Below are 288,358 nucleotides of genomic sequence, written 5' to 3'. Positions count from 1 at the left end.
TAAGCTTGTAAACAAACACAAACAAGCCAGTGCTACTTTTATTATAAGATAACAGTAACAGATTCTTGAATGTGCTTCCCCCATCTCTTTTTTTTCTTTATGAGAATTAGGGAGGGTCCTGTCTGAGATACTTCCTCAAATTACATTTCTGCCCCAGGCTAAGAGTTTCTTTTATCCAATCACTGCTTTGGTTGCATCTCTTCCTCCTGTTCTCAAGGTTGTTCCTTCTTCCCATTACAGTTATACTTTATTTATTTATTTATTTATTTATTTATTTGATTTGCCAATTGTTTACAAGATAATAAGTATAAATGTATACATAGTTGTGAATACATGAAATGGGTACATATAAGAAAAATAAAAGAAGAATAAGAGAAACAATAGGACAGGGACGGTAGGCACGTTGGTGCGCTTATGCACGCCCCCTACAGACCTCTTAGGAAAGGGGTGAGGTCAATAGTAGACAGTCTAAGGTTAAAGTTTTTGGGGTTTGGGGAAGAAACTACAGAGTCGGGTAGAGTATTCCAGACATTGACCACTCTATTGCTGAAGTCGTATTTCCTGCAATCAAGTTTGGTGCGGTTAACTTTGAGTTTGTATCTATTGTGTGCTCTTGTGTTGTTATGGTTGAAGCTTCCCTAGCTTTGGTCCCAAAGGCATACTGTAAAAGAATTGCTTAAATGTGGTTGTTGTGAAGGACAGACTCCTCAGATTTAATTAATAACTTATATGTGTTTGTCAAGATCCTGTCCAGAAAATCATGGAAAGTGAGGTTCGTGAAAGTTTGAAAGACCAACAATGCCCTCTTGAGGCCGAAAAAGAGGACTCAAATTTTCTTCTTGATAAAAATGTAAAAGTACTGGCATGAGTGGAGACAAGCTGGATCAAGACTGCTATAAGTTGTCACTGATATTCTTTTTTCTTAACTAACACTGCTTTTGCTATGCTTTGTGTGAATCTGAGCTCTAGGAAACACAGCACTGCTTCCTCCATTTTGTCACAAGAACAACCAACCTCTGTTTCAGTTGGCTTGAAAAAGAATAATTTTCCCAAAATCACCCTGAACTTCCATAGCTGAGGACAGTCTTGAACCTTCCCGTTCTTAGTTGGTGTTCTTGCAACATGAAACAGGGAAATTTCTCCCTGGCTCTAGGTTGGTTCTCTCCTTGATCACTTTCCATCCATTGCTTCTTGTCCTGCCCTCAGGTGCTTTGCGGTCAACCTATTCTCCAAGGCACCTGAAGTGGATGGAAACTAATCAAGGAGAGAAGCAACCTAGAATTAAGGAGAAATTTCCGGACAGTGAGTACAATTAATCAGTGGAACGGCTTGCTTCCGGAACTGCTCCAACATTGGAGGTTTGTAAGAGGAGACTGGATAACCATTTGTCTGAAATTGTATAGGTTTTCCTGCTTGAGCTGGATTTGGACTAGAAGACCTCTTCTCTTAACAGATAACAGATAATCAGAGTTGGAAGGGACCTTATAGGTCATCTAGTCCAACCCCCCCACCCAAGGAACCTCCAAGGTTCCTCCCAATTCTGTTATTCTGCCAGCCCCAAATGTTATTTTGGGGCATTGAATAGCGTACTAAAATTATACACTTCCTCCACTCTTTCCCCATCTCACAGAAATGGTCAGGCAGTTGGACTAGAACACTTCCAAGATCTCTTCCAACCCCAAGTTGATTTAATTTAAAGTTCACTTAATAAATATAGCTAAACATAATAACAGATAACTTCCCAGATGTTTAGTAATTTCCACCTTACACATTGCAATTGGGTGGATACCCTTTGGAAGAACTGTAAAGACTACAGCCAGGTTTCTCAGGAATGGTATGGAGCTCTTGACAAGTGCCATGTTTACTTAAGGGTGGCTGGTTTTTCTTAATGAAATTGCCTTCACTTAATGACCACTGCAAAATAAGGTCATAAATTATGGCAATCATAAAGAGGATCATCACACCGGCCTTGAAATTTCTCAGTTTTAACTGAAGCTAAAAGATATTAAATAATTTAATTGGACGAGTTAATTGACAGGCTCCATCTCTTTGGGGATCTCTTTCTCTGCCTCTCTCTCTCCCTCCCCCCCTCTCTCTTTCTCCCTCCTTTCCTACCCCCATCTTCCTCCCCCCAATAATCTGAGAAAATAAAGGGGTTCACTGTATTCCATTTTCAGCTTCTGGGGAAAAGGATGAAAACCACACCAAGACAAAGAAAAAAGTGCATGGCGAAAACACATTAAAAATTAAAGCCTACTGATACATTTTAAAGCACAGTTACCACAATAGTTAGCCTTTCTTTTTACATTGTGCTTTGAAAATCTGGGAGAAGAAAAGGCATTTCCTGTCACACAGAAGAGGTGGTCTTCCTGCAATCTTTCTTGACCTTTAAGAGTCATTTTTCAGGTTTGTGGTACCCATGTTTGGAAGCACCCAAAAATAGATGATGTTTTACATGTACTCCCATAAACAAAAGAGATTTCTACTTCTCTGAGTTCTGAAGCTACAGTTCTTAAAGCCTAACTATAACTCTGCCATGTTACGATATCGTCATGCCATTTTAATTAGGAAAACATAATGCTCTTTGCTCCCTTAATAGCAATTTTGGATTAGATGATAATGATTTGAGATAACCTGGTCTCTACATTCTATTGGACTGCTAAAACTGTAATGGAAATTAGAGTTGTACAGAATGTTTCTCAAGTAAAGATTAATTCTGTAATTTGAAATGTTCTTATCTCATGTCAGAAGAAATAATATTCTACTTTATTAAAGCACTTTTTTTAAAAAAGAAAAACCACCAGGATCTAATGGCTAGACTTTCAATATTAATATCCACCTTAAAGGAATCAATGTAACAATTATACATTGCAAGGGAGGAAAAAACCTATATTGCAAATCTTCTGAGATATATACTTACCAGTTGTACGGGAGTTTCCCATCTCTTTCCAATGAAGCAAAATTCACAAATGTTCCTGCTCCACACTCCCTAGTTTGGAAGATTCAGAGTTATTATTGATGGATTTGTTTAAAAAAAAAATACATATTTTTGCAGAAAGTCTATCACTTTAAACTTAAACAAGATAAACTAGACTGTTTTCCTTTTCTGTCACAAAGGGAAGAATGAGGTTGATTAAGCCTGCTGTTCTTTAGATGCTGTTGGTTTCCAGGAACAGTTCTGGTTGTCTACTTGGAATGCAAATTAGGATAGGATTAGAGTCCTGAAATAAATGACAGCCCACAACTGCCTCACCTCTGCTGTTGATCAATACCTTGATTTAGAAAACAGTTTTGTCATAAGCCAATAAATTTCCCAGAAGCAACACTGCTGCATAAATCAGCTGTTTAATGGGTTTTACTGAAAACTGTGAGGACAGTGATAAAAGATCAGCATGGAATTTAAGAACCTTCGCAACCAAAGATATGCACGGATGTGAAACTAGTGCTGGACTTGATGTTGTAACAGAAGGGCTAGGTGGGAACTGTAAAATCACCAACCTCAAAGCGTAAAACCAATTTGCTGCAGTATTGCATGCAAGAGAGATGCAGTGGCCCACAATATTTTGGGCATCAAGGACCAATTCCGTGGAAAATAATTTTTCCATGGGCTGGGGGCAGTGGTTTCACCCATGCAAACACAGATGAAGTTTTGCTCACTTGCATGCCTTGGTTCCTAGGAGGCTAAGGATCAGTACCAATCCACAGCCAAGGTTTGGAGACCCAGCTATATACAATTCATGCATGTGTATATCATATGGTATCTATTGGAGAATAAGTCTTTATAAGAATTTACTGGGCAGCTGAAGTCTGGGAATAATTGGAGCAACATGCAAATTAGTTACAGTTATAGAATATAGAATAACAGAGTTGGAAGAGACCTTGGAGGTCTTCTAGTCCAACCCCCTGCCTAGGCAGGAAATCCTACACCACTTCAGATAAATGGTTCTACAATCTCTTCTTAAAAACTTCCAGTATTGGAGCATTTACAACTTCTGGAGGCAAGTTGTTCCACTGATTAATTGTTCTAACTGTCAGGAAATTTCTCCTTAGTTCTAGGCTGCTTCTCCCCTTGATTAGTTTCCACCTTTTGCCTCTTGTCCTGCCCTCAGATGCTTTGGAGAATAGCTTGACTCCCTCTTCTTTGTGGCAGCCCCTGAGATATTGGAAGACTGCTATCATGTCACCCCTAGTCCTTCTTTTCATCAAACGAGACATATCCAGTTTCAGCAACCATTCTTTATATGTTTTAGCTGCCAGTCCCCTAATAATCTTTGTTGCTCTTCTCTGCACACTTTCTAGAGTCCCAACATCTTTTTTACATCGTGGCGAGCAGTCCTAAATAATCCTAAATATGATTGCTAAAAGTAAGCTCCATTGAACATAATGTTGGACTTTGGACTAAACTAGATGAGTCAGATTTTTATTTAGGACTAATCCAACAATGTTAATTTAAAGACTACCTTCTGATTTGCTAGATGTCTATGGGATCAGAGAGCTTTGATTTATACTGGCAAGAGGGTGGTGTTAATCTTCAAGTAAAGAATGGGAATGGAAGGGGTAGGGACCTTAAAGGGAATGGAAGGGGTAGGGACCTTAAAAAGGTCTGCTAGAGAGGCAACAAGAGTACCATTGTGCTGGAAGATATCTGCCTCAATTTGATGTCCTCCAAATGTGTTGGACTTCAACTTCTGCCATTTTTATTAATGCTGAATGAGAATTTGGAAAGCTAAAGTACTAAGTCTGAAGGACACTAAATCCAGTTTCTTTTTTTCTTTTTTTTTAAAGTTTTATTAATTTTCTATTGTTTACATTTTGTTAGTGCTTAATAAACATTACGTTGCCTGGGTTATTTTATTTCCTTAGCAACACAGATTACATTCTTTTTGGAATGGAAGCTAGTCTAGTTTCTGATTTAATGCAGGACCTGCAGTCTAATAGTGTAAAACAGTAATGCTACAGGTAGCAGTCCTGCCTCTATTTAAATTCCTCTCTTGCTTATTTGGGCAATTCATTTACACATATAGAAAGAGTGCAGAGGAGAGCAACAAAGATAATAAGGGGCCTGGAGGTTAAACCATACAATGAATGGTTACGGGAAAAAGGTTTGTCTTATGAAGAGAAGGACAAAGGGAGACATGATAGCCAAACATGAAGGGTTGTCACAGAGAAAAGGAGGTCAATCTATTCTCCAAAGCAGGGGTCTCCAACCTTGGCAACTTTAAGACTTGTGGACTTCAAGTCCCAGAATTCCTCAGCCAGCCTTGCTAACTGAAGAATTCTGGGACTTGAAGTCCACAAGTCTTAAAGTTGCCAAGGTTGGAGACCCCTGCTCCAAAGCAAAACAAAACAAGAAGTATCAGGTGAAGATTATTAAAGAGATCCAACCTAGAATTAAGGAGAAATTCCCTGACCGTGAGAACAATTCATCGGTGGAATGACTTGCCTCTGAAAATTGTGGGTGTTCCATCATTGGAGGTTTTCAAGAAGAGACTGGACAGCCATTTGTCCAGTGTCAGGCTTTGGAAGCCATATTAACACCAGAAGCTTCCATGCTGCCACATCCCTGTGCCTGGGAAATTGGTGGGGTGTGTGTGTGTGTTGTAGAGTGTATGTAGTTAGACATAATAGCATTCTTCCTTGCAGTCAAGGGTGTGTCTTTCCTGCACCTGGATGAGGAGTGGTTAGGGGATGTCTCAAGTTGGGACAGGTGGTGATTGGACTGCGTGATGGACTGATGGGTGCAGGGGGTGGGTTTGTGTTTTGAATTACTGTGGGGAAACCCGGAACTCTCAGATTCAGGTTTCCCCAAGTGTGCAAGTATGACCACTCTAATAAAAATGGAACTTTGAGAAAATGCCTGCCTTGGGGTTTTGGTGTTGGAGTTTGATTTTTCTGGAACACTGACATTAACGTGAATCTCCAAGGCAGACATTTTCTCAAAGTTCCATGTTATTAGAGTTGTTATTATTATTACCCTGTTTCTCATATGATAAGGCCGGGTCTTATTTTTTTTTGAGCCCCCCAAAAATGGCTAGGCCATTTTTTGGGGGGTGACTTAATTCCCACCCCCTTGCATCTTCGGGCAGGATGTTGACCTCGGCATTGGTGGGGCACTTCGTATCGAGGTCAATGCAGGCAGCACCATATCTGGGTGTGCAACAAAAGTACTTCCTAACGGCAAGCCCCCCCACCATTCCCCCCCATTTCGCATGTTTTAATATAAGCCTTAATTTGGGGGGAGGGGCTTAATTTCATTTCATGCCTATAAAACATGCTGGGACTTCCTATTGGGGGAGGCCGTATTGTTGGAGAAACAGGGTATTATTATTATTATTATTATTATTATTATTATTATTATTATTATTATTATTATTATTATTTAATCTTTAGCCTTAACCAAGGACCTAGGACCGTGATGGCAAACCTATGGCCTTTTTCAGACTCCCAAAGGCTTGAGGAAGGTTTCTGCAGGCTTCTAACAAGCTTTGTAGGCCAAAATCTAGCCCCGTTTCATCAGTTCTGGTATTTTTGGAAAAATAGGAAGTGATGAAACGGAGCTAGATTTCAGCCTACAAAGCTTGTAGAAGCCTGCAGAAGCCTTCCTCAAGCCTCTGGGAGGCTGAAAAAAGGCTTCCAACTGGCCAAAAATCAGCTGTGAGGTGCAGTGCAGGTAAGGGAGTGCAGGCGGGTGGGTGGGATTATGCGCGCATGCATAGGGGATGTGGGGGGGGCACATTGCCTTCTGGGTGCTGGCATGCGAGCGTGAGCGTGCAAGTGTGGCACAATTTTTGGCACAGGAGCCCAAAAAGGTTAGCCACCACTGACGTAGGAACTGTTAAGGTAGCGTCGGAGGATATAAATTGTTCCAAGTAGGGTGGTTTTTTGTAGAATCAGGGTATTCAAATCTGATATTATTACTATTATTTTATTTATTTATTAGACATCCAGAAGTTTTTAAGGGTCTTCTACTTGAGCAGGGGATTGGACTACAAGACCTCCAAGGTTCCTTTCAACCCCATTATTCTATGTTCTGTATTCTATGTTCTTCATAAGATACTTCTGGGGTGAACCTCCTGGAAATGTTAAAGCCATCAAAACTCCATCTATATCCTCATGTTAAATGTTAGGCTCTGTGGAATAATTCCTACTGCTTCCGTGTTACATGTAGAACTTTTATCCCTTAAGAAGACCTTGGTATTAGAAGGTGTGTGTCCTACCTGGCCATTTGTAGATGCTTTCTCCGAAGAACCACCAATGTTACAAGCAAAAGCCCTATCAGAAGAATGCTCAGAATGGCGAGAATTGAAATCACCACCACGTTAGGATTCATCTCCACAACTGCAAACGGGAACAAGGGATCCAGGTTAATGAAAGCAATTGATACTAGCAGTCCCATAAATTGACATGATAAAATAAAAAGATATTGACTTCTGCCAGTGGCTCCCTGTTTCTAGAGGGTCTCCCCCCCTCCCCAATCTTCCCAGAAAATATCTTTCTGAATTTTTAGATTTCTTCAATGAACAAATAATGGGAATTAACCAGTAACTGTTGTGGTTCGCCGATAGCAGGTGCTGAGGTCTCTGAGAGTGAGGACTCGGATGAGGGGCCTGTGTGTGATGCAGGGATGGGGCCAGGACTATCAGAGCCTGGGGTGCTGCCTTCGGAGGTTGTGAAGTCTGGCAGCAGTGACGAAGAGGGACCCGGGGAGCCTGTGCTCAGTGCGCGTGCGCGCAGGGCTGCTCGAATGAAAGAGCAGCTACAGCAGCATGGGTGACTCAGGAGTAAGGCTGGAAGGTGATGGCCCCTTTCATAAGGGATAAAAGCCAGCCTTTGGAGTTGGCTTCTTTGCAGGAAGCAAAGAAGTTTTTTATGCTCAGAATCCTCATTGAAGCCCTGCTTGCTCCGGTTTGTTTCTGGCTTGGGATATTTATCTGCAATTAGTCTTTTGTTCTTGGAAGCCTTTCACAACCTTGAAAGGGCTTGCTCTTATCTGGGACAATTAGTTTTGAATGACTCTTGGCTGTGAATGCACAGAATTCACAGCGCCACATTAAAAAGGTTTGCTTTTATACATACTTTGTCTTTGTTTGATTTGAACAAGGCTTGGGTCAAAAGAAGTAACCCATACATTCTTAACTCTGGCTCCCTTCATTGAGAAGGACTTAAGATAGAAGTTTGATAGAAGACTGCAGCCTAAAACTGACATTCTGGTATGGGCAATGTCAGCCAGAAAACAAGTCTTTGCATAATTATTGAAGGCTATCAACTAAAAGGGTGAGGCAAATGTCTCTTCCAATGAGATCCAAGGTCTAAGGAAAACATCTGCATGATATCCTATTGGCAGGATTCATTCATGTCACTCATCTTTAAACCCTGATTTGCAAACCACAACAGCTGACACTGCACAAGCCAAAAACAAACAAGCCACATTATATGTGAACCCTAACATAGAATAAATAGATACAGGCAATTCTCGTTATTTGATTGTAATGTAGGTACTGATGAGTCAATACAAACTGCTTGCATCTATCTCTGTTTGTCTTTTGACTGTATTGTTTAAATTCTCATTAAGTTTGGTAGTAATGTTCTCTGAAAATGCCATGAATATTGAATTAATAATGCTGAAACCTCAGCTGGGGACACACACATAAGGTAACCCCAGTGTTTTGCTGCTCCGCATGTCCACGAATAATCATGACAGCACCATGATTTTGTTCTGACAAATATGTTTTAATGAATAAGCAAATTTCCAAATAGAGAACTCGCAAATAATGAGGATCACCTGTAAATAAAGGACGATTACATAATAATACCCATTTCTGATATATTTAAAATAACTTCAGTGGGTTTTTTTTGGTGATTCACTCTAACCTCTCTGTTCAAATTAGAAATGGGAAGTGGAAAGAATTCAAACACACATTTGGAGAAATGCTTAGTTGGAGAGTTTGAAGAACTCGGCTTACCCATAGTGGAAACTGAAATATAGGTGGGAATGCTGGGGCTGTTATGACTGAAACTTGTAACACTGCAGTTGTAGGAAGTGGCGGGGAGAAGGCTGGAGACTGTCACGACATGAGAAGAAACAGTAACTGGTTCCTGCATTATATTGGGAAGGAAAAGAGTGTATGGTTAGGAATTTTTTCACCCCTATTTCTGATTTTACACAGGATTTGAAATCAGAGGGCCATGCGCATGAACGGAGCTGTGAGCTCATTCTCGTAAAGGAAGAGGTTATGTGGGTACATTGTGGAACACCAGTCCAGCCCACTGTTTATTTAGTTACTTACCACTTCTCTAAACATGAGGATATTGCAAGACATACGGATGAAACTGTCTGCAGCATGGGTCCACAATAAAGCCATTCAATGACAGCTTTGCCATATTTCTACTGCGGCCTGCACCAGCAATAAACCTAGCGTACCCTGGTTTATGCAACAGTCTCATATATTGGTCTTTATGCTTCTTAGAATGCGTTAAAGACATGAGAGTTCAGGTAGTTCAATACTGAGTGTTAAGGAGTCAACCTGTCATTCTTTTCCTCGTAGCCTTTAGCATGATTTGTTTATTCAGACAACCATTCGGCCTCCTTTTGTATAATTATATCCTCCTTTTCAAAAACAAGTTCTAGAAAGTAGTTATAATCCTACATTTTATCCTTGGCTGAAGGTAGCAGTTGGGTATTGATATCTCTGGCATCCCTGCTTTGGGAAACTCTTCTTCCCAATATATCTTCCATACTTAAAAGTGCTAGTAGTGTAGGATTAGGGAAGAATGAAGTCCAATTTCCTATATAAGATTTCTGGTAATGATGAGCGACATAGTACAAAAGAGAACGATCTATTAGCTCATTCTTGTATGCTAACAGAGAATAGTTCTCCAGTTGCTCAACCAGAAATTCCAACCTTATCTGAACGGTGGTAAACTTTGAATAGATTCTCTCTTAAGACAACCCATTGGTTTCAGCTGGAGTTAATTCACTCCTTTGGGGGAGTGGGCATAATTTTAAGACGCATACATTAATTAGGTAAAGGTAAAGGTTCCCCTCGTACATATGTGCTAGTCATTTCCAGCTCTAGGGGGCAGTGCTTATCTCCACTACAAAGCTGAAGATATCTCTGTGGTCATGTGGCTGGCATGACTAAAGGTACATGGAACACTGTTAACTTCCCACCAAAGGGGTCCCTATTTTTCTACTTGCATTTTTACGTGGTTTTGAACTGCTAGGTTGGCAGAAGCTGGGACAAGTAACGGGAGCTCATTCTGTTATGCAGTGCTAGGGATTCGAACCGCCGAACTGCTGACCTTTATGATCAACAAGCTCAGCGTCTTAGCCACTGAGCCACCGGGTCCCCTACACACACATGATTACATAATATTTAAGATAGCTAATAGGAATAATGGATTAGCTCAGAGTTAGTAATATTTAGAGCAGGAGTCCCCAACCCCTGGCCCACTAGTGGGTCATAACCCATTCGGAACTGGGCTGTGTGAGGGGCAGGTGCTTGCATGCACACAGGAAGCTCTGTTTGTACAAACTTGAACTCCCCCCTCCCACTCCAATGCTGGGCTGCCAAGCCGGAAAGGTTGGGGATTGCCGATCTAGAGGACATAATTTGAGTAGCTAGGATTTGGAATCTCTCTGAGTTCAAGGGTTCTATCCCAGGTACAAATTTCTTAGGTGCTTCTGGCTCTCCATTGTGGATAAAAATCTCAGTGGACTTTGATTCTAATTAAACATAAGCTTTTTTTTTTTTACATCTCCAAGCTGGAGATTTAGTTTGACATTTAGTAGGAGATTTAGTTTGAAATTATGGCAAAGCAAAAGACGCAATCTACATAGACTTCTGTAAAGCCTTTGATTCAGTGGTACACGACAAACTACTCCTAAAAATAAAATCCTATGGTATCTCTGGACAACTGAATAACTGGATAGAAGCATTCCTGGCAAACAGACAACAAATGGTCAAAATTGGGAGCGTCCTATCAAATTCTGTACCTGTCAATAGTGGTGTCCCCAAGGCAGTGTTCTAGGACCAACTCTCTTCATACTCTACATAAATGACCTCTGTGATCATATTAAGAGCAATTGCGTTCTTTTCGCTGATGATGTAAAGCTGTTCAATACCACAGACAATACTGCTACCCTACAAAAGATCTTGACTATGTATCAGAATGGTCAAACAAATGGCAACTTCAAATCTCAACAAATAAATGCTCTGTCTTACATATTGGCAAAAAAATCAGAAAATAAAATACAAGCTGAATAGTCAAGATCTTGTTGATGACCCAAGCTCTGTAAAGGACCTTGGAATACTCACCTCTAATGATCTAAGTGCTAGAGCCCACTGCAACTACATAGCCAAAAAGGCATTAAGAGCTGTTAACCTAATCCTACGTAGCTTTTTCTCTGGTAATATCACACTACTAACCAGAGCATACAAAACATTTGCTAGACCAATACTCGAATACAGTTCATCAGTCTGGAACCCACATTACGTATCTGATATTAGCACAATTGAGAAAGTCCAGAAATATTTCACAAGAAGAGTTCTCCACTCCTCTACTCGTTGTAGAATACCTTATGCCACCAGACTTGAAATTCTAGAACTAGAAAACCTTGAATTACGCCGTCTTCGGTCTGATTTAAGCATGGTATATAAAATCATACATTGCAATGTCCTACCTGTCAATGAATACTCCAGCTTCAACCATAACAACACAAGAGCACACAATAGATACAAACTCAAAGTTAACCGCACCAAACTTGATTGCAAGAAATACGACTTCAGCAATAGAGTGGTCAATGTCTGGAATACTCTACCCGACTCTGTAGTTTCTTCCCCAAACCCCAAAAACTTTAACCTTAGACTGTCTACTATTGACCTCACCCCTTTCCTAAGAGGTCTGTAGGGGCGTGCATAAGCGCACCAACATGCCTACCGTCCCTGTCCTATTGTTTCTCTTATTCTTCTTTTATCTTTCTTATATGTACCCATTTCATGTATTCACAACTATGTATACACTTATACTTATTATCTTGTAAACAATTGGCAAATCAAATAAATAAAATAAATTAATTAATTAAAATCTGAAATAGAATAGAGGGTCAATGGAAAAAAAAACCTACCCCCTTAAATACAACTTCAGGAAAACAAAAGCAATTTTGTTCTGCTCAGAACATTTGGATGTGAAGAATGTTGCAAGAAGTACGAAGATATTGAAAATGTTAACCACAAAAATACTAACAAGGGTAATGACGAAATAACAAATAGAACTGGGAACTTAAAGCTAAAGGAAGACAACAGCTTTCAGATAGGACTCCTCCAGCCCTTCTGAAGTCTTGAAACTCAACATTTGTGATGATTTTGTATCCTGCAATAGGGGTAGATAGGAATCATTTACTCTTAGAAGATCTCACATGTTGAAGAGAAAGAGGCTGTATTCAAGGTCATGACTCATGTTAAGATTCTGACACGCAATTAATTGCTGTCCAGAATCCAACTGAATGTGGGAAAGGAGACCCCTTGAATCTAGCTATCTAATTCTGGATTGAATGGAAGCCTCAATATTTTGAAGACTGGGATGGTGGCTAGCTGGTATAGCTCCATTGCTATTTTATATATGGAGATATCCAGCAGAAGCTCTATTTTTACAGCATTCATGCAACATGACACATGTAGGAAAGGACAGGGCTTGTTATACTTCACAGAATAACAGAGTTGGAAGGGACCTTGGAGGTCTTCTAGTCCAACCCCCTGCTCAGCAGGGAACCCTATGCCATTTCAGACAAACGATTGTCCAATCTCTTCTTAAAAACTTCCAGTGATGGAGAATTCACAACTTCTGGAGGCAAGTTGTTCCACTGGTTAATTGTCCCAAAGGTGCTTCTTGCAGGAGACATCTGGACTTTCTTGCCTTTTTTTTTTTTTTTGTTTGAAGATGCTTGCTTCAAATTTAGATTGCTAACAGCTAGAAATGGTAACAGGAGTGTCTTTTAAATTAAATCTGTGTATCAACACAACCAGTAACACCACTGGGTCAAGCTGTGTCTTTTCACTTAAAGTTTACCTTGCACTGATTCATGCAAAAAGAGGCTGGATTTCAAACCAGAGCCACCCAGGTTAAGTATCTCAGGAACGATCTGAAAATTGATCAAGGATAAAAACACATACCTGAACCTTTGTCTCATGGTCTGAGCCAATCTGCTGGCAAAAAACCTCAAAGAAATCCGCTACTCCTTCTTCTACCCACAAGAGAGTCACAGAGGTCTGTGTTTTATTCACCGCAAAGAGTGATCTTGGAGGAGCTGGATCTAGAAACGAGATAAGAGTCTCTTTGACTGCGCCTTGTAGGTCATTGGGATCCCACATAAAGTGAAAGGTTAGAGGTGATCCAAGATCCTGAACTCTACAGACCTATGGGGATAACTTTTCAGTCTTCCCTGAGTTGCTTGGCAATAAAATGGGACTTTAAAACAGGAAGGCAGTCTGATGCAGCTTGCTTTTTCTTCTCTTTTTCAACACTTACTTCACTTCCTTTTTCAATTAACTCTTAAGCTGCAGGATGAGTATGTATGTGTTTGCTGCTGAAAATGTTTTTGTCCCATAAAGAACAAGGATGAATCCCGGCATGTTGAATAATCTCACAATTAATGGCTCATCTGGTTTGCTTTCTCAAATGATTATAAATCTTGGATGTTAAAAATTTAGATCTATATATCACAATTGTGACAGTTCATTAAAATAATAATAATAATGAAGCCATCCCAAGCCAAAGCAAAGCAAATTCAAGATCACTTGTTTTCTCATCTTTGATCTCTCTTTGCATTTCTGCAACCCAACAAGACCCAACCCAACAAGTTCTGCAACCCAACAAGACAGACACAGACCTCAGACAGTAATTAGGACTGCAGAAAAAACAATTGCGATCAACCTGCCTTCAATCGAGGACCTGTATACTGCATGAGTCAAAAAGAGGGCTGTTAAAATATTTACAGACCCCTTACATCCCAGACATAAACTGTTTCAACTCCTACCCTCAAAACGATGCTATAGAGCACCGCACACCAGAACAACTAGACACAAGGACAGTTTTTACCCAAACGCCATCACTCTGCTAAACAAATAATTCCCTCAATACTGTCCAATTATTAAAAAAGTCTGCACTGCTATTACTATTACTCTTCTCATCACTCCTTATCACCCATCCCTTCCCATTTGTGACTGTATGACTGTTACTTTGTCGCTTGTATCCTTATGGTTTATATTGACTGTTTCTTAGTATGATTTGATTGCTTATTGTACCCTATGACCATTATTAAGTGTTGTACCTGATGATTCTTAACTCTTGACAAATGTATCTTTTCTTTTATGTATACTGAGAGTATTTGCACCAAGACAAATTCCTTGTGTGTCCAATCACACTTGGCCAATAAAGTATTCTATTCTATTCTATTCTATTCTATTCTATTCTATTCTATTCTATTCTATTCTATTCTATTCTTTATGGGCATTCTGACAATTCATCAAAGTGGAAAGGTATTGTGCCAATCACTTGTAACTACCAAGGTGGGCAATCAGCCCTGAACAGGGTCATCCATGAAAGGTTGTGTGTGTGTGTGTGTGTGTGTGTGTGTGTGTGTGTGTGTGTAAAAGTCAGAAAACACCTGCAGCCATATGATTGGATCTAAAATTTGGTAGCAAACTCCTGGGGTTCTGAGAATTTATATGCAGACTGTAGGTGGTAGGTTGCTCATTCAGATCTTTCTACAGGTGGTCCTTGACTTACAACAGTTCAATAAGTGACCATTCAAAGTAACTAGGGCATTGACAAAAGTGACTTAAAATGACTATTTTTCACATTTATAACGGTTGCAATATCTCCATGGTCACGTGATCAAAATTCGGACATTTGGCAACTGACTCATGCTTTTGACGGTTGCAGTGTCCTGGGGTCATGTGATCACTTTTTGAGGCCTTCTGACAAGCCAAGTCAATGGGGAAGCCAGATTCACTTAACAACCAGGTTACTAACTTAGCAACTGCAGTGATTCTCTTAACAACTGTGGCAAGAAAGGTTGTTAAAATGGGGCAATTAACAATTGTCTCATTTAACAATAGAAATTTTGGGCTCAATTGTGGTCATAAATCAAGGACTACCTGTACCAGAGGTGGTATTCAGCAGGTTCTGACCAGTTCTGGAGAAGTGGTAGCGGAAATTTTGAGTAGTTCAGAGAACTGGCAAATACAACCTGACTGCCCCACCCCCATCTATTCTCTTCTTCCCGAGTCCCAGCTGATTGGCTGGGTCTTCTTTTGTTGCCCTGCTCAGGAGAACGGAGCTGGAAAGTAGGTTAGTGGGGTGGGGAGGGAATGGGATTTTGCAGTATCCTTCCCCTGCTACGACCACCAAGCCACGCCCACAGAACTGGGAGTAAATTTTTTTGAATCCCACCACTGACCTGTACATGCCTAGTCACCAATGAGTGTATGATTTCTCTACTCTTTCCAGTTTCCAAAAGGTAAGGTTATGCCATTAGTTTGTAGGTGCTTTATTGTACCATCTTTAACACACACACACTCACACGCACATACACAGATAGATAGATATAGATAAAGATATATATGTATGGTATTTAGCTTTGCTCGGGTATTTTCCCATGTCATTATAGTTGTGCTTTTAGAGTTGTAGCAACGTTTCGGCAGAATCTCATCTGCCATCATCAGGCTTCTGTATTGTGTTCGTCTGTGAGTCAGACTTTCACAGCCGTTGTTACAAAACGTTACTACAACTTTAAAAGCACAACTATAATGACGTGGGAAAATACCCGAGCAAAGCTGACCATATAAATCCCGCGAAAACTGAAGAAAATATATATATATATATATATATATATATATATATATATATATATATATATGTATATATATGTGGATCTGTTGGTTGTTCTTTGGGTTTTCTCCCGCGTAAGATTGGAAGTATCTAGGCAACATTTCGATGAAGTCTCATTCATCATCTTCAGGCTTCTGTCTTCAGCTCTGTGCTTCTCAGAGTAATGTGAGCTTGCAGCTGCTTCTTCCTTTTAACTGCTAATGGGGTGCGACTTGATTGGGTGGGGGCTTGGCTGTGTTCTGATTGGGTGGGGGGTGTTTCTCATTGGTTGGGGTTTGGCTGTGATCTGATTGGTTGGGGGTTGGCCCTGTTCTGATTGGCTGGAGGTGTGTTCTGTTCAGGTGGGGGCTTGGCTGTGCTCAGGTTAGTCTTAGTTGTCGGGGGATTTGAGCTGGTGAGCTGTGATCCTGTTGTTTGGCTTCGCATTCGTGGTCATGCCACATCTTCATGTTGGGCGTCAGTTCGCTTCATGTATGGGTCGGAGGGGTTTGAAGCGAGTAGTGATGCAGCTGCGGTACGGCTTCTGGTCCGTGATCGTGTCTCATCTTCTGTGTGGGTGTGAGTCTGCTTTCTACGTGGAAGTGTGGTGGTAGCATCTTGTGTGGCCCTCGTGGGCGTGGGTCTGGTGTCATTCTTCATGAAGAATGACCCGAACAAAGCTGAATACCATACATACATACATACATACATACATACATATATAAAGATACATATCTGTTTTCTTTTGCTATGAAATTTCTGCTCTGGAGCTTTCAATCTGGTTCTTCTGCTCTTTCAAATGTTTATATTTACTTCGGATTTACACATGTATTGTCCTTATAATATGAGGATTCTTTCTTCTGAGTTATGTTTATACCCATTGTGAATTTGCTGTGTTTTAATAGACTTGTAACGCCTGCCATTTTTGCCCTTGCATCAGCAAAACACAGCTGTTTTCATTTATAGTGTCTGTCTCTGCTACTTAGTTCATGTGATTAATTATATTCTTATAAAAATACTGATAGATCTCATTATTTTCAGCATTCAGTGTGTTTCGCTATTCAACCGTGAGTAATGAAACTTAAGTGAGCAAGATCCTGAGCTTGTGGAAATGAAAGGTTAGGATTTACAGCCACTGAAAAAATGACCAGAGAAACAGCCAAAAATAATAAAAAGTATAACTAAACAAGCTAACAAAAGTGGTGAACGTTGTTTCTTGGGCACCTCTTGGACTTTATTATTTATTTACTGATTTATCTAATTTATATCCCATCTTTATTATTTTTATAAACAACTCAAGACAGCGAATATATCTAATGGTCCTCCTCCCTCCTATTTTCCCCAGAACAGTCACCCAGTGAGGTGGATTGGGCTAAGAGAGAGTGATTGGTTCAAAGTCACCCAGCTTTCTGTTCTGTCTCTGTGTTTTATTCCAAATCAAGAATAATTAATACATATTCAAACAATATTCCATAATTCTGTGCTAGTATTGGGCAAGAAAATTGACCAAAGATGGTGAATATGGATACTGCAACTAAGTGCAAGCATATATTTATTATTCACAAATATATGAATCTGCAAAATACAAAATTCATATATATTACAAGGGATAATCATGTGCTGTTTACAAACTCTGTCTTCAAATCTGGTTCTTTTGTTTATTTCAGTTGCTTCAAAACTTCCTGAATGGCAACTGATTAAGCATCATTCTTCTATCCCTATTTAAAAAAAATCTTTCCTTTTTGAAATATAGAAAACATAGTGATGATTTCCTTATTCTTCACTGTTGCTAAATTGATTCCCACAAGTTAATTCATGTCAATTGTTTCCCTCATACTTCTTTTAAGGTGCGATTCTACATAGCTTTACTAGGGAGTAAATACATTTAAACTCATATGCTCATGGACAAATTCTAGGTGTATATTTTTAAAAAGAAACTTCTGAATAGTAGTTTGATATTGGAATAAATGACTAAGGAATTTGGGTTGTAAGTCGAGGTCTTCTGTTGAGTCACCATATGACCAAATCGAATTTTATGACCATTTTTTATCACAGTCCTAAGGTGAGTCACCATGGACGTAAATTGAGTTACCATGGGCAAAGTTTCCACTTTTCTCCATGAACCAAAAAAAGTTGCAAATCATGATCTCATAACCACAGAACACTGCAACTGGTCATATGTGTGAGCCAGTGGCTAAGCGGTGGAATAGCGGTGTGTGTATAGATATGGATATGGGTGTAATGTTTTGCAATGACAGGAAGTGCATACATGCATAAAATGCCCTTTCCAAAGCAAACATTAATTCAAAGCATCATTAAGGAAATCATTGGAAGCTGAGGTCCACTGTATCATAGAATGCAAGCCAATAAACTGATATATAATCCAGTGTTGCACTGGCTATTTTAATATCAAGTGACGACTCTTTATTCCTTCTATTATAAAGCCTATAGACCAAATTCCATAATTCACACACACACTCATATTTGCAGATAGAACTTATGGCTAAAGGGAAACACACAATCTGTGATGCATTCAGTTGTACTATCTCATCTATCAATGTCAATTTTTCCTCCAACCAAAATGCATCCCTTTAGTTCAGAGAACCGTTTTCATTTTTGCAGCATCCTTGCCACAAAACCAAACCAAAACAAGACCACGGCTGTAGCCCCAGACCGAAGGATGGCTCAAACTAAGGCCTTACCAATTTTCACAAGCTGAAGCGCAGATCTGTTGCTACCCCGCTCAGTGCAAGCAGTGACTGAGAGGTTATAGATGTCTCCCGCAGGAAGGTTGAGCATTGTGGTCATGACATTCCGGGTTACCTGAAAGAGACAAAGAGTTTAAAAAACTCCTTTGCGGGGAAGATGAGCTTTGAACAGGGACCAGGGATTAGTGGGCTAATTGGACTCAGCCTCTTTAGGGCAGTGGCCCCCAACCTTTTTGTGCGCGGCCCGGTACCGGCATCACAAAATCATCCGCGCCGGTACCGGCATCACAAAATCATTCGTGGCCTGGTACCGGCATCAGCACGCATGGCAAGGCGAGCCGAGCGACCGCCAGCCAGCCATCCCCGCTTCTCCCGCCACCTTCAACTCCTCCTTTGTACCTGTGTCGATGGGCTTCGCGACGGCTTTAGGACGGTCGCTCGGCTCGCCTTGCCATGCGTGCTGAAAGAATACTTGCGCCTTAGTTTTGTTCAAGTCGCCCCCTCGATGAAACTAAGGCGCGAGGATTCTTTCAGCACCCAAACGCCGCTTTCTACCCGGAAAAGCTCACCGGAAGCACTTTTTCATCAAAACAAGATGGCGGCGCCCAGCAAACCGGCGGCCCGGTAGAAATTGTTCCACGGACCGGGACCCGTCCAGGGACCGGTGGTTGGGGACCCTGCTTTAGGGGATCTGGAATCAGTCTTCAGAGAAGGACAATTTTCCAGCTCTCCAGGAGGCTGATCTTTCAAGTCAAGCCAAATCAGCGGAGAATGACCGAGGGCAGAGATAAACATCCCGTCTCTCCAGGGCAGAATGCAACATAAAGGACGTTTAGTCTCCATCCTTTCAAAAGTTGCTACTGAATTACAATTTTTAAATGGGATGGAAGAGGAAGATTATTAACTACTTAGGGAGTGATTGTATTCACTGCACTAAATTCATTTCGATCTGAGGGGTCCTTGGTGCTTTCTGAGCACTCGCGCTGATGATGTTACCTAGTTTGGGTAATGAAACATCTACAAGAAAACAAGCAGGATCACAGAGCACCAAGGACTTCTCATTTCAACCTTCCTTTCTTGGGCAATTTCAATCTTATTTGAATTGTACTTAATTATAAATGCCACACAATGAGAGAGTGGCCATATAAATGGATTAAGTAGATAACACTTTAAGATTTATCACGCTTTTCTTCAAACATTTGAAGTATAGCCAGCACTCAGGATTGGGGAATTAATGCATCCTGAAATAGAGGATCAGACTAGAAACCCATCAGGCCATGTCTATCTCTATGAACTTGGAAGAATTAAGAAAGCCTGTGCTGGATCAGACCTCAAAGCCAACTAGTCCCTACAAGAAGCCCTCAGATTTATGACCACAATTCAGCCAAAAACTTCTGTTGTTAAGTGAGACAGTTCTTAAATGTATTATGCCCATTTTGTGACCTTTCTTGCCACAATTGTTAAGTGGATCACTGCAGATGCTAAGTTAGTAACATGGTTGTTAAGTGAATCTGGCTTCCCCATTGACTTTGCTTGTAAGAAGGTCACAAAAGGGGATCACATGAACCTGGGACACTGCAACCGTCATAAATATGAGTCAGTTGCCAAGCATCTGAATTTTGATCATGTGTCAGAGTGTTTATAGCATGACTACTATTGCGAGACAACCCAGGAGCAAAACACGGGACACAGAGACTTTGTCTTTTATCAGTTGTTTACATACAAGACTACTATATACATACATACAAGTGTTAGGCAAATATCAGGCAAGCAATCAATCTTCAACTCTACACAAAGAACTACAATGGAGATAGAACACGAGGAGAGAGAAAGATGCTCGCACATGGCCTCCCTTATATAGACAGCTTCTTAAAGCGGCAGTACCCTTCTTGGCTTACAGCCTTACAACAGCTGGTCAGCTATTAAATCTTCATTACTTTAACATCCTGTGACCATGGGGATGCTTCAGCAATCATGTTGAAAACAGTCATAAATAACTTTTTCAGTTGTAACTTTGAACAGTAACTAAATGAACTGTTATAAGTTGAGAACTACTTGTACTCTGTTTCCAAAATGGCCAACTAGGGTTAGAAAGACAGAAAATAAGAGGTAGCGGACAAAATGTGTTCTTGCCAATTCTTGCTTTACCTCATCTAGCTATGTCTACAGGTAGTTCTCAAGTTACAACAGTTCATTTAGTGACCGTTCAAAGTTACAACAGCACTGAAAAGAGTGATTTACGACCATTTTTCACACTTAAGGCCGTTGTACCATCCCGATGGTCACATGATTTACATTAGGATGTTTAATAACTGGCTCATATTTATGATGGTCGCAGTGTCCCAGAGTCACAAGGAAAAATGGATGGAAATTGAACAAGGAGAGATTTAACCTGGAAATAAGGAGAAACTTTCTGACAGTGAGAACAACCAACCAATGGAACAGCTTTGCTGTCAGAAGTTGTGGGAGCGCCATCACTTGAGACCTTCAAGAAGAGATTGGACTGCCATTTGTCAGAAATGGTGTAGGGTCTCCCGCTTGGGCGGGGGGTTGGACTAAATGACCTACAAGGTCCCTTCCAACTCTGATTATCTGTTAATCATGTGATCCCCTTTTGCAACCTTCTGACAAGAAAAGTCAGTGGGGAAGCCAGGTTCACTTAACAACCCTGTTCCTAACTTAACAATGCAGTGATTCACTTAACGAACATGGTGAGAAAAGTCATAAAATGGGACAAAACTCATTTGACAAATTTCTCATTTAGCAACATCAATTTTGGGCTCAACTGTAGTCGTAAGTTGAAGACTACCTGTATTCTCTTCTATATCTCCTTATTTTGGCCTACCTAAGAAATCGGAGCAGTTGGTCCACATGCTTGTAAAATATTTCCTGAGGAAAAACTGAAAAGGAATCATTTGTCAATTGTAAAATACCCAATGTCAATGTTTTACTTCTTGTGGCCTGACAGTTGTTGGTCTGGGAGCAATACCCAATAGGGACATGAGTCTTACACTCTTTTTAATCTTTTTCTTTCCTTCTGCAATAACCATCCAGTGCAACATTCTAGAATGGGAAAGGTCCGTGTTGTCATCGCCATAGATCCAGCTGACATAGAGAAGGCTGTTGAAATATTCAACTGCAGTGATTTTAGGGGACACAGGAGCTACCAGGAAACAAACAGACAAAGAAACAAACACTATCATTATCATCATTGTTAACCATCATCACCTTCTTCCTCCCCAAATGGACATTATTTGCATGAAGAACAGATTCTTTCTTTCTTTTTTTTTGAAGGCTTCTTCTTCACTTCATTTCACCAGGTGGCATGGTGGCTCAGTGGTTAAGACGCTGGGCTTGTCAGCTGGAAAGTTGGCAGCCCAGGTTCAAGACCCAAGCACCACGGGACAGGGTGAGCTCCCGTTTGTCAACTCATAAAACATTCCTATGCCTGTTTTAGTAGTTGCCATTAAAAAAGGGGAGGGGGGAAGGAAGGAAATATGGAAGAGCAATGCAGCAGTTTGAAAGCAAAAGTACATTCCAACACCTATCTTTAAAAGATTGTAACTAAAATACCAGAGTTTTTGCCCGTGAATATATTTAATTGGAGAACATGAATGATGACACCCAGCCTGTGAACATGCTCAATTGGAGAATCTGCTTTAGGAGACACCCAGGGGGGAGGGGGTAAACAGGATCACAGGTGACTGTAAATTACGTATGCCAGAGTTGGCTTCATACAGGGCATTACCAGTATGTTGCCTCTAATGAATCCTTTGAAGTTTTTTTGAAGTTTGGCTCAAGAATCATGATTTAATTAGAGCGATTGCTGGAATCCTGACACCGTTCTCACCTCAGCTCCTGCCAACCTAGCAGTTCAAAAGCATGCAAATGCAAGTAGGTAAATAGATACCACTTTGGTGAGAAGGTAACAGCACTCTATGATATCATGCTGGTCACATGACCATAGAAATGTCTTCAGGAACACTGGCTCAAAGGCCTTGAACCGGAGATGAGCCCTACTAACCGAGTAAAATCCGCAGGGACTCCCTTCTCCTTTGTTACACATCAGACTTGGAGGAGTTTGCTGAACAAATCACCAAAGGGACCTCAAAGATTATCTGTTCCAATAGTTGCAACATTTTTTGGGCCAAGGACTTCAACTTGCACTTGGATGACATACTAGGGGAGGGACAATGTGCCGAAAACTAAATGTTGTTTTAATATAATACACACTTGTATTAGATTAAATTTGAATTAACTGAAGATAATGAGTTTAATTTTAGCTTAAGTATCTTCGTTTACTTAATACTCTTCTGCTTCTTCATGTGGATATTTGGCAAGTTTCTCAAAGTGTTGAAGAATATATGCAATCTTGGGTCACAGATTGCGCATCTTCATCTAATCCAAGTGTGTCCAACCTTGGCAACTTTAAGACTGGTGGACTTCAAGTCCCACAATTTTTCAGCTAGGCATCCCTCATCTAATCCAATCCCCTACTGATAGAAGAAATCTTTGGTTATCTACTGCCTTAAGTATGGTTGAGTCCCACACTTTCTGAAGCCTTGTCGTATCATTGAGTTCTTCCCCAGGCTAAATTAAAATCTACAGTAGTTGGCTGAAAGTGACAGAAAGCAAAACTGTTCCATAATCTGACAGCCATGCAAATATTTGAAACTGACTGGCAGATTACTTCTTAGGTAGAAATCCCAAGATTTTTCTATTTGGTTAAGGCTTTTGAAGAAGCAGTTATGTGTATTTTATCAGATTGCAGAGTCTTCTGTTTTTAAATCAGTTTTGTGCACATTTCAATAATCTGCCAAGGAAAATGGAAACAGTCTTCTATATATTTTTTTTTGAAAGAGTACCAGCTAAAGAATAGTAACCATAGCTTCCTATTACATGTTTCTTTAATGTTGTCCATCAGATTGCTTTCTTAAAAAAAAACACAAAGCTATGTTTAATAAGATATTTATGCTAACAAAAGACTGAATTTATTTAAGAAGTGTATCTTCCATATCAGAGGTGGCATTCAGCAGCTTCTGACCAGTTCTGGAGGACCGGTAGCGGAAATTTTGAGTAGTTCGGAGAACCGGCAAATATCACCTCTGCCTGGCCCCGCCCCTATCTATTCTCCGCCTCCTGAGTCCCAGCTGATCGGCTGGGTCTTCTTTTGTTGCCCTGCACAGGAGAACAGAGCTGGAAAGCAGGTTAATGGGGTGGGAAGGGAATGGGGATTTTGCAGTATCCTTCCCCTGCCATGATCACGAAGCCACAGCCACAGAAACAGTAGTAAAATGTTTTGATTCCCACCACTGTCCCATATACTTACTGCCTAGACCAGAGATATTAACAGAGTGAAAAAATTGCAACACACTAGCATTCCAGATTCGTGTAATTCTGAGCATGTTTTACACTTATCAAAATCAAGGTGCATCAACTCCACTGTCAGAAAAATAATTACATATTTGGATGAACAGTAGAATCTGAAGAAATCAGAAGTACATTGGACAGTCCAAATCTTGGGTTGGCATAAGTTATTTGAATGTTCTTTAATGATTTGGTCTGTTTGGTCCAGATACAGTCATTTCACTTCAAATAACTTCACATGTCAATAAATTTTGGGGAAGAAATATTGGAGTTGGGATCTTAATGTGATGTTGAATAATACTCTTGAAGCATGGAGTTTGCCTGAGGCATGATATAGAGGATAGGAATGGGAATAAGACCAAGCAAGCGATGGATTTGCTGCCCTCTCCTTCTCTAGTGTAATAGGTGACTGTAAGTTCTCCAATATTTTCCTTCCCCCAAAACCTTTTGAAGTAGGCTGTTCTGAAAAACAGAAATTGTTCTGTGAATATTTGCAGTTGAGCTCTTGCTTATCTTCACACAAAACCGTAACTATCAAACCAACTGCTTTTCCATCTTTTACTGCTTACACAAAAGATATGGTTTAAATCTTTCAAAGAAAGATGAAAGCTAAGATTCAAACAGTGCAGCTTCATCAGTTTTTCCCTCTGGAAAATGATGCCAAAATTAATTTGTCTCAGTCCAAAGCCTTCTTTAAAAAAAAAAAAAAACAACCCCTTACTGATGCCATGAATGTATGAAACAGGAGCAAATATAGAGGCATTTACTGAATCCAAAGATGGCATCAGAATAACAAATGGATGTTATGCTGTTGTGATGTATACTTCACCATTTATGTGCCTGCATATAGTCTCACAACAAGCAGGGAGTGGTTTGTAACAGGACGCACACTGTTCATTATTCTTCACTGTGGGGGAAATCCATGTGGAACAAATTAACTACAGATAGTCCTTGGGTTATAACTGTCAATCAGGACTGGAATTTCTATTGCTATGCAATGCAGTCACAAAGCATAATGTCATGTATCTACATCACTTAGCAAAGGCAATTCTAGTTACCATTGTAACCTGCTGGCCTTGCAGGGCAAAACAGACAGGAAATATGACCAGAAGACCTAATTCTACTTTATGGTAAAAATTCACCGATAGAATCTTCCAAGTGTCTGTCTCTCTGTCTCCTTTACATCTGAAGAAACTAGGGAGGGTCTCTTCTGATCTTCTTGCCCCAACCACTATTCCGCTGCAGGCTTCTTATCTGACCCTTTCTTTGGTAGCGTCCCTTTTCCTACTCTTTCCAAAGGTGATTCGCACATAACCCCAGGATTGGGTGGGCATTAAATGAGGACCTCATGTGATTGTGACATGGGAAGAGGTGGAGTCCCAAGCAAACTGGTGATGGCAGCTACAGATGACAGCAGCAGGAGACGCCATTGAGCAGGCACCAGAGAACACAGGTGAGTGCTAAGGAACACAGGTGGTTGGGCACCAGGGAGTGCTGACAGATGCATGGGTGGGTGCTGTACTGTCACTATTAAGTGCAGGTGGCAGGGAGGGTAGTTGTAAATGTGGGACAGCTGGATTTTTATCATGTGATGCTGTGGCAGAATTCTGACATCTGACAACTGGCTCATATTTATGATGGTTGCAGTATCATGTGATTAATCACCTTTTGTAACCTTCTGACAAGCAAAGTCAATGGGGAAGCCACATTCACTTAACAGCGGGGTTACTAACTGAATAAACAGCAATGATTCACTTAACAACTATGGCAAGAAAGGTCACAAAATGGGGGCAAAACTTGCTTCACCAAGGTCTTGCTTAGCAACAGAAATCTGGAGCTCAATTGTGGTCGTAAATCAAGGCCTACCCGTATTTACCAGTTTGGTTTCACAGAGTTTCAAATCCTTGTTTTCCCCACCTACTGTGAAAATTTAAATAATCTTTTCTGTCCCAATGCAATTATCTTTGAATATAATAGCTGCTGTTGTGTGCTTTTCCCCAGTCACTTTTTTTTCTGGCTGAGGGCCAGATGTGGCATTTGAGTGATAAATTGGTTGATGGGGAGGGGAGAACATACGTTTAGTCATAGCGGTGCCATACCTGATTTCCTTCCATTTCCATTTGAACTTAATGGTTAAATATAATCCATACCTTTAAATTTAATTTAGATTAATTGCAGGTGATGGGATTATTGTCCAGTCATCTGTGTAATGGAAAGTTTTGAAGAAAAGCATTGTTTCAGTGCCGCTTTGAAGAAAGTACAGTGATATTGTCATGCCCCTGTCAGAATCTGATTCAGAGGGGGAGGGCAAGCAGCCGACAGGGAGTGGGAGTGTGGCTCCGGTGGCTGTGGAAGAAACTGGGGAAGGGCAAAGTCTGGCTGGGCATTCAGAGGGAGACCCAGGGCTACACCCTCTTCATCCTAGGGCATGCAGGGAGGAATGGAGAAGGGAGCAACATGGGTTATGGGGGAGAAAAGGGCCCTGATTCCCTTCATTAGCTGCAGTTGGGAAAACAGGATTTAAAAAGGGTGCACAGCACCTTGCTGGAAACAAAGCATGAATTATCTTTGTCAAGTCTTAACTGGGTTCTGGCGTCCTCCCAACTGTGTGTCTTTTGTTATCTTCTGAAGTCTGCAATTCCTTATCCTGCCCTTCTCATTAATTGCTGCAGCGTGGTTTGTGTTGGTTTTTATCTATAATTTATATGTACTTTGGGTTCGGACTGAACTTTCTTTCCTTTAAAAACTGTTCTTGGGAGATTTTTTTCTCCAGCTGATGATCACTGGACATTGGGGGCCAAATTGGAAGCATTAAAGAGACTTTACCTACTTTTTGTGACTTTATTGCTTTTGTGCCATGCCCCGGGTCATCACAGATATCTAAAGAGTGATGCATTGAAGCATCTCTGTCGAGACTCTGGTCCCACTGCCTTCATCTGGTGCTCCCAGTGAGGAGAGATGCAGTGCACCTCAATGGAGTAAATCACATAATTGCTACATCTTCACAGCGTGAAGCCTTCATCAAATCCAATTCTAGCCTCCTCATACAGGCCTAGAGTCTCGGAATTCAGGGAGACACCTTAGCAACAGCTTCTGGGATTGTTTGGCCCCCATGTGATAATAATAATAATACTTTATTTGTGGTCACAGACCAAAACACAAGTACAACAAAAGAAGAACATGGGAAAATTAATCATGAACAACTGGTCACCAAAAACTTGACTAAGGGGAATTATAACATTCTCCTCTGATGGTTATAGCTCTTAAAAAAATTTGGAAACCAAAGAAGTGATGTATGAGGAGCCATCCCCTAGACAATATAAGAACAAATTACTAACATTGGGTCTAGAAGGGTCTGTTTCAAGGAGAGACAGTAGCTTAGATCTGCCTGCGTTATACATAGGGCAATATAAAAGGACATGCTCCACAGTTTCAACCTCAGCTCTGTCACAGGGGCATAGCCGCTCGTTAATCGGGAGACTCTTAAATCGCCCATCCAGTAGTGCTGAGGGCAAGACATTAAAGCGAGTTGGGGAGAAAGCTCTTCTATACTTGGGAATGGTTAGAGTGTAAAAATAGGAAGCCATCCTCAGTCTGTAATTATTAAATTGGCTGAAGATCAGAGGGGAGCAAGTTTTGTTGGCTCTGGCTCGTAGATATTGCAAGTCAATGTCCACAAGCCATTGGACTACCCTAATCATAATCTCCCAGGGCATCCCCCGTAAAACCTAGCAGATATAATTTCTTCGTCAGCTCCCTCTCCCAACGAGAAATATGAGAGTCAGCCAACGCCAGGGAGAGGTAGCTTCCGGGAACTTCCGGAAAGAGCACCCAAAACCACCAATTAAAGGTGTTAGTCCCCATGTGAAAGCTTTCAAGGGCCACAACAAGTACAGGCATCCACCGCAGATCACAAGGAGGGTAAAATAATTCTATTCCACTTTTCTGACAGTTATGTAAGATGTAGCATTTGCATGAATATCATGCATGGCTTGTCACTCTCACTCTCCCACACAAGCCTACGGCCACTTGTGATCTGAGAACTAGGATCACCTGTGCAATTCCAGTAGGGAGAATATAGAATAACAGAGTTGGAAGCAGTGGTGGTATTCACATTTTTTTTTACTACCGGTTGTGTGGGCGTGGCTTGGTGGGCGTGGCATGGCTTGGTGGGTGTGGCAGGGGGATATATTGTAAAAACTGAAGAAGACCCAGCCAATTAGCTGGGACTCAGGAGGCAGAGAATAGATGGGGGCGGGGCCAGCCAGAGGTAGTATTTGCCAGTTCTGTGAACTACTCATAATTTCCACTACCGGTTCTCCAGAACTGGTCAGAACTGGCTAGAAGTGACCTTGGAGATTAGGGTGAACCATCCAAACGTAAATCACATGACCATGGGGAGGCTGCAACGGTTATAAATGTGAAGAAAGGATCATAGGTCATTTTTTTCAGTGCTGTTACAGCTTAGAATGGTGACTAAGTGAACTGTTGTAAGTCAAGGACTATTCTTCAAAATGAGGGAGACAAAAGACTGTGGCCTAAGAGCTACAACTGTGCAGAGAGAAAGGTGGTCTGGAGAAGGGGTCTCCAACCTTGGCCACTTTAAGACTTGTGGACTTCAACTCCCAGAGTTCCTCAGCCAGCTTTGCTGGCTGAGGAACTCTGGGAGTTGAAGTCCACAAGTCTTAAAGTGGCCAAGGTTGGAGACCCCTGCTCTGGAGTATGGGAAGCATTTCCCTACCACCTGCTTGCAACATTTTTAAAGCAGCTGTGTCTTTTTCTGGGATCATGATGCTTCCTTCCATTGATGCCTTGCAGTTCTGTGGGGAAAAAATTCATAAAAAAGAAAACTACAGCAACATAAACACCCCTGCATTCTCCAAAGCACCATGTTTCTTTCAAATCCAAAATGCTGAAAAGCTCTCCTGGGTCTTTCAGCAAACATGAAGATTTACAAGAAAGACATAAAAAAACAACCCAGAAGTATATCAAACACTCCTCTTTACCAGTTATGAAACCAATAGTGGAAGTATCACAGCAGCTGAGTTCTGGTTCTCCCCACGTCACCATGGTAACTCGAAAGTTATAGTACCAGGCAGGCAGCAAGTTGTCTATTTTCTAAAAAAAAAAAAAGGAGAAAGAGAGACAGAATCAGCTTCCAGTCCACTGAGGTCTGCAACTGATGTCATGACCTTAATGGGCCATAAGTTGCCAGGTACTGTACCAAAAAATGGTAAGAGTTCCTGCATGGAAGAAGGAAGATGATAAGAGTGGATCAGTATTACCTCTGGGTATTGTTTCTTCTCTTGCAAATAGCAGATTTATTTTATAAAAATTAAGAAGCTTCTTAAAATAAAATGCACAAATTTAGAAAGCCCAGCATGAGGTGTTTTGACTGTGTTGGCAAATAATTCTTGGAATTGTGCACACGATGTAGCTGAAGGACACCAGACTATAGAAAGCTAGCTGACAAAACTCAGTTTTCATATGGTGCTGAAAAATCCACAACGCAGGAATCAATCAAGCCTCTCTCCGAGGAAAAAAAATATATCATACATGCCTCACTTGGCACCTTATCCAGAAAAGACCTTGGAGGTGTTCTGAAGATCCATGGAGACATGTGTTAGGAAAGACAATCCATAATTCTCTCTCAAATTCATGGGAGCATGTTGTGGACTGCCAGCTGCCAACAGAACTGGCGGCAGACTCAGACGATGAAGAGGGCCAGTTCTGGAGTCGGGGGAAGGCTTTGATGGGTGATCTGCATCAGACACAGAGAAAGAGCCAGGGACGTCCGACATTCCCCAACCACCGGAGAGGCATCTGCCTTTGGAGGCTGAGATAAGTGGGGAGGAAGACCAGCTGGGGCCTGTTCCAGATGCACATATGCGCAGAGCTGTCAGGAGAGGAGAACAACTGCAGACAAGGAGTTGATTCGGGAAACAAAGCACACGTGGACGCTGAATGGCCCCTCCCTGGCTGGGGAATAAATAGAAGGAAAGGGGAGTGGTGGTTTTAGGAGACAACAGTTCGGATTTCTGAAGATTTGACTCGGTGTGTTTCGTGCCTCAGAGACTGCTTGCCAGAACTTAATTTGCAGTTTTACCGCTGGGAGCTCACAACCTGGCAGTCACCTCAAGGAACTGATAAGGTCTATTGTGGCATTTAACTCTTTGAAGGAATATTGCCTGGTCTTTTCAGTGTGTAAATGCCATTAATTCACAGGATATAAATAAAGAGGGTTTTTTTTTCGGGACAAGGAGTCTGTTTCTTGTTTATGCTAAGGCTGGGTGAGCACAGAGCAGCAGAAGTGATTGTTTTATGCAATTTCCCATATAGAATAACATCGTCTGGAGCACCTGCCCCTCAATAAAATTAAGGAATGTCTTAAACCTCATCAAATGTCAGGAGATTGGATGCCTTCACCTCTTTGACCCCGTGTGAGATTTCAACCTTCTCATCTGAGATATTAAGAAATATCTAATGTGAGAATGCCTGCTCATACTTTCTCAACTGTATCAGCAATCGCGAAAGATTGTGGTCAGTTCATGTATTTTTCTCTTTAATTTGGATAGTCACTAAACACCTTCTTGAATGCCCTAGTCCAGGGGTGTCATACTCAATTTCCGTGAGGGTCGCATCAGGGCTGTGGTTGACCTTAGGGGGGCTGGGTGGGTGTGGCCATCTGGGTGGGTGTGGCCAGCTTGACACCACTCCCCAAACTGCTGATGTTTCCTCTTCGCACTGGGTAGACCAAGCCAAAGTGACAGGGATAGACCGGGCCGAAGTGATACGGGCTGACCCCTTACATTTTCCAGGACAGCCCCATGGGCTGGATCCAACCATATCACGGGCTGGATCTGGCCCACAATCTTGTGTTTGATACCCCTGACCTAGTCTCATATTACCCTAATAAATTGTTTTTTTTTCTGTCAGGAATTATATGAGTTAGACTTTTATTGGTTTGTATCTACCCATTGTTATATGCAGTAGGATATTTTAGTTGGGGTGTATGTGTGTCTGTTTAGAAATATTTGAATTGTAGGTTGAATTCACTTTACCACTGAAGAAGTGAGCGAAACAGTTGCTGCTATTTCATAGTGTGTAGTCCACTCAGAAGTCATGGTTGATGGATTGAAATAAAACATCTCTACGATGTATTTCCGAAAGACACCAAGGTAAGGCCTGTTCCAGCTGAGGACCACAGCTGTGGGTCCCAAAGGATAAAGGGCTAAATCTTTGATCCCAGTTGGCACTGTAAAACAGAAATGGAAAGCTATTGTACACAGATCAATTTGTCACACATTCCAAATAAGACACGGAAGTCCCAGACTTTTCCAACCTGATGAGTTCATTCCCACCCCACAACATGCCAAGCTAGCTCAGCAGATAGTGGGAGCCATCATTCAGAATTTCTTGAGGGCCCCTGAGTTGTGAAGAGTTATTCTACTTTTAAGTTTGTTATATTTCTCTCTTACCTTTCCTAAAAGAACTCAGGATAACATACACGAGAGTCTCCCTTCATCTTTGACTTACAATCACAATTGGGAATTTCTGTTGCTAAGCAAGGTGATTGCTATTTTTTTCCCCAGTGCCATTGTAACTTTGTATAATTTCTATGACAGTGGTTATAAATTAAGGACTACCTGTAAATTCTAAACTAGATGAAATAAATCCCATCAAGAAAAAAAAACTAACTCAAAGATAGCCAGGGGTTATGTTTACACCGTATTCTTAAGTAGTTCAAAATTGACCAGCTGCAGTTGTATAAGATGCTACGCTTAGCTAGCTTTGTTAGCTTAGACCAGGGGTGTCAGTGGATTTCTTCGAGGGCCAGATCAGCATTGTAGCTTTACGCAGGCCGCCCAGGGTGTGGGGGAGATGGAATGGACATCTCCTGCAACGCCCTGTTGGCCAAAATGGGGCGTGGAGCAGAGGCGGTATGCAGCAGGTTCTGACCAGTTCTGGAGAACTGGTAGCAGAAATTTTGAGTAGTTCAGAGAACCAGCAAATACCACCTCTGACTGGAGATTTTACAGTATCCTTCCCCTGCCACACCCACCAAGCCACACCCACAGAACCGATAGTAAAAAAAATTTGAATCCCACCACTGGTGTGGAGGGGTAGTGTGAGGAAGTGGTAGGATTCAAAAACTTTTTACTACCGGATCTATGGGCATGGCTTGGTGGGCTTGGCTTGATGGGTGTGGCAGGGGAAGGATACTGCAAAATCCCCATTCCCTCCCCACCCCACTAACCTGCTTTCCAGCTCCGTTGTTCTGGGCAGGGCAACAATAGAAGACCCAGTTGATCAACTGGGACTTGGGAGGCAGAGAATAGATGGGGGTGGGGCTGGTCAGAGGTGGGATTTACTGGTTCTCTGAACTACTCAAAATTTCTGTTATCGGTTCTCCAGAACTGTCAGAACCTGCTGAACACCACCTCTGGTGGGGGGCCATGTGAGGCCTCCTGTGTCCCATTTTTGGCCTGGATGCCCTCCTGCAGCATCTTGTTGGCCAAAAAAGGGTGTGGGGTGGCATATGAGCCCCCACTTGCTGCGTTTTGGCTGCCAGAGGCACCGCAGGCCAGTCCTTTGCTATTTCCAGGCTGGCCCCACGGGCATTGAGTTTGACACCCCTGGCTTAGACTAACAACCTTAGTTACTTTTTTTGCAGCTTAATAATATATTGTAATCTCAGACCACCTGCTTAATTCAAAATGTAGTGCATTGTATTGACCAAGTTATCTAATTAACTCAGTAACACGATCGTGTTGTGCCTTCAAAGCCAATTGATTCCTTCCATAACATGGCTCCTGGACATTAAAACTGGCTTCCAAACTGCAAAAACAACAACAGTAACATGTTTGCAGAGACATTACCAATAGCAAACGTAACAGGATCAGAAGGAGGCCCAACTAGTGGTCCTTTCTGTAGGTAAATTACAACTTGGTACTGAGCCCCAGGAACCAAGTTTTCAATAAAACTGCTGCTTGTGTTCACCTAGAGAAATGAGAAAGAGTAGACATAAGGACAGATTAAAGTCATTGCTATGTGTTAAATAAAGCTGGTATTGCTTTAAGATAGAAAAGAGAAAAAAAGCTGCTTGAGTGAATAAGAGGGAGGTTACTAAGGCCATGCTAACATTTCCCAATCTTCTAGGAAAGATGCTTCAGTTTTATTTTGTTCTTAGGATGCTTGAGAAATTCTTTCAAATTTTTAGGTGATGGTTTTCAGCTAATCCAAACCATCACCGGCAATTGTCACAGGATAGTCTTTATCATTTTCTGAAGCTTCCTTGCTTTGCTGGATCTCCTTAAGTGTAGTAACTTGAGGAGAAAGAGAGAGAGAGAGAGAGAGAGAGAGAGGGAGGGAGGGAGGAGGAGGGAGAGAGAGGGAGGGAGGGAGAGAGGAGGGAGGGAGAGGGAGAGAGGAGAGAGAGAGAGAGAGAGAGAGAGAGAGAGAGAGAGAAATAGCAATTGTATTTTTCCATAAAATATGGCTATAAGCGTATTTATGTATTTGAGGTTTGTCTTATAACTGAGAAATTATGTAAAAGTTATATAGAATCATTTTCTCCTGGACCCATTTGAAAGGAACAGTCAAGAGTTAGAAGTGCTCATTTAGAATTCCACCAGCACGGTGGAATTTATCAGGCAATGCCTTGCAAGGAAAGACAGTGGTTTTCTTCTAGAGAGGGACTGTTGAAGATCTCCCCGAAGAACGTGGAAATTCCTGCTTAATTTTTCCAAATAAGTTAAAAATGTTTCCTTCCTTCCTTCCTTCCTTCCTTCCTTCCTTCCTCCCTCCCTCCCTCCCTCCCTCCCTCCCCCTAAGGCAGGGTATAAATACAGGTGATAAATAACGAAAATATATTTTGGACAATACTTAAGCAGAAGAAAGTTGATCAAATTAAGAATGGGGTGGAGAAGATGCATTTTTTTTTCAGTTAAAGAAATAAACATAACAGCATCTTTAATTAACTGCCCATCTTACCATTCACTGCTAAGCCAGAATTGCAAAGAATTCTGGGTTGGCTAGAAATGAGTGATATGTAAGGACCTACTGATCCACGGCTGCTACTTGCTATTCCTAAGGGTGGGGGCAGCTAAATATAGCTGGATAGATTTGGCACAAGACCAAAAACTTTACAGCTATTCTCGTAATTAAACGTAATCCAACACCACGGGTTGTTCCTGGCTCTTAATTCCAGCTTGTTTGGAGAAAAATAAGCCAGAGCTCCTTGTTTACATATAAAACTAAACAAAATATGGATAGGGCCATCTGGACTTGTTTAGATACTCCAACTGGCAGAAGGCAAATGAGAGAAACAGATCAGCACACTGCTTTCTCCTACCCAATTCCATTGTGAAGACTTTTGCGTTGTACAGATTTTTACGATGTGGAATTATGCCAAGTGGTGAAAACACCAATGCTTGCATGCCCATTTTAAGTACACAAACTCACCTCTTTTCGTATCTGACTACCGTAACTCTTGAAATAGCATGGTGCCCTTGAAACAGAGGTGTTGTTCAGCAGGTTCTGAACAGTTCTGGAGAACCGGGAGCGGAAATTTTGAGTAGTTCGGAGAACTGGCAAATACCACCTCTGACTGGTCCCACCCCCACCTATTCTCTGCCTCCCGAGTCCCAGCTGATCGGCTGGGTCTTCTTTTGTTGCCCTGCACAGGAGAATGGAGCTGGAAAGCAGGTTAGTGGGCTGCGGAGGGAATGGGGATTTTACAGTATCCTTCCCCTGCCACGCCCACCAAGCCACGCCCACAGAACTGGTAGTAAAATTTTTGAATCCCACCACTGCCTTGAAACCTAGCCTGATCTCTTTATGGAGAGATGTTGCTGGTTGAAGTGGCTGCAGGTCAGATCCCAAAGAATGCATGAATAAGATCTGTCAAAATAAAAGACACTAACAATGTTGTACTGAAAAATTCTGAGCTCCTTCACAGAAGAGCTCCTTCCCTAATCAGCTGCAGTGGGCAGTTGGAGAGAGAAGCCTTTGTGAAACCACCACCCACTATGGGTCATCTTTGCTGGACAAATTTTGAAGACCTCCATCCTCCCTCCAGTTCCCACCCTCCAACTTCTGGAGTATCTTAGCTTGCTTTGGAAAAAAAATAAGTCAGGAAATGACTCTATAATTTAGGAAATAGCAATAGAAAGTTACACACAGTAATCAGGATGAGCGTCTAGCAAAGATTGGGCAAGTTAAGGTAAAAGCAGGAAATGATGGTCATAGCGGGAAGCTCCTTATCACACTAGGCTCACACAAAGCAAAGAGAGAACTTGTGGCTTTGTGGAGAACCCAAGAAAGAGGCTAATATGAGTAAGCAAGTCTTAGCGTGCTAATTAAAGGGACAGTTGATTCACAGTACAGGTAGTTTTGACTGATGGCCGTAATTGGAACCAGGATTTCTGTTCCTAAGCAAGGTGGTAGGGTCATACCCAATTTTATTATCAATTTTGCTAGGGTTGCTAAGTGAATCACTGCAGTTATTAAAAAAATCTTTTTCCTCCCATTGATTTTGCTTGTCCGAAGCTGGCTGGGAAAGTTATAAATGATGATCACATGAAACCGAGACATTGCAAACCATCAAAAATGTATGCAGGTTGCCAAGACCTCAATCAAAATATCATGTGATTGTGGGATGCTGTGATAGTGTCCAGCCCGAAATTGACATTTGTGTAGCTATTTTAGTTAGGCTTAGTATATATTCTTTTTCTTACTTTCTCTGTGGCAGTCATGGGGGGAAGGGGTTCGGGCTTGCCACATTCCTAAAGAGCGAGGAGCTGAGATAAAGAGAGTTGTTTAAGCTAGGTGATTCTTCTTCCTGTGGGAAAATGAGCTGTCCGTGCTTAGGCCCTTGAGGTGGAGATTTATGACATCAAGCAACTTTGAATTACTTCTATTGGAGAATGTGACTTTTGGGGGGTTATTTCTAACTTTTAATATTGTGGAGTAATTCCAGGTTGTGTCAGATCCAGGATTACCATGGACTTTGTCAATTTGATGCTTTCAAATTGTCTTGGAAAAGAAATTGTCTTGGAAGATGGACTTTGTTCTTTTCTTTTTAAATGGATTTCATCACTTGGAAACCTGACAGATAGTTGTTAAGTGGGAGGACAAATTGCAAATCACCTTTTTGGGTGCTGTTGTAACTTTAAGTGGGCGCTAAATAAATGGTTTCAAGTCAAGGACTACCTCCAATATTCATTTGCTTATTAAATTTATATTGCACCCAACTATCAAAAGGAATGGAGCACGGTGATTTGTGTGGTTAGGATGCTGGGAGGGAGGTTTGCAAGCTTTTTGTCAAGCTTTGAAGTATATTCAGGCTGCTTTCACTTTTCCTGCTTCACAGCTTGCCAACAGACCTTGTGGGGGGAGGGAGAAAGGGATAGATTGGAATGTGTATTCCAGACGATAACAAGAAACTGTCTTGTGGGAACCAAGGACCTTTCAGCAAGTGTCTGCCAGAGTCACGAGACTTTCCCCTAACAGCACCTGAACACCTAATTGGACAATGTGACCTGCACTAAATGGGGGTGGGGGGAGGGAGGATTCTATATTTTAATTATATTCCATTATCCTGAAATTACCCAGAGCTGGTTTTGCTTCCATTCTGTGCTTAAATGATGTACTCAATAAAGTTCTGCATTAAGAGATTGGATCGTCTCTACTGTGCTTGCTTGCTTGGGTTTGACAGTCAGAACCTTGACCGTTCAAGACCCAAGTGTTGCCGTGAGGTGGGGTGAGATCTTGTCCTTCACTCCAGCTCCTGCTGGGGACATGAAAGGAGTCCCCAACTGGGTGTCCCCTGGGCAATGATAATGTCATCCGCTAACCCTTTCAACCCAGAAGTGCCTTGGTGCATCTGGCACAAGTGTGACGCAATCAAAAGGAACACTGGCAACTTTTACAATGTAAATGTCTATGGAGATTCTCAGTCATCCAGGTCATGGTTGTCCCAAAGGTGCTTTTTTTTCAAGAGGAAACTGGACTTTCTGGTTTTTCTTTGGAGGCATTTCGCTTCTCATCCAAGAAGCTTCTTCAGCTCTGACTGGATGGTGGGGAATGGAAGGATTTATACCATTTGCGTTCTTTTAGCGGGTCCATCTGCATTTAAGAGACACGGGGCACTTTTTTGAAGACAACAAAGTCCATATTTGGGACAGAGAGGATCACTGGTTTGAAAAAGGGGTCCAAGAAGCCATCTATGTCAAAATTGAACATCCCCCTCAACAGAGGGGGAGGGATAGGATATCATCTATCTCCAATCTACAATGCAGTCCTTGCAACAGTTCCACCAATTTGCACTACTCAAGTGACCCTGACACAGATAAACCTCCAGGCGACCTTAATGACCCACTAAAAGAATGCAAATGACCAGCTGTCTGCAAGGAGTATAAATCCTTCCATTCCCCACCATCCAGTCAGAGCCGAAGAAGCTTCTTGGATGAGAAGCGAAACGTCTTCAAAGAAAAACCAGAAAGTCTAGTTGCCTCTTGATAAAAAAAGGGCCTTTGGGTTTTACAATGTAATTTCCATTTCAGAGGCAGCTCTGTGGGAATCCGCAATGCTTTGGAGGGGGCAGGCAGAGGTGTGTTTTCAGATTATGCCCCTTCCATCCAACGAATCCCAGGTTTTTGTACAGTAATAAGAGCACAGGATAGCGGGTTGCAATCCTGACAAGGTTCTCTTTAGAGGACAGACACCGAAATCAGCAAAACAAGTGAATTGTGTTTGATTTGAGCCTCCTTAAGTTCAAAAAGTCCCCTCTGACGCTGATGAAATCTGCACCCAGACCAATATCTTGGCAAAGTGAGAGAAGGTATTTGTGCCTCTTACCTCTGTGCAATAATGTTTCTCCAGCCTTTGGCTCTCCTTTTGCTTCTGGCATGTCAAGGAAACAATGGACACAATGGTATTGTTGCTCCCAGCAGCAACTTCCTGAGAAGTTGTCCAAGACAGAGAGGCTGTGGTGGTACTTAGCACAGTCACCATGACATCCTGAGGCTTTTCTGTCAGCTCTTCTATCAATTCTCCTGCAGGACCTAAGATATCATCAGAAGCCAGAAAGGATGGTGGTCATCGTTAATAGTTGTGCTTCTCTTTGGCTGAAATAACATTAGTTGTCTCCAGACTTAGCATGCCAAGAATGAGTGTTTTGTTCCAGTGAGACTGGTCTATCAGGGCAACCTGGCCTACCCAAAATGGGGACAGAGCACACGGCTTCTACTTTTGCCTTTCAGCCCCTAACCAGGAACCTTCGCAAGCAGTCGCTTTCGCGACAAACTATTTTTGTGTTGAATTTATATTTACCAACAAAGAAATAAGGGAAACTAGAGTAGATCTATTTCAAGCTACTTAGCTCTCATCAGCTGGCCATACCCTTCTGGGATTTGAACCCGGATTACTTACATATTAGGTAGATGTATTAACCTCTAAGCCATGGGCTCTCCTTGCTTTGTTGGCTATACCAGGGGAGAGATTGTTTTTTATCAGGGCAACCTGGTCTACCCAAAATGGGAAGGAGCACACGGCTTCCACTTTTGCCTTTCAGCTCCAAACCAGGAGGCTTCGCAGGCAGTTGCTTTCAGGACAAACTATTTTTGTGTTGAATTTATATTTTACTGACAAAGAAATAAGGGAAACTAGAGTAGATCTATTTCAAGCTACTTAGCTCTCATCAGTTAGCCCTACCCTTCTGGGATTTATTTATTTGTCGGTAAAATATAAACTCAACATGCCAAGAATGGTTACACAGAGATGACCCACAAAGATCTGGAATGAAAGGAAGAACTATGGCTTCCATCCTGGCACAATATTACTACTTAATCTTGGGTCAGCTATGCTACTCAATAAGACTTGCTCTGTGGAGTCCTAAAGTAAGACATTAGTTGTATTTCCTCAGCATACCCTCAACACTGTCCAACTATTTACAAAGTCTGCACTACTATTACTATTAATCTTGTCATCACTCCTTATCACCCATCCCCTCCCACTTATGACTGTATGACTGTAACTTTGTCACTTGTATCCTACAATTTATATTGACTGTTTCCTAGTATGATTTGATTGTTGTTTGTACCCTATGACTATTATTAAGTGTTGTACCTTATGATTCTTGACTCTTGACGAATGTATCTTTTCTTTTATGTGCACTGAGAGCATTTGCACCAAGACAAATTCCTTGTGTGTCCAATCACACTTGGCCAATAAAGAATTCTATTCTATTCTATTTTATTCTGTTCTGTTCTGTTCTGTTCTGTTCCGTTCCGTTCCCTTCTGTTCCATTTCCATTCCATTCCATTCCATTCATTCTTAACCAAATCTATTAAAATCTCCCTACATTTACATGTTAAACATTATTACAGGTAGTCCTCAACTTACAACAGTTCATTTAGTGACCATTCAAATGGCACTGAAAAAAGTGACATGACCATTTTTCACACATAACAACTGTTGCAACATCCCCACAGGGTCACACGATCAAAATTCAGACATTTGGCAACCAACTCCTATTTATGACAGTTGCAGTGTCCGGGGGTCATATGATCACCTTTTGCAACCTTTTGACAAGCGAAGTCAATGGGGAAGCCAGATTCACTTAACAACTGTCTGACTAACTTTAACAATGGCAGGGATCCACTTAGCAATTGTGGCAAGAAAGGTTGTAAAACGGTGCACAATTTAGTTAACAAATGTCCTGCTTAGCAACAGAAATTTGGGACTCCATTGTGGTTATAAGTCAAGGACTACCTGTACTTTTAACCTGCGCTTGGTTTTGTTTGAAGGTCTGGCCTTAAGGTGTTATGTAAACCAAGCCCATTGTATTAGTTTTTGGTTCGGTGTATTATATAAAATAACAAACTGGTAAAATTCAGTAATAAGATTAAGGATATTCTGCAAGCTTGCCCACAGACAGATGCTGCAGCCCTTCGCAATGTATACCTTCTTCTCCTTCTCAGAGGAAGTCAGAGAGAGTGTGTTGGTGTGATAAGCCTCTTTAAAGAGTGGTGGCTGGTTTGGGAGATGAACTAGAAAACCCTTTTCTAGAACTAGAAAACCTTGAATTACGCCGTCTTCGGTCTGACTTAAGCATGGTATACAAAATCATACATTGCAATGTCCTACCTGTCAATGAATACTTCAGCTTCAACCATAACAACACAAGAGCACACAATAGATACAAACTCAAAGTAAACCGCACCAAACTTGATTGCAGGAAATACGACTTCAGCAACAGAGTGGTCAATGTCTGGAATACTCTACCCGACTCTGTAGTTTCTTCCCCAAACCCCAAAAACTTTAACCTTAGACTGTCTACTATTGACCTCACCCCTTTCCTAAGAGGTCTGTAGGGGCGTGCATAAGCGCACCAACGTGCCTACCGTCCCTGTCCTATTGTTTCTCCTATTCTTTTATTTTTCTTATATGTAACCATTTCATGTATTCACAACTATGTATACATTTATACTTATTATCTTGTAAACAATTGGCAAATCAAATAAATAAATAAAAAATAAAATAAAATAAACTGGGAAGGCAGCAGATGGCAGACAAGCTCCAATTTGCCACTTCTCCTGCCCTGCCAGCTAAAGGAACTGCATCATTCTGATTGGAGATAGAAGATGGTCCTTCAAGAATTTCTCTGTGATTCCTTAATGAGATTCTCATCAGAATGAGAATCCTCTAGTTGAGCAGAAAGGATGTGTGTGTGAGTGTGTGTGTGTGTGTGTGTGTGTGTGTGTGTAAGAAAGAGGAGGATATATAAAGATCAAATCAGAAACTTTCTTTTGGGGTTTAATGGAAAAAGACTTGGAATTTTTTTTAGAACTTTGATATAATATATGCTGACAGCAGCAAGATTACTTCATGCACAAAAATGGAAGGACACCTTGATTCCCACCATGGATGAATGGCTACAAAAGTTGATGGAGTTAGCAGAGATGGCTAAATTGACTGTTTTGATTAAAGAAAAAAAAGAGAACTACTTTCATTCCTACTTGGAAACCACTTCTGGACTTTGTGCTTGAGGTGGGGGGGTGGGAATGAAACTTTGATTTGGGGTTTTACCGATTAGATAGGTTATTTGTTATAGAAATGGCTAGTCTGTACTACTATGTAAAAGTAAAAGGTTGAGGTTTGATGCTATTATTGTATTCTGCTTAATGAGCTACGATGGTCATTAGAAGGCAGTATTGCAGGCTAATTCTGCTGACTGCCAGCAGTTGGCAGTTTGATCCTCACCAGCTCAAGGTTGATTCAGCCTTCCATCGTTCTGAGGTCAGTAAAATGAGCATATTGTTGGGGGCAATATGCTGACTCTATAAACCACTAAGAGAGGGCTGTAAAGCAGTATATAAGGCTAAGTGCTATTGCTATTATCATATTCTACTGTTCTAAAGGGAGTTAGAAAGCACCTTTTCTTTCTTTTTTCCCTTTTTCCTACAATTTCCCTCCCCCCTCCCTTATTTTCCTACTATTTTCTTTTTTCTTTTTCTATTTTATATATTATAAACTAATAAAGAAAAGAAAGAGAAGGATATAATAGGGAAGGAGAGGCTGGTAGGTAGAAAGAGCAGGCAGTTCTTTCCGAAATGGATCAGAATAAAATAGTACCTTCCGAGGATTACTCCAATGCTGTTCTGTATGATTACCTTTTAGTACTTATTCTTTACTCGCAAAGAAAGCAAATATTATAAAGATGCAAGTGTTCTCTCATACACAAGAAGATGGATCAGCTCATGTTATCCCCAGAACTATTTTATGGCTCAGGTAGATAGCAGGATGGGATGGAAATTAATAAATACCCAACACAAGCAAATAAAATAGAAAGAATATTTATCACCGATGAACCGGAACATTAACTAGCTATAGATCATTTTCTATTTGTGATTTATAGTGTGTTACAGCATCCTCCAACCATTGCTGTACCAATAAATCATCATGAAGAGACACTTTATCTTGCCACAGAGATAACTGGATGAAGCTATAAGGTGCTGTAAATCACTAGTGAGAAAATGACTGTAATTTTTTTACAGCTACCCATATATAATCATATGAATATCTAAACTTACTAATATAAAAACGAAGGGTTTGGGTAGGTTGGCTTTCCCGAGCTTCACAAGATCCAGAGGAGCTAAACGTTGTAACCGTTGATGTATATTTTCCTGGTTCTTTTAGATCAGTGACGAGTTCATGAATGTCTTCTCCAACTGTCAGGAATTCTGTGAAGTTCTCTAAATCAAGATAGGGGATGATATATGAGAATAAACTGCAATTGAAACGATTCTGGAAAATAATATCTACTATTCTAAATGCTTAAGAGTGCTAATTCTCTGGGATTTTTTTTTACTTTTATGATATCTCTCCAACAGTTGGGAATGGCTGTAGCCAAGGAGGAGGAGCAAATTCCCTTGGACTAATTATCAAGGAATCCGTTCAAATTATCATAAAACTGAAGACAATAAAATATCTGAAGAAGGCATTTTCCAACTATGGTCCAATTGCTTTCCAGATAAAAGGGTAGGTGGGGGCAGGGGAAGAGTGTCTAGATTCCACTATATTAAAAAAAATTACATTTTAAAATATGATATATTTATGTCAACAAAATCACCCAGTTCAAAATACATTTTTAAACGTTCCTATTTAATTATACTTTTGAGAGAAACAATGAATCTCTTGTTTAAGATCAATAAGTCAAACTAAGACAATAATCAAGTAAAATTTAGTTATGTATCAAAAGAAGCCAAACAGGTTTCAGGGTTGCCTTAATCAACCTATTCTTAAAGTAAAATGCAATTATGTGGACAGAAAGTGTCCACCTGTGTATTTTTAACTAACATAGTTTGCTATGTGCAGTCTAGAACCGTACTGTGGAGTTAAACTTCCAAGGCCAGCATTCTGATTTATGTTGCTTCTAAAGTTACCTTCTCTCTTGATACGAATGTGGAAGCCATCAAATGCTGTGGGCAGCTTTGGAGGTAACCAGCTCAACACCATTTGCACTGGAAGGAATGATGGAGGTCCTGAAGAAGGTTTTCCAAGTTCTACAGTTGGGATGAGATTCTCATAATCCCTTGGCGCCGCGTTAACAAACTCATTCTCATCCTCAGATTCATTAGTCCACCAATCAGGCTGGGATGTGCTTTCATAATCACTGCTGTTAGTGGGATAATCAGGCCAAATATAGGAAGCATTCATTGTTGGGAGCTCCGATATCTCATCCAGCATAGGAGTAACTTTTTCCTGCCCAATAGCATTCTGTGTTTCCAAGAAGGCTTGTTCTGGGGAATTCCCACTGTGCTCTTCTTCCCAGTTCTCATGGCTATTCGTGCGTACAATTTGTACAGAAATGTTTCGCGGTGGATAGGGAACTGAAAAAGATCAGAAGGTATATTTATAATATTCACTTATTGTTCCTGAGCTTGTAGGATCAGGGAGGGCTCATTGCATAGGGTATGTGTCATTTTAAGCAGCTGGTCAGCCTATCATCAAACTGAGGCAGTGATTTTCAAAAGTAATTTAAGAATTAATTTGAATTGGTCCTCTTGATTTTTTTCCCCCTACAGAATCATGCCAATACAACCTGCCCTTTTCTGCATATGGGTTTGAACCAAATGCAGCAGCCTTTTCAGATATTTGCTAGAACTCTTAAACAGAGGCTTGGTAGACTGTATAACCCAACCCTCTTTATACATTAAGATAAAAACAATAAAGGAAACGCATCACCTAAAAGAAAGAAGAAAGAAGGACACGGCTTTCATCAAAGTTGCATAGGATCTATAAAGAGGTACAATTTCAGAAAGATTTCCTGTAATCTTTCTAATAAAATTAGAATCCCAGATTCCTTTCTATGTGCCACTTTGTCAGGCCATTGCACTATATAATTTACAGGATGGACAAAGTTTGTATAACTGAGGACTGTACTTCACTTTTTGAACTGAGCTGAGAGCTTCAGTAGACAGCAAAAGCAAGCCAAGAGGATGAAGACATGCCAAGTGAAAGAGCAGGGCAGAGATTTTCTCATTTTTCTGGTTTTGAGTTGCTAACATTGTGTTATACTATATTACAATTTTTGTATATTTCTTGCCTCACAGTAGCAAGTAATCCACTTTCTTGTAAATTCCACCAGAAAATATTTTAGGGTTGTACCATCAGACAAAGCATCTAAAGCAGCGAACATGCCAAGAAAATTCTGCCTAGACAAAAGTTCAGAGAAATCAAAGCCCATAGCAACCTTTCTGCATCTCCAGCCTTTTAGGTGGCTTGGATTATAATTCCCAGAATTTCTAGATGCTGGCTAAGAACTCTGGGAAATATAGTCCAAACCATCCAGGAGGAGCCAGACTATGAAAGCTAACCTAAGAAAAGCAAACAAACATTTGATGGCAGCACTAAGCTGACCTAGGAAATGAATTGGTGGTAATTGTCTACCTTTTTACCACTGCTGGGTTTTTGTGATAAAGAATGTTGAGATGATGAGAAACTTTTAAAGAACGTTCTTGCCTAACTTGAAAATAAAAATGTTAATATTGCAGCTTTATTTATGTCCTGCATAACCGTAAAACAGGCTGCAGATTTACTCAAATTTATTTTCAATAAGATAGCTCCATTCTACTCTACTCTACCCTACCCTACTCTACCCTACCCTACCTTATCCTATCAGAGTTTTTATTCTTCGAGGCATAAACTGATGAAGAGTTGAGAAAGGAAATGAGGGTAGAATTGCATCAATTGCATCATCCTGATCACATTATGTAAAATTGGTCCAGAGAGCATGATCAAAGGGGTAGTACTTTGTGTTCCTTGAAATATTGTCCTTGGTGAGATGGTTGCTAAAATTGAATCATCTCTCCCAGATTGTCCACTGGGAGATGTCCCTGTTAGAAAGGACAGTGTAACAGTTAGCAGACTGGAAATAGATCAAATGATTCCTGAATTTGTACTGCCCATGGAGCAGAGGTGGTATTCAGCCAGTTCTGATAGGTCCTCGTGGACTGGTAGGGAGAATTTTGACTGGTTCGGAGAATCAGTAGGGAAAATTTTGACTGGCCACGCCCACCCGCACACCCGTCCCCACTCTTACCTCTCCAGCCTCTCCTATATTTTGTTGTTTATTAGCTCAGCTGGTTGGCGTCGCAGAGCAGATTGCCGCACCTCAGCTGAGCTAAAAAACAGCAAGCTCACCATTGTTGATAAAGAGGGTGGTCTGTGAGCCCTGCATGTGCGCGATATGCACATTTAGCACACACGCGCATGATAGGCATTGATATATTCCTTCCTGCGTTGATACAGAGGGCGGTGTTTAAGCAAATGTGCACACGCGTGAAAAGCGCACAAAGCAAGCTCTCCGAACCAGTAGGGAAATTTTTTTTGAAACCCACCACTGCCATGGAGCATTTGTTGCATCTGTGGGCTAACAGCCTGTCTGGCAGCCCTTTGAGAAAGTCAGAAATGACCTGACAAGAAACACCTAGAACACCACTTTGTTGGTCTGTTGAGTTTGTTTTAAAGAGAAAAGGAAGCAGGAGATTTTCTTGAAAATGCTGATTAGCATTTAAAACCTGGTGTGCACTAGGCTGGGGAAAATAATCTAGCAATCATAGATTAATCACAATCTGTCACATTACCTGTCCGATGTTGTTTAGGTTCATGCTTAACCCCACTGTATTCCACCAGTGTGGTTTTATTGAATGTTGCTTCAGATACTAGCTGAAATGTGATGTTGCTGTAACATATTCCAGGCAGCCAGTGATTGAAAACCGTTTTGCCTTTAAAGAAATCTGTGGAGCGGTAAATAAAAGCTACATATTAAATTAGCTCATTCAAATTCACAGTCCTGAGGAGGACTGTTTGTCACTGTCATGAAGATTTAAATAAGAATCTAAACTATTAGCAAGGTTTGAATCTCTTCTGCTCTTATTCCGCTTCTCTTTTTCTGGTTGTCATAAGTCCTTAGAAGCTCAAGCCAAAGAAACAAACTTGAAACCTGGCGCAATTCTTACAACTGGCAACATGAACTGAGCGATAACAAATATTTCAAAGAGGAGATGATATAATCTTCTTGACATGATCTGCATGAAAGGGGTTCTTGAAAGCCAACTAGCTAAGGGACATATTTCCCAGATTATAAATAAATCAAACGTGTAAAACTGATTGTCAAGTTACTTCTGTCAGGGTGAGATAAGCCTTATGCTATGGGGTCTACTCTCTTTTTTGTTTAAAACCCTGAAAACAAGTCAAAACATTTCAAAATATAGAACAGAAACTTCTGACAATATTCCCAATGGGAAAATTCAGTCTTTTCATATAAATATTCATCCCTAATTCTGTTCTTCAAGCCTCTTAATTGTTGTTATGAATAGTTGGGAGTTAGGAAAATTTGGCTAACTTATTGCAAATCAATCCAAAATGTATGTATGTATGTATGTATGTATGTATGTATGTATGTATGTATGTATGTATGTAATGTATGCATTCATTCATTCATTCATTCATTCATTCATTCATTCATTCATTCACAGACATTCTTAAGAATTGGCATGACCTGTAACCATATTCCCAGTCTTAATTACATTGGGAGCTCAAGGACTGTCTGTAGTTTGATATGGGTTGTGAAGGTGTCATACCTTGTCAAAGAATTCCTCTCTCAAAAATCCGTGCCCTCAAAGATGGTTTTAAAAACCCCAATAAATAAATGTAAATGAAAGGATTACTTAAACATATATGCAACAACACACACACATCCTCAATTTCTCTGGCATGTAACTTGTCTTGATTTTAAGATGTATTTTCCACCCACCTTTATATAACATTGTCCGATACTCTCTTCCTTCCCAGTAACTTATATTCACTCGAGTGAAAACATTATACTTCTCTGGATATTGGATTTCAAACAATACTTCTGTTTCAGGTGATGGTTTATAATCATAGATGGAAACGTTGGTTACAGGTAGAGGTTCTTTGAAAGAGAGATAAAATGAAAAGACAAAGAGTGACTTGAGACATCCAGAAAATGGTATTGAAATCAAGTGACATCTTTACAAAGTTTTGGGACTGATCGTGGCCCCACCAGCTGAAGGGGAGTGGCACCATCTATGGGGAGTGAACAGACATTCCAGCTTAGTATCTGTTTGGGGGAGATCAATCCTTTAAATCCATAGCTGCCATTTCCTGAGGGAAGACAACAGTCTGATAAGATTTTTGTTATAGGTGATTGTGGAAGTGGGAGAACCTGAGGAGGAGTCAAGCAAGTCATCAGCGTAGAATCTCTACATTGCCACAAATGGTCTAAGACTCCTCTTGAATTCTATTAACCTTTACCTAGCTTCAAAATAGTGCTAACCATTAGTTGACTAGAATCCTGTGTAGAGGCATGAACTATAAATCAATTTAATTGGATCTTAACCTTGGGCTTTTGCACTTCACAGTGATCAACAATAAAATGTCTACTTGAGTGATTCTGGTTGCTTGCTTCTGACAGGGATTTATTCTTGCAATAAATAACTAACAGTGATGGGTCCTATCAATTAAAGAATGTCATCTTGCATCTTTGCACCTTACTCAACATCTTATTGGCTCTGAAGTGGATCACTTTTCAAAAAGCTTTGAAAACATGGAAGTGTTCCTAGGCTTAGAGGGAGGTACTATTTATCTGAGTTGGCTTCATAGGTTTTTCTAATGCTATTTTATTCCATATCTGAACTGTGTTTTACATGTTATTATCTACCTAGATGTGCTATGGCAAGATAAACTGAATAAATAAGTTGTTTTTTCCTGCCCTCTTCTCCTCTTTTCAAATATTATCCTACACCCATAGAAGAACACATAAAGATAGTATTTATAAATGAACGAGCCAGCTTGATTTTGCTTTAAAATAATAGCAACAACAGAAAGAGTGGCACATTGAAAATTTGTCATATCTCATTTCTCACAAAATTTATTTCTTCCCAATGTTCAGGGTGCCACCATATTTTGCAGACCAGGCAGGGAAGTTGGAGTGATGTACTGGGGAGGAAATTTGCTCCTAGATGATAAAATGAGCTTTCAAATAAATAGTATCCTGAACGGGTACCTTCTAATGGATTTTATTTATTTGTATATTTTTATCCCATTTTTAAACTACCCATCTCCTTCACAGAGGGACCCTGTGAAGAGTCCAATACGATATTAAAATATAAAAATAATATATAAACATTAAAAATGTAAAAGAGGTAAGAATAAATTAAAAATAAATAAAACGTGTTTAAAAATCAATTGAAGTCGAAGAGAGAGCTTTCAGGGTGCCTACCAGCCCCACAACTGCATGCCTGTATGGACTCCCCACACAAGCTTGCAGGGCCATGTTTTCACTCCTTTCTAGAAGGCAAGGAGGACGGGGGCCCTGCGCACCTCCAGTGGGAGAATATTCCACCCGGCTGGAGTAATGGCAAAGATTAGGATTAGGTCAAAGGATTAGGATTCAAATAGATCCTATGCAACTCAAATTCACAGGTACAGTGTATGTCAGTGATGGTGAACCTTTTTGTTGTAGTGTGCTGAAAGTGCGTGCATGCCGGCGCTCACAATGCAATGCGCCCTGCTCCCCCTGCGCATGCACATGCAACACCACCCTGCTGCCCCTTTACCTGCACTGTGCACGCACATGACTCCCAGCTGTTTTTTCAGCCTCCAAATATTGGAAGTGATGAAACCCGGAAGTACAGGATGTGGCGAAATGGGCCGTTTTTTGGCCTCCAAAGGCTGCAGAGGCTTCCCTGAGCCTCTGGGAGGCCAAAAAAGGCCTCAAACGGGCCAAAAACCAGCTGGGAGGCACACACATGCGCAGTGCAGTAAGTTTGGCTGGGGCTCGCATGCCCACACAAATGACTCTGTGTGCCACCTGTGGCACGCAGGCCATAGGTTCGCCATCACAGGTATATGTGATACCTCACTCAACAGTAGTAACTGAGATGGATATCGGAGTCCTAGTGGACAACCATTTAAATATGAGCTAGCCGTGTGCAGCAGCTGCCAAAAAAGCCAACACAGTTCTAGGCTGCATAAACAGAGGGATAGAATCAAGATCACGTGAAGTGTTAATACCACTTTATAAGGCCTTGGTAAGGCCACATTTGGAATACTGCATTCAGTTTTGGTCAGCATGATGTAAGACTGATGTTGAGACTCTAGAAAGAATGCAGAGAAGAGCAACAAAGATGATTAGGAGACTGGAGGCTAAAACATATGAGGAATTGGGTATGTCTAGTCTAATGAAAAGAAGGAGCAGGGGAGACATGACAGCAGTGTTCTAGTATCTCAGGGGCTGCCCCAAAGAAGAGGGAGTCAAGCTATTCTCCAAAGCACCTGAGGGCAGGACAAGAAGGAATGGGTGGAAACTAATCAAGGAAAGAACCAACCTAAAACTATGCAGGATCCTGACAGTGACAACATTTAACCAGTGGAACAACTTGTTGGATAACCATTTGTTTGAAGTGGTGTAGGGTTTCCTGCTTAGGCACGGGGTTGGACTAGAAGACCTCTAAGGTCCCTTCCAACTCTGCTATTCTATTCTATTCTATTCTATTCTATTCTATTCTATTCTATTCTATTCTATTCATCAAATTGGGGGCAGATTTGTATGTTTAAAGCAAGCTTAGCTCCTGTGACTAAGTATGGATTTTCCAGCAGCTCGGTCATGATGGTTTCATTAACCACATACTGTGTTTTATTCTCAAAACACATCCATATATCTGTAATGTACCTGCAGTGTTCAGAGAAGATGTATGTAGATTGAACAGCTATAATATGGTTTGAATAATTTTGAGCTAAAGGTTCTCTCTCAGCCCAGCATGCCTGGTTAGATTATTATGGGTTTACATGATTACATCCCATAAAAAAGGCCTTCTTGAGCTCTTAGAGCAAAGATAAGATATCAACACAATCAATCAATAGTTAAGTAGTGCACCAATTGAAACAGCTGTTCCCAGCCTGGCACCCTTAAGATGTTTATGCCTGTAACTCCTAGGATTACACTGGGTGAGAATCATTGAAGTTGCAAACCTAACACATTTGGAAAATCTTTGGTTGCAGTACAGTATTTGCCTACGTTACATACTGTTACAAACCTTCCATAATCTTTGGCCAGACACTCACTAAACCCAACCCTATCTCACCATGTTTTTCTGATGAATAAAGAAGAATAAGTATTCCTGAGCAAAGAATGTGGGCTGAAGAAGGCTCTGCAAAAAATAGAGTCAATGATTACCTCGAAGAATGAAGAGCTGGAAAGATCTGCTCTTTGAACTTATCTGGATAAAGGAAAGCACCAGAGATCACCCACAAGTGTCCTAGATGGTTGCTCCTCATGTGAGTTTGAGCACTGGAAGACAAGGGAATAGCCATCTTGCTCAATACATGGCCAGTGTTTTGAAAGGACCCTAAATTCTCATTTTTTCCTTTTCTGATCACAATCTGAGATTACCTAAGAACTACAGTCCTTTTCAGATATTAGAAATCTTTGGATCAGCAAGTCTAAAAACACCAGGAGAGTTTGCCTTCAATCTGTAATGAAAATAATGTTTAATTACAAGCTTAAGACATTCATTAAAAAATAAAAAATAAAGAGCAAGTTTTGATTAAAACTTTGATTTTTAAAAAAACTACAAAGGATCCAGATAATTTTAAAATAAGATTTTGGAATTGATTATAAAGAATCCTTTCCATGGGAAAATGCTTTTGTTTTAAATTTTTTATATAAAAATAGATCTTAAAAATTGGACACTAGAGGGAATTAAACCTTTTGGTTAAAGGCGATGAACACATAAATTTGACTAAGAGTTACAGAATCATGCAAAATATTCTAAAACTAGAAATATTAAAGGATACTTTCTAAAATTAAGTCAGAAATTAATATCAACAATGACAATAGTGATATCTGTTTCTATGGATAGATTATGTCTAAAAGATGGTACTGAAAAGAAACAAGTTTTACTTGAGAAGATAGGCTGAGCTGAAAGTGAACATATAAATGACAAGCTACATGAATGTCATAGAAAAAGAGTCTACATTAGACATAAAAAAGAAACTGGCTGAAATTTTAATAATTAAAAGGGGCATACAAATGATAAACCAAAAGAGAGACCTGGATAATTTTTGTATATTGGACTTACAAAACAGACTTGCCAAAGCTTTGAAAAATCTTGTGAGAAGAGACAAAAAAGAAAGGAAAAGAAATCAAGTTCTATGAAATTATCTGAATGGACTAAAGATTAAGATTATTAGAAGTAAAAAAAAAAAAAAAGAAGGAATATAAAGTTGGTTTATTTGATCAGGGTTAAAATAGCTTGTTATTGCTGGTAACCCTTAATGGACTGAACCAAGACTGAAATGACCATGGATTTGTCTACAGAAAACAGATGGGATATGGGAAGAACAGATATTTTCGGTAATGTAAGAGGTGAAATATTATTAAAATCTCAATGTAAGAGGTGAAATATTATTAAAATATTTATACTTGTGATGAAGGCTGGGTCTTTTCTTCTTCTGTATTATATTCTATTTTTCTATTTTACTTTGTATTTTTTTTATATCTTTCCTATTTTTTTCTCTTTTTACCTCTTACTCCTTCTTCCTATTTTTCTATTGTTCTTTTAGTTTGTAATAGTTTTTACTATTGTAATTATGATTTTTAGTAAAAATTTCATGGGAAAAAGGAAGGGAATAAACATCCCTGGAGCCAAGGTAGGGTAAAAAAGCATTGCAATGCGAAAGCAAGGTAAGATATAGGATGCGATCTTTGGACAATTTCTCCAGGGCTAAGAATTCCTGATTACAGCCCTTGCAAGATGGACTTGAGATTCCAGAGAGATGCTGCTTGCCACACACTACTAGCCAAGCAATCTTTCATTACTTTCTGCCTTGCACAGGTTTCCCAAGCTATAATAATCTCATCCCAATTTTCTAATTATGGCAACTTTATAGACTAAGTGATTACATTAGCCGGTTACTTCTTCCTAGAAGAAATTGAATAAGGAAGAGATGCTGTATTCATTTTTATTACAAATTTATTTCAGTCCTGATCTCTTGATTGGATTAGCTGATAATTAGATTCTGTGAAAGGCCTTGCAAATTGTCTCTTTCCTGCATTTTCCTTCTGAAAGACAGCAAATCAGAATGAGCCAAAGGAAGAGGCTGAGAAGAAAGTATAGAGGGGGGAAATTCTTCTCCACTAATGGCCATTTTATCTTAAAGAGGGAAAGAGAAGCTAAAACAAGGATTCTGGAACAAGCAAAGCCCCAACTGGTTAAGGATACCATTTCCTCCCTTTCGTTTTCTTTCTTCCTCCCATATGTTTGTCTTTCTCCAGGAAATAAATCTCATGAAATCCTGAACCCATTTCTCATATAAGGTATTGGATGAATTATGATGAAAGCCTGAAACCAAGGCAAGAACTGCCTAGGATCCTATCTCCATAAACTGCCTATTTTAGTAATTCCATGGGTAGTCAATATTTTACCCTCTAAGCCAGGGGTCTTCAAACTTGACAGCTTTAAGACTTGTGGACTTCAACTCCCAGAATTCCTCCTCCAGTCATGTTAGCTCAGGAATTCTGGGAGCTGAAGTCCACAAGTCTTAAACTTGTCAAGTTTGAAGACCCTTGCTCTAAGCTTACATACCATATTCACACAAAGAAATCCTGTACGATTTATATTGACTGTTTCCTAGTATGATTTGATTGCTGATTGTACCCTATGACTATCATTAAGAGTTGTACATTATGATTCTTGATTCTTAACGAATGTATCTTTTCTTTTATGTATACTGAGAGCATTTGCACCAAGACAAATTCCTTGTGTGTCCAATCACACTTGGCCAATAAAGTATTCTATTCTATTATTCTATTCTATACAGCAAGATGGACAGGGGAAGACTTGACTTAAGTGATTATTTTGCAGGAAAATCAGCTTGTTTCCTTTGCAAACATACTCTACAAACCAAGTCTCTAGAAATTGCTTCTATCATCATCATCTTCTTCTTTTAATGACCCCATACTCCCTTGCGGGGTGGTTTCTGGGCAACTGAATGGAGATAGCAGAGTGTTTACTGGCCGGATGCCCTTCCTGATTGCCAATGAGGAGTTTTGTTCAGCAGATATATCCTCATTGTGCCCAGAGAGAGAAATATCTGCCTCTACTTAGGATTGAACTCACAGCCTCCTGATTGTGAGGCCACTGAACCACTCTCTGGAAATTGCTTCCTATCTAATCTACTTATTTGTCTGCTTGTTTGTAAAATTTATTGGCTGCCCTTCTTACATAACTCTGGGTGGTTTACAATCATTAAAAGTCTACAGGTCTTACAGATCCTTGTGCAAAATAGAGAGCTCAGGGCTTACCTATAATCACTATAATGATGATCATGTAGTTTAATCTAGGTACACCAAATGGTTCATTAACTACATGAACTACATTGATGGTTCCAGTTTGTTTATTATTGATAACGGTTATTTGACTGACTACAAAGCAAAGACTGAGGAAATAACAGGATAACAGAGTTGGAAGGAGCCTTGAAGGTCTTCTAATCCAATCCCCTGCTCAAGCAGGAAACCCTATACTATTTCAGACAAATGGCTGTCCAATTTCTTCTTTCAAATCTCCAGTGTTATAACGCCGAGAACTTCTGGAGGCAAGCCACCGGTTAATTGTTCTCACTGTTAGAAAAAAATGCCTCCTTAGTTCTAGGTTGGTCCTCTCCTGGACTAGTTTCCACCTGTTGCTTCTTGTCCTGCCTCCAGGTGCTTTGGAGAACAGCTCGACTCCCTCTTCTTTGTGGCAGCCCCTTAAGTGTTGGAACACTGCTATCAAGTCTCCCCTAGCCCTTCTTTTCATTAAAAATCACCTTTCTTTGTATAGGTGGCTCTTGCCTTATGACCAATTGTTTGGTAAGGTAACCATTCAAAAGTAGAATGGACTCACCTAGGGGTTACTCATGACCAGTGGGGGTATGCTGCTGGTGTAACAGCAACTGCTAATTGTGTGCCTGACGCGTGCTGTGTGTGCATGCACAGCTTTCAAAATTACTTGCCTTCAACGTTACTTCAGGGAAGTAACACAGCTGAGGCGTGACAATCCGCTCTGCTCAGCGAATCAGCTGAGCAGATATAGGTGAGTACAGCGCCAGGGCGGGCAGGCGGGCCTGCATGATTGTGGGAGCGAACCGGTTTGGAGCCAGCTGATCATCGGAGCTAGGGATTCGCCCAAAGCGGTCTGAGTTGGCAGAATCCCACCCCTGCTCATGACCTGGATTTGAGTTTCTGCTGGGCGCCAATAGTGTTTACTTCTGATTTTCAGCAAAACCAGTCCCATAGCAACATTGGTTTGCTTAACAACTATGGCATTTGTTTAACCACCTCTGTAAAAAAAAGGTCATAAAATCAGGTCTGTCATATGAGTGAACCGGTTTATGACGGTCATGACTTACAACTGTAGCAGGCAAGCTCCATTATGGTTGTAACTCAAGAACTAACTGTATTTGATGTTCTCGTGACAGTATTTGGAGAAGTCAAACTTTAAAGGCATCCTTCTTTGAGATGAAAAGTAAAGCTTGATGAATTAGTTGGAAGTCTGTGTTATCTTTTTAGAACTTGATTTCATTATTCTTTTTCAAATTACTGTGTATATATAGCAAAAATTTCTAATCAGAGGCAATTAAGGCTGGCTAGAATAAATGTTTGGGATCTGTTGTATTTAGAAATTGGAGAGAAATGTAGGTCTCACTTTCATTAAATTTTAGAGAAAAAGGGAGGAAAGAGAAAATGTTTAAACTGTCCACCAAAACATTCCAAAGCATATTACATTGTTCAGAATATGAAAAATCTTGTCTTAGTATATAAAATACTTTTTAAAAAATTAATCAGTCTGCTGTCTTTCTAAACAACTTTATTGCAGAAATCATAAATAATAGTACTTAGGTTAAGATCATGCTAATTAAGTTAATTGAAATTAATGGGATTTGTGTTGGACATAATAGCTAATTACCTTACTACCACTTCTTTGAATAATGTGACCATAAAGAACAGCAGTTTTGAAATAAAAAGAAAAATTCAATAAAATCTCAGGTGATTTGGATATATTTCAGGTGAACCTTTTTGTTCTTTATATTTTCTAGCATCCAAAAAGGAACAAACGGTGCTCTTTATTAACCTGAAAAGAAACAATATGTTTTTATACTAAAAAAGAAACAGAGATCAGAGGAAAAGCTCTCACTAGTTTTTTCAAAGGTTCGCTTTTAGAATGCTCGTCTTTTCTTCTTTCCTACCGTCAAAATAGTTTGCCCTTTGATATTAACCTTTAAATTCTTAAAAATACTGGCATTACAGCCTGCATCATACAAGGAGACCTTATGTGGTTGGCTAATGGGGACTTTTGCAAGACAGAGGCCATAAGGAAGCGACACAGCATGTTTTAAATAGACTTGTCTATTATTTGGAAGTAAGTAAGGGATGCGGTGGCTCAGGGGCTAAGACGCTGAGCTTGTCAATCAGAAAGGTCGGCAGTTCGGCGGTTTGAAACCCTAGCACCGCATAATGGAGTAAGCTCCTGTTACTTGTCCCAGCTTCTGCCAATCTAGCAGTTTGAAAGCATGTAAAAATGCAAGTAGACCCCCTTTGGTGGGAAGGTAACAGAGTTCTGTGCACCTTCGGCATTTAGTCATGCCAGCCACATGACTACGGAGACGTCTTTGGACAGAGCTGGCTCTTCGGCTTTGAGCCAGAAACAACTAGCATGTATGTGCGAGGGGAACCTTTACTTTTAAGTACTACTGTATATTGTGATAGAAAAGATTTATAAAGGTTTAAAACTTGAAGTTGTGTATAAGGTATTATATTTCTTTGTCTGGAAATATTTTGTGTAAAATGAGAAGACTGCTTAAGGAACAACATTTGGCTTGATTAGAACTGGGTCCAAATGGCCTTTCAAAATTCCTCACAGGGATAGAGGCAGAGGCAGTTAGTAGACAACTTCTCCAATTATTTTGACATGAGGAAAGGAGGAAGCAATTTTTCAAGGATGCTTTTAAAAAATCTCATTAGAGGCACTTCCTCCAGATGTCTTCCCTGGGTTGAATATAAATGTAGGAAGCCAGGCAAGCTATAAACATAGAAAGAAAGACTTGTACAATGAAAGACAGAACGTTCACAGATAATCCTTGCCCACATCATCACCATACATAAAAAGAAGTTCCATGAGAATTAAATAAACCTTGAATACAAATTTTCCTTCAAGCTGAACAAGAGTTAGTACATTAAAATGCAGAAATGACAGATTAGTGATCTATCTTTTAATCTGATATAACCAATCTGATTCAGAATTAGGCAGCCTCCTATGGAACCAGAGATCGATCTATCGATCTGTCTGTCTGTCATCTATCTGTCCCTCTGTCCCTCTGTCATCTACCTACCTACTTACCTACCTACAATATCTATCTATCTATCTATCTATCTATCTATCTATCTATCTATCTATCTATCTATCTATCTATCTATCTATCATCTGTCATTTATCTGTCTATCTCTCTGTCTCTCTCTCTGTCTGTCTATCATCTGTCTGTCTGTCTGTCATCTATTTGTCTGTCTGTCTGTCTGTCTGTCTGTCTGTCTGTCTGTCTGTATCTGTCTATCTGTCTAACTATCTAATACCTGAAGGGGAGGGAGAGAAGCAAAACTAGATCTATAAAAGCCACAACACATGGTAGAGATGACATCTATTGGATGCTATGAGTGAGATCCCTTGCAGGAGACTTAGGTTTCAAGGCTACACTCAAACCATTGATCTCATATGTTCTGTAAATTGCCAGCACACTTCCCACACACCCGAAAAATGAGATAATTCTGATATGCCGTCCTCTTGCAAACATCACTAGGCACTGGCGAACTGCCGTGAATTGGCAAGGACTGCTCAGAGACCAATTGTTTTATGTCATTGTGCATTGTTCTTGGTGGCTTTATAGGCTCCCTCCCATAGTAGGATCTAATGATGGCTGGTGGATGGGGCTGGAAAGCATCGTCTGTCTGGATCCAAGTGATATGCCAAGCATTACAATCCACTTGTATCCCAGTTAGGCATGGACCTTATCAATACGATCTCATATGGACTCAACGCAATAGCCCAATGATCTTTAATGAGCAGGGAGCCATTTGACACAGAACAAGGAAAACAGTAGTTATTTTCCCCCAATTGCTGCCATGGTTGTCATGACAACCAAGACAACTAAAAATTGCAGCAGTTATAAAAATTCAGCATTTAACATGGTGAATATTTGTGAACACTGACAAATTTCTTCATTCACCCTTGTCCTTTGTGTCTCTTGCTTTCTTTTGCCTAGTCCCAACTTTTGAGGTAAGATACATGACTTGCTTAGCCTCATGCCTCTAGGCCAAGGGTGTCAAATTCGACTTCATTGAGGGCTACATCAGGATTGTGTTTGAGGGGAGCAGTGGGGGGGGTCTCAGGTGGGCCTGGCCAGAGTGGGTGTGGCCAGCTCAACATCAATCATGTTGGGGCTCCTATGGTGTCCCAGGTGGGGCTGGGGGGGGATCCACTTTTGCTACTAGTTTGTTTTGCTAGCACTCTGCCAGTGAAAATGGAACTGGCGGATGGGCACATGCAGCCCTCCTGAGCTCTGTTTTTGCTGGCAGAGGCACCGCAGGCCAGTCCTTTGCTGTTCCCATGGCAGCCCTGAGGGCCAGATCTAAGCACCGTGGCCCACGGGCCTTGAGTTTGACACCCCTACTCTAGGCCAAGCAAGGGGGACAGTTGGCGGTCTCTTGGTTATACATGCAGTTAGCAAAATAACTGGCTCTTGAATGTACGTTTTTATTTAACAAACAGCAGTTATTTTGCAAATGAGGATGAGGCACCTGAGCCTTTAATAGCATCACATCCCAACAGCTGTTTGCACCATGGGTGAGATGCTTTGAACCACTGTGGGAGGGAAAGCTTAAACACTCTTGTTCTCTCTCTCTCTGCCATGATTGTAATCCAGACTGACATTTACAACATCTGTATTCTTTAAGCAAGGGGGTCTCTCAATTATATTCAACCAGATCTTTGTTCTCTAGAAAGAAACTTTGGGAGAAAGAAGCATAAAGTATTGAAGCTGAAGTTTGCCAGTTTGGTCTAGTGGTTAAGGCACCAGTCTAGAAAGCAGGAGGCTGTGAGTTCTAGTCCCAATGAAATCTGGCTGGGTGACTTTGGGCCAGTGACTCGCTCTCAGCCCAAATAACCTCACAGGGACATTGTTGTAGGGAAAATAGGAGGAGGAAACAGTAATAGAGATATTCAACACCTTGAGTTATTTATGAATATAATAAAGGCAGGATTTAAAAAAAAAACTAAAATGAATAAGATAAAAATAGCCTTTTCTCATTTTCCCATGACCAGTTTGAGATTTAAGATTTTTTCTTAAAGATGATCATAGTGATGATTGAAAAGAAGCCACTGAGTAATAAATAAGGCAAGGCTGGCAATTTAGGAAATATTTGATTTATTGCAAAATGTTTATTGTTTGAGAACTATCACTAGCCACAGTGGGAAGGTCAAGTGGACTTACTAAATTGTTTCTCATCTGATGAATAGACTAACCCAGTGGTCACCAACCAGTGGGCCGGGGACCATTGGTGGTCCGTGAGAAAATTTTGGTGGTCCTCAGAGAAATGTCCCCCCCCCCCCCCTCCAAGCAATTAATCCAAGCTGTGTGGGAATATAAGGCTGCGCTGCCCACCTGCTGGCCCCCACCCTTTGGCCGAGTGCAAACCTTACCTTGAGTAGAGCCACACGAGCTGGAACTGGAAGGTAAGACCAATGGCAGGGAGGGAAATCTGCCCCGGGGTGGCTGGCTTGCTGACGTTGATGGGAAAGTCAGTCCCATATTCCAGGGCTGCACTAGTCACAGGACTGGCCCTTTGGTCATCCCAGAGCAGCTGCTCCTCCACCTGGGTGGACCGGCCTGCCATGGACTGGAGGAGCTGCTCCGGGATGACCAAAGGGCCAATCTTGTGACTACTACAGCTCTGGAATATGGGACCGACTTTTCCACCAATGTCAGCAAGCCACCGTCAGTCAAAATTCATATTAGTGTTCCGCAGGATTTAAAATTATGAGTTTGGGGGTCCCTGAGGAAAAGGTTGGTGACCCCTGGACTAACCAATCTGCCCCCATCATGAATAAGCAGCAGAAAGATATGGCATCCACGTTTCAAACAGACTGAACTCACAATGTTTTAAAAACATACTTACTAGTTAACACAGTTAGCGATCTAGCCGGCTTGGAAATAACATTTGCATTCACCACCATCAGGGTCACAATGTAGTAAAGACCATGGTAAGTGGCATTAAAAACCACAGGAGCAGGTAAAGTGCTGTTGAATTCATCAAACTGGAAAAAATAGTTCTTGGATTCACCCGTGATTTTCACCACATACACCGAGGATGAGCTCACCACGTCAGCTGCTTCCAGGGAAATAACTATGCAGTTGTCATCTCGCACAACCACTTGGAGAGGTGCCACATTCTGGGGGTCAACAAGCAAAAGGAAATGATATTAATGAGGATCCTGAACAGGCTGTCATGATGTTCCCCGCGAAGCATTCAGAAGTCTGGGTCGTGTTTCTGAAGGCTTTGAGCTAATGAGGAACTGGGAGGATATTCTGTAAAAATAAAATCAAATTAGAATGTAAAAGAACGCCACCACAAATTCTTTTGGGGGAGGATCTGAATTTGTCACAACAGGATAAATGCTACAAGTAATGAAACCCAGATGGCGTTTGCCTTTTCTTACAAGATTAATACTCAGCTCTCACAATGTATGACGGGTCCTGAACAATGAGGGTTTTCTCCTTTATTTCTTGTTCAAATAATAATAATTAATGTTGCCCAACTTCCAGTAACTCTGGAATAGGATACTTATGCCCACAGTAGAGTAGTTAATTTTGGGGCAGAGATCACTTCTCCTTTGCACTACAGATAGTCCTCAATTTATAACAGTGTAGTGACCATTCAAAGGTAAAACAACACTGGAAAAAAGTGACTTATGACCATTTTTCACACAACCGTTGCCCATGGTCAAGTGATCAAAATGGACAACTGCTTCATATTTATGACACTTGCAGTTTCCTGGGGTCATGTGATCACTTTTTGACCTTCTGACAAGCAATGGGGAAGTCAGATTCACTTAACAACCATGTTACTAACTTAACAACTGCAGTGATTCATTTAATGACGGTGGCACAAAATGTCATAAAATGGGGCAAAACTCAATTTGTTTAGAAACAGAAATTCTGAGCTCCAAATTTCTGCCTCTACTTCTTTCTGTGAGCAGATAAGGATTTTTCTTGTGAAAAGAAAAATAATAATACCTAGCTATCCAATATACTTCTAAAAATAAGAACCATCCACCCTAAATGGACCACTGAAGTTATGATCCAATAGTACATGACAAAACTGGGGACACATCTATTGGAGAACAAATCTACGCTGCAAAATGACAGCAAATCACATCAGAATTATACTACTCTGCAAAGCCCTCAGATTTAATCTAAGACTGCACAGATAGGCAGAAGTCTGCAAGGATTGCTATTTCCATGGTACTCCCAAATCTACCTACATAAAATGACAACGTGGATACCAGAATTGATTGGTGCTTCTCATACCTTATATAATCATAAAATGTAGTTATATTACTAAAGGTAGTCTTTGTCTCACAACCGTTTGTTTAGCAACTGCTTGAAGTTACAACGGCACTGAAAAAAGTAATCTGCGACCAATGCTTTGCCCTTACGACTGATGCAGCATTCCCCACAATCATGTGCCCAAAATTTGGGTGCTCGTATTTACAACGATTGCAGTGTCCCAGGTGGTGAACCCTGAAGCGAGCCTGGCTGAGGCCATCTTTGGGGCTTCATGGTTGCTACAAAGCGAAACGGAAGAAAGGGAGGGGGAAATCTTAGATAGCTTGGCTTGGCCGCCAAAATGAAAAGTTTTTCCTGTGGGAACCAAGGTCATTCCCACAGGTGGCTGAGAAGAGGAGGAGTGAAGTAACCAGGCAACCTGCCAGCACCTCTATTGGACAACGTGCCTGATGATTTGAGAGAGAAGTTTCACTTTTTAATTAAGTGAAAAACGCGGGAACCTTCAGAGTCGGTTTTTACCAATTGTGCCAATATGGTGTATCCAATTAAATTGTTCTTTGAGGAATCTACCTGCCTCGGAGTTCTGCTTTCAATGGGGGCATTACTTGGAATGCTGACACCAGGATTAAGTGATCTCAGTTTGTGACTTTCCCAGCCTACTTCCAAACAAGCAAAAACAATAGGAGAAGGACCCCAGGACTTAACAACCATGGGATTCATTTAATACCCACGGCAAAAAAAAAAAGAAACTTGTAAGATCAGGCATGACTCACTCAACAACTGCCTTGCTTAGCCATGGAAATTCTGGTTTCAGTTGTTGTTGTTGTAAGGCATGATGGAATTCCCCTATTTACCCCAGTGGGAGACAACCTGGTCTTCAGTATAAGCAAAAGGATGTGGGCCACTGTTGCATCTGAACAGGGGTGGGCTGCTGGGGGTTCGAAGGGGTTCAGGAGAGCCCCTAGTTAATATTCTGTGTAGTTCAATGAACCCCCAAATCCCACTCCTGGCTGGCCCCGCCTACCCCGCCCTGCTCCTCCCAGGAGTCCACACATGGCTCATTTTTGGATGCAGGTAAGTGCAGGGCACACATGGAGGCTCAGGGAGGGTGAAAAACAGGCCTCCCGGATGTTCGGGAAGGCTGGAAACGGGCTTGTTTCTGGCTTCCAGGGAGCCTCCAGAGCTCAGGTAGGCCATTTTCGCCCTCCCGGAGGCGTGAGGAAAGCCTCCAGAGCCCAGGGCAGGGAGGCCAAAAACACCCCCTGCCATGGTGCAGGAGGCCAACTAGGCTGTGCCCAGCATGGCCACACCCATCCAGCAACCAGGCAGAGAACCCTTTGCTAAACTTTTTGAAACCCACCCCTGCATCTGAAGGAACCATGAGACCGAATAGCTCACACACAATTTTGCCCCCAACATTCCCCCAGTGCAGCCCATTCCATTCATTCTGTTGCTTGTGGCAGGATGAACTCCATATCCAACAATAGTGCTAGCCCTGGAAGCAGAAGGATTATGTTTGCTCTTGAATTGCAATAGATAAAATACTATACATTCCTTGCTTGTTGAATGCAGGCCCATTGCTCTTTTCTATGTTCTATGCAGAGACTGAGGGTAAGTAACTGTAACAGGAATCACAGAAGTATAGAGGTAAGCACTAAAGTCAGCCTCACACTGGGATATTAACCCATTTCTTTTCGGATTTCTTAGAACCTCCTAGACACCTAATTTTCTGATTAGGGCTGTTGTGCCATTTATAAAACCTTAGAAAAATAATATGAGTTTTACTTGAATGATGAATTCCTTGGTTTAATCTGCTTATATCTGCATTAGAGGAAAATATATAGTTCTGAGGAAAAACATTTTAGAGGACATGCTCTTAGGAACACATATATAAAATTGCCATTTTTCACTCACAGTGACACTTCATATCATCAAAAGGAAAATAGTTCGGGATGAACTATTTGTTGTGAGGGAAAAGAGCTGAGACTTTGATGTTGCCTTTCAACCATTTATATCATGTTACATTAGCAGATGCTCACTATCATCTCTCTCTCTCTCTCTCTCCATACATACATACATACTTGCATCTCCAAGGGAAACAATTCAAGCCATGTTTGATTCATAACTGTATGGATCTAAGTATGCAGTTTTCCTAGCAACAGCGAGGAAGCGGTCTGTTTTCTTCCAGGATTGTTTAAGCTGGTTTGTCCCATAGCTCTTGGTTTCTCAAATGATTTTCTATCAAATGCCAACTCTGCTTGAGATTATATATTGATTGATGAATTGATGTGCTATCACGTCAATATATATAACCAAACTGATGACAACAGGTACACTAACTAGCCTTAGAATCAACAATGAAAATATTGAAGTGGTCGATAGCTTCTGCCTTTTAGGATCAACTATAAGAATAAAGGAACAAGTCCTCAAGAGGTACTCTAGAGACCAGCACTGGGTAGACCAGCCATAAAGGTCTTGGATAAGCTATTCAGATGCTGTGAAACATCCATACCTAATAAAGATCAAGATCATGTAAGTAGTGCTCCTCGTGAGACTTTAGATAACTGAAACTTGGACTTTGAAGGAAGAGGATAGAAATAGTATTGTACTTTTGAATTTTAGTGTTGGAGAAAACTACTGGAAATACAATGGACAGCCAAGAAAACCGAACAAATCAACCCACAATTCTCAATCAAGGCATACATGACCAAGCTCAAATTATTATAATTTGAACACATTATACGAAGACTTACCTCTGACTTTAATCCTAGGGAGGGAGGAAAGGAGGAAAGAAAGAAAGAAAAAAGAAAGGAAGAAAAAAAGAAAGGAAGGAAGAAAAAGAACAAAAAAGGAAAAAAAGCAGATGATCTTTTTAAGTTTTTTAGAACCAAATGATCATCAGTAAGGGGAATTAATTCAGTTATAGTGCCAATGGCATTGCCAGCTGCCACCTTATGCCTGCTTTTGCTTTGCTTCTATGCGGTGACAAACTGCCATGAATTGTGGGGACAGGGAATGCTTCGGGAAATGAAAATAAATGCTGTATTTTGAGACGCTGCCTCAAGGTTACCCAACTGGAAGAAGAAGGGGGCTGCAGTGCATACCGAACCACGCTTGGATTGACCTTTATGAAAACCTCTTGTCTGAACCTGATTGGTTACACTTGGGTGGGCAATGAGGGACAGTTAAGGGAGGGAAAAGTATAACTTAGGGATTTGGGCACACAATTTTCATTTCTGATTTGCATTACTGCAATACACTTGATCTCTAATAAACTATATATTTCTCAACAAATGGAGCCAAGGGTCATTTTTATTCAGAGGTTTAAGCATACCTGTGGCAGGTCCAGCAGGTATACTGTTGGAAGACATGAAGGATCAAGTTAGGAACAGAATGTCATGGAGAAAATCTATGTGGCTACTAAGGGTCAACACTGACTGGATGATATATACAGTAAATTAAACAGATTATATAGATAGATATAGATAGGTAGATAAAGATAGATAGATAGACAGACAGACAGACAGACAGACAGACAGATAATGTTTAAATCCAAGCAGGCAAACAGATTATAGGATATATTTCTATTTTTAAATATTGCCTCAATAGCCACGCAATCCTTGATCCCATTTATAAGAAGGATGTTTTTCTCCAAAATCTCGACAGGACTCTAACCACACTGGAAGTCAAGAGAAGTAGAAAACGGGACAGAGAAACAGATGCAAAGAAGACCCATTACTCATTCCTAGATCCATGGAAACACAGATCCTTCCTGCATGTCTATTTTATTTAATGGGAGCCTTCAGTTCTATTCACTTTAGTTAACTCCATTGCTCAGGTGTCAAAAGAAAATATAAAAAGGTTAACTTTTCTCTCAACAGCCCCATCTGTCAAGTGTTACCTGAACCTATTTGGCTGCAACAGTAGGAAAACAGAATTATATTTCTTCTAGTGACACTGAAGTTGTCAGTAAAGACAACTACCATCTCTGCAGGAACTCCAGAATGCAGCTGTAATTAGATGGAAAATGGAACTACATTCAAGGCCGAAGCTGCTTCTCCTCCTCTTTCTCCTTCTCCATTTAACTGGCTGTGTACATTTTAGATCTCCCTGTCTTGCTACTCCAAAAATCAGGATAGTTGAACTCCACTGAACCATTCTGCTCTTTGATGATCCACAGGAGGGAAACTTCAGACATCTCATTTCTTTGCTTTCTATATCAGAAATACAGTAGCTTTTCTCTCTTAGTGGAGAAGCTATAAGTAGTAGTTTTCCCTCTCTGTGGGGCGAACAAAGAGTCCTCTAGGCAGATCACATTTTTTGAATCTCAATAAGATGACTGTTCTCAATTTATAATTTATAATTCAAGGGAATAATTCCATTTCCCTCTGTATGTTTTGCCTTGCAGGAATTCCTCTTCAATTCGGAGGGGGGGGGCAGCCTGTCAACCCTGAAGCTGGCCTGGCCGAAGCCATCTTGGAGCTTCAATGTTGCCAGAAGCATTGTGAGCTCACAATATTTTTCTATAATTTACTAAAATTAATGCTCTATTAGTTACACAGTATATAAGCAACTTTGCATGTGTGTTAATAGATAACAGACTAACACGCACATACACATGCATCTGTTTCTTAAGAGTTTCTTAAAATAACAATAGTATCAGTAGGGGTCATTCACTGTAATCATGACATATTTCAGGAATGAATTTCATTTCTACTGCAGTTTATTCATGCAATACATGGAGAGAAAAGTGTTGGATGCCTTTTGCTTTCCATGGAGGAAACTAAACTATGTTCCAACTAGTTCTAACTACAGTCAAAAAATAAGGCTTTCATTCCTGATCAACTACCTGGTCAAAATTCTTCCTGAGCACTTAGCCATATAAAAATCAGATTATAAAACACCAATACATGCAAATTTCTTTTTCAGATTCTACAGTACTCAAAATAGTAACAACAAAGTGAATCAGATCAAGATGCAAACTAGTGTTCTCTCCCACCCAGGTTGTCCAAATTGCCCATTTGATTGTCCAGATTTTTCTAGAGATGACCTCTTTGGCAAATGGAAACCTGTGTGTAGCTCAACAAAAACGATGTGTGTATTTGCCATTCGGATGCTTCAAATAAATTATAAGAACACTGGAAGAAAATTGTCAGCACTCAACAACACATCAAAGTAGCACCATAGGTCTGATAGGATGTACTGGTGCCAAATTTCAATAATGAGAGTGGAGTAAAGAGCAGGGAGATGAAAAAGGGAATACTCCTTCTCTAAAGCAAAATTATGATTTAATGGAAGTGGGAGACAGAGCTGTCCCCTGATGCTAAGCATGCAACACCTCAAGGAATAAAACGCCTCCCCAGATATTATCTTCTGTTATATTTCTTCTTCTTCCCATTTGTTATTTTTAGTCTTACAGTCCAACTAGGAAAAATGACTGGGAAACAAATCATTTTAGAAGAAAGAATTCTATCTCAATCCCCACTAATTCTGTTTTTCTCTTTCAGAAGTCTTTACTGGCTTCTTTTGACCTTCTTTTTTGCACAATACTTTAATTTTCAAAGTATTTCCATTATAAAATAAATACATAAATGAATGTGGTTAGATTTCTATTACTTATTTGGTCAGGCTCATAGGCCAATCTATTGGGAACTGACTCCAATGGGGCTTATATTACCAAGATTGAAGAAAAGATTAAAATAATATACAAACAGAACATTACAACAATTCATATTAAATTACCTTCCTAGGAAGAAGGTGAATAAAATCTTAGATGCCTTGCAAAAAGTGAAGTCTTAATGTTGAATGTTTATCCCTTCCATTGACTCATTGTGAATATCAAGTTCTCAGATCAAAAGGAATCCTAAACATGTGTATAATTCTAAATCCAATTGTCCCAAAGGTGCTTTTTCAAGAGGCAACTAGTCTTTCTGATGCTTTTTCAAGAGGCAATTGGACTTTCTGGAATCTCTTGAAAAAGCACCTTTGGGGCAACTATGACCTGGACAACTGAGAATCCTTATAGACATTTGTGAATCAAGTTGAAAGGTATCTATACATTTAATGAAATGATTTGCCAAAAATTTAGTTTTAAATGTGTTAGCTGGTACTATCAGATTCCTCCTCATTGTTTGCCACCTATAGACTAACATGGCTTTCCCTCAACAATGTACCTGTGTATGTAATATGTTTCTTCTGTGGTACTGTAGCATCTCAATTTGGGTTCAGGTTTTGAGAGGCTCCAAAGACAACCCAGGGCCTGTGATGACCCAGGACATGGCACAAAGGCAACAAAGCCAAAATAATAAGTAGGGGTCTCTTTATTAGGTCCAACTTTGCTCCCAATGTCCCGGTTACCTTCTGGTCTGGAGAAAAACTCTCCCAGGAATCTGCAACAGCCTTTGACTACAGGTATTCCAGTCCAAAATGTTATAAACAGAAAACTTTAAACTATGAATTCAGCAAGACAAGATAAGGTAATAAATCCAGCAGGGCAAGATAAGGAGTTCCAGAAGTGAAGTAACACGGCAGTAAATCAAACCAGTTTGGAGGATGCCAGGAACTCACATAATAGCAGCCAACATGAGATGAACTCCATGTTTGTTTCTGACAAACACCCCTCCCAAACTGCCTCTCTTTTAAACTCCCTCCCCAGGTGTGCCTTGTAAAGGGAATCAGGGCCCTTTCCTCCCTCGTAAGCCACGTAACCCACGTAACCCACATTGCTCTCTTCTTTGTTCTTTTCTGCGTGCCCTAGTATGAAGAGGGAGTGGGCCTTGGTTTTCCTCTGAACCCCCTCTCCCTTGTTCTACCTCTGCCCAGCCTGACTTTGCCCTTCCCCAGTTTTCTCCATAGCCAACGGAGCTTCTATCCCACTCCCTCTCATATGTTCATCTTCTTCCTCGGATTCAGACTCCGACGGGGGCATGACAGGGCTCTACATTGTGTATTCCTGGTTTAATCCAACATTGTTAGCTCAAGTTTAATTAAAGGAGAACCCCATGCAGAGAAAGAAATAATTCAATTCAACTGCTATCTACTTTTGTCAACTAAATATTTTATTTATTTGTATCCTGCCTTTATTGTTTTTACACATAAATGAAGGTTGCAAACATATACAACAAACCTTCATCCTCCTGTGTTTTCCCAACAACAACCCTGTGAGGATTGGGCTGAGAGAGAATGACTGGCCCAAAGTCACCCAGTTGGCTTTCATGGCTAAGGAAGGACTTGACTGCATGGTCTCCCACTTTCTAGCCTGATACCTTAACCCAGAGATCTTCAAACTTGACAGCTTTAAGACTTGTGGACTTCAGCTCCCAGAATTCCTCCTCCAGTCATGTTAGCTCAGGAATTCTGGGACTTGAAGTCCACAAGTCTTAAACTTGCCAAGTTTGAAGACCCTTGCCTTAACCAGTAGACCAAACTTGCAAATAGGCCAAACTATTAGACAAACAAATATTCCAGGAATTTAACCAGGAATGTCATGTGACAGTCCTGTATGATCTTCCACTCAAAATTCTCTTCTTCACCAATTAATTAGATGGTCTCCTATATACAGTTATTACTGCTTCCTCCCTCCCAATGTACTCCCACACATACATTCACACTAATAATGGGAGGGGGGATAATGTTTCCTACTTCACAAGGCCATTATCGAGATTACTGTGATAACACACCAGAAGAATGCTGGTATCTCACACAGCTTTTCCTTTTTAAATAAAATTTATTAATCTAAAAAGGTGCTACCAATCTCCTGATTTTTGGCTACCATAGTTTAGCTCTCCATTCTACAATGAGACAATGCAAAGTAGTTTGAATGGTTTATAAAAATGGGTTACACAAATGTGAAGCCTTCATTCAAGCAATTAAGAGGGTAAAAATATTAAACTATAATGCCAGATCAAACAAGGAATCTATCTTGAATGGAAACAATCCACTTGGGCATGGTATCAGCTCCATGGGCATCCACCTACTCAGCTACTTATGAAGCACTGACAATTAAAGTGAAGCTGTTCTTCAGTACATATGAACACACAAATAAGTACAAGATGGATTATACAGTTCAGCTGAAATGTTCCTACCTACACAGGTCTTACTGAAAAGCCAGGACAATATAAACAGAGAATACAGATTACATCATCTAATGGATCACCTTACTAGAACAAGAGTAATCCCTGTAGTGCTGTTCTTGAGTGCTATCTGCTATCAGAACTGTATGTCAAGTTTATTCTTTGTCATAGCGTATCCAAGCCTGTATAGGTGTTTATCTGTACCTATACTAATTGAACACACATATGTAATTTGTCTTGTAGATAGACCTAGGAAATCTACTCTTTCCCTGCCAATAATGAATACAAATTATTCAATAATATAGTCATTTAATTCATGCACAATGTTGTTTGAGGCTTCTGGGGAATGGCTATAACACTGCAGCTTTCCTCTGTGTTCATTCCCAATAACTTCCAAGAGGAGGTTACTGAAATGCATCAGCCCACGATGTGTCTGAATATTTCAGTACCATGGACAGAGAACAAAAGGTTTTGAATTGGCTGGAAATATAGGTGCGTTCCAGCTGTAATTACTTCTAGGTGAGGCTCAGGTGTCTTTATGGTGCATCTTCCATCTTTGCTTCATGCTGCATTCTTGCAGCAGGAATTTTTTTTTTATAAGAATCAAAGCCATTAGCTGCAAATTTGCTCTGAAGCAAGGATACTACAATATTATGCTATGTTGTCCTAACAGTAGGGAGATGGAAGAGCCAAAGACATAGAAGGTGGAGGTTGACCAGAATTGTTGCTAATAACAGCCTGACCCACCTCTGAAGCCATCCAGTACTGCTCACTGGAAAACAAGGGCTTTGCCACTGAACTGCACCCCAGTTCAGCCAAAGAAAAAAATCTCCCCCTATTGATGATGGTATGGGATCACAGATGAGTAGCATTGATCCAGGAATGGTATCAAAAACTCAACCTGGTCCTTCCCATTGTCTTAAATCATGGTGAAAGGAAACACTACAATTTGTGATAGCAATGTTTTGTCTCCTGCACCTGTGCAAGAACAATTGTATATTGAACTGAACTGTAATTATTACATCATCTGTTGGATTTTTTTTTTTGCCAGGATATAATTGGTCCCTATAGTGGGAATCTCTAGAGTTTCGTTCAATTGTAATCTGTCCCCCCCCTTTCCAACCTCCTTTTTGTAAAACAGTTCCTGAGCCAAATACTGCTGAGTGATTTTTTTTTGGTGAAAAAGATATATTTAGTAAGTACATATATAGCGCTTTGAAGCCCTTGTTCTCAATGTGGTCAGCTCCATTTGCTCCAACGTATATTTTGTTAGAGTTTGTTTCAGAAAATCAAATCCAGAAAGCACACAGAGATAACTGATTCAGTAGGATTCATTAACTTCTTTATATACATAGTAACACATGAAGTAAATTTACAACACCAACAGCAGATTCTTCCAACGTGGTAGAGAGTAGAGATTGTAAGTTCTTAGTTTCAGTTCAGCAGACAGACAAGACCAGACTAGTTTCTTTTTAGAGCTGACCACAGAGCTAAGCCATGCCCAGACTCCTTCCTTAAGTTTCTGTTTCCAAAACAGCCCTCATTGGCTGACCCAGTTGCCATGCCTATTCATTGGCTGACCTTGTTACCATGTCTCTGCCAGTTCATGAATATTCTAACATATTTTTTGTCTTCAGTCATATAGCAATACCTTTTATTGTACAGCAGGGGTCCCCAACCTCCAGTCCCTGGACCGGTACCGGTCCGTGGATCATTTTTACCGGCCGCAAAGCTTGGGCGCCGCCATCTTGTTTCGACAGCGCTTCCGGGTTTTTGGTTGCTTCCGGGTTTTCGGTTGGAAAGTGCTTCCAGTTTTTCAGTTGGAAAGAGGCGTTTGGGTGCTCGCGCCTTGGAAGAATTATTGTCATCGAAGGGGGGCTTGAGCGAAGAGCCATCCCGATGGCGGTGGAGTCTCACGTTACTCAGGTACTGCTCCGTGGAAGAATAAATAATCGTGAAACTGGTCCCTGGTTCGAAAAAGGTTGGGGGCCACTGTTGTACAGGATCAGACTATTACACGGAAGTCATCTTACTGACTCTAGGAGACCTTACCAAAGTAAATCAGAACATCTAAACCAGGGGTGTCAAACTCATGGCTCGTGGGCCAGATGCATCACATGCTGGCCATGCCCACCCTAGTTTGTGATATGTCATATGACAACAATGTGGCGCTCGAGTTTGACACCCCTGATCTAAACAATTGTGCTTGGTTTTTCAAGAAAAAAAATATTATTTAGATTTGACAGAAGTGATTTATATTTTTTTTTAAAAAAATACCAATGCAATGACAAAGGTTATAACCACCATAGACGGCTATGGATGGATTGAGCAACAACAATCCAAAACAGCAATCAAAATAGCACTTAGACTTATATACTGCCCCATAGCACTTTACAGCACTCTCTGGGTGGTTTACAACATTATCTGCATATTGCTCCCAACAATCTGAGCCCTCAGTTTACCAATGTCAGAAGGATGGAAGGCCGAGTCAGCCTTGGTCAGGATAAATTACAGACTGCGGGCAGAGTTAGCCCGCAATACTACATTCTAACCACTGTACCATCATTGTTCACTCTTCACTGCTTTGTGTAAAAATACAAAGACTGAGGCTGCTCTAAACTCTTGAGAGAGAGGTGTCTATGAAGATTCTTAGTCATCCAGGCCAGGGTTCTCCCAAAGATGCTTTTTCAAAAGGCTGCCTGGACTTTGCTTTTCCTTGAAGATGTCTTGCTTCTCATCCAAGTGAGAACTGAAAAAGCTTCTTGGATAAGAAGTGAAACACCTTCAAGGAAAAACGAAGTCCAGTTGCCTTTCAAAAAAAGCACCTTTCTGAGAGAGAAGCTGTTCCTTAAGCTATGGGCCACTACTAAGAAACCCCGTCCAATGGTCCCTCCGTTCTCATATGTCAGGGAGATTCAACATCTCCAACCACGGCTGAATCAGTAGATAGTGATTGGACCATGAAATCTACATATATGAAAGCGAAATACCACTAATGCATCATCACAAACTCTCCAGAACTGTAAAGCTTACAAACTTGAAATTTGGCACGTATGTTCCTCTTGGCTTCTAGGTGCTCACTAAGAAAGGATTTTTTGAAATGACTATCAGAGCATTAGTATTTCCTATATTATTATTAACATGCTCTGGTGCTAAGGAGTTCTACTCCCCCTCCCCACCTGAAAAGAAATCTCTTCCAAATGCAAAACACAAGCAGAGGAGAGGAGTTTCAGTTTTACTCTCACAGCAGCAAACACTGTAGTACAGAACAGTTGAGCTAAGCCACACCCAGGTTCCTTGCTGCCTCTTTCTTGCTCATACAGCAAATACTGCTTGAGTTTCCAAACAGCCCTCAACTCTCTCACACACTTGACAGGACGCTAGCCAGATGAATACCGATCGAAGCTGGTAGGCAGAGGAAGAATTTTTCCCCTGATTTTCCTCCCCAAAAATTAAGCCCGACCATATAGTTTCGTAGTGAAGCACAGGTATTGAGCTAGTGTATTAATAATTGTCAGATAGCTTTTTGGCCAGCATCTGAAGACTCCTGTGTGTTGCAGTCCCAGGACTTTCTAATGGCACCAGATGGGATGGCTAATGTAGGCTCACATTAAGGATGGAGATCAGAGCAAGAACATCAGTAATGGAAGAGATATTCTGAGCAGGTGGCCTACAAATGTGATTAAGAAATAAAGCAATAAAATAACATTTCCCTTGAGTCAAACTTGAGATTTAGTAATCACATGGATGCATCCATGTTGTTTTCTTGCCAACAATATAGAAGCAGATTGTCATGAAGAAAAATTCACTCTGCTAAACTAAGAACCATTTGATTTTCTTCATTAAGATACCCGTACGGTGATCAGTGGGCCCCAGCCAAAGTGAATTGGGGGTCCTGAGCTCTTAGATCAAGGAGGATAGCATGGAAATAGAAAGAAAATGTCCTACTCATAATGCATCATTAATTGCATAATATAGCCCCCAATCGTATATCACTAAATGAAGCAAATACTTGGGGCCAAAAATGGAGAGTGATATTTAATTTTTTATTTCCCAAGCCTGCCCCAGTAAGAGGAAAGCTGGACATTCTGTCTGCACCGGATTGAACAACTCGTTTTTTGTGATAAGGTGATCCTGCTTCATGCTTTCCCTTGCTTGGCAGATTGAGTCTCATATCTCTTTGTACACTTCTTGTTTCAGAGACAACTGTAATTAATTGCAGCATCAGAAAGCATTCTGCATTCCTGGCTTGTTAGTTGTCTTACACGGGTGAATATACTATATTAATATTAAAACAGAAAAGATCAACGTCTTGTTTTCTACCATGTGCTAGCTGAGGATAAAATTTGAATTTCTAAGCCAGCCGCCACCGCCATTTTCGGCGTCAGGGACCAGTTCTGTGTACAATGGTTTTTTCTGCAGGGTGGAGGGTGTGTTGGGTTTCATGCACTGCCTGGATCCCACACATTTGCAGATGGGGTTTCGCTCACTTGCACCGCACAGTTCCTGATAGGCCAAGGGCCGGTCAACAGCCCAGAGGTTGAGGACTCCTGTTCTAAACCATACAAGATGCCCACAAGATAGACCTTTCTCCCTTTTTCTGAGCTGTTCTGTGATCCCCAACTAAATACTAAAACAGACTTCATTCCACTTGGCCTTTTCATTATCAGGCTTCTATGACTTGAAATGGAAGATGTAAGTCAAAGCTATTAATAGAAGAACATGGAATTTTTTTAACCTGCTGATTCTTCTTTTCCATACTCTCTTCTTAGGTCAGAACCTTGGATCTAGGATGTCCGAAAGGTGGTTTTTGAAGAGGCAACTGGACTTTTTGGTTTTTCTTTGAAGACATTTTGCTTCTCAATCAATCAAATGTTTTTTGTCAATGCACAACATGTGTACAATGAAATTGAAATTCTCATCCAATAAGCTTCTTTAGCTTTGACTTGGATGGTGGAGAATGGAAGCATTTATATTCCTTGCAGACAGCTGGTCATTTGCATCCTTTTGGAGAGCCATTGAGGCCTCTTGGAGGTTTGCCTGTGCCCTTAGGGTCACCTGAGTAGTACAAATGGGTGTGGAGCTCTCTTGCAACACACACACACACACATACGCCATTCTATAAAGCCTTAGTAAGACCACAGCTAGAATACTGCATCCAGTTTTGGTCCCCTATACTATAAAAAAGATGTTGAGAATCTAGAAAGAGTGCAGAGAAGAGCAACCAGGATGATTAGGGCACTGGAGACTAAAACATATGAAGAACAGTTACAGGAACTGGGCTTGGCTAGTCTAGTGAAGAGAAGGACCAGGGGAGACATGATAGCAATCTTCCAGTATTTGAGGGGCTACCATAGTGAGGAAGGGGTCAGGCTATTTTCCAAAGCACCTAAGGGCCAGAAAAGGAATAAAAGATGGAAACTGAATAAGGAAAGATTCAACTAGAAATAAGGAGAAATGTTCTGACAGTGAGGACCATCAACCAATGGAACAGCTTGCCTTCCAGAAATTGTGGAAGCTTCATCACTGGAGGCTTTCAAGAAGAGAGTGGACTGCCATCTGTCAAAAATGGTGTAGGGCCTCCTGTTTGGTCCCTTCCAACTCTGTTATTCTATTCTCTATTCTCTAGGTTGAACATAGGTGTAGGTTGTTGGGGATGAGTCTGTGTTGTCTGCATCTGAATGGCAACTCTAAAACAGGCATAGGAATGAAGTGTAGTCTGCATTTTTTCTGGAAATCCTCGCATAGCTAAATGTCTATGGAGAGATTCTCAGTCATACAAGTCATGGTTGTCCCAAAGGTGCTTTTTTTTTTTTTTGAAAAAGCATGTTTGGGACATCCATGACCTGGGTGACTGAGAATCTCTCCATAGACACTTGTATCCAGGATGTGCAAGGCAAGACATGAAAATAGTTCAATCTGTAGGCAATAATATGAATTTTGGAGATAGTCTTCTTTGTTCTGCTTCATTAAATTTGGTGTTACCATTTCAGCAGAAACCTAGCAATTTGAAAAGCTTCTCTGATTCCTTCGGCAGTCCTATGACTCCTACCTTGCCAATCTCTCCAAGTGGCATATAAGAGATTAAGCAACAGAGCAGATAATTGGATTGAAGAAGAAATGAGAGGAGCCATATCTTCCTTGCCTTCCATTTTAACAGAATTGTAACACCTGGGAACTCTAATTAAATGTCTGAGTAGCCACAGGTTGCCTTTTAATTTTAGCTTGCTGTACTGCTCTAAAGGCATGGGGCAATACATGAAACATATAGCACTGGTCATGTCCAATTAAATAAAAAATCAACAGTACAGTAAAGTCACTGCAGTAACCTTATTATAACCACATAGACCAAGATTTCAAATAGAGAGGCAGAATGCATTTAAATGATCCTGATATATAAAAATTGTCTCGCTTTGATTACATGTTCTATAGTAATGGCCAGAAACCAATATAAAATAGAAATGAATTAACACAATGGACAAGAGATAAGTTCTTTGTATTGGCTTGCAATTGAAATGTTTCTTTGTCTGAAAGAAAAATTGTACCATTTTCTATCAGTGTTAAATGTGTGTGCCCAGTTCCATCAAGGAAATCATTTTAATAATAGACTTGCCCTACATTCCTTGAATTAAAAAAAAAATCTTCTCTTGGATGCAAAGCAAAAAGAACAGGGAGAGGGCTGAATAAAAGTGCATTAATGGGTTCCATTCTTTTCACGGCATAATACAACCAATCTCTTTCAATAACCTTCAGACTCATCAATGAGGGATTCCCCCCTGTGTTTCCTATATATGGGGAAATACATTTATTGCTAAATGAAATAGGGAAAAGATAAACAGGAATTCATAAAAAAAAAAACCTATAACCTTTGATAGCAATGAAAAAAGAATAGATTTTTGGCCATGCTCTTGTTTCAAAATGGGGGAGGAAGGGGAGAAATTGACATTTCCTTAAGGCAAAAATGACAAAACCAGGCAAAGACATGGGAGTATATACCAACTCCAAGCCGGTAGAACAAAGGCTGGCAACCATTTTGAGCCAGAGATGCCTGGTCTCTCACCCTCATCCTCAAATTACATGAACACCTTTGAGAACATCAAACCTCATGAGATCATATGAGAACTTGTGTCAGAATATGCACCTTCTGCAGGACTGGGGTCAGGGGTTAGAGGTTAGCTCTCCCATTGTTTTTAAGGAATGTATGGGTAGCTTCTGACTTTACATTCTACTCCATGAGGCTCTGACAATCCATAAGAAAGGAAATAACATCTGAAATGTTCATCCCCTATCTATTGTGGGAGGGGAATTCTTGGGGCCATGTGCTGTGAGGCCCAACCCAAGAATAATCCAGCCCAAGTTCAGTTCTTTATTTGCTTATGCCCAATTGACAGAATCTTGTCAGACTAAACCAATAAACACTCACCTTAATGGATACACCCTGAGAGATTGAGTGACTATTCTAACTTCTCTGTCTCCAATCTAGCTTCAGGCTACGTTTGCCTCTCCTCCTTCCTTGGAATGTGCTCCCTCCTTCTTGGGAAATTGCCACTTCACTGTAGTCCATCACAACCCTTCCCCTTCATAGGACAATCTATCACAGGTGCAGCCTGAACACCCTGTGGGTAACCCATCACCTATTTCTTCCAAGTAGACCAATCTGATAACAACTGATGGATGGATGGATGGATGGATGGATGGATGGTTTTGATTTGTATGGAGCCCCATTTTAAACTCATGACACAGAGCAGCTCACCATGAAACAACAGTTTTTAAAAAATAAAACAGGAAAAAAAAAACTTACTCATAATCAATAGCCAGGTAAAAGCCATCAGCACAAATCGGCATAGCCAGACACACACACATATCTCCTGGCGCAGTTACAAAACTGTATCTTTAGGTCCTTTTGAAAGCCCAACAGGACTGAGGCCAATCTAATCTCAGGGCTAATAAAGTTCCAAAGCGGGCATGCACCACAGTAGAAAAGGCTGTTTTCCTGGGCCCTGACAGATGGCACTCAGACTGTGCCATCTGGGACCTAAATGTGCCCTTCCTGCCAGATCTAATGGGACTGTAAATATAATTAGAGATACGGTCCTTCACATAGAGCAGCCTCATGCTACTCACTCAGTTCTGTCTACTCCTGGCAGAAACAATATGCTTCATATGAAGGCTGAGCATTACTAATCAGCTAATAACTCTAACCAAGGCCTTGATATGCTGCACAGCTATTTTCTCTCTTGCAAATGAAAGGGACTCAGAGTAGAGTGAATCTCAGATCCCACCGCAACTTCAAAACACTTAGAGTCTCTGATGTCACTGCCCAATTCAGTATCTGCAAACATGGAGAACATTTAAGTTAGTAGCAGGAGAACACTGAATTCTTCATCGTCTTGGTGAACTTCAGTGAAAAGAAACTGGTAACATGTGTATTTTATTTTGTCATACAAAGGCTTTTTAACTGAAGAGGTAGACTTTAAAAGTAGTGAACTTTAAATGCACTCATTTTATCTTACAATCTGTGACAGCATTATTACTATCAAGAACTTTAAACACATTTTATCTTACAATCAGTGAGAACTGAAGTATGGGTAACTGAACTGTATCTTTCTTTCTCTCCCTCTTTCCCCCCACCTCTTTTTCATAAAGATCCTAATCGCACACTCATATCCCCACCACAAATGAGAAACGGACACGGCATTGCTGAATTAAATCCTTGTTCCGTCGAGACAAACATTCCATTTTCAGATGCCTTTAAGTGGCCAATGAAAAGAAAATGAGACTAGTAACTTGCAAAGCCCCATCTCTAATCCTCAGTTACTCTGTCTCAGAACATGACTCCCTTTCTTTTTTTAAAAAGAGTATATTTTCCATTCTTCAAGTAGTTGCCTGCTGGATCAGTTGGAATGCAATAACGATAATGCAAGCAAGACTTGCATTAAAATTGTATCAAACTATAACCTATTAAATATTACACAACAGTGGATACATTTGGAATGCTAAAGCATGTTGCATATTTTCTCACAAATTGGCTCTTGAGGATGGGAGAGGCTGGTGCCTTCATAAAATGGTAGCCATAGCATACATGGCCATTCATAAAACATACATTCTCAAGTATTTTGAAAGGTCTATGTGATGATGATGTTGTTGGAGAGTTAGAACCAGTGTTAACAGCAAGGGTCTTCAAACTTGGCTAGTTTAAGATTGTGAACTTCAACTCCCAGAATTCCTGAACTAACATGACTGGAGGAGGAATCCTGGGAGTTGAAGTCCACAAGTCTTAAAGCTGTCAAGTTTGAAGATCCCTGGTTAACAGGAACCCTGAAGATCAGGGCCATATGAAGAGAGAAAATCAGATAAATTATATGATCAAAGTCCCATCCCTTTAACATACATTATGTGTAAAAAAAAAAAAAAAAAAGGAGAGGCAGAGTTTCAATCACACCATCATGGGTGCCATCTTGACTACAACCCTGAGATGCTGGAGGGTGAAAAAAGTGCAACCGATGGAAAATGTTATCAAGGATTAAAGAGAATTCCTCCCAGTAGGCACCAGCTGACAGCCTTCATTTTATTTCCTGCTGGAAGCCATCTAAAAATAGTTGAGGAACTATGGCCCCTTTATGACTTGTGGACTTCAACTCCCAGAATTCCTGAGCCAGCATAGCAGGAATTCTGGGAGTTGGAGTTCACAAGTCATAAAGGGGCCATAGTTCCCCACTTCTGCTTATGGCATCCTTCCCAAGAGCTTTCTGGGAGAAAATTGGTAGCTGGAATATTGGTATTGCTATGCCTCTGTTTCTCCACATTTTATCTCCATTTCATCAGCCATTCTCTGGAAAAAAAAAAAGCTTAAATGCCTCCCATTTATCATGCAAGAACAGGGCAATGAAACGGAAGGACATTTAATCTGAAGTCTTTTCCTTGAAATGCTTCCAATAGTGCCCTGAGCCAGTAACATAAATTTTCTTCACATAGTATGGCTTTTTCAGTGAATGCATTAAAAAGAAAAAAGAAAAGAAATCTGGTTGACTTACTGGAGAATTCTAAGAATTGTGTTTCTTTAAAAATCTTACAAGAAATATGGCCAAGTTTAATAAAATCCATGCTGAGAAAGGATCACTAAATCAAATGGTTGGTATCAGAATGAATGGCAAGGCTCACTCAAGATGATCATATGAGAAATAGCACTATGTATGGACTCTTGATCATTCAGACTTGATAGAAAAAAATTATTAAAATTGTGTTCTTGAAAAAAGGGGCTCCTAGATCTTTAAAATGCAATGGACAGAATCCAAATTCTGAGAGTTGTTCTCCAACATATCTGGAATGGTTAGTGAGGTTAGAAGATACAACAACTTTTGAATTCCTGGATATGACACAATTCACCCCTTCTTGAGACTGCCTATTGAGAAGTTCCATAATTACTCAAGACTGGTATCCTTCCTACAAAACTCTTCTTTCACATTGGCTCTTTGTATCTCACACCCTAAAAAGGATTTACCTTGCCTAAATTAGAATCAATAGTAGGAGGTTGAACAGGGAGAAATTCAAGGCTTGATAAAGAATGTTTTGAATTGCACCTTTACAACACAGATCTTCAGACTTGACAGCTTTAAGACTTGTGGACTTCAACTCCCAGAATTCCTCCTCCAGTCATGTTAGGTCAGGAATTCTGGGAGTTGGATTCCACAAGTCTTAAACTTGCCAAGTTGAAGACCCTTGCTTTAGAAGCTCATTTTGATACTCTTAATCCAAAAAGATTCAAAAAGTCCTTTTCTCCAGCTATAAATATTCTTCCATTGCAAAGTCCAATGGGGGGAAAAACAGATTTAAAATCAACCCTTTAATCCTGTTATTCTCTGGGCAAAAAGTATCACCACTGAGTACAAAAGTATAAGAGTTGCAATCTCCTCTTATCAACCCTGTTGCCTTTGATTTTACAGTATTTACAGATTTTACACTAGCTTTATGTGTTGCTTAGTGGGAACAGCAGAATGAGAGAGGGAGAGAAATTGCTTGGAAAATAATTGACCATCCTGGCCATATTTCCACCTATTGATCCTGAACTGAACCAATGAGAAGGAATTACAGTGTTACAGGAACACAAAACAGGACTTAATTGATCCATTCAATCAATTCACAGGAAGTTTCACTTCACCTCACACATACCTATTGTGCACAAAGTTAATTAGCTTTTCCAATCTAGATCTCCAAGTAAAACAACTGGAGAGACCAAGTAGTTCACAACTGCAAACCTCTCTATTGCAGAACTTATTGCCAAGGCCTCTACAGAATAGTTTCCAAACACTGATTGACAATAGAAGGCATGTCATTCCTACTGCTCCTGGCCTATGGGGAAGGCACTGGTGATGTGAGACATCCTTGCCAGTGCTCTCTTGGTACAAGAATATACAGCAAGGGTCTTCAAACTTGGCAAGTTTAAGACTTGTGTGGACTTCAACTCCCAGAATTCCTGAGCTAACATGACTGGACGAGGAATTCTGGGAGTTGAAGTCTTAAAGCTGTCAAGTTGGAAGACCCCTGATATATAGGCTGTTTGGGAGGACTTCAAAATAACGATTCTTGACCCAGTTGGAATGTCTGTGTTAAGTCAGAACCAACACCATGGACCTGTGAATGGATTATGGCTCATTTAGGTAAGTATGAAACAAGGCCCTATTACAGTAAATGCTTTTTTACATGTCAATTGTCAAAAGGGCTAACATCCAATACAAATATCAATATATAATTGTGAATGATTATGGAGATTCTCAGTCATCCAGGTCATAGTGGTCTCAAAGGTGCTTTTTCTTTTTCTTTTAAAATATTTTTATTTATATATAAATATTTTGAATACAGTGTATTGTCCAGGCACTTCATTTTACGAAATAAGCAACAGCTATGCGAATAGTGATAATAAAAATATACATACTAATTATAGCAATATTTATAGTTATATTAGCTTATTTATAATCATATCACTTATAACCAGCATGCTTATAGTCATAGACAACATTCATCTTTTACATGCATTCAACAATAATCTTTCTTCATCTAACTTCTACCTCTTATGTCTAGCCATTGATAAAACTTATCCCATGTTAAATAGTACTCTGTATCCCCTTTATCTTTTATTTTAAATGTCAATCTATCCATCTCTGCACAGTCCAAGAGGTTTCATCAATTATGAAGCGTTTTTGGATGAGGAGCAAAACACCTGCTTCCTCAAGGAAAAAACATAGGCCAGTTGGCTTTTGAAGAAGCACTTTTGAGACCTAATTGTGAAATCAAGCTCACAAGTTGTTGCAGTTTGCCCCAAAACCATTCCAAATAAAGCCCTTTTTACTCCAAGAATAAGGTAGAAAAACCAAAGGCACTCTTTGAAGGACCAGAATATTTTTTAGAAACTGTAAACACCCTTTTCAGCATAGCATTACCCCAAACATCTAAAGAAGATTGAATACCATTGAGACCTGGGATTTACAAGAGAGAATAATTGGTACCAAATTTTTCAAGACTGCTTCACGGGATAACAACTTCTGATGATTTGTGGCTCAGAAATGTACTTCTTGCTAGCATCAGAACAGACAGCAAAAAATAATACTAGAGCTTAGAGTGCAGTCCTATAGCAATTAACATTTAAATTATTCCCAAGAGGGAATATGTCCATTGTGTCAACACTGCCCTTTAAATAGAAGCTTTTAACTATAGACACATTTTAAATTGGCACATGCCCTAGAGGGTATCCATCAACCTTCAAAACATATTACACATCCAGATACAATTCATTACATAAATGAGGTTCAAACAGAAAGTAGCTGTTTACTTTCTTCAAGACATCAATTTAATGAGATGGTATTTCCTCATTACCCCAAATATAAGATAATTGTCTGTGTAATTTCTTTAGCAAGTTAATTGCACACAGGTCTTCTTTTTTTAGGAAATTTGGCTGTCAGCTTTGCATATTTTTTGTATTATAGTGTGTCAGCTATGCTTAACAGGACTGGGTTGATCCAGTGTTGACTGCCAATTCTTACACAATACAAACAATAACACAACATCCTGAAGTTATTAAGAATCTAGTAACGTATTTTGGGGTGAACCCAATTCTGGCACGAATAAGGTACAATGGTATGAGTTACATAGATCCCTAAAGTATTTAAGAATGGACTTGTGTGCATGTTTCAAGTATTTGAGAATATGCTTGTGTATATGTTTGTTCACAAGTATGTTTCACTGTACTCAGTGAATGCTGTACTCAGAATATTTTGCAGAACTTTTTTCCAATACATAAGCATTGGATTGCAGCCCAAATTGGATCTGTGATGGAAATATGCTTTTACTCTACTGTAGCTCAATACCAAAGATCGAATTTGTTTCCTTGGTAAAAGAGGGGAAGTAAGGCAATATTTACATATGGTTTGAAATAACCATCAGAAAGGCTGAATGAAGAAAAATTGATGTCTTTGATTCATGGTGATGGAGGAGATTATGGGGGAAAATTTGGAATTCAAGAAGAACAAATCATTTAATAGTAGAGGAAATAAAACGAAGCTGCTTGCTGGAAACATTAAAAACCAAAAGCCTGCAAAAGCAAGTTGGAAAAGAGTCTGTTTTTTTTTAGGGGAAAAGTCAAAGGAATTAGAAAGAGGCAAATAGCAGATAAGAAGGCCAACTAGCATAACTGATCACACATCTGTGAACTTGTTCCAGACAGACAGTCCTGGTGTTGGGTTGGTTGCTTGTTGGGTTAGCCAAAGTCCGACACAACTGAGCAGCTGAACAACAATAATGAAACGATTAAGGGCAACATTGTTTGATTCATTATGTTTCCAAAGATGGATGCCTTTGATAAGATACTCTGTGTGATGACCCAGGGCATGGCACAAAAGCAACACAGTCAAATAAGCAAGAAGAGTCCCTTTATTATCTCCAACTTTGCCCCCAGCGTCCAGGTTACTTTTTGCTGGAGAAAAACTCTCCCAGGAACAGTCTTTAAGTGGAGGAAATTCAGCCCCCAAACAAAGTACATACAAACTGTAACTAAAAATCCAAACAAACCATGCTGCAGTAATTAACTTGACAGGGCAGGAGAAGGAATTGCAGCCTTGAAAGCACAGCGAAACGCACACACAGTTGGGAAGACACCAGGAACACAAGATAAGCCTCCATGATACCAGATAATTCACGATTTGCTCCCAACAACTTGCTGTGCACAGCTTCCCCTTTTTAAACACTGTGCTCCCAGCTGCAGCTAATGAAGGGAATCAGGGTCCTTTACTCCCCTGTAAGCCATGCAACTCATGTTGCTCCTTTCTCTGTTCCTCCTTGCGTGCCCTAGGATGAAGAGGGGGTGGGCCTGGGTCTTCCTCCGAATTCCCTCTCCCTTGCTCTACCTCTCCCCTGCTCTGCCCAGCTGGACTGTGCCCTTCCCCAGTTTCTTCCACAGCCAATGGAGCCACACTCCCACTCCCTGTCAGCTGCTCGGTCTCCCCCTCCGAATCATATTCCAACAGGGGCATGACACTCTGCTTCCTAAAATTGTGATTTGCCAACTAAATCAAGGCACCTTATAAAGGCACAAACACAGGGGTGATAACATGAAACAAACCAACACAAGGCCAGTTCTCTCTCTGCTCAGGTCCCCTAATAATGTTAGCCACAAACCAAAAAAAACCCACACATGACATATGGTAGTATTGCCATAATATCATTCTAAAGATGAAGATTCCCTTGACTTGATTTTGACACCTAGAGATAGCAAAGACAGTTTTGTGAAAATGTACTGAAAAAGGTACATATATAATTAGGCTTCTTCTACTTTTTACATTTACTTTATGTTTTTATGTCAGGTGCAAGCAACAAGAACCACCCATGAATAGTCTCAAGCAACAGCTTTATTATTAGTCACTTATATTAGAAGAATGTCATCAGACTTGACCACATTCCCTTGTGAATGAAAAGATTCAGGAATTCTGGAGGAGATCAGGCCTGTGCTCCTTTCTGTAGTGCAAGAACTTTAAGCTTGGTCCCCTCTTAACAACTCCCTCCAGTCTAGCTAGAGATTCCACCACATTTTACTTCCTAAACCAACCCACATAGTAAAGATAAATGTTCCCCTTGCACATATGTGCTAGTTGTTTCCGGCTCTAGGGGCCGGTGCTCATTTCTGTTACAAAGCCGAAGAGCCAGCGCTGTCTGAAGACATCTCTGTGGTCATGTGGCCGGCATGACAAAATGCCAAAGGAGCACAGAACGCTGTTATCTTCCCACCAAAGTGGTCCCTATTTTTCTGCTTGCATTTTTACATGCTTTTGAACGGCTAGGTTGGCAGAAGCTGGGACAAGTAACGGGAGCTCACTTCATTATGCGGCGCTAGGGATTCGAACCACCGAACTGCCAACCTTTCTGGTCAACAAGCTCAGCGTCTTCGCCAGTGAGCCGCCGTGTCCCTCCTTACCCACATACCTTGTTGTATTTTAACCCAGTACTAATCAACTCTGATACTGCTTAACAAAGATTGGTGAAGACTGTCTGGGTGCTGCCACTGACTGGAGCACAGAACAAATAGACCGGCCTGAAAAATAATTTGATGCAAAATAATACCAACACCCTTCCCCACATCCAAAAGGAGAAAAGGCAATATTTAGAAACTAGTATTAGCTTCCTCTGACACATTGTCCTAAATACAGCTAATGTGAAACAAAAGAAATTCCAAAGGAAGTTGCTGTATATTGACTGCTTGATTACTATTTATCAAGAAGCTTGATTCCATCATTGGTAGAACTACAATTTATCCTTGGCATGTATTAATTGTCTAATGTCAGGAATTCTATAACATCAGCAGCAATGTTTACAAATGGCATCATTTGGCATAATGACCGTTGTCATTCATTTGCTCTAATCTCATTGTTTATGATTTTCCCCTTGCCAAACACTTAGGCATTGCTCTATTTTATTAAGCCCTGCACTCTCTGTTGGAAGCCTGATGAGAATACAGATAATTAAATTAAATTAATCTACAAATAAATAAATAAAATTCAGCTCTTCTTCTATATTGCCAAAATGCTGCTAGGGGTTCACACTTTAATCAGCATTTAAATCGGAATAAACAAGTCTTAAAAGACTGTTCTATCCTATTTATTTCTTTGTGAATAATCCAGGAGCTTCAGCCAGTAAGGATGTAATTGCATTATGTTGACATCAGAGCTTTGTCATGCCAACATACTGGGTTGAGCTTGTACAATATGCTATGTCCAAAGAAATAAACCATATTATAACTCATGTCTGATTCTCATAACAGGCTAACAACACAATGGTTTGCTTTTCCACAACACATTTAGCTATAAACTAGTGGGTCTATAGAACATTTTGGAAATAATTTGAAAAAATGCTTTAGAGATTGCAGGAGTATGAATAAAACATCTGTCTACAACTTATTAAAACAGCTATGCTTTGTTTCCCAGGATTCTGCAACATTCTCTGTACCTGCCATGGAAAAGAAGACATGACTGTTTTAATGAGTTGCAGTTGGACGTTATCCCAAATGAGATCAAAGCAACTTTTAAAAATTAAATCTGAAGCATCCCACAGCCCTACAACTCCACTAAATTTTAGTTTAAGCTAGCTTGTTCTACAGATCTGCCCTTCTCCTTTCAGCTTAGTTCTGATTGTCAGTTCTATGAAAACAGCCACAAGGTTTTCCTGCTAGACAGTGGTGTTGTATATAATGTGTGGAGTTGTTAGGAAGTTTCTCTGCCAAATTGTTGGCCCAGGCAGAAGCTCTGCCACTCTTTCCTTTTCTTTCTGCTAAGCCTCTCTTGTCCAATATACAATGAATTGCCATTTAAAATGTCTAATTCAATTAGCAGAACTGAAACCAAATTTGTAGCATGATCTGGGACAATTTTCTAGTCTAGGAATAGATAATATTCCTTGGACTTGTCAGCTACAAGTTCGCATACGGTATATCATAAGTTAATTTTGTCTCATAATTAAATCATTTTTGTACCTTTCAAAACTTCATGAACATTAATATTTCACAGGGAATTTTTTCTTGCACTTTGTATACATCTTCCCATAATAGAAACATCTTCTATAAAACTTTTTTCCCCTCCCAGTTTCAGGAATTGCTTTATATTTCAAGAATTGTGCGATCTAAATTATGGGCACCATCCAAAGTAATTATAGGCAATTTGAGCTAACAGGGCTATAATTTGCCATAGTATAATGTAGCTTCATGTCTGATTTTATATTATTTAATGATTTATGGTGCAATCTGCCTTGAGTATAGAACTAGGTAGAAAATCCTCATTCAGATAACAATTAAAAAGAAGACTTCAGTTCATTTATTTACTTCTCCATCTCAAAGGAAAATATCTTAGTTGGTGCTAATGAAAAGCCAGAAAAATAATTCATCCTTAGGGCAAAATGCCAGCCCAGTTTTGATCCTTTTGTTGAATGTAAATATACACATTCCAACTGCAGGCAGATATAACAGAAGGGAAGAAAAAGAAAAGAAAAGGGAAGGAAATGCAATGTTTAGATCTCTAGTGACCTACTTGCAGCATACAAGGCCCCGGTGGGAATGGCGTAAGGAACAATATTAGCTTAATGCAGGCTGACATGCATTTGCATTTTAGACCATATGATAATCAATGAGACATGATTTCACCTCTTGTTGAAAAAGAATAATGACAAAAAGAGATGCCAAAGAAAGTATAACAGTTTTCATTGTCCCTTGTCACCTTTTACAATTTATTTATTTATTTATTTATTTATTTATTTATTTATTTATTTATTTATTTATTTATTTATTTATTTCAGAGTTGGTCTTGGACCTGTGAGTCAGCTTACTAAATCTTTTGACATATGGGCTCCTATCATTAATAATATTAAGTGAGAAGACAAAGGGTACAGAATGGCCCCCATGATTAGGTGAAGACTGGTATTTATAGCAAATCTATAATTTAATGTTTTCTGCATTTCACTTGGCAGTGAAGCATTGAAATAATTTTAAGGGCTGGATTTAATGGTCTCCTAGGGCCTTGCTCTAGAGTTGCAGTATTGGTGTTAATTTTGCGTACCTTCTCAGTTGCTCAAGAATTATACACCAACAAAAAGGAGCGAAATACTATGAGAGTGCCAAAACTCATCAGATTTCATGTTCTCATCCATATCCCTGAAATGTTGTTGTATTTAAAGTGCCCACAATTTTGTTCTCTTAGAACAAAATTCTATTCTAGAATTTTCCAGCAGACCTGGATATGGTGGCATGTGCCAGCGATTCATTTCAAAAGATTGTTTTAGATAATTGTGCATATAACTCTACATGTTTCAGAATATGCCAAGCAAATGTTTCTTTATTTTTTGGGGAATTGATTGTTCTAATTCAACCCAGTCCACATATTTTGTGTGAGAGAAAGAGTGTAAAGACAGCCCCTTCTTAATAGTGCATAGAATTTATTGTAGATGCAGATCTTCAGTCTGGCAAGATGGTGTCTATATGTGTGAAACTATAAATAATTCAGCTTGGAAGAATAACCATGTGTCTTTCTTGGTTTGGGGGCTGATAGAGAGGAGCAACAAGGAAGAGAAATAAGTTGTATACAACTTCCATTAAATATCTGGATATCTATTGAGGGGACAAATCTGGAAACAACTTTTACCAGACAGTCTAAAAGTGTTCAATATGGGCACCCAAACCAGTAGTTTACTCACTGGCGGCATTTACACAACATGCTTAATCAGGCCAGTTACAAATCTAGCAGCTGCATTTGTATAATCTATGAATCTTGGTTTTATTGCATGTCTTTATTTGTATATGTCTATGTTGTGAAGAGCCATCTTATTTTGTAAGCTTTTGGTTCAATATATATTGCATGCAGAGGTGGTATTCAGCAGGTTCTGACCAGTTCTGGAGAACCAGTAGCGGAAATTTTGAGTAGTTTGGAGAACTTCTGACTGGCTCCGCCCCCATCTATTCTCTGCCTCCTGAGTCCCAGCTGATCGGCTGGGTCTTCTTTTGTTGCCCTGCACAGGAAAATGGAGCTGGAAAGCAGGTTAGTGGGTTGGGAAGGGAATGGGAGTTTGCAGTAACCTTCCCCCAGGAGTGGGGAAAGAATGGAGTGGGGTGGGAATGGAGATTTTGCAGTATCCTTCCCCTGCCATGCCCACCAAGCCATGCCCACCAAGCCACGCCCACAGAACCTGTAGTAAAAAAAAATTGAATCCCACCACTGCATGTATCCTGAACATGGATTAATTCAGAATCATGCTTGGTTCTCTATACTAGAGAATGTAATCTATTAGAACTTTGAATCAGAAATCTGAGATACCATGAGCAAAGTAAGTGAGGATACAGCAATCATATAGTGCTGACTTGTACACCATCTAAAATCAATGGTGCATACAAACATGTAGGTGAAACTATAAAGATATTGGACTGAGAGTAAGGAGACTGAGGTCCATTCCCATTCATCAGTTGACCTCACTAGATGTCTTTGATCCACTTGCTTTCAATCTTACTAATCACACAGGATTATTGTATATAAATTGAATGGAATCTTCCCATTAGTGTTAAAAGCACTGGGCTAGATATCAATAGTTCACGTTGTGCCTTGCCTTGGACATGAATCCAGCTGGGTGACTTTGGGCCAGTCATTCTTTCTCAGCCCTAGGAAGAAGGCAATGCTAATTACTTTCAAAAATGTTGCCAAGAAAACTGCAGAGACTTATTCAGACAATTGCCAGGAATCAAAACTGACTCCAAACCATAGACTTTATTTTTATTTATTTAAAATTACTTAAGTAATGAGCTCTTACTCTCTTGTTCTCTTTGTCCCCCGTCAAACAGCAAGCAGCAATCAAAAGGCCACAAGTTTTTCCCCTTCATGGGTTTAATTATTTATACCATCCTTTGTGCGATTTTTATTTTTAAAAAATCTGCTTTATCTGTAGTATACTTGCTTTAGACCTCAGGAAGACATTGGCCAAGTTCTTTCAAATCCTCTGCATTATTTATTCCTATTTACCATAAGTCAGGTAGACACGCTGTTTTAGTAATTAAATGTCAACTGCTCATACTGCCAGTTAAACTGTGAAAGATCAATCATAATTCACTTCAAGGTTTGTATGTCCATGATGGGCCTTGAAGGGTTAACACTTTTCCTTCACATCATACGACTATTCAATTACAATCCCAAGTTACAGCAGGATACTGGAAAGAACCTCCTCAGATGCTTTACCAGGTATTCTAGTATATTGGATGCAAAAGAGGTGATGCTAGAGATTAATATATGCCACTTAGTAAGATAGATACCACTAAGACAGATAAACGTAAATTTAGAAAATAGCTATGGGCCTTCCTGGGTAAACAAGACAGAAAATTTGTCTAAATGAGTTGATTCTACTTTATTGCAAGGCTACATTAATAGAATCGTGCAAGCTTGAAAGTACAAACTTCCCAGCCTTCATTTTTAACTGCTTGCTCCATTAAGGCAGGTCCTTCTTCCGTTTCCTCTTCTGAAAGTTAAGCAACTGTGGGCTCCTGCCCATCTTGTCTCATGGTTTTCTAAATGGGGTCTAGGACATCTCACCCATTGCCAATTTGCTGCAGCAAACTCGCCATGGGACATCTCATCGCGAGATATCTTCATTAATGACTTAGATGAGGGAATAGAAGGGGAACTTACCAAATTTGCAGATGACACTAAGCTGGCAGGAATAGCTAACACCCAAGAAGATAGGCTCAAGATCCAGATGGATCTTGATAGACTAGAACACTGGGCTGTATCTAACGAAATGCAATGTAGAGAAAAGTAAAGTCCTACACTTAGGCAAGAAAAACCAAAAGTACACATAACAGACTGGGTGAAACCAGGCTCAATAGCAGTAACTGTGAGTGGGATCTTGGAGTCTTAGTGGACAGCCAGCTAAATATGAGCCAGCAGCATGCAGCAGCAGCCAAAAAAGCTAATGCAATCCTAAATTGCATTAACAGAGGGATAAAATCAAGTTCAAGTGAGGTACTAATACCACTCTATAAAGCCTTAGTAGGACCACACCTAGAGTACTGCATCCAGTTTTGGTCACCACATTATAAAAAAGATGTTGAGATTCTAGAAAAAGTACAGGGAAGAGCAACCAGGATGATTAGGGGACTGGAGACTAAGGCATATGAAGAACGGTTACAGGAACTGGGCTTGGCTAGTCTTGTAAAGAGAAGGACCAGGGGAGACATGATAGTGGTCTTCCAATATTTGAGGGGCTGCCACAGAGAGGAAGGGGTCAAGCTATTTTCTAAAGTGCCTGTAGGCCAGACAAGGAATAATGGATGGAAACTGAACAAGGAGAGATTTAACCTGGAAATAAGGAGAAACTTTCTGACAGTGAGAACAATCAACCAATGGAACAACTTGCCCTTGGAAGTTGTGGGAGCGCCATCACTTGAGGCTTTCAAGAAGAGATTGGACTGCCATTTGTCAGAAATGGTGTAGGGTCTCCCGCTTGGGCGGGGGGTTGGACTAGATGACCTATAAGGTCCCTTCCAACTCTGATTATCTGTTATCTGAGATCATTCAATACTGTATTAATCATTTCATTCAGTTACTTTTATTGTTGGTGACAATGTTTTCGTCAAAATTATTGTAACTCTTGTATTTCTGGACTGACCTTATTTTATTATTTTTGGCCACATTTTCTTCTAAATTAATTTAACTTTTGTATTTGTTGAATTGAAAAAGTGACTGTGTTGAATTGTCCCACAATGATTTGACTGTGATGTGTTGGTCGCAACGAGTCGGCTCTGGCGAGTTGTCCCATTCTATTCTTAGTGGTATCTCTTCTCCCCTTTCTTCAAGGTCACCCATGCCATCCATGACATAAGTGCTATGCAAAGCTGCAAAACATTTTAAGAATGTTATAAATGAAAGGGAACCTAGGATACGTTTATTTGTGTGTACCTGGGAGAATGCAATTATCTTGTTTAATTTCCCGTAGAACCTCAACCATCTGAGTTTGTCAATCTGGAGACTTACCAGCCTTTTCATTACTAACATCTTCTGGATTCATAGTTAAAACCAAGGAGGCTAACTAACTGTGCTCTTCTGGCTATAGGTACAGGCATGTCTACTTCTATATGCCTCTACAATCCTGGCAGAGAAGCAACAATCAATCAGAACTGGTCCAGTCTTGTCAACAGATAATCACAGAAGTGTTTTAGACAGCCAGCACTTGTTTGTCAGACAACAAGGAGGGCCTAGGTTTCACACTGAACTATCAAACCATTTCCCACTGTAAAATACTTAAGAGTGCATCTGTGAGCCTGTGCTAGCCAAAACCCATCAATGATTACTTGAAAGAGGGGGGAGGGGGAAACCAGAACGAAAAAAAAGAATCCTCAACACTTTCAACAAACAGTGAACAACTTGCAATTAAAACACGAGCAACTTCGTTCGTTCGTGGAATAACAAGTGAGAAGAAAGAAGCAAAACACTCTATGATAGGGCTACCACGGAACCTCAGGATAAAATGTCTTAGAAGCATTTCTGTAAAGGTTAAAAAAAACTGGAGAGGGGCAAAGGAGGCTTTAGATTGTCTCCAATGTTTTTTTTCCAGCCAGTAGAATCAGAAGTATTTGAGCCTTCTCTAAAAACTAGAATCCCAATGGTGGTGATGACAAGCCACCAAGCTGTGTATCGTGCTATACTTTTGCCTCTTCACACAAGTCTAGCTGGCATGTCACAAAAGCAGGAGTGGGAAGAACCAGACTACCCATTTTATGGTCCTATGGCACATCCAAAGCAATGGTGGGATTCAAAATTCTTTACTACCAGTTCTGTGAGCGTGGCTTGGTGGGCATGGCCTGGTGGGTGTGGCAGGGGAAGGATACTGTAAAAATCTCTATTCCCACCACACTCCAGAAGAAAGATACTGTAAAATGCCCATTCTCTCTCCATCCCACTAACCTGCCTTCCAGCTCCAATGTCCTGTGCAGGGCAACCAAAGAAGACCCAGCTGATCAGCTGAGACCCGGGAGGCAGAGAATAGATGGGGGCGGGGCCAGTCAGAGGTGGTATTCCAAACTACTCAAAATTTCCACTACCAGTTCTCCAGAACTGGTCAGAACCTGCTGAATACCACCTCTGATCCAAAAGAAAAAAAACCCACTGCTTTTTTTATAAATACCCAAAACTTGCAATTGGGAAGAAGCTGAGTCCTATTCCAAATCTCTGAAGGAATCTGCATCCTGTCGTGAAATGGCCTTTGTTTGCAGAACATGCTAATTCATAATAGAATTTGGCTTAGCAAGCAATGAGTCAGCTTGTAATTAAGAAGAAATGCATTAAATGCAATAGGTAACAATGGCTGGACTATATATTCTGCAGACATAGTCCACTCTGTTATCCAAAGCTAAATGAATAGTAGGTTTATGGTTAGGCAAAATGTTCTAAGAAATGACAGGAGGTAATCAGGCTGAAATTCTAATTATATTTATGAAAAAAATTAAACCCACTTGAATTGAACTGGACTCCTGGGGGCTACATGGATATGTCCATACAATTTTCTCTTGGCAAGGATTATTTGCTACTGTCTTTTGACAGGATGTTTTGATGCAACTTCCTAATTCCAGTCTTCTCCTCTGAGATTTTCTTGTGGTCTCTGTCCAAATATGGCTTCACTTTTTGAGATTAGTTAGAAGAATGCAAACTTACTTTTCAATAAATGAAAAGTACTTTGATAAATATGCTTAAGAGCATTTTATACTATGGGGATACTTGAGTTTCAGATAGAAGAATGAGATATTTTGAACATCTATCTCTTTTGTCACATTTTTTCTTCAGTCATCTCCTTTAATCATCCCCCTGTCTTATTATTTCAGCAAATACAACTGTAGTAATAATAGTAATGAACTTTCATTTCTACACACAGCTTTTTGTCTTGAGTGACACTTTGAGAGCTGCAATGAGAATGCCCAAATATTAAGGAAACATGCAAATCAGTTCTTTTCCAACATAAGGAAGAAAAAAAAAACCAGGCTTTTGATCTGAGCAATTACTATGTTTGAAGGCTGTGTGTGTGATGTGTTTTATAAGCTCTTCTCGTTTCCAATTGCTTTTTTTTTTTTTGCTTTGACTTTGAATTCAAATGATGAACAAGCTGCTTTTGATAAAGAGAAAAAGAAGACGTGTGTTTGTGTACATGACCGCTATAACGAATTTCCAATGAGATTTGTCATCTAACAAATTGATAACTTGATTCCCAGATATCCCATAGATGTCTTCAGCATCCTGCAAAAAAGACTTTTAGCGGGGTCTGTTGTATTTTTAATAGTGATGTCTTATGCATCTAGTCAGGCATGTATTGTGATTCTGAACTGCATAACTGCTGAAGGGTTTAGAAAAACTCACCCTGACTGATTCACTGTCTGTCTTGCCCCAGCTGACTCACCATGGGTCAACTCGTCACAGCCAATTCATTATGGCACAATTTGCCACAGACAACTCGACGTGGGATAACTTGCCACTGTGCCGCACTCATTGGTGTGGGAGCTGTGGTTGCTGGTCCTTGTCTGTGGCTGGTACTATGCTTTTTTTTTTTAAACCCTTACATTTCACTCATGCGATGCATTTCCCCCAGCTATGCCTAACCCTCTCGTGTTTTTCGATGTCTCCGCCGATGGACAGCACCTTGGCGCATCACCTTCAAGCTGTTTGCAGACACAGTTCCAAAGACAGCAGAAAAGTTCTGTGTGTTGAGCACTGGGGAGAAAGGCTTCGGTTACAAGGGATCGTGCTTTCACAGAGTCATTCCTGGATTCGTGTGTTCAGGGTGGTGACTTTACCTGCCATAATGGAACAGGCGGTAAATCTATTTATGGTGAGAAGTTCACCGATGAGAACGTCATACTCAAGCACACAGACTTTGGCTTTTTATCTCTGGTGAATGCTGGTCCCAGTACAAATGGGTCTCAGTTCTTCATCTGCACTGAGAAAACTGAATGGATCAGAAACATGTGGTCTTTGGCCAAGTCAGAGAGGGAATGGACGTTGTGAGGAAAATACAGAGCTTTGGGTCAAAGAATGGCAAGCCAAGCAAGAAGATCATCATCTCTGATTGTGGAGATATGAAATAACATTCTTGTTGTCTTAACAAATCGACCATTCCTTCTGTAGCTGGGGTTAGACCCCTCTGAATTGTTATGCTCCTGACTTACTGCTACCTTTCTACTGGGTTTCAATTTCTGCTCCCTCACAAGTCCAGTTGGACTCAAGACAAATTTGTTTTCAAGATGAAATAAAACAAGTTAAAAAAAAACATGGGATAACTCAAGAGAGGGACAAGTGAATTGCAGCAGGACCTTTAGGTTTGAACCTTCTCAAGTTAGAAGTCCTCGAGGCTGCGGTGAGCTGCAACCTGAATTCTACCTGAATTGTCCCACAGTGATTTGGCCCCAGCAAGTTGGCCAGGGCAAGATGACCAGAGCAAGTCAGCCAGGGCGAGTCAGCTGTGGTAAGTTGCTCCATTCCGACTGCTGAGGGGGTAGAAAATGACCATGGTGTGTGTGGAGGAGCTCTTCTGGCAAAGTTGTTATGGAAAGTTCAGCTTTGTTTATGGACAATAAGAAATTAGCTTGTGCATCTTTCTCTCCTGGAAAGGCACATATGACACATAAGCTTGCAAATCAACTGATGATGGCTTCAAAGAAACATCCAATACTGACATCAAAGCAAAGTTCAAACATCGTGCCAAAACATGGTTGGATGAATTTGAAAATCTATAGATTTGACCAAGCTGGTTATGGGGATGAAATTAAATAGAAACAGACAAAGCATATTGACGTAGTGGAAGGTTAGTCAGAAACTTCACTTCTGAAGAAGCTTCAAAGAAGTTATCAGACAATACTTTCTACTATTGATAAGAAAAGAGAATGTGAAGACAGTAAATCCATAACATTAAACTGTATGGCCACTAATTTATTGTTTCATTCATTGTTTTTAGAATTATTTTTTTTGCTTTGAATAGAATGGAACCTATTAAAATGGTTTTAAGACTTACTTGGGGGGAAAGTATGTATAGTGGTTCTAATGAATTCAAGTAGAACTAGAGATTAGTGATAGCAAATCAACCTGCTTTACATTAAGATCTTAGATATTTCAAATCAAGTTGGAACAATTACTTCTTGAAATCATGATGCCAGTTAATATTAATTCACCTTCCCCAACATGGGGCTCTTCAAAAGGGCTTGCTTGTAATTAAAAGAGGAACCCCCAGGAGCTGAACAAGTTGGCTTTGAGGCTCAAAATGCTTAATCACGCTGGTTAAAGATCCAGCAGATGCATTTGTACAACATGCTAGGCTTAGTGAATATGAATTTTAGATTTGTGTATGCCTTAGCATATTATGCCAACCCAATTTATAGTTCATTGCATAGGACAAATCAAGAAATGGATTGATTCAATGCCCAATGCTACTACATCACGTAAATACCTCTTAAGAGTTGAAGTCTAATCCACACAGCCTATGTATCCTGTTTAGCTATCAATCCATGGCTGGAGACATAAGTAATAATTCCTTTCTGCAACAGGACAAAGAATTGTGAGACATTTCTAAACTTGACATCAAGTGCAGTTCTCCTTCTTGAAAGAACTGAGCAGCACCTGCCCTCTGGAATGAGGTTTTTGAGATTCTTCTCAAGATCCAGATGGCTCCCATTCTGTGGTTGTTGTGAACTTGTCCACTCACTTCATTGTGCTTGCCAGCTTTTTAATTTGTTGTGTTTTATTGTAATATCTTTAATCGTTATGAGTTATTGGGAGCCAGATGGCACAGAAATATAACAAATTATTATTATATACAGAACAATGAGAAATCACAATTACCAGTTCTTTAGCTGGTGTTGGCCTTCATTTGCAGCGAGTTCTTCCCAAGATCATGGGATTTCATAATGTCCCACCATAGTGTATGTGTGGATCCAAGCAGTATGGCCTTTTGCAATCAAGAGATGGAAATTTTGCCAATGCTCAGGTTTTCTTAGTGTGGTCCAAGGCTTTTGAATGTGGTACCCAGTATGCTGATAGTCACTGGGAACACTATGGCAGCTTTATGCCATAATCATTCAGTTTCAGTTTTCAGAACTTAATACTTTGTGATCTTTTCCAATTCTCTGTCTTATTATTATATCCTGGTATTGCCACATCACTAATTCACACTTTCTTCTTAAATCTGGTGTGTCGTGCACAATTTTACCATTTACATTCAGAAATCCCATAATATTTCAACCTGCTCATTTTCAACTACTTTTTCAACCATATGTCCCCACCAATTTATTCATTCCTGGCACATGAAAATTTTTACAGATGTCCCGATGACTCATATTTTGGCGGCTATGTTACATCATTGTTTATAATCAGTTTGTGCTATCTTTTTTTTTGCAGGAGCTGTGTGTATGATCTACTGTTTCTTCTGCTTCTTTGCACAATCTGCACTTTGAATCATTTGATGATTTTTCAATTCCGGTCTTGTTCGCATTTGCTTGAATAGCTTGCTCTTGAGCAGCTATTATCCTTCCAAATGTTTTGCATGGTGCTATTATCTGGGGGTATTGCTGTGGATGCCTTGGCAACACAAAGCCCCTAATTCCTGTCTTCTGTGCTAAGCTAAAACCTAAACAAAGCTCACTAAAGCTTAGCGTGATTTATGGACCCAGTCAGACCATGGCAATAGTTTTACTGAAGTCCAATTCAGGCATTCAAATCAGGAAACATAAATGTGTAAGAGTTGGTGTTTAAGGCACTATTAATCGTTAATTGCAATGGGTAGATAATTGGTGGCTTGTATTAAATTCCAACCAAGGACTTCCTAAATCCTAGGCTCAGTTGTACCAGTTACCTGTTGGGGCTGCTCCTTTTTAAAGTGTTTTTCCTTGTGATCAATACATTGCCGGGCGGGGTGGATTGAAAAGCCAGAATCCCAGGAGTCTGATTACTTCACAGCAGCCGGGGCCCCTTGTCAAAGATCACCACTTAATCAGCTCTTGCAAGATCTGTCCAACCAATATGCTTTGCATTAGGAGGACACTACAGAACCTGTTGCGGAAGCATAATTCAGCCCAAACTGTCGTATCTTAACAGAGATGATAACTGTGTAATTGTCTGCTATCTGCACAAAGGCACCTGCAACTGAAAAGCCTGACAGCTGCAGCTAAGATAAGCTTGACTGCACACTGGGAATTTCAGCCCCGGGGGTTGAATATTTAATTAAGGAGCAGGGCACCTCCCGCTGCACAGAGTGAAACTTGCTAAGTTAGTAGAGTCACCTTTGACTAGGGAACAGCTAGTTCTGAGGGCGCATTCATCTTTTATGTCTTCCTACATCACTGAATTAAGGGCCAATATAGATGGGAAGCTACATCTACCTTGGAATGGAAATGGCACATTTAAAAAAAGAACAAACAAACCCAGGGAGGATCTGCCCTGCAGGAGGCAGAGATGCAGCTTAATCCTTCCCTTCCCTGATCTTCTCTTTCTAAATCACCAAAGGAGAAGTCCCTCTGGTGACAATTGTCTGCTTTGAAGAACAAAGCTTCTCCGGGCTTTAGCAAGAGACGAAAGGGTTAAATGGGTCCTATATGCTGAAATTCTTATAATTATAGTCCAAAGGGGACATTTAGGTATTAAGTCCAACTCCCTGATCAATGCAGAAATCTAAATTGAGCTGTCTAGCTTTGCCCTGATCTCATGCAATGAAGAGCAGCCCACCACTCAAGAGACTGTATTCAGCAGGTTCTGACCAGTTCTGGAGAACCGGTAGCGGAAATTTTGAGAAGTTCAGAGAACCGGCAAATACCACCTCTGACTGGCCCTGCCCCCATCTATTCTCTGTCTCCCGAGTCCCAGCTGATCGGCTGGGTCTTCTTTTGTTGCCCTGCACAGAAGAACGGAGCTGGAAAGCAGGTTAGTGGGGTGGGGAGGGAATGGGGATTTTGCAGTAACCTTCCCCTGCCACACCCACCAAGCCATGCCCACCAAACCATGCCACTCCCACCAAGCCGTGCCCACAGAACCAGTAGTAAAAAAGTTTGAATCCCATCACTGCTACCAATACTTCAATCTTTGGGGGACTGATTGGGGGACCCAAACTTTTTTATTCCTCTGGGGCACCCCCTCCCCAACTATTTCTTTTTGCTTTGGGAGACCCCTCCCCAACTGTTTTTATTGTTATGGGTTTTTTCTATGTAACCGAATCTAATTTAAATCCATTCCATCATGTCCTGCACAATAGGAAACGTGTGGATATTCTTGTATGTAATATACTTTGGTGGATAGCAATAGCACTTCGACTTATAATAGCCACTGCAACCATCATTAGTATGAGTCAGTCACCAAGCATCCGAATTTTGATCGCATGACCATGGGGATGCTGCAGCAGTTGTAAGTGTGAAAAATGGTCATCAGCCACTTTTTTCAGAGCCACTGTAACTTTGAATGGTGATTAATGAGCTGTTGTATGTCGAGGACTATCTGTGTATGGTAGGTTTTAAAAAATCTACCAGCAGAGAACATTTAATTCCCCAGAAGAAACTGCCCACAGCCATCTCCAGTACTCATCCTCATTCGGAATGAGGAAACATGACAGAAATAAATTTATGAGCTGACTCTGTGCTTTTCTTCTATAACATAGCTTGAACCTAAGCAACTTCTTGGTTTGTGACCGCAGAGTGGATTTTGTTCCTGGACTATCTAGTAAAAATTAAGTTGCCTCTAATTAACTGAAGCCAAATGCATGAAATCTTAGGCAGCATCATTTGGCTTTTAGCTCAAGTAATTCCCAGCACAAGAATATTCAAGATTGTTGTTCTTAATTAGAAGAATGAAATACAGCCTTTCCATTTCTATTTTTCATCTAGGCTGTGTAACCTTTCCATTCTATCTGTTGCTCCTCCGTTCCCATGCACATCCCTGACAGAATTACCACCCACATTGGTTTTGCATCAGATAATGAGTTGGGTTAATGACCTTGATTCTCAGAAGCAAATTGGAGACTTTTTGCCAGCATGGTGGGTAATTAAGAAGCTCAGCTGTTGTAAGCGCGATGAGCTTGAACTGTCAATGAATCAGATCCAAGGAAAAAGTAATTACAATTTGATGCCTCCAGAGTGCAGAACTATGTACTGTAATTATATTCTATTCCAAGTTGCAGGTCTTCCTTCCTTCCTTCCTTCCTTCCTTCCTTCCTTCCTTCCTTCCTTCCTTCCTTCCTTCCTTCCTTCCTTCCTTCCTTCCTTCCTTCCTTCCTTCCTTCCCCCTTCCTTCCTTCATCTTTTTCTTTCTTTTCTTCTCTTCTCTTTTTTCTTCTCTTTTCTTTTCATGCTTATCTGAAACTGAAGATAGGATGGCACAGGGGAGGATGCCAAGAAAGACAAATTAACTTAGATACGCTAAAATGACTTTTTTGCAATCAAAGCAAAATGCTACAGGATATTAAAGAATATGTGTTTGCAACTTTGGATATGTGGGGTACAGCAGTCATCACATTCACACGCAGATATGGAGTTGGGCAGTCTATCAACAAACAAGCCAGCAAACAATTGCTCACAAATATGAGTCAAATTGCTTGGCAATTGACTCATATTTATGACAGTTGCAGTGTCCCCGGGTCATAGGATCCACTTTTACGACAAACAATGGGGAAGCCAGATCGATTTAACAGCCGTATTACTAACTTAATTATTAACAATTGTAGTGATTCACTTAACAACCATGGCAAGGAAGATTGTAAAATGGGGCAAAAGTCACTTAACTGAGGGCTCAATTGTGGTTGTAATTCTAGCAGTACCTGTATCAATAACACCTCCCTTCGCCTGGAGTGGAGTGGGATGGGATGGGATGGGATGGGATGGGATGGGATGGGATAGGATAGGATAGAATAGAATAGAATAGAATAGAATAGAATAGAATAGAATAGAATAGAATAGAATAGAATAGAATAGAATCTGGAAGGAACCTTGGAGGTCTTCTAGTCCAACCCCCTGCTTAGGCAGGAAACCCTACACCACCACTTCAGAGAAATGGTTATCCAACATCTTTTTAAAAACTTCCAGTGTTGGAGCATTCACAACTTCTGGAGGCAAGTTGTTCCACTGATTTATTGTTCTAACTGTCAGGAAATTTCTCCTTAGCTCTGAGTTGCTTCTCTCCTTGATTAGTTTCCACCCTTTGCCTCTTGTCCTGCCCTCAGGTGCTTTGGAGAATAGCTTGGCTCCCTCTTCTTTGTGGCAGCCCCTGAGATATTGGAAAGCTGCTATCATGTCACCCCTAGTCTTTTTTCCCCCCATCAAACTAGACATCCCAGTTCCAGCAGCTGTTCTTTATATATTTTAGCCTCCCGTCCCCCTAATCATCTCTGTTGCTCTTCTCTGCACTTTTTCTAGAGTCTCCAACATCTTCTTTATATTGTAGCGACCAAAACACTTCATGTGATCTTGATTCTATCCCTCTGATCGAAGGAAAGAATATCTATATAACTGTAAGCTGCCCAGAGTTATCCTATGGCAAGATGGGCAGCTAATAAATTTTATAAATAAATAAAATAAATAAATAAAACTATGTATAAGCACCATGGGAAACAGGCAAGTGAACTCAACCAAACCTTATTGTCACATTCAAACTATGTATGGAACTATGTTGGAGAAGGGAAGCAGAATGATCTTTCTCTTCCTGCTTTCGTTAAATTTTAACTGAGAAGCCTACATGTTATGGAGGAGTCCAATTTATTGCTAAATCTGCCACCATCCCTTATGGCTCTGTTTCTGCAGTGTGACTTAGATCTTCCAATATATTTAATCCCTACTGCAAACTTTCATTTTATTCCCTTTATTATCTCTGCTTCCTCCTCAAACCCTACTCATTTTTTTAATTCCTTCATGGTTTTCGATAGATCATTTCCTTTCAGTATAAACTAACCATGGCCAAGATATTATTTCCAAAATCCTCTTAACTCCTTATGTCAAGAGCTGCAGTTATAATCACGCATTGTTAAAGAGCAAATTCCGCTAAACACACAGAGATTTTCTTTCAAATAAAATAGGGCGGAGAAATGCTTAATTTTATATGTGAGATTTTTTTATAGCAGTTATAAACTGTCTTGAAAACATTATTTCAGGTTTATCTCTAATCAGCTAACTTTGACTTTCAAGCTTTTTATTCTAATTTTAATTGTTTTTAGCACTTTTAAACTTTGTATTATATTATGAAACATCCAGTTGCTGTCTTAGTAAGATGGATGGCATAGAATGATAATAAATAAACAAACTAAATTATCCATTACTTTAATACAAATACCAATATTTTCTCTGTAGTTTGCCATTAAAAAACTGAACTTTTTTTAAGCTGGGAAAATGGTTTTCGTATTGTTGTTTTTACAGTTCAAGTCCTCTGAGGGACAATGATTTAGTGACAATTTTTATTATATAGAGGGGCTTGGAGAAATTTTCACAAAATAAATATATTAAGCTTTCCTGAGTTCAAAAGCATCTATGTTAGAGGGGTTTTTTTTGTCAAAAAGAAAAAAAAAGAACAAAAGTTTGTCCCACCCAAAATCAGGATTTTGTTTCAATTTTACTTATTAATTTTTTATTCCTCTTTTAGCCCATAAATCAAAGCATTTACAACCAATAAAAATTTAAATTTTAAACTATAGAAACAAGTCACTTAAAATCAGCATCCTTAAAATCTTGGGGTTTGTGAAAAAAACTGCTTTGATAGTAATTCCTTCCCCCCACATCCCATTATTTCCATTTTCACAATCCCTGAAATTACCAGAATCTGCTAATAATTTTTGATAGAAAAGTGGTTCCATATTGGCCACATACACACAAAAATTAGTATTTTGAGAATGAAACTTGCCACCAGGGTATAGGTGGGTGTGATGAACTGTAGATGCCAACCTAATTTCGGTCTTCTACCATGTTTTCCCCTAATTAAGATCCAACTGGAAAATAAGCTCTAGCATGGTTTTTTCAGGATGCTCATAATATAAGCCCTATCCCCCAAAATAAGCCCCAGTCTGTCATCCAGACAGACACATTTAGCACCATATTTTCTCCAAAATAAGACCCAACTGGAAAATAAGCCCTAATGCATCTTTTGGACCAAAAATTAATATAAGACCCAGTTTTATTTTGGGGGAAACACAGTAGGATTAAACGTTAGCCAGAGCGTCTATGGAGATTCTCAGTCATCCAGGTCATGGCTGTCTCAATGGTTAATAGTCAAGAGGACTTTTTCTGCTTTGGGAGAAGGGAGAGGTTACTGAAGGAGCACAGGTGTACAAATCCCTGGTCCTATTCTGTTATGTTATATATTACATTACATTACATTAATGTAATGTATATAAAATATATTATAATAATCATATTATGTCGAGATTGTGGAAAGAGTGCAGAAAAGAGCATCAAAGATGATTAGAGGGTTGGAAGATAAAACCTATGAAGAACTGTTGCAGGAATTGGGTATGGCTAGTCTAGTGAAAAGAACGACCAGGAGAAATGATATCACTGTTCCAATATTTGAAGAGCTGTCATAAAGAGGGGGTGGGGGTGTCAACCTATTTTCCAAAGAACCAGAAGGCAAGACAAAAAACAATGGATGGAAACTAATCAAGAAGAGAAGCAACCTAGAACTAAGGAGAAATTTCCTAACAGTGAGAACAATTAACCAGTGGAACAACTTATCTCCAGAAGTTGTGGATGCTCCATTACTGGAGACTTTTAAGAAGAAACTGGACATCCACTTGTTTGGAATGGTATCTCCTGATTGAACAGGGGATTGGACTAGAAGACCTCCAAGATCCCTTCCAACTCTGTTATTCTGTTACTAATTTTTGTTTCTCTCTCTGTTCCTCATAAGTATACCATCTTCAACTTTCAAAGGAATGGAACTCGGGATGGGTGGGTGGGTGGATGCATGGATGGAGTCACAACAACAGAAATATTTTTCCCTAACTTTATACAGAGAATAGTCAGTAGAACCCTTATGCTTATAAGAAGGTTACTCCTGAAGACTGAAAGTTGAGTATCCTTGTTATGACTTGTTCTTAGGCTACTCAAGGACATCTAGTAAGATGACTGGAAACAGAATGACAGATGAGATGGACCCATTCAGGGATCCCCAAACTTGGCAACTTTAAGACTCATGGACTTCAACTCCCAGAATTCCCCAGCCAGCTATGAGTTGAAGTCCACAAGTCTTAAAGTTGCCTAGTTTGGAGACCCCAAACCCATTCTTCCACCCAACAGAGGAATGTTAATACTGTTTTGACACTTACAAACCTTGGTTTCTCAGGCTACTTCAGTCAGAGACCAAGGAACTGCACAGTGACCCAACACTTGACCTCCTTTCTGTGACAGACCCAACACAATGCCTCAAACCCGCAGAGGCAGCCATCCATCTTCTTTACAAGGAAGAGAGGGACAATCTAGTCATTGGCAAACCAATTACTGGCGTTCAGATGGTTTTCAAACAAAGCAGGGAAAATTGCAGCATGGTTTATATAGAGCACAGCTCCTCGGCTTGCTGGGATTATTCTTCTTTTACAACAGTGTTAAATGGTCTTTTGCTGTTCTCTTTGTCCAGAGCAATCAGGTAGAAATGGAGTGAAGGAGTGTAAAGGAGAAAGGAGCAAGAATTAGATACACATCAAAGGCAGGCGCAGCTGTCTTGTGGGCAAATTAGAGCCAGAAAGAGGAGGGGGAGAAAGCTGAAATGAAATGATGGAGGAGCTCTTGAAAACTGACCCCACCCTCCCTCTCTTCAGATTGCTTCCACTCCATCTCTGGTAAGGACCTAGTCCTGTGGAATGCTGAATCTGCCAAAGGGATTGCTGACCAGGCTGATGACATTCCATTATCTCCTTGAATGTTTGCCTTCAACCAGGGTCGTCATTCTGTTGGGTTGTCATTCTGTGGCAAAATGCTTGTGTGATTAAACAGTGGCTAGGGGAGTTAATTACTTATTGTCGGGTCATTGGAGGAGGATGCCTTTAGTCATTCTTTTAAAAGACAGAAATGGCAAAATTATCTCAAGCTACGCTGGAGGTGGAATGCAGCCCTCATAAAGGCTTCTTTTAATAGGCAGGGAAATTGTTTCCTGCAGCCAGATTTCATTGTTTTGCTCCATATATTGCTGCTATTTGCTTAGCTACAAAGCCCACTTTATTTGCTTTGGTCTAGCAAAAGATTTCCTGAACTAGTAGGTTGCAGGATCAAGTCCTAATAAAGGAGAATATCTGTAGCTCTGGGTTGACATGAGGGATCCTTGTTGCTCTCTGAGCTGGGTGGTTTTCTTGGAAATGTTCCATTACTCAAACTAGGTAACATCAGGGGTGGGATTCTACCAGATGTTAAATTTGCATCTGGTTCACCGAACTGGTATTTGAACCGACTGGCTGGCCCCGCCCACCCGTGCCCCTCCCCTCCCAGGAGTCTCCACATGGTCCATTTTCGATGCAGGTTAGTGCAGGGTCTGTGCAGAGGCTCTGGCAGAGGGAAAAATGGGCCTTCCGGAAGTCCAGAAACAGGCCTGTTTCCAGTTTCCTGGGGGGCCTCCAGAGCCCCGGGGAGGCCATTATCGTCCTCCCAGAGACCCAAGGAAGCCTCCAGACCCTTAGGAAGGCGAAAAATGGCCTTCCCGGAAGTTCAAGTAGGCCACGTCCACCCAACAACTGGGCAGCGAACCAGTTGTTGGGATTTTTGAATCCCACCCTGGGTAACATCATCAGTGCCAGAAAGGAGTGTTGTTTGCAAACAGCATCCCTTACTAGCATGATGGTGTTACCTAGTTTGGGTAATGAAATATCTGCAAGGAAAAAAAGCAAGCTCAGAGAGAACCAAAGACCTCTCAAGTCCATGTAAGGCAGTGAAGTCACTATATTCCTCTGCTGGATCCCATCATGTAGCATTTATACTTGCGTGAGCCTGTAATGCAGCTCAGTTTCTTAGCATCGGAAAACAAATGAACGTGGACATGCTGTGATATGCATGCCTATAGGTATAAATGAAGTGGAAATGGGTGCAAGTTACCATGAACCAAGACTGCAATTCCTTTATTATTTAGATTTATATTCCACTTTTTGCCTTTACAAAGGCACTACAAGAGTAAAATATGAACAACTGAAACACAAACAAAAGTCATCCAAGGTTATTGCCACAACTGAAAAAGCATTGCGTAAGATAAAGAGTCTTTAATCCTACCAGAAAAGCAGAAAGAGAAGGACCCAAAACTAACAGCCAAGGGAATTCATTCCACAAGTTGAGAGATTCTTAAAAGGGTGTTTTTTGATAGCTGTAACAGCTATATTCATGGAACATACCAAGCTAGATCAATCAAAGGTCTGGCATATCATCTGTAGCCCAATCATAAAGCTATGAAAATCAGGATTTTAAAAAAAATATATTCAGGGTACTGAAATTAAATCCTCAGATAATTGTTCTAGCCAGTCTTCCGGCCTTGATTCTAGAAGAGAAACTTAATTTCTCTTTCAGTTTCCAGATGCTGAGAGGTACCCAAGCTGAAGGCTAGAATGGCCCTGGAAAATGGGAAGCTCTCTTTTTGTTTTTTAGACATATATATGGTAATTACTCAGGGTGGTAAGTTGCGCAGAAAGGAAGTTTAGTCTTCTACCTTTACTTTCCTGATTGCTCTGAACCCTGATTGCACCATCATAATGTCCTCATTCTTGTTTCTTGCTTTTTCCTCCTACACTGGAAAAACCAAACCAGGAGCTCAGTTGCAGAAAAAAATATTGCATACTGTATTAGCACCAAAAAGAATTCTGTAGCATCCTGAAATTTAACAACACTGTGAACTAAACTTGTGAAGGCCACAATGCATTTTAACTCCAATGACTGATGTCATCCAGAATTGCTTTTCCATTTCCTTAAGCAATTTTTGCTACAACAGCTGCAGTCACAAAGCTGAGGGATTGACACAGGAGAGAATGAAAAACAGTCCTTCTTCCTAAGTTAAAATGGAGAGTCAATAAAACCTAAATTGGTCCCTTGCAAGCGACAGACAATAACCTCATAAAGGTAGACCTCAGTTTAGGACTATTTGTTTAACAATGGTTCAAAGTTATGACAGCCTTTGAAATAGTGATTTATGACCTGTACTTGCAATTGTAATTGGAACCCTTGGCAAGATTTATAACTAACTGAAGTATCCTGCAGTCATGGGACTGCAGCTTGCAACCTTTCCTCCCCCCCACCCACCCAATTACTGGCAAAAAAGAAGAAATACACCCATTGGGGAAGCTGGATTCACTTAATGACCACCATAAAATTGTCATAAAAATGAATGAATCATGCTAGAAAGTAGAAAAACCTAAAAACCTGCAGCCTTCCCATCGACTGATCTACAGCTCTGTCCCTAGCACGCCTGTTTTTATTTTGAGACAAAGAAAATCCAACATTAGATTTCCCCTATAAAATCAAGTACCATTTTTTGGGTATGAAAAACATATCCTGGGAATTCTAAAGCCTTGAGCAACAACTTGGCTGTATTCAAATGATACAGTTGATACAATCAACAACTGTCCAAAGAAATATTCACTCCTGTGCTATGATGGAACATGCCGAAGATGACCTGCTAAAACTATCAATAATTACCTTTCAGAGACCCTGCAAATATTACAAATATGGCTGGAAAGTTATTTGTTGCCTCTTTTTAAAAATAGCTTTATGAGCAAAATCTATGGGGGCTCAACACGGATTGACATCATTAAGGACAACCAACTGATTTACTTTAAAAAAAAAAACTCTCAGGTCACAGTTGCAAGAGGAATTTCTAGAAGCAATCCCATTTTTACAGAACTGCTTTAGGACTTTGTGATAGTTAAAGGAAAACCATCTATTCATCTTTTTTCCCCCTGCGTGACATACTGATGGAGGAAAGTGAGGTGGCTCTAAATTCTCCCAGGATGGTTTGAGCCTGAAACTACCTGCTACAATGATTATTTGATTATGGTATACACTTAATTAAGTTTCTCCTGGCCCACAAAATGGTAACAAAAGGATATATAGATCAGTGTTTCTCAATTTTAGTAATTGTTGGAAGAAATAACCTTCTGGGTTCAGTTCCAAGTGGGGAAAAAGACACTGGAAACATGGAGGCTTCTTGGAAAGATGGTTTCATGGTGGACAGGACCCACATGGCTTGGAGCTCCAAAGTGAAAAAGACAATCACATGCTTCAAGATGTTGGGTGAAGGAAAAGAAGGGCTGATATGCTGAGTGTGCCTGGGTTTTATACCCTCTGTTGGGATTTGAATTTGAGCTTGTGTTCTGATTGGTTGTCAGACTCCCATGGGGCCATGCAGGGGCAACTCTGTAGGCTGTCCTGAATCCCAGGCTTGGTGGTGCCTTGCTGGATGATGATGTAATGAACGACGTTTGGGCAATTCCTATAGCTCTACCTGGAGTAGAACTTTGTTATGTAAAATAGGCTGGCCCAGGCCAGAGTAATGGTCCATTAGCAAAGGTGGGGGCGGGGATGAGTTTCTGCCTCTTTGAGTTTCTACTTTTCTTTTTAGGGGAAATATTCTGCCTTTTTAATATTTCCTAGGACATTTCATTTTTCTAGGAGAGGGGTGGGTGCTAACTTCCTTACACTATGATAGGTGGATTTAAACTTGCCATGGTTGAAAAGCACTGATACAGTCAGTTAGTTTTATGCACCATCATATTCCAGCAATGTATAATTTCCAAAGCACCTTGATTCTGATTAATTACTTGTCTGGTGTAAGTCAGGGAGCAAATATGAATGGGATACTCATTTCAACCACTTCTGCCGATAAAAATACACAAAAGAATAGGGAATCAATACTGCCTTAGCCTGTCACCCTCTAAATTAATTTGGTTTTAGTTAGATTTCAGTCTGTACTTTCTCTTTCTTTCGATCCCCCTTGTTTTTTTTCCATCCTTTTGCATTGCAGCAAAATCTCATTGTCTGGTCAAAGAAAGCTAATGGCTGAGGTCTGCCTTGCATAAATATTTGATCAGCAGACAGTACCTTTTTAATAAGATTTCTCCATCCCCCACTGCCCTTTGGAAAATATGTGTGTATAAGGGGGGGAAGGAGAAAGAGAGAGAGAGAGAGAGAGATGTACATTTGTCTCTTCCACTCTGCCAATTATTATTTCAGCATTTATTACTCTGAGACATTCACATGCCTTGTGCCACCCCTGTCGTGCCCCTGTCGGCAGCTGACAGGGAGTGGGAGTATGGCTCCGTTGGCTGTGGAAGAAACTGGGGAAGGGCATAGTCCGGCTGGGCAGAGCAGGGGAGAGGTAGAGCAAGGCAGAGCAAATTCAGAGGAAGACCCAGGCCCACCCCTCTTCACCCTAGGGCACACAGGGAGGAACGGAGAAGGGAGCAACGTGAGTTGCATGGCTTATGGGGGAGGAAAGGGCTCCGATTCCCTTCATTAGCTGCAGCTGGGAACACAGTGTTTAAAAAGGGAGTCTGTGCACAGCAACTTGTTGGAAACAAATAGTGTATTATCTTGTTTTGTCGAGGCTTATCTGGGTTCCTGGCATCTTCCCAACTATGTGTATTTTGTTGGCCTTTGAAGTCTGCGATTCCTTATCCTGCCCTGTCGTTAAATGCTGCAGCGTGGTTTATGTGGATTTTTATTTACAGTTTATATGTACTTTGTTTTCGGACTGAATTTCCTTCATTTAAAGACTGTTCTTGGGAGAGTTTTTCTCCAGCCGAAGGTAACTGGACATTGGGGGGAAAGTTGGAGGTATTAAAGGGACTTTTCTTACTTACGTGACTGTGTTGCCTTTGTGCCACACCCCGGATCATCCCATCCCCATTTTAGCTCTTATCCCATTGAGCTGAGAAACAAGCAGGGCTGTTATCGTCTTTCCCATCTTTTTCACTGAAAAGCAGACCATGTATCATATAGCATTTAGCAATAGCATTTAGACTTATATACTGCTTTACAGCCCTCTCTAAGTGGTTTACAGAGTCAGCCTACTGCCCCCCAACAATTTGTGTCCTCATTTTATCCACCTTGGAAGGAAGGAAGGCTGAGTCAACCTTGAACCTGATGAGATTTGAACTGCCAAATTGCAGGCAGCCGGCAGTCAGCAGAAGTAGCCTGCAGTACTGCAGTACTCTAGCCACTGTGCCACCATGGCTCATATGCATTGAATTTTGTTAATATGCTATGGAAAAGAATCATATCAAGACGGCATAGAATGCAATGAGTGGATAACTATGCTTTTATGCCTAAATGTTTTTCAAACCTGTACTTTCTTCCAGAGATTTAAATCTATATTTGTATCTGTATCCAAGTAAGGATATACAGGTAATCCTCGATTTACAATAACAGTTCGTTCAGTGACCGGTCGTAATTACAATGACTCTGAAAAAAGTGATTTATGACCGTTTTACACCCTTATGACGTTGCAGCACCCCTATGGCCACATGGTCAAAATTCAGATGCTTGGCAACTGACTCATATTTATGACAGTTGCATTTTCCTGGGGTCACATAATCACATCTTGTAGCCGCCTGAAAAGCAAAGTCAATGGGGAAGCCAGATTTACTTAATAGCCCTGTTACTAACTTAACAACTGCAATGATTCACTTAACAACTGTGGCAATACAGGTCATAAGATAAGGGGCTGAAGGCTAAAACATCTGTTGAAAGGTTCTAGGAACTGGAAATACAGTTGTTCAATGAAGAGAAGGACTAGAGGTGACATGACAATAGTCTTCCAATATTTGAGGGGAAGTCACAGAGAAGAGGGGGGTCAACTCTCAAGAGTACTACATTCCTCTGTTCACAACAGAATACCCTATAGCAGGGGTCCCCAACCACCGGTCCGCGGACCGTACCGGTCCATGGAACAAGTCCTACCGGGCCACTGGCTTGCTGGTGCCGCCATCTTTTTCCGAAAAAGCTCACCGGAAGCACTTTTCATCAAAAGAGGGCGCCAGCTGAGCTTTTCCGGGAAAGCCATTTCACCGAAAGCTCACCGGAAGCACTTTTTCATCAAAAAGATGGCGGCGCCCAGCTAATGCTGGTACCGGCTGCGCCATAAAAAAGGTTGGGGATACCGGATAAAAGGTTGGGGATCACTGCCCTATAGCACCAGACTTGAGATTCTAGGCTTAAGATAATCTTGAACTACACCAGCTAAGATTGGACTTAAGCATAGTACATAAAATCATATGTTACAACGTCGTACCAGTTAATGAATATTTCAGCTTTAACAAGAACAACACAAGAGCAAACAACAGACATAAACTTAATGTAAATCGCTCCAAACTTGATTGCAGGAAATACGATCTCAGCAACAGAGTGGTCAATGTCTGGAACTCAGTACTGATTCTGTTGTCACCTGCTCAAACTCCTTTACCTTCAAACTAACCTCTATTGACCTCGCCCCATTCCTAAGAGGTCTGTAAGGACCGTGCATAAGCACACAATCGTGGCTACCGTCCCTGTCCTATTGTCCCCAATTATTAGTTCCTATTTCTTGTATTTAAACTTATGTTTGTTCTTGTTTCTATTGTATTGTAAGCTTTTGACAAAATAAATATATATAGATATATAAATAAATAAATAAACAAACCTGTTCTCCAAAGCACCTGAGGACAAGTAATAGACAGAGACTCATCAAGGAGAAATCCAATCTAGAACTAAGGAGAATTTTCCTGACAGTGAGAACAATTAATCAGTGGAACTACTTGTCTTCAGAAGTGTGTGTACTCGAACACTGGAGGTATTTAAGAAGAGATTGGACAACCATTTGTGCGGAATGGTATAGGGTCTCCTGCTTGAGCAGTGAGTTGGATTAGAAGAGTTCCAAGGTGCCTTCCAACTTTGTTATTTTGTAAAATGGGATTTGGCTACTCTATATAAAAGCAGTCAAAAAATACAATTCTATAAGGGCCACTATCCATTTTAACCCAAGGCTCAGCTGTGTCTTTCTATAGAATTTAATGGGGTGAAAGCTAAACAGATTTCAGATGACACTGTGTTTTGAAAGTTCACGGAGTGCACCAACTCTGCCAGTTTGTACTGACCTGGCTGAAACCATGGGAAATAGCAGAATCGGAAATAACCCAGCCTTATGCCATGTAGTAGTTTACAATGGTGGCCAGCATCTTGAACTAGACCTTGAAGCATACTGGCAAAGAACACATCTTGTGAAGCAGAGGCATTCCTTGGACATACCAAGGCATGCTATCATGCTGACACCACTGTATTCTGGGCTAGTTTAAACTTCTGCATGGTTTTCTAGGGTGGTCCTATGTCAATGCATTACAGTAGTTGGGCCTTGAGTAAGTCATGAGTCCAAAGGGCTTCCCAATCAACTGTTGCAACTGGCACCACCACCAGATGAGGCTGTGTAAAAGCCTCAGCTGCCACCTTCTCTTTGAGCAGGAATTATAAGTCCATAAGGACCCCTTAATTGTGTACCACTTCTGGCTCTGCACCAAAACTAGAGTAAAGGTAGAAAATTGCCAGGTGCAGGAGGTCTTCATATTCACAGCCTTTCACTCTTGGTAGGGTTAAGTCAGAGTCAGTTCCTCCCTTTCCAGGGAATTCCAGAGGTGGGTATTCAGCAGGTTCTGACCAGTTCTCAAGAACCAGTTAGTGGAAATTTTGAGTAGTTTGGAATACCACCTCTAACTGGCCCTGCCCCTATCTATACTCTGCCTCCCAAGTCCCAGCTGATCGCCTGGGTCTTCTTTTGTTGCCCTGTACAGGAGAATGGAGCTGGAAAGCAGGTTAGTGGGGTAGGGAGAGAATAGGGATTTTGCAGTATCCTTCCCCTGCCATGCCCACCAAGCCACGCCCACAGAACCAGTAGTAAAAAATGTTGAATCCTACCACTGGATTTATACAGCCTCCAGACATCGAAACAGGAGCCTTGCTTGACTGGGATCAAAATATATAATTGGATATCATCACAATATTGTTGATGCTGAACTCCAAATCAGTACATGACCTCTTTTAGCAGTTTCAAGTAGATGTTAAACAGGGGGTGAGAGAGCATTGAATTCTGTATTATCCCATGCAGAAGAGGGGTAGGGGATAACCTCTTCTCCCCCTGTCAGTATTGACTGGAACTGACCATGAAGGAAGGGGGGAAAAGTATAATATATAGGTCAGGGGTCCCCAAACTTGGCAATTTTTAAGACTTGTGGACTTTAACTCCCAGATTTCTGGGAATTGAAGTCCACAAGTCTTAAAGTTGCCAAGTTTGGAGATATAGGTTGTTGAAGAAATTTGATGGTCAGCCTATAAGAGCTGACAGACTTGCTTTCATGGGTGCATGTGGGGTGGGATTCTACCGGTTCTGTCCACTTCTGTAGAACCGGTTGCTCTGAAGAGCAGCAAACAGAGAGCATACATAGAACCGGTTCTATGTTTGCTGCAGTTTTGGCCCACCCACCCACCTGGGCTCTTATCTGACCTTTATTTCCTGTGTTTTCAACCGCAGATGCTTTGCGCGACACAGCTGCGGTTGAAAAAGCAGGAAAAAGGGGCTTTTCCAACCAATGCGCACTTACACGAACCGCTGCTCATCTGTCCGGGCAGCTCAGCAGGTCATAAATTGCACTTGCGCAACTCGCGTGACTCATAGTAATAACCCAATTCCAACAGGTTATGGAAGTATCAAAACTGAACATATAAATCAGAGAAAAGACTTGTCACTTTTATTTAGGAAAAGCAGCAACAGTAATTCCAATTTTAATAGCAATAATTTCCTTGAGTTGTAGTAAGGAATTCAAAGAAAGCAATTTGCTTGATTCCCACTAGCTCCAGATGTTTTTGTATGCTTTTCAGTCGGATTGTAACTAGCAGGAAATGAGGCAAAGCAACTTCTAAATGTTTCTTTTCTGAAAAGCTGCAATTTTCTCTTCTCGGCATTCCTTATCCACTACTATAGTAATTTCACATCAGAATCTAGTGAGTAATGGATTCTCCTGAGATAGACCTTTTGTGTTACCACAAAACTGAGAGGGATAATTAATTGCAAAGTCTTTGGTTTATACTCTCAGAAGTACATTAAAGAAGAAAAAAGCCCTTTCTTTCAACCTGTCAATTTATAGTACATTTGCAAGTTAATAAGACCATTTAAAGTAACCCTGCTGGCTTAGACCATGTTAGACCAACATTTTATTTCTCACAGTAGCCAACCGGATGTCTCTGGGGTCTTCATAAAATAAGAGATAGAGGTATATTATTTGCCAAAGTTACCCTCCTGCAGTATTTAGAGCCAGATTTTCCCCAAACTAAAAGTAATAAAATAGTCCTGGACTTAGAACCATGTATCTAATGACTGAAGTTACAACAGCACTGAAAAAGGTAAAAGGTAAAGTAAAAGTTCCCTTCGCACATACATGCTTGTCATTTCCGCCTCTAGGGGGTGGTGTTCATCTCTGTTACAAAGCGGAAGAGCCAGTGCTGTCTGAAGACATCTCCGTGGTCATGTGGCCAGCATGACTAAACGCCGAAGGCGCACAGAATGCTGTTACCTTCCCACCAAAGTGATCCCTATATTTCTACTTGCACTTTTACATGCTTTTGAACTGCTAGGTTGTCAGAAGCTGGGACAAGTAACGGGAGCTCACTCCGTTACGCAGCGCTAGGGATTCAAACCACCGAACTGCTGACCTTTTCGATCAACAAGCTCAGCGTCTTAGCCACTGAGCCATCGCGTCTCTAAAAGAAGTACTCATGACTAACCTGCACACTTCCACAGTGTCCCTTCAGTCATGTGATCAAAATTTGGGTGCTTGGGGACCGGCATGCATTGTTCTGACCCACGCCCTTTTCCAGAAATCAAACACAATCCAAATAGAACAGAAACCTTGTAATGCTTTTGCAAAATAATTAGCTGTGATAAGCACAAGCCTTGCCAAACTGTGCAAGACTTGCCAAAAGATAACAGACAAGAAATAATTTGCAATACAAGAATCTTCAAATACAAACTCAGGATACTGGAATGTCTACGAGGCTGAAGTTTCAAAACGTCTTTGCCTTCTGCAAAGTATGTTCCTTTCACAGCTGGCTTTTATCTTCTTGAAGGAGGGGCCATTACCTTGCAGCCTTATTCCCGAGTCACCCGTGCTATTGTAACTGCTCTTTCCTCCAAGCAATTCTGCATGCACGCACATTTGGCACAGGCTCCTTGGGAACCTCCTCATCATTGCTGCCAGCCCCCACAATCTCTGAAGGCAGCAGTCCACTCCCTAATGGTCCTGGCCCCTCATCTGAGTCCTCACTCTCATCAGCTGTCTGCACCTGCTGCTGACTAACCACAACATGCATTTACCACGGTTGTAGCATCCTCAAGTCATGTAATCACTATTTGCAAATTTTGCAGGGGGCTTTTGACAAGCAAAGTCAAAAGAGGACACCAGATTTGCTTAAAGTCCGTAGTACTTAAGGACTACAGAGATTTCCTTCTGGCTGAGATTCTCAAAAAGCTGCCTGCCAGGAGGAAATCTTAGCTCGATGGCTGCCAGCAGCATCTTTCTGGGGAAGCTGGCACAGAAGATTGCAAATGGCAATCACATGATTGCAGGTTGCTTAGCAACCAGCACAAACAGGTTGCCAAGCACCCAATTTGCTGGGCCATGTAACCATGGGGGTAGTGGTGCAACATTTTGCAATGATCATCGTAACTCCAGATCATTGTTAAACAAATGGATGGATATAAGTTGAGACTCCTTGTAAGATAGTCTGCCATTAACCTAGTCAGGTCTCCTTATCTAAAGTTCTGGAACCCCACAATTATGCTAACTGGGTCAAGAGCTGCTATGATTGCTTTGCCTTGCTGGAACAAGCCAAACAGTGCTATTAAATTTAATTACCACTCAAGCAAAGTCCCTACTTAGCATTTTGCATATATCTCCATTTCCTCCCTCTCGATCTGTGGTTGCCATCAATAGTTCTTTGCTTACATAAGGATGTTGTAAGACATTTGTTGCAGTGGTGGGATTCCATTTTATTTAACTACCAATTCTGTGGACATGGCTTGGTGGGCGTGGCAGGGGAAGGATACTGTAAAATCTCCAGTCAGAGGTGGGATTTGCTGATTCTCCAGACTACTCAACATTTCCGCTACCGGTTCTCCAGAACTGGTCAGAACCTGCTGAATACCCACCTCTGATTTGTTGTATAAAACACAAATGCTCCAAGCTTTCCTCTCTATTCAGGCCTTGTGCCTCACTTTCATTCTCCAAGTAGAGCGTTCATCTACTTTTTTTTTGTTATTTTCAGTTACTGAAGTAGGGGTGGTAGCTGAGGTCTCTCCAGCAGAGCATGATGCTCCAGTCTGGGGCACATCTGCACATGCAAATCAAGTTGATATTGCTTCAGTGAAGCAGTACTCTTAGTGACAGGTTGTCTCAAGCTTACACCAATTGAGGAAATATATCCTCTCACTGGCATTGCCCCACCTAAGAGCAGGAGAGAAGTAGCAGCAGATGTTGAGAGAACTAAGCAAGAGAATGATCCTCAACTCCTCTGAATGGACATATGCCCCCAAGCCCACCGACTCAGATCCTAGAACAGTTTTATAGCAAGAACAAACATCCCTGCAGGTACATAAGAACACAATTGAATCAAAAGATGGAGGAAGCAAACCATCCAGGAATACCATTAAAGGAGGTTATGGCTGAAGGCTCTGACCTCCCTTATACTACTTGGAGGACCCTGAATAGGTTGAGAGTCAAAATACTCAAGTGGAGGCTCTTAGCTGACAAAATACTCAAGTGGAGGCTCTTAGCTGACAACAACACTCTACCTGAATGTGGAGAGACACAAAGCCCGGCCGATCTGCTGGTAGGTAAGCTACTACCAGAAACATGTACCAATAATGACTTATTTTTGACCAATGGCACAGCCAGGAAGGTGGCTTCATTCTGGCAGTTTAACGTTAGATCTAGACAGAGGAGGAGGAGGAGGAGGAGGAGGAGGAGGAGGAGGAGGAGGAGGAGGAGGAGGAGGAGGAAGGTAGCTGGAGTCTCAGAAGGTCCCTATGCTATGGTCCTTTGGATTCCCCACCCAACTTTTATAAAGCTCTTCTTTTCTGTCATGAGGTTGCCTAATTGTTCTCTTAGAGAAGATTTTTTTTGCATACTCTCTGAAAAATACCTGTCCTTTGCTCTAACCTCCCCCCCCCTCCAATTCACTCAATGCTTCAGTTTGCACCAGTTTTTGTTCAATTTCTACTATTTTATTAAGGTGATTGAACAAGTGTTTCTCTCTCCATTCCTCCTCTATTTGTCTGAAAAGCTCACTGCCCCATTTCAATCAACCCTGCCTGAATCACTGACAAACTCTGGAAGTGATTCTATTGGGTCGTCCATGACTTGGTTCGCCTCAGTTACCGGGGTGGTTTTGCTGGATTTTCCCACCAGGTCTGATCATTATGCTACCATCTTTGAGATTACTGAAGTAAACGACATCAGCTTTCACTTGGTTTGGTTCTCTATTTTCCACTGCATTTTTGGGTTCAGACAGAAGGAAATCACCCTTTCTTATATCTGAGAGCATTCCTCAAGAAGTCTGACCTCAGGCTTAGTCCTGATAAGTGCTATTAAGTCTTGCAAAGAAAATTCTGTAATAGAGAAACTTCTGGTCTTTTAATCATTCTTTCTTTCCAGCTCTTTCTTCTGGTAGACGAGGAAGGCAAAATGGAGCAACTGACTAAACACTGATATTCCATAGTGCAGCTCATTAAATGGAGTCGGTTTAATCATAAAGCAGAACAATCTGTTTAGGACTAAATCTAACTACTTTTTGGGATTAATTATTAAATCAATTGCCCCCTTATTTGTACTTCTAAGTCACACTAAATCTTACTCACCCATGCCACAACTCAGTTAAGTATTTCATGGGAAAAGAGCCAGCATTTTCTGCACTCGATTAACCCCATAGACAAAATTCATGGAATACTGCAAATCAGGCCAGTTAAAACCTAGCAGCCACATTTAGACAATCTGATAAATTCGAATACTGTCTAGTTTTGCTAGATGTTTGTGGTTTAGAAGGCTGGGCAAGACTAGTCTGTTTGCTACCTCTCTGATTTGATGTATTGTAGGAATGTGGCTCAATCCATTAACCAGGTTAGGTGTGTTGTATGAACCAAGCTATGCAATATAATACTTTTGGCATTCTTTGACAATAAATGTATATTTTACTATTGGATGTCCTAACAGTTAATTGAACTTGTTTTCTTCATTTAAAGACAACGAGTAATCCATAGGATGCTTTAATAAGTAACTGCAAAATGTTTTTTAAAACCTTGTTGAAGATAGAGGTCAAAGCAACGTATTCAATGGAAATTTCATTCTTCCCCACCCACCCACCCCCCATCTCAAACATGATTGTATTGGTTGTTAAGTGTACTTGAGGATTATTAGCAATAATGGAGGTTGGAAATGCTCTTGAGTCACCCTGTGAATCAATCAACTAGAAGAGCACTGAACAGGCAATCATATTATATTCTAAATATGAGATAATCTCTTTCTGATATACAGGGTGTGCTGCTCTTCTGCTGTTAAGCAGTCATTACTGGGAAATTACATAGCTTTGTATATCCGAAATAGTTATTTCACATCCAAAAAGTGAAATACTTGTGTTTTCTGCAAGCAGGCAATTTAATGGTTCAGCACAGAAGGGAGTATCAGAAATAAGTGTCATGGGAAGTCTTTTGTTTATCCACAAATGAGCACTCTCAGAAGGACTGATTGGAAACAATGAAACGTGATGGTTATTCCAAGCAATAAGATCAAGTTCAACTTGGGCTGCACAACAATGTCAGGTTTATTGTGTGGCTATTTGAAAATAAATGGGTCTATCGGCCAGGAAGTCCCATGACCTACAGTCTAAGAACTGCAGCTCTCGGCATAGTTGCCTTCCAGTTGGCAGTCTAGCAGAATGATGACTTAAAGTAGATTTCCCCCAAACTATTGCCCTCCAGTTGTGTCGAAATGATAGGCTCTGGATCAAAGGCCATCTAACGACGACAACAATTCTACAGTAGCATGCCTGTCCTTCCCACTCTCATTTTATTCACAGACCACGGTTAAAGCAGATTAGGAAATTGGACTAGCCATAATTAAAATTTCATACTCAAATGAGATTAATTTGATGGCTTCAGCTCTGTTTATTATCTTTTTCCACAGTCTTTCACACAATAGATTCCAAATGAATGCAGTGGAGAGCCAGCTATATTCCCTGAACAATTTAAAAATCTGAGAAAATTTAATAGTCTCAAATCCTTCACTGGTAGAACTTTTCCTCCCCGAAAAATGGTCCCCAAAATGTAGAAGACCACAAGGATAGAAAGAATAATGGCACAGAGGACTGCAATTCAAGTTTTGTATATGGATATACTACAACTGAGCAACCCATCACATTCTGAGCTACATATACACCAGTATCTGATTTCTGTCCTGTCCAGGATCCCAAGGTCACCTCACAGAATTTTGACAGCAAAATGAGCCAATTTTCATCCATAACTTTTTAAAGCTTTCAAGGAGCTTTAGAGATATAAAAGGAAGTGCCTTGTCTCCCAAGACTTCTTAACTTTACCCTCATCCTTAAAACCATCTGAGAAAGCTAAAAATACACCAAATCTATTCACCCATGCCTGTTTGAATGGTACCATTTAATCAATGGATTATGGTCCTTCAGAAGGTGGTATAGCTAGATTGTACTCTCACCCTTTTCAATGTTATCTATTTCTAAGCTAGATAACTGCTGTATGGTCATCCAATAAACATCACCTCTGTTTGGATTCTACATCTGAAAATCCTCCTTTGAATCCCTTACTGTTTTTACCCAGCCTGTAGCTCTGGATATAGATGATCAGGCTGAGCCAGAAGGTGAGGTCAAATGTATCATAAGTTTAGAATCTCTACATCCCCGTAACAGACCTAAATCCAGTCCCCCTTGAAGTAGGCCGACTCTTATCTGACCCCAATTCACACTGAATGTTAATAGTTCAGGTTCGAGTGTATCGGTAGCATGAAATATATTTGTAATACTTTTGAACTCTATCCTGGTTTCTGATTTCTTGCTCCTGACCCGTTAATTCCCAACTAGCAGGGCCGTTATTTTTTTCACACATTCAGAATAAGGTACATAGAAGGAGTGAAGCTGCAGGGCTTAATGGCATAGGGCTAGGCTTTGAATAGTTTTCCAAATTCATCATTTATTTCTGATGTTCTGGGTTGTTGTTTTTTTAAAAAAAAAAACAAATTTAAGTACAAATTAACTCAATTCAACTTTTCTCCAAATTCATTCATCTGCATCTCATTCCTTTCCACCTCTGTCTTTCATTATTATGTGTCATTTTCACTTAGCCCAAATAATTATCTTCATTTTAAAATTTTAATTGCAGAAGGCAAAAAAACAGAAAGGAAACAGAGAAAATAAATGGGGGGAGATTACCCCAATTTTAAACAAATGCTTACATACGTCTCACATAATTTACTTGTAAATCTATTGTAAAAGTCAAAATTAAAAATAAGTTGATGCAATTTTATTATGATTTAGTTAAGATTCAAACCTTGGAAATGGATAACTTTTCTTTACCCTCTCCTTAAATAGTCACAGGCTGCCATAAGCAGCTTGGGTGGTGGTAGGAGTTCAGTTAACATTTTCCCTCTGGATGGTCCCCTTAAATCGTATCTTTTTTTACCCTTCTTAATCTGGATTATGCAATATGATTTAAACATGGATGTAAAATGGGCCCAGAGCTGAGCATGAGCAAATATATTAATCTCTTTCCATTTCCCATTCTTTTCAAAATCCATAAGGATTAAGCAATGCATGTTCACGAATCTGGAGGAGGTAGGCCAGCGAGCAATTTACTGAAGTATCCGAGCATTGAAGGATTACTTTGTCTAATTAAGACAAAGCACAGTATTTAAGTCAGAACATTAGCATTAAATGGGCCATTCTGAATTCTAAATACTGTTGCTCCTGAAATTATGCATTTTAATCTTCTCCCTGCGTGGCAACATTCCAGTGACACATATTATAAATCACTTCCTTTTGCATAAGAAGACACAGAAGTTTTTTTCATTAAAAGATGCCAAGTTATAGGAATGTGTGAAGTAATGGTGGTGCAGCTCTCCAAAAATGCAAAGAAACCTGGACAGGTGTGTGTTGTGTGTCACCACATCACCAGATCAATTATATGACCCTTTTTTGCAATGTCATCAAGTGAACGTGAAAATCACTAAGTGAATGTGGCAGTCATTAAGTGAATTCAGTGGTCATTAAGTGAACCTATTGTTCACTATGGTTCAGTTTTTCCAGAAACCGAAAGGAAACACTAATTTCTAGCAAAAATGTTGTATATCATGGCCATGTGACTGTGAGGTGATGCAAACATCCATAAAAGTGGGCCAGATGCTGAGTGTCCAAAATGTGGCCATATAATCATGGGAAGGGAGATATCAGAACTTCATAATCAAATAATAAATGACTATTTTTGGGTAGTGGTGGGTCTGTTGTAACTTCAAATGGTCAGTAAGTGACCAGTCATAAGTCAATGACTATCTGTACCCTGAGGATGCTCTATGATTTTCTTAGTAATAATTTAATGTCCAACATTGAACAATAGGCAATTCCAATGAAGAACTCTGAAATTACATTGTTTTAGTATTCAAATGATTGCCTTGCATGTCTATGGAGATTCTCAATCATCCAGATCATGGTTGTCCCAAAGGTGCTTTTTCAAAAAGTAATTGGATTTTCTTGATTTTTTTCCTTGAAAATATTTCACTTCCCATCCAATCAGTTTCTTCAGTTCTGCTGAAGAACTGAAGAAGCTTCTTGGATGAGAAGCAAAACATTTTCAAGGAAAAACAACAACAGTCAATTGCCTTTTGCAAAAGCACCTCTGGTGTGACTGCCATGCAGTTTCTTAGTTGATGTGTTGTTTTTAATTTTGTATTTCATTGAATATAGTTTTTATTCAGACTGTATTGTTCTGTGTGTTTTATTGTAAACCACCCAGAGATTTCAATGACAGGACAGCTTTCAACATTTTTAATAAGAAATAAATAAAATTAGTGCCTCATCAAAGAACTGGGGAAAGTTTTTTTTCCTCCTGCCTATTTTTGTGCAGTGTTTTATTAAAAGCAAGAAAAAAGTAATGATAATGTCAGTGACGTAGAAAATTATTTATATAAAAAGGAAAAGGAGGAAAAGGAAAAACTGGAAACTTATATAGGGACCAAAATGACTCCAGAAAATTTGACTAGATAGATAGATAGATAGATAGATAGATAGATAGATAGATAGATAGATGGATGGATGGATGGATGGATGGATGGATGGATGGATGGATGGATGGATGGATGGATATAGATAGATGATAAATAGATAGATGATAAATAGATAGATAAATAGATAGATAGATAGATAGATAGATAGATAGATAGATAGATAGATAGATAGTCCTCGACTTACAACTACAATGGAGATTGCCCATTATGGTCCTAAACTGTGATGGTCCTAAAACTGGTCATCATATGACTGATCCAATTTTTTGGTATTTTGGTAGTGGTGTTTAAGTGAACCCACTGTTGACCATGAGATTTTTGCCAAAAGCTAGAAGTAAACACTGGTTTTTTGCCAAGAACATAAATCACAGTCAATTACTTCAAGATGCTGCAAATGGCTGTAAATGAAGCCAATCACTGAGTCCCCAAAATGTAACAGTGCAATTTTTTTGGGGGGGAAGATGCCACTGGAACTTTGAAACTAGGTCATAAATACCTTTTAGGGGGTTAGTTGTAACTTACTATCACTAAGCTGAGGACCGCCAATGGATGGATGGATAGAGGGGTGGGTGGATGGGTGGATGGACTGATAGATTCATAGTTGATAGATATGTCAAATGTTACTATTTGCATCAATGATTTTTAAAATAAAAAACACCTCAGTGTCTAGCTGCAAAACGTTTGCCTTGATTTAAAAGCCATAACTGTCGGAAAGTCCTCCATGAAGCATCTTTGCAGAGCATAAGTTTGAATTCCTCCAGTATCAGCCATACAGGTATATGTTGGGTCCAAAACCTGAGCTTTGTCTAGCAGTTGATAAGACACAGGACATACCAATTTCATTCCAGCAAAAACTATTATTACTATATCCAGCGTATGTTAGAAACTCTTAGATGATTCTGAGCACTGCCAATCCAAGAGTGTTTTTTGCAAACCTTTTTACTGTTGATTATAAGACTGATATCGGTTTCAGCCTTGATGTTAAATGGCATCGCTGGAATGATAATGCTGGGAAAATCTATTTTATGGGCTGTCAACAAGTCCCAGTATAAAAGACATCTAATTTGTCTAGTTCCAGAAAGATTGGGAGAGGCAGGATTTGATTGATAAAAAGAATACAGGAAGATTTCTGACTCTCATGAAAAAGCTTAATCAAATCTCTTGTAAAGGAGCTCTCGGTCTCCTGAAGAAATAAGTTGAAAGGAAAACAAAAGCTCTTTAGGGAAGTCTTGAGAAGGAATAAAAAAAAATAAAAGGGAAAAAAATCTTAGAGAGAAGGGAGCAAAGGAATGGGAAAGCATGTGATATATATATATTCTGCACTATTTCTTTCTTTCTTTGCTTCTTTTGCTGTTTATTAGTTGTGTTAATTTTTATGTTCTTTGAAAGACCTTCAAATATATTTATATACAGGTAAATATATATACAAGTAAATATATATACACATACAAACTGTGTGTCTGTGTGTGTGTGTGCATATGCATATGTGTATATATGTGTATGTATGTGTGTGAGTATATATATATATGTCTGTCTGTGTGTGTGTGTGTGTTTTCTTATGTTTTCACGGGTATTTATATGTATGGTATTTAGGTTTCTTCAGGTATTTTCCCATGTCTTAATATTTCTGCTCTTATTATAGCGACGTTTCAGCAAAATCTCATCTGCCATCCTCAGGCTTGTGTATTGGGTTCTTTTTAATCTTGTGTGTCAGGCTTAGCAGCCGTTTTTTGTTTGAATTTGGTGCTGGCTTTCTGCTAAGCCTGACAAGAAGATTAAAAAGAACCCAATACACAAGCCTGAGAATGACAGATGAGATTCTGCCAAAACGTCGCTATAATAAAAGCACAAATATTAAGACGTGGGAAAATACCTGAAGAAACCTAAATACCACACATACATACATACATACATATAATATCAGATAACAGAAAGGAACAGGTTGGAAGGCACCTTGTAGGTCATCTAGTCCAACCCCCCTGCACGTGTGTGTGTGTGTGGGTATAAAATCCTCATCATTTTAGCCACTATCTATCCACTGCAGAATGAAAGCCTCTTCTACATATTTCCAACCTATACAGTCCTGAGCTTTCTTTTGCCAATACTTGCTATATATACATGTCTTATGACCGGTTCTCATACTTACGACCATTGTAGCATCCCTATGGTCACATGATCAAAATTTGGGCACTTGTCAACTGGGATATATCTCTGTGGCAATTGCACTCTCCTAGGGTCATGTGATCACGATTTCCAACCTTCCCAGTTGGTTTTCTACAAGCATGGTCAATGGGGAAAGGCAGGTTTGCTTAATAACCACATGATTCATTTAACAACTGCAGTGATTTGCTTAACAACTATGGCAAAAAAAAGTCATACAATGGGGAAAAACTCACTTAATAACTGTCTTAGTAATGGAAATTTTGAGCTCAACTGTGGTGGTACATTGAGGACTACCTGGATACTTCTGGTTTACTTTATTTCACATCCAACAGGAACCTAGAAAATATTATATTGATTTTATTTTGACCAGTGTATTAATTCAGATATCCTAATATATAAGCTCTGTCTCTCTCTCTCTCTGTCTGTCTCTCTTTCTTTCTCACTCTGAATCACTCTCTCTCTTTCTCTCTCTCTCCCGTCTCTCTCCTCTTTCTCTTCTCTCTCCTCTCTCTCTCTTTCTTTCTCCACGTCTCTCTCTCTCTCTGAATCACTCTCTTTCTCTCTCTCTCTCTCTCTCTCTCTCCCAGTCTCTCTCTGAATCACTCTCTTTCTCTCTCTCCCTGTCTCTCTCTCTCTCTTTCTCACTCTCTTTCTTTCCCTCTTTCTCTCTCTCTCTCCTCTTTCTTTCTCTCTTTCGCACTCTCTCTCTCTGAATCACTCTCTTTCTCTCTCTCTCTGTCTCTCTCTCTCTCTCCCCGTCTCTCTCCCTCTTTCTCTCTCCCAGTCTCTCTCTCTCTCTTTCTGAATCACTCTCTCTTTCTCTCTCTGTGTGTGTGTGTGTCTCTCTCTCTTTCTCACTCTGAATCACTCTTTCTTTCTCTCCACGTCTCTCTCTCTCTCTCTCTAAATCACTCTCTCTTTCTCTCTCTCTCTGTGTCTCTCTCTCTCTCTCTCACTCTCTCTCTCTCTCTAAATCTCTCTCTCTTTCTCCTCTCTCTTCACTCTCTCTCTCTCTCTCTCTGTTCTCTCTCTCTTCTCTCTGAATCACTCTCTTCTCTCTCTCTCTCTCTCTCTCTCTGTCTGTCTGTCTGTCTCTCTCTCTCTCTCTCTCTCTCTCTCTCTCTCTCTCTCTCTCTCTCTCTCTCTCTCTCTCTCTCTCATTGACCAATTAGGTTGCTCTTGTGTCTTTCTGCACACAGATGAAATGGAGCACCCAGCAACACATGCTAAACATTTCTCTCAATTTTCAGTCTGCTTGATAAACATTTCTGATAAGTATCAGGACCTGGGACAAATTAAAAGAAAACACTATAAATGTCAGAATCTACATGCTGGCGTGTGGCTTCTTCTTTTAATATGTTCTGACTCCACATTCCTTGCTGAAAGAATGTGGCTGATTCATCTAAGAGAGCTTGGCACACATCTTCTAATTCTCCAACACTGGTCTCCTCTTGGGGGTGGGGGGAGAGATTTTCTAGTTGATTCATTGGCAGAAATGCACATGTTATCATTTTGACATGGACTGCTTGGATATTGGACTCACAGCTTTGTGCTAGATTCAGCATATATCCAGCCCTCCGGCCCATTGTTTTACACTTCGAGGCACACACTATGCTATTCACAGCAAGGATACAACTTGACTCCTTGATCCTCAGTTTCACACAACAAAAGCAATGGAATTTCAGGGAAATTGTTCAAAGCTGTGAGTGAACTAAAGCTAGGAGCTAGAGATTTTGTGGAGGGAGGGGAGAGAGAGGCATACACACACACTATACACATAATCCTCAATTTACAACAGTTCATTTAGTGATGGTTCAAAGTTACAATGACACTAAAAAAATGACTTATGGCTGTTTTTCATATTTAAAATGGTTGCAACATCCTCATCAGTGGTGGGATTCAAATTTTTTTTACTACCGGTTCTGTGGATGTGGCTTGGTGGGCATGGCAGGGGAAGGATGCTGTAAAATCTCCATTCCCTCCCCACCCAACTAACCTGCTTTCCAGCTCTGATCTCCTGTGCAGGGCAACAAAAGAAGGCCCAGGCCATCAGCTGGGACTCAGGAGGCAGAGAATAGATGGGGGTGGGTCCAGTCAGAGGTGGTACTTGCTTGTTCTCCAAACTACTCAAAATTTCCGCTACCGGTTCTCTAGAACTGGTCAGAACCTGCTGAATCTTGACTCTTGATGAATGTATCTTTTCTTTTAAGTACACTGACAGCATATGCACCAAGACAAATTCCTTGTGTGTCCAATCACACTTGGCCAATAACGAATTCTATTCTATACCACCTCTGATCCTCGTGATCAAAATTTGGATGCTTCATAATCGACTCCCAGGTATGACAGTTGCAATGTTTCGAAGTCATGTGATAATTCTTTGCAACCTGCTGACAAGCAAAGCCAATGGGGAAGCCAGATTCACTTAAACAACCGGGTTATTAACTTAATACCTGCAGTGACTCAGTTAAAAACTGTGGCAAGGAAAGTTGTAAAATGGGGCAAAACTCACTTAATAAATGTTTCACTTAGCAACATAAATTTTGGGCTCAATTGTGGCCCTAAGTTGAAGACTGCCTGTACTCCATCATTTACCAGTTTGGTTATTTAGAATCTTACTCATTTGATGAACTGGTAGCTTTTAGTGTATTGTGCAAACCCATAAATGATTAATTCAGTACCCAGGTTAAGCATAATAGTGTGGATACATTTAATATCTTTCAGAGGTACTTTCTAGCACATTTACTTAACAACCACATGATTCGCCTAACAACTGTAGTGATGGCAAAAAGGTCATAAGATGAGGAATAACTCACTTAACAACTGCCTTGCTTAGCGGTTGTTCTTGATGTGTTTGGTTTTTGAGTTCTTCTTAACACTGCAAGCCCTGGAAATGTTAGGGTTACCCTTTGGTGAATGGGTGGCCAATAGATGTAATAAATAAATAAAATTAGATTTGAGAAGTGAAAACTATTTTAGGACAAGTTCCCAGAGACAAAAGGACTAATTAATCAAACAAGGCATCATTATCTCAATTAAAGATACTCAAATACTTCCAGGTAGCTGGCTATATGAAGTCCAGGATAACAGCAATAGCACTTAGACTTATATACCGCTTCATAGTGCTTTACAGTCCTCTCTAAGTGGTTTGCAGAATCAACCTATTGCCCTCAACAATCTGGATCCTCATTTTATCAACCTTGGAAGGATGGAAGACTAAATCAACCATGAGCCGGTCAGGATGGAACTGCTGGCAGTCGGCAGAACAAAGAATTGGGCAAGGCTAGAAAATAAACTGAATGCACTTAATGTAATTTTAATTGAAGTAAATCAATTTAATCTGTTCAATGGTTACTCTCAAGGTGATTAATAATCTTTTGTACAATCATATTCAAAGATATAATTTTGTAACCATTGGGGGAATTGACTCTTGAAACTGCACACGAGGCTTTAAAGGGATGAATGTGGTTAGAGGGAGAATTAAACTACGGAAATTGAGCGTGATTTTCTATTGCATAAATCAGTCACAACAAGCCAAACATACTTTTAGTATATTCTCTTTTATAAGCAGAGAAAAGGAATGTCAAAGCCATTGAGTAAAAGTGTAAATATTATTAATTTGATCCAGAGGAAGCATGGATTCATTAGGTGCCTATGTATCCCTGACACCTGTGCACACAGTTTGCTTGAAAAACTACACACAACACACTGTTTATTTACAGGAACCTATGTAAATATGTGCTGCAAATACAGTCAAGGGACCTATAAATAAGTAGCTGATGGTGCACAAAATCCTTTTGCATATTAATAGAATTAAGCAGGCAGAATCAGAAGCAACTCTATTGTCAAAGATGGAGCCACCAAGACAGACCATTTCTCTTGGATTATGTACAGCCTTCTGCAAAAACACAGCTCCTGTTACCCATTAATATGCAAAGTTGAGAAGCCTGGATTTATTTTAGCTCTACCTTGCTCAAAAAATCAGAATGCTACAATCCCTAATGCATTCCACATATTGTCAGTATCTTTCATTATCTATTTTTTTAAAGATAGAACAAGAATACACCCCCTCCCCAAAATAATCAGTTTAAGGAATTGGGATGCAAAGAACTCGAATGGGAAATGGAAGGCAATTAATACTGATATTGATGTCCCTAGAGAGACCATCCCATAAAATAAGTGGGCTAGAGAAAGGGCACTTTAGAAAATCATAGACAATTAAAAGACGGATGACTCAGAAGCAAAGATTCCTTCTGCTGGGTGGCCATAGATTACAAGGGCATAATGGGCCATACTCCCAAACTGAACAGTTCCTGGAATCTAATAAGAAACTGCCATATCATAAAAAAATATGCTGATAAATGAAGAAATTGTATGAGTCTCAAGGAGATTCAAAGGAGCCTGAGATAAATCATCATTTAGTCTGCCTAAGAAAATTCCCTTCAACCTTAGCCTCAAAGACTTTTCATACAGCAACTCTATCGAACCATTCAAATCCTAATATTTTCTAACAGAACTTCACTTCCGTAGTTGACAATTCTCTCTTCCCTGATATTTGTTTCTTTTTTTTTGCTCCGGTTGCTTATTTCTCAAGAAGCAAATGAGACTTTAATCAAGTAGACAAATATACCTAAGTAGCCACAACCCAGATTTCAAATGTCAAAGTGATTTACATTTCTAGAAACATCAGTTTTCACACTTGAATTCACTGACAGCATTAGCTGATTATACTTCAAAAAGGCAATCATTGTGCAGTCTACACCCCCTCCAAAGGCACTCTTTGTTACCCCATTCATCTGGATTAATCAAAGGAACCCTGCCTCAAAGGACCTGTTTTGCATTCAAAAAGCATCAGGTTCAATCCTTACCATCTCTTGGTAAGGCTAAGAAATATCCCATCTGAAACTCAGAAAAAACTGTAACAAAACTGTTCTCTCTTAGATGGGCTTTATAGGTGCAGTTTCACGAACTAACCCTGAACAGAGTGTGTGGAAGTAAATTTCTACTGAATTTAACTGAATTTATTTGCAGAGAACGAATTCATACCTGAATGTGTGAACCAGAATTTCCCAAACTCATTTTCCTTCCTTCCCCAAAACTGCTTATCAGAAAGTCCTTTTTTACCCGATGTAGGTAAAATTAAATGTCCTGGTTATGGGAAATGGGCTCCTGTAACATTACCCCCAAAAAAAAAAAAACACTTCTACAAAAATCTGATTGATTTGCCCAGGTTTGGCAAGCATTAGTGCAAAACCCTTAGAACTGATAAATTGTGTTGAGTGTCTCTACCAGCAGGAGGTAGTAAGATCAGGGAGCTATCCGTTCAGCACTCCGACTTGCCATACGTTGCTGTACAACAACAGTAAACAGCACCAGAGCAACAAAAGAAATCCCTCAACTCCTGAAACGATTTGACTTTCATCACAAAGAAATTGCCTTTCAGTAATTGTGTTTAATGAAATGTATTGACAGCTCCCTTGACGTGTTTGCCGATCCTGGAGAGATTAAGAAACAATGCTGGAACTTACAACTGTACAATTGAGCACAAAGAGAGAAAACATAAGAGTTGAGTGTGTATTTTGGTTTGCATGGCATAAATGAACATTTGCAGCAATCCCTTTACCTACAGCATCACTAATAAAAACTGAGGATGAATCTTAAAATAACCCCAAATATTTTTCTTTGCTTTGTTGATAATCTATTTTCCCGTGTTACTTTCTGGAACCTGGACAGATGTTAGATGGCAAAGCTGAAATCACCTATTTGAAAGTATATTAGATGTTAGCCTATAAGAATTTTCTGCTCAAAAATATTGGGGGTGGATTAGCACAAGGAAAATGTACATACATAGCTGTCTGGTTTTAACAGGGAGGGGAAAGCCATTGGCCAAATTCCTATAACACTAGGCTGGAGATGATGGGAGGGACACTCCAACAGTGTGGAAGACATCCTTGTAGGAGGTGGCCAGATTGTCCAACTAGGTGCCCCCTTCCTTTGTCTAGGGCTCCGACAAAAACTAACCAAAACTAACCAAAGGCAGACCAAAAATGCTCCAATTACTGTATTGTATTGCGATTCTTTTAATCATGTTTTTGCTTGATATATAGAAGTTTTCATTCTAGAGTTTTTAATCTTTTGTTGATGGTTGTGTTGGCTACCCACAGTTGAAAGGCAAAGTGCATCCATATAAGTAAATGAAATTGTTTGAAGGGAAGCTACTAGATATGTAGACTGGATTGGCTAGGAGGGCATCACCAAACTCATTCCATAACACTGTCCAGAAAAGTGCAAGAATGGTATTAGGGGATCGAGTTTCATTCCAGGGAGAATTTACTTTTCCCCCCCTCACTTCTGCTTGCAGGACATGGCATATACTGATAAACTCTCTCTCTCCCTCTCTCTCTGTTTCTCTCCCCCTCCCTCTCTTTCTCCTTTCCTCTACCAATCCATCCATCCATCTCTCTCTCTCTCTCTCTCTTTCTCTCTCTCTCTCTCTCCTCCTTTTAAAGAGTAGATCTCAACCTAAAAAGATTCTGAGCACAAAGAGGCCAAACGCCAGATTCCAAACTCTGATTCGCCTCACCAGAAAGCCAACGCCGGCCTTCCCTGGCCCCAGTATACTGGGATTTGCCACCTACCCACGTATTCACTTACTACAGACCAAGAGGAAGCTAAACAGGTCCGGAGAGAAGCCCAAGATCTCCCCACTTCCAATCTTCTCAGATTCCCACCCTCCAGCCCAGCTCCTTGTCTCCGTCTGGATCAAGCAGCAGCAGCAGCAGCAGCAGCAGCCTCGTCGCCGTGCTGATTCCTCGGGCGGTTCTTGACTCCCCCATTCCTTCCCCTCTCGGCTCTCCATCGGCCTTCGTTTCAGAGAATCGATGCTGAGAAAGACCGCCACCCCCCATTTCGCCCCGGGAAGCCGAACTCAAACCCATTAGCCACGCTTCCACCACCACCCCGGGGAATAATCGCGGGGCTCCCCCCCAAAACCCCCCAAAGGAGGGGAGGTGGCGGCTTTGGGTCGCCTTGGCCCCCGAAGCCGGACCCTTCCGGAGAGAAAGACCGAGAAGGCGGAGAGCCCCGGCTGGCTTCTTTCCGCTCAGCTGGCCGAGGAGTCGGCGGCGGCGGGACCGCTCGGCCTCCAGGACAGGCGCTCATTTCTTACCTCAAGCAGTAAAACAAAGAGCCAGAGCCGGGAGAAGCCGCTCATCAGGGCGCCGCACCTTCCTCCCCGGCCGAGAGCGGCGGGCATTGAAGCAAGAAAGGGGGGCGCGAGGCCGCCGCGCCGCCGCCGCCGTCCGCACTCGCCACAGCAGCCCCGCTTGCCCGCCCGCCGGGCGAGGCGCGGGGTGAGAAGTCCGCAGGGCGCGCGAGAGCCACAGACGCCGCCGAGCCAGCGCCAAGTCCGGCAGGCAGGCGGCGGCGCGCGTGTCGGTGTGTGTGTGTCTGTGTGCGCGCGCGCGCCCTCGCCTTTCCAAAGTGTGTTTGTGTCTGTGTGTGTGTGCATGTGTGTGTGTGGACGGGGGTGGTGGTGGTAACAATGGCGAGCCTTCCCTGGTGCTGCGGGCTCAGACCCGCTGGGCAGCCTCGCTCTCGCGCCGGAGACCCATAGAGCCGCCTTCCTCTTCCTCTCCGGCTTCCTCTCTTCAGCGCCGCGCCGCTGGCTCAGCTCCGGAAGGGTCTTTCCCCCGACTCCCCGCCCCGACCGGAGCTGGCCGGCCCCCAGTCTGCCGTCCGCTCTCTGCTCCTAATTCGCCTCCCTCAGTTCGCCTCTCTGACGGGCGCGAGGGGCGAGATGCCGCCCTCCCCGGCCCGCTCGGCTTCCCTCCTCGCTCTCCCGGAATGGCTGGGCCGACTTCATGCCGAACTCCGCCGGCCGGAATGGACGAGGCGCCACCTCCCACCTCGCTTGATTCACTCCCCCACCCCACCCCCGTCGCTACGCTCCACCCCTTGGGCTCCCCGACCCTACTTCCAGCTGATTCTCCCGACCCCACTGCTGAGGCAACGGCGTTTCCTCCAAGTCTTCCGTTCAGTTACCAGATCCATCGTTTTTTGTTTTGTTTTTTCCCCTTTTCCTCTGCTTGGAATGGCAGCATTGGTTTTGCCCTGGTCTCTAGGAAGCCTTGAGTTCCGTGGCCTGGAAAAAGCGGGCGGTGCACCTGCCTGTCTTTTAGGGCCATCTCCCTCACAGGGTTGCCCTGATAGTAACAACAGTGCTATGCCAGCCTAAGCAGCCTCCCAAATCACTACAGAAGTGCAGCCTAAATGAGAGATGTCACCCATGCGTTGTGGGACTTTGATACCTTGATCTTTCTCCACAACCGTGTTAGTGGATGTGGCATTTTACAGGGAAACATTAGTAGACAGGCAAGTCCAGCTCCCAAGGAACTTATCATCTTGATAGTACAGATATAGTTCAATAGACAGTACAGATGGAGGAGGAGGAGGAGGAGGAGGGAGAGGGAGGAGGAAAGGAGGGAGGAGGAGGAGGAGGAGGCAGTGGAAAGGAGGTTGGACTCAGGTCTTAATTTATCCTTTCCAGCTCTATGCTTCATATAATTTGGGGACAAAAACACTCTTTATGTAGTCTAGAGATGTAGACTTAAAAGAAGTTATGAGCAGGGTTAGGGTTAAACTCCCCCCTCCCCCCCAAAAAAAGGATGGCATCATGTAGCTCAGTCTTCTTGTTGAGGTCCTCTGGTTGTTGGGACTACACATTTCAAGGAAAATCAAAACAGTTTTGACTTAATCAAAACCTATCTGGAGAACATGAGGCTGGGGAAGATGGTTTTCAAGGAAAGAGTTGCAGAGGGAACATGGATGGAGATATTTTTGTGAATAGAAGGAGATCCAGTGGCAGAATATGGATCAAGATTTGTGGTTTGTAAACCACAGTTTATGGCATATCGTGTGTATAACTCAGCCAATGACGGCTTACTCAAAACACTATTGGCAAATCATTGCTTAATGTACTACAGTATGGGAACCTAGCTGTGAATGAATAATAGTTTAATAAGGATCATTGTGTGCGATGACTCTGCATCCATGGGAATAAGGCCCAAAAATAAAACATTGTCGATGAAGCTACATGATGTGAAATTTCTTATTCCTATGTCTCTTTTAGCATGATTTTTAAATCTTAAGATTCTATTTCTGAATACAGTAATCTTGGCTATTTGCAAGATTATCTAATTTATTTAATGTTGTATTAAAAACGTATCTAAGACAACCTATTTACTCCTAAACGGCAAAGCTGTGAGATTGCTCTCATCCACTTAAAAACTCCTAAAATCTGAATATAGGGACAAAGGAGTAATTAAATAATAAAGAGTTTTAAGGAAAGACAAAAGGGTTATGCAGGATTTGGGAGTGAATAAAAGGCCAGTAAATTCCTAAAATTCCTAAGAAATTATTTAAGGAGATTCGTGAGCTTCTCCAAACTGCCTCACCCATCATCTTTCTCAAAAGCACAGCCAGGAGTTGGGAATTATGACACCCAGGAGAAGGGTAGGATAGAAGGATAGCAGAGTTCTGGACTAAAAAATGAAACAGTAACAGAGTGATGAAGAGAAAAGAGAAGGCTTATATTTCCAAACTGGAAGAAGAGTAGACAAAAAAAACATAGATTGCTATTTAAGAACAGCTTGTGAACGCGACTAAGCCAACTGTTTCAAAGTGTTGGTGAAAGGAACGAAGAAGTATGAAACCAGTACTTTTCACATTTTCAGTTATTTTTATCCTGGCAAAGAGGAGCAACAGAAAAAAAGTATCTCTTGAGTTAGATATCTTATTTTTAAGGTTGATCAACTTTCCTGGAATCTGATTATGCCTCTTAAGCAATTTTCTCTTTTTCAGAAGCAAATTATACAGGCGTAGAATAATAATGGCTGCAATTTTGCTCCGTTGTTTAAAAAATGTGGGTTTTGGCTGTTTTGGGGTGGGAGGAACCCTGCACATGAAAAGGAAAAGGAAGATCTGTTTTCAGACACAATAGCTACACTCTAATTTATGAGAGTTGAACTTCAACTTGTCTAGTTGACTTCTAAGAAACTTATTTCTCTTTGGAATATATATACTTTCTGCTATATAATTAAAAGCTCAGCTGGATCGATCCGTATTTGCTATACGTGTGCATCTGAGATCAAGTAAAACCATTAAAAATCTTTTGGAGGAAATATCTCTGAATATTTCCTACAATACACTTAAGATGCCTTAGTTGAACATTAAAAATGTCAAAAGCTATGTTTCCCTATTTGTGTGTATTTTCAGTGTTTGCACCAGAGGTGGTGGTATTCAGCAGGTTCTGACCAGTTCTGGAGAATTGGTAGCAGAAATTTTGAGTAGTTTTGAGAACCACCAAATACCACCTCTGACTGGCCTTGCCCACATCTCTTCTCTGCCTCCCAAGTCCCAGCTGATCGGCTGGGTCTTTTTTGGTTGCCCTGCACAGGAGAACAGAGCTGGAAAGCAGGTTAGTGGAGTGGGGAGAGAATAGGGAATTTACAGTATCCTTACCCCAGGAGTGGGGAAGGAATGGAGATTTTATAGTATCCTTCCCCTGCCACACCCAACAAGGCACACCCAACAAGTCACGCCATACCCACCAAGCCATGCCCACAGAACTGGTAGTACAAAATTTTGAATCCCACCACTGGACGATAAGCTGTTGGGCCCGCCCACTTGTGCTGGCTCTATTCTGACCTTTTATCTCCTGGTTTTCAAGCTCAGCTGTTTCACACAGTACAGCGGATTGCCGCATGTCAGCTGTTTAACACACCAGGAGATTGCAGGATTGCAGGAGAAGGTCAGTAGCAACCTTTCTGCGCACGCACAAAGCGCGCACTCATTGAACCAGTTGTTACACTGGTTGAATCACACCCCTGCATGTAGTCCTTGACCAGAATTTCCATTGCTAAGCAAGGCAGCTGTTAAGTACCTCACGTCTGATTTTACAACTTTTTGCCACAGTTAAGTGAATCACTGCAGTTGTTAAGTGAACCACATGGTTGTTAAGTGAATCCAGCTTTCCTTATTGCCTTTGCTTGTTGGAAGCTGGCTGGGAAGGTTATAAAATGTGTGTCTATGTAGCTATATGCATAATGGTTATCTTTTGAGAGCTGAATGCAATGAACTTTCATTTCAATGTATGCTGATTAGTGTACATTTAAAGTCATAATAAAGCTTTTATTCTCTTCTCTTTTTTTTGAAAATTTTATTTGGGTTTTCACAAAAACAAAATACAAATAAAACAACTTTTTTGAAAATAGCATGGTCCCAGGTTATCACTTCTTCATACAGACACAAAACTCAATTTCATGCTCATTTTTATATTCTATTCCATATCTTATTACCATTTTATATTTTCTACATAGTTTTTCCCCTCTTCTAATTTTCTCAACTTTGTTTTGATTATCTCAATTCAAATCATTATATTTATACTTTTGTCTGTCCTGTTACAATTTCACATTATCTTTTCTTATTAAACAAATTTTCCCTGTAGTTACCAATTAGAGTATGACACCTTTATATCCTTTAATTTTATCCATTCAAGCTCTTATTTAAGCTTCAATGTATAGCTTTAAGATTATAGCATTCAATATAATACATAACTTCCAATCGAATTCTGCTTGGTACATTCTTAAAATAGACACTATATTCTTAAAAAGAAAAAATTATATATATATATGTAAATAAAACACATTCCATTCCAATTCAATTCTATCATTAATATGCATTAAAATCTTAACATCTTTAACATTTCTTTTCAATTCAATATCATACTTCCTTGGGAACACTTATAAACTTTCCATAGTTAATTCTTTTTTCCCCATATTTCTCACTTATATTTTTATAAATCATTACTAATAATTAAAAATGTTCCCTTTTAATTCTCTCAATCATTTTAATTCATTTATTTATTAACAAACATCCCACTGCATTACAATAAATATTTTATCCATCTTCACATTTTCTAAAGTTATTTCTATTTGTAATATAACAAAGCTATCTTATGTACCTTTGCAGAATCTCTTTTACAATTAAATTTTCACCCATTATCTCTAAACAAACTTATGGTTACAACCCTTATATCTTTTCCCTGTTTCTCCACTTCTTGTTTCTGTCTTTTACAACTTCTTTTCCTTGCCTTCTTCCCCTCTTCTTCTCCCTCCCCTTTTTACCCCCTCGTCTCTCTATTTCTAACTCATCTGTAATCCCCTCTTCTGTTGCTTTCTAATATTATACTTATCTTTCAAATTGTTCTTCTTCTTTTTGGTTGTTTTTTCTAATCTTAAACCTTTCACTCTCTTTCCCCCCTTTTCTGTTTTCCCCCCACTTAAAATTATTTGATCATTAAAGATGGCTTCTTCTTTGTCCCAATCTTCTTGTTCTGCAAGCGTTTCTTGTTGCTTCTCATAGTTCCAGATCTCCATTTCTAAGAATTGAAACACGAAGCCAAAAGAACCTCTCCCTTCTTGTGCGTCTTCTTTCCATTTTTTAAGTTCCGTTTTCAGTTCTTCTAAGAGTGATACCATTTAAAAAACTTTTAAACAACCACCCAGTTAATTTTAGTCATCTAGATGCAAAAACCAAAAATCACCAAGTAATCCAAATAATCCAAGACTGTTTCTACCTGCTTCTTTTTTTTCCACTTTCTCTTCCTGGGGTTCTATTATTTTGTTACCAAGTTTCCATTAAAATGTATCTTTGAGGAATCTTGTTAAAATTTCACTGTAAGTTCCTTTTAATTATAGTTCCATTCCTTAATTCCAGGCAGTCTCCTCCATTTTTCCAGATCCTGCCCTTCTATTCTTTTTTTTTTCTCCTTTCCAGCTTTTAAAAACTTTTAAATGTCCAGAAATCTTTATTTATCCCTTTGACTTTTATTTTCAGCTTAGATGCCTATTAATGTCAAAGTGGAATTTTTTTTCAGTTTCTTGCTTAAGTCTGTTAGCTGTCAGTATAAGGAAGGGAAGAAAAAAACCTAATCCTTTCCCTTCTCTCTCTCCTTCGCAGCTTCAAAATCTTCTTTGGGAACAATGTTGTTAAGTTTAAATTTCAGGGTACCTTATTTGTTGCCTTTGCTGTTTGACCCGGTCAACCAAAACTTTCTCTTCTTATCTTCCTCCTGCACATTCTTTTCTGGTCGAGTTCTTCTTTGTGGTGGCCATTTCCGACCACCACTACAACCGCCTTTGGGAAAGGGAGTAATGGCCAGCCGGGGAGGAGAGATGCGGATCTCCTCAAACCTGCAGGCAGTCTCCCCCCTCTTCACCACCTCTACGAGGTGGCTTAGCCCCGAAACCAGCCGGCTCAGTCAGCTTTTATTCTCTTCTGTGTCTTTGGATGAATGAAAAATGGAAACAAACCAAAAACAGTGTCAGAAGATCTGTTTTAAGGTACAATTTATCATTTACAAGTCTACTTGATTTTTAAAGTCCTCTGAAATCAGTGTCCTCATAATCTTATGATTATCACATGGTTTGTATCTTATAGTTATGATTGTATCTTATGATTTATGATGTATGACTTATCACTTTGTTGCTTCTATGTGCACTGAGAGCTTATGTACCGGAGACAAATTCCTTGTGTCCAATCATACTTGGCCAATAGTTCTGTTCTGTTCTGCTCTGCTCTGCTCTGCTCTGCTCTACTCTACTCTCTGCTCTACTCTACTCTATTCTACTCTACTCTACTCTACTCTACTCTATTCATTTTCTATTCTATTCTATTCTGTTCCATTCCATTCCATTCTATTCTAACCCTGGGATACTGCAACTGTTATAAATACATATCAGTTGCCAAATGGCTGAATGTTGATTGCAGGACCATGGGGATGCTGCAACAGTTGTAAGTGCAAGGATCAGCCATAAGTCACTTTCTCAATATCATTGTAACGTTGAACTGTCACTAAATGAATTGTTGTATTATTAATGAATTGAGGATTACCTATACATTGCATTATTGTTTATGTTCAAAATATGCAGCTATCGTCATAAATGTATAGGTTACCATTAACGTCTACTAAATACATCTGCGATGATAGCTGCACAACACAGTTACTGATGTCCCAGGCAATGGATAAATTGATCTGATACTTCATTCAGGATCTCCTTCTCAACCTGGGAAAATGTATGGATTTCATCTCCCAGAATTCCTCACCCAGCGCAATCATTGCTGAGGGTATGTTTATTGAATTTCACACATCTGTAGAGTGCATTGGTTGAGAAAATCTGCCTGATCATTTTATGCAGGGTTTCTTTTTGCAATGTTTCCAATAAATTACAGTAACACATCTTGTCTTTCTGTCTTAACCGGTTAGTTAGGTGCCATTGAATTGAACTCATTCCTGATGGCTCCATGCTCAAAAACTCATCTTCTCAACCTGTCATTAGTAATAACCTCTAGATCTTCCCATGACAGTTTTATAATCCCTCTGATCCAGTCCAACTTACCTCTTGAGTTCTCTTTTTCTACCTCCCCCCGCTTGCCAAGCATAGCTGTTACTGTTTCTCTGCCTTACAACTAATGAACTGTCACACCCTTGTTAGAGTTGGACTCTGAGGGAGAGGAGGAACAGCCAACAGGGAGTAGAGGTGTGGCTCTGAAGGCTGTGGAGGAGGCTGTGGAGGGGCAGTCAGAGAGGAAGAACCAGGCCCATCCCCTCTTCATCCTAGGGCACGCAGGGAGGACCAGAGAAGGAAACAACTTGGCTTATGAGAGAGGAAGCGGCCATGATCCCCCTCATTGGTTGCAGCTGGGGAGAACAGTATATAAGAGAGACGATTCCAACACAGTGTTGCCAGAAGCAAAGTGTGTTTTATTTTGGGCTGAAGTTATCTTGGTTGGTGTTCTTCCAACAGACTGTGCCTTGTTATCTCCTTGAAGTTGGTAATTACTTATCCTGTCCGTTGTGGAAATTCCTTCATTGTAGTTTGTTTTAGTTTTTTATTTCACCTCTATCTGCTCATTAAGTTTGGACTGTATTGCTTTCTTTTGAAGACTATTTTTGAATATGTTTTATCTCCAACTGAGAATTATTGAACAGTGGGGGCAAGTTGGAGGCATTAAAGGACATTTATTTACATTTTGGATTTTGTTATGTTTGTGTTACACGTTTGTGTACCACATGAATGATGTACCTTCTAGAATAAGTACCAGTTCCCCAAGCTTATTATCAATTTCTTTATTGATGAGACATTTCTCTTCTATTTATAACTGATTGCAATTCCAGCAATAAATTAGTCAATTACCATTTCCCAATCTTTCTGAGACATCTCACTCTCTACATATACAGATAATATCCTGCCATTTCCGTGCTATTCTCTCATGCAATTTTGCCAATTATCTTTTAACAATAGGGACGATGACATTTGCCCAGTGCAATCTGTCTTCTATTTCTTTGACCCTCCATTATAAAATAATGCATGCAAGGAAACAGGAAATTGTTTGGGAACTGCACATTAAATGACTCTGCAAAATAGATTACATCTTGTAGGTTGAACAAGGAACTTTAATGAAACTCAGTTGCTCCTTGAATTGATCATAGGCCACTGACAAAATCATTTTCTGCTCTGTATTCTACTCTGTCATCAGTCAGAGATGCACACTCAAACACACACACACACACACACACACAGAGTTGATAAATAAAATGTTAAAGATCTTTCATTAATGCACAGGACTCAGGACAATAAATCATTTTGAAGCCCTAGTATTTCTATGTTTTAGTTGATCAAAGCTTTTAATTAATTAATTAATTAATTAATTGAATCTCCCCTTTATTGTTTCTATAAGCAAGGTGACAAATACTTCTTTTGCCTCCTGTTTTTCCCACAACAACCCTGTGAGGTGTGTTGAGCTGACAGAGGCCCAGAGTCACTCAGCCAACTTTTCTGCTTAAGGAGGGACTAGAACTCACAGTCTCCTCGTGATTGGTCCAAAGTCACCCAACTGGCTTTCATGTTTAAGGCGGCACTAGAACTCACAGTCTTCCAGTTTCTAGCCTGGTGCCTTAACCACTGGACAAACTGGCTCTCTTAAGTTCTTTACAGATGTTCTCAGATAGATGTTATTTGTTGCTCTTTAAAGACAAACAACAGAAAGGATTTCTACCATATGGATAACTTGACCTTTCACAGAATGACTAGCTTTACATGCACTGGAGCATGCTATGCTTGGTTTAATTGCAGTTTATTGAATGTCCAATTAATTGGGTTTATACAACACATCAGGTCAAATCAAACAATTTTAAAACTTAAATCCATTTGTGAACCAGGTCACTGATCTCACATTGTTTGAAATTATTTCTGAATCCAGAGATTTTGTACTCAGTAATTTACAGCAAATAATAATAGAATATATACACATGACTTCCTGTAAACATTCAAATTCCCCAAGCATATGAGGATTCGTCAAAATGTAAATACTCTTTTGAATCAGTTCAGCTGACAGTGAATATCCTGAGCCAGTTAGTAGAATTTGTTTCAGCAACCATACAGAACTGATTTGCCATTCCTGCCTTCTGAGTTATCTTTTTTTTTCCAGCTTCCCAATCTAATGTCTGATGGGATTTTTTTACATTCAAGTATTAAGGAGGGCCAAACCTTTTGGGAAAAAGTGACAAAATTCACAAGAGTCAGTGTGGTGAAATGGGAAAGGTGCTGGTTTAGAAACCAGGTGATCTGTGAGTTCTAGTCCCACTTTGGAATGAGAGTTGCCTGGAGGACTTTGGACCAATCACTCTGCCTCAGCCCAACCCATCTCTCATGGCGGTTGTTGGGAAAATAGGAGGGAGAAGGAGCATTAGGTATGTACACTGGCTTGAGTTATTTATAAAGTAATAAAGTTGGGATAAAAAACTAAAGAATGGGTACAGATGTTTCATGGGCTGTTGTATCTTAGGTGACTATATTTAGTGCATTAGCTTTAACTTTAAGAGCCATTCACATCCTTATGCTTAATTGTGATCTCTCTCTCTCTCTCTCTCTCTCTCTCTCTCTCTCCCTCCCTCCCTCCCTCCCTCCCTCCCTCCCTCCCTCCTCCCTCCCTCCCACACACACACACTCTCTCTCTATATGTATATATAGGGATGGTTAGATAAGAGTTGGCATAGCCTACAGCTGGATAGTGGGAAGGCCAAGAGGCTTAGAAAAGATCCTTACTAGATTCCTGGGCATAAAGAAGAGAGGGGAGAAATTGTACTTTCAGACTTGCAAGACTGATATTGGCCTTGCCCAATAAACCACATAGGCATTTTGGCCAGATGAGCTTATTCCACTTTATTGTAAAGCCACATTTGCAGAAACTTGCAAGGCTGGAAGTACAATTCTAGCTCCATCTCCTTTACAGCCTGAGAAATTAGAGAGAGTCTCTTCTGAGATTCTTGCCTGGTCCTCTGTCCAGCTGTGGTCTAGGTTGTCCTTTATCTGGTCATTCCCATAGAAGCAGCTTTTTGTTTACATCCCGGAAACCATTACTGAGAGGAGACGACTGATCTAAGGTCACACAAGCTGGTCTCGCCTAACGTGAGACTAGAACTCACTAGTCTCCTAGTTCCTAGCTTGGAATCTTAACTACTATACCAAACTGGCTCTTGAGAGAGGGGAGGGAGGGAGGGAAAGACAAACACAGAGAGAGAGAGAGGCAAAGAAAGACAGACAGAGACAGAGAGATGGAGTCAGAGAGAGAGGGAGATGGAGGGAGGGAGGGAGAGACAGACAGACAGACAGACAGACAGAGACAGAGAGATGGAGAGACAGAGACAGAGAGACAGAGACGGGGGGAGAGGGAGAGAGAGGAAAGTATGGAGTTTATCTTGAGAGTGGTATATACAGTCCACTTTCTTTTTTTCTTAAGCGTTCAGACAAGAGATATGCACTTGGATACAAGGTTTTACGCTTGATTGGATGAACTTCTATATTTTTGCATCGTGTGTATCTTGCATAGTGTTCTTATTTACATAGACTGCTAGGAAGTTGTTAAGTCATGGGAATGAGACTCAGGACACCAGCATGATCGTCAATTGTTTTACTTCCTTCTAGGACTGAACCGCGAAGAAACCACGGCAGCCCTTTTTATAGTTGGGCTGCTCACGGCTGTGGCCAGTGATGGCTCTTCAAATTTCCCACCGCCATGGACCGACCAATTACAGGTAAGTATGCTAATACATAACAGAAGTAGTGATCAACACATAGGATATATTTAAAACAAAGCAATAAACATTACAAAAGGATGGGGGTTTGATCACATGATTGTGGCTGCCATCTTGGCTTTTTTTTAACCATGCAGATACCCCTGATTTCCAAACAAACATATGAAGAGAAATGGAATTGATTATCCCATGATTCTTATACACTCCTTTCAGTTTGGCAATACAATGCTGTGATTTTTTATTAAAAAGTATGAAAATGCATATATTAAGGGAAACTACATACCAATGTGGTCACTTTGCATCTTTTGGCTGAAGGCTACATACTTCATTTTATTTTAATGATTTTTTCCAATAGGTACAGTGAGCCAGCACAAGAAACAGAGTGGAACATAACAGCTGCTGAAGAATCATAAGACTTAGTTATCAATGGAATTGAATGGAATGGAATGGAATGGAATGGAATAGAATAGAATAGAATAGAATAGAATAGAATAGAATAGAATAGAATAGAATAGAATAGAATAGAATTCTTTATTGGCCAAGTGTGATTGGACACACAAGGAATTTGTCTCTGGTGCGTAAGCTTTCAGTGTATACTGAGTGCAACAAAGTGATAAGTCATAGATCATAAATCATAAGATACAACCATAATCATAAGATACAAATAAGTGATCATCATAAGTTTATGCGGACACTGATTTCAGAGGACTTTAAAAATAAAATAGACTGCTCTTGCAAATGATAAATTGTTATGTTAAAACAGATCTTCCGACAGTGTTTTTGGTTTGTTCCCATTTTTCATTCTTCCAAAGATGTTTGACTGCAGTTGTCAAGTGGACAGACCTTTGAGTTTCTGTGTTCAGATGCTTCTTTTCATACTTGGGATCTCTTAGCTGCCTTAAGAAATCCAGAAATATGTATTTGCAGTCTTCTCCTGGCCATTCTTCATGTTCTGACTTTGCAGAACGAATGTCTTCCAGTGTATCGCGTGTAGTTGCTATTTGTTGTAAACAACCTCCATAGTCCTTTATCAAAGTACAATTCTGATCCAGTCAAATAAATCGGACTTCTGCATTGTGATTCTGTAAACTTATAAGAACAGGACCAAGGACACCTCAAATTTCTTCCTGAATTTGTACTGAATATCTGTTAACTTTCAGTGATAGTTGAGTTAACCTTCAACTAGAAGAGCCACAATGACACAGTGGTTAAAATGCAATATTGCAGGCTGATTCTGCCAACTGACAGGAGTTCGATATTGACTGACTCGAGGTTGACTCAGCCTTCCATTCTTCCGAGGTTGGTAAAATGGGACCCAGATTGTTGGGGGCAATAGGCTGTAAACTGCTTAGGGGGTGTTGCAAAGCACAGTGAAGCGGTATATAAGTCTAAATTCTGTTGCTATAGTGCTAACCCAAAACTCCACATCCAAGAAATGAGATTGGATGGATTCTTTTAGAATGGGACCTTTACATGTTCTGCAAAGGATTTTTGCTGAAATGAAATCATTAACACTAACTCTATTTTTAAGGATCCTGAAAGAGTCAGAAGGCAAAGAAGCAGATGGATATTTCCTTTGCAAACCAGGGCAAGAAGGGAAGGAAATGGAAGGAGAGAAAAAAGAAATTACCCATATTTAGAAACCAGACCTATTTACTATTGATAGAAAAAGCTATGGAGAGCTGGGGTAGAACTCATGCATCACTTCTAGATTACTGGGCACATTAGTAATTACTGGTTCTTTTGTTACCAATAAAAAATGTCTGTTAATTATTTCAGGATATCATCAGCAATGTTGATTTTAAAAAAAGGCACCATGAAGAATGATGTCAATACACCGCATTAAATTAAAACAGCCCCAGATTACTCAAAACATTCAATTCTATACCGTATCTGGCATATTTAATTTGTGACAATTTCTGCTGAATAAATTAGCACTCTCGCAATGGAATTAATTAAATCAGTATTAAAAATACATTGAGTGCTTAGTATTCTATTGTGAGAAAGAATGGGGAATGGGATCTTTTGGCAAATGTATCTCACCCACAGGAATAAGACTCTCGTTAACCACTCGCAGCAGTTTTAAGTGGCATTACTTAATGCATTGGAAATTTATTGAAATTTACGGTAACACGGCTAAGTGTCTCAGATTGCTTTATTAACTAGCCATGCTGGAGACTTTGGGCTTGGTTTTGAAGAAAGAAGTAGATCCGTTGTAAAATATTTTTGCAGGCCTCTGCAACTCAGTAAAATCCTTGTCATGTGTGGTTACAAGGTACCAGGAAGAAAAGGAAGAGGCTTTGCTAGAGAAGTATTAAAGCTCAATCACAGGTACCTAGTTGCCCTTTTGAAGGCTAGATCGAAAAGCAACAGGCTCACAGTTACTCATGATTGTTGCAATGTACTCTATATGGGGCTTGAATAGAATAGAATTACAGAGTTGGAAGGGACCTTGGAGGTCTTCCATCTCAACACGACAGATCATCTGAGGGACAAAACTACTACAGCCCTGTGAACATACCTTCTGATATAGATAATGCCCAATTCAATGTTTCATACAATTTATGGCAAACTAATGGTCTGTGAGTGAATGGAAACAATGACTGCAACAAAGGCCAAAGACCTGGTGTTTGGATCAGTTCTATGGAACCTGTCTGGATAAGGAGGGGACAAGAGATGGCTCACATGAGCACCCACTTCTTGCAAGAAGATCACAGGGTAGCACTTTTCCATGGGTTTGAGCACTGGGAGACAAAGGAAAAACCATCATGCTCACAGCCACGGTGGAGCCATTTAAAGTACACTAATTTTATTATCCTCACTTTTTAATCACTTTTGAAAATTGCCTATTTATTACCTTAAGGCTATTAGAGATCTTCAGAATGACAAGTTTGAGGGAAGAAACAACCACCTGGTGAGTTTACCTTCATTCTTGAATAAAAGAAAAATTAACTGAAAGCTTAAGAATTTAAAGAATTGGAAATAAATGGCAAACAAAAAAAAAAGATTTTGACACAAGAAAGTTATAAACGAGTTAAGGGTCCAGAAGAATTTGGAATATTAAGCCGTAACAGAGATTGGGACATTTACAATTTTAGAAATAGAACACTAGAGGGGGCTAAGGTACCTCTTTTAGAGGTAGTGACACCTCATCCAAAATAATGCTGGAGATGACAGAAGGCCAAATGATCTTTGGACAAACAGCAGCCTGTCTGGAATCAATCTTGTAATGGATTGTGAGAATAACCTTGAAGAAGAAGAAAAAGAGCCACAACCAGAATAACAGCAATAGCACTTAGACTTATATACCACTTTATAGTGCTTTACAGCCATCTCTAAGCAGTTTACAGAGTCAGCCCAACAACCTGAGTCCTCATTTTACTCATCTCGGAAGGATGGAAGGCTCAGCCTTGAGCCTGGTGACATTTGAACTGCCACATTGCAGTCAGCCAGCAGTCAGCAGAAGTAGCCTGCTGTACTGCACTCTAACTCCGCCACCACTGCTCATTAAGAGCTATCTCAGCCCACAGCAGGAATGTAATTTGAGTAAGCATCTCAGACTTAAACCTGCCTAATTCTCTTTAAATAAAATCAAGGAAGGGTAGGCATACCCAGAGTTTCAAGCTTCTGTTACTGTAACCTGTAATAAAGGTTGTTCTAGTATTCATGACTTTGGTATCCAAGTCTGACTTGCCTGATATGACTCACACATACAGACCATTGTAGCTTTCAGACATCCATCCAAGATCTTGAGAGCATCTCCACCTTGGACCAGTGTGGTGATGTACAGCTTGGTATCTTCAGTGCATTGGTGATGCCTCACCCTAGCTAATAGATCATCTCCCAAACCGCTTCATATAAACGTGGAATGATAAGGGCAGGGAACGGCTTCAAAAATTTTAGTAACGGGGTCTCTGCCCAGTTGCTGGGTGGACGTGACCATGGTGGGTGTGGCCAGGGGTGGGATTCAAATTTTTAACAACTGGTTCTGTGGGCGTGGCTTAGATTGTGGGCTTGGCTTGGTGGTCATGTGACTGGGTGGACATGGCTTGGTGGTCATGTTATTGGCTGGGCGTTGCCAACTCAATATCACTCACATCGAGGAACGCATCTCCTCGCCTGGCCTCTCGTGACTGTGGGGATGCTGCAACAGTTGTAAGTGTGAAAAATGGTCATAAGTCACTTTTTTCAGTGCCATTGTAACTTTGAATGGTCACTCCACACAAGCAAAGTACCAGCAAAGGAGGGGAAAAAAACTCCAGAGATGTTCCTGAGACAGGAAGTCTAGTCCTGCCAAGAATGTAATAAGGGTTAACGGAGAGGCAGTTTCTGTAAGCAACACCAGAATGTTTCCTTCCTGCCTTCCTTACAGGATTAGGCCAGTAATTTCTTCTAACAACCGGTTCTCCGAACTGCTTAGAATGTTAACAACTGGTTCTAGCGAATAGATGCAAACTGGTAGAATCCCACCCCTGGGCGTGGCCTAGTCAGCTTCCTGCACCATGGTAGGGGGGGCGTTTTTGCCCTCCCTGGGCTCCGGAGGCTCTCTGGAAGCCAGAAACAGGCCCATTTCCAGCCTTCCTGAACTTCTGGGTGGCTCATTTTTCGCCCTCCCTGAGCCTCCACAGGCGCCCTGCACTTACCTGCATCCAAAACAGGCCACGTAGGGACTCCTGGGAGGGGAGGGGAGGGGTGGGGCCAGCCAGGAGTGGGATTTGGGGGTTCTATGAACTGTGCAGAATCTTAGCGAGAGGATTTCCCGAACCCCTGCGAGCCCCCAGCAGCCCATCCCTGGATAAGGGTGAGAGAATTAGTCCCTGAAGAATCTGACAAGTGCGATATTCATTTGCAAGTTTCCTTTCTAGAGAGTCCTGCGTACGGAAAGTCCACTTGGAAAATGTTGTGGTGGCTTTCTCTGAAACTCCAAACAGTCCGTGGAAGCTTATATAAAACAATTTGTGCACCGTTTAATGCTGTTGGAAGTTCAACCCACCCCTCCCCTAGGAAAAGGAAATATTCTGCCTTTTTACAGCAATGCAAACAATGTGTTTAACCTAGGCAGATCGTATACGCTATGAAGTTCGTGTTAAAACTAATCCTCTTTAGAGATGTCTCTGCAAAACAGATGCCATCAGTGAAGCATTAAGATATGCTTAGCTACCTTTTCTCATTCTCTGAAAATGTAACCTGCTTGTCTAGATGGAAAGGTGATGATTTTTTTAAAAAAGCTCCCTATTTTAGGACAGCCTTGACAGCAGCCGGGTCCTCTAAAGATGGATTGAAATGCAGTTTAATTCAGCATTTCCTCAGGAGGATATCAGGCTGGGAAAGGCTGCTGTAGGCCAGAGGTCAGAAGCATTTTCTGTCAAAGACTTTTCAAAATATTGCAAAGTCATGACATCTCAAATGATTTAGTCTCAATTATTTCACTATAAAAATCTTAGATGAACTCACTACAATATCTGCAGGATTTAGGGATCTCATGAAAATTTGACCTTTAGGAAAATTATTTTAATATGAATTTAATTCGGCAGCATCAGAGTATTGACCAAAGGAATGATGGTTCTTGTGATGCCACCAGTTTTGGCAAACCCTTCTCTTGAGATTGTTACTGCAAAATAGCTGTTAATCACTAACTGGTTTTCAATGCTTGTTTTGAGTTGCAAAGGGCCAAATGAGCATTATAGAAATACATTTTATGGTCATTAGTGTAAGACTAGACAGGCAATTCACATTAGTGTCCAGCCTGGTCATTAGTGTAAGACTGGACAGGCAATTCACTGAAATGTCACTGAATATTAGTAGCTTGGGTTGGTTGTTATGTTGTTGGTTTGAGCTCCGCGCTTGGCAATTTGATTGCAAACGTTTCATCTCTATTTGAGGAGATATTGTCAGTGTGCTTTGGATTGTGCTTGTCACTGGCCTTTAAATACCTTTAGGGTTAGGGTTAGGTATTTAAAGGCCAGTGCTCCCCCAGACAATCACAATCCAAAGCCGATTTGTTTCCGGGTGCAATTCAAGGTGCTGTTTGCCAACTTTAAGGCCCTTCATGGCTTGGGACCAGGTTACCTGAGGGACTGTCTCTTGCTGGTCATATCTACCCCACCCATTAAAGCAGGGAGGCAGGCAATGCTGCAGGTCCCGTTCCCAAGGGACATATACCTGATGGGACCCAGAAGAAGGGCCTTCTCCGTGGTGGCTCCCTCTCTCTGGAACATCATTCCCCCAGAGATTAAAATGGCCCCTTCTCTAATACTCTTCCGGAAGGCGTTGAAGACCTGGTTTTGCCAGCAGGCCTGGGGAACCCAGAGCAGGATGGAGCCCTGGGGAGGTGATTTTATTATATTATACTATATTAATTTCTTTGATTGTTTTTGTTAGTTTTATTGTTTTAAATGTGGTTTTATATTCTGTAAACCGCCTTGAATCACCATGGGCAAATAGGCTGCAATATAAATTCAATAAACAAACAAACAAACAAACAAATAAATAAATAAATAAAGATGCCTGCTGGAATGGGGATGAAATATTTGCAATCAAATTGCCAAGCTCAGTGCAATTCAATATCTGCATAGTGTTCCTCCTTTGTTTATAGTGAATGTTTTTGGCTGATTTGAGCAAACATTACAGAAAATGCTGATGGTTTCCAGAGCAATATTTAAATAACTTGTTGAGAATAAATATGGCCTGTAGATGGTGCAAGCAAGCTAAGTTCTCACACCAATGCTATTGCTCATCTAACATCATTCTACTTTCACTCTGCTCCTTGCAAGGTTTGAGTTAATTTATACTGTTGTTCAGAGAGCACCAAGGACCCCTCAGTTCAACTCTGAGCTACAAACACTCTCCTTGATTGATATTACCTGCCTACCACCAGATCCGTGCTCTCTTTAGCAGCGTGTGGACCAATGGTAGATTTGGTGTGGAGAGAACTTCAGTGTCTGATACGTTATCTAGCCATGTAATGTCTAAAATTCTGCAAAGACAAGTTATATGGAAATGGTTGAGCTGTCTTCACGCCTTTGATATCACAGTCCATGTCCAGGTTTCATGGGCATACAGACAGGTAGCAAGAACCACAGCCCTGTAGACTTTCAATTTTGTTGCTAGACTAATTCCTTGATGTTCCCACAGAGTGGAGCACAGAACTTGCCTTTGCTATTCTGCAGTTAACTTCTATACCAATGGATATGTCTAGAGCAAGTAACCAGTAGCGTTCAATATGTTCAGAGCATAGAAGAGTTTATTATTGCTATCTGTACACATGAATCTAGTCAAGTAATGATCAAAGTTCAATTGGTCCTAGATGACAGTGAGGGGAAGTCATGGGGGCAGGGACTGGACTTGTGTCTCTTGTGGCAACACAATGATTCTAAACTGATGAGACATTTAATTCCACCTTCTATCTCAGTCTGCTCTTCTTCTAGAGGTCACTCTTCGGGAGAAGGTGCATGACTTTGTTCTTTGAATATTGATGGTGAGTCCAAAGTTGTCACAAGTCATAGAAAATTTGTCCATGCTGGTAGGCCTCAATTTATGACCGGTCGCTTAGTGACCATTCAAGATTATGATGGACATCTCTGGAGGGTACCTAATACCTAGATTTGGGTTCGTTTAATGCTGTTTGCAGCATCCTGCACCCATGTGATTGCGTTTTATGATGGTTTTGCCAAGACCAGCATTTACCTCCTTTATGACTGCAGGGTTCACTTAACGACCACTATAAAAAGGCCAAAAAAAATGGGCTGGAAACATACATGATTTAATGAACAACTGTCATGACTTATGACCATAATGGGAAGTCTTCCTTATGACTGTAACTTGAGGACTGCTGATGAATGACCTACATCAGGGGTCTCCAACCTTGGCAACTTTAAGACTTGTGGACTTCAACTCCCAGAGTTCCTCAGCCAGCTTTGCTGGCTGAGGAACTCTGGGAGTTGAAGTCCACAAGTCTTAAAGTTGCCAAGGTTGGAGACCCCTGACCTACATCGCTCACTCTGAGTCAGAGTGCAGGGCCCAGTCATAGGAATTTATGTTGTATGCCCTAGTGAATATCAATTCAATTACTGTATGAATGTATCAACTGCTTGCTTTGCTAAAGGGCAGTCTTTTAGAAACATGGGTTGTTGGCTATTTGCTTTGAAGGGGAAAAAAAAAAGGACATTAAAGCATGCTTTTTTTTGACAGCGTCCATTACAGACTCTTGACTGTGAAAGCTGTCAAATCAGGCATAGAGAATTCTCCTCTGATGCAAAGCTACAGGATATTATTGTTCAACTAGAGATTTATTTTCTGGCACTTTGCAACTTTAACAAAATGACTAAAGTATTTTTAAGCTTGTCAAATCAGTGAAAAGGGTTTTTATTCAGCAAGCGTTCCGTAAACATTTCTGTAAATCAGAATTATGGTAGCTCTAGGTAACATTTCTAGAGAAGTAGAACAGAGATGGACTACTTCATTTGACAGCTAGGGCTATGCTTTAGAGCTATTTATTTGGCCTGTGACTCAAGCAAACGATGGCCATGTCACCAAAGAGAGAGAGAGAAAAGGGGTCAGTTGGAGAGTTGAGTTTCTTCTTTAAAAACTAAAAATAATTAAGGCTACCTAAATAAAAATCTTGTTGCCCCAAATGACCATTTTGTCTTATTGAAATATGGTGGCCATGAAATCTTGAGACATCTAGCAGAACAAAAATGAGACTGGGATTGCACGTGGCTCTTATATTAGATGTAATACAGTATAATACATGTAGAAAGATGAATACCTGATCTGAAACAAGTTGTTTTCTTTAATTAACTAGGACATATTGTCTATACCTTTGTTCTGGACACCAAACTGGTCTACTGTAATGGAAAAGACCGCAACTGGATAGATGTTTAGGACAATAATATACAATCCTGTTCAATCTGAGAGCTGGACTATATTCTGGGGATTGCATTTATAAAATTGGATACGTCAGGGCAAGGAGTTGACAGGATATTGGATAAAAATAGAAATTAATGAATCAACTTGATTGGATTGCACACAAAAACTAAACAAATTAAGTTTTTAAAAATTAAAAATTCGTTTCTGATGAACATGTCCAAGGAGATAAGACTTCAGACCCCCTTAAAAAAATGCTTTGGAACAGGTATGGGCGCTCATTATTGATTGGAGGTTGAATATCCAATGGCATTGAATATTTTGCTTCTCAAGACCCATGACCACAAGGGGGCAGTAGGGTGTAGATAGACTTCAAGAATTAATTTTCATTCTGTCTGTTCTTTGTCTAACAGATTGCAAATTTGTTTTAAAAATTCTAATAGTACCTTTCTCCCCAGGGATCTACACACAAATATTCCTGGAGTCTACCCTTGATGGGATGTACAGGTAGTCCTCAATGTACGACCACATCTGAGCCCAAAATTTATGTTGCTAAGTGAGAAATTTGTAAAGTGAGTTTTCCCCGTTTTACAACTTTTCTTGCCTTGTTTGTTAAGTGATTCACTACAGTTGTAAAATTAGTAACCTGGCTGTTAAGTGAATCTGGCTTCCCCATGGACTTTGTCAGAACGTCGCGAAAGGCAATCACATGACCCCGGGACACTGCAACCATCATAAATGTGAGTCAGTTGTTAAGCATCTGAATGTGAAAATATCTACAGACCCCTCACATCCCGGACATAAACTGTTTCAACTCCTGCCCTCAAAACGACGCTATAGAGCACTGCACACCAGAACAACTAGACACAAGAACAGTTTTTCCCCAAAAGCTAAACAAATAATTCCCCCAACGCTGTTCAATTATTACAAAGTCTGCACTACTATTACTGTTTATCTTCTCATCACTCCTTATCACCCATCCCCTCCCACTTGTGACTGTATGACTGTAACTTTGTCTCTTGTATCCTTATGATATATATTGACTGTTTCCTAGTATGATTTGATTGCTTATTGTACCCTATGACTATTATTAAGTGTTGTACCTTATGATTCTTGATGAATGTATCTTTTCTTTTCATGTTCCTTGTCCAATAACACTTGGCCAATAAATAATTCATTCATACATTCATTCAGTCAGTCAGCCATTTTGTAGACGAACACACAGATTTGCAGACAAGGAAACACACACACCCCTAAATCGGTTCCGAAAGTTTGGAGGAACCACAGGATGGATCTGAAACACAAGGTCTGTTACACACTTGATAGTATACTTTTTCAATATTGGATCCAAGTGTACAATGAAATGTATATTGTAAGTTTATAATATTGTTGGAAGAAATATTCTTCTGGGTTCAGTTCCAAGTGGGGAAAAAGACACTGGAAACATGAAGGCTGTTTGGAAGGTTTAATCGTGGACGGGAGGACCACATGGCTTGAAGGTCCAAAGTGAAAAGGATGATCACATGCTTCTTGACGAAGGAAAAGATCAAGAAAGGACTGAGGTGCTGAGAGTGCCTGGGTTGTATAACCTTTGTTGGGATTTGAATTGGAGCTTGTATTCTGATTGGTTGTCAGACTCCTATGGGGCCATGCAGGGGCAACTCTGTAGGCTGTCCTGAGTTCCAGGCTTGGTTGAGCCTTGCTGGATGATGATGCACTGAAAGGGTTTTTGAGCAATTGCTATAGTTTTGCCTGGAGATCTTTGTTATGTAAAGTATTCTGGCACAGGCCTTAATGGCCCACCCATTAACAAAGGTGGGGGTGAGCTTCTACTTCTGAGGTGAGTTTCTGCTTTTGAGTTTCTACTCTTTTTAGGGGAAATATTCTGCCTTTTTAATATTTCCTAGGATATTTCAATTTTCTAGGAGAGGTGTGGGTGCTAACTTCCTACAATATCCAAGTGTATAATGAAGAAAGGGACACTAGTTTAAAAGGGAAACTGCATATTTGTCAAGAGAGCAGACCGGTTATTACTGAGTGGAGATTCTTCCATTTCTGGTTAGTTTTTCATCAACAGGGGCTCTAGCCCCCATCTCCAGTTTTATCCTCACAACAACCCTGTAAGGTAGGTTAGCTTGAGAGAATATGTTGGGCTCAATCAAGGATTTTCCTGGCTGATGCGGGGACATGAACCTGGAATTGCCAAATTCCAATGCAAACCCTTTAAGCAGGGCGCCATTTGTCTTTATGGCGAACGTGGGCTTGCCAGGGTCTGTTGTGGGAACGTTCCCATGTATTAAAAGGATTAAAGAACCGGAGGAAGAAAAAAAAACGAAGACAAATACAATGTGCTTTTTGTACGCCGGGAGGCTAAGGAAACGATAGTTAGCGTTTCTTTTGCCTTGTCAGCTCAAACCTGCAATAAAAGTTAAGCAACAAGCATCGTCTTTCAACGGGCGTTACTCAATGGCACAACGAGGCGACGAAATCCGCAGATCTGGCACGGCGCGGCGACCTTGAAGGCTCATCTCCCACGCGTGACACGCGCGCCACGGTCCTTCCCCATTCCCACACCGCAAGTTAGCGCCCTCCAGATACCTCGGACTCCCCCTTCCCACCATCCTCGGCTGGGGATCCTTCGCCCGGAGAAGGGCGAGAACCGAACGGCGACCCCACCCCCTACTCCACACCTCCTGGGAGCCAGGCAAAGGAAAGGTCACCCCAAGCCTCCCCCACGCTCGCCTCTCCTGCCTGGGACGGTGAGGGGGGGAGAAAAAAAAGCAGCGTCTTTTCCCAAAGCCTGGCGATTGCTGAGCGCCGCTACTCGCCAATAGCCAAAAGGGCATCGGCGCCCGTGCGCCCCACGGAGAAGATCGGCGACACTTGGGGACGAAGTAAACTTTTCAGGGTCTGTGTGTGTGTGAAGGGGTGGGGGGCTGTGTATCTCCGTTTGTGCGTGCGCGTGCGGACACATCCTGCCTGAGAGGGTGAGAAAAAAGATGTTTATTTTCCCAGGGTGGCGATTGCTGAGCGCCGTTACTTGCCAATAGCCAAAAGGGCATCGGCGCTCGTGCGCCCAAGGTCGGCCGCCCTTGGAGACCAAGTGAACCTTTCAGGGTGTGTGTGTGTGTGTGTGTGTGTGTGTGTGTGTCTGTGTGCGTCTGTGGGTCTCCCTTTACGCGCCCGTTGGTGCGTCCCTGCAAGATTTCGGCTTGCGCTACCTTCGCTTCGGGCCGCAGCAAGCCTCACCCCCTCCGCTCTGCCGTGCAGGCTGGCGGCCGGCAGGTGACGCCGCCGAGCCTCCTGTAAAAAAAGAAAAGAAAAGAAAGAAAGAGAGAGAGAGAGAGAGAGAGAGAAAAGCCGGGCTGCGCGTTGCGACCACCGGGTTGCATGTCAGCCGAGGCAGAGGCGGTTATAAGGAGATCCGCTCGGATCTCCTTCTCGCCGGTCGCCCTTTCTCTCTTCACAACCCGCCCCCTCGCTCTCTGCGGTACTTTCTCTAAAGGTCGCTCCAGGGGAAGCGGGCAGGCGGGCGGCGCTGCCTCTCCCGCCGGATCCTCTGCGCAGTTCGCATCATCTTCTGGTCCAGGACCCGAGGAAAGATTTACGCGCGGCAAATCACGGGGCTGCCCGGGACGTCTGGCGAGGTGAGAAAGCCCAGAAAGAGCCCGAAGTGGAGCTCCAGGTGGGTGGCGGGGTGGATTTCCAAGCAGAGCGGTGGGGACCGGCCGAGTGTTGGAAAAGCGCAGCCGACAGCTTGCGGGTCGCTGGAGAGAGGTGAGTGGCTCTCTATGCAAGAAGCGGTGGGTCGGTTTCCTGGAGATCATCCTTGACCTAATCGGGGCGGGGGCAGAGGGGGCGAGGGAATAATGACTAAATCGCTTTTCCCCCGCCCCAACTTCTTTCTGAGGGTGCTTCTCTGCGGGGGAAAACGATACAAAGAAGCTCCTGACAAGAAGCTTCTAACTCTTCTTGTCCTCGGATGCAAACATCCCATTCAGTTAGGAGGGGCTGATGGTTCCCAAGTACGGGTCGCCCTCGACTCACGAACGCAAGGGAGCCCAGAATGTATGTTGCTAAGTGAGACATTGGTGAAGCGAGCTTTGCACCATTTTACGACCTAAAGGGAATCGCTGCGGTTGCTGAGTTGGTAATATGGTTTGAATCTGGCTTGCTGGAAGGTGGTGGCGTAAAGGGGGTCATGGGATGCTGGGAAACTGCAACTGTCGTAAGTATGAGTCAGTGGCCAAGCTTGTGAATGTTGATCCCGTGACTATGGGGATGCTGGAACCTCCCCATGTGGAAACCGTGTGGGAAATGGTCATAAGTTGGCTCTTTCAGTGCCGTGGTAACTTCAAACAGTCACTAAATGAACTGTTGTAAGTCAAGGATTATCTGTAAGGCAGCATTGAGATGGGAGAAAGGGGTGTTCCAGCAAGTTCAAGAGGAAAACACTTGGAGGGGGGACCAGTTATCCCAGTCAATGCAGGGGTTGCATTCACACCAGATATTAACCAGCTACTGTTTCAACAGAATGTACAAACTCAGCCCTTATCACTTCATTAACCTGCAGAAGTTAAAAATAACCTGGCTGTTTTAACACGCCTGGGAAGTGAGACCTGCAGAATACTTTAAGGACTTGTAACCTGGGTTGGAGCAACATCTTTGCCTAAACTTGAAGGAAAAACCAGGACTCTACCAAGTTTGTTTTAAATGGGTTGGAGAATTGTAGCTGGCTATGCTTGGAGGCCTCTGAGAGGATGCTGAAAATATCCTACAGGTATTGCAAAGAAGTTAACAGATAACAGATTAACAGAGTTGGAAGGGACCTTGTAGGTCATCTAGTCCACACACACACACACCCGCCCAAGCGGGAGACCCTACACCATTTCTGACTGATGGCCGTCCAATCTCTTCTTGAAGGTCTCAAGTGATGATGCTCCCACAACTTCTGAGGGCAACTTCTGTTCCATGGGTTGATTGTTCTCACTGTCAGAAAATTTCTCCTTATTTCCAGTCATCATGTCATTATATAGAATGCCAGACTGATATAGGTAGACAGACAGATATAGATGAGAGAGGGGGATATTAATATTATCCTCTTATCTTTGTATACATTAAATTAAATTAAATAACTCAACCCCTTTTAACCCTGTATTCCCTCAACCCACGACCTGCCACCCAGCAAAATTACTCACCCCTGGATCCTTTACTATATCAGCAAGGGTGATGATGTTGGGGCCACCTCGCAAGTTCTCCAGGATTTTGGTTTCTCATTTGGAACCAAGACTTCAACATAAATGTTTTAGAAATCCCAATTTTTTGGTTGTAATTTTTCCCTTGGTCTCTTTTTTTGCAAGCTTTGAAGTGGAATGTGATTAGAGGCTGTTCAGGTTCACGGTTTCACCATTTGGAGTTTTAAAAGATCTTGGTTGAGTTGGTGACAGCTTTGTTGCTTAATATAATCCTATGTTTCTTGCCAGTGGCAACTTTAAGGTGTCTGGACTTCAACTCCTGGAATTCTCTAGCCAGCATCTTAAAAGTTGCTGAGGTTGAGAAACACAGATGTAATCCAACAGAACGCAGGGTTTCTGTGTATATTATAAAGTTTTCTATTACTATTTTTAAAAATCACTTTCTGAAGCTTTGTCAGCAAAACTAGCTTGACATACCAAATCCTGTTCCTGAAAAGGTTTATCACTATCAAATACTCTTCAGAAAACTTGTGAATGATTAGAAAAGTCTGCACATGCTGTAAAATCTTACCTCAACTCCATCTGGTTCCTGAACAGACTTGTAGCATAAAGAACGAATTATTTTAAGCCACATCCTAAATTACATACAACTTTCTTGTAATAATATGGCTCCTTCACCGTCTGCAGAGCTCCACATGTTCTGTTTCAGATTGGCAGCTGGGATGACAAATGTAGCTGCTGGTTGCTGACTTCTCATCTTCCCATGTACAGGTAGTTCTTGACCACAATTTGAGACCAAATTTTCTGTTGCTCAGCAGGACAGTTAAATGAGTTTTGCCCTATTTTATGACCTTCCTTGCCACAGTTAAGTGAATCACTGCAGGTGTTAAGTTAGTAATGTGGTTGTTCAGTTAATCTGGCTTCCCTCTTGATTTTGCTTGTCAGAAGATCACAAAAGGGGATCACATGCAGTGGTGGTATTCAATTTTTTTTTACTACCGGTTCTGTGGGCATAGCTTGGTGGACATGGCTTGGGAAGGATACTGCAAAATCCTCATTCCCTCCCCACCCCACTAGCCTGCTTTCCAGCTCCGTTCTCCTGTGCAGGGCAACCAAAGAAGACCCAGCCGATCAGCTGGGACGCAATGGGAGGCAGAGAATAGATGGGGGCGGGGCCAGTCAGAGGTGGGATTTGCCGGTTCTCCCAACTACTCAAAATTTCCTACCTGTTCTCCAGAACTGGTCAGAACTGGCTGAATACCACCTCTGATCACATGACTCCGAGTCACTGCAACCATCAAAAATATAAGTCAGTTGACAAGCATCTGAATTTTGATCATATAACCATTGGGATGCTGGAATGGTTGTAAGTGTGAAAAACGGTCTTAAGTCATTTTTTTCCAGTGCCGTTGTAACTTTGAATAGTCACTAAATGAACCGTGGTAAGTCAAGAACTATCTGTACAGTAGAATGGAATGTGGAAGTACATCTAGGGCAGCAGTCCCCAACCTTTGCGGCTTGGTGGCCCAGCTGGCGGGGAGGGGGGAGGGGAACTGAGCCATGTGAGCGGTGGGCCACTCACACAAGTTGAGTTGCGTAAAATGGGGCAAGCTCACGTAACAAATGTTTCACTTAGCAGCGTAAATTCTGGGCTCAATTGTGGTCATAACTGGAGGGCTACCTGTGCAGAGATACAGAGGTGTTGATAGAGATATTCCATTTATTGCAAATACTGTGCAGGCAGTCCTCAATTTATGACTGTTGGTTTAATCCCCCCTTCAAAGTTACGATGGGTCTGAAAAAAGTGACTTACAACTGGTTTGTGCACTCATGACCATTGCAGCATCTCCACAGTCACATGATCAAAATTCATTTAACAAGATTGATAAATTGCCCCAATACATCGTATATATTTTTGGGTGTGTGTGTGAAGGATTACCGTATTTTTCACTCTATAAGACGCACTTCCACCTCCCCCCCAAAATGTGGGTGGAAATATCTGTGCATCTTATGGAGCAAATATGGTGAATCGCAGCCAGGCTGGGGTGCTGGGGTCTTTTTACCATGCTGAACCCCGCCTCTTCTGTCTTTGCCATTGCCTGCCCTCTTCTGTCTCTTTTCTGCAGTGACACAGGAGTCAATAGGCAGAGATGGCACATGAGAGGACACCTATCTGTGGTCCTCTCAGGCTCCGCCTCCTGCCCTCACTACATGGCTGCTCCATATTTGGTGCTCAATATTCATAGTGAGACGGCGCTCCATATTCATATTTTTTTTTGTCTTTTCCACATCGAAACCTAGGTGTGTCTTATGGAACGAATATGATAAATAGGAGCCGGGCTGCAGCAGCAGTGGAATATGGAGCGCCGTCTCACTGTTAATATGAAGCGCTGAATATGGACCAGCAGTGTAGTGAGGGCGGGAGGCGGAGCCTGAGAGGACCACAGATAGGTGTCCTCTCATGTGCCATCTCTTATGCGTCACTGTGGAAAAGAGACAGAAGAGGGCAGGCAATGGCGAAGACAGAAGAGGTGGGGTTCAGCACAGTAAAAGGACCCTGCCATCGCAGCCCGGCTGCTGGTCAGGTGTGTCTTATGGAGTGAAAAATACGGTATATTATATAAGGGAAAGGATTTCCCCTCAAGTCTCTCATCTAGTTCACTGATAAAGATGTTGAACCGCACAGAGCCTAGGAGAAAGTTCCTTCAGTCCTGTGCTCTAAAGCAAGGGTGTCCAACCTTGGCAACTTTAAGACCTGTGGACTTCAACTCCCAGAATTCCTCAGCCAGAGGAATTCTGGGAGTTGTAGTCCACAAATCTTAAAGTTGCCACAGTTGGAAACCCCTGCTCTAAACTTCAATGGAGCCATGAGGCAGACCGGCTAAGGCAATGGGTGGGCACTGGAAGCCAGATAGGTGGTGTGTGTGTGTGTGTGTGTGTGTGTGTGTGTGTGTTTGCTGCTCCCAAGGAATGGGGGCAAAGGGGGAGAAATGACTTGTGACCTTTCCTGCCAGCTTCCCCATTGACTTTGTGGGAAGCCAGCTGGGAGGCAAATGTTGAACACATAAATGGTTTGCTGTGGTGTCGTAATTGTGAGCTGGTTACCCAAGTGTCTGGAACATGATCGCATGACTGCAATTTTGCGGACCGGTCACAAGTTCCCCTCATTCAGCACCATCAGAATTTTGAACGACCACTGAGCAAGTGGTCGGGAGTCAAGGACTGCCTGTACCATTTTGGGGAGAACATCACAAGCGACTTTTCTATCTGAAGAAGAAGCTCCCCCCAATAGTGGGGAGTTCCATTTTTATTGTTTTATCCATGCCTAACGTCTTTCTAGAGAATTCTCGTGTTTTCTGTGCCGTAAATTAGAGATAAACATTGTAATAGATGAGAAGCAGAAAGATACAGAATGCAGAATAATAGAGTCGGTAGGGACCTTGGAGGTCTTGTAGTCCCTGCTAAAGCAGGGGATCCTATACTCGTGATGGCGAACCTATGGCACGCGTGCCACAGGTGGCACACAGAGCCATTTGTGCCGGCACATGAGCTGCAGGCAAACTTACCTCACTGGGCATGAGCGCACCTCACAGCTTATTTTCGGCAGTTTGAGGCCTTTTTTGGCCTCCAAGAGACTTGAGGAAGGCTTCTGCAGGCTTCTGCAAGCTTTGCAGGCTGAAAACTAGCCCCATTTCATCACTTCCTGTTTTTCTGAAAATACTGGAAGTGATGAAACGGGGCCAGTTTTCGGCCTGCAAAGCCTGCAGAAGCCTTCCTCAAGCCTTTGGGAGGCCGAAAAAGGCCTCAAACTGGCTGAAAATCAGCTGTGAGGCACAGTGCAGGTAAGCGGTGGCAGGAGTGGGTGGGTGGGTATTATGTGTGCATGCGTGGGGGTGTGGGGGGGACACGCATTGCCTTCTGGGTGCTGGCACGTGAGTGCGAGCATGCAAGCGTGCGCACAATTTTTGGAACAGGAGCCCCAAAAGGTTAGCCACCACTGCCCTATACCACTTCAGACAAGTGGTTATCCAGTCTCTTCTTAATTTAGGAAGGAAGGAAGGAGCAAAGGAATAAACGAGGAAGAGATCCAAGTGAACATAATGAGACAGAGATCTCTTTGAACAGCAGCAAAATCAGCGTTACAAAATAAGGTAGACAGATAGGCTAAGTTCTACGAAAGCTTAGATTTTTGAAAGCTACAGGTACTGTAGTCCTCTGGTTAGGAGTATTCGTTTAGTGACCACTCAGAGTTATAGTGGGGATGAATGATGAGACTTATAAATGATTTTTGGAGTTCAGACCATTACAGCATTCCTGTAGTCATGTGCTTCTAAACCGAGTGCTCAGTCTCCAGCTTGTGTTTAACAATGTCAAATGGGGAAGCAAAGTCAATGGGGAAGCCAGCAGGAAGTCGAAAGTTACTCCTGGTGCTTTTTTGACTGCCCACATTCTGTGGCACCTGTCAACAGCTCCCCGGCCCACATGCAGCCCCATACACCCCCTCCTGTGCACCCTAACATCTGCACCTAGCACCCACTTACCTGTCCATGGCATCTGCCCACCTGTAGCTTTTACCTTCGGCTCTCACCCACCAGCCTGCTTGCTTAGATTTCCTTCCTCTTCCTATATGTGATTATGACCTCATCGTAATCACATATCATAATCATCATAACCACACGAGGTCCTCACTTAATGACTCACATAGTCCTGGGCTTACAATGGCAACTGGGACTGCGGGGATTTCCATCACTAAGCAATTTAGTTGTACGATGTCATGCTTTACAATCACATCGCTTAGCAACAAAAATTCTGGCCCCAATCGTGTTATAACCTGATAATTACCTGTACTTGTTGCTATATTACACTTCCACCCAGAGGAACACAAGAATTAATATTTCCTGTGGCAAAACACACACACACACACACATCCAAATTGTTTTGGGTACTCAAAATGTCTGTGCAATATCCCTGCCCTTTCTACTAGCTCTATTCATTTTGAGTAAGTTGTAGCTTTCCAGTGCTGCTGTATGTTAATCATGAGTAACATTCCATCAAATTTCAGTGATAATCATCACATCAGATTTATCTTCTTGAGCTCAGATCTCTATTCTCTATCTTTATTTCTCATGATCTATGCACTAAAACAGAATTTTCTGAGATTCCAAATAGATCCACCAGCTTTCCAGTAGAAAGAAATCTGTTTTACTATTCCACTTCTTCTCTTGAATTCTGCTTCTTGCCCTCAGTCTTGGCTGCACATTGACTTCTGACCCTTTGTTCCTGTTTAACACAGGGGTGGGCTTAATTTTTTTTAGCAAAGGGTTCTCTGCCTGGTTGCTGGGTGGGTGTGACCATGGTGGGCGGGGCCTAGTTGGCCTCCTGCACCACAGCGGGGCAGGGGGTGTTTTTGCCCTCCCCGGGCTCCGGAGGCTTTCCTTGAGCCTCTGGGAGGGTGAAAATGGCCTCCCCGAGCTCCGGAAGCTCTTTGGAAGCCAGAAATTAGCCCGTTTCCGGCCTTCCTGAACATCCAGGAGGCCTGTTTTTCACCCTCTCTGAGCCTCTGCTCATGCCCTGCACTTATCTGCATCTAAAACGGGCAGCGTAGGGATTCCTGGGAGGGGTGAGGTGGAGTGGGCTGGGCCAGCCAGGAGTGGGATTTAGTGGTTCTCCAAACTGCACAGAATCTTATCTAGGGGATCTCCTGAACCACTGCAAACCCCCAGCAGCCCACCTCTGGTTTAACACCCTACTGAGGGATCGTCCCCAGTCTCTGTAAGGCGTAGCTTATTTCTTACAATGGGTCTTTCTTGGAGGAGCCAGTTTCTGAGTTCTAGAATGCTGTTTTCTTTCTTCACACCATAACAGACAGGGCACACACAGAAGACTTATTCTCCAAAGAACCTGAGGGCAGGACAAGAAGCAGTGGTGGAAGCTCCTTAGACAGATCCAACCTGGAACTAAAGAAAGATTTCTTGACAGTGAAAACAATTAATCAATGGAACAGCTTGCCTCCCTGAGTCGTGGGTAGCTTCATCGCTGGAGGTTTTCAAGAAAAGATTTTGACAACCATTGGCCCCGGATGGTATAAGATCTCCTGCCTTGGGCGAGGGGTTGGAATAGAAGACCTCCTAGGTCCCTTCCAACCCTATGATTCTTCAACTAGAAAGATTGCTGGCAAAAGTATTTATACATTTATGATGAAAATCAATGAATAGCTTTAAAATAGACCAGCGACCTGCTGGTTCAAGTGCTGAAATAAAAGAGATTGTTGTGAGTGGGAGATAGGGTGAAAACAGGAATACATATATATATGTATTCCTGATATATATATGTATGTATGTAATATATTCTTACCTACTTGGAAATACTGCAAATGGACTGTTATTGCTTCATCAAATTAGAACATTTTCCTATAATGATAGGTGCAACACAATAGAAGAGAATTTTTGTCAGCATGTTCTGTGCCCTCTATAGGTTCCATTGTTTATGAAGAATTTTATTTTCATTCTTTGGGAAAATTTGAGAGAAAAAGGCATTGCTGCAACAGGTTTAAATGACCTGCTTTTGCCAAAATTGCTGAGGCGGTGGTATAGAAGGCTGGGAGGACCACCACCGGAGCAGTTAAAATGGACCCTACCTCTTTGGAATAAGAAAATAACAAATTGGATGCTTTTGAGTCTACTGAGTTACAATTAAGTACAGCATTATAAAATTTAAAGTAGTTAATTAGGACCGGTGAGACCTTTGGAATTTTGAAGAAAAATGGTGGTTCTCTCACAAAATGGCTTTCAGTGGGAAAAGGTTGATTGTTCACAAAATGGTGGCCATGATGAACAAGACCAATCGGACAATGCCCGTTTAACAAAAATGAAAGAGCTGAGATTGAACCAGAGCCGCAGCTACCAAGCTGCTGGATACTAACCCAGTTTAAGTTTAACACCTCTTATATTTTTTGTTATATATAAGATGGCGCCATGGTGGTGCAGTGGTTAGGAAGCAGTACTGCAGGCTATCTCTGCTGACTGCCAGCTGCCAGCGCTTCAGCAGTTCGAGTCTCACCAGTTCAAGGTTGACTCAGCCTTTCATCCTTCTGAGGTGGGTAAAATGAGGACCTGGATTGTTGGGGGTAATATACTGACTCTGTAAAACTGCTTAGAGAGGGCTGTAAAACACTGTGAAGCAGTATATAAGTCTAAGTGCTACTGCTATTGCTATATATTAAACAATATAAAAGGATGACAATATGCTGTCTGTAAGTGACTCTCTTGATAACCAACAGGCTTTCTAATCCTCTCATTTTAACCCCCCCCCCCAGTTTTTTGTGGTAGGTGGCTGTGACTAACAATGACAATGACTGATAATGGTAGGTCATGCCCGTGGCAGCCATTTATAGCATGTTCTGGCCTCTTCTAAGCCCCTCCCTATATTACAAGGGGAATGTGTGAGAGAAAGAATGCATGAATGTGAGAATGCATCTACCTCACATTTTCCTGGTTTATTCAAAATGGGCAAAGGCTAACATATTAGATCAGAGATGTCTGTGGGGTGTTTGTGTAAAACAGAGGTTCCCAAACTTGGCAACTTTAAGACTTCTGGACTTCAACTCCTAGAATTCTCCAGCCAGCATACTGGCTGGAGAATTCTGGGAGTTAAAGTCCACAAGTCTTAAAGTTGCCAAGTTTGGAGACCTCTGGTGTAAAGAAAGGTCAAGATGGTAACTATAACCATAACATCAAAGTCCTGTCCACATTTTACCTATGTTGAAGGCTGTGGTTGCTTAGTTGTGGTAATCATCTTGACTTTTTTTTTGACAAAGACCATCTCCACAGACACTCCTGTCTTGGACTATTGACTACTGTAATGTGCTCTCCATGGGGCTGCTCTTGAAGACCACCTGCAAGCTTTAACTGCCCAGAATGTGGTGGCATGGGCAGTGATGGGCATGCTTTATTCGTGCAGTCTCCAAAAAGTGGACACCATTGAATGGAAGAAGCCAAAAAGCTTGCAGATGTAGCAGTTTCATATCAATTTTTTTAAAAAAGAATGTATATGTCAGAGAATATTCATGAACTGGAATAGAGCATGGGGTATTCAGCTTTGTTCGGGTATTTTCCCACGTCATTATAGTTGTGCTTTTAAAGCTGTAGCAACGTTTCAGCAGAATCTCATCTGCCATCATCAGGCTTCTGTAGTGTGTTCGAATACAATACAGACGAACACAATACAGAAGCCTGATGATGGCAGATGAGATTCTGCCGAAACGTTGCTACAACTTTAAAAGCACAACTATAATGACGTGGGAAAATACCCGAACAAAGCTGAATACCACACACACACACACATACACACACAGTATATCTATATCTATATCTATATCTATATCTATATCTATATCTATTCTATATCTATATCTATATCTATATCTATATCTATATCTATATCTATATCTATATCTATATCTATCTATCTATCTATCTATCTATCTATCTATCTATCTATCTATCTATCTCTATCTATCTATCTATCTATCTATCAAACCACTTTTTGTTAAATTTATTTGCCGCCTATCTTGCTGTGAGGCTATTCTAGGTGGCTTACAATAATAAAAGGGAAGAAAAATGAAAGGCATGTAAACAGAATAGAAGTAAAATAATAGAATGATAAAATAAACAATGGCAAAGGAACACAATGAGAATAAATACATAAATAGGTTGCATCTTTTCCCCTGGATTCAGAGGCATAATGATCAGTATCGATGCATGGGGAATCATTTCTCTTTGCACCAGACTCATACATTTCTGGATCATAATCTCTCCATCCAGCAGATGGGGAAGAGTAAACTTTGTGCTCCTTTAAGGGAACTGCTTTCTGCATCTGATGCTGATTATCCAAAAAAGCTTCTGAATACCTTTTAGCACAAAACTTTGTTTCAGAGAAATGTCAAGATAGCTTCATTTTCCCCACTAGTCGAGCTTTTAAAGTAATTCCTGCTGACTAATAAAAAGGCGGATACTGTAAACTACGGGGTTTTTCAGTGCTTTGCCAAAGGTTTCATGTATCTTTTATACATTAAGCAACTTCAGATAATGCTTCAGAAGTTACTGTTCAAGGCCAGATGCTGGGAACAATAATTGAAGCTCTCTTGGCCCGCTGAACAATGGAAAAGTGGAGTTCAAAAAAAAAAAAAGGAAATAGCAGTACTATAAGTGGAACCTTGATGCATCTGGATACTTTGTCCAGTTATGAAGGTATACATGAAGAACAAATCTCTCCAAATGTAGAAAACAAATATTTTATAGGGAGCAAATAAAACCATTTAGGCCATTCTTTCCTTGCTGTTGAAAGGTAAAAAATAAAAATAAAATAAAGCCCTTTGAAAGTAGAAAACCCCACATTAGACATTCCGCTTCAGACACAAGCCAAACTTAGTCTGTCCATTAAAAAACTATATTGGACATGTTTTGAAGGTTTTCCTAAATCTCTGCGTAAATGTTGCGGCGAACACAGCAATAGCAGTTGACATATACTCTGCTCCATAGTACTTTACAGCACTCTCTGAGAAGTGTACAGAGTCAGCTTATTTCCCCCAGCAATCTGGGTCCTTATTTAACTGTCCTTGGAAGGATGGAAGGCTGAGTCAACCTTGAACCTATCAGGATCAAACTATTCACTGTGGGCAGAGTTTGCTGCAGTTACTGCATTCTAACCACTGTGCCACCACAGTTCCAGGACTTCAACTCATACCTTTCCAGTGCAAATTGCTGCTGCTGCTGCTGCTGATAATGATGGTTTATTAAATGTATATGCCATCCAATTTCTAGCAACTCTGGTTATTTACAAATTATTAAAACAAAGCAAAACAAAACAAAACAAGAAAGACATTAAAAATGACAAGAAATGGAGAGAAGTGATGGCAGGAAAAGCAAAGCAGGTGTCAGGTGTGAAAGATTTTCACACAGTCTGCTGTTCTGATCCAGCCTTTGCAAGTGGTGATAAAGATGTTTACTCATGAGTAAAACAACCCCTTTTTATAACAGGGCAGTAACAGTCTTTTATTCACATGGATAAACAAAAAAAAATCAAACATAATTAGTCCCAACAAACCTGGGTTTAGCCAAAAAATCCAAATTGCTTGCTGTATATTCAAAACAAACAGTTGCCTCTGACCACCAGCCAATTCCAAACCCCTCCAATTTATTTCTCAGCCAGGGAGGGGCGAGTTATTATCTACGTCTACCTCTCCCTGAGAGCCGGGTTACTGTTTTTCCCCCTGTTTGCTCTCCTCTCCTTTCCTCTCTGTGCATACGTGCACCTTGGATGGCCCCCATCTGTTCCTCCCCTTCACTCAGCTCAGGCCCCGAAGACAGCTGCCTGGGGGAGGATGGAAGGCCCTGCCACTGCCTCTGATGCTGTTTCCTTATAAGAGCCTCCCAAAGGCTCCAAAGCTGGCCCAGGCCTTCCCTCTGCCTCCTCCTCATCTGACTCTGCAGCTAGCTCTGCTGACACCACCTGCTAGAGAGAAGTTCCCTGAAGGTGGGCTCCAGCACGAGTCCAAAAGCTCAGAAGACAACAACCTCTGGTCCCGGGGACTGACCCAGTTTGGATCCTGAAATACTGTGCTGTCGTGCCCCTGTTGGAGTCTGACTCCGAGGGAGAGATGGAACAGCTGATAGGGAGTGGGAGTGTGGCTCCGATGGTTATGGAGGAAACTGGGGAAGGGCACAGGCTGGATGGGCATTCAGAGGAAGACCCAGGCCCATCCCCTCTTCATCCTAGGGCACACAAGGAGGAGCGGATAAGAGAGAAACGTGAGTGGCATGGAAGGAAACGTGAGAGGAAGAGGCCCTGATCCCCTTCATGGGCTGCAACTGGGAGGTCTGGTTAAAAGAACAAACTGCACATGGCAAAGGTGCTGGAAGCAAAGCGTGAGTTCTTGTCGGAGCTTATCTGAGTTTTGGCTTCCTCCCAACTGTGGTTGCTCTGTTATCTGGTAGAAGTCTGCAATTAATCATCCTTGCTTGCTGTAGTAATTCCTTCAGTATGGTGTGTTGGGTTTTTTTATTTTGAATTAACTTTACTTTGGGTGTGGACTGCATTTACTCCCTCTGTAAACTGTTTTCTTTGATATCTTGAGTTTGATATCTTGCCCAGGATAATTGGACATTGGGGCCAAGTTGGAGGCATTAAAGGGACTTTCTTCTATTTTTGTGACTTGGTCATTTTTGTGTCACGCCCCGGGTCATCACACTGTGCTTTGATGTGATGGTGTGGTTCGCAGAACATGTTACGGCAATATGCAGAATGACAAATTACTCACCCCATTTTATCTGGATCTTTTGGTAATATGGAAACTCAGCCGCTGTGTGCTCAATGCAGATGACAATACGGTAACTGATTCAAAGGATTTTCCGATGTGCTATGAAGGTAGCATTCAAATATCGCCTATAGTTGAGAGTATCTGCTTCCTTCCCCTTATGAGCTCTTTAATTCTATTTGGTGGGTCTTTTCTCACAGCCCTGCTTGGAAAACATAATGATACAACGAGGTTGAAGGCTGGGCTGGGGAAAGTCCTCCTTTGCATCAAATCGGACACAACAGCGACATTGCCACCAGTCTGCGGTGCGTCCCCTTGCCATGGCTAAGAGCGCAGAGGTAAAACTGGCCATCTTTGGACGAGCTGGAGTAGGAAAATCAGGTAAGTTTCTTTTTTCTCTCCTTGGTTTGTCACCTGCAAACTACTGGAGTCTATTCAGTCAGTTTCTTTAAAAAAATTGAGTTGGAATTTAGGTTTTGTCTATGGAGATTCTCAGTCATCCAGATCGTGGTTTGGTGGGTCTTTTCTGCAAGCGGACTAAAGAAGCTTCTTGGATGAGAAGTAAAACATCTTCAAGGAAAAACAAAGGGCCTCTTGAAAAAAAAGCAGCTTTGGGATTTAGATTGTCTATTATTGTTAAGGTTGCTGAATCTCTGTTTGCCACTGAATCACCTGCTAATGTCAGCTAGGCATTGTGAATAACTTTTTACAAATTGGTAGCATTTCCATCTATTCCCCCCTAGGTGAAAATGGTCAGTTTGATGTAAAGGTTGAAGCACCAGGCTAGAAACCATCAGACTGTGAGCCAGCTGGATGACCTTGGGCCACTTCCTATCTCTCTGTCTTAGCAAGAAGAAAGCCAAGGCAAACCACTTCTGAAAACTTGTCAAGAAAACTGCAGGGCAGAGGAGCGGGAGGGGAAGGAGGGAGGAGGGGAGGAGGGGGGATAATTACATTTCTTTTTAGTACATATTACATTTTAGAAAAATCAATGCAATGTCATTTAGTCATGCAATTTTGAATTTGAAGTTTTAATTCCTATATTTTGATAAAGATGGTACAAAAAACATAATTGTATTGTATAACTTTCCTCCTATAGACGCTGTTGCAGATCAAGATATATATTAGCAGAACAAGGTTATTCAAGCAATCTCTGGATTATCATATGCACTTCATGTGCCACGCACAAAAAGAAATACTCTGGGTGGAATTTGTTTTAATTCCTATATTGCAGCAAAGGAGAGGTACCCTCATTCTGAGGCACCTCTTCAGTAAAATAATAATCCAGATTGCTACTAGCATCAACCCACTCACTCTCTCCTGAAAAGTGCACGAATCCAGTTTGCTCTGCTGAGTACTTCTATTTTACTGTAGCATGTTAGTAGCACCATGGAGAACTAAAACGCTTCGCTTAATGAGGTCCATGTGAATTTCTGAAAAGACCTGATTTTGTGGCAATTTATTGTATTCAGAGCATTGCCACTTTGGGGAAGAATCTGGTGTGCAGAAAAAGGCACTCATCTCCCTCATGGCTTGTTTCTGTGTAAAATTACATATAATTTTGCTAATTTAGGCCCTGTGGTAGTAGAAATTCTACAAGCCAAAGAATATTGAGGGAGAGTTAAAAGGCAAAAGAGAACATTTGAAAAAAAAGAAAAGAAAATAGAGACATCATACAGCAGCAAGAGCTGGCTCTGAAAAATACATTTCTGTATTACCCCCAGAATTATCCCCAGTTTAAGAACCACACAATGTATGAGCAAAGTTATCCAGTGAGTTATATAGATGAACCTGGATTTTAATCTTGTCTTAATCTCTTTGTAACCACTCAGCCAAATTGGCTGAAGTGATTTGCCAGCTCTTGTGCTTCATCTTCTCCTAGGTTTTCATCGTTTCCTACTGACTCTCAGTAGAGTTTATTTTTCTTAAAAGAGGCCAGATGCTTGCTCTGAGAGCAGATATATCTAAATCATTATTCAGTCAGCACTCGGTGATGTAATTGTATGTGGAAATGGCCTTGGGAGACAGGAAGAAGAGCCGCCCGACTAGGAATGGGGGCTTGGCAAACATCTCAGGAGGATCCTTCCTTGGCTTCCCGGACTTGTAAAGTTGCATATGTGGGGGGAGAGAGTTGTATTTTTAGACTTGAAAGATTTTGTTAGTGTAACTTTAATGTAAGATAGGATAGGAGTTGTACTCCTGGGTGTTCTTCTTGTCTGGACTATCTCACAAGGCTGACAGGGAAGTAACCTGGATTCAAGGAGACAGATCACGGATGATCTGCTCTTTCTGATCTATAGGGTTGGGAAGACCATACCTTCTGCAAAACTGCCAGAAAGAAATCATATCCCTCACAATTGCTTCTGGAATTGTGGTTTGTGCTGAATATATTATGCTGCCATCCTGGCCAGACAGTTGGAAGTCCATGCCAAGTAATATTAACTGAAAAGATTGCCAAGACCTTAAGGAGTCTGTGATAAAACACACAACAAAGGTGGCAATACATAGTTCCCTGAAGTTCATAACAAGAGTTTTGCCCTTCTTTGGCTTTTCCCCCCCACCCAGCAGGTAAATATAAGGATTAAACTGTGGGTGTGCATCCATTTTGGATAATCCAGATACTGAGCCAAGTTGGGCTAAATCAAAAGCAAGGCTGGGTGTTCTTGAAAAAGAGTTTTTCCTAAAGTGAAACAGCTGGTCCCAAAGCCTCAGAACTACTTTGGAGCTCTGTAGAGTATCCAGACTACTAGAGATGCCTTCAACTGGATGGTGTTGAACTGGGGTCAGAGTTGGCTCGCTGTCAGGGTTCCGACTGATGCCCTAATTAAATCATGAAGCTCAAGCCAAGCTTCAAAAGAAATCCAGTTATTTATTAGGAGCTTCATGTCAGCATGGACCAAGTGAAGCCAACTCTGACCTCAGTTAATTCACGCTTTGCCTCTGACCCCATTTCCCTCTCCCCCAAGATGTGTCATCAGTCACATTCCCCAATGAAGCAATTTTGTGAGTTGTAGAAGTCACTCCCTCTGGCCAATGTGGGTTTTTGTAGAGATGATCTTGATGTGTCAGCTGTAATGTGCTTTGTTTTGGCTGAGATGCAAGCTCCTTGATGCAGCTGCGAAGTTCAATTCACCATCCCCCTTGCCTATGGCAACTCAACAGCAGGTCAGGGATGCTTCGCGAGTTGACATTGAAAGTATAGGGGAAAAAAACCTGTACCATTGAAAAGTGATGGGGAATAAGTACAGCGATGTTTCTCAATCTCACCTTCTTTAAGATGTGAGGACCCAAATTCCTCAAACACTGGCAGGGGAATTCTGGGAGTTGATGTCTAGGTACCTTAAAGTTGACAGGGTTGAGAAATATTGAGGTACAGTGACATTTGGCAGGAGGTGGGTTCTGCTTGTGAGTTGTTTTGGAGATCGCGGCATTTTTGTTCCTCTCTGCAAATCAATTTGGAAGGAAGTCACTTTCATGAATGTAAAAGGAGGAAATTAATTCTGCCTCCTTGAAAATGGCTGGAGGAAGAATTCTTGTCTTCATCAAAGGTTTACAAAACACATTTGGAGGATCAGTTTGGTGGAGAGGGAGATCAAAATGGGATGAGAGGAAAAAGATTAACTAAAATGCAGCTTTCAGTCCAACTATTTTAATCTTTTTTAAAAAACGTACCATTATCTTGTAGACCCATGAAATATTACAATCAAGGAATGATTGAGACTCTCAATGAGACTCTTATGAGTGGAAAGTGTCTTCCTCAAATTCTAGCCTTCTATCAGAGTCTAGAAGTTTGAGGGTTCTATGCAGTATCTTAGCTCTTCCTGGCACTGGACTCTTCTGGACAGAAGTTCTGATGTCGCTCCTTGGATCCTTTGGATCCATTCTCCCAGTTTCGGAGTTATAGCTCCAAGTGTTCCTACCACCCTCTGGGATCCCTTTGGCCTTTCCTTTCCACATCCTCTCTAGTTCTTCCTTCAGGCCCTGGTACTCTCCAGTTCCTCATACTCCTGCTTCCCTTGGCACCACTACTACTGCTGTCTTCTGTCATCAAAGTATAAAACACAAGTGAAAATGAAGATGATGAGAGATTAAGGAGAGGAGAGAGGAAGAGAAAAGTGTGGGGTAAAGAGGAAAAAGGAGAGAGAAAAAAAGCATAAACTCCCAACAATTTTCAGTGCAGTAGAGTAAAAGCCTCAACATTTTACTTTTGCATATTTAGTATATACTAGCTATTTCTGTAACAACAAACTTATCTAATCAACGAATCCCAAAGTCCAAATGAATGCAGTTTTTGGGATGAAAAAGGATTGTCTTCTCTGTGTTATGTTAGACATATTTAATTCTTCATTTTCTTTTGAAAAAAATCAAGCAAACTCAATCCACTGTATGCCAAAGTTATGGTGTGCCCAAAGTCAGGATTTCTCTTAAGTACTGTTCTCTTCCCCACCCTTTGCCTTAAGGCTGCTCATAATACATTTGAAAGCGGGTTGTGGTTTTAGAGTTATAGGATTTGGGTGGGGGTCACAATATAAGAAAATGAATGAAATCTGGATTGCTTTCCCACAAGGCATTTTGTAAAACAAAGGAAGGGAACAGTTAAATCAACAATTGACTTGAAATGGTACATACTGTATGCATCAGGACCATTAGCGTATAATGCCTGCAACTTAGTCCAATTTCCATAAGTTCTACTTTTTTTTTTCCAGTTTGCCCTTCCTGCTTTTGATTATTAGGTGGGTGGAGGCTAAAACATACAATGAATGTTTGCAGGAACTGGGTATGTCTAGTCTAGGGGTGTCAAAATCAAGGCCTTCTGGCTGGATCCAACCCATGAAGTGCTTAGATCTGGCACAGGGGGCCACTCTGGAAACAGTGAAGGACCGGCCCACTGTGCCTCTGCCACTAAAAACCGTTTTCACTGGCAAAGGATTGCGGGAGACCATGGCAGCTCTGCCTATTTTCACGGGCAGAGCCCTCAGGCCACCACAGGCGCTCCCAACATGAGTGACATCAAGCTGACCACACACACCCTGGCCATGCCATCGCCCCCCCATGAGGTCAAACACAACCCTGATGTGGCCCTCAGTGAAATCAAGTTTGATAGCCCTGGTCTAGCCTAATAAAGAGAAAGACTGGGGATGACATGATAGCAGTCTTCCAATATTTGAGGGGCTTTCACGAAGAAGAGGGGGTCAACCTTTTCTGCAAAGCATCTGAAGGCAGAATAAGAAGCAACAGATGGAAAGTTATCAAAGAGAGCTCCAACCTAGAATTAAGGAGAAATTTCCAGACAGTGAGAACTATAAATCAGTGGAACAGCTTGCCTCCAGAAGTTACAGGTACTCCATCACGGGAGGTTATTAAGAAGAGATTGGACAGTCAGTTGTCTGGAATGGTATATTCATGCACTTCACAACCAACACACATTTACAACATTACAGGATCCCACAATCACATGATTGCCATTTGTATTCTTTGCAATTGGCCCATGATAAGCAGAGTTAATGATGAACGTGGAAATAAAACCATAAATCACAGCTATGTGTGGTTTGGCTTAATGACCACAGTTATTCCCTTAATGACAAAAGCAGAAGTATGGTTCCAACTCTGTTGCAGTCGTGTGGCTTTCCATTTAGTAACCACAATGCTTACTGACAAAGTTACCAGTCCCAGTTGTGGTCACTCAGCTAGAACTACAGTACCAGTAAACTGTAAAATTGCCTGAAAAAGGCCTTTGAATAATTTGAATTTTCATTTACTTGCCTTCTAGAAACTAAAAATAATGGAGATGGTGAATTCTGTTTATCAGAGTATGGAATGAAAGTTGTGTCTTGAAATGATATTTGTTATTATTTTGGTATATGCTTATTTCAGAATTGATTGTAACACTTACATCTTGTATTAGCCAATAATTATACTATTGCTAGTGGTTCTGCAACTGGGAAGTAAATACAATCTATCTATTAATCAAGGGGCTTTTGCCATTAGTGTCAGGCACAAAAAATCAAGACCGTATATTCAGTCTAGTTAAACTGATTTATTATTCATGCCTAAATACAAGAATCTACTCAATTTATGTCAGCACTAGATTGGTGCTAGATAAGAGTTAATAGAATTCAAGATGGGTTGAACTTATTTCGCTTGTGGGAACATAACGATTCCAGGCTGATTTCTCTCTTGACTCTGCCCCCAATCTGCCTGTTCTTATCCTGCATCAGTGCCCTAATATGACCAATAAGAGCTTTTGTGCTGAAGGAAATGTAGCTGCTCTTTTCCCCTAAATGATACTTGCATCTTTCATCATTCTGGCCCTCTTGAATATTTTTAGTAAATTCAACCTTAGACTAATGCATTCCTTGGCAAAATTTTGCATGAGATATTGTGGTACTGTAAACACAATGAAGTGCTTTGATTTTTGTACTTGAGTATTTCCTTTGGTAAAAAAAAGTGAAATCATTGTTAATATTCTGCTTTTTAAATAGTCTTTTGCTTGGAAGAAGATTGTGGAGAGCTAATTTTAGGGAGCACTTAGGATTAAACTGGAAACATTGAATTATGCAACCACTATTGCTGGCTGCCTTTTTACTATGGTTTTTGGCCAGAGAGTCCACTTCTAAAATATAGAACTCAGCACTATTCATATTCATTTGATTCTAAGTGTTCCTAGTAATGCATGTGTGTGTGTGTGTGTGTGTATGTACACACACACATGCATGCACACACATACATATATACATATACGTATATATAAATGTATGCAATATGATTAATCTTTATTAAAGCTATTCACTTAATAGTTAAAATTTAGACTATTTTTAATAAGTTAAGAAATAACATATTCCTCCTTTTCATTTTTTCAGTAGTAATTTCTTTAAAAATTACAGTTATAACAATAAAAACTAGTACAAATTAAAAAATTAAGTAATATGAAAAAATTAGAAGATGCAAAAAAGAAAAAAATGGAAAGAAATAGAAAAGAAAAGAAAGAAAAAATAACATAAAAATAACATAAAGAAATAAAAATAAAATAAAAATATAATAAAGAAAAAGAAAAGAAATATATAAAGAAATTACTTCCCCCTTCATTACATTTTAGGAAGTTATCTTATCTTAAAATACAACAGATGATCTCTTCTTCCTATATCCCATATTTATCTATCTAAACAAATCCTTAAAGCCTCTTCATTTCAATTCTGATGTTAGCAAAAGTCCATTAAGGGCTACCAGAGATAACAATATATCTATTTTAACCTTGGTCAAATAAACCAACTTTATATCCCCCCCTTTTTTTTTTACTTCTAACAATCTTGATCTTTAGTCCGTTCTACTAATGTCCTAGAAGTTGATTTCTTTTAATTTTTTCCTTTATCCTTTCTCACAAAATTCTTCAGAGCTTTAATAAAACTGTTTGGTAAAAGCAATATAGGAAAATTATCCAGGCTACTCTCTTGGTTTGTACTTTCAAATGTCTCAATCTTATCAAGTAAATTTTGTTCCTCTTTCATAACATCTTTTAAACATAGCCTATCTCTGTTTAGAGGCAGTTAAAATTATCTTTTGGGTCAATTGTGCCAAAATATTCTTTAATATGTGCAATGTTAAAATATTGTACTTCGCTTTGTTTTTGTAAGTCAAGTTTTTTTTAATTGTAAATTTTAGTTTCTCTAGTGTCCAATTTTTAAAGTCGTATATTTTTGTTTCGTTTTTTTAAGAATTGAAAAATAAAAATTTTTCTCACAGGAGGAATTCTTTTATAATTAATTCCAAAACCCTATTTCAAACTTATCTGGGCTTTTAGTCCCTTTGTAATTTTCTGAAAATCAAAGTTTTAATCACACTTTTCTGATTATTTGAAAAAAAAAATCAATAAAGTCCTTAAACTTGTATTTAATCTTTTAAAAATGATTTTTTAAAAACTTGATGCTATAAAACCTGTTGATGCAAAGCTTCCTAATTGTTGGAAACAGTTAACAAACAATTTCCAAAAGTGATTACAAAAAGGAAGTATCCAAACCTGGTGACCTTTCATAGATGCTGGCCACAAAAGGTCATGTTTGCTCAAACATGATTTTCTCTTGTCTTCCAGAGTGCTAAACCATTATGGATTTGCAGGTTTTTTGTGAAGGACAACTTCCTGATGCACTTATGGGTGATCTCAAGTCCTTTCCTTGTCCAGAGAGGAATTATCAAAGAGAATATCTACTTGACAGCTCTTCATTCCACTGCAGTTATTGGCTCTGCTTTTCTCAGAGTCATTTTCAGTCATTCCTAGCATTCCTGAGGCTGTTCTCACAATACTTTGAAGAAAAAACAAATCCTACAAAAGTTCTAAATATGAGTTTTATACTTTCTTAAATTATATAATGACATCATCCTCTAGCCCATAACTGGGGGCATCTTAAAACAGCATATGTCAGAAAAGCAGCTATAAAAAACCCATGTGTCAGGATAATTGGATAACTATTGCATGAGATCAAGCCAGTTGTCTGCAAACTTGAGATCAAGTTACAGATCAAATGCAATAATGGAGAATTCAAAATGGTGCCATCAATAATACAAGAGACAGAAATAGGCATGTATGAAATAGGATAGGAAAAGAAACGATACACAGATGGGCCTAAGATTAAGCCAGAGAAGCTGTTTAGACACAGATCTCAGGGCCTGAAACCAAAGTGATTCAATTAGGCAATGGATGTTTCAGAGAATAGACTAGTAGGACACCAGATGTTCAGCCTATGATTCTTCCAAAGTTCCACCAAGTGATCAATAAAAAAACAGATAAGTGATTGAAAAAGGCAAGGAAGTCAAACCATAACTATACATCATTTGAGGTACAAGAAAGTTTAATGAGACTTCAGGTCTTCTTAGTAATATTTTCCCTGCACTGGAACCACTAGCTTTAAAGTGTAGTTGTCCTAGATTTCCTCTTGCATAGAAAGATTCTGAAGGTGAGGAACATAAACAAGTGAATATAATTATAAATATGGTTAGAATTGTTTTGTTGTATTATATTATTACTATCAGTATATGTGTTATTTTTCCTTTCCTGACTTTTTTTGTAAAATGGTATGCCTGGACAATACACTGTATTCAAAATACTTCTATATAAATTTTAAAAAACTTGGGAAAAAAAGAAAAATTCTGAACATGGGTTCATTCCAATGAGACTTCACTCTACAGGAAGGCTGTAGGTATTTTAAGATTAGGATGGCATACAATTAAAATTAATCAATTTAAATCAATACATATTATGCTCGATGGAGGATTAAATCTACAAGTCAACCTATTTCCACAAAGAGTAAAAAGGTTCTTGTTTCTGTGTTTGAGATACCATATTTTCAGGTTGTTTAGGTTGAACTTGAAGTCTAGCCAGGTCATCCAATGTTCATTTGTGTCTAACATTTAAAAAGGAAACAAAATGAAAAACATAATTGTACATTGCATGTATTTATATATTATTTTCAAGTTCTATATCAGGGGTGTCAAACTCAAGGCCCATGCGCCACATCTGGCCTGTGGGGCGCTTAGATCTGGCCCGTGGGACCACCCTGGAAACAATGAAGGACCAGCCCGCCCATTTTCGCTGGCAGAGTGCTCTGGCCGCCAGAGGCGGCCCGGACATGAGCAATGTCGAGCTGGCCATGCCCACCCCAGCCTCCCAAGGTCAAACACAATCCTGATGTGGTCCTCAATGAAATTGAGTTTGACACCCCTGTTCTATATCATCTATTTAGTCATAATACATCACTTTATTTCTTTGTTTGCTTGATTGCCTAACCAAGTACAATAGGTAAGGATTCAGCAACGGTTACAGAAACAATATATGAGAGCAACATAACAATTAATCCATTAATTTAAGTATTTCTGATGTATGTTCTCAGTAAGATTAACTGGGTCAAAAACTGGTTGATTCGCATAGATATTTCCAGGGGAGGGTGCTTGAAAGAGTGTGGGCCTACCACAGAGAAGGCCTGCTGCCTGGTCCACCCCCACTGATTTCTCCTTATGTATTTTTTTGCCGTGTGTGTGTTGTGTGTCTTAACTGCAGCCCTCCTGAATTCTGTTTTTGCTGGCAGAGGCACCGTGGGCCAATCTTTCACTGTTTCCAGGGTGGGCCCATGGGCCAGATCTAAGCACATACCCCATGGGCCAGATCTGGCCCCCAGGCCTTGAGTTTGACACCCCTGAACTAGACGGTGATAAAGGCATGCGATAGCAAACTCAGGGCACCATACATTGTACAGTAATATAAATACAATCGGATTTTAACAAATCGAATGAAATACAAAAATGCAGATAAAGACTACAGAAAAAGCATATTATCATAAATAGGAAAACAAGCAAGAAAGTTTCAATTATTACTTCAAATACCGTTGTCTGTATCAAATCAATCTGTAAAAATAAGTTCAGGGAAGTTCAGACAACTTCCTCATAACAGAGCATTTCACTAAAGAACAAATAGATTTTAAAATAACATCTGCTCATCGTGCGTCTATTTAGCGAACTATTGCTGAAAATAACTTCCCAAACTTTTAGATAGTTTTCTATTTTCCAGTTTGCCTTGTAATCTTATGGGAGTATTTGGTATTCATTTTGTTTAATTTCTGGATAGGGTCGCAGATAGCAAGGAGAGAATCCCTTCCTTCCTTCCTTCCTTCCTTCCATACTTCCTCCCTCCCTCCCTTCCAATGGTGGGATTCAATTTTTTTTTTTACTACCGGTTCTGTGGGCGTGGCTTGGTAGGTGTGGTGTGGCTTGGTGGGAGTGGCAGGAGAAGGATACTGCAAAATCCACATTCCCTCCTACCCCACTAACCTGCTTCCCAGCTCCGTTCTCCTGTGCAGGGCAACCAAAGAAGACCCAGATCAGCTGGGACAAAGGAGGCAGAGAATAGATGGAGGCAGGGCCAGTCAGAGGTGGTATTTGCCAGTACTCCAAACTATTCAAAATTTCGGCTACCGGTTCTCCAGAACTGCTCAGAACCTGCTGAATACCACCTCTGATTCCTTCTTACCTGCCTGCCTGCTTTCTTTTCTTTTCTGTTTCTTTTCTCGATTCTTGTTGGCTGAAAGTATATTTCTACACAGTAGTCCAAATTCATAAAATCCTTGACAGAACTGGACAACTATCCTTCGATACCCAGATTCCCCCTTTTCCTTGGGGATTGGTGGGGATTTCTGGAACAAAAGCACATACATACAAGACACTGCTTTTGTCCCTTAAATCTCACTTTGTCCCATCGCTTAATTATTTTCTTTTAAAGACCCCCTCAAGAAAATGGCTTGAAATTATGAGAACCATCCAGTCCGTTAATGTCTTGATGCCATGCTCAAATGTTTGCAACCCTCATCCTAGAAGGTGGTTAATGATGCTTTGGAGAACCACCTAGAAGGTGGTTAACCAGCCTCATCCTAGAAGGTGGTTAATGATGCTTTGGAGTCTAATTTGTACAAACAGCCTGTTTCACTATGCAAACCATTGGAGGCTCATGTATCCTAGCAGCATGTTGGTTTACAATGCTTGAGAGCCACTGTTTGGAAGGGTGAGAAATTAATGGGATAAACCTTAAATCAGTTGACTGTTGTAAAATGCAACCCAGCAGCAGTTGCTGAAAATTTATGGATTTGCTCTTCAACCGGAGTTTAGGAGGACCCGTTGCTTCATTTTTCCACTCGTTTGATATGTGTATTATTTATGAGATTAATGAGATCAGCAATCAAAATGTTAGTACCATAAATAAGCAAAGAGACCAACCCTCAACGTGATACTAGAGCTGGTGAAGAACATTGCTGGCACTGCCAGTTGTTTAACATGGTCCCATCCAGGCCTTAGTCAAGCAGCTTGATGGATCATACTGACCGCTAATTTAGTCTAGCCAAGCAGATGCCTTCAGGCAGCCTAGGACTTGAGGAGGATGGATAGGCTAGAGCAGTGATGGCTAACCTTTTCATCGTCGCGTGCCGAAAGTGCATGTGTGCGCATGCAAGCGTGCCTGCACCCATAATGCAATGCGCACGTGACCCCCTGGCCCCTGTGCATGTGCACACAACCCCCTGTGTGTTCCCCATGCCTCTGCACAGGCGCACATGGCTCTCTCATGCTCCCTGCTCCCCACACATGCACGGCAGATACCCGACAATTAGCGGGCTTGTAGGAGGCAGGTGGGTGCATGTGCAGTGGACCTGATTTGGGGCGATGGTTTGCGTGCTGGCAGAGATGGCTCTGCATGCCACTTCCGGAACACATGCCATAGGTTGCCATCACAGGGCTAGACAGAGTATGTCCCCCCCCGCCCGCAACCCATTACAGTTAGAAAGGGAAGAGGACACTGGGAACTCAACCATTGGCAAGACCTACTCTGAAATTCTCCCAGATAATCTGAAATGGTTCCATTGAAATTTGGCTGTTTTGTTTCCAAATTTCAGTGACAAATTGCGAGGCTCCTGTTGAGTGGCTACAAAAGAAGTGTTGATGGGCTTTGCACAAACCCATGGATGAAAAGTGTCCATTTCTGCTTTAAAAGACCACATTTTAGTTCTGCAGAAATGTCTATATTACATTTATTCTATTCACACTGGAAATTCTAAGTAGTTGTGTGCAGCAATGAGAGTTTTAAGTTAATAACTGAGCATTAGGTTGCTTCATAATATATTTATAAGGTTCATTAATAACTGATTTCGATGAAATAACTAAATATTCACAATGCAGCAAGAGCACCTGCACTTTGGGTGAATTGCATTGGTGTCCCTGCGAAATTTAAACCATGCACACAAACCCAGAGACATTCCCAAGCAAACATTTTGGTGCTTTCTGCAACAAGCTATTACCTCAGCAGACTATTGAATGTTCCCTCCTGAACCTGTTCTGTTAGAGCACGAAATATTGCCAGGAAATTATAAATAACTTGTATGCCGTATTCAAGAGAAATGGCCCAAAAAGAAACTTCAAGCCAAAAATTAAAACGATCAAGGCCCATAGGCATATTTATGAAATGAGGATTAGTAGAGAAATCAAGACTGGCAGGCAGTTTGGTGTTGTTTTTTTTTGTTATTTGTTTTTTTTAAACATTCATCACTGGGATTACCAAAAGGCAGAAATGTGTTGAAAAACACAGGCCTACAAAATCCCTCAGGGCACATTGGTCATAGTCTGTTCTCAAGCTGGAGTTATTAAAAAAAGAACACCATCAATTTGAAATAGAAAACAGTTGGGGCAGAACTAGTAGGAAAATGCTTTCTGCTTCTTAAAGTTGAACAAAGACTTCAGACGATTCTTCCTGAGGCTCTCCCTGCCAATATTTTATATTCCTTCAATGAAAAAAAGAAAGAAGAATTGTCCTGTTGAGCAGTGGTGGAATTCAAATTTTTTTACTACCGGTTCGGTGGGCGTGGCTTGGTGGGCATGGCAGGGGAAGGATACTGCAAAATCCCCATTGCCTTTCCACCCCACTAAACTGCTTTCCAGCTCCGTTCTCCTGTGCAGGACAACAAAAGAAGACCCAGCCGGTCAGCTGGGACTCGGGAGGCAGATTATAGATGGGGGAGGGGCCAGTCAGAGGTGGTATTTGCCGGTTCTCCAAACTACTCAAAATGTCTGCTACCGGTTCTCCAGAACTGGTCAGAACCTGCTGAGTACCACCTCTGCTGTTGGGTCAGGTGTAGATGTGCTGGCTTCCCCCAGTTTGGTAGTGTCCAAATGTATTGGAGCTACAATTCCCAGAAGGCCTAGCCAGCCCATGTACCTATGGATAGGTTTGTTTGCATGTATATATTTATACAAAGGTAAAGGTTTCCCTTCCAGTTATGTCTGACTCTCGGGCATGGTGCTCATCTCCATTTCTTGGCTGAGGAAGCCAGCGTTGTCTGCAGACAATTTCTGTGGTCATGTGGCCAGCATGGCTATACACTGAAGGTAATGCTGTTACCTTCCCACCTAAGTGGTACCTATTAATCTACTCGCATTTGCATGCTTTCAAATGGCTGCTGGTTTGGACGGCAGAGGTATCGGACAGTGAGGACGAAGGGAACCAGTCAGAGAGTCTGGCAAGGACTTGGAAGAGGGTCCTGCATCTGATGCAGGGTTGGGGCCAGGACCATCTGAGAGTGAGGTGCTGCTTTTGGAGTGACAGCAGCGAAGCAAAGGACCCCGGGGAGCCTGTTCCCAGAGCGTGTGTGCTCAGAGCTGCTAGAATGCAAGAGCAGCTGAAGCAGAAGGGGCGACTCGGGAGTAAGGCTGGGAGGTGATTGCCCCTCCCATAAGGGATAAAAGTCAGTCCTCAATGATGAAGAGCTTTTACAGGAAGCAAAGCAGTTCAGTAATTTCTGAGTCCTTCGTGAAGCTCTGTACTCTGATCGTTTTTTTTCTAGATTTTTGGGTTGGTTTATGCTAGCCTTAATTGGACTTCTGTTTCTTGGCACCATTCGACAGCACTGAAAAGCATGCTCTTATCTGTGGAACTGTGCATAATGAGTTTTTGGCTGGGAATGCAAGTAATTCCCAGTGTCAAATGTACAAGTCCTGGCCAGTTTCCACTCTGGTTTAAAAGTTCTACGATTGGAAAGTATTTGAGCAGTTTTTTTCTGTTAGGAAAAGGAAGCTGCTCCGTTTTTGTAAAGCTGCTTTACTGTATCTACACAGAATGTGCTTTTTGACGCCATCTACGAATGTGTTCCAGCTCCAAAAATAAGACATTATGATGACCCATCAGAACCAGTCTTTGAAGACTTTTAGCATTGCTTGTTCCAGGCACTTCCAGCAATTTTATTTGTCTTTCAACACACCATCCTGCAGTGTGAAAAATGTCTCCTTCCGTGCAAGACAAAAGGCACGATTGCTTCAAATTTGTCCATTTGACCCTGTAGATTATGCACTCTTAGGCTCCACAAAGAGTCCTTTGATAGTGCTGGTTTTCTGACATCCTTGATGACCTGGCTTGTTTGTCTTCCTCTTTTTCCTTCTTTCATTTGTCAAATAAAAGCTTTAGTCAACATTTCCGGGCTTTTAGCGAAAGTATTTTGATCTGGATTTGCCTTTTTCCCCACAATCTTTTGCACAGGCTGATCAAGTTGTCCATGGCTGCCATCACTTAGACATATTGCCTAGACGGAGAGAGCCCAGAAGAGATAGAAGAAGGTTATCTGTTTGATTTTAATGAGATTTGGCTCCAGCCTCTTGGTGTAGGCCATGGTCAGAGTTGAATCAAGGAAAAACAAACCACTTATTTTTGTATATGTGACTGCGAAGAACAGAGAGCATTAACTGAATGGAAAACAAGGTTCTGAGCATAATAAAGTCAATCATATTCATATTTTTTTTAATCTGCCACCATTAGATTTTTTTAAAAAAAGATTTGCTTATGTCTCCAAAGCACCCATCACCAAGGATAAAAAAGTTACTGGTAATTACAGAATAATTTGTTCTTTATTGCCACCTTTTACCTTTTGCTTATGTGCTACATTTTTAGCTTGAAGCTAAGTCTTGGTTCCTACGTTGCATAAAATCATATAATACATGTGGCAGGAACCTTGTCATTGTGGTACGTAATCTGTAGTTTTTGATGTAAAAAGACGTGTGAGCTCACCTGGTTGTGATTTCAAGTGGGTAAGTAAACCAAGTCTTTTGCTAATGGGAGAATCCTGCTTAAAAGCTTGAAGAAGAAAAAGGAAATAGTGGCATTTAATATTGAAGGGTGAAGTTTCAAAAGATATTCACGCTCAGATGTGTGCTGTAGTGATAAAAGAAAGAGAGAGTCCCTATTTGTGTTAGGGTTAGGCAGGGATGGGATTCAAATTTCTTAACAACTGGTTCTGTGGGTGTGGCCTAATTTGTGGGTGTGGCTTGGTGGTCATGTGATTGGGTGGGAGTGGCTTGATGATGGCACGGCTTGGTGGTCATGTGACTGGATGGGCATTGTTTGTATGTAAATATTATTTATGTAAATATTGAATTTTTTTATAAAAAAGAGCAACTTTTACCCAAAAGCAGGCAAAGCAGGCAGGCAGATTGAGTTGCTCACAGAATCACAGATTAATTTAGAGATCTATCTATCTGCAATCGGCTACCTGAGTCTGCATTGAAAAGCTTCAGTCCTAAGGAAGGTTCGGCTCTGTTTTAGATTAGCTAGAAAATAGCAACTTACCAAACCAGGCAAGTTGGATGGCTTGCATGCCAGGTAAGGAGTGAGTGGGCAGGGAGGGGCAGGGCCAGCCAGTGGAGCGATTTGCCGGTTCTCCGAACTGGGGACAATTGTGTGTGTAGTGTTTGCAAGAAATCATCAGCTGTGCCACCTGGACAGCTGACAAGCGCTACACTTGGGTGTACAGCATTTGAAAATCCTCTGCCGCGCAAAGCAGCTGAGGAGGGAAAAGCAGGGAATAAAGGACAGCCTAGAGCCCGGGCAGGCAGGTGGGCCAAACACCAAACCGGTTCGGTGTCAGCTGCTCTTCGCAGCTACAGGTTCTATAGAACTGGGCTGAACCGGTAGCATCCCACCCCTGGGGTTAGGGTTAGGGTAAGACCAAGGGTCTTCAAGCTTGGCAAGTTTAAGACTTGTGGACTTCAACTCCCAGAATTCCTGAGCTAACATGACTTGGGGAGGAATACTGGGAGTTGAAATCCACAAGTCTTAAAGCTGTCAAGTTTGAAGAGCCCTGCCTTAGAAAGTAACTCTCATGGGCTGATTTCAAAACCACACAAATATAGCTTAAAAGGTTTGAGCATTTTGTGGTTCAGCATGTTGTGAGAAAGGTTTGGCATGTTGTGTGAGCCGAGTCATTACAGGAAGACACCATATGGATTAATTCATTTGGGTATCATGTGTGATGTGAACATAGCTGTGTTTTGTTAATCTATGTTTTGGGGCAGCTGCCACCACAGAAGGAGATAAAGCAAGTAAGAGGGTGGCATTAGCACCACAGTTCAAGCTTATGGCTTGGATTGCAATACCGCTGCTGCCATTTTACTTGCTTTGACATCGCTATAGCCTAAAGACACTGATGATTTGGGGGGTTGCGTTCTGTGTGAAGGCAACCATGGTACTTTTTTTTTAAAAAAGGATGAATTTAATTGCTTTGTGGTTATAGCATTTCAATGTTCAGGAGCCACTGCCAGGGAATGCAGAAGCCATGTAAATGGGTTGACATTTGAAAACCCTCATGACAAAAATTGACATAATCTATATTGAACAAATAATAGGCCCTGAATGTCATTCCAGGGTTTTCTCTGGTGAGCCCTGTGTGCTTTCTTGCTGCTGATGGAAGAAGTTGAGTTAGTTACAGCCAACAGCTTCATAGTACCAGTGTTGTATCTTCGGAGGAAGATGCTGGAAGTTGGGGCCAAGATAGCTAGCATAACGGTATTGCAAGTACTCGTCCTTCTCTTTTAATCTGGGCGTCTCTCTTACAGGTCCCACCTAGTCAACTGAAATTTGGGTCCTGAAAAGCCAAATCTTGCATAAGAACCCAGGCAGGATTTCTCCACCCACCCACACCCCTGGTCTTTCCCCACTTTCTGAGCCAGAAGTGACATTTTATCAGACAGAAGGAAGGGAGGTTATTCTTGGAACTCCTCTGAGAGTTTCCAAAACAACTTCTGGGTGGAAGGAAAAGGAATGCAAGGCAACCAGGAAAACACTCCAGAGAGAGAATGTCTGTGTGCCTGTGCTTTAGTTTTCACCCATTTCTCAGCCAACCAGCGCCAGAGCAGCTACATCTGGATGAAATTAAGGCAATGGTAGCCAACCTTTTTGGCAAGCAAGCTGTAGCTGAGCCTGGAGGAAAGCCTCCCTCCTTCGGAGAGGCCATAACTCAGCAGTGAAGTGCATGGTTTGTTGCAAGGCAGTCTTCCCATTGAGTTTTACAGTTCTTTCTTAGAAGAGCTTCTGTCTGAAACCCTTGAGAGCGTCTGCCGGTCAAAGGAACTCAAGTCTAGCCAGATGGAAGACAGTTTTTGCCTGGTGCATAATATATTTAATTACGGGATTTGGACAGAGGAACTTCCCAGAAGAAGTTCCAGTACATTAAAAAAAAAATCGCAAGAATGAAAATGAATAATTGAAAAGACAGAGTATGTTAATCAATATAATATTTTGATCTTTGCTGTTTAGTAACGGACCTCACCCTAAATAGGTGAACAAAACACAAATGCTGGCTCTGGACCAGTCATTTTATAGCGGAATGTGGTGACGTGGATCCCTCAAATGTTCTCCGTCAGTAGCTGGGTGTTCCATGGTACTCAGAACCACAAACTACCACTCCAATTTTAGCCTCATCCTAGCATTGTTGTGCAAACTCATCTCCGCTGTGATTTTGCATACCAGCAAAGAAGGTTCACTGTTCGTGAAAAGCTATTTTGTGGTTGGCATGGTTTAGTTTTGTTTTCCTATTTTCCTGCAACACGTTATGCTTTATTTGACAAGCCGCAACTTAGTTCAAAGTGTGACTTTGGTTTCAGACTTGCATGTCCTGTGGGTTTTTTTTTTTTTTGCATTTCACCTGTTGACGAGACAGAGAAAGTATCTGTACACCAAAGAAAATGCATGTAGTATATACTAAACCACAGCTGAGCCTGCTTTGCTCCAAGGTGCCACATTCTTCGGGCTTATTTTGCTTGATGGCCACCCAAGAAGATTGGCTGTGCTACCTAAAAAAAAAATGGGGGAATTCATCACGATTCAAAGCCACATGATTTTCCCCATGCCCTTCGGCCTCTAATTATTATTATTATTTAAAAAATGGGAATACCAGGCCTTTTCCTCAGAAGGATGATACACACCCAGGATTACTGAACAGGAGGCGTGGGCTCTAAAATTGTACGTACCGTAATTTGTTCCATTTATTCTTGCACGTTGGAAAAAGAAGTGTCACAACAAGGAAGAAACATTCTAATTTAGCAGGAGGGTAGATATTAACTATCCTTCCTTCTACTGGGAATTAATATAAAAAAACCCACAGTAAAATTTCAACAAAAGCATACCAGATTTGAAATACTGTGGCCTGCTCAAATTGTACACAAGAACGTGTAGATAGGATGTCAGTGGTGGGATTCAAATTTTTTTACTACCTGTTCTGTGGGTGTAGCTTGGTGGGTGTGGCAGGGGAAGGATACTGTAAAATCTCCAGTCAGAGGTGGTATTTGCCGGTTCTCTGAATTACTCAAAATTTCCACTACCGGTTCTCCAGAACTGGTCAGAATCTGCTGAATACCACCTCTAGATAATGTGTATTTTGGGTTATGAGGTTCATAGAACTGACTAAGGATAGATTGTACATGTGAGCAACATATGTTCAAAATTTGAAATAGAATTTGTCATGGTTTATTGCATCAGTGTATTATAGATATAGGATGGGACTAGGACCTAGGAAACTCAGGATCATGTCCATCTCGGTGACAGAAGCTCACTGGATTAATTTGAGATAGTGTGTCTTATTCTACCCAGTCTATTTCACTGTGTGTTTGTTGTAGGGAACAAACTGTTGGAGGGAGAGCTACCTTGGTCAACTTGCTTTCTAGGAAGAAATATGAGGTCTCATCTCAAATCTAACAAAAAGATACAGCCAAGATTTACAAACCTATGCAAAGCCAAAGTTTTGAATTGGCACTGATTGAAAGTAATGAATGGTTTCTTTCTTGAGAAAGCTACACATGTGCTAAGTCAAAACCAAAACTATTTGACAAGATCTTATGTGTGAATGAAATCCCTATGTACACAAAGGAGAACAGGGTGCAGACATCCTGCTACAGCCATAAATCACAGGGTATAAACCACAGTTCAGACAACATGTTAACAAGAACCAAACTAATTACATCATGGCCAGATGAAATGTCTGGACGCCTCATTGAAAGGTGAATGGGAGAATTCCAACGGTAATGGAGTTAGGCAGATTTTCCATTCCCAGTTGTAGACCTTGGATAAGTGGGTTGCTTTGCTATTCCTGTACATCAGGGGTATAAAATTCAATTTCATTGGAGGGTCGCATCAGGGTTGTGTTTGACCCCAGGGGGCCGGGATGGGCATGGCTGGAGTGGGTGTGACCAGCTTGACATCATTCATGTCAGTGCCACCTGTGGTGGCCAAAGCGCTCTGCCAGTGAAAATGGACTCCTGAGCTCCGTTTTCGGCTGCGCTGGCCTTCTGCAATCCTCTGCCAGTGAAAATGGAGCTCGGCCCTCCCCAGCTCCATTTTCACTGGCAGAGGCACCATGAGCTGGTCCTTTGCTGTTTCCAGGATGGCCCTGTGGGCCAGATCTAACCACCCTTGAGTTTGACACACCTGCTACACGTGAAAAGTTGTCATGTAACGGCCGTGGAAAAAACAGAGACTTAATTTTCACCTCTTAACTTCTACTTGGTCATTTGGCTTTTTGCAGCCCAGATATAGCAACCTTCCGTATGGTTCTGCTACTTGTGTGTTGAAAATAGCTGCACTGGAAAGTTTACAAAGGTTCTCCGAGGATTCAGACAAATAACCAAAGGGGAAAAAAGAAAAAGAAAAGCAAGCACTCTGAAAATACATTTCTTATCATTTCGGCAGCCAAGATGTGGAGTTTTCTTGTTCTAGACATACAGAGAAGCCTTTTTGATTTATAGTCAACATCTTTCACTGAGGGAGCCAACATTTAATATTGGCTTCCTCTCTACATTGCAAAACCCAAATATTTCCAGCAATATTCCCACACTACCTTGAAGCTGACAGATAACTGGAAAACAAAGGCCTCTTCTATTGCATTCATGGGCCAAGACCACCACTCCTTGGGGGAGATCCACAGAAAGCACCAGAAAATCAAAAACACTTCAAGGGAAAGAAGACAGAAATATATACTGCCAGTTTTTCAGAGAGAGAAGGAGAGGGAGATGGAATTTATTCAAGTAATTCTTTTAAATTCCTCTGACCTGATATAACACACTAGGCTAGTGTTTCTCAACCATGGCAACTCTGACATGTGGATTCAACTTTCAGAATTTCCCAGCCAGCTATGCTGGCCTGGGGAATTGAATTCTCCCTATCTTAAAGTTGCTAATTTTGAGAAACATTGCACAAAGCCACAAGCAAAGCTCCAAGGGAGAGGTTTCACCTGAAAGTGATTAGACTCAAATAATCCATCATCTCTTAATTCCATATTTGAGCCCAGTTGGTAACCTGGTTTAATAACTGAAAAAAACATAGCTTGTTAAACAAGTGTTTGTGCTTGCATTCACTTAACATGTTAAGCGAGAATGAAACATGTTAAGTCAGAAATGAGAATGAAGGCTTAGCATGCTTTATGAACCAAGCCCACGTTTCCAATCAAAACTCTGGAAATGTGGAGAGTTTATTTATAATGAATGTAGTCTAAGGAACTAAAAATTAAAATGGTTTTGTTGGGGAAGACTAAATGCTAAACATCAGGGTCAAAATCCATTCCACAGTTACTTGTGTTCAAATTAGAGTTATGCTCATGTTTAAACTTGGGTCTCTAGAGGCTGTTGAATTATACTTTGTAGAAGCTCCAGACAGCTTAACTAATGGAAAGGATGGTTGCACAACATCTGGAGGATGAATTTTCCAAGACTCTGGCATCCAGTAGTTAAGCAAAGAAAGTCAAGACACTGATGTCATTGCAATGTGTCTATGGATTCCCCCAAATTTGGGTGAGGGAGTCAGCAAAGAAAGGGGGGAAACAAATTCAAAATCCCATCTGAATTTTAATGGAAAACATGTCAGAGCTTGGTTCACACATAAAGTACTTCTGGGTTACTAGATCTGAGCTTACTCTTTGGAATTTGCTGGCTGCATGTCAATGGGGAAGAAGGGATTTGTGGCAGAGATGGTATTCAGTTCTGACAGGTTCTGGAGAACCAGTAGCTGAAATTTTGAGAAGTTTGGAGAACTGGTAAATACCACCTCTGGTTGGCCCCACCCCCATCTATTCTCTGCCTCCCGAGTCCCAGCTGATCGGCTGGATCTTCTTTTGTTGCCCTGCACAGGAGAACAGAGCTGGAAAGCAGGTTAGTGGGGTGGAGAGGGAATGGCGATTTTATAGCATCCTTCCCCTGCCATACCCACCAAGCCACACCCACAGAACCGGTAGTAACAACATTTAAATACCACCACTGATTTGTGGCTATGGTGGCCTCATCTGTGTAGATATAGGAAAGAGAAGGCTGGATATCCATCTGCCAGAGTTGCTTTCGCTTGGATTCGTGCCCACAGCAGGAAGTTGGAGTCAAAGGTATTAATGACCCCATCCAACTCTAGTATTTCTGTGATTGAGTTATGAAGGCCATGAAAAAGTGATTGGGGCAATACTGGGAACTGTGTGTGTGGGGGAAAAGAAGGCAGAACCAGGGAGCATCACCAACTTAGAATTGTTACATTCCCTTCTTCTGGATTACTATCTAGAGCAGAGATGGGGAACAATGGCCCCTTTATGACTTGAGGACTTCAACTCCCAGAATTCCTGAGCCAGTTGAAGCCCACCCTGGTCTACAGCAAAGGTGGCCAATCTGAGACCTCAGGGCCATAGATGACCAGTAAAATCCTTGGACTAAATCCTCCAAGGACCTCTAAATATTGTAACTAAATTATAAAATTGAACAGAAAATATATGAAATCTTTGATGGAGCACAGTCATATCATCTAGATTTAATTTTAATTACATGGAAAAATAAATGCATTATATCTAATTTTGCTCTGGCTCCTTCCATCACTTTTTGGCATGTGATTTTGAGTATGTCATTCAAAAACTCATGGCCCAGAAAAAGCAGTCCTTTTGATCTAGAATATTTCTGGAAATACATCTGTAAAAAATGTGTCTTTTTGTTGATGGTGGCTATTGGATTCAGCTTCACCAACACAAACCTTTTAAAGGGGGAAGAATGCTTATGAATTGGTGGATCATAAATTAGATGAGAGCCCCTTGGTATGTTTGGAGAATCTTGTTTCTTTTTGCTTTTTTTGCAGCAAAACACCATTGGCTTTCAGAAGCTACAAACAAACAAAACAGATTTCTTTGACAACTAATACAGATCTCTGTAAACAATTTGTTTTTGAGGCATTTTCCTTTGGAATTGATAGCAGCAAGAGGGGGCTTTCATAATTAGAATTAGAATAACAAGAGTTGGAAGGGACCTTGGAGGTCTTCTAGTCCAACCCCTTGCTTAGGCAGGAAACCCTACACCACTTCAGACAAATGGTTATCCAATCTCTTCTTAAAAACTTCCAGTGTTGGACCATTCACAACTTCTGGAGGCAAGTTGTTCCACTGATTAATTGTTCTAACTGTCAGGAAATTTCTCCTTAGTTCTAAGTTGCTTCTCTCCTTGATTAGTTTCTACCCATTGCTTCTTGTCCTGCCCTCAGGTGCTTTGGAGAATAGCTTGACTCCCTCTTTTTTGTTGCAAGCTCTGAGATATCGGAACGCTGCTATCATGTCACCCCGAATCCTTCTTTTCATCAAAGGAGACATAATGTGCTGGCTTTGAATGATTAACTCAAAGATACTCTGAAAACAGATCCCCGCCGTTCATTTAATAAGTTGGAACGGTCTGTTAATCTCAGCGTATCAATCTTTCTTGATTCAAGAATCTATATCTGGGGTGAGAGCGTTCTGTGTTCCATTAATATCAACAGAAACATGAATCCCCCAGTCCAAAGCTATGAAAGCAATCTCAGATCTGTTACGGCTACCTGTACTCCAAAGCAGGGGTCCCCAACCACCGGTCCGCGGACCGGTACCGGTCCGTGGAACAAGTCCTACCGGGCCGCTGGCTTGCTGGCGCCGCCATCTTTTTGATGAAAAAGTGCTTCCGGTGAGCTTTTCGGGTAGAAAGCTCACCGGAAGCACTTTTCATCAAAAGATGGCGGCGCTACGCTCGTGAGCTTTTCCGGGTAGAAAGCCATTTCTACCGGAAAAGCTCACGAACGCTAGCGCCGCCATCTTTTTGATGAAAAAGTGCTTCTGGTGAGGTCACTGGAAGCACTTTTTCATCAAAAAGATGGCAGCGCCCAGCTAATGCCGGTACCGGGCCGCATATAAAAAGGTTGGGGATACCGGGCCGCGGCATAAGAAAGGTTGGGGATCACTGCTCCAAAGGATTGTGTTAAGACACTGCTAAAGCTTTCCTTGCCAAAGGCTGTGCAGGCTTTTGCAAAGATGGGGAGGTTTTTTTTTCTTTCCTTGACATTTGGAAACATTTGTCTTTGGTTTAGAACTGGCATGAAAAGAAGATGGATTTGGACTCAAAGTTAAAAATCAAGCTCAGCGTGCCAGAGTCCTGTTATTTTAACTTTGCTTTGGAAGAAGGCAACAGCAAATTACTGAAGCCACGCTGACATCTTGTATTGCCCTGTTTGGAGTCCAGTAGGGTTGGGTCACAAGGTTTTTTGAGGATTCGGAAGCAATGACTGCATAGAATGAATAGTAAAGGCTTTATTTCACAGACGTGTAAGAAAATAATGACTTAACATGAGGGAGCTATCAATGAATATTTTCAGATTGGTGAGAAATACAGTGACAAAGAAAGAAAGATCCTATGTTCCATTCGGCTGGTCAGGGAGCGATAGAGAGATGACAGCTGTAGGATCCCTCCAAAACCAGCAAGCACTGTGAGTTAGGTTTGCATCCAAGTTTCCTCCCATGGGAATCCTGAGTAACTTATATAGGCTCTGAAACACCATTACTCACCCTCCTTTTTGAAGGTCTCGTCTCGCTGGAGTTTACCAAGGACAAGTTCATCTTATCTTCTGCTAGGCATACTTTGTTAAGCTCTGCCAAAAATGAAACCATCAAGGCTAAGGAGTCTTTGTTTATACCAGGTGGCAAGGAAACCATCTCAGAATGAAAGAGCATTTGTTTCTCAAAGTTGATTGAAGGGAAGATGAGAAGAAAACATGATGTCCTACCAAGGACGGGACATAACAAAGTATAACCCTTTGGTAACTAAAATAAGAGCTTGCTTAATTCTATATTACATACTTAGCTATTATACAGAAATAAAGAATTCTGCACACCATGCAGCTAAAGGAAGAGGCACAGGCTACTATCCAATTGCTCGTACCCGATCTTCTGTTGGAGCCATTTGAGGTTTTCTGGAATGCTGACACCAGGACCATATGTGCTCATGTATCACTAGTTGTTCATTTTGATCTAAATAATTGAATAACGTGAAATAAGTAAGAGATAATAATACCTCTTGTTGTGAACTAAAGAAATGTAATTATTAAAGATTCATTTGCATAGCAGGATCGTAATCCTGCACTTCCTATTGGCCCTTATAATGGCAAGTTATGATTGGTCCATTCCGAGCAATCTGACTGGCTGTTGGCGGGCCGAGTCCCATTGGACGAGGTTCAAACCCTATAACATCATCCATTGGTCATCCAGATAGCAGTTCACTCTATAAAAGGGCGGCCGCTATCCGGGGTTTTTTGTCTCTGTTATCATGCTGTAAATAAGGAGCTGAATTCACGAGAAGCAGTTTCGTCTCCGTTTCTAAACCCATGCCTCATACTTAACACCTCTCCCCACTTCAGATATGTATAGCAGTGGTAGATCACGCTCATCCATGCCATTGCTAATTACTTGAGGAACCATCTCATCTCCACCCGTGCTGGCAGAGGAAGCCTGCTGAAGGCCCCATTGACCGAGATGTTCTGGCTGGTGGGATCCTGGAGAAGAATCTTCTCTGCCATTGTTCCTGCCCTTTGGAACATCTTGCCCCTCAGAATGAGGTCGGCTCCAACCCTCCTGACCTTCTGCAAGAGCTTAAGGACCTGGCTTCTATCAGTTGGCTTTGGGCTCCAATGAGGAAACTTCACATTGGAGGTTGTTGTTACTTCTTCACTTCACTTCACTTAGACTTGTATACTGCTTTATAGTGCTTTACAGCCCTCTCTAAGCGGTTTTACAGAGTCAGCCTATTGCCCCCAACAATCTGGGTCCTCGTTTTACCAACCTCGGAAGGATGAAAGGATGAGTCAACCTTGAGCCTGGTGGGATTTGAACTGCCAAATTGCAGGCAGCCGGATGTCAGGAGAAGTGGCCTGCAGTACTGCACTCTAACCACTGAACCACCAAGGCTCTTGTTAGATTAATAACAGACCCTACTTCCCCCTCCTTGCTCATCCTATTTCCTCCATCCCCATTTTTTAGTCAGGGTTGAGTATTTGGATCCTTATAGTATTTTATTCAAATTGTACATAGGTTTTGTATAGTTTTATCCTTTTTAGTAGTGTTAAACCTAATATTAACATTGTTAAACCTAATGAGAAGGAAGGACTCACTGGAGAAGAGCCTAATGCTGGGAATGATTGAGGGCTACAGAAGAAGGGGATGGCAGAGAATGAGGTGGCTGAATGGAGTCACTGAAGCAGTAGACGTGAGCTTAAATGGACTCTGGAAGATGGTAGAGGATAGGAAGGCCTGGAGGAACGTTGTCCATGGGTCTGCAATGGGTTGGACACGACTTCGCAACTAACAACAACAACAACAACAACAATCCTTTTTTAACATTGTAAGCCACATAGATTTACCCTGTGGTAAGATTAGCGGCCAATAGATGTAATAAATCAATAAAATAATGTCTAGTCTGTTCACTGCAGTGTCACTTAAGCATTCTTTGGCTTTGAAGATTATTCAAAGCCAAATAATAATAGTGATTATTCTTTTTTTGAACATAGTATTTCCATAGTTTTGAAACTTCTCCACCAGGTTCCTGACCATATCTAGGCAAACCAACTAATTTTAATTTGCAATTCATGCCAAATGCAGAGTTTCCGTATTCAAAGCGAACAAGCTAGGCAAGGCCTTTTTCTGAACTAAGGTTTGTGTGGGGGAAAAGTGTATTACATCAAAGGTGGTGCTGCCTTTTCTGTAGGAGATGTTAATTCCACACAACTAAAGGAATCAATTTCTTTGACAAGCCATGAAATATAACTTGACCAGTCTTTTTAAGAGATGAATGTAAGCCTTTGATGAAACCAGAGTGGTGGTGATAAGAAACCTGCTTTTAGTATTCAATTAACATTTCCAATTCCTGGTTTATTTAAGGCAAGATTGGGTAATCTGTAGTGCACATGAGGCTTTCATACCCTTGTAGGGGTATCTCAGAGATTAGGCAACCATTACTCCAGGAGATGTTAACATGTTGATTTTTTAAATTTTCTCTCTCTGTCTAATCGCAGATGGAAATTTGGCCTACTATTACCTTCAGTTCTGCAATTTGTTTTATCCCTTTTTGCTTTCTACTTGGATATTTGGATATTTATTCCAAGTCCTTTGTCACAAAGATTCCATTTTATATTCCTAATTCATTAATCTTGGGCCACCACATGTTGTCAAAGGTCAACTCTGGATTCCAGGCTATGGTTGATTGTTCTTGTTGTTCTGAGATCATCTGCAAATTTAGCAACAATCCTCGTTTTCGGAGGCTGAAAGGGAATAACCTTCAATCTAGACTATTCTTTAAGAGTGGAATTCTCTTTGGAACAAGCATAAGATGCAATGTATCCACCATGCCAACCATTCTGCAGACAGGAAGGTCTCTCATCATATACTTTCGTTTGTTCTCCAATCCGTGTTCAGGTCTTTCTATCTTGTCTTGTGATGCCGAGCATGTATCTTTCTATGGCACTTTGCACCACTCTTAGCTTTTGTATCAATTGTGAGGTTAGTGTCCATGTTTCACTAGCACATTTTAGAGCAGGTAGCACACAGTGATCGAAAACTTTTCTCTTCACGCATAGGGGGAGGCTGCTCTTGAAAATTATGCTTCGCTTGCTGAATGTCTGCTACCCACATTTAACACACTGTTCAATTTCCTTTGCTGTGTCACCTTCCATTGAGATCCATTGGCCAAAGTATATGTAGTGGTCTACTACGTCTAGTTCTTCTCCAGATATATTTTCTTTCTTTCTTTGGTGAATTTATTAAACATAACTTGGCTCTATTTCAGGTTCTCCTGCTCTGTACAGCTCTTGTATGTGTCTTTGTAGCTCTTTTGGGTCTTGTGAGAAGAGAATAACATCATCTGTGTATAGATAGATGATAGATAAATAGATAGATAAATAGATAGATAGATAGATAGATAGATAGATAGATAGATAGATATTTTTATTGATTTGATTTGATTTGTCAATCACTTACAAGATAATAGATATAAGTATAAACATGAGTAAGAATACAGGAAATAGGTATGAATAAATGGGGACAATAGGACAGGCCTCTTACAGACCTCTTAGGAATGGGGTGAGGTCAATAGGGGATAGTTTGAGGTTAGATAGATAGATAGATAGATAGATAGATAGATAGATAGATAGAATTGTCTCTTTCCTTCTCTATTTGCCCACCCAAGAGACATTGCTAGAGTTGATTCAACAAGATGTTAAAAAGAAAATTGCTGAGCCAAACCTACATTATTACTGTTTTCCTTCCCAATTTTCTTTGCTCAAGGACAGTAAGTGAGGGGGCATTCTTGGAACAACTGCATTCTTGGAAGACGCCTGATCTTTTGGCTTCCTTCCTTCTCTGATGCAGAAGCTACTTAGCAGCAACGAGAGATATCTGTAACTTTCCCTTGACAAGCTTGCTTGTTTGGGTCACACATTTCTTTTTGTTCTGCATGAAAGCTCACACAATAGTGGAAAGAGATATCTCTGAATTCCCTTACTCTGTCCGTTCTTATGAAATAGAATGGAAGAATGGAGAGCAAACAGGGCCAGAATTCTGTAGAGATTCTCAGTCATCCAGGTCATGGTTGTCCTAAAGATGCTTTTTCAGGAGGCAACTGGACTTTCTTGTTTTTTCTTTGAAGACGTTTCGCTTCTCATCCAAGAAGCTTCTTCAGCTCTGACAGGATAGTGGGGAAAGGAAGGATTTATATTCCTTGCAGACAGCTGGTCATTTGCATCCTTTTAGAGGATACCTCAATGAGCATGTTGATCAGAAAGGTCAGCAGTTCGGCGGTTCAAATCCCTAGTGCTGCATAACAGAGTGAGCTCCCATTACTTGCCCCAGCTTATGCCAACCTCACAGTTCAAAAGCACGTAAAAATGCAAGTAGAAAAATAGGGAACAACTCTGGTGGGAAGGTAACAGCGTTCCATTTATTCATGCCGGCCACATGACCACGGAGACATCTTCAGACAGCACTGGCTCTTCGGCTTTGAAATGGAGATGAGCACTGCCCCCTAGAGTCAGGAATGAGTAGCATGTATCTGCGAGGGGAACCTTTACCTTCACCTTAGAGGGTGCTCCCTCTAAAACAGGTGATGTCAAACTCAATTTCATTGAGGGTTGCATCACCATTACGGTTGCCCTCAAAAGGCCAGTTGCCTGTAAGATGATTAGGTGGGCATGGGTGGGTGGGTGTGGCTGGCTCTTGAGCTCCTGGGGCACTGGAACCCCACAGTCCAGTCCAGCCCAGCCCAGCCTCACTTCCCCAAAGGGGTGCTAGGCCACGCTTACCTCCTCCTCAAGGCTGCTGCTGCCGTGAGGCAAGGCTGGGTGAGGAGAGGTGCTACTGAGGTAGTGGGGGGCTGACCCCCTCGCCACTTCCAGGGCAGACCCGCAGGCCACATCTAGCCACATCATGGACCAGATCTGGCCCGTGGGCCTTAAGTTTGACACTCCTGCTCCAGTGGTGGGATTCAAATTTTTTTACTACCAGTTCTGTGGGTGTGGCTTGGTGGGTGTGGCATGGTAGGCATGGCAGGGGAAGAATACTGCAAAATCCCCATTCCCTCTGCACCCCACTAACCTGCTTTCCAGCTCCGTTCTCCCGTGCAGGGCAACCAAAGAAGACCCAGCCGATCAGCTGGGACTCAGGAGGCAGAGAATAGATGGGGGAGGGGCCCAGTCAGAGGTGGTATTTGCCGGTTCTCTGAACTACTCAAAATTTCTGTTACCGGTTCTCCAGAACTGCTCAGAACCTGCTGAATACCACCTCTGCCCTGCTCTAAAAGGATGCAAATGACTAGCTGTCTGCAAGGAATATAAATCCTTCCATTCCCCACTATCCTGTCAGAACTGAAGAAGCTTCTTGGATGAGAAGCAAAACGTCTTCAAAGGAAAAACAAGAAAGTTCAGTTGCCTCCTGAAAATGCACCTTTGGGAGTTCAGGCCAGAGATAATTTTGGCTTGCTAGCATCTTTCTTTTATGTCCTTTTCAATCATTAGAGTCCTTTTAAGGATGAAATGGACGCGGAGTTGAACTTAACTTCCGAAAGTCCTTCTCTCCCCCTCCCCACTGGGCCATGGTTCTATTCCCTTTTGAAGCTTAGCCTAAAGTGTTACTATTGTGGCCCTTGAAGCAATGGGGTTTCTGCAGAAGTTGGCAAGTCAGTCTCTGGATCTCATCTTAGGAACCTTAGACCTTAGGAATAATCTCTGTAAGTCAGTTATAATGCCAAAAAAGCATGATATACGCCGATTTTCAAATTCTGCAGAAGACTATAGATGACTTACTTGCCAAGTGTTTATGTATTAATTGTGGTACATAGGCTTCTGAAGTTAATAAACTTATATGGGGTGGCTGTGAGTATCTAATACTAAAACTCTAAGAAAATTATTTATTTATACTAAGATGTTAGATGCTCCAAGCAGCTTGTGGATTTCTGTGTTTGTCTCTCTGTGTGCAAACCACACACACACACACACACACTCACACACACTAAGAATAGCCACATGCCAACCATTAAAAACCAAATCAAGGAATAATAAGTGCATCTCAGAGTTAAAGCCGCATTAAAAGGATTCAGAAAACCATGATAAACAACCTAGATGGCAAAAAGTATCAAAGATTTATAACATCAGGAACATACTGCAAATGCAAATGATGAACAAGGAGCAATCTGGACATCTTCAGGTTTAACCTGGCTGCTAACATTAAAATTGTAATGATTCCACAGAATTGGTCCAAGATTGGTCTAATCTCTTAAGGCAGGAAAGCTCTGGACCTATTTCTGAATAAGCATGTTTAACACTGAATTGAAATAAACTTGATACTTTCATGACTTACATTGGACTGGTGGTGGTAGATGAGGCCATTGTTTTTCAATCTTGGCAACTTTAAGATGAATGGACTTCAACCACCAGACAGCTGAGCTGGTTGGGAATTTCTGGGAGTTGAAGTCCATTCATCTTAAAGTTGTCAAGGCTGAAAAACAATGGAGTAGGCTATAAAATGTTTGAGATTTGCATTATTAACATTAATGATTAACACATATTTCCTGTGAAACTGGTTCTTTCTTAAAAAAAAAAAAAAGGTCCTGTATATTTCATTGCCTAGTTTTTAAGATGCCCTGGTGCCTTCATACTGCTACATTTATATGATTTATATGATGTTTTAGGGATGAACTAAATAGAATCTTTTTTTCTTCTTTAATCTATATCTATATAAAACCCAAGTACTCACTAATCACGAAATCTCCAGAACCATAAAGCCTACAAACTTGAAATTTGGAACATATGTTCCTCTTGGCTTCTAGGTGCTCGCTAAAAAAGGATTTTTTTGAAATGACCATCAGATCATTACTATTTCTTAATACAGTAATTAACATGCTCTGATGCTAAGGAGTTCTACTCCCCCTCCCCACCTGAAAAGAACTCTGTTCCAACTGCCAGTTGCCTCACAAGGTTGTGGAACAGCAGTAGGTAGCATTCTTTGCCATCATGCTCCAGTATCGTGTAGCTATAAAAGTCATCAGCAGACATGGTCTTCTTGAGAAGGACCCTTGGCCTTTGTATTGCACTGAGGTATATTGATGTAATAGCCATTTTCTCCATGGCAGAACATCAGAGGGTACTGGAGAGCTCAGGAGCAGCCTGGGGCTCCTTACAGTACTAAACGTCAGTACCTCACCAAAATGTCTATGCCTTCCACCTATGGAATTGCTTCTGGACTCAAGGCGGCAGGAGCCATATTCCCTTATGTGTTTCAGTCACCGACCACCACTGAGCCAATGGATTGTGAACCGGATTTCTCCTGTATAGCCCGATCACTGCCTCACATTCCGTTACCTCAGTTCAAGCTGGCAGATGTTGCACTCCTTCACTCAGGAGCGATACGGGGCTCCTTACAGTACTAAACGTCAGTACAATCACCAGAATGTCTATGCCTTCCACCTATGGAATTGCTTCTGGACTCAAGGCGGCAGGAGCGATATTCCCTTATGTGTTTCAGTCACCGACCACCACTGAGCCAATGGATTGTGAACTGGATTTCTCCTGTATAGCCCGATCACTGCCTCACATTCTGTTACCTCAGTTCAAGCTGGCAGATGTTGCACTCCTTCACTCAGGAGCGATACGGGGCTCCTTACAGTACTAAACATCAGTACAATCACCAGAATGTCTATGCCTTCCACCTATGGAATTGCTTCTGGACTCAAGGCGGCAGGAGCGATATTCCCTTATGTGTTTCAATCACCGACTACCACTGAGCCAATGGATTGTGAACTGGATTTCTCCTGTATAGCCCGATCACTGCCTCACATTCCATTACCTCAGTTCAAGCTGGCAAATGTTGCACTCCTTCACTCAGGAGCGATATGGGGCTCCTTACAGTACTAAACGTCAGTACAATCACCAGAATGTCTATGCCTTCCACCTATGGAATTGCTTCTGGACTCAAGGCGGCAGGAGCGATATTCCCTTATGTGTTTCAATCACCGACTACCACTGAGCCAATGGATTGTGAACCGGATTTCTCCTGCATAGCCCAAAAATATACCGATGTCGTGAAGAACGGGTATCCAGTTAGTATATGTATATATGCAACATTCTTCTCCTATGCAAAAAAAGAAAGCAATGATGTAACATGGTTTATTTATTATTAGTTACTGGCCCAGTTCAAGTGCGTAAAACCAGGGACAGTTTATCATGATGTCCAGAATGGCAGACAAAATTACTAGCATCACATTTCCACTAAAGTCCTCGAAGATATACATAAGATTGGCAACTGTATGGAATGTACAGTATGCTCTAGAATGAATAGACTTCTTGTGGTTCACCGGCAGGCTGTGCAGATGGCAGCGGAATTGGACAGTGGGGAAGAATGGGGACCAGTCTGGGAGTCTGGAGAGGACTCAGATGAGGGTCCTGCGTCTGATGCAGAAATGGGGTCAAGACCATCTGGGAGTGGGGTGCTGCCTTTGGAGCCTGGCAGCAACAAGGCAGAGGAACAAGGGGAGCCTGTTTCCAGTGCGTGTGTGCACAGAGCTGCTAGAAGGCAAGAGCAGCTGAGACAAAAGGGGCAACTCAGGAGTAAGGCTGGGTGGTGATTGCCTCTCCCATAAGACAGGCAAAGGTGAAGAAACCTTTGTAGGAAGCAAAGTCGTTCGTTCTGTTCGGATTAATCCTTGAAGCTCTGTGTGGACTATGTACTTTGGTTGGTTTTTTATAGTTCATTTGGCACTTTAGTTGTTGGCAGCAGTTCAAAGGAGAGAAAGGTGGGTGCTTATCTCGAGGGACTGTTTGGGACTCATTACAGGCTGGGAATGAACATAATTCCCAGCGTTGAAATAAAACAAGAGTTGTTTTAACTAAGTGTGTGCTTAATTATGGTCTCAGGAAGCCTTGATCAGAACAAGACTCTTGGGACAATATAGCTTGGAATCTTTGGTATGCAAAAAGAGGGTGAAGTTGGAGCCTCTGCAACCTTTCACAGGCTATATTGAATAGTTATGTAGATTAATAGCAAGATTCCTGCCTATAGGTGAGCAACAATAAACTAATCTTTAGTAGTACTTCTCGTGTCAGAATAATAACATAACAATAGAGTTGGAAGGGACTTTGGAGGGCTTCTGAGACCCCAGAGTATGACTCTCCAGTGATGGAGCACACACAACTTCTTCCTTGCTTCCTTGGGCCTGTCACTAATACTTCTAGGCTGGCTTCATCAGGCCTCATCATTGGTCTCCTTCTCCTCCCCATCTAATCTTACCAAAGGCCAGAGGTGGTATTCAGCAGGTTCTGACCCGTTCTGGAAAAGCGGTAGTGGAAATTTTAAGTAGTTTGGAAAACTGGTAAATACCACCTCTGGTTGGCCCTGCCTCCATCTGTTCAGTGCCTCCCGAGTCCCAGCTGACCGGCTGGGTCTTCTTTTGTTGCCCTGCACAGGAGAATGGAGCTGGAAAGCAGGTTAGTGGGAAGGGAATGGAGATTTTACAGTATCCTTCCCTTGCCACGGCCACCAAACCATGCCCACCAAGCCACGCCCACAGAACCGGTAGTAAAAATTTTTGAATCCCACCACTGCCAAAGGCCTGAGAGCTGTGTTTCCCAAGGGGAGAAAAATAGCAACTGGTTCTCACAAAGTAGAGCAAACCAGCTAGGTAACACCCTTAGTCCGGACATTGGAAAAGGATGCACTTTTAGGGAGAATTCTAACTTTTAAAGAGAAAAATGAATCATTAGGACTGACTTACTAAGAAAAACACGGAGGACGGAGTGGGAATGTTTATTTAGACCTAAGAAACCTGAAATTTTCATTTGCGGTGAATCCCTTAGGAACAAAATAACATTTTTTAAACTGGATGAAGGCCTCTGGCAAATATTCAAAGACAAAATCCAACACAAATAAACATATTAATACATCAAGAACTGGCATTTTGCCGTGGAACATTTTTGTACCTCGCAAGGTTGCTAAGTGCGTTTCTAACAATCAATATTATACTTTCAAGTTCTGCGTTATCAGGTAGCTTATCAGTGGATCAGTACGAACATCCTAAAATAAGGCTTCCACAGGAAAAAGCATTTTGTCTGAATACTCAAAAGAAGAAAGGGAAAATGAGTGTCTGCTACTGAAAAAGTAATGGTGGTGAATCAAGCTTTAATTTGAGAAGAGATCTATCTTCAAAGTTGACTTGGATCGAGCTGCAGAAAAATTCTGCTTCTCATGTTTGTTCCATACGAGCTACTAAATTTTGCATTACAGGAGAACCACACTTCCCAGCTGTCCAGATCTATGGAAAAGATGATGGAGCAGAGAAAGGGAGTGACTTTCCTTTCTAGATTTCCCCCTCCCCTCCTTTTATCTCATTGTCACCACAGCAATGATGGTTGAAGAAGCACTGGCAGGAGGGGAAAACATCTCTATTTATACTATTATTTGCCAAGGAATTCGAAAGCATCCCAGTATCTCAGCTCATCATGTTTTGAATTCAATAACCTGATTGAACACTATGCAGAAAAGTAGTTCTTGATAAATGTGGCCAGTCACATATTAATTGTCTTGACACTGGTCAACTACCATTTTAGCATTCCTTACCATTGGCTACACAAATTATGGACGTACAGAGATGCTGCTTACAACATTTGGAGGCCAAGTAGTTGCTTCCCTCTGGTCAGTGGTGCAATTCAACCTGTGTAACAACTGGTTTGGTGAGCATGCATGCGCGCCAAACGTGCGCTTCGTGCACATGCTCTACATTTTAAAAAAAAACCCATTTTCAACTCAATTACTTACCTTCTGCTGCATCCCCGGTGAGTAAAACAGCTGATGCACGGCAAATCGCTCTGCCACACGAATCAGCTGAGCTCAAAAACAAGGAAATAAAACACAAGAAAGTTCAGGGGCGGGTGGGCGGGGCCAAATGCTCACTGGAACTACCAGTTTGCCTGAACCGGTAGAATCCCACCCCTGCTTCTGGTGTATCCACTTCATCATATTTCCCTTTCCCCCCTAATATTATAAAGGAGGTGAGACAATTAGTCTACTGAATTCTTCGTATAAAGTTCTCCAGAAGCTCATGTAATGTTCTCTAATGTCCATGTTGGCAAGAAATTCTTATAACCACAACACTGGAGAGAACCAGGTTGTGGCAGATGCAAAGATGTACTCGTGCATTTGTTGGAGAGTGTGAAGATTTATGGAAAAATGCAAGTTTTAGTTAATGTTTAACTAAAACATTAGACAGAACCGGGTCGGTGGTTCCACCAGGAAGGGTCTGAGAAGGTCTAGTAAGACAACTTCATCACTGCCTCCTTTTTCTCATCCTGACCTCTGTTGGCCTATTGATTCCTAAAGGAAAACAAATCAGCAGAGTTTGGAATGGTGCGAGTGGGTCAACTAGTTTAATGAGGGGCCATGATATCCAGCAACTCTTTTCTGGAAGGAGGAACAAAGGACTACTGTTCCGCACAAAAAACCAATTTGGAAAACTGCTTGCTTATCTGTTCATCCTCATTTAAGAAGAGTGTGTTTTTCTGAAGATCTCATGGCGTGGTAGGAGAGATCATTGTTTCCACATTACATGTCACATTACTGTTTAAACAAACTTGATTATCTTGTAAAGCTTGTTTCAACACTGCCCAGACACCGGGAGAAGCAAGCAAATAAAGCCTGCCGAAGGGGAATTGGTTTAATGCCACAAAAATGTCAAAGCCAAAGACATAGAGGCCAGGAGAATTTCATATAACCCCTGTTAATCTCCCGTGGAAATTGGCAAAGATGCCATGAAGGACTCACTTCAATACATCTCATTTTATGCATGCTTTCTATATGCAGGGGATATTTTACGTCACACTAATAAACATTCTTTGAGAAGATTGGAAAGCTGTCTTGATATTGGCTTTTGAAGAGCTCAGTTAAAACTATTTTGTTCCACTGAGCCTTTGGAGACACACAAATCTTTTTTTTTTCTCTCTCCTTCATACCGAGCTGAGGTCTTATTGGAATTACTGCTGCTATTTTTTATCTCCCCGCTTTTATTTATACTGGAGTTTTTATGACATCCTTTGATTTTAGTGTGCTTTATTGCCTGAGCTTTTAATGGAAGTTTAAGCTAGTAATATAACTTGCAGTAAATGAGAAAAGATATTTGAAGTCCTGATTGCCATTGTCTATAGAGCAAGATCTCCACGTACACATACAAAATAATTCAATTCATTTTGATACATAATAATACATTTTGGTACACATTCAGCCTAGTACTATAGGTAGTAGGGAACTTCGGCAGGATGTGGTTTCTGGCTTAGGGAGTCATTTACATCAGGGGTCCCCAACCACCGGTCCGGGGACCGGTACTGGTCCGTGGAACAACTCCTACCGGGCCGCTGGTTTGCTGGGCGCCGCCATCTTTTTGATGAAAAAGTGCTTCTGGTGAGCTTTTCGGGTAGAAAGCTCACCGGAAGCACTTTTTCATCAAAAGATGGCGGCGCTGCTGCTCGTGAGCTTTTCCGGGTAGAAAGCCATTTCTACCCGGAAAAGCTCACCGAGCATTGGCGCCGCCATCTTTTGATGAAAAAGTGCTTCCGGTGAGGTCACCGGAAGCACTTTTTCATCAAAAAAAGATGGCGGCGCCCAGCTGATGCCGGTACCGGGCCGCGGCGCCCAGCTGATGCCGGTACCGGGCCGCGGCATAAAAAAGGTTGGGGATCACTGATTTACATCATATCAGATTTCTGGGCCTTTGTCAGGTGTGAAGAATCAAGTGTTGTGGGCCTCCAGCAGCTAGCGGAGCTGACAGCAGCGTTGGACAATGAGGAGATTGAGGAGGAACATGGGCCAGTCCTGGAGGCTAAGGAAGGCTTGGACGAGGGCTGCGTGTCAGAGGCAGAGATGGGCCCAGGGCAGTCTGGCAGTTACCAGCTGCCATCGGAGTTGGACAGCAGTGAGGCAGAGGAGCAGCTGGAGCCGGTTCCCAGCCTGCGCATGCGCAGAACAAGTACGAACTAAGGGTCGACGTAGGAGTAAAGCCTCAGGTGGATGGTGAATGGCCCCTCCCATAGGGATTAAAAGAGGAGCAAAAGAGGAGTGGGCTTTTGCAGGAAACAATTTGTTCATTGCAGCAGTGTGAAGATTTGTCTGTGCATCTCAGAAACTCTGTACCAAGTCCTTCTTTGTCAGCACTGCGTTTGAAAATATTTACTTGGCAGCTCTCCAGGCTAGATAAGGTCTGTGCTCCTAATTACACCCTTGAAAGACTGTTTGCCAGGCCTTTGGCTGAAGGTGAATGCAAGAAATTCACCTTCGTTTAATAAAAGGGGTTTTGCCAAGACAACGAGTCTGCTTAGTGCTTTTTGGGAAAGCCTAGGTCAGAACATCAAGATCATTCATTAGATTGCAGCATAGAAGATTTATTCAAGGCTATACATAAGAATCTAGTTGACTAAAGCTCAACACTAAATTGGTGCCAAATAAGGGTCAACAGAATTCAATGGGGTTGGACGGGGACTGGGAATGCAAAGACTCTAAGCTGATGACATGCTTAACTCTGCCTCCCCAACTCTGCCTGTCTTTCTCATCTCCTTTGCCTCACTATTGTCTACCAGAAATGTACAAGTGGAGATTGCAGTAATAGTAACAATAGCATTTAGGCTTATATACCACCCCATAGCACTTTACAGCATTCTCTGGGCAGTTTATAATGTAGAAGCATTATTTGCATATTGACCCCAGCAATCTGGGCCTTCATTTTACTGAACTTGGAACGATGGAAGGCTAAGTCAATCTTGTGCCCCATCAATATCGAATTCCAGGCTGTGGGGAGAGTTGCAATACTGCACTTAAACCACTGGCCCATCAGTAGGAATCCATGTGGTCCTTCAAATCTTAGATGTGATCCCCAGAGGCCTTCCAGAACTTATCACAAAACTCTAATTTTTAACCTGACAGAGAAGAAAATTATACATTTTGTGGGCAGTAATTATATGAAATGTCAGGGTTTAATTTGGTTAAATTAAACAACATAAATAATGTTTAATTTAACTGCTGTACTGGTCCCATCTGTTTTAGAAAATGACTTCTAAAGGTAATTGAAATTCTTATTCTCTTACTGTATGCTGACCAGCAGCCATTCTCCAAGTCCTCTCTATTTGAAATTGGGTAGGAAGGAAGAACAAGATATTTGATTAAGACCAAACATGTAGCCGTCCATTCCTACCCACACATATTTAACTCAACCCAAGGGTTAATGTGAGCTTGTGGTGCCCTAGGCAAGCCAAGTTTTAAAAAAATGCTAAATCCTCTCTTCTAGCTGAAGTTCTGGTCACCATATCCCAAAAAGGATTTAGTGGAACTAGAAAAGCACAGCGGAGAGCAAGTAAGATGATTAAGGGACTGGAGCAGCTTCTCTGCATGGAAAAATGTATTTTATTTTTATTTTATTTATTTGTCAAGCATGTATTAGATAACAGCTATAATTAGAACATGATTATGATTACATGAAATGGGTATGAATGACAGGGGACATTAGGACAAGGACGGAAGGCACACTGGTGCACTTATGCACACCCCTTGCAGACCTCTTAGGAATGGGGTGAGATCAAAAGTAGACAATCTAAGGTTAAAGTTTTGGGGGTTTGGGAAGAAACCACAGAGTCAGGTAGGATGTTCCAGGCATTGACCACTCTGTTGCTGAAGTTATATTTTCTGCAATTGAGTTTGGAGCGGTTTACCTTAAGTTTGTATCTATTGTGTACTCATGTATTGTTGTGGTTGAAGCTAAAGTAGTCACTGACAGGTAGGACATTATAGCAGATAATTTTATGTACTATGCTTAGGTCAGACCAAAGGTGGTGTAGTTCTAAGTTGTCAAAGCCCAAAATTTCAAGTCTTTTGGAGCCTTTCAGACTGGAAAAGAGGCAAATGATGAGGGGGAGCTATGCATGGTGTGGATAAAGGAGAAATTATTTTCCCATTCTCAAAATGTTAGAATCAGATGTTACCCGATGAAACAGAATCCTGGGACAATTGGAACAGACAAAAAGAAGCATTTGTATATACAAATACAAATATATACGATGAGATGTGGTGCTGGTTGGCTTCAGAAAAAGATTGGACCTATTCATGGAAGTCCTGGGGATGAAACCTCGATGGCCACATGACTACCTCTGTAGGCCATCTGCTGGGAAACTAAATGGGCTTCCTTGTGCAATTGCTTGGCCACTATGAGCATAGACTGGTGGACTAGATGGGCCAGGAGTCTATCCAGTAGGACACTGTTTTATGTTTTAAGTTCCCTCTTGGTAGCGGAGATAACTATGATCAAATACAGATTATACCGACGCCTTTAACAGATAATCAGAGTTGGAAGGACCTTGTAGGTCATCTAGTCCGACCCCCCACCCAAGCGGGAGACCCTACACCATTTCTGACAAATGGCAGTCCAATCTCTTCTTGAAAGTCTCAGTGATGGCGCTCCCACAACTTCCGAGGACAAGCTGTTCCATTGGTTGATTGTTCTCACTGTCAGAAAGTTTCTCCTTATTTCCAGGTTGAATCTCTCCTTGTTGAGTTTCCATCCATTGTTCCTTGTCTGGCCTTTGGGTGCTTTAGAAAATAGCTTGACCCCTTCCTCTCTGTGGCAGCCCCTCAAATATTGGAAGATTGCTATCATGTCTCCTCTGGTCCTTCTCTTCTCTAGATTAGCCATGCCCAGTTCCTGTAACCGTTCTTCATATGTTTTAGTCTCCAGTCCCCTAATCATCCTGGTTGCTCTTCTCTGTACTTTTTCTAGAGTCCCAACATCTTTTTTATAATGTGGTGACCATAACTGGATGCAGTACTCTAGGTGTGGTTTTACTAAGGCTTTATAGAGTGGTATTAGTACTTCCCTTGATCTTGATTGTATCCCTCTATTAATACAACTTAGGATTGCATTAGCCTTTTTGGCTGCTGCTGCACACTGCTGGCTCATATTTAGCTGGTTGTCCACTAAGACTCCAAGATCCCTCTCACAGTTACTGCTATTGAGCCTGGTTTCACCCAGTCTATATGTATACTTTTGGTTTTTCTTGCCTACGTGTAGGACTTTACTTTTCTCTACATTGAATTTCGTTAGATACAGCCCAGTGTTCTAGTCTATCAAGATCCATCTGGATCTTGAGCCTATCTTCTTGGGTGTTAGCTATTCCTGCCAGCTTAGTATCATCTGCAAATTTGCTAAGTTCCCCTTCTATTCCCTCATCTAAGTCGTTATTGAAGATATTGAAGAGTACTGGGCCTAAGGCGGATACAACTGAAAAGAGTATAGCACAAGGATGAACAAGAATCAATTAAGTAGTTTACGATTTGCTTTTTCACTGTGCCCACGATCTACTGTTTATAGATGGCTACTACGCTCTGCCTGAAGATTGACCTAAGCCTGAACCTGAGATATTTTGTATGGTTCCTTACTCTTCCACTGAGCTGTACAATCATGTTCCATACAGCTAGGGCTTAATTTCAAAACTGGGCATTGCAGGGTAAAAGAGGCTTAAACCCATCATACTTTGAGATACATGGGTGGAATGATTTGGTTGTTCATGGATGAGAGGAGGGATTGTATCCATTGCTTAAAAGATTGATTTCCAGCAGAGATGGAAAACTCCTTTATGACTTGTGGACTTCAACTCCCCAAATTTCTGAGCCAGCATGGTTAGCCCAGGAATCCTGGGAGTTGACGTCTTCAAGTCATAAAAGGGCCATAATTCCCCATCCCTGCTTTGCAGGCTCCAAACGTTGATGCTTGAGGCTGTATTCCCAGTTGCAAAGTCCCAATGAGATTGGCTCAAATGAAATTTGGCTCCTGAGTTGGAAAATGTAGTGCTGTACAGTGGTGCAGAGGTGGGTATTCAGCAGGTTCTGACCAGTTCTGGAGAACTGGTAGTAGAAATTTTGAGTAGTTCAGAGAACCGGCAAATAGCACCTCTGACTGGAGATTTTACAGTGTCCTTCCCCTGCCATGCCCACCAAGCCATGCCCACAGAACCAGTAGCAAAAAAATTTGAATCCCACCACTGCAGTGGTAGGATTCAAAATTTTTTACTACCAGTTCTGTGGGCATGGCTTGGCTTGGTGGGCGTGGCTTGGTGGGCAAGGCAGGGGAAGGTTACTGCAAAATCCCCATTCCCTCCCCACCCCACTAACCTGCTTTCCAGTTCCGTTCTCCTGTGCAGGGCAACAAAAGAAGACCCAGCCAATCAGCTGGGACTTGAGAGGCAGAGAATAGATGGCGGCAGGGACAGTCAGAGGTGGTATTTGCCGGTTCTCCTAACTACTCAAAATTTCCGCTACCGGTTCTCCAGAACTGGTCAGAATCTGCTGAATACCACCTCTGGTGCTTATCAAAGTCTTATTAAACCTTTTCTTGTGCACTGCATCTAAAATTCATGTACAGGTCGTCCTCGACTTACAACAGTTCATTTAATAACCGTTCGAAGTTACAACAGCCTTGAAAAAAGTGACTTATGACTAAATAGCTATTGCTATTTTTCACAGTTACGATCTTTGCAACATTCCAACGATGATGTGATCAAAATCCAGATGCTTGGCAACTGGTTCATATTTATGACGGTTACAGTGTCCCAAAGTCATGTGATCATCTTTTGTGACTTTCTGACAAGCAAAGGCAATGGGGAAGCCAGATTCACTTAACAACCCTGTTACTAATTTAACGACTGCTTTGATTCACTTAACAAATGTAGCAAGAAAAGACTTAAAATGGAGTGAAATTAACTTAACAAATTTTGCACTTAGCAACATAAATTCCGGGCTCAATTGTGGTCATTAGTCGAGGACTAACTGTAGATCCCTGATATTTTGCATGAAGCTTCTCAAAATGTGCATTTGTTCTAAGTTCATATTGGACAAATTCTCTCAAAAAATCGCTAGGGCTGCCTCATCTGCTATTATATCCTTGAAAGCTACCTGTTGATTTCTTTAGTGACTCAGAAAAAGAAGGGAAGGCATTAACCTCCAGAGACATCTCTTGATTCCTGTTGACTTTTGCAAACCTTAATCACAGTGTGATTTTTAAAAATAAATACAGTATTGCTTGTAAGGTAGAAGATTGGTGATTTTTTTTGACAGGTATTAATTTTTGAAAGCAGAAGAAAACAACCAGCATTCCCGAATTGCAGGAGTCCCTCAGCCCAAATTTATGTGATACCTACAACCTACTATTACTGGAAATCTATGGCCTAATTTCCCAGCATTTTAAGGGAGCAAATCTATGAGAATATTATGCTCTGAAACAGGCTAAATAGAATTTTTTTTAAAATCTCCTTGTAGCAAAAGGGAAAAACAGTCCCAGAAATGCCATTATGAAAGAGTTGATCAATTAATCTAGACCAGTGTTTCTTAACCTTGGCAAATTTAACGTGTGTGGACTTCTACTTCCAGAGTACTTCAGCCAGCATTTTGAAGAATTTGGGAAGTTGAAGTCCACACATCTTAAAGTTGCTAAGATTGAGAAACATTGGTCTAGATCAGGGGTAGGGAAACTTGGCTCTTTTATCAGTTATGGACTTCAACTCCCAGAATTCCTGAGTGAGCCATAAAAGGTTCCCCATCCCTGGCCTGTTGGTTTTTCAGTTGTCAGGGAAATCAATTTTTGACTGGAATGGGACTGTTTAATATACAAATATTCTTTATATGTCCTACGTTTGTATATTAAACAGTCCCATTCCAGTCAAAAATTGATTTCCCCCACAACTGAAAAACCAGTAGGCCAGGGATGGGGAACCTTTTATGACTCACTCAGGAATTCTGGGAGTTGAAGTCCATAAGTGATCAAAGAGCCAAGTTTCCCTACCCCTGGTCTAGATCAATGTCAAACTCAAGGTCTGTGGGCCGGATATGGCCTGGGGGATGCTTAAATCTGGCCTGTGAGGCTGCCCTACAAACAGCAAAAGACCAGCCTGTGGTGCCTCTGCCAGTGAAAATGGAACTCGGGAGGGCCGTGCACGGCTCCATTTTTTCTGGCAGATTGTTTCAGGAGGCCGTTGCAGCCGAAAACGAAGCTCGTGAGTCTATTTTTGTTCTGGCCATCACAGGCGCCTGCAACACGAGTGACGTCAAGCTGGCCACACACCCCTGGCCATGCCCCCCCAGCCCCCCAAAATCAAACATAACCCTGATGTAGCCCTCAATGAAATCAAGTTTGACACGCCTGGTCTAGATAATGGCACAGAGGCCAACCTTGGGAAACTAAAGCATAAGATAAACAGTTGCAAGAACTGGATATGTCTAATCTAACTAAGGACTAGGAGTGTCATGGGAGGATCTTGAGGGGCTATCACACCAAAAAGGGGTTTGATTTACTCTCCAAAGCACCACCTGAGGGCAGGACAAGAAGTAACAGATAGAAACCTATCAAAGAAAGGGACAACATAGAACTAAGGATAAATTTCCTGACAGTGGGAAAAATAATCCGTGACTTGCCTGCAGAAGTTGTTGCGTGCTCTGTCAGTAGAGGTTTTCAAGAAGAGACTAAACAGCCATTTTTCTGGAATGGTATACCGTGTCCTGCTCAAGCAAGAGATTGGACTAGAAGACCTCCAAGGCCCCTTCCAACCCTATTATTCTGTATGTCATATCACTTGCAGAACGAAATAATGACCCATGATGTCATCACACTTTCTACCATGCACTTATGTCTCTTTGAAAGATCTATCTTCTATTTTCCACATCTTGAATTCAAGGGCCGTGTATACCATTGGGTGTACCTTTAATGACAAATATAGTTTCTCCAGCCTGCAGGCCTTGAAGTAACACATCAATATCTTTATCTTTGTTTTATTCTGGTTTTGGGCTTTGTATTTTTGGAAAAGCAGTAGGTCATTTCAGTCAGCCTTTCATTGCAAATTAAGGTTGGAAATTAAAAAACTAAAAAATCATCCATATTTGCCTTTTCTATCTAGTAAGCTTCTGAAATCCTGCCGTCACCTCATAAATGTTTCAGAAAGAGTGACTTATACCATGAAAATGACTCCCTGCATTTCTGTTTCTGAGGCAAAGAGAGCCAGAAGAGAAGAAGAAGAAGGAAAAGAAAAAGAAAAAATCTAGGTCTAGACTTGTTATAGAAAGGCAAAAATAAAAGGGTTTCAGGGCTCTATACACCAAATACAAGGCTTCAATACACACAACTTACAGAATAATAACAACATCTAGGTTGGAATGTATTTGAGGCCATCAAAACATTGCTGGAGAAAATAATATTCCTAGGGAATTGTTTCTCATTGCATGGCTGATCTCACACAACCGACTCGACCCTAACTCTGTGTTTCAAAAAACTTAGACTAAGACTTAAAATAACTTTGTCACTTTAAATGTATGCTAATTGGCATACATTAAAATGAAATTTCGTTGCATACAGCTTTCAAAGGGTCACAATCTCCAATATACACTACATAAACATGACAAATAAATAAACGAAGAATGAATAAATGAATGAATGCATATATCCACATACCCACATATATTATACACAGAGAAACAACAGTCTAGTTCAAGAAAAATGAATCTTGCGAGTTTAGGGAACACAGCTGTTACAGAATCTGATAGTCCTGATAGAAATACTTTGAAACTTCCTTCCTGAGGGGAGCAACAGAAAGAGACCGTGAAGTGGGTGTGTGGGGTCTCTAACAATGCTTTGAACTCTAAGCACATAGTGTTTATAAACAGTATCTTGAATGACAGGACGCGAGCTTCCTATAAACTTCTCGGCTTTCCTTAGCACTCTCTGTATGGACTTTCTATCTGAGGCACTGCTACCACCAAACATAACAGTGATGCAGTTTGTTAAAACGTTTGAGCCTCTGTAAACAGTGGCCAGGACAGAAGGAGAAAGATCTGCTTTTCTAATCCGACGCAGGAAATGCATAGTTGTAGCACTCACTGTTTCTAATGCACAATAAACATTTTTTGTTGGAGACTATACCACAGTGTGCTAAGGCAGTGGTTGGATTTCCCAAACATGTTGAACCACATGTGGTATGAACCTAGCCCATGGAAAGGAAGGGCAAATCCAGTGATGTGGCAAGTAGAGCATGACCTGTGGTGTTATCTGAGCTTTGTTTTTTCCCTTGCAGATGTTTCATTGCAAAAGTAGGTAACATCATCCATTTGCTAATGAAACATCTGCAAGAAAACAAAAAAAGAGGAAAATATAGTAAAGAAAAAGATATAAAGAAATGTCTTCGGGATTCATCAAGACAAGTACAATTTCAATAACTTATCACCTCTGATACTACAATAAAAGGTCTCTTCTTCGCATATCTCATCTCCTATCAATAAACAAATTCTTAACGCTCTGTCATTCAGTCATAATCATCAAAAGTCCATTAAGAATTATCAGGAACAACAACATATAGATTTTAACCTTAATAAAATGAACTTTCCTTTCCTTTCCCCTCTTCCCCTCTCCTCTTCTTTACCACTTTCTGTAAAAATATAACAAAAAAAATCCCTTCTTCTCATAGAATTTCTCTTATGTATAGCCAATTATAGACAAAACTTTAAAGCCTCATCATTTGGTCCTGGATAGCAAAAAACCATTAAGTGTTATCAGAAACAAATATACACAGAGACAGACATATCTTGATTGAATAACCCAACTTTATATTTGTTTAACTGTTTCGGTTTTTAATTCCTTTAAAACAATGCCCCAGTCTTTGATTTCTTTTACGTTTCTCTTTGTGCTCTTCTCAAAAACTCCTTCAAAACTGTTCTCATTTCTAAATCCAAAACAAAGAGTTTATCCTGGCCCACTTCTGGTTTGTTATCTGTATATCCCTTTTAATTATTAAAAACATCCTCTGGTTTCATTTATAAGTCCTATGTAACTTCTTGTTCCATATTATTCTTGTAGCCTCTTATCCATTTTTGAACCAACTCAGTTCTGTCCAATGAGATAACCTCTTTAAGTCCCATTTTTATACTGGGAAACAATCTTGAGAGAAACATCTGCATGCTTTGTTCCCAAATATCTTTGAAGTCTTCACAATTAGAATATTTTGTTCCATTTTGTATTAATGGGCCTCCTGTACTTTCATTATAACCTTTATTTCTTTCTGGTTCCCTTTAAAATCCAACCTTCAAAATCCACTTATGTTTTTTCTCTAATCAACATCATTTTCCCACAGGATGGTTTCTTATAATTAGTTTCCAATCGCTCATATATATTTTTAGAAAATTCAAAACAACTGACAAGAAGGGTTCTTGTAATTCATTACAAAGTTTTATTTCAACTCTATCTGGTCCCTTAATCCTTCTATAACTTTTCAAAATCAACGTTCCAATTACCCTTTTGCTGTTTATGCCAAAACAAAAATATTTCTGTCTTTAAAACTTGCATACAACTTTTTTCAGACTCACCCAGTATGATGAAACTTGCCTTTCTGAATTTTCCAAAAACAAAACAAAACAAAAAAACCTGTTAACAAGTAATTCCCAGGAGGGATTAAGAGAGAAAATATGCAAATCCAGTGTCTGTTAAAAGGCTCCGAACTGCACCTTGGGCAAAAATTGTGGTCACTCAGCTCTTAAATTGTGGTCATTCTCCAGAGGCCACTGTTTTATGTTTTCCTTATGGAGAACTGTATATGGAGTGTGGATGATTTGAGTCCTTTTCCTTGTCCAGAGAGGAATTCCAATAAGCTGGTCTATTTTTTTGCCAACTCCTTCTTCTGCCACAAACACTGTCTCCATTCCCTGTGTAGTTGTCTTCAGTTCAGCATTGCTTCTTCATTAGTCTCTAAATGTCAAGGAAGAACTTCCTGAATGTATGAGCTGTCAGCCAGTGGAACAGACTGCCACATGAAGTTTATTTTTGTCTGTCTGTCTGTCTGTCTGTCTGTCTGTCTGTCTGTCTATCTATTGGAATTTGTTGAACAAAAACGAGAACAAGAATAAGAGAATAAAAATACAATGACAGGGATGATAGGCACATTAGTGCACTTATGCACGCCCCCTCTACTGACCATGTAAGTATGAAGTAAGGTCCACGGAAGTCAGTTTGTGACTGAAACTATGAAAATTTGTAGCTGAAACAATTGAATCAGGTAGGGCCTTCCAGACTTTGACAACACTATTACAGAAATCATATTTTTTACAGTCAAGTTTAGAACGATTTACATTTAGTTTAAAGCGGTTATTAGACACACATATTATTGCGATTAAAACAGAAAAAGTCATTTATAGTTGGAGTTCTTGTTGGGGTTGGGGTTCTTTTCTCTGAGGCAGGATGGTCATATCCAGGGGTGGGCTTCAAAATTTTTAGCAAGGGTTCTCTGCCTGGTTGCTGGCTGGGTGTGGCCATGGTGGGCATGGCCTAGTTGGCATCCTGCACCATGGCGGGGGGGTGGGGGCAAGGCTTTTCAGGATGAATAGGCCTATTTCATCACTTCCTGTAATACCGGAAGTGACAAAACAGGCATATTATTCGTCCTGAAAAGCCTTGCAGAGGCTTTTTCCAAGCCTCTGGGAGACTGAAAAAGGCCTCAAACCAGCCAAAAAATCAGCTGTGAGGCACAGTGCAGGGGATGTGCGGGGTGGCAGGGGATGGCGGGAGGTGGGGAATTGCGTACACATGTGCAGGGGACGTGGGGGGGGGCGCATTGTATTCCACCACTGGTCTATATCAAGCTGGAAAATGGTAGCTAACAGTGCTCCAATGCCCAGAATTCTTAGCAATTGTTTTCTGGCTGGGAATTCTGGACTTTGGAAACCAAGAGAGCACACAGATTGGGAAAAGAAGATATGATAGTATTTGTAGATGTAGAATTCATGGACCATCTTCAGTTATCCTATAGTTTCGCTTTATGCAGTGCAAGGCCGAAATACAGGTAGTCCTCAACTTACAACAGTTCATTTAGCGACGGCACTGAAAAAAGTGACGTATGACCATTTTTCACACTTACAACTGTTACAGCATCCTCATGGTCACATGATTAAAATCCAGATGCTTGTCAACTGACTCATATTTACGACGGTTGCAGTGTCCCAGGATTGTGTGACCTGCTTTTTCCCACCTTCTGGCAAGCAAAGTCAACGGGAAAGCCAGATTCACTTAACAACCCTGTTCCTAACTTAACAAATGCATGGATTCACTTAACAACGGTGGCAAGAAAAGTTGTAAAAAGGGGCAATACTCACTCAACAAACGTTTCACTTATAGCAACATACGTTTTGGGCTCAATTGTGGTCATAACGCGAGGACTACCTGCATTTGTTTTGTCTATGCTTCTATTGCTGCTTAGAAAAATAATCTTGGCAGCAGAATTACTCAGCAACCAAGAATAAGATGGGACAATGTATGGCTCCAAAAGGCTTAAACAACCAGAGCAGGGTTAATCTGTGCAGAGCACGAGGAGATATTAATTTAAGAACTTTTGTCACCATGGGCTTCCTCTCAAACTCAGGGCAAAGTGATGCTTAAGTTATCAGTTTCTATCTAAAGCAATGAAGACTCAAAAGACGTTCATAGTGAGACAAGCCCTGCCATACAGTATGTGTCTTTCCAGAACTTTTTCAAAGTTTTCTATAATTTGATGTCTTCTTCAAATCCACCTCAACTAGTGGATTTCAGGGACATAACTACGTAATTGGCAATGGTCCAGAAGCTAAGTGCAATGGCTTACTGCCAGGATATCTTTTTTAAAAATTCTCCTTTAGTTTATTGTTCTGAGATGACTTAATCCAAATACTAACCAGGTTCCATGGGGATTAATTTTTAAGTTTGGCCAAAATCAGCTAATTGCTGCCACCTAGCCAGGTTCAAAATTTACTACAGTCTCCCAAATGGGTCGTTTTTGGTTTCTGTTTGTATCCCAGGAGTGTCCAACCTTGCAAGTACAATTCCTAGAATTTCCCAAATCAGGAATTGTCCCACCACCAATTTAGCTTTCTACTTTCCTTCCTCGGATAATCATCCCATATTGTGAGGGAGGCAGGAATGGAAGGAGGAAAGAAGGAAGGAAGGAAGGAAGGAAGGAAGGAAGGAAGGAAGGAAGGAAGGAAGGAAGGAAGGAAGGAAGGAAGGAAGGGGAGGAGGAACCTCCTCAAAGCAATTGAACTAAAAACAATCCAGTGAGGGTTTAAAATGCCCAGAATATAAATAGTAGTTCAGATATTTATTTATTTTATGTATTTATGTGATTTCTGTAGCTGCTCATCTCAACAAACAACTCTGGGTGGCTGACAGTTCAAAATAAAAACAAAAACATCTGAATTTAGGGTGAGCCAGGCTTTTCAAGAGCTCCAGGCTCTTCAAGACTAAATCTCTGCTAATTCAGAAAGCAGCTTATTCCAGGATACGACCAAATGTAATGCTTGTAATTCATTCTACATGTGGCATATATGTAGTATCTGATATGTATATTTAATATCAACAATGCTGTGCTTCAATGGTTAGATGGCCTAGACATTAATATTTGAACATAGATCTTTTTAAGATTTATATTTTACTGTGTTTACTAATTTAGGTGAAATGTTAACATATATTGCTAGTCCATGTATGATATGCCAAACGCTAAATATATAAATAATGTGGTGTCCCTTGAAGAATGCTTGGAAATTTCAGCTAGTGAATGCAGTTCTTCAGTTATGAAGCCCCATTGTCCTTGGATTTAAGTATCTAAGAGACTTCCTTGCTCAAGTAGATTCTGAACACCCAACCTGGATTGGCAAGGAGCAGAGGTGGGTATTCAGCCGGTTCTGACCAGTTCTGGAGAACCAGTAGTGGAAATTTTGAGTAGTTTGGAGAACTGGCAAATACCACCTCTGACTGGCCCCACCCCCATCTATTCTCTGCCTACCAAGTCACAATTGATCGGCTGGGTCTTCTTTTGTTGCCCTGTACAGGAGAAGGGAGCTGGAAAGCAGGTTAGTGAGGTGGGGAGAGAATGGGGATTTTGCAGTATCCTTTTCCTGCCATGCCACCAAGCCACACCCACCAAGCCACACCACGCCCACCAAGCCACACCCACAGAACTGGTCGTAAAAAAAATTTGAATCCCAACCCTGGCAAGGAGTATCTATCGAATATCCCCTCCTGGAATGGGGCAGTGAGACGACATATGATGTCTGTTCTCCTTGGGAGATCCTGGTCATTGGATCAGCCCACCTATCAAGTCATGGCTGGTTCCCACTTTCATGGTCTTCCAAGGCTGGCAAAGACTTGGCTTTTTCAGGAAGTCCTTAAGAGCCAATTGTATGACTATTCAGAACCAGAATCGTGATTGCAGGTAGTCCTCAATTTACATGGTCCTCATTTAATGACTGTTCAAAGTTACAACAGCACGGAAAAAAAGTGACTTATGTAAAGAAAAGTTTTCACACTTACGACCATTGCAACATCCCTATGGTCACTTGATCAAAATTTGGCCGCTTGGCAACTGGCTCATATTTATGACATTTGCCATATCTCGGGGTCAAGTGATTCCCTTGGGTAACCTTCTGCCAAGCAAAGTCAATGGGGAAGCCAAACTCACGTAACAACCATTTTACTAAGTTAACCGCTGTAGTGTTTTACTTAACAACTGTGGTAGGAAAAGTCGTAACATGGGGCAAAAAAAAAAGTCACTTAACCAATGTAGCAAAATAAATTTTGGGCTCACTTGTGGTTGTTACTTGAGGACTACCTCAGTGGTGGGATTCGAAGATTTTTACCACCGGTTCGGTGGGCGTGGCTTGGTGGGCGTGCTTTGCGCACGTGCACATACTTTGTGTGTGCGTGCATGCCAAACCCGCACTTTACACAGGCGCAGAGGCATTTGCACAGGTGCAGAGGCAGTCCAACTCACCTCCTGCAAGCCTGCACTCTCCCGGTTGCTTCAACAGCTGCCGTGTAGCATTCTGCTGTGCCGTGAAAAGCAGAAAAACTTGAAAAGCAGGGAATAAAAGTGAGTATTGGAGCCCAGGCGGTGGGCCCAACAGCAGAGCGGTGGGGAGAACTGGTTCGGTCTCCGCTGCTCATCGGCGCTACCGGCTCGACAGAACCGGGCTGAACCAGTAGCATACCACCACTGGACTACCTGTATTTTTATATGATATATTAATAGTATCTTAAATAATGTGGAATCTCTTGCATCTAACCTTGGCAATTCTAAGAGCTGGGGACTTCAACTTCCCAAATTCCTCTAAACCAGGGCAGATTTTTCTCTAAACTTTTCTTTAGGATCTGTGGACTTCAACTCCCAGAATTCCCCAGCCAGCCGTTCAAAGATCTTAATATTGCCAAGATTGGACATCCCTGCTCTAAACTTTAATAACCCTTTGTAGTTAGGCCAAGATGTCCCTGCTATGAAAGTCTAGGACAGCCATTCTCTGCCAGCTCATTAACACCCCTTCTAATGCCAGGTTGTGTGGGAACCGACTGGTTCCCAGCCTCTCCCAAGCGAGAAACTCTGATGAAGCTGGCCAGACTGAAATGGCTATCCAGGTTTACAGGCGAGACAGTAATGTTATACTCAGCAGATTCTGACTTGCCGTACAAAAAGGAATGGTTGGGAAAAGCTTAAAATAATACACGTATGAGCCTGCCAATCTCCAAGGAATGCAAATGTCAAAAATAGTGCAGGGGGAAAAAAAATCTCAAAAGGTTTGCATTTCTGGTTTGATTATCATTCTCAGGGTCTCCCAAAATTCACTTCTCTGCTGGAAGTTGAAACCTGGACTATCCTATTTCACCAGCTCTTTCAGCCCTGCACCTTGCATGTTGTGATGGGCTATTTTAATTATTCCCTCTAAATGCCTAGGTGTATCTTGATAACTGCTCTGTGTAGTTCTTAAGCCTAGGAAGCCAAAACTTTTGAGTTGTGCATGAAAAAACAACAGGATATCACTTGCCATTTTTACCCCTGCGAATCTTATGGGGAAAGTTCTTCCTAATAACTGTTTAATTTGTTCAGTTTGGGAATTGTTTATTAGTCTTATTTTTCAACTCTGCTTGGGTGCATTGATGTGCTACTGTAAGATCATACCAGATGATTCCTGAAAATGCAACTGGTAGAGGCTAATTTGATCTGGACAGCAAAACATTTACAAAAACCACTATAGGTAGTCTTCAATTACAACCACAGAGGAGCCCAAAATTTTCATTGCTAAGCAAGAGCATTGTTAAGTGAGTTTTGCCCTATTTTACAATCTTTCTTGTTGTAGTCGTTAAGTGAATCACTGCAGTTGTTAAGTCAGTAACATGGTTGTTAAGTGAATCTGGCTTCCTGTTGACTTAATCAGAAGGTTGCAGAGGATGATCACATTAACCCTGGGACACTGCGACTGTTCTGTCCTCACTAAATGTTCGTCTGTGTGCAGCTGGACATGCAACTAAAACCACCTATCCTCCAATGAAACGTGTGTGTAGATCTGGATGCTTTATTGAAAGAACAGGATATGGTGAAACTAGGGAAAATAGGGATACATACAATGAGAACCAAATACAAGATAAACAGTATTGAGTTACTGCTCAATATAACAATTTATAAATACAAGCAATTTAAATCTCACTAGCGGTGCTCTGTGTGTGGGATGTGGGTTTGTCCTTGGATGACCATGTGCCATAGATTAAGATGGATTCTTCATTGTGTTTCTGTCTTCTCCAAATGCTAAAGGAAATGGAGTCTGGCTTCCCATGGTGCATTTGTTTTAAGAGTGCAGGCTGATGGGTAATGGGGTGCAGTCAGCTTCAAACAATATACTTGGTATTTGTCTTTCCAGCCACTAGATGGTGCTAGAGAGCAACAACAGTATATAAAAGTTATATGTTGGGGCATGACAGCAACTACACGCCAGTTGCCAAATGTCCCAATTTTGATCATGTGACCACGGGGATGCTGCAATGATTGTAAGTGTGAAAAACAGTCATGTCATTTTTTTTCAATGCTGTTGTAACTTCGAAAGAACGGTTGTAAATCGAGGACTACCTGTAGATGTCAGCAGAAAGGTAGAGCTTTCACTATTAGGAAAAGTTCTCCCAATTTCATTGCATTTTTGTACCCCAGCCTCAATATTGCCTCAGTAGCTCATATTTCACCATTCATGGGGCCTTGGTTCTTGCAATGCCCTTGAATTTTCAAAGTGCTTCTCCTGTATTATTTCACTCTGTGGAGATCCATACAAACACCCCGTGGGAAAGGCAAACAGTGTGTCATCGCCATATTATAAAAACAAGCAGAACTCGGGCTGTGAGAGATAGGATTTCTTGGACCTTGATGTTCGGCGGGTTTGAAAAAGCCGAATTCTCAGACTAGTTTCCACGTAGGGCTTTGATAGTGTTTCTGCCAAAAAGAAAAAAATACTTCCCCTTGGATTAAAATGTCCTTTTGATACTGCTTAGAAGTTCTAAGTATCAATTCATAAAACTTCTGGTTTGTAATTGGAGAGATTAGCTCTGTGGAGGTTGAGGGAGAGCTTTCTTATAATTGGGAACACTCATCGATTCTTATCTTCCTTCTTTCATCATGACTAAACCAGTTTTCCCTTTCAGACTCTGCCAACTCTACTTATCCCCCTATTTATTTATTTATTTAGCATATGGTACATCGTACACCAGGGTGTCAAAGTCACGGTGTCACATTGTCATCACATAATGTATCGTGACTTTCCCCCTTTCGCTAAAATGGGGGTGGGCCAGTGGTGGTATTCTACCGGTTCGGCTCAGTTCTAGCGTATCGGTAGCGCCAAAGATCAATTGGCAGAGAACCGGTTCGCTCTGGGCCTCTCCGACACTCTGCAGTTGGGCCCACCCAGCTGTCCCTGCTCCTAGACCCTTTTTAACCTCTCAGCTATTTGGTGCGGCAGAGCAGATGGCTGTGCTAAACAGCTGAGAGACGCAGTAGTTTAGTTTTTACTGCTTTAACTTTAACGTGTGCGCGCAATCGCGCAAGTCGTGCAATCCCACCCCTGTAGCTATGCCCACCAAGCCACGCCCACAGAACCGGTAGTGGGAACTTTTGAATCCCACCACTGGGGTGGGTGTGGCCAGCATGTGACACATTCAGCCTGCAGCCCGCGAGTTTGACACTCCTGTCATACATGGACCAACAATATATATTAACATTTCATCTAGATTAGTAGAACCCAATCAAATATATATGTTTTAAAAGATCTATGTTCAAATACCAATGTCTAGGCCATCTAACCATTGAGGCACAGCATTGTTTACATTTAAAAAATCAGACACCAGGCTGGAATATGACCTCAGCTTACAGCTGGTCACAGTGTGATCTACAGTTTGATGGGGGACCCTGCAGTCACCCTGAGGGAAGGATACTATGCCCCATTTATAGAGAGTCCCAACAGATGCCTTATGAGGTGTGAATCCTCTTCAAGTGTATCCATGGCTGACGTGGTAGTTCAAAGCCTGGCACCTTTTTTTGTGGGGTTATTTATGTCTTTCTAAAACTGGGCCTTCAGCAACACATTTGGCTTTCCATCGGGAGTCAGTGTTAAAGCTGTTGGGCAGATGTTGTGCGAGTGCCATTGGAGGTTTCCTGGATTTGAGTCTTCCGGTGGATAAATGAGGAAGGTCCGCATGCAGAGGTAGGACTGAATTGTTCATAATTTTTCTGTGTTCTCTCAGTAGTGCATCTTGCCTTTGTAAAGTTGGCGGTGCTATATGGCTCAGAGCAAGAAACCAGCAACTCAGACTGGTTTTAATACATCTGCTTTATAGTTTATTCCCACCCCGCCCCATAACCATTTTTAAAAGGGCCAGAAATTATTTGGCCCTGTCAGCCATTTTCCTTTCAACCTCCAAGTCCTTTCTTCTTTTAAAGAAAAGTTTTCTACTTGATTACATAAAAGTTAGCCCGCCCTGAACTTGGTAATTCAAATTGACACTTATGTGTGCAAAAACTAGGCTATTCTAGAAAATTGCCAGTGCTTCTAAGGCATTTTTTTCCCCCCGAGGAAAAAAAGAATGAATAGCTTTCCTCCCACTCTTTTTTTTTTTCTTCAGCTTTATAATCAGAAAATGTTACAATGGGGGTGTCTGTTAAGGATCAGTCTGAGCCTTCAGATTTAGAAATGAAAAAACGTGGTTAGTCTGAGCTTCAGCCTGCCTACAGGAAGATGCAGGATGAGTAACTGATCTAGAACCTGAGGTAGGCAAAGGCCCTAAATCCGGCCACATGTTGCAAATTAAAAAGAGCAAAGGAAGTCAAGCTCTGCTAGAGAGAGAAAGAGAGAGAGAGGGAGGGAGAGGGAGAGGGAGGGAGGGAGGAATCAGTTAATCAAAGAGATAAACAGGGCTAGGTAAAAGAGACAGCCCTTGTGACAAAACATGTTCAAAATGAATATTCCATCTGTGGCTCTCCGTATGGTGTGGATGGATTATTTGCAACCTTGTACTATACATACATCTCTATGTATCATCTATCTTCTATCTATCTATCTATCTATCTATCTATCTATCTATCTATCTATCTATCATCTATCTATCTATCTATCTATCTATCTATCTATCTATCTATCTATCTATCTATCTATCTATCTATCCTTCTGTCTGTCTGTCTGTCTACTTAACTATCTGCCTATCTATCTACTATATATATAGTATATATAAATCTGTCAATTTAATCTAATCTAATCCAGTCTAATCTGATCTAACCTATCCTAAATTAATCTATATTATTTACCTATCTACTATATATAGAAAACACACACTCTCTCTCCCTGCTTACTTATCTATTATATATACAAATCTCTCTCTCTCTCTCTCTCTCTCTCTCTCTCTATCTATCTATCTATCTATCTATCTATCTATCTATCATCGCACCTATTGCATATGTAATCTCCCAGTCTTCTTGAATGTGAGATTATTCTCTCAGGCCTCTTACCAAAGTAAGCTATTATGCCCGCTTTCTACACTTTTACTTTGGAGTGTGTTTTGTGTTTCTTTGCTGAAAGATTTACCACTGCAGCAAATATCTTGAGTTCATTATCTGAAGCTGGCTGCGTCTATAATTGGCAGCCCAAAACAAAGTCTTCGCAGTCTATGCATCTGGTTTCCCCATGAACACAGTGTGAATCATACTGACAGGCATTTTGCTAGTATGGGATCAGAACTTAGTCATTAGTACTCATTATATAGTTCAACATGAAGGGGTGCAGCAGACAGTTTAATCAGTAGTCAGATCCGGTATGGAATACAATCAAGAAGATGAAATATTTCAGCATTGGTAATGATCAAACAGAGCTTACAAATAAACACAATTTTTTTTAAAAAAAAAAATCATGTTGCTGCAATTAAAGTCTCAGAAATAATGTTTCTGACAGAAACAGTGCTTCTAACATGAGTCAGCTATTGTACAAGAGATGGAAGAATCTCAATACACTGAAATTAAGTGTGAATTATGGTCCTTTGTGCTAAATATCTGTCCCATCCTGTTTGCATGACCTGTTAGTAACTACAAAGTGCTTTACTTCACCCAAGCAATTGCAAAATACCTACAATGTAGCATTTATAAGCTTTATTCAAGAGAATAAATTAACATTCTGTGGTTCTACATATTTTTCTTTCTTATCCATTGGTTGTTTTCTGAGTCAGTAATGAGATGAGTACTCCAAGATCCTTGTCAGAGTTTGGATCATCAACAAGGTCTTGACTATTCAGCCTGTATTTTATTTTCTGATTTTTTTTGCCAATACGTAGGACAGAGCATTTATTTGTTGAGATTTGAAGTTGCCATTTGTTTGACCATTCTGATACATAGTCAAGGTCTTTTTGAATGGTAGCGGTGTTGTCTGTGCCGTTGAATAGCTTTACATCATCAGCAAAGAGAACACAGTTGCTCTTGATATGATCACAGAGGTCATTTATGTAGAGTATGAAAAGAGTTTGTCCTAGAACACTGCCTTGGGGGGCACCACTGTTGACAGGTACAGAATTTGATAGGATGCTCCCAATTTTGACCATTTGTTGTCTGTTTGGCAGGAATGCTTCTATCCAGTTATACAGGTGTCCAGAGATACCATAAGATTTTAGTTTTAGGAGTAGTTTGTCATGTACCACTGAATCAAAGGCTTTACAGAAATCTATGTAGATTGCGTCTATTGCTTTTCCCTGATCGAGTTGTGTAGTCCATATGTTTTTGCAGTGTAACAGTTGCAGATTACATGATAGTTTTTTCCTGAAATCAAATTGTTTATTAGAAAGTAGGTTGTTTGTTTCTAAGTGGAGGATGATGGATTGGTTAATAATTGATTCCATGACTTTACAGATGATGCAGCATAAAGAGATTGGTCTGTAATTTTCAACTAGGCTGGGGTCTCCCTTTTTGGAGATGGGGATGACCGTGGCTTGTGGCCATAGTTTTGGCAAGGAGCTGGTCCTGAAAGATTTTTCAAAGATTATGTTTAGAGGTTCGGCTATGGAAGTGGATAGCTTTTTCAAGAAGTAGACACATATTCCGTCCAGTCCAATAGATAGAGATGGTTTTAGATTCCATAGTGCTTTTTCAACATTGTCTTCTGTAAGATCGATATGTATTAGATCATTGTAGTTGTCTGTGGTTCGACTAGGAAATACTGGGCATGATCCATTGCTGTTTACAAATACTGAGCCAAAGAATGTGTTAAAGAGGTTGGCTTTAATAGTGTCGTCATTGCAGTCTTTACCATTAGGTCCTTTCAGGGGTGGGATGGACCTTGAGTCTTTTAGTTTGTTGTTTACAAAATTGTAGAAAGCGTGATTGGAATTGGTACATAGAAGGTTTTCTTCTTGTTTAATGTGATAATTGGTGCTTTCAGTTTTTATCTGGTGGCATAAATTTTTGTATCGGCTTTTGAAGTTGGCAACGTGACCAGATTTGGTTTTCCACCAAAGTGATTTCTTTTTGGATTGAAATTGTTCTATACTGTTAGTACACTTTCATTTATTTGCCTAATGATCTGGAAATTTCCTTCACTGTTTGTTTTACTTTGCCCCAAATGTATACATATGTATTTACGTATAGGAAGCAATATTGATCTTGCCAAAGCTTGCTCCTTTTTATTTGGCCCGTATGTAGAAAGCTACAACTTAGATTTTATTCAATGAAATGATGCGAACCTATGGCTCCTTGGTCATTCATCTGTAAATATAATTGTTCTCTACCTAGTAGCTCGTTTATTATAAACTGCTTATTTATTTATTTATTCATGTATTATAAACTGCTTATTTTATTTGGAATGAAAATTAAAATATTGATCCAAATAAATCAATAAATGAAGTCTAGAGGTGCCTAATAACCAATCCCTCTAGCCCGAGGTGTCAAACTCACATTATCACTGCATTGTCACATGATGTATTGGGACATTTCCCCTTTTGCTAAACTGGGCGTGGCCATGACCAGCGCATCTAGTGCAATCCCCTGCTCAAGGCAGGAGACATTATACCATCCCGGTTAAATGGTTGTCTGTTGTTTTTTTTAAAAATCCCTTTGACGGAGCACTAACAACTCCATGAGCAAAGCTATTTTATTGATTAATCATTCTCATTGTCAGAAAATTTCTCGTTACTTCCAGGTTGGAACTCTCTTTAACAACGTTCCACCCATTACTTCTTTTCTTGCTCTCTGGTGTTTTGGAGAACAAGTCAATGTCCTCTTGTCTGTGACAGCACCATCAAGTGTTGGAAAACTGTTACCATGTTTCTCCAATCCTTCTTTTCCATAGGCTAGGTATATCTAGCTCTCTCAACCATTCATCATAGGATTTAGCCTTTAGAAAGCCATCCCATTCAGACAGTGCTGGACTAACCAGATAGTCCCAGGAGATTTTGAAGAGTCACAGCTGGTCAGAGAAGACAATATGAAGCAATTCTGCCAAGATCACTAAGTTGATGGAGTTAAATGCAGGGGTGGCCTGCTGGGCATTCACAGGGGTTTGGGACATTGGTGGGATTCAATATTTTTTTACTACCGGTTCTGTGGGCATGGCTTGATGGGCATGGCAGGGGAAGGATACTATAAAATTTCTAGCCAGAGGTGATATTTGACTACTCAAAATTTCCACTACTGGTTTTCCAGAACTGGTCAGAATCTGCTGAATACCACCTCTGGTTTGGGAGAGCCCCTAGCTAAGATTCTATGCAGTTCAGAGAACCCCCAAATCCCACACCGGGCTGGCCCCGCCCACCCTGCCCCTCCCTTCCCAGGAGTCCCCATATGGCCCATTTTGGATGCAGGTAAGTGCAGGGCACGCACGGAGGCTTGGGGAGGGCAAAAACGGGCCTCCTATATGTTCGGGAAGGCTGGAAGTAGGCTCGTTTCCAGCTTCCAGAGAGCCTCTGGAGCCCGGAGAGGCCATTTTTACCCTCCTGGAGGCTCAAGAAAAGCCTCCGAAGCCCAGGGAGGACAAAAACGCCCCTCTCCCGCCATGGTGCAGGAGGCCGACTAGGCCATGACCACCATGGCCACGCCCACCCAGCAACCGGGCAGACAACCCGTTGCTAAAATTTTTGAAGCCTACCTGAAGGCAGGCAATGGATGGAAACCAATAAAGGAGAGAAGTAACCTAGAACTAAGGAGAAATGTTCTGACATTTAGAACAATTCATCAGTGGGACAACTTGCCTCCAGAAGTTGTGACTGCTCCTACGCTGGAAGATTTTAAGAAGAGATTGGACAACGATTTGTCTTAAATAGTATAGGGTTTCCTGCTTGAGCAGGGGATTGGAGTAGAAGACCTCCAGGGTCCCTTCCAACACCGTTAAACTTATAAAAAGCAGGACCAGGAACTAGATGTTGTGCCCTAGAATTCTTTCTACAATCTGGTGTTCTGCAGAAAGTGTCATCCATTGTGGTTGGGCTTATTATAAGAAGGTCATGTGAGCATGCATGTGTGCATGTATGTAAGCATATTTATTGTGGAATATGGAGAGCATATGATTCAGTGAAAGATCATATACTTGATATATATGGAAAAATCCATTTTTGGCATCTCCAATTCAAAGGCAGCCATAAAAATCTCTGTATTCAAGTCCAGTAGATATCTCCTGAATTTATTTAGTAGTAAAATAATCATCCGATTCTTAAAGCAACTTCTTACCGTATTTTTACCTTCTACTCCAGCCTAAGTTACACATTTGTCTTTTGATGGTGTATTGCTCTTCTAACTAGGGAAAACTATCTCTTGAATTTCCAATTAGCTGGAAAGGACCATCGGGGTCCCATCATGATCAGAATAATACTCCAATTTGTCATAAAAGCATGAAATATGTACCCTAATAATGAAAAGGCATTGTATTCCACTACATAGCAAGCCACTATTGTATATTTATTGACACATGTTACATTTGTTTTGGGATGTATTCAAAAGAACATTTACAATGGCATGATGACTTTGAAAAGCTGCATATGAAGACAGATAATTATAGTCCATTATTATGTGCAACCTTATTTTATTATTATAAATCTAATGTTCCTGTGAATAAGCCCTTTGCTGAATCTCTCTAAATTGAAATTTAAAAGTTATCTTTGCTGTAAGCCAATCAGAAAATTGGAACTTTCACTCTTCCCTACATCCACAATTTTCTAAACGCCTGCAAAGGGAAGGCCATATTGTACACTTCGTTTGTGTGAATAATGGTGGCCAAAACATCATGCTAATGTGATGTGACATTCTCCCATATAAGAGCCTGCATTTAATTCAAAATAAACAGAACGCTTGCTGAAACAAATTGTTCTGTATTAATTACTGACATTTGGAAATGAGTGGAATGCTACAGTAAGTTGCTATTTTTTTAGAAGGAAATCTTAAGGTCACTTCGATATCAAACAAAAACTTCATGTATCTAGTTGTGAACCCAATGTAACTAGATGATTCGTGGTGAGCTTTTTGGAAGATTATAAAGCAGAGAGAAAGAGATTCAATTACAAAATTGGTAAGACTCCCTTCCCAAACTTGTTAGCTGCTAAACTCTATAACAAACAGAGAAAAGGAGATTGCACGTGTAGGAAACATCTCCAATACCATAGAAGGCATGTTCAGATGGAGTGACCTAGGGCAGGGTTTTTCCAACTGTGTTGTATGGAAGCTTAAGGTTCTATGAGGACACCCTTACTCTCCAGGTTCACTAGAACACAGCCAATTTTCTTCCACTGAAACTGCCTCTTGAACAATAATTCTATTTTTGTTTTATTTTTAACTAACAGGTTTTTCAGTCTGAAAATGTTTAAAAGTCTCCTGATGTATACCTCTTAAACATTTCAAGACAAGCAGTTCCCAGATCTGCTAATTGGAAGACAGTTCGCAGCTATATCATCCTTTTTTAAAGGGATTTTATTGTTGAAGAGGAAAAGGTGGAACAAACTTTGGAAAGCAGAATAAGATTCCAAGAAGATACGGAATATGTCTTAACCGGCCATAAAATCCCTTGAATAATGTGGAGCAACTGCACAATAAAAACCACTGAGCTTTACAATGACCCATGACTGCTATGAGTGCAGGAATGTTGTGAAAATTGTTGGCTAAATTGGTGATTACTGAGATTTGAAATCCAGGAAAATGTTGCTTTGGGAAATAGAATACCTAAAGTTCAATTTCCAAGAAGCAAGGCAAAGGGGCTTCTGAAGACCAGACTATTGCACTACATTTAAAATGTCTCAGGTAGTTTGATTTTGCAAAGAAAAGACTTGCATTCATGTACAGCAGCAGAAAATAACCAGAGCACTGTGCCTTGAGCATGAGCTGTTGGAAAATGTGTACATACAGTATGATATACAATGCAAGGATTATATAAATTAATCTAATAGCTTGAACCTGTAACTTTTTTTTATGTAGACGGCACTCAACATACAATATCTCTGCTGAGGTAGCAATTTCTTTTCAGGATTCCAGTGTTGCAGCCCTATGGAAATCCTAAGGGAATTCTTGCTCGTATTACACACAAAAAATTTTGTCTTTCTTTCTCCTTCTCTTTTCATATTTGCAAGTTAATTTAGCAGCAGTTTGTCTTGTTATGATTTTGGGAGGGCACTGTAGCTAAGACAGAGTTTGCCCAGATTCGTAACAAAAAGAATTATTATCCTTAATGCAGCTGCTTCTTCTGTTAATACTTTGTGTGGGGGGGAAAGGGGCAAATAAAAAAGAGATTATTCTTAATCTGATAATTGTATCCCTTCCCAGGAGCCAGTGCTATAAAATCCATTATGTGATTACCCCACCCTGCTTGCATAACTTTTAGAACGTAACTTTTGTAGGTTTCCAGAGTCCCTCACAATGGGTAGGATCAAACATTTTGCTTTTGCTTTTTGCATGTTTATAGCATTAAGGACCAGGTTTTTAACCTTTTAAAACTCCTCAAACTTCCTAAAAATTTAGTCCTCCCAAGTTGACAGATATAATGGTATGTGGGAAAGAAAGGGATGTGGGGCAGAGAGAAGCTACCTAGGGAAGAGTCAGATAAGAGAAGGAATAGCCCAGAGACCCATAATGAGTGGAAGAAGATCTCTCCCTCCAAAAAAGTTCCCAAGTTATGAGGGAGATGGCAGAAGATTTGTATTTTCAGACTTGCAAGATTTTGGTAATGTAGCCTTACAATAAAGTAGAATTAGCTCATCTGGTTGTTTTTCCTATCTGGTCTGTCTTATCTGGTAAAGCTGAGATTTATTCCCAAGATGATAGAATGGAGCTTGTTAAATGCAGGTAAAATCTTTAGTATTTCTTAAATGGCCCAAACTTCTTGAGCTTGCTGATTTTTGTGGAATGTTGGCATTGTCACCTGTGATTTTCAACAAGAATAATAAATGTGTTGAGAATCCTGGAAATCTTGAAATATTTGAGGAAATTTTAGGAAGCTCCCAAACTGCCATGGACGCAAGATCCTCTGATAATATCAACCTTGTGAATTCTCACATTTCCTTTTTCCACCCTATATTCAAAATGGACGATGATTTGTGTGTGTGTGATGTATGTGTAGATATTTTCTTTTGAGAGCAGGCAGTAGAGTAGAGTAGAGTAGAGTAGAGTAGAGTAGAGTAGAGTAGAGTAGAGTAGAGTAGAGTAGAGTAGAGTAGAGTAGAAGGACAGGACAGGACAGGACATAATAGAATTCTTTATTGGCCAAGTGTGATTGGACACACAAGGAATTGCCTCTGGTAGACAAGCTCTCGGTGTACATACAAGCAATAAGTGATAAATCATTATCATAGTCATCATAAAAAATACATTCATCATAAATCACAAAATACATCAAAACCTAGTTTCACAGCAGCTATGAGCACTGTGAAAATCTGTGAAGGTCTGGAAGGATGTTATTTGTTCACATCCAATGGGCTTCCCAACCTGAATATCTTTTTCCTTTGATTTAAAATGGTCCTTATTTTTGAATATGTGAATTCTTACATTCTTTGGCCAGATGTTTTAACTTCTGGTCCTTTTCATTTTATTTTCTATTCTTAGCAGACAAAATGGTGCTTTTTTGGCACAAGCAGGAGTTGGAGAGATCTGAATGCTGTGTATGTATGTAATTACATATTTCAGCTACATTCCTAATTCTGCTCAGGCCAAGAAACAATAATTTTCCTCTGTCCAAGGTAAACATCTATGTCAGAGGAAATATTTATGTTTCATAAAAGTTTAGAGAATGGAGGAAAATCCATCCTGACATACCACAGCTTTCCTCCCACAAATCCTGGGAAATGTTGATTTTTATGCAAATGACCCTAGCTGGCTGAGTTTAAGCCAATAGACCAGTGTTTCTTAAATTCAGCAATTTAAGCTGTGTGGACTTCAACTCCCAGAATTCCCCAGTCAGATGACAAAAGTATGAAGTTCATGATCTCTCCAAAGCAAGAGGTGGGATTCACATTGTTGGAAGAAATATGCATCTGGTTCAGTTCAGTGGTGGGATTCAAATTTTTTTACTACCGGTTCTTTGGCTGTGGCTTGGTGAGCGTGGTGTTGCTTGGTGGGCGTTGCTTGATGGGCATGGCAGGAGAAGGATACTGTAAAATCCCCATTCCCTCCCCACTCCACTAACCTGCTTTCCAGCTCTGTTCTCCTGTGCAGGGCATCAAAAGAAGACCCAGCAGCCGATCAGCTGGGACTCGGGAGGCAGAGAATAGATGGGGGAAGGGACCAGTCAGATGTGGTATTTGCTGGTACTCCGAACTACGCAAAATTTCCTCTACCAGTTCTCCAGAACTGGTCAGAACTGACTGAATACCACCTCTGCTCCTTGCCAATCCAGATTGGGTGTTCAGCAGGTCCTGACAGGTTCTGGAGAACCAGTAGCTGAAATTTTGAGTAGTTTGGGGAACCGGTAAATACCACCTCTGCAAGTGATCAGTTTTACTCAGTGGTGGGATTCAATTTTTTTTACTACCGGTTCTGTGGGTGTGGTTTGGTGGGCATGGCTTGGTGGGCGTGGCAGGGAATGGATACTGTAAAATCCCATTCTCCCCCCCCACGTCACTACCCTGCTTTCCAGCTCCGTTCTCCTGTGCAGGGCAACAAAAGAAGACCCAGCCAATCAGCTGGGACTTGGGAGGCAGAGAATAGATGGGGGCGTGGCCAGTCAGAGGTGGTATTTGCCGGTTCTCCGAACTACTCAAAATTTCTGCTACCGGTTCTCCAGAACTGGTCAGAACCGGCTGAATACCACCTCTGGTTCAGTTCCAAGCTGGGGGAAAGACACTGGAAACATGGAGGCTGATTGGAAAGATGGTTTAATGATGAAGCAGAACCACCAGTGCTTTTGGTTCTGGTGCAGCTGACCAATCGGTTTGATGAGCACATGGATTTGTATAAGTTTCAGAAATGCTGCTGGGGGCTTGTGCAATGTCTGAAATGCCTTTAGGGGATTGTGCAATGTAGCGAGCTCTGTGTCTTCTGCTAAATGGTAGTGGGTTAATCCTATTATGTCCTGAAGGATCATGTCCTGTTCTTCTTAATCCCATCATCCTGGAGCTGAAGGTCTTTTGTTTTGTAGATGGGCTGGCCCAGTCTTTCTTAATGGGCACAAAATATAATGGGTGGGGGCATTAAGGAAGACTGAGTCTGCTTTCTGTCTTTAAAAAAAGACGTATTTCTCCATTTCTCCCTTTGGGGAAATATAATATTCTTCCTTTTTAATATTTCTCAAAATATTGCATTCTTCAGCAGGGGGGCTTCCCACAATATGATGCACACACTGACTGAAATAACATGAATTTTTTTTGAGCCCAACTGGTATAAATCCTGCCTGGATTTTGAAATAGAACTTACCGGAAGTTGAAAGTAATTCAGTTGAGCCTGATCTCCAAGCCCAGTTAGGAATCTCCAAGGGCCAAAAAGCTGGACATTCATGGGAATCCATAGGGTGCCAGGTATTTTTCCCACTTAATTGGCAACTTTATTAATATTGCAGTCCAGCATTTTTCTATAGAGTTTTTTTTTTCTAAAAAAAGAGAACTACTTGTAACCATTTACATTCATAACATCTTGAACCATATGAATACCCTGCGTGCATTTTCACTTTAAGTTAACATTTATATTTAGGTTAACTAAAATGTTTTAACATTTCCCTTAAGCTAAAATTTACATCCGTGGATGTAAATTGCTCAAGAATTTTTTTTAATGTACTGTAACTATCCTGCTTTTGTTCCTTGACACATATATTTCCTTGATGCAAACTTTTTAAAAAAGTAAATATAACTTAGAACAGTTTGCAAATAGCCCTTTCATTTGCTTATGTGTTTGAGAATGCAAGTTCTCTCCTGCGAGTATGTCTATGGAGATTCTCAGTCATCCAGGTTATAGTTGTCTCAGAGGTGCTTTTTCAAAAGGGAACTTGATTGTTTTTTTCCTTGAGGGGGAAAAAAAAACTTCTGGCACTTTCAGGAATAAATACTAATATATGGAATAAATATGAGCATGCCATCTCCTTACTGGAATTTCCTGGCCAGGAAGTATTGGAAAAGCTCTGTTCTTAAAACCATAACATTGTAATAGATTTCTCACACTTTTAAATAATAATAGTGAGAACTGCTCTGCCAACATTAAAGCTTTAAAGTAATCTACTTCTTCCCATTGTCAGGTTTGATCTGGAGAATTTGTAATATAAAAGCCAACCAAAATAATGGAATGGAATGGAATGGAATGGAATAGAATAGAATAGAATAGAATAGAATAGAATAGAATAGAATAGAATAGAATAGAATAGAATAGAATAGAATTTTTTATTGGCCAAGTGTGATTGGACACACAAGGAATTTGTTTTGGTGCATAAGCTCTCAGTGTACATTAAAAATACATTCATCAAGAATCATAAGATACAACACTTAGTGCTAGTCATAGGATACTAAATGAGCAATCAAAATCTTACTAGGAAACTAAATAAAGCAATATAATTGTAAAGATACAGGTACCAAGGTTATAGTCATAAGTAGAAGGAGATGGGTAATAGGAAGGATGAGAATAATAATAATAATAATAATAATAATAATAATAATAATAATAATAATAATAATAATAATAATAATAAATAATAATAATAATAATAATAATAATAATAATAATAATAATAATAATAATAATAATAATAATAATACAGCCTTAGTAAACACTTTGACAGTGTGGTGGGAATTAGTTGTTTAGCAAAGTGATCAAAAATGCACCTCTAAAAGCAAACAGTAAAACAGCAGTGATGCAGGCCTGTTAATCCCTATTGGAGAAGGAATGACCCAGAGTTACCCAATTATGTATTGAACTCAAGCACCCTTCACATCCATCTTCAGCACTCTGTTTGAGGACCTCATCCCGCTGTCTCCATAAGGAAAATATTTCCCGCCTCCCACCCCGGCATAAAAACCCCACTCGGCTTTTTCAAAGAAAGAATCCCTTTTCCATTCCAGCAGCTGGTTTTCATTTGATTTCTGTTCAGTTCCTTCTGTCTTATACATTCCGTATGTGACTTCCATTATCATACCTTCATGAGGAGCTTTAAATATTTTAAATCTCCGAAGACTAGAGAAGGGAAGAAGTTCTGGTAGGGATTGACTTCCATTTCTTTAAATGTTTCCTCCCACCCCTCCCTCCTGTGCATTTGGCCATCCGCCTATTTTAAATGAAGTCAAGTGAGACAGATGAATCACTGGTAAAGAAGAATTATTAACTGGTTATAAATGTTACCAGTGCTCTATCATTTTGCTGCAGTGTTTGGAAACTTCCAAATTTATCCCTTATCCAGAAGTGAACTCAACCCAAACAAGGGCCAAGTATTCCCACAGGGAAAGGACATGTTCCCAGGTGAATCTGACATTGAAATCCTTCTTAGACTTGTGTAATACCTATTCTTGTTTGTAGATCATTTTATATGAAGAGTCAGCGTTAAAGTACTTGCTTTGCACACCAAAAGCCCTGGGATCATTCCTTGTCCATTTATAAAGATTATATAGCAGGTGATGTGAAGAATTTTTTTTTGCTGAGCTCAAAAATATAAGGCATAGTTCTTCATATAAGGCAGCTTCTTATGATTTTAACTTAACACTCTTGTGAATTGTGCCCTGGTGCCTGAAGTGTGTGGACCACTTATGATTTAGTGAAATCGGTGTAATTGGGTCACTCAAAGAAGGAAGAGGAGGTGGTAGATTCTGGTTGTTTATAGGTAGGTATAAAAACAGGTTAAGGCCGAGATCTCAGCTATTGAAAGGTTAACAGATAACAGATAATCAGAGTTGGAAGAGACCTTGTAGGTCATCTAGTCCAACCCGCCGCCCAAGCGGGAGACCCTACACCATTTCTGACAAATGGCAGTCCAATCTCTTCTTGAAAGTCTCAAGTGAGGATGCTCCCACAACTTCCGAGGGCAAGCTGTTCCATTGGTTGGTTGTTCTCACTGTCAGAAAGTTTCTCCTTATTTCCAGGTTAAATCTCTCCTTGTTCAGTTTCCATCCATTATTCCTTGTCTGACCTTCAGGTGCCTTGAAAAATAGCTTGACCCTTTTTCTCTCTGTGGCAACCCCTCAAATATTGGCAGATTGCTATCATTTATCCCCTGGTCCTTCTCTTCACTAGACTAGCCATGCCAGTTCCTGTAATTGTTCATCGTATGTTTTTGTCTCCAGGCCCTAATCATTCTGGTTGCTCTTCTCTGTAATTTTTCTAGTCTCAACATCTTTTTTTATAATGTGGTGAACAAAACTGGATGCAGTACTCTAGGTGTGGTCTTACTTTATAGGGTGGTATTAGTACTTCCCTTGATCTTGATTGTATCCCTCTGTTAATACAATTTAGGATTGCATTAGCTTTTTTGGCTGCTGCTGAACACTGCTGGCTCATTTTTAACTGGTTGTCCACTAAGACTCCAAGATCCCTCTCACAGTTACTGCTATTGTAACTGTGGAAACTGTGGAAACTACTAGAAGGAGAGATCTAACTAAGAACCAAGCAGGAGTTTCCTGATAATTGGAATAATTAATCAGTGGAACCACCTGCCTCCAGAAGTTGTGGGTGACTCAACACTGAAGTTTTTTAGGAAGAGATTGGACAACCATTTATCTGAAATGGTATAGGGTTCCCTGCTTGGGCAGAGAGTTGGACTAGATCTCAATTGTATCCCTCTGTTAATGCAATTTAGGATTGCATTAGTTTTTTTGGCTGCTGCTGCACACTGCTGGCTCATATTTAGCAGGTTGTCCACTAAGACTCCAAGATTCCTCTCACAGTTACTGCTATTGATCCTGGTTTCACCCAGTCTGTTATGTGTACTTTTGGTTTTTCTTGCCTAAGTGTAGGACTTTACTTTTCTCTACATTGAATTTCATTTTGTTAGATATGGCCCAGTGTTCTAGTCTGTCAAGATCCATCTGGATCTTGAGCAGAGGTGGTATTCAGCAGGTTCTGACCAGTTCTGGAGAAGCGGTAGCAGAAATTTTGAGTAGTTCGGAGAACCAGGAAATACCACCTCTGACTGGAGATTTTACAGTACCCTTCCCCTGCCATGCCCACCAAGCCATGCCCACAGAACCGTTAATAAAAAAAATTGAATCCCACCACTGATCTTGAGCCTATCTTCTTGGGTGTTCGCTATTCCTGCCAGCTTAGTATCATCTGCAAATTTGGTAAGTTCCCTTTCTATTCCCACACCTAGGTTCATATAGTCAAAGATTCAGTGATTAGATTTGCACATCTGGCTAACTTATAGTTTGGTTTTAAGTTAGTGAACTTCTTAAGCTTTATGGTGCCTTGATCAATGAATGACACATTCACTGTACGATATTCCCTGCAAAGAAACTGATTTCATTGATCTTAAAGAAGGGCAAGAAATAAATGCATGAAAGCCTGCAGGCTAGGGAATTTTGGGAATTGAAGTCCACATGTCTTTAAAGTGCCAAATTTGAAAAATAATGATCTAAACCAGTGGTTTTCAATTTGAGGTCCACAGACCCCTGGTGGGGGGAGGGGCGCAATGTCATCACAGGAGGTCTGCGAAGACTTGAAGAAATATTATGATTTAAATCTTAGGTCTTGGGGGTTTGTGGCCATGGTCCGTGGCCACAAAAGGTATTTAAAGGGGGTTCATGGTGAAGAAAAGGTTGAGAAGAACTGATCTAAACTATCTCTGAGATCAAAAACTAGAATACTGCCATGTGCTGTTAATTCATAAGAGAGGGCTTTGGAACACCTTGACCAGATCTATTGTACAGAGTAATATTCAGGTGTCTCCTCATTTTCTCCCTGAGAAACATTACTTTGTGCGTGGTCAAACCTTTATCAACCCACCTCCGCAGTCTGATGGAAGCCACATTATCTAGTGGAGTATTGTGTTCTCGGCGAGCTGCTTTTATGCCCCTCATAATGTTCAAAACTAAGTACTTTGGTTGCTATGCCCACTTACCTCTTGTGTATTGTGTTGTGAATATATTATGACTCATTCATCCTAGGCTGCTTGTAGGGGGCATAAATATGAGATAAGAAGCTCTTTCTTTTTTTAAAAAAAACTGGCCTATCAACAGATGAGTGAGAAATTGCAAGGCCAATTTTGTTGCCAAAGATGAATCCACAAAAGGCATTCAACAAAACTAAAGATTGCAGGGATACAACTTGAGCGATATAAGGTTTGTTTTTCTTTCTTGCTTTTCCAGAGAGATGAACAGCTTATTGTGGTCTGAGAGCAACCTTTTAGTGGTGAAAGAGAAAAAAATTAGAGAAAATGGGCAGGTCAAGACAACCCCCACCCCCATTTGATCAAGCTGAAAATTTGATTTAGTTAAATTAATTTTAAAAGATGAGTAAATACATGTTTGCTCAAAAAAGCTGCAAAATGATTAGGAGGAAGTGTTTAGGTGATTGCAGGACCAAGTCTCCGCTATTCATTAAAATAGCCAGACATTTTTTAGGCTTGTCTCAAAGGTTCCTTAAAATAGTGGCTGTCTGGTAAAACTCAGACTACTTTAATGAAGAATAAAGATGGTTTGTGCTCACATGAAGTCCAAAATAATTTCATTTTCAAAGCAAGAGCAATTCAAGGTATTTAATGCATAAAAAGAGAGCCCTGCTGGACAGGGGTGGGCTTCACAAATTTCAGCAATGGGTTCTCTGCCCGGTTGCTGGGTGGGCGTGGCCTAGTTGGCCTCTTGCACCATGGTGGCCAGGGGGGAGGCGTTTTCGCATTCCCCAGGCTCCGGAGGCCCTGCCAGAGGCCAGAAATGGGCCCATTTCCGGACTTCCAGAACTTCCAGGAGGCCTGTTTTTCCCCCTCCCTGAGCCTCTACGCTGGCCGTGCACTTATCTTGCATCCAAAATGGGCCACGTGGAGCCTCCTGGGAGGGGAGGGGAGGGGTAGGAGGGGCAAGCCAGGGGTGGGATTTGGTGGTTCACCAAAGCAAGCATAACGTTAGCCAACGGGTCCTCCAGAACCTGGGCGAACCCGTAGCAGCCCACCCCTGCTGCTGGATCAGATCTCAGTCCAGCATCTTGTTTCTCACTGTGGCCAATTATATATACATGTACATACAAACATACATACACACAAACATTAGTATATAGAATTAAGGAGAAATTTCCTGTCAGTGAGAACAACTAATCAGTGGAATGGCTTGCCTTCAGCTCGTGTGGGTGCTCCATCATGGAGGTTTTTAAGAAGAGATTGGGCAGCCATTTGTCCAGAATAGCATAGGGTCTCCTGCTTGAGCAGGGGGTTGGACTAGATGACCTCCAAGGTCCCTTCCAATCCTACTATTCTGTGATTTTCATTCCTAGAATGCTTAAGGTAGTGAAAACCTTTTTAAAAATACAGAAATGCCTGAAAGAATAAATAGGATCAGCAAAACCATTTTAAAACATACAAGTTCTAAAACCAGGCCAAGACTTAGCAGTAGATATGTCTCTTAAGTGATCTTCTAAGGATGGGAGAAGGAGGGCAAACGCAGCTCCCCTGGAAGGAAACAGGAAAAGGCCTTGTTCTTTATCGCATCTGTTCTCATGAAACATAAATATCTTTCACTGTATAATTATCTCTCCAACAGTCTTCAGCCACTCTGGTTTCCCATACATTATTAAATCCCCAAAAAGATATTGCAGACGAACTTCTCCCTGAGGATCTACTTTAAGATTAGGAAAGCTATGGAATGAGGGCGTTTTAATAATGAAATCATAGAAGCTGAAATATAGACATGGTGGGTTCTCTTTCTGAGGCGGGCCTGGGTGTTTAACAGAAGCCAGATGGCCATTTGCCAGGAATGCTCCAGAAATGGATTCCGGCACCAGGCAGGGGGTTGGTCTAAGATCCCTTTCAACTTTTACTTTCCTTACATTTTATAATAAAGGCAACAATAGCATTCTCTGCTAGAAGAAGTGTGCTCAAATATTAAGAAGCAACCTGAACGTAAGCATCCTATTTTAGGAAGAGAGACAAGCATTTCCAGGAACTGAGTTTCATTTAATTAAGATCTCCAAAGCTGATCCTCATTCTAAATGTGAACTGTATAAGAAGACTTTGCTAATTGTTCTAAAGGTCTATTTAATTTAGCTTTCAGTTCCTGGAAACAGCCAGCCACATAAGTGCAGAAGACAATAACATTGTTCCACTCATCACCAGAGAGGACAGTTATGTCAACACGGACCTGGTTTCAAGGCTATGAAGCACAGAACAAAATAAGGCCTTTGAATCATGGGAGCAGCCGCAATAGTTTTAAATTTCCTGTGAATTACGGTGGAACTGCATCCTTACATTGACGGAGGCAATTAGCTGTTGGGGAGTTGAAAATTTACAACCATATTCTAGTTTAAGACCCTCTGTGGCACAGTGGTTAGAGTGCAGTTCTTCAGGCCACTTCTACCGGCTGTCTGCAATTTGGCAATTCAAATCCCACCAGGCTCAAGGTTGACTCAGCCTTCCATTCTTCCAAGGTGGGTAAAATGAGGACCCAGATTGTTGGGGGCAATAGGTTGATTCTGTAAAATCACTTAGAGAGGGCTGTAAAGCACTATAAAGTGGTATATAAGTGTAAGTGCTATTGCTATTGGGACCTCTGACAGCAGACAGTATCTGGAGATACACCATCTTGAAGCCTTAATTGACATTACTGTGATGGAACTGACCTTTTTCCCCACACGATTAATGTTATATCGTAGAATCATGTCATTATTCAAATGACCTAAATTGATGCCGGGGAAGTCATTTGTGTAATGATGTCAATGAGGTGAATCACCCCTGGTGAATACTATCCAATTTAGCAAGACACTTTTTTAATATTAGGTATTCTGTAATCCTAATTAGCCTATTAAAATAGTGCCAGTTTTTTAGCAATTTTGAGTATTATGTGACTAATCCCTCGTTGAAGCAGCATGATCTGTATGATCAAGAACTTGAAAGTTAGGCTTTGTGATAAGGAAGAGAGTTTTAAGTGTGGTCTCCAGATGTGTTGGACTGATAACAGATAACAGATAATCAGAGTTGGAAGGGACCTTGTAGGTCATCTAATCCAACCCCCCACCCAAGCAGGAGACCCTACACCATTTCTGACAAATGGCAGTCCAATCTCTTCTTGAAAGTCTCAAGTGATGGCGCTCCCACAACTTCCGAGGGCAAGCTGATCTGTTTCCTTTTTATGATGTTCAGGATTGCCACAGTGTATTTGTGCTCATCTAAATCAGGGGTTGCCAACCTTTTGGACCTCATCTAAATCATTTGTGCTCATCTAAATCAGGGGTTGCCAACCTTTTGGACTCATAATTTTAAATCCCAGGGACCACTAACCAGTTCTGTGGGCATGGCCTAATTTTTGGGTGTGCCTTGGTGGTCATGTGACTGGCTGGGCATGGCTTATATGTAAATATTATAAATATTTATATAAATATTGATTTTTTTTAATAAAAAAAGCAACTTTTACCCAAAAACAGGCAAAGCAGGCAGGCAGATTGAGTTGCTCACAGCATCACAGATTCATTCAGTGATCTATGTATCTGCCATCGGCTAGCTCAGTCTCTCAAATTTGCTTGCCGTGAGTCTGCACTGAATAATAGAACCTTCAGTCCTCAGGGAAGTTTGGCTGTGCAGAACCGAAGATCTAAAGACTAGCTAGAAAGCAAGAAATCCAACCACTTCCTGCTTCCTGGCTAATCTAAATCTCCCGGCACAGCAGAATAGATGATGGTCGGGAAGAAAAAAAAGGAAAAATAACAACTTAGCAGGCAAGTTTGCCAGGTAAGAAGTGAGTGGACGGGGAGGGTTCCCAAGGGCCATGTGGGCAACACAGCCTTGTGTTTCTGCACAGCCTGGATTAATTGCTTTGGGGGGGGATGCTCTGGGGGTGAGATTTCTCTGCGGCCTCTGTGGCTCACCAAAATTTTCTCACAGCCCACCAGTGGACCGTGGTCCACTGGTTGGCGACCGCTGATCTAAATAGTGTTCTTCACAGACAATAATTTGTTCTTCAACCAGCACTTCCATGACATCATTTCAGACAGCTGTGTTCCTGCTCACAATAACTAAAAATGAAAACATTGTGAATCTTTTGAGTTGGAAATGTCTAGTTTCAGACTATTTGAATTGTTTGTTTCCTAATTGCTAGTACAACAGTGACAGCAAAGGAAACTCTATTTAAACTTTGATGACTAATAAGTATGTAAATTTATTTTAAGTCAACCTCTCATTAGATCTCTTTTTTCCTTCATGTTACATTTGTTTGTGGTATTAGGATATTTTTGTTGTATTTTTATTGTTCCTGTACTTCACTTCAGCCTAAACATTCATAATAAGTAAATGAGCTATAAGCCAAAAATCACTCCTCCAAATATAATTTCTAAGCCAGTCTAAATTTATAGTGTGTGTGCATGTGCACACATACACAACAAAAAAGGGCTAATGTCAAGCTTAATACAGCCTTGCTAGTGTTTTCTCACCCATTCAGAATATTTAAGATGTTGGATGTAGGAAATTTAACTGGTTTGAGTTCTGAAGAGCCTATCAGAATCAGTGCTGATCGGTCACAGTGTGGGAGATGTCAAAATTTGAAATGGCCCCTGTATAGAACTGAAGATGTAAGGGATGGTCCTGTGGTGTGATGGAGTACAATTTTCCAGGAAGGAGGGAGCACATTCCAAAGAAGAAGGTGAGGCAAGACGCAATATAGACTGGAGCTGGATCAGAGATGGAGAAAGACAATTAGGATAGCCAATCCCTAGAATCTCTCTGATAAAATTGGTTAGGATGAGAGTTAATATTGGTTTAGTCCGGCAAGATTCTGTCTGTTGGGTATGAGCAAATACAGAACCAAGCTTTGACTGTATTGTTCTATATTGTTATTGGGCTGGGCCAGACAGAAGACTACAGCCGTATGATGATAAAACAACTGGGCAGATGTCAACCTTGCAAGGTAGTTCAGACAAGAATCACACCTAGAAGTACACATTGTAACTTCACTATAAGGATACATTAATAAAAATTGCAAGTCTGAAAGTACATCTATTCCCCCTCACTTTACAATTTAAAAAAGGGGGAAGCCCATTGTGACATGTTTGCCATGTCCCCATTCATTCTGCAGACTTAACTGCCACTTGTTTGACCGCTGCCTAATCTGCAGCTCTTCCTTCTGTCTCCCAAGGTCATTCACACATACTATTACAGCAGGCCACATCACTGTCTGGAGGGTTGTGATTTTCTCCAAGTTGGGATACGCTTCTTTTAATGTTCATTCTATAAGTTTGGGTTGTGTCCTGCCTTAACCTGGAGGGAAATTTTGGCTTCTATTCAGTTACTTGAGAGGCTTCAGAAGGTGCAAATCTGGAGAGATCACAAACTACATCTAGCCTTGGGGCTACAGGTTCCCCACCCTTTGCTTAAAATGGAACATTATGTGTTCTCAAAGACTTTAGCAAGGCATCAGCCTGGCCTTCTCCTATTTATAGTGACTCATAGGAATTATTTTTGCCATTCTTACAATTGCTTCTCTAACCTCCTGTACTCAAAGCACAGTATGCTTGTTGAATTAATTTAGGATTATAAACAAATCATGGTAGCTTATATCCGGAGGGGGAGGTATACATACTGGATTGAGAAGGCTTTGGGTAGATGCTTTTGTCAGTGCAGAAATGTGGATGGCACATTTGAATGAAGAGAAGGAGGAGATCAAATGAAAATAAAATACCCCCTTTTAAAGAAATGCTTCAAGTTCATGTTGCATTTTGTCCTAATTACAGATAAATCACTGCCTCTATCTTGAGATTTCAGCATATCCAAAACATAAAAATAATTCTTGATTTTTTTTTTAAAAAAAGGATTATTGAATAGTTTTTAACAATGTCACAATGCTTATGCTAACATAATGTAGTAGCAAACAAATATTAAGAAGAGGACATGGAAGGATATAATAATAGAATGCTAGGCATGTTCAATAAAGGAGAATAATTATTAGGAAAAAATTATAAATGGCTGAAAATAATTGAATAAGGATTTCAATTGAATTATATATAATAGTGCATTATCCATTATTTCTCTTTCTTCTCCATATTTCCACTTTCTTAATGTACCCAGTTTTTCCTTCTCCTATGTTTAAGAGATATTGAATTTTTCAGAAACACACAGAGGGATTATAAGGTATTATTAGTCATTGTTGCAAATGGAGGGAAATGCTACATAAAAGGGTGATTTAACCAGTTTCCCATCTTGACCCTGTCTATTTGGGAAATGCTAAGCTCCTTTTAAAGGAATTCAAATTTAATATACTGATATGCAACAGCCAATGTATCTTCCTATAGAATTAATCTGTCAATACTGTTTATGTAGGGAAGGCTGTAGCATTTAACAGCCTCATGATTTTTGACAAGGCTGAACTATTTGATATCAGGCATGAAATTTTGTAATTTGATGCCTGCTATAGATTCGAGTACTCAAGTCCACAACAGGCAGTTGGCTTTCCACTGATAATGAGACATCTATTTTATGTAAAATAGTCCATTTTTTTTCCCTTTTATTTTTGTCCTGGCAAGTTTTCCTAAACCTCAGCTGCAACTTCAAGTATTATTTATTTTTATTTATTTTGATTTATTTTGATTTGCCAATTGTTTACAAGATAATAAGTATAAGTGTATACATAGTTGTGAATACATGAAATGGGTACATATAAGAAAAATAAAAGAATAAGAGAAACAATAGGACAGGGACGGAAGGCACGTTGGTGCGCTTATGCACGCCCCCTACAGACCTCTTAGGAAAGGGGTGAGGTCAATAGTAGACAGTCTAAGGTTAAAGTTTTTGGGGTTTGGGGAAGAAACTACAGAGTCGGGTAGAGTATTCCAGACATTGACCACTCTATTGCTGAAGTCGTATTTCCTGCAATCAAGTTTGGTGCGGTTTACTTTGAGTTTGTATCTATTGTGTGCTCTTGTGTTGTTATGGTTGAAGCTGAAGTATTCATTGACAGGTAGGACATTGCAATGTATGATTTTATATACCATGCTTAAGTCAGACCGAAGACGGCGTAATTCGAGGTTTTCTAGTTCTAGAATTTCAAGTCTGGTGGCATAAGGTATTCTACAATGAGTAGAGGAGTGAGAACTGTTCTTGTGAAATATTTCTGGACTTTCTCAATTGTGCTAATATCAGATACATAATGTGGGTTCCAGACTGATGAACTGTATTCGAGTATTGGTCTAGCAAATGTTTTGTATGCTCTGGTTAGTAGTGTGATATTACCAGAGAAAAAGCTACGTAGGATTAGGTTAACAACTCTTAATGCCTTTTTGGCTATGTAGTTGCAGTGGGCTCTAGCACTTAGATCATTAGAGGTTAGTATTCCAAGGTCCTTTACAGAGCTTGGGTCATCAACAAGTTCTTGACTATTCAGCTTGTATTTTATTTTCTGATTTTTTTGCCAATATGTAAGACAGAGCATTTATTTGTTGAGATTTGAAGTTGCCATTTGTTTGACCATTCTGATACATAGTCAAGATCTTTTTGTAGGGTAGCAGTATTGTCTGTGGTATTGAACAGCTTTACATCATCAGCGAAGAGAATGCAATTGCTCTTAATATGATCACAGAGGTCGTTTATGTAGAGTATGAAGAGAGTTGGTCCTAGAACACTGCCTTGGGGGACACCACTATTGACAGGTACTGGATTTGATAGGACGCTCCCGATTTTGACCATTTGTTGTCTGTTTGACAGGAATGCTTCTATCCAGTTATTCAGTTGTCCAGAGATACCATAGGATTTTATTTTTAGGAGTAGTTTGTCGTGTACCACTGAATCAAAGGCTTTACAGAAGTCTATGTAGATTGCGTCTATTGCTTTGCCCTGGTCGAGTTGTGTCGTCCATATGTTTTTGCAGTGTAAGAGTTGTAGATTACAGGATAGTTTTTTCTGAAACCAAATTGTTTATTGGAGAGTAGGTTATTTGTCTTTAAGTGGAGGATGATGGATTGGTTAATAATTGATTCCATGACTTTACAGGTGACGCAGCATAAGGAGATTGGCCTGTAATTTTCAACTAGGCTGGGGTCTCCTTTTTGAAGATGGGGATGACTGTGGCTTGTGACCATAGGTTAGGCAAGGAGCTGGTCCTGAAAGATTTTTCAAAGATTATGCTTAGAGGTTTGGCTATGGCAGTGGATAGCTTTCTTAAGAAGTAGGCACATATTCCATCCGGTCCAATAGATAGAGATGGTTTTAGATTGCGTAGTGATTTTTCAACATTGTCTTCTGTGAAATCGATATGTATTAGATCATTATTGTTATCTGTGGTACGGCTAGGAAATACTGGGCATGATCCATTGCTGTTTACAAATACTGAGCCGAAGAATGTGTTAAAGATGTTGGCTTTAATGGTGTCGTCGTTGCAGTCTTTACCATCAGGTCCTATCAAGGGAGGGATGGACCTTGAGTCTTTTAGTTTGTTGTTTACAAAATTGTAAAAAGCACGGGTGGAATTGGTGCTTAGAAGGTTTTCCTCTTGTTTAATGTGATAATTGGTGCATTCGGTCTTTATCTGGTGGCATAAATTTTTGTATCGGTTTTTGAAACTGGCAACGTGACCAGATTTGTTTTTCCTCCAGAGTGATCTCTTTTTGGATTGAAGTTTCCTTATTGATATGGGTAATCTGCTATTTTGTTTTGTTTTGGGAGTTGTTGTTGGTACATATAGTTTGATGACTCTTTTGACTTCAAGTAAAAATATGTTGTAATGGTCTTCAACAGTATTGCATCCAGTGAATAGAGATTGCCAATCCAGGGATGAGAGATCGTTGTCTATAAGATCATAGTTGCCTTTTTGAAGTTACAATTGGGGATTACATCATTGTGGTGATTTTTGTGTGGACGTATGTTGAGACAAAAGTCAATCATATTGTGATCACTACTGAAAAGGGTTCTTTAGTTTGTATTCCGTAAATTAAATTCAAACTATTGCAGAAGATGAGATCGAGGCAGTTGTTTAGTCTAGTGTTGTTGGTTACTAGTTGTTCCAGTCCCAGATTTGTAATAGTATTGTAGAAGGTTGTGTGTATGATTTCAGTTGTACAATCATTTAGGGTCCAGTCAATATGAGGTAGATTGAAATCACCAAGATACAAAAATTTATGCCACCAGATAAAGACCGAATGCACCAATTATCACATTAAACAAGAGGAAAACCTTCTAAGCACCAATTCCACCCGTGCTTTTTACAATTTTGTAAACAACAAACTAAAAGACTCAAGGTCCATCCCTCCCTTGATAGGACCTGATGGTAAAGACTGCAACGACGACACCATTAAAGCCAACATCTTTAACACATTCTTCGGCTCAGTATTTGTAAACAGCAATGGATCATGCCCAGTATTTCCTAGCCGTACCACAGATAACAACAATGATCTAATACATATCGATTTCACAGAAGACAATGTTGAAAAAGCACTACGCAACCTAAAACCATCTCTATCTATTGGACCGGATGGAATATGTGCCTACTTCTTAAGAAAGCTATCCACTGCCATAGCCAAACCTCTAAGCATAATCTTTGAAAAATCTTTCAGAACCAGCTCCTTGCCTAACCTATGGTCACAAGCCACAGTCATCCCCATCTTCAAAAAGGGAGACCCAAGCCTAGTTGAAAATTACAGGCCAATCTCCTTATGCTGCGTCACCTGTAAAGTCATGGAATCAATTATTAACCAATCCATCATCCTTCACTTAGAGACAAATAACCTACTCTCCAATAAACAATTTGGTTTCAGAAAAACTATCCTGTAATCTGCAACTCTTACACTGCAAAAACATATGGACGACACAACTCGACCAGGGCAAAGCAATAGACGCAATCTACATAGACTTCTGTAAAGCCTTTGATTCAGTGGTACACGACAAACTACTCCTAAAAATAAAATCCTATGGTATCTCTGGACAACTGAATAACTGGATAGAAGCATTCCTGTCAAACAGACAACAAATGGTCAAAATCGGGAGCGTACTATCAAATCCAGTACCTGTCAATAGTGGTGTTCCCCAAGGCAGTGTTCTAGGACCAACTCTCTTCATACTCTACATAAATGACCTCTGTGATCATATTAAGAGCAATTGCGTTCTCTTCGCTGATGATGTAAAGCTGTTCAATACCACAGACAATACTGCTATCCTACAAAAAGATCTTGACTATGTATCAGAGTGGTCAAACAAATGGCAACTTCAAATCTCCACAAATAAATGCTCTGTCTTACATATTGGCAAAAAAATCAGAAAATAAAATACAAGCTGAATAGTCAAGATCTTGTTGATGACTCAAGCTCTGTAAAGGACCTTGGAATACTAACCTCTAATGATCTAAGTGCTAGAGCCCACTGCAACTACATAGCCAAAAAGGCATTAAGAGTTGTTAACCTAATCCTACATAGCTTTTTCTCTGGTAATATCACACTACTAACCAGAGCATACAAAACATTTGCTAGACCAATACTCGAATACAGTTCATCAGTCTGGAACCCACACTACGTATCTGATATTAGCACAATTGAGAAAGTCCAGAAATATTTCACAAGAAGAGTTCTCCACTCCTCTACTCGTTGTAGAATACCTTATGCCACCAGACTTGAAATTCTAGAACTAGAAAACCTAGAATTACGCCTGCCTTCGGTCTGACTTAAGCATGGTATATAAAATCATACATTGCAATGTCCTACCTGTCAATGAATACTTCAGCTTCAACCATAACAACACAAGAGCACACAATAGATACAAACTCAAAGTAAACCGCACCAAACTTGATTGCAGGAAATACGACTTCAGCAATAGAGTGATCAATGTCTGGAATACTCTACCCGACTCTGTAGTTTCTTCCCCAAACCCCAAAAACTTTAACCTTAGATTGTCTACTATTGACCTCACCCCTTCCTAAGAGGCCTGTAGGGGCGTGATAAGCGCACCAACGTGCCTACCGTCCCTGTCCTATTGTTTCTCTTATTCTTTTATTTTTCTTATATGTACCCATTTCATGTATTCACAACTATGTATACATTTATACTTATTATCTTGTAAACAATTGGCAAATCAAATAAATAAATAAAATAAATAAATAAAAGGGTATGGGCAGGATGCAGCCCATGTTAGTAATGTATTTAGGTTGTTTACATGTTCGATGTCATAATCAGGTGCTCTGTAACATAGTAAGAATCGAATTGTGATATTTAAGGATAGTTCACAGATGATGGTCTCAGGAAGAGCAAGCTCCTGGGTAACTTGGATATTTTTAGATGTAAGGATTTTTATAGAATATAGCAACACCACCTCCTCGACGATTTTCACAATCTGATCGGTAAACATGATAGTCTCTTACTGTGGTAATGGAGTCGGGAGAGATGCATTGAGCCATGTTTCACAGACAAATATAATGTCGGTTAGCCATATTTAGGAGGATGAGAAATTCAGGTATTTTATTCACGAGGCTTCTTGCATTGAGTAGTTTGCATTTAAGGCCGGCAGTAGTTGGAATTGAGGTAGTTGGGGGCGTGCGTGCCTAGTCTTGGGTGATGGTGGATCGGTTGAGGTAGGGTTGTACCAAAGCTCTTCCTTCTCCAACCTAATGTCCTTTTTGATGTGGTCTGATCCCATCTGAAAGGTTGCAGTTCAGGATGCACCATAGCCAAGTTCTCAAATCCATTTCCAGTATAAAATTTTTGTCATTTAGCTAGCCATTAGGAAGATCTGGAGGGAGTTGTCTTGTGAGTCAAACTGAAACCAATGCCGTTCTTTTCCCCACCATCAATCTGGTGCCACGCAAGCATGCTACAGAGCTATTTTTAATTTCCCAGGGATCATCAGTGGGGCTTACAAGCATGGGATATGAAGTCAATTGGATATGGAGTTTAGAGACCTCTGTTAAGCATCACACTCCCAAAGTCATTTGACAATTCTGTTGACGGCAGCATTGTTTTGATTGCATCAAACGGAACAATAAAATCATTTTTTTTTATTTCTTTCAGGGGTTTCTTGAAATAAACACACACATTTATTTCAAATATTCATAGGAAAATGTGGGCAACCAGATGCACAGCAGATGGGCACCCAACAGCCATGGCTGACTGCAGGTCCCTGTGAGCATCCCTGCATCACTGCGTGTTTAGAGGAGAGCCTCCCCTCCTTCTAAATTCTTTTTTGCCACAGCAAATGTCAACTGAACCTCTGGTGCCACATCAAGTGTGGAGTGACTCATCCTATAAAGGAAAAAAAAACACCCAAACAACAATTCCATGCCATTAAAAAGATAGTGTTGTGGGAATTTTATTCTGAATGAATCCTGGTGGCTAGAAGTGCCTGGTATCCCTTTTCAATTTTCAGGCTGCCAGGAAATCTCATTAAAAGCAGACTTGTTGATGTAATGCAATTGCTGTTCTGTTTGGAGGATGCTACCAATGTCATCTACTGACTTAACTGTTCATGTACTTCACTGTTTCAGGCAGATTTAGCCCCAAAATTGCTGAAATCATTCATTCCACAAATAAGTGGTTAGGACTTCCAGAGTCAGGTTACAAAAAATCCAAATATTAGATGTCGGTAAAGAGATGCAGAAAAACCACAACATTTTGTTGTCATTTCGCAATCATCCAATTGTTTGCAGATCTGGTAGCTCAAATGAATGGGATTTTGTGTATTTTTTCTCCCCTTTGATTCCTGGTGAATCTGGTTGTATAGGAGAGGAGAGAATGTGGGTGGTCCAACACTGGAGGTTTTTAAGAATAGACTGGACAACCACTTATCTGGAATGATATAGGGCAAGGATGTTTCATTGAGGGCTGCTTTGGGGTTGTATTTCACCTTGGAGGGCGGGGGGAAGGCCATGGGGGGCATGACACTCATGTCGGGGGCACCTGTGGTGGCCAAGTGCTAAGGCAGGACTTTCCTGAGACCCTCCCTTACTCTCATTATAATCTCCTTCCTTCCTTCCTTCCTTCCTTCCTTCCTTCCTTCCTTCCTTCCTTCCTTCCTTCCTTCCTTCCTTCCTTCCTTTTCTTCTTTTTCCTTCCCTCTTCATTCTTTCTTCTTCCTTCCCCTTTTTCCTTATTTTTCCTTCCTTGCTCTCTTCCCCTCTTTCTTTCTTTTTCTTTGTTTTTCCTCTTTCCCTTTCTCATTTCTCCATTTGATTTGTTTTTAGTTTGTTTTGATAGCCCCTCTGGCAGTGAAAACAGAGCATGTGGGGCCACGCACGCACTCGCACACACACACACACCGGTGCCCTGTTTTCGGCCACGACATGAGCTGTCTTTGCACTAAAATAAACATTCACATTTTTCATGTATAAAGGGCTAAAACTGAATCTCCTTTGCATGAAACATACAATTTCCATCTGTACCTATTTCAAACCATGTGAGAACTGCTTTTCCGAGAGAAACGGACAATAAGGCCTTGCAGTATTTCAAATTGTATTGGTGTGCAGCGCACACTTTTCTGCTGCTCTTTAAAGTAGCTGGGTCTTTTCTTGGCATACATCTAAGCCTCTTTTTGGAGACAGAATCTAAACACTGCACAGTTATAATATGACGCAAGCCCCCTCTCAAAAGAGGGAAGCTATGGATTATGGAGAAGCAACATCCTGCACTTTGGATCCTTTTCTTTTCCAATACAATAGATAGGCTTACTTCTAAGTAACATTTAAAAGTTTTGCAGGATGAATGACTCGAGTTTTACAGAGGGGAAGCTGACAAAGTTTCTTCTCTAGCAGGTTCCCTCCTACCATTATAGTAAACGGTAGCCAATCTGCTATGGGGCAGCTGTGGGATACTTAACATTTTTATCACTTGAAATCCTCCTGGGGCATAGTTATTTGATAACGTTGCAGGCAATTGAAACTATATTTCAATTTCTGATTATGACCTAAATTATACTGGGATGTTATTACTATGTTATCGGCAGTTATTATTGTCAATATTGTTATCCAAGATAAAATCCTCAGAATACAGATTACATTAGAAGGTAGCTGGATCATAAAACTCAAGGGCATTTCAAATAGCGTGGAATAGAATTGCTCCTCAATGGGACCTTCATGAAAGAGATGGGATACCTCTCTATGCATGGAAACCTTTTGATTGGATTGGACCAGTGGTGGGATTCATTTTTTTTTTTACTACCGGTTCTGTGAGCTTGGTGGGCATGGCAGGGAAGGATACTATAAAATCTCCCGTCAGAGGTGGTATTTGCCGGTTCTCTCAAAATTTCCACTACTGGTTCTCCAGACCTGGTCAGAACCTGCTGAATACCAGCTCTGGATTGGATCAAGATCTGCCTCCTAACCCTAAAATATCATGGTCTACAAAGCATTCTCTGTGGATGGAAAAATGCAGCAAAACTATAATGAAATATGAGTCTATGACACTTCGTTTAGCTATCAAGTGGCCAAAGGATGCATAGTATAAGAAACTGTACTTTGCTGTACCATTGAATCACACAATTGGGAAAATAAAGGGCCCAGAAAGATCATCCAGTACAACCCTCCTCAGTGTACAGGAAAACCAGCCTTAAGAAGTAGCTGTTCAATCTCTTCTTAAAACCTATCAAATATGGAGGACCCACAATCTCCACCGCTAGCTTGAACAGATCTTAGGACATTTTCTTTATATTCCAACAAGCAAAGTCAATGGGGAAAACTGGATCTGCTTCACAACCTCATGACAATGTTAACAACGGCAACAATTCACTTAACAACCATAATAAAAAAAGATTGTAGAAAGTTAGCACCCACACCTCTCTAGAAGAATGAAATATTTTGAGAAATATTACAAAGGCAGGATAAAATATTTCCCCTCGAAGAGAAATAAAAATCCTAAAGGAGACAGAAACTCAGAGCTCCAGCTCCCTGCCCCAAGCAGATACTAAACTGAGGCCAGCTTTTAGAAATGCAGATTTGGTAATCCATTACTCCGTGCAGCAAGGTCTAAACAAAGGTAGGATTTACCCTCAGCCATAATAGGAATTGCCCAAGAAGCCCTTCATTGCATCACCCTCAGAACTTCAACCAAATTTATCTCAGACAACCTACAACAGCCAATAGAATACATGTCCTTGCACAGGAACAGGAAGTTCAAGTTCAAAGCCCAAGAGAAAGTATAAAAACCTCTCACTCTCAACTCCATGTGGTCAGCTGCCCAGAATCACATGTGCTTGGTGATTCTGCTTCGTCAGTAAATGGACCCTCTTTCCAATCAGACTTCAGCCTCCATTTTGTCTCCAGTGCCTTTCTGCCAGCTTGGAACTGGGCCTGGATATTTCTTCCAACCATGTCATGAAATCATGCGCAACTCACATAACAATGGCCTTGGTAAGTAATGAAAATTCTTCTCCCCGTTGTGGCTGCAAGTCAAGGATTACCTGTATAAAGAAATGCAAAGAAAGGAAGCTTTTCTGCCAAATGGGCAGCATTATTCAGCACAATTCTCTTATATAGCATTTATTGCATTGCATTCAGTGAAGCTTTCCAGATTAATATGCGGAATTTTGCAGCCTTCTTGGGATTTTCCAAATTGGAGTAAATAATAGCTTGAGAGGGGTTTTGCCCTGCTGTTGAGAGGATTTTTGCCCAGATCAGGCTCAGGGAAAAGCAAATGAATCTCTCATCTCTAATTTGCTGCTTTTGTTTTTCTTCTCCTCTTCAGAATTTCCTGAGGCTGCACAGATCTCTTGAGGGGCATGAAAGTTATAGCTTCATTTATCTAACTTGTATGGACAATTTATACTCTTTTTTTAAACTGCAGTAAAAGCTAACAGAGTAATGGACTCAAAATTTGCTTTTGCTTGTGGGCTGAAAGTTGATGTGACCATAGACTGGCTGATGGGAGGAGAAAGAAGGGAAGGAAAACTTCTGGGGCAGATCCTGAATTATGGCAATGCATTTTGAAATATTTCAGTTAGAGAACAGGAAGAGGGAAGAGTAGCAAATCATTTATCTCTGCCTTCCCTATTACCTATTTTGGAGAAAATCTGAAGAACCAAAGAGCTTCCTTATGAAATACATCAAAATTACATTTCCTACTGAGTGGGATGGATGTAACAGAAATGTTTTGGGATCTCAATATAGACTACTTGCTCTTCGGTGTCTTATTGGGTATTTCCAGAGACAGAAAGAAGCACTTTTTGGCATTTTCCATCCTCCCAAAAAACCATTTTATGGCTTTGTGCAGTGAGTGAGTGAATAGGTTTAGGTGCCTTGCATACATAAGACAATCAGATTGTGCTTGGGGCCACACTTTTTCTAAGTGTCCTGCCTAACTAAAACATTGCTCAGAGAATGTGTCCAGTGATTATTAAGATAACCACAAAGGAGGGGGGTGTCATCTTATTTTCCAAAGCACCAGAAGGCAAGGCAAGAAACAATGGATAGAAACTAATCAAGGAGAGAAGCAAGCTAGAACTAAGGAGAGACTTCCTAACGGTGAGGACAATCAACCAGTGGAACAGCTTGCCTTCAGAAGTTGTAGGTGTTTCATCACTGGAGCTATTGATGTGGGTTGAGATGTTAAGCTCTCTATGTCTTTAAGTATATTTTTAAGCAACAATTCAATACACTGGGCAGGTAAGGATTGGGCAAGTAAGTCTAGAGTTTCCAGGAAAGTCCTAGATTACAGATATCCATCTTTTTCATTTCTTAACTATGGCTGGAACCAAAGAAAGATGTAAGCATTAAAAAAAAAAATCAGAGTTGGACAGGCTCTTAGAGAACATTGAATTCAAATCCCTTGCTCAGTGCAGAATCCACTATTCATTTCTGACACATGATGTTTCCATCTTTGTATGAAGTAAAGGAGAACTCACCATTTTGTGTGGTACCCATTCTTTTGGCTAAATAAGTCAGGAAATTCTAACTTGTGCCTCCTTCCTGTATTTTTAACCTGTTGGGATCTTTTTGTCCTTCCTCTTGAAGCAATGGAGAATAAGTCATCAACAACGTAAGATAAACTGGATTGTCTTTTTTAAAAAAAAACATTTTGTTCTCATCCAAGAAGCTTCTTCGGTTCTAACTAACTGGTGGGGAATGGAAAGATCATTGTTAGCACTCTGAGGATTGGTCCTTAGCACTTTGAGAGTAGTTGAGGGGTTCATCTGTATCCTAGAGTCATTTGAATCAGGGTGCAAATGGGTATGGAACCTTCCCAGGACTGCTGAAAGGACTGTATTGTAAATAGGAGATAGGTAGTACCTTATCCTTCCCCCTCTGTTTAGAAAATTAACCCCAAGAAAGTCCAGTTGCCTTTTGAAAAAAGCACCATGGAACACCGTGACCTGGCTGATTGAGAATATCCATGGACAACAGCTTAAGATATCTAAATCCTTCTAGTTTACATCCCCTCAATCATATCTTCTGTAGGCCAAATGTATCCAGATCACTGTTCCTCCTATGACTTGGTTTCTAGAACCCTCACCTTTTTGGTGTCCCTTCTCTGAACTTGTCACTGTCCATTTGGAGCTGTGCCCAGAACAGGACACAATCGTGCTGAAGTCTGATACTTCATGTCACCGCCTGTCTTACTATAATGAAACAAAACGATAAACAAAGTCGGATTTTTACAGGAAGCCTAACAAGCATTAAGGAAGGTGCCTGCCAACATGGCACTTCCCATGAATTAATATATCTGAAGGATGTTAAGCCCAGGAAACTAGTACATAAATGCTAGGGACAAAAGAAGAAGCCATAAAAATTGCTATCTGTAAAGGGGAATATCTTTTTTCAAGCTTGCTTTACCGTTCAAAGCTTTCATGTCAGAAAATTGTGATGGGAGGCCAAGGGTCACACATCATAAGGCACCTTACACTACTTCTTGGAATCTGCTCATAAGCATTGAAGGTCTTTTGGCCCAAATAGCCAAAAGCACTTATTTTTTAACTGACAACCACTCTATCTGGGTCATCTTCGCAATTGAGTTGTCAGAGGCACTTTCAGACTTTCTCTGTCCTCAGAAAGAGGGGGGGAAATATTTATGATGGAAATAGAAGATCGAATAAGTTACAACAACAGAATAATAGAATTGGAAGGGACCTTGGAGGTCTTCTGATCCAACCTCTGCTCAAGCGGGCAACCCTGTATCATTTCAGACAAATTGTCCAATCTCTTAAAAACATCCGGTGTTGGAGCACCAACAACTTCTGGAGGCAAGTTGTTCCACTGGTTAATTGTTCTCATCAGAAAATTTCTCCTTAGTTCTTGGTTGGTTCTTTCCTTGATTAATTTCCAGCCATTGTTTTTTGTCCTGCCTTCAGTGCTTTGGAAAATAGGTTGACTCCCCTGTTCTTTGTGGCAGCCCTTCAAATATTGGAACGCTCTTATAATGTCACTCCAGGGGTGAGATGCTACCGGTTCGGCCCAGTTCTATAGAACCGGTAGCTCTGAAGAGCAGCAGACACCAAACCGGTTCGCTGCGATGACCTTTTGGTCGTCTGTTTGGCCCACCTGCCCGCCCGGGCTCTTGGCTGTCCTTTATTTCCTGCTTTTCCAATCTCAGCTGCTTTGCGCGGCACAGCTGAGGTTGAAAAAGCAGGAAAGAAGAGGATTTTCAAACGCTGTGCACCCACGCACAGCGCTTGTCAGCTGTCCGGGTGGCACAGTTGATGTTTTTTTTTCCAAATGCTGTACACACATACGCAGCAAAACGCAGTCTCACCGAACTGGTAGTAACACCAGTTGAATCCCACCCTTGTGTTACTCCCTTAGTCCTTCTTTTCATACAGAAAGGTTTCTTTATTTATGAGGTTTGTTGCGCTGAAATACTGTACCTGAATAGGATAATGAGGTGTGGATAAATAGCAATTAAGCCTGAGTCAAAACTTTTGAGTCACATATCATTCCAGGATCAGGAATGCAGTCCATATGGAAATTTTGCATTGCATATCCATTAATTGCTATGCTTTGAGGATTTTTTTCAATGCAAGCAAAACAACTATAGGTTACTGGATTTTCTTTTGTCTTATGATACTATACCACTGATTGTTAGAATTGATGTCAAGATCATTAGTTAGACCACATCAAGAAATCAGCTGCATAAGAATGTTAAAACTGTTTTTATTGGGATTGGCTATAATAACAGAATCACGGTTGTACCTCCTCTCCTGCTTATAGTTAACAGAGTTGGAAGAGACCGTTGAGATCTTCTAGTCCAACCCCCTGCTCAAGCAGGAGACCTAATACCATTTCAGACAAGTGACTGTCCAGTCTCTTCTTAAAAACCTCCAGTGATGGAGCACCCACAACACCTGAACTCTGAAGGCAAGCTGTTCCACTGGGTAATAGTCCTCACTGTTAGGAAGTTTCTCCTTAATTCCAGGTTGCTTCTCTCCTTGATTAGTTTCCATCCGTTGTTTCTTGTCCTGCCTTCTGGTGCTTTGGAAAATAAGTTGACCCCCCGCCCCTATTTTTTGTGGCAGCCTCTCAAATACTGGAATGGCTGTCTAGTTGCTTCCTAAAAGCCTCCAGTGATGCATTGGGAATTATTAGAATTAGGGAGGTGTCTGAGCTGTTTCTGAATATTACATGACTGTTGTAGAATTAAAATATGTTTCATTCTCCATCATCCTGGCGATGGATATTGCATATCATTGCCAAGTCATCTTCCTCGCTCTTGTTCTGACCTAGGCTTTCTTAAAACACAATCTTAATCCCAGCAAAACCTCTTTTATTTCCACAGCTGTGAATTACGTTCATTCACATCTGGCCAGGCTCCACAAACAGCCTTTCAGGGGAATATTTATAAACACCCACCTTATCACAATTGGAATGCGGCCAGAGAGCTAATTGCCAGACACAGCGAAAGGCCAAACTTGACCACAGAGTCAAACAGAACTTTTCCAACCTTGAGTCGACCAGACGTACTAATTGCTTCCTGCAAAAGCTCACATCCCGTTCGCTCCTCTTTTATGTCCTATGGGAGAGGCCAAGTATCTCTGAGGTGTAGCCTTACTCCTGAGTCGACCCTGCTTTCTCAATTGTTCTTGTCTTCTGCTAGCTCTGTGCATACGCGGGTTGGGAACCAGTTCCATAAGCTCCCCTGCATCACTGCTGTCCGAACCTGAAGGCAGCTGCTGCCAGCCTGCCCTGGTACCATCTCTGCCTCTGATGTGGAGCCCTCTTCCGGGTCTTCCTCAGCCTCCAAGACTGGCCCAGGTTTCTTCCCAACCTCCTCACTACTGTCCGATTCTGCTGCCAGCTCCATCAGCTGCTGGCAGGCCACAACAGCTCTCTACATTTATTTTCATTATTTGAAAATAATTTAGAACAGGGGTCACCAACCTTTTGGATCTCAGGGACCACCAAACTCATAATTTTAAATCCCATGAACCAGAGACCCTGGGAAAATCCCCCAAAAAAGTCTGCAGGAAAATTCCCCACCCCGTTTTCCTAACGATCAATCATTCTTTATTTGGGATCACAGGATACCGTCTCCAGCTCCATTCTCAGGGGGAAAGACAGAGAGAGAGAAAAGGAAAGCAGCAGAAGTAGCAGAAGTCTTTCTTTCTCTCCCCAAACTCCGCCAGAAATGAGTCTTTGTGAGATTTGTTGCACCGGCGCAGCCTCTTGGAGCAGGATACCTTTCAGGGTCCCAAAGACTCATTTCTAGAAGAGTTTGGGGGAGAGAAAGAAAGACTTTTGCTGCTTTCCTTGTGTGCAGCCAAAAGCAGAAGAAAGAAGCAGAAAGAAGCAGCCCGGTGGCCAGTGGGGCGAGTGGAGCCAGTTCCCCCCTCTGTCCTTCCCCACCCCACCTCATGTTGTTCTCAATGCAAGCGATGCAAACCTTGTGTTCCCACGGGCCATATGAGTGGCGCAGCCTTATGTTCCTGCGCAGCCTGGATTGTTTTGGGGGGTGCTTTTGGGGTGACATTTCTCTGCAGACCACCAAAATTTTCTCACGGACCACCAGTGGTCCCCGGCCCACTGGTTGGCAACCACTGATTTAGAAGACCTATTGCTTATTTAAAAAGCTCAACTTCTTTTAAACTTCCATGTGGACCTAAACCAATTGTCCCTCTCACACAGTCCTCGTAACATTAATGAATCATTCCTTAAAACAACATCATTTTTCACTCATTTTTATATACAGTAGATGCCTGAGAAAGACGGGCTTCTTTACTGAATAGCAAAGAGGTCCTGAGGTTTGAAGCATCTCTTCAAAAACATTTTTTAATAAGGCATCACTCCACTGACTAGATGTACAAGCCAAATGTAAAAGAAGGCGAAAGGAGAACTTGAGTAATGATAAACTCCTGATATATGCAGTGCATTACTCTATGAAACTATTTATAGTGATAACTGGAGGATCTATGGAAGAAGTTTGAGATGCTTCCAGATCTAGTTACTTGTTCGTTTTAAGTAGAGATGTCAAAAATTGAATCTGAGACCTTCTTACATGGAAGTTTTGTGACAAAACTTTGATCCATCCTTGCCTCTGGAAATCCAAGCCATCTAAAATTAGGGTCAGTAAATATTTTATTAGTTTATCAAAATATGAAATACAGAAATACAAAGAAAAATGACCAGAATGGTAAAATAGAGGAGGAAAGAAAAAAAGAAAAAATGTAGGGGAAAGGGGAAAAGAAAAAGAAAAGCATTGACTTCCCACTATTTGTGACACAGTAGAGTAAGGTGAAACCTCAACTTTTTCCTTTTATATAATAACAGTATATAGCAGTCATTTTTAAAACAACAAGCTTATCTAATCAACAAAACTCAAAATCAAAGTTTCATTTTTTTCCCACTCAAAGCACAAACTCCAAAAGCAAATTCCAAGTAGAAACAAAATTAATTGTGTTCTTTTATTTAATCAAAGCAGTAAATTTAGCCATCTCTGCTAACTTCATCAACTTTTGCAGCCTTTCATCCATTGTGTGGAATCCAAGTGTCCTTCCATTTTTTGTATAGCGTATTCTTGCTGCTGTCAACATATATAACATCAAAGTTCCATTTTTCTCCAAGTTCTTCATCCATTAATCCCAACCAACCTAAAATTATGAATAAATTCTGCTTCCATCTATCACAAAGTCCCGTTATAGTGTAATGGAATGCTGAAAACTACGGTAGTTTGTGCAGATTAAAACAAGCTCATATGACTTCTGCTTTAGCTTGATTCTCCATTTCTTCTTCCATGTTGGACTATCATCTCTGGTATCTACAGCATGCAGAAAGATGTTGAGCTTTGAAAAGAGCAGATATCTAACCATCTTTACCATCCACCCACGTTGCATGTTAATTTGAGGACAGACAAAAGCCAGGCAATTCAGTTCCTCCAGTAACATTATTAGCAAGGAAAGAGTTGGCAAGTTGGTAAGCACAGACATTACCTGTGCCGGCAGCACATCCATCAAACAATTCCCTTTAAAAGATGGTTAGGTAGCAAGTGCTTGGTGGTAGAAGAAGTCAAGGAAGCCTCTGGGCAAGAAGAAATACTTTGAATAACTGGATAGATTAAGCTGAAACAAGTAATTAGTTTCAGGTTTCAATTCAGTATCATTCCGATTGGAGTAAATGAACAGAATAGGAACACCACCTGCTATAATACTGACACAGCTAAGCAGCTGTTTGCCACTCATCCATCCCTTGGATGGGACACCGGTGAGTCCTGAAGAAGAGATAATCTTTCATGTTATGTTCTGTTTTTAATTGGGAGCCATATAACAGAAGCTACAGAGGGTGCAAGACCCAAGTTTGCAGTCACCTTCTAAACTGTTTCTGTAGCATGAGAGGCTGGATCTACAGCTTACAGTTTTGTCCTGCATAGAAGTGCTACACTGATCTGAGCCATGAGGTTTCCCTAGAATTTTGCAAACTGCACCAATGAGTGGACTCGGCTGTTTTTCAAGAGTAAATGGGAAGATACTTTGCAGCATTTTTCTGGAAGTATGAAATAATGGATAGATTTTCGTCAGCAGGAGTTCCTGCCTCCTCCTCCTCCTCCTCCTCCTGGTATTTCTTCCCCTCTCCAGAAATCAAAGGTCTCCATCTTCCTTTCCTCTCCTGATGGGTTTTAAATTGCCAGATGGCCACTCAATCAATCAGAAGGCACCTTTGAAGTCTTCTAATCCAACCTCGTACTTAAGCAGGAGACCCTATACCGTTCCAGATAAGAAGCTGTCCAGTCTCTTCTTAAAAACCTCCAGTGATGAAGCATCCACAACTTCTGCAGGCAACTTCTGTCCCACTGGTTAACTGTCCTGTTTGGAAGGTTCTCTTTAATTCCAGGTTGCTTCTCTCCTTGATCACTTTCCATCCATTGCTTCTTGTCCTGACCTCTGGTGCTTTGAAGAATAAGTTGACCCTCTCCTCTTTGTGGAAACCTCTCAAATACTGGAGAAAACACTCATCATACACTGGTGAGAAGGGGAAATGGGGAGAAGTTCACTTGCTGCAAAATCAGTAGGGCAAGGAAGTTGGCTGGTAGCCTACTTTCTATGCTGCATTGTCTGTCAGCTGGAGCAAGAGAAGGTTGGTCAACTGAAGTACGTCCTTGGCAGGATGGCACTGAGAACACTCCCCTGAATGGAAGGGGTGGGGGGCAAATCTTGAACTGTACTGTTGGTAAATTTCCACTTTAGTTTGCATCTAGCATTTGCTTGATCATTCTGTATATCCAAATCAAAGCAAGCACACATGTAACTTAGTTCAGCTTACAAAAATACAGAATTGGGATAACAGCAGGTGTGGGATTCTACTGGTTCTGTTCGGCTCTATAGAACTGGTAGCTCTGAAGAACAGCAGACATAGAACCGGTTCTATGTCTGCTGCTGTTTTGGCCCACCTGCCTGCCCAGGCTCTTACCTGACCTTTATTTCCTGCTTTTTCAACCTCAGCTGCTGTGCAAGGCACAGCTGCGGTTGAAAAAGCAGCAAAAAGGTGCTTTTTCAAATGCTGCTTCCCTGCACGCAGTGCTGCTCAACTGCCCAGGCAACAAGCTGACAAAGATTTACACACGCACATAGCATGCAGGGAGGCACATCATAAATTACCAAACTGGTAGTTAACCCTGTCGGATCCTACCCCTGGATAAAAGGCAGCTAAAGAAAAGGAGTGAGTGGGAGAGAGAGGGAGAAAGAAAGAGGGAGGAAGGGAGAGGAGGGAGAGAGAGAGAGAGGGAGAGAGAGATTCCTCAAGATTTAAAAAAAGTAGGGGACTTAATGCTACTTTATCTTGATATATCAAAAGGGCACAAAAATATCAAGACCACTGCCCACTATAGCTTTAACCTTTGATGTACATAGAGCAGCAGAATAGAAATGGAAAGTAGGGCAAAAGGGACACACAAATATCAAGACCACTGCCTATACAGACACAAAACTCAATTTCATGCTCATTTTTATATTCTATTCCATATCTTATTACCATTTTATATTTTCTACATAGTTTTCCCCTCTTCTAATTTTCTCAACTTTGTTTTGATTATCTCAATTCAAATAATTATATCTATACTTTTGTCTGTCCTGTTACAATTTCACATTATCTTTTCTTATTAAACAAATTTTTCCCTATAGTTACCAATTAGACTATGACACCTTTATATCCTTTAATTTTATCCATTCAAGCTATTATTTAAGCTTCAATGTATAGCTTTAAGATTATAGCATTCAATATAATACATAACTTCCAATCGAATTCTGCTTGGTACATTCTTAAAATAGACACTATATTCTTAAAAAGAAAATTTTTTATATATATATGTAAATAAAACACATTCCATTCCAATTCAATTCTATCATTAATATGCATTAAAATCTTAACATCTTTAACATTTCTTTTCAATTGAATATCATACTTCCTTGGGAACACTTATAAACTTTCCATAGTTAATTCTTTTTTTCCCCATATTTCTCACTTATATTTTTATAAATCATTACTAATAATTAAAAATGTTCCCTTTTAATTCTCTCAATCATTTTAATTTGTTTATTTATTAACAAACATCCCACTGCATTACAATAAATATTTTATCCATCATCATATTTTCTAAAGTTATTTCTATTTGTAATATAACAAAGCTATCTTATGTACCTTTGCAGAATCCCTTTTACAATTAAATTTTCACCCATTATCTCTAAACAAACTTATGGTTACAATCCTTATATCTTTTCCCTGTTTCTCCATTTCTTGTTTCTGTCTTTTACAACTTCTTTTCCTTGCCTTCTTCCCCCTCTTCTTCTCCCTCCCTTTTTACCCCCTCGTCTCTCTACTTCTAACTCTCTCATCTGTAATCCCCTCTTCTGTTGCTTTCTAATATTATACTTATCTTTCAAATTGTTCTTCTTCTTTTTGGTTGTTTTTTCTAATCTTAAACCTTTCACTCTCTTTCCCCCCTTTTCTTTTTTCCCCCCACTTAAAATTATCATTAAAATTGATCATTAAAGATGGCTTCTTCTTTGTCCCAATCTTCTTGTTCTGCAAGCGTTTCTTGTTGCTTCTCATAGTTCCAGATCTCCGTTTCTAAGAATTGAAACATGAAGCCAAAAGAACTTCTCCCTTCTTGTGCATCTTCTTTCTATTTTTAAAGTTCCGTTTTCAGTTCTTCTAAGAGTGATACCATTTTAAAAACTTTTAAACAACCACCCAGTTAATTTTAGTCACCTAGATGCAAAAACCAAAAATCACCAAGTAATCCAAATAATCCAAGGCTCTTTCTACTTGCTTCTTTTTTCCACTTTCTCTTCCTGGGGTTCTATTATTTTGTTACCAAGTTTCCATTAAAATGTATCTTTGAGGAATCTTGTTAAAATTTCACTGTAAGTTCCTTTTAATTACAGTTCCATTCCTTAATTCCAGGCAGTCTCCTCCATTTCAGATCCTGCCCTTCTATTCTTTTTTTTTCTCCTTTCCAGCTTTTAAAAACTTTTAAATGTCCAGAAACCTTTATTTATCCCTTTGACTTTTATTTTCAGCTTAGATGCCTATTAATGTCAAATGTTTTTTCAGTTTCTTGCTTAAGTCTCTTAGCTGTCAGTATAAGGAAGGGAAGAAAAAAAATCTAATCCTTTCCCTTCTCTCTCTCCTTCGCAGCTTTAAAATCTTCTTTGGGAACAATGTTGTTAAGTTTAAATTCCAGGGTACCTTATTTGTTGCTTTTGCTGTTTGACCCGGTCAACCAAAACTTTATCTTCTTATCTTCCTCCTGCACATTCTTTTCCAGTCGAGTTCTTCTTTGTGATGGCCATTTCTGACCACCGCTGCAACCGCCTTCGGGAAAGGGAGTAATGGCCAGCTGGGGAGGAGAGATGCGGCTCTCCTCAACCCTGCAGGCAGTCTCCCCACTCTTCACCACCTCTACAGGGTGGCTTAGCCCTGAAACCAGCTGGCTCAGGGCGCTCCAGCGGCGAGCATGGATCGAAGCCTCGGAGAGACGAGGTTTTGGTCTGTCGCCGAAGAAGCTCAAACCGGAAGTCCAGTTCCACTTTTTAAAGAAATGTATCTCAGGAACTGAGCCCTCCCCCCTATAATTTTTTTAGTACCACTAAAAAGCACACAAGCCTGACCACTGGATGATTTAGGTTTACGTGTCAAAGCCACAAAAGAAAGTAAAGGAGCCATTTTATCATACAGATCATGAAAAATCTACCTGTCATTTGGAATTTTGATTTATTGATTGTGCTGTATTTCTGAAATGGACTCTTGTTTCATTTTAGTAAGAAACTGTGGATAATTTCACCCAAGCATGTCATGCTGACAGTTGTATTGAGTTATGGATTGAGGGCTTCAGAGCTAGATAGAACAGATCAAAAGACCTATATGTGTCTACTTTTAAAAACAGCACACATATACATGCATATTCAAGATTTTTCCAAATCAAAAATCAGAAATGGGGAACTGATCAAATAAAACTGATTGCGCCAATTCAGTTTGATCAAATAAAACTGATTGCACCAATTTAGTATTATTACTAAATATTACTATTTAGTAATACCTGTTTCCCCCAAAATATGACCTATTCTGAAAATAAGTCCTAGCTTAGCCCTCCCCCCAAAATAAGCCCTAATTAAAATCCCGCCCACTCCAGAGCGCACAGATAAAAATTAAGATAGAGTGGGGATGGGGGTTGGAGATGCCCTACTTACCTTTGGACAGTTGTAGCCAGGCCTCACACACCCCGACACCTGCCTTGCCGGTCCATCTGCAGCCAACAAGGCTGGCAAGGTTTTCCTGAAGACCTCTGTAGCTGATAATAAAGCTCTGGATTGATCCGGAGCTCTGTTATTGGCTGCAGAGGCCTTCAGAAAAACCTTGCCGACTGCAGAAGAAGAAGTTCCTGAAGGCCTCTGACAGCGAAAAGGAGGCCAGGGGTGACACGTGCAAGTGAGGTTAGTTAGTGGATGGCATCCCCCGAAAATAAGACCTGGTGCCTTTTTTGATGGCAAAAAAATATAAGACAGGGTCTTATTTTCGGGGAAACACAGTTATACTAAATAGGCACAACATCCAAGCAAAGTGCAGAGTTTCTAATAATCAGTTATTGGTGCTAGAAACTGACTTTTCACCTTTTTTTATTATTTCTTTTTTTAAAAAAATGTTGCTCTGTATACTATATATGTTACTTTATAAAATGCTGTTCCATATACTTCGAAATAGTTTTCTCAATGTATTGATTTTCAGATGTGTTGCACAGGTGGAAGGGAAAATGTCCTTATTGTGGATGAGGGCCAGGGGTGGGTTTCTACCGGTTCTGTCCACCTCTATAGAACCAGTAGCTCTGAAGAGCAGCAGACATAGAACCGGTTCTATGTCTGCTGATGTTTTTGCCCACCCGCCCAGCCGGGCTCTTACCTGATCTTTATTTCCTGATTTTCCAACTTCAGCTGCCGAACGAGGCACAGCTGCAGTTAAAAAAACAAGAAAAGGGGGCTGTTTCAAAGGCTGCTTCTCACTTGCAGCATGCTAATGACGTGCTAATGACGTGCGGCTCACAGCGGGCAGGGAAGCTTGTAAATCCCGAACTGGTAGTTAACCCTTTCGTATCCCACCCCTGATGAGGGCATTTGTAACTGGACACACGTAGAAAGTAATATTAGAGAAGGGTGATTTTCATATATAGGTAGTCCTCTGCGTACGACCACAATTGAACCCGAAGTTTCCACTGCTAAGCAAGACAATTGTTAAGTGAGTTGTGCTGCATTTCTTGCCACAGTTGTTAAGTGAATCACTGCAGTTATTAAGTTAGTAATATGGTTAAGTGAATTTGGCTTCCCCATTGGCTTTGCTTGGCAAAAGGCTGCAAAAGGTGTGGTCTATGACAACTCGCCACAGCCAACTCACCATGGAACAAGTTGCCATGGGACAAGAGGTACATTAATATCAAAGGAATAGTCTAATACTGTGATGGCGAACCTATGGCAGAGCCATTTGTGCTGGCACATGAGCTGCAGGCAAACTTACTCACTGTGCATGCGCGCATCTCACAGCTGGTTTTTTGGCCGGTTTGAGGCCTTTTTCAGCCTCCCAGAGGCTTGGAAAAAGCCTCTAAATGCTTTTTAGGATGAATAATAGGCCCATTTTGTCACTTCCTACAATACCGGAAGTGACGAAACAGGCCTATTATTCATCCTGAAAAGTCTTGCAGAGGCTTTTTCCAAGCCTCTGGGTGAAAAGTCTTGCAGAGGCTTTTTCCAAGCCTCTGGGATGCCAAAAAAGGCCTCAAACCAGCCGAAAACTCAACTGTGAGGCACAGTTCAGGTAAGGGGGTGGTGGTGGGGTTCCGCACGCATGCGCAGGGGGCGTGGGTAGGGCACGCATTGCATTCTGGGTGTTGGCACGCAAGTGTGCGCCCTCTAGCGTGCGTACAATTTTTGACACAGGAGCCCAAAAAGGTTAGCCACCACTGGTCTAATAGAATCATTAAAGGATGCCAAAGAAGGGACAAAATAAAATGTCAATGACAAAAATTAAAATATTTTAAACATAATTTTAAATAATTAAATTGAATTGTTGAATTCGACATGGTGAGTCGTCCTGTAGCAAATAGCAACTTCAAATGTTCACTAAATGAATGGTTGTAAGTTGAGGATTACCTGTCATCAAGGATAGCAATAGCAATAGCATTTAGACTTACATACCGCTTCACAGTGCTTTACAGCCCTCTCTAAGCAGTTTACAATTCAGCCTATTGCCTCCAACAATCTGGGTCCTCATTTTACCCACCTCGGAAGGATGGAAGGCTGAGTCAACCTTAAGCCTGGTGAGATTTGATCTGCTAAATTGCAGGCAGCTGGCTGCAGCAGAAGTAGCTTGCAGTACTGCACTCTAACCACTGCGCCAGCAAGGCTTGTCCCACAGACAAGCTACCCTGTTTTGCAAAAGAAACTCTGGGATTGTTGATTATGAACTACTGAGTAAGATTGATAGATCTCCATCAAAACTTGAAAAGCCAAGGGGCAACACAAGAAGAAAATCTAACAAGCGATTTGCAGCTGGTTTGCACAATCTTTTTAGACATATATTCCATGTATCATCTTAAGTAAATACACAGATCCTGAATTCATTTTTTATCTTTGTTAATTGTACCCTCAAGCTTTGTAAAGAAAGATTTACAGCTCTGGAAGCTGCAGAAGGTTTGATGTGAATTTGGGGTCTAATATTAAGAGTGTTTACTTGAACTTTTTGAGAGTTAATGATTCATTCAACTAAACTGTTCTTAACAAGATTTTGCATCTCCTGCTGATGATGGATGAACAGATCATAACGCGTGAAAAAACATTCTTATTAGAGTTTATCAGTTCTTTCTTTGATGCTGCTAAAAGCTGAGAACCATGATGTGTTTTCATTTCTCTCTTTTTTTAACAAATCAAATACACCAAGTGTTGAATCACTGTCAGTAAAGATTTAAGTCAATTTTCTCTGCTGTCAGGAGAAAATGGAGAAAAAATAGTATATATTGTCTTGAGGAAATCCGGGATATGTCTAGCAGCGAAATAAAATGTGAGACTGTGTTATGGGGAAAAATAACCCGATTAAACTGCTATGAATTTCCTTACATGGTTTTGAATTTTTGTTCTTTAAATTTAATTTATATTTTCCCTAAATTAAGTTTTTCAGAACCAATTATGGTTTCTGTTGATTTTAAGTGTTGTTTGCAAAATTCAAGAGGATCAGTTGTCAAATCTCTAATCCAGAACATGCTCATAGTTGAAATTTTTGCAAAATGTAATTGAAACTGCAATGTATGTGAGAACAGATCCAACATACATTTGTCATATGCTTAGTTTAGCATGGAAAACATTCAAAACAAATTGTAAAAGTATAAATTTGACTGTGTATGGCAGTCTATTCTATCTTCTATGGTTCATTAAAGGGTAGATGTACAAATTGTGTTTTTAAAAAATCTGCCTGTGTCTATTAAATAAAGACCTGTTCATTAACACAAACTTTCCTGAATCTGTTGAACTTTAACAGCCTGAATCATCTTTGTATTCCAGTTGGATATATTAAGAGGCTATCAAATTGGAGAAATAAGCTGAACTGAGAATTTATTTTAACTGTACACCTTTAAACCATTTGGGCTATTATGTGTCATAAACTCACCAGATATGTTTTTCTTTCCTATAGCTCTCGTTGTACGTTTTCTGACCAAACGGTTCATATGGGAGTATGATCCCACTCTTGGTGAGTTTTTTTTTTCCTGTTGTGTCTTATACTGCTATTGCTACCTTTGTAAGCCACCCACAGTCACTGAAAGTTGAGTTGGATGGCCATATAAATTTTCTTAAATAAATAAAAATAATATACCATCACAGGTATATACATTACTTCATTAGAACAGTCTTGAAATATAACCTTTGCATGTGGGATGTAGGAAATGGGACAACTTGCCACAGCCAACTCACCATGGCCAACTTGCTGCAGGACAATTTAACAATCCTATTTAATTATTTAAAATAAATATAAAATATTTTAATTTTTGCTATTCACATTTCATTCTGTCCCTCTGTTTGTATCCTTTCTTTAATGATTCTATTCCACTAGTTCTTTGATATTAGTGTAACTCTTGCCCTTCAGGGAGTTGTCCTGTAGCGAGTTAGCTGTGGCGAGTTGGCTACGATGAGTTGTCATAGATCCTAGCATGTAGGTTCAATCTCCAGCATATTTCTATTCAAGAAGCCACTAGTAATTGTGGAAAAGACACTTACCCAAAAATCCTAGAAAGCTATCAACAAACCGAACAAACAGTAATATGAACCAATAGCCTGATTTTTATGCTGGCATTTAAGACTGTGTTTTCATTTTGGCAGTCAAGCTGCAAAAATTAAGTTTAATTTGAGCAGGCTTCATTATTCATAATCATATAGTTAACATAACAAAGCAAAATAACCAAGCAATTTCATGAAAAGACAACTACCGTAAAGTTCACAGATTTTAAACATTTTGAGCCAGTCTTTGGACTGCACAACTACCGTATTTGCCGGCGTATAAGACGACTTTTTGCCCCGAAAAACATGCCTCCAAGTGGGGGGTCGTCTTATACGCCGGTATATCCACTGCCGGCTGGATGCTTGTTGGACGCAGCGAAGGCGCCTCTAGCTTCCTGGATCCCCTGCGTCGCTTCCGCTTCATCCCGCTCGCCTCGCTCCGCCCGAGGCTGCAGCCTTCCCGCTCTTCCCACGGACCCTGGCACTCTGCCCTGCCGCTGCAGCCCCGGGATTTCTGGAGGGCGTTTCCGGTGGTGGTGGGGGTCGTCTTATACGCCGGGTCGTCTTATACGCCGGCAAATAGCGGTATCACTCTTGAGTCTGATGCAATCTCTTCAATATTATTTAAAAATTAGAGTACTGTAGAAAATACGCTTGGTGCAAAATAACTGCTTTGGACAGGGGTGAGTGAAATGCCCCCTGAAATCATCTTTAATTTTTTTTGTGTGAGGAAAGCATTGATGAATTACTTTTCATTAAAGGTTTTAACAATAGTAAAAGAAAATTAAACCATCCGAAATATAAGAGAAACAAAACAATAGAAAAAAAGGAAAGGAAAAAGTGCAGACAAAAAAAGAAAAAAGAAGTTACTTCTGATCTTCTTTATCTTTATTTTTAAAAAGTGCAAGCAAGTTTAATATTAGTCTATCCCATTTGATATGACATTACATAAATTACTTCTTCTCATATCTCAAGCCTTATCCATCAACCATTCCCCAAATTATTAATGTTTCTTTTCCAGGATTAGCAAAAAGTCCATAAAAGGTTCTTAGAACATTATAAATGTATTTCTTGTTTTTACCCTGATCAAGCAAGTCAACTTCATACTCATTCCCTTTGATCCCATCGTTTTTAATCTTTGCTTCATTTAAGATGCTGTCATAAGATCTGATCTCCATCCAAATTTTCTTGGGAATTTCTTCTCAGCTTTAATAGCTCTCTCTTTTGTAAATCCAGTAATGGATCATTATCCGGGTCATTTTTCATCTCTTGGCTTATTTGTATTCCCACTTTAGTTTTCATCTCTGTTTTCATTCTCTTTCAGCTCACAACTTCTATTTTATTTTCTAGTATTCAAATTATTATTCTTTGCCTCTTACGTGTTTCTTCTTTAAAAACTCTTTTAAATAGTGTGTTCATAGAAGTAGATATGGTTGCTGTTCTTGTAGCCGTGAACTTCTTTCCCCTTTCTTCAAAAGTCCTTTGAAATGTCTACCTCTGTCTCTCATTTTTGCAGGTTTCGCTGCTGGTAATCAAATTCAAAAGTAAAATTGTAAATCAAGGACTGAGCTTAGATGCAGCTCACTTCCTCATGACTAGCAGAAGCACAGGGTAAATGAGACTACCAATATGTGAACATAGGCCTAATTCACATTATATTTATTTGATTAAAATTATGTACCTGCCTATTTCACAAGCTGTCTCTGGGCAGCATACAATGAAATAGTTAAAAACAAAGCTAAAACAACAATTGAAAACAAACAGAAAAACAAATAAGACTGTAGGACTATGAATTATGGGTTTCCTATTTCCATGGGATCCCTAGTCCTGCTTGAAAAACTATGTTTTAAGGATTCCCTGAAGGCCAATTGGGTTGGGGCCAATCTAACTTGTTCCAAAGGGTGGGTGCTGTGACAGAAAAAGGCTTGCCTCTTGAGTCCCATAAGATAGAATTCTTTAGCAGAAGAAATCCATAATATTCCCCTCCTGCCAGACCCCATAGGATAGGTAGATGTAATTGTGGAGAGGTGCCTCTTGCCATGTGAAGCTTTAAAAGTCAAAAACAGGACCTTAAAAAACCCAGAAGCAAATTGGCAACCATTACAGTTGCAAAGCAGAGATATAACATGTATTGTTCTAGACACACTCATAACTGCTTTTACTGCTGCACTTTGCACTAATGAAAATTTCTAGATGTTCTTCAAGGGCAGCCACATCTAAAGTGTGTCCCAGGAGTCCATTCTTGAGGTCACCAGGGCATGAGTAACTGTGAGTAGAGCCTCATGAACCCGGAATGGGTGCAACTGGCACACCACACATATATACTAGTATAAATGTAAAAGAACTTATTTTTTGTTGACCCAAAGTTGGCTTGGCGTATGATTTTGCTCCATTTTTTAAGAACAGAGTACAACATCCAATCTAAAACTCATTGTATTAATAATGCCATAAGCTGACACTTTGATGAAAACCACCCCAATTTTTCTGTAGATAGCCAAGCCATATGCTGTTAAAATATTCTTCCCTGCTGATACACTAGCCAATGCAACTTTGAACTGATGTAACCCCAACAAGACAATTATAGTTAAATTTGGAGTATGATGCAGAATAAATTCATCTCTAAGGGACAGGGTACAATCTAGATTTTTTTAAAAAAATACTTATATCCTCCTCTTCTTGATGATTCAGATTCTCCAAATTTCTCTAAAACCCAAGAATTGGCTCTTGATATTGTGGTCTGCTTGAAAATGAATAGTGGCTTAGAGTAATTAATTATAGTCAAAATTTGTCTCATACTTTTTTTTCTGGCAATTCTTTTAGACTCCAAGCATATGGCACTGACATCCACAAACTAAATATAATTTAACTGATTTGTGAAAGGCTGCCAGAGTCACTAGAAATAAGCCAATATTTAAGCTAACAAGAGTTCTTTTTTGGCAATGATATGTATAGTGTGTATATATGTGTGTTGTTTTCTTAAATGTCAGCTTGAAATGTCCCTTTGACTTTTATAACTGCAAGTATTATAAACTGTGGAGTGGCAAAGAGCTGTAGTCATCCAGGAGATTATTGTGGCTTTCAAAGACACTGCTACACAGATACCAGAATGTGAAATCTAGTTTGTGAAGCTGAATTCTAGATAAGGAGAATGAGATGGTTGTGGCCTCTGTAGAGCAGCCTCTGTGCTGGAGTTGAGTAGCTTGAGCTGCTCAACTCCGTGGCCAGACTGACATTTATTATCTTCTCTATTGTTCAAATCCTTCTTAAAGAGTGGTACCCAAAACTATACACAATCCTTGAAGTAGGATCTGATCCATGCAGAGAAAGTGAAACTATGACTTCCTTTGATTTAGAAATGATACTTCTGCTGATGTTGCCCAAAACTTTAGTTGACCTTTTGCAATCCCATAAGAAATTAAAAGTTGTTGTGTATGTAGCTTACAAAAACCTGTTTTCTCTATAATTTTTGATGATGGATACTCATAGTCATAGACCATGTTTTCAACCAAGCAAACAAAATCTGAAAGGAACAAATGAGTGTCATTTTTAAAAAAGAAAGAATATATTCAAAGCAATCATTCATTTCCCTCCCTCACATGCACACTTTTTTGGGGGTATTCTGTTTCCCTTAGTAAAGATGGAAGCATTTGCCAAGACGTTTAAGTTCTGACCCCTAAAATCTATATTCATCTCTTATTTGGTTTCTTAGATTTCGACACTTCTTGCTCAATGTCAGCTTTGTGAGGTAGTCCAGACAAGAAGCGGACTCAGGAGTACTAGCTCTTATTTTTATTGTAAGGTTTAAGAGAATCTTGCAAATCTGAAAGTACAATCTCTCCTCCATTTCTTTTACAGTCCAAACAACTAGGCAGAGTCCCTTCTGACATGTCCCAAAGGTGCTTTTATTTTTCAAGAGGCAAACTGGACAAACTGAGCAACATGGTATATGGAGTACAATACAGTGAGACATGTACAGATCTGTACATTGGGGAAACAAAACAACCACTTCATAAACTCATGGCACAACATAGGAGACCGGACAAGATTCAGTAGTCCATCTGCATTTAAAAGGCAAAGACCACTCTTTTGAAGACAGCAAAGTCCACATTTTGGACAGAGAGGACCATTGGTTTGAAAGAGGGTCAAAGAGGCCATGCATGTCAAAACTGAACTCTCGCAACAGAGGGGGAGAGATATGGCACCATCTATTTCCAGTCTACAATACAGTCCTTCCAGCAGTTCCAAGAAGGCTCCACGCCCATTTGCATTACTCAGGTGACACTGAGGACACAGATAAACCTTCAATGACTCTCTAAAAAAATGCAAATGGCTAGCTGTCTGCAAGGAATATAAAGCTTTCCATTCCCCACCATCCAGTCAGAGCTGAAGAAGCTTCTTGGATGAGAAGCGAAACGTCTTCAAAGAAAAAACAAGAAAGTCCAGTTGCCTCTTTTAAAAAAGCACCTTTGAAACAACCATGACCTAGATGACTGAGAATCTCCATAGACAATTTCCCTTCTGACATGTTTGACATGCCCCTATCACCTCTGTAGACTCAGCTGCTACGTGCTTCTCACAAAATAAGGCCAGGCCTTATTTTTTTTTTTGACCCCTGAAAAAATGGCTAGGCTGTCTTTTCAGGGGTGACTCCCTCACCCTAGAGCCCACAACTGCAAGGCCACTCTACCCGAAACCCGGCGGTCCCCGGCCCAGGGCGGGGCTGCGCCCTACCTCCCTGCTGAGCCCGCCACCGGAAGTGCCTCAGCGGCCCCCCCCCCCCCCCCCGGGGACTCTGCCCATGGACCAAAAAAAACCCATCTAGTCCGACAGGATCTCCAAAGTTGGCAACTTTAAGACTTGCTGAGTTTAACTGCCAGAAATCTCTAGCCGGCCACTCTATGGTTCTTCCTTCTGTCTCCCAAAGTCATTCTTACATACCATTACACCACATGTCAAGCATTCCCATTCAGCCAAAAAAAACTGCTTACTGAAGTGACAGATAAGATTCTCTGCATCCATCTTCAGCTCTGGCTTTAGCACGACTGGGTTTGAAGGACTAACTCCCCAAATGTTGATTATTCTGAATTTCACTGGAGAGGGCCTCTGCATTTGTGGGAGGATACACAGATAGAAATGTGTGTAGGATCTGGTCAAGAGCTCAAGATAGCAGACAAAATAGTGCAATTGAAGCTCCACCTTCTTCTATGTAGATCACATAGCTGAAGTTTAGATGGTACAGCCATGACTGCCTTTTTTAAAGTCAGCTTTAAGGATACCACAGGTTTTGCTTTGTTTTTTCATGATATTGCACCTCATTTACCCACCCAGTTGTTGCTTCACAACTACACTAGCTCTAGGTATTTATCCTATTAGCACAGAATAACTTGGAAGAGAGACACAGAAGGCTACACTGTTATTTATATGTTATTTATTCTGCAACAAATTCATTAACCAGACAATTCACAGCAGTGCAGGGGAAATTACTTTGTTTTCTTTTCCCCAGTCTCCTTTTAATGTTTTTCTCTTGTTTTTGTTTTATGTCAATGAGGTGCAACTGGCAATTTAGAATAAATTAATAAGGTCAGTGGGAAAGAGAGAGGTGTGATGCTGTATGATGCAGAATTCTCCATCCTGCAGTGTTGTTGCTGCTTTTAAATGAACACCAAACAAATATCTCAAATATGGATCTAAATATTTGAAGTATTAGCTTTAACATATTCCAGAATATTGGCTCTTAAGCCAGTCAGGGAACAAGACCAAACATAATCAAATGCAAGTCTATCATTTGAATAATGACAGTGGCAGAAGGTCCAAACTAATGCCAGGGAAAAAGTCACATGTATTGCATTACCTTCTCCGAATGTATAATACATTACAATTATATCCTTTCCTTTCCATCTTTACAGGGACACAAATTGGAATGCATTTTTTGATTTTCCATTTACTCTAAAATAACAGTCCCCAATTTTTCCCTTTATACAGATCTCTGTAGCATTACAAAAGCCTTGGTACATGAAACACCCCAATTTATTGACTATAACAAGATCCCCAAATTAAATAAAAATTAATTTAAAAAAATACTAGGTTAAATGATGCAAGACAGCTGAATTGCATGGTTTTTCCAACTGAAATTCCATGGGAAATGATGTAAGATGAACTGATTGCCTCAATTTGGGGTCATTTTTGTTGAACTTTGCTTTTTGGCATCTGCACCGGAAATCATATGTAATATCTTAGGAAACAACAAAGATGTGTTTACCACACATTGGGAAACTCTGTTCTAAAATCTCCTGGGCTGACAATTAGACTGAGAGATAGAAACAAAGCCTAGAGTCATTTAAGAATCCATTTGTATAGCACAAAGCTAGAAATTGGGACACCATGAGTTACCATACCAGCTGGGTGGACTTGGAGAGCAAACTCCCCTCTGCTCTAGCATTGAAGATGTGACATGGTCCCAGCCAACCTCAAAGAACAGCAAGGACTTCACAGTTCAAACTTGAGCTACACAAATTCTTTTCTGTTGGGTGACCTTGGGCCAGTCCCTCTGTCCCAGCCCTGGAAAGAAGGCAGTGGCAAACCATTTCTGAAAATCTTGCCCAAAAGATTGCAGAGACTAATCTGAGCAGTTCCTGGGAGCCAACATTGACTCAAAGGGCAAAAATATAAACACTGTCAGTGTTAAAAAAAAAAAAAAAAGAACTGTTCCATGAAGCTAAGGACAAGCTGTCACTTCTTATCATAGCCAAGATTCTGATTTAATCAGCTCAAAGGTGGGTTTAGTTGCTTGCAGGGACCCTATTTTTAAAAAATCAATGGCTCATAGCAATATTTGTGCACATTTTTATATATTTGTCCACATTTCTTCAGGGGTAGGTGTTCTAATGAACTTTTCCTTCTTTACATATTTTTGACAATCAGTTTTTTTGCATAAAGAAAAATACTATTTGGGTTTCTCAGATGAACATTTTGGTATCTATTTTTCTATTTTTGGAGCAGGGAATAAAGAAATGCACCATACTTTCTGATTGTTTCCTTTTAATGTACTATTTATCTTCCCTTTTTAAAGAGTCCACTTATCGTCATCAAGCCACCATTGATGATGAAGTTGTTTCCATGGAAATACTAGATACAGCTGGGCAGGTAAGAAGACTGCTGATCCCTGTAGCAAAATGCCAATGCCAGAAAACTATAATTAACACTAGGGGAAATTTGTCAAGTATTTACGCGTGAAATATTATAAGAGAAATATTATTAAAGGGACAAAGGAGTATAATAAAAAAAATAGTAGGCCAACTGTGAGAGAGTATGAGAGGGAAGCTTCATATTCTTGGTAGCTTTAGGGTTCCTTACAACAGCAGAAATTTCAACTGATTTTTGTTGGTTTACATGCTTATTAGTCCAAGCAAAATAAGAGAATGTCAAGAAGCATGCAGATGGGTACCTCAAGGTTCGGTCTTGGGCCAGTACTCTTCAACATCTTCATAAATGATCTGGACAAGGGGATAGAAGGGGAACTCATCAAATTTGAAGATGGCACCAAATTGGGAAGGAATATTCAATATTTTAGATAGACTGAAGATCCAGAAGGATTTTGACAGACTTGAGCATTGAGCCCTCTCCAACAAGATGCAGTTTATTGGTGAGAAACATGAGGTCCTGTACTTAGGAAGGAAAAACCAAATGCACTGGTATGGAATATGCGGTACCTGACTCAACAGTAATAACTGTGAGAGGGATGTAGGTGTCCTAGTGGACTACCACTTAGGTATGAGTCAGCAGTGTGCTACAGCTGCCAAAAGAGCCAATGCAGTCCTAAACTGCATCAACAGAGGGATAGTGTCAAGACAACAAGATGTGATAGTACTATTTTACACCATGCTGGTGTGAATACTGAATCCAGTTTTGGTCACCATGATACAAAAAAGATATCGAGACCTTGGAAAGTGTGCAGAGAAGAGCAACAAAGGTAATAAAGTATCTGGAGGCTAAATGATAACTAGACTTGAGGGCCTGTCACAAAGAAAAGGGGAGCTGACATTCTCCAAAGTACTAGAGGTCAGGTCAAGAAGTAATTGGTGAAAGCTTGTTAAATGGAATGGAAGGGAAGGGAAGGGAATAGGAATAGGAATAGGAATAGGAATAGAATAGAATAGAATAGAATAGAATAGAATAGAATAGAATAGAATAGAATAGAATAGAATAGAATAGAATAGAATAGAATAGAATAGAATTTTTTATTGGCCAAATGTGATTGGACACATAAGGAATTTGTCTTTGGTGCATATGCAACCAACCTAGAAATAAGAATTACTTTTCTGACTGTGATAAAATTAATCAATCGAATAGCTGGTCTCCTGAGATTGTGGGTATCCATCACTGGAGGTTTTCAAGAATAGACTGCAGGGGGTTGACTACAAGACCACCAAATTCCTTCCAGTCCTATGATTCTGTAAAAGTTCCAAAGGAAGTGATGTCTTAGAGACCAAATGATGATGAAAAAGGAGAATTATAGTTTCCTTCCAAATATTTCTGAAAGACAGAGTAGGACTAAACCTGAACTGAAATGAGGAATTGGCCCCAGGAGCTGTAATTAGGGCTGTTAGAGTGGATATATAGGTATTAAATATTCCCCTATGTGGTTTTTTTTTTCCTCATACCAAAATGATCTTATGAGTAGGAAAAGAGGTAAAAGAGTTAGTTTGAGTTGGTGCCTATACAACTGCTTTAAATAATTTTTTTAGAAAGGAACATCTCTGAGACGTCTGATTATGAATCCTTGCATATAAGTCTGCTATAGAAAAATGTGGGCTAGGGCAGTTTTAAGAAACATTATTATGGGATGTTTCACTCCATAGAATCTAAAGATTCCATCCTGTCTCAGTGCTCTTGAGAGTAAGCCCAACCAAGTCCAGGGGGACTGGTTTATATATGATTGACTTGGGAGATCCTATATAAATAAATAAAATGAGGAGGGGCTTTTAAAAAGCAAGAATACAAACAAAGATAAAACTGCATCCCTGGTCTATACAGAGTACATCTGAGCATAGAGTTCAATAAAGTCTTCCAATCAAACTAATATTTTTCAACTTGCATATAATGTTACTACTATTTTTGAACTAGTATTGTGCCCCTTTCTGGAAATCACGTTTTTTAAAAACTATAGATAAATTGGAATTGGTTTAGAGAAAAACAAAAGTGACAGAGAAAGTTGTCCTTCCTTCCTTCCTTCCTTCCTTCCTTCCTTCCTTCCTTCCTTCTTTCCTTCCTTCCTTCCTTCCTTCCTTTCTTTCTTTCTTCCCTTCCTCCCTTCCCTTTTCTCTCTTTCCTTCACTGCCCCCCTCCAACAATGTTGCTCATAAGCAATTGGAGGAAATAGAAGTCTGACCTGTATGAAAAAGTACAGGAAAATAAGTCATTTCTAAGGGAATTTCATCCAGTATAGAAATGTAATTCTCCACTGACATTAATCAGATAGATAAAGAAATCTGCCTCTGTCATTGGAATTTAGTGGCACAGTTCTCCACTCACTAGGAAAATTATGGAAAATTATGATTCTGTAAAAGTTCCAAAGGAAGTGATGTCTTAGAGACCAAATGATGATGAAAAAGGAGAATTATAGTTTCCTTCCAAATATTTCTGAAAGACAGAGTAGGACTAAACCTGAACTGAAATGAGGAATTGGCCCCAGGAGCTGTAATTAGGGCTGTTAGAGTGGATATATAGGTATTAAATATTCCCCTATGTGGTTTTTTTTTTCCTCATACCAAAATGATCTTATGAGTAGGAAAAGAGGTAAAAGAGTTAGTTTGAGTTGGTGCCTATACAACTGCTTTAAATAATTTTTTAGAAAGGAACATCTCTGAGACGTCTGATTATGAATCCTTGCATATAAGTCTGTTGTAGAAAAATGTGGGCTAGGGCAGTTTTAAGAAACATTATTATGGGATGTTTCACTCCATAGAATCTAAAGATTCCATCCTGTCTCAGTGCTCTTGAGAGTAAGCCCAACCAAGTCCAGGGGGACTGGTTTATATATGATTGACTTGGGAGATCCTATATAAATAAATAAAATGAGGAGGGGCTTTTAAAAAACAAGAATACAAACAAAGATAAAACTGCATCCCTGGTCTATACAGAGTACATCTGAGCATAGAGTTCAATAAAGTCTTCCAATCAAACTAATATTTTTCAACTTGCATATAATGTTACTACTATTTTTGAACTAGTATTGTGCCCCTTTCTGGAAATCACGTTTTTAAAAAACTATAGATAAATTGGAATTGGTTTAGAGAAAAACAGAAAGCTGTCCTTCCTTCCTTCCTTCCTTCCTTCCTTCCTTCCTTCCTTCCTTCCTTCCTTCCTTCCTTCCTTTCTTTCTTTCTTTCTTTCTTTCTTTCTTTCTTTCTTTCTTCCCTTCCTCCCTTCCCTTTTCTCTCTTTCCTTCACTGCCCCCCTCCAACAATGTTGCTCATAAGCAATTGGAGGAAATAGAAGTCTGACCTGTATGAAAAAGTACAGGAAAATAAGTCATTTCTAAGGGAATTTCATCCAGTATAGAAATGTAATTCTCCACTGACATTAATCAGATAGATAAAGAAATCTGCCTCTGTCATTGGAATCTAGTGGCACAGCTCTCCACTCACTAGGAAAATTATGGAAAAGAAAGAATTGGCAAACATTCGTATTCCCAATTGGAATAAAGAGGCACTGATATTTTATCATTTACCACTAACAGAAGAGCATGAAAGATGAAGTCAGCAACCCCTTATAGTGTTTTTTCCCTCCATGTGTTTACGATGATGAAGAGTAATATTTGAAAAATGGTTTAATTATCACATCATTTCACATTTCACACACACAAATTAAATGTAGCAAAGTTCCGAGTAGATAATAATTTTGCAAGGCAGACCAGATGTCAGAGATCTGTCTTAGCAACAGCTGAATGCCAGAGTGAAAATGGAAAGCAAAATCCAATGAAGGTTGCACTGAATTTACTGAAATGTCACATGCTTATGGCAGTAATGGGATTGAAATATTTATCAAGGTATTTTTTAAATGGTATGATATTTGCATGTTGGCAGTAATGGGATTGAAATATTTATCAAGGTATTTTTTAAATGGTATGATATTTGCTGCAAATTTTTTCCCCACAAATAGTTTTTTTTTTATCTTGCATTCAGTTTTACAAATCTTAACTTTCAGATGCAGTGGCTTATATCGTTGTAGCTGAAGTAATAAAACTTGGACGTGTTTTTAAAAAAACCTGTTTATATGCAAAACTAAAGGATATGGAACCTGTAGCTCTCCAGATAATGCCAAACGACAATCTCCAGTATTGCTCTCCCCTTGGACCTGCTGCCTAATCAAAAAGTACAATATGTTTTGCAGTCAGAATGTTCTGATTTATAATAGAAAGAATGCAGAGAAGAGCAGGAAAGATAATTAGGGGGACTGGAGGCTAAAACATATAAAGAACGGTTGCAGGAACTGGGTATGTGTAGTTTAATGAAAAGAACTAGGGGAGACTCCAATATCTCAGGGGCTGCCACAAAGGGGCTGCCACAAAGAAGAGGGAGTCAAGCTATTCTCCAAAGCACCTAAGGGCAGGACAAGAAGCAATGGGTGGAAACTAATCAAGGAGAGAAGCAACCTAAAACTAAGGAGGAATTTCCTGACAATTAGAACCATCAACCAATGGAACAGCTTGTCATCCAAAGTTGTGGGAGCTTCATCACTGGAGGCTTTCAAGAAGAGATTGGACTGCCATTTGTCAGAAATGGTGTAGGGTCTCTTGCTTGGGCTAGGGGTTGGACTAGATGACCTACAAGATCCTTTCCAATTCTGTTAATTCTGTTATTTAGTTAATTTCAGAATGTCACATTCTAATCTCAGAATAACTGTTCTGAATTTAATGGAAATGGATCAACCTTTAAATGGGCTATTTCAAAGTTAGAATATTACAAAGCAGAACATTTTAAAAAACACAACCTCTGTTAATTGGAGCAGCTGGAAGTTGCAATGTCAGAGAATTGTGCAGTAGGTGTCCAAATGAAGCCATAGAGACTGACACCTACTTGTAGTTTTATCTAAATAAATATATTTTGCATCAATATACGCAACAAACTAGATAGGCAAATAGGAGGGGAGCATCATGAGGTAAATCACAGGGCACACAGAAGAAAAAAGGCGGGAAAAAGTGAAATGCCCCCTTCACACCCACAGCTACCAATCACAGCAGTTTTCCTCACAGAGGAGCCCGCACTCTCCAACCAATCAACCACAATTGTGTATTTTGGCTCACTGCACAACCCACGGCTCCAGCTACTAAATATTAAATTTTAAATCTTAACATGCAATTCATCAGCTTCTGAAAAACATAGGTTCACCATACCTAGAGAAGCCAGCGCCAACTTCAAAAATAATCTTCAAATCATAAAGACAATTCTTCAGCCAGATGTGTATGGCTATTTTCATCCTCAGTGCAAATATTTCTCAATTGTATAGATGAGATTCATATTCCATTCCTTAGAACAACCATCAATTAGTGTAACTTAGTCTGACCACAATAGCCAGGCCATGCAAAGCTCAAAGGGGGAGAACTATTATCGTAAAAAAAAAAAAAAAGCCAGGATGTTAGAATAATACAGTGGTCTAAAATTGGGAACAAATATATTTAAGTTCTGGTGATATTCTCTTGGATGTGGAGCAAACAGAGGACTTTTAATGTTTCTCTCCACAAGAATCTAAGAGAACATTGCTTTGTGCAGCTTTGTGTCCATGTGCATTTAATACCAGACCCCAGAGAATTTCCCCAAAAGAATATCACATAGAAACTCTGCTATGCAGAGGTCCCTAATATCTATACGAATCTTGTCTCCTGTGGTTCTGCAAAATAACTTCCTTCTTTCTATGTCTCTTTTTTGAAATAGGAGGATGTTATTCAGAAGGAAGGACACGTACGATGGGGTGAAGGATTCGTGCTGGTGTATGATATCACAGATAGAGGCAGCTTTGAAGAAGTCCTTCCCCTAAAGAACTTGTTGGATGAAGTCAAAAAACCCAAGAACGTTACTTTGATCCTAGTGGGGAACAAAGCAGACTTGGATCACTCCAGGCAGGTCAGCACTGAAGAAGGGGAGAAGCTGGCCACGGAACTAGCTTGCGCCTTTTATGAATGCTCTGCGTGTACAGGAGAAGGCAACATTATGGAAGCTTTTTACGAGCTTTGCCGGGAAGTGCGACGCCGGAAAATGGTTCAAGGCAAGACTCGGAGGCGAAGTTCCACTACTCATGTGAAGCAAGCAATTAACAAGATGCTTACCAAAATCAGCAGCTAAAATATCTTCTTGTTTCCTTTCAAAAGAAGTGCATTTTGCAAGAAAAGGGGACAGAAGGCTTAACTGTGTTTGTCAATAGGATGGTCAAAGCTTTGCATTTATTATTATTATTACTATTGTACAATCACCTCATTATTCTTGAAGTTTAAGAGATGCAAAAAAAAAGTTTCAGGAATGGTAATAAATGCTCTACTTCAGTTTTGTTGATCACCAAATCATAACTTCCTAAAAAATGTTGAAGATGTGTCAGAATGGATTCAGGAATTTAACCATCACTGTTGGTTTTGCATGCTCACATGTGGTTAATACATGGTGGCTTATCATTGTCTAAGAGGAGACTATCAAAGCTTTGTAGGGTGCAGTAGCTGACTAACTCTGGTAAGTGCACCACCACATTTACTTCATAATCCCTGGACATGAGACATCCAAAGAAAATGAACGTTGCCACACGTCATCAACTTCAAACATCCAAGCAAGAAAAAACATGTTAATGATGGCTGTATGAATTGTGAATTTCAATTTCACTTAATTTTGCCTTTTTAAAACCTTACATTCATTTCCTTCTACAGCTGCATTAATTTGCAATTTTAAAGAAAAATGCATAATTTCAGACACATTTTTAGACAAACTTTCTTTAATAGATATAATTTTAGACGGCATTTATACAATTTTTTTGCAAGTGATTTTTTCCCCAATGTGATTTTTTTAAATCACCTGATATGATATTATAAATGCTTGACATGTATTTTTTCAGTTGAAACCTATAGTATTTGTAAGAATGCATTTGGGGAGAGTACTAATTTCACAACTGCCATCACTGTTTAGGGCACTCTTAAAAAACTGAACATAAGTCCCAACAAAGGCTGTCTTTGATAGGCCTGTCTTCTTATTCTGAACATATTTTTTTAAAAAAACTAAAATGTAAAATATATGTATGAAGATGAAATAATGGTTTACCTAGCAACTTTTCTCCAAAAGGAAAATGCAACCAACTGGATTTTTTAAAACAGTTTTGTATACTTTATGATTCTCCCTACTAAGTGTTGTGCTGAGTTTACATGGCACACATACCATGGTTTCACTAATTCCTAGAACTTGAAAGGGATCATTGATGTCATAGGGCCTATTTTACCCTACCCAAATGAAAGTACGATGGTTTACATTCTGCTTGAATACATTGGAAAAAGATCTCACTGTCTCTGTGGGCAAGTATAAACTTAATTTGATTTATTCATCCACTTTTCTGGGGTTGCTTGATGTTGAGCCCCAAACTACACTGTCCCAGAATTGATAGCCTAACATCTCCTCAAGTAGATTACAGGGCAGTGTGTTACGTACATTCAGCACATACTAAGTGAATTCTAGGCAAGGTACAAAATCTGTTTCATAGAATTGCATTTGCATCGGCTCTTCAAATCTTTCTTTACCTATAAAAATCCACTGGTTTTCCTTTGGCTGTTCTTTTTCCCCTGCCTCATTCCAATGAATCTTACAAGATTGTTGTAAGCTTGCAAGAGGTAACCGATTGGAAAGCAATTTTGAAGGATTGTGGAGAAAAGTAACTGCTTTTAATAATCTGGGTTTCTTATGTTCAGATCTCCTTGTATGCTGCAGCAAAAGGGAAAGATTTCTATTCCTTCTTTTGCCTGATTTGCAAATTCTTGTGTTTTTAAATGATGTGACAGAAGGGTACTGTAATGTAAAAGAAAAAAAATGTCAGTCGCAGATGCTTTTGGGGTGGGGGTGTAGGGTGGAGGTATCGACAGTACCAGAGGAGTGACATTTGAATCAATACAATCCATTATCTTTCATGATTAGGCATCACTAGAATTGTGGCAGGCAGCCAAACGGGAAATGACTTGGAACCTCTATTACCTTTCATTTGTGCTGTAATGATTATTATCCATGTTATTTTTCTTTTATTGGTTTTGGGGATGAGGGCTATTGAGCAAGCATTTGTTTCTTGAACGTCTTTGCATTGATGGGAAGGGAACCTCACAGAAAGATGTGAAGGCTTTGAGGCTGACTTGGCTTTTAATAGCTTAAGCTTTGAACAATGCATCTTTAAGGGGAAACACTTGTAATCTAGAGGGGCTTGAATAGAACCAAAGTTCTTGGGCATTTGACATAGCTGACTTTATTTTTCTTTTAAAATGTTAATCTATTATAAAAGTGTGATTTTAAAAGACTCTGGCCTTTGGAATGATGTTTCCATCTTTTAAGAGAGCCATGGGAAATCAATTGGAGATGAGACTACATTTAATCTTACAGAGCAGAGGTGGTGGTGGTTGTAGTAGTAGTTCTGCATACCACTGTTTAAAGTTGTTAAGGGAGAAGATTGCCTCTGAGTCATAAATCCATATACTTTGTATTCTGTGCAGCTATCTCACACAGGTATGGTACAGCCAGAGGTGTCCACAACTGTGCCAGTGCAATGCCCAATATAATGCCCACCTTTCATACTTCTAAGCAACGTTGCAACACAAGTACACCTATCCACCAGCATATTCTGCAGGCATCCTCTTTGTGATACAGGGATAGGTGATCTTTTGGCGCTCATAGCACTATTGGGATTCTGCAAATATATTGTCTTCTCATCAAACTGTGAGCTTAACTATTTACAAAATGAGTTTTGACCAACAACAAAATATCATTTATTAAAAAGAAAAGAAAAAAACAAATGCATCAGATTGCTTCTCAGCTCTCTTACTGACTACTTAGCTTTTCATCATATCAGCATAGCACAGTTTATTTAGTTTGCTTTTGGAGAAAGCTAAGGACAGTCTATCAGCTTTCGTTATTTTCTAAAGTTGCCAATATGAACCCAGAGGCCTTCTCATAAATGGATGCAGTTGAAGGCTGGCAATTAGTTTTGCTTACACAGCTGCCCTCCTGGATGGTTCACCAGCTTCAGCTGAAAGATAGAAACTGAAATAGGTTGGTTCCTTCCCAAAGAAGAATAAGCATTTGCATGGGCATCCCAGAGTTCTTAAATCCTAGAGATTTAAAATCCAAAATATAATTCATACCGCCAAGTTCAATTTATTCATTCAGTTGATTAATTCCTTAAGACTGCAGGTCAAAAGACATGCTGTTCCTCTGCTGTAAGGAAGAATAACTTTCAAATGCATAACTAATGGCGTAGGAGGTAGCATTAGGACAAGTCAGTTGCCATTGCAGCTCTGATTATTATTTAGGTGACAACTATTCTTGGAGTACTCAGCATTAATCTTCAAAATCTAAATAACCAAGAAATTGTATGCGCTAATAGAATCCAAACTTGGATGCCACAAAGTATGTATTGTGTTACAGATCTTAACTGTTTATAACCAACCTTAATAATATTTGTGTTTCCTGGGGGCTGATAGTCATGTGGTTTATATTTCTCATAATTGGCTTTCTGGGCACATTGTGAGCAACAATGTCATTACAACTAAGCCAGTGTTTATGGCCAATCATTTGGGAGGTAAGCAACTGAATAATTTTGATTCTTGGTGTGCACAACAGTTGGGCAGCTGCAGTGATTTATACACACTTCCCATCAAAGATTATTTCAATCGGCTTAGCACAAAATGGCTAACACAATACTTCTGTTCAATCTAAACAGCTATACATTTTACTTTGAAAAGTATTTGATTAGCAGTAGGCTTCCTTTTCATCCAAAGTTAGAATCTGTGGAATCCTAATAAGGTTCCACACCACACTCTGTACATGCTGAGGCCTTATGACAGTATGCCTCCTTGTCCATGATAGCAAGTCATCTGACTGTGGAAATCATACAAAGCCAGAATGCAACCCTCTGAGAAGCTTTATTGTGTGGGGAGACTTAAGGGTAGAAAAGAAAGGAATCCATTCTGGTACCTTCCAGATGTTTTCATGCTTTCAACCTTTGAGGTTGTAAAGCACACAAAGGATTTAAAAAAACTTGCCCATCCTGGGGAAAGCTGAGTAGGTATGCTGGCTCTACTCACTTTTTTCCAGAGAAATATCTCTGCCAATGGTTTACTCAAGAGGAGAAAACTTTTCCTGGTTCTTTAAGAATTCTAAATGTTGTTATAGTGCACATACATAATACATGTCAAAGACCTAGAAGTTGAAAGGAAAAGATACAAATCAGGAGATCTAGTCCCTGAAAAAGCTGATCAAAGTTAATTCTCCCTCGAGCCAAGATCTTTGTCTCTTTTATATGCACTCACTTTACACATTCACCCAGCCCAGATCTCAGTCCATAACATAAAACAGAAACTATCAGAACTGGATTTCCTAATGTGTCCAAATCAAGCAATCCAATCCAATCCAAATCAAGCAATCCAATCATTGTTCACTGAAGCTTTGTCTTTACCTGGCCTTTAGCCCTCTTGGGGGAAAAAAACCCACAAAGGAGAAGTGACTATCTCATAAGTAAAGGACTAACATGTACTGTGGTTAGCTCTCCATGATCTGCCCAGGCATGTTGTTGAAGTAATTCCCCGTTAGGAGAATGAGCGCATACAGGGAGACGTATTTGAGAGTAGTGTTTGAATAATACACATACAGAACACAGATACACTGTAGAGTAAATGTAGGTTTTTACTTCCAGAAAGGTTTAAGCAAAGTTCAAAATAAGCAGTCCAAAGTCACTGACAAGTAAATCAGTCAGTTTTCAATCCAGGGATAATCCAAATATCAAATTCCAGTATCATAAACAGTTCAGTTTCAGACTTACATCAAATCCAGTAATATCAGTCAATTAGAAGAAATGGAGGAACAGCAATACTTTCCAACAGAAGGAAACAGAGATACTCATTCAGACACACTCTCTTCTGAGACTAAGACTAATACAAACCAGATTTCTGGCTCCATTTTATGGCCGTTTGAGAAACCACGCCTAATTACAGTTTTGCATTTTCTCAAAGATACAGTTTTAAAATGTTTATCCTGGTTTATATATTTCTAACCCAAATAGCTGTTAGGTGACTCATATTCCTAACACATGTCACTCAAAGGACCAATAAACAAACATCTGGAAAAAAATTATGTACTTCTGATAGTAATAGTTTCTGAATAGGCTGGGTAGCTCCAAAAGTGCTGCATTCACTCATCTATGGAAATGAATCAACGAGCATCAGAGGTTGAGGAACAAGATGAAGAGACACAACAAAGTCACTGGTCAGGTAAAAGAAGTTTGAGTCCAAGGCAGAAATGTAATTTGAGAAAATGTCAAATACAATAAAGTTTTGAATACTGCTAAGGAATATCTCACCAACAAAAGAAAAAAAGATCACTCTGGATCACAAGAGACCTTGACACCAGACTGCAGAGCTTCAAGCAATGTTTCTGATGGGGAATTATTCTAGGCCAGTGGTGGCTAACCTTTTTGGGCTCCTGTGCCAAAAATTGTATGTGCGCCTGCACGCTCGCGCTCGTGTGCCAGCACCCAGAAGGCAATCTGCACCCCCCCGCCCCTACGCATGTGCGCGTAATACCCACCCACCCACCCCACCACCTCCTTACCTGCACTGCACCTCACAGTTGATTTTCGGCCGGTTTGAGGCCTTTTTTGGCCTCCCAAAGCTTGAGGAAGGCTTCTGCAGGCTTTGCAGGCTGAAAACTAGCTCCATATCGTCACTTCTGGTATTTTCGGAAAACGAGAAGTGACAAAATGGGGCTAGTTTCGCCTGCAAAGCCTGCAGAAGCCTTCCTCAAGCCTTTGGGAGGCCAAAAAGCCTCAAACTGGCCGAAAATCAGCTGTGAGGCACGCACATGCCCAGTGAGGTAAGTTTGCCTGCAGCTCGCATGCCAGCACAAATGGCTCTGCGTGCCACCTGTGGCATGCGTGTCATAGGTTCGCCATCACGGTTCTAGGCTGTCCAAAAGGGAGAAAGTTCATATTTGTCTTCTCATCTAAAGCAAATGTGAACTGAGGTTTAAGCAGTTTATTCCTTTCCTGTCTCAAGGAACCTGGGCCTTTGCAGTACACAATGCACCCAATAATGAGTCACAGATGTTTTTTGCTGATATAAGATAAATACTACTTCAAGCCATGCCCATTCCACCCTCCCAATTTAGTAACCTGAAAAAGACAGAGAAGATAACTCAGCAGGACTGTTAGAGAACAAATTGGAGGAAGCTGACATTCTACCAATATTAACACATATATGAGATTCCTTAACAGCAAAGCACAGACCTTCCTCTACTTTCTATTTATTCTTGCATTTGAAATAATTGCTGGGGATTGCACCTCACTGTATTCTTGTGTATTTTCATTTAAGCAGCAATTGCTTTCCTGTGGTTATCGCAGAGTCAGGCACATTCTAAGCATTAGAGGTGAAATGCAAACAGCAGGACAATATTGGTAACAAGAAATGGAGGTGAGGAGGAGGAATTTAAAAAATGGAACAGTTTCTAATTCCATTACACTTTCAAAGATTTAACTTAAATTCCTAGGTCATGATGCTAGAAAGACAAAATATTTCTCTGTTATGTGAAGAAAGAGTAAATAAACTAATCTAGCCCTCTTCCTAATCTTTTTTTCTTGCAGAAGGTAATCACAAAATAGATTTCCCTGTTTTGTAAATGTAGCCAAAATAATAACAATAAAATGTCTCAAACTACACAAACATACTGC

The 288,358-nt window shown here is 40.7% G+C and overlaps 2 protein-coding genes, 1 long non-coding RNA gene and 1 pseudogene across 5 annotated transcripts in view; 3 read left to right on the top strand and 1 right to left on the bottom strand.

Moving 5' to 3' along the window:
• The window catches only part of PTPRO (protein tyrosine phosphatase receptor type O), a 164,310-nt gene extending 33,210 nt beyond the window's left edge, over positions 1 to 131,100 (bottom strand). For both annotated transcript variants that reach the window (XM_087968683.1, XM_087968684.1), the window contains exons 1-16: positions 130,371 to 131,100; positions 59,242 to 59,515; positions 46,768 to 46,926; positions 45,596 to 45,748; positions 42,893 to 43,339; positions 42,041 to 42,202; positions 37,806 to 38,011; positions 32,825 to 32,945; positions 31,007 to 31,200; positions 28,952 to 29,063; positions 21,590 to 21,741; positions 18,573 to 18,693; positions 13,173 to 13,312; positions 8,964 to 9,096; positions 7,218 to 7,338; positions 2,921 to 2,989 (exon numbers count right to left, since the gene is read on the bottom strand). In XM_087968683.1, coding sequence (XP_087824809.1) covers positions 2,921 to 2,989; positions 7,218 to 7,338; positions 8,964 to 9,096; positions 13,173 to 13,312; positions 18,573 to 18,693; positions 21,590 to 21,741; positions 28,952 to 29,063; positions 31,007 to 31,200; positions 32,825 to 32,945; positions 37,806 to 38,011; positions 42,041 to 42,202; positions 42,893 to 43,339; positions 45,596 to 45,748; positions 46,768 to 46,926; positions 59,242 to 59,515; positions 130,371 to 130,712 — 2,906 coding nt within the window. In that variant the 5' untranslated portion in view covers positions 130,713 to 131,100. The remainder of the gene's footprint in view (positions 1 to 2,920; positions 2,990 to 7,217; positions 7,339 to 8,963; positions 9,097 to 13,172; positions 13,313 to 18,572; positions 18,694 to 21,589; positions 21,742 to 28,951; positions 29,064 to 31,006; positions 31,201 to 32,824; positions 32,946 to 37,805; positions 38,012 to 42,040; positions 42,203 to 42,892; positions 43,340 to 45,595; positions 45,749 to 46,767; positions 46,927 to 59,241; positions 59,516 to 130,370) is intronic.
• LOC113419339 (peptidyl-prolyl cis-trans isomerase A pseudogene) lies at positions 93,311 to 94,001 on the top strand (annotated as a pseudogene).
• LOC148130242 (uncharacterized) lies at positions 130,449 to 143,182 on the top strand. The gene is made up of 3 exons (XR_015750161.1): positions 130,449 to 130,554; positions 141,250 to 141,359; positions 142,172 to 143,182. It is a non-coding gene; the product is annotated as an uncharacterized LOC148130242 (long non-coding RNA).
• Positions 143,183 to 153,543: 10,361 nt separating this feature from the next.
• Positions 153,544 to 283,936, top strand: RERG (RAS like estrogen regulated growth inhibitor). Of its 2 annotated transcripts, none has more exons than XM_026678648.2 (5): positions 153,544 to 153,871; positions 166,934 to 167,114; positions 267,831 to 267,887; positions 275,481 to 275,554; positions 281,344 to 283,936. In XM_026678648.2, the coding sequence occupies exons 2-5, from the start codon at positions 167,054 to 167,056 to the stop codon at positions 281,749 to 281,751; spliced, it is 600 nt and encodes a 199-aa protein (XP_026534433.1). In that variant the 5' UTR covers positions 153,544 to 153,871; positions 166,934 to 167,053; the 3' UTR covers positions 281,752 to 283,936. The 2 variants fall into 2 exon arrangements, with proteins under 2 accessions (XP_026534433.1, XP_087824808.1); XM_087968682.1 differs by having other exon boundaries at positions 153,577 to 154,001.
• Positions 283,937 to 288,358: the final 4,422 nt, after the last annotated feature.

This window comes from Notechis scutatus, chromosome 6 (assembly GCF_049901735.1).
Source record: "Notechis scutatus isolate UNSWTSFEM ecotype Mainland chromosome 6, rNotScu1.2, whole genome shotgun sequence".
NCBI classification, from domain to species: Eukaryota; Metazoa; Chordata; class Lepidosauria; order Squamata; family Elapidae; genus Notechis; species Notechis scutatus.
This window is presented reverse-complemented; position numbering and strand designations above follow the sequence as displayed.

Excerpts from the sequence above, each read along its gene's own strand:
- RERG (XM_026678648.2), top strand. The coding sequence starts at position 167,054 with ATGGCTAAGAGCGCAGAGGTAAAACTGGCCATCTTTGGACGAGCTGGA. Across the intron at positions 167,115-267,830 it reads AGCTGGAGTAGGAAAATCAG|CTCTCGTTGTACGTTTTCTG; the intron begins GTAAGTTTCTTT and ends TCTTTCCTATAG. Across the intron at positions 267,888-275,480 it reads GGAGTATGATCCCACTCTTG|AGTCCACTTATCGTCATCAA; the intron begins GTGAGTTTTTTT and ends CCCTTTTTAAAG.